At 45.7% G+C, this 287,709-nt stretch overlaps 4 protein-coding genes and 1 non-coding gene across 13 annotated transcripts in view; 3 read left to right on the top strand and 2 right to left on the bottom strand.

The window, feature by feature from the left end:
• Positions 1-12,830, bottom strand: part of Fam118b (family with sequence similarity 118 member B) — a 49,248-nt gene extending 36,418 nt beyond the window's left edge. For 5 of the 6 annotated variants that reach the window (XM_028879055.2, XM_037207635.1, XM_037207634.1 and 2 more), the window contains exon 1: positions 12,743-12,830. The gene's annotated coding sequence lies outside the window, so the exon portion shown is untranslated. Of the gene's footprint in view, positions 1-608; positions 682-12,742 lie in introns of all 6 variants that reach the window. The other variant, XM_037207633.1, reaches the window with a different exon arrangement.
• A 52-nt stretch (positions 12,831-12,882) lies between these two features.
• Rpusd4 (RNA pseudouridine synthase D4) lies at positions 12,883-22,970 on the top strand. The gene is made up of 7 exons (XM_028879047.2): positions 12,883-13,112; positions 13,499-13,664; positions 14,934-15,135; positions 18,758-18,851; positions 18,927-19,071; positions 20,287-20,384; positions 22,066-22,970. Exons 1-7 carry the CDS (start codon positions 12,924-12,926, stop codon positions 22,303-22,305), a joined length of 1,134 nt encoding a protein of 377 aa, XP_028734880.1. The 5' UTR covers positions 12,883-12,923; the 3' UTR covers positions 22,306-22,970.
• A 144,772-nt stretch (positions 22,971-167,742) lies between these two features.
• Positions 167,743-260,600, top strand: Cdon (cell adhesion associated, oncogene regulated). Of its 4 annotated transcripts, none has more exons than XM_028879042.2 (20): positions 167,749-168,124; positions 199,284-199,416; positions 199,798-200,070; positions 201,664-201,810; positions 202,648-202,791; positions 203,767-204,054; positions 206,242-206,511; positions 213,053-213,406; positions 219,225-219,514; positions 220,359-220,533; positions 223,279-223,410; positions 226,450-226,653; positions 227,794-227,975; positions 228,437-228,542; positions 233,247-233,369; positions 236,796-237,017; positions 238,837-239,117; positions 241,661-241,740; positions 255,701-255,960; positions 256,623-260,600. In XM_028879042.2, exons 2-20 carry the CDS (start codon positions 199,344-199,346, stop codon positions 256,781-256,783), a joined length of 3,765 nt encoding a protein of 1,254 aa, XP_028734875.1. In that variant the 5' UTR covers positions 167,749-168,124; positions 199,284-199,343; the 3' UTR covers positions 256,784-260,600. The 4 variants fall into 4 exon arrangements, with proteins under 4 accessions (XP_028734878.1, XP_028734879.1, XP_028734875.1 ...); XM_028879043.2 differs by lacking the exon at positions 167,749-168,124 and adding an exon at positions 171,273-171,498; XM_028879045.2 differs by lacking the exons at positions 255,701-255,960; positions 256,623-260,600 and adding an exon at positions 253,914-254,054 and having other exon boundaries at positions 167,743-168,124.
• On the top strand, positions 224,502-224,666 carry LOC114699786. The gene has a single exon (XR_003735582.1). It is a non-coding gene; the product is annotated as a U1 spliceosomal RNA (small nuclear RNA).
• A 691-nt stretch (positions 260,601-261,291) lies between the features above and the next one.
• Vsig10l2 (V-set and immunoglobulin domain containing 10 like 2) lies at positions 261,292-270,606 on the bottom strand. Its single transcript, XM_028879025.2, has 12 exons — positions 270,422-270,606; positions 269,113-269,463; positions 268,590-268,865; positions 266,761-267,036; positions 266,077-266,325; positions 265,258-265,515; positions 263,547-263,837; positions 262,926-263,222; positions 262,165-262,287; positions 261,887-261,911; positions 261,727-261,779; positions 261,292-261,596 (listed from the first exon to the last, which is right to left on the bottom strand). Exons 1-12 carry the CDS (start codon positions 270,501-270,503, stop codon positions 261,490-261,492), a joined length of 2,388 nt encoding a protein of 795 aa, XP_028734858.2. The 5' UTR covers positions 270,504-270,606; the 3' UTR covers positions 261,292-261,489.
• Positions 270,607-287,709: the final 17,103 nt, after the last annotated feature.

Below are 287,709 nucleotides of genomic sequence, written 5' to 3'. Positions count from 1 at the left end.
GTGTACTGATTTTATAAAAACCATTTTAACAATCCTTTAAGAACAAAAGAATGAGTCGGGCGGTGGTGGCGCACGCCTTTAATCCCAGCACTCGGGAGGCAGAGGCAGGTGGATCTCTGTGAGTTCGAGGCCAGCCTGGGCTACCAAGTGAGTTCCAGGAAAGGCGCAAAGCTACACAGAGAAACCCTGTCTCGAAAAACCAAAAAAAAAAAAAAAAAAAAAGAACAAAAGAATGATATGACTAAACATGCCATCTTCAACTACCACAATAATCTCTGCAAGACTTCTGTCCTAATAAGAATCAATTTTAGCTGGGCGGTGGTGACGCACAACTTAATCCCAAAACTTGGGAGGCAGAGGCAGGCGGATCTCTGTGAGTTGGAGGCCAGTCTGTTCTACAAAGTGAGTTCCAGGACACACAGAACTGTTGGACAGAAAAATCCTAACCCCAAACCCAAACCCAACCAAACAAAAAAATCAACTTAAAAAAATAGTATTTTGTGTGATATATAAATAAGCTGAGAGTCTAAAGTACTGTTTAGATTAGAAAAAAGAATCTGAAAGCGCCACACACACAAAATAGAGATTATCATCTCCATAGAGCCCACCAAGTGTTAGCTCGGAAGAAACAGCTCCGAAAGCATTGCTTTGCCCAGCAGGCCACAGCAGTCTCCAAGTGGCCTGTGAAAAAAACCAAAGGGGGAACAATTATGAGAGCAAAGCAGGCTAGGGAAACCTACAAACACACTGTATATATAATAACGAGCTTAGGAGGCCAGTGAAGACAAGGGAGGGACTCCCAGACAGTGAGCAGCCACGGAGGGTAGGTGGCACCTCTCCTGTACCTCGGAGAACAGATCCTGTGTAGACATTAAGGAAAAACTATAAAGTTATAATGAAGCAGTTATGTAGAAAAGGCAAGAGGGCTGGCTCACTGGCAAGAGTACTTATTGCTCTGTAGGAGACCCAGGTTCGGTTCCCAGCACTCACATGGGGCTTCATAACCATCCATAACTCCAGTTCTAGGAGATCTGATGTCTTCTTTTGATTCTGAGGGCATCTGGCATGAACATGGTACACAAACACACAGGCAAAACACTCACACACATATAATGTTTTCAAAAAGGAGCACAAAGCACCTGATAATCTTGGCTCCATGTTCATATCAATTCAAAACTTCCTTCCTTAGAGTGCCTTTGCTTCAGGCTATCATATTCTTATAACCCCTTTCATACTATTTTCCTGCTTTCCTCCACTGACCTCAGTATCTTAAAAACATTCAGTGCTGGGCATGGTTGTGTACACCTTAACCTCAGTACTCAGGAAGCCAAGGCAGAACATCAAAAGCTGGAGGTTGTGGCTGGAGAGATGGTTCAGCAGTCAAGAACACTGGCTGCTCTTCCAGAGGACCCACATAGACTCCTAGCACACACGTGGCGGCTCAGAGCTGTCTGTAACTCCAGTTCCTGGGGATCTGATACCCTCTTCTGGCCTCCTCTGGCACTGCATGTATGTAGTGAACAGATGTCCACAGGTGCAAGCAAAACACTCATACATGTAAAAGTAAGTAATGGTTTGGGTTTTTTTTTGTTTTTGTCTTTTTTTTTTTTTTTTTTTTTTTTTTTTTTTTTTTTTTTTTTGTGGGTGGGCAGGGTTTCGAAACAGAGTTTCTTAGTGTAACAGCTCTGGCTGTCTTGGAACTCACTTTGTGGACCAGGCTGGCCTTGAATTCACAGAGATCCGCCTGCCTCTCCCTCCCAAGTGCTGGGATTAAAAATGTGGGCCACCACTGCCCAGCTGTAAGTAATGTTTTTAAGGGTGGAGGCCAGGTTTTTTTTTTTTTTATACAAGACCCTGGCTTAAATGAACAAACAAATACAATTTAAACAGAGCAAGATGTGGTGGGACCTACTTATAATCCCAGCTACAGAGGTAGAAGCAAGCAGGTTCAAGGCCAGCCTGGCAATTTAGCAAGAATCTTGTTTGTATAAGATAATGGAGGAAAGGTCTGTATGGCTCAGCAATAGAGAACTTATCTAGGAAGTGTAAGGTCTAGGGTTTGCTCTCCATAGCTACAGGAACAAGCCACACTGGAACATAGCTACAGGAACAGCACACTGCTCCCCAGCTGGCTGGGGCTGTGAGGCACCAGGATGATGAGAGGGAGCCCATTGAGAAGGCAGCTCTCTAGCTCCACCCCATGGGTGAGACGCCTATGGATTCTGGAACAGTAAGAAGCACTTGCCAGTGACTTCTAATCTCAAGCTTTTCAGGCAGTGTTAAAAAGGCTGTGCTGACTGGCCTTCTGATAACAGTTAAAGAAACTTACGGATAATTTGTGTTTTTCTTTGCTATGTATAGATATCACTGTGCCCACTCCCCTGACTTTAGTCATTAAGCAATTAATAGTTTCTTTTCAAGTATTATCATTAAAATGATAAGAATTTTATAAACCATAAAACCAAGACTGAGACAGGGGAGAAGACTGCAGCAGCTAAGAACTTTCAATCAATTTTTGGAGATGGGAAACAGAAACTTTAGTGCAGATCTAAAGATATATATGGATTATCATAAAGTCTACTCACTGCAATTTTCCTCACCCACTGCTAAGTCAGAAAACAATTTCATTTTCTCTACCTCCCAAATCAAAGGTTTAGAGAAAAACAAAATGGAATTTTAAATAACTTGAGTCAAATACAACCAGGATCATTAGCCTGCAAAGAAATCACAAGATAAAGGAGTTCATTTGTTTCTCAAATTACTAAGTGCCTACTAAGTGCAAGGCCCTTCTCTACAATGGCAACAGAACAGAACAAAACCAAACCCATGCCCTGGTGAAGCCCACAGTAGTAGTGAGGGTAAGCCTGGTAAGAAATGCTCCAGGAAACAGGAAGGAAAAGGGAGACAGGGCCTGACTTTAAACAGAGAGGGCACCTCAACCAGGTGCTCCCAGGCCAGCCTGGAGAAGGAGCATGTCACTGCCTATTAGAGGCAGGATACAACCAGGCAGAGAATTTCCAGTGAAAACTCTCCAATCACTTGTAGGAAATGGAGCTAATGCAAAGATCTGAGAACAACCTAAAGAACTATGATGGACCCACCTGCAGCCTATCACATCCATATAGCAAGAGTAGACTATAACTCTGGCATGGTAGCACACACTTTAATTCCCAGCACTTACGAGGGAAAGGAGGATCAAAAGTTCAAGATCAGACTCAGTTACTTAGTGAGTTCAAGGCCAGCTTAGACTACAGAGAGAGAAGGGAGTGGGTAAGGAGAGGGGAGAAAGGGAGGAGAGAGGTTAGGAGAGTGGGATAGAGAAAGAAGAAAGAGGAAAGAGGGGAGAGAGATGTGGGGGAGAGGAGGATAAGGGGAGAGGGAAGGAGAAGAGAGGGAGAGAACAGCAACAAAAGAATCAAGGAAAGGATGGGAGAAGAGTCTGGCAAATGCCTTAGAACTGAAGGGTATGAATGAGCCCACTATAACATGACGAGAACACTGGGCAAAGCCCCACCCCATTGTACACCACCATGAAACTGCATAATGTAGGGGATAGAGGACATCCACATATGTGGTGTGGTATTTCATTGTACTCTAATAAAACTTGCCTGAAGATCAGAGGACAAAACCAGCCACAGAGTTAAACACAGAGGTCAGGCAGTGGTGGCACACACCTTTAATCCTAGCACTTGGGAGGCAGAGATCCATCTGGATGGACCTTTGTGAGTTCAAGGCCACATTGGGCTACATGAGATTGATCCAGTCTAAGAGAGAAACAGAGAAAGGCAATGGTGGCACACACCTTTAATCCCAGCACTAGGAAGGTTGAGATAGGAAGTGAAATGGCTAGACAGGAACTAGAGAGCTTTCAACTGAGGACTCAGGGGCATTCAGTCAGAGGATTAGTGGAGTTTGCAAGGTGAGAAGTGGCTGTGACTTGTTCCTTTGTCTCTCTGATCTTTCAGCATTTACCCCAATACATGGCTCTGGGTTTTTACTGTAAGACCATTCAGGATTCATGCAACACTCATAGTTTTCAAGGAAGGAGAAAGGGGAGAAACAAGATTATGTGAAAAGGATGTAAATGCCATCTCTAGAGCAATAACCAATTCCTGAAGACAGTACAGCAATGTCTCAACATTCTATGGGAGAATTACTTCAAACTTTCATTTCTATATGCTGCTGAACCAAATGGGCAGGCAAAATCAAGTCATCCAAATACTTCTCAGGAAATTCCTGGAGAGTATGCTTCAATAAAACAAGGAAACAAGCCAGAAAAGGACATGGTTCCACACAGGAAGGAGGTGAGAGAAAAGCAGGTTCAGGACAGCAGCTGGGCAGCCTTCCTAAAAACCAGTGAAGGTAGGAGGAAGAGGCAGGGCGCCAACAGCCAGGGTGATCCAGCTGAGCTCACAATGTTAACTGATAAGCATGTGAGAAGCATGCTGGCACACTTTGGGGGAAATTAACAGCAGGCAGGTGAACACTGAAGTGTAGGCCAACCTAAACAGTGAGGAGCACAGGTGGAAGAGGCTGTATGTGTCTACAGCTAACACTATTTGGCAGAGAGGCCAAGTAGCAATATTTAACACTGGCCATGACTTTTCTTACATTTTTTTAGGAGCTTGACCTTCATCTGGTATATCCATAAACAAAATATTAGCTTGGGGAAGCAGAAAGAAACCATTTCTTGGACTCCAAGTCACCCATCAGAATCTCTACAGCAGAGATCTAATGACTGATTTCTTGCCTGCAACAGTCTCACTATGTAGCCTAGGCTGGCCATGAACTCAAAGCAATCCTCTTGCCTCAACCTCCCAAGTGCTGGATAGCAGGCATGAGCCATCATGCTCAGTGCTTCCCGTAACTCTTACCAAGTTTCAGAAATGTTGGGACCAATATATTGGGATTGGCAAACTGAGTGGATCAATTTCTCTAAACCAGTTAATAGTTTAACTCTGATAATACCAACTAGTGAGATATATAGTACATATAACAATGGTATTAGGTCAAACGTATCAGTATGTGCCAGCCATTAACAACTAAAGCATATACAATGAGCCACATCTTTAATTGTTCTTACTCAAATAGGAAAATCCTGCTGAAAATACATGTTTAATTTTCTTAGGGTCTTAACATCTGGCTTTTATCCAACCAAGTGTTTTTAAAAATCCATAATTTTTTTTCTGTTGATAGTCTAGAAACTATGTTATATGTTCATTACCCAATAAGATTACTTTGATTTTTACATAATACCTTAAAATATATAGCTCTTTACAGTTTTGAAAATGTGCAAATACTGGGCTAGGGATGTAACACCATAGTGGAGTGCTTCCCTAGCATATGACAGGCCCTTGCATGAGAAGTGATGCATGATGATTAATCCTGAGTATCAACTTAATTGGTTTAACAAAGGCCCAAGAAATAAGTACACTTTTGAGTATGTCTATGAGGGGTTTCCAGAAACAACTAGATCGTAAGCATTCTGACCTAATCAATGAGTCCATCCCTTGATACATTCACAGTGCAACAGAATTAATGGGAGGCAGAGAAAAGTAAGAAGCAAGACCTACTTAGAAGAAGTCATCGCTGGTGGGATGCCCTTGGGAGCTATATCTTGCTCTGGCCCCTTCCTTCTTATTTCCTGGTCAACATAACTGTTCCACCAAGCTCCCTCCATCACCCCTGGAACTATGAGACAAAATAAGTCTTTTCACCTTTAAGCTACTGTATTTAGGTATTTGGTCATAGTCACAAAAGTCTAATACAGACTAATAATTTGAGTACCTACTGCATGCTACACACTACATATCTTTATCTGATTGATTATCAACCTTATTAGGCAGGTATTATTAATTCACTTTACAAATGAAGAATGAAGGTGTGGAGCTTAAATGCTGTCAATGATGAAGTCCCCAACCCCCAATCTATTTTCTTTTTGTGTGTATGAGTGGTTGATAGAATGGATATATGTGTACCACCTGAGTGCCTGGTGTTGTGCAGAGGTCAGAAGAAGGTGTTGGATACCTGTGAACTGGGGTTACGGATGATTATGAACCACCAGGTGGGTGCTAGGGACTGAACCCAGGCCCACTTCATCTCTATATCACTGAAGTTCTCTACATCACTGAGCCCTCCCAGTCTATTTTCAAATCTCCTCACTTTTCTAAATATCAATCTGTTACTTCAAATAAGCACAGGAATTTCAGTATCATATAGTTGTTTACACTACCCTCTTCTATGGAAGAGAAATTTAAGGCAGAAAACTTTGAAGTAAATAACCACAGAGACAAAATTAGACTGAGTTCTGTATTTCTTGGCTCCTAGCTCATTTACAAACTATCTGACAAGTATTTATACACCTGGTCCTATACTATGTGCTGAGACTAGCTGATAGTCTTTACATACTGGCATCTGCTAAGCTTTACAAAAGTGCTTTAATATGCATTAATTTAATCTTCAAGTAGCCCTAAACCAGCTAACACTTAGAGTTTAAAACACACACTAAAGAAGGCTGTAGATATAGCTTAATGGATAGGAACAGGTTTAGCTTGTGTAAAGACCAATGTTATAAAATACTCATCCAGGCATAATGGCTCAAACTTGTACTCTTGGCACTGAGAAGGCTAAGGCACTGAGTTGGAGAACAGCCTGGACTATGCAGTGAGACCTAGTCTAAAACAACAACAAAAACCAGCTGGGCATGGGTAATCCTAGCACTCAGGAAGCTAAAGCAAGGGCACTATCTCAAAACTGAGGATAGCCTGTTACATAGGGACTACGAGGCCCAGGCCTGGCTAACTGCAAGCCCCTGATCTCAACATACAAATAAATTACCCAAAAACCAAAAAAGTAGAAGATTAAATTATATAGCCACCATGCACTCTATCATCTGCAAGACTTACAGGCCACAAGTCTCTTCTGGATCAACATTCTGTGATCTAATGAAAAGTATATTGTTTCCCTAGTTAAAAGCAGGTGACTTGGTCTTGAGAAATGGCTTAGTGGTTAAGAGCACTGGCTGCTCTTCCAGGGGACTTGAGTTCAATCCTAGCAACCACACCGGCAGCTCACAACTATGTGTAACTCCAGTTCCAGGGCATCTGACACACAGGCAAAACATCAATGCATAAAAATAAAAATAAATTATTTTTTTAAAAAGCATATGACTTAAGGTGCTTGCTAACATTCATAAAGCACTGAATTTGATTCCCATCAGCAACAAAACAAGTGTTTGCAAGATATGCAGCTCCTTCTTGGATGCATCTTGGGTCTCTTTAACTGCTAAAGGAGCTAGTTTCTTGCTTGGCAACATTAATAAATTCTTCTTTTTTAAAAAATATGATAATGGGCCGGGTGGTGGCGTACATCTTTAATCCCAGCACTCAGAAGGCAGAGGCAGGGAATGTCTGTGAGTTCAAGGCCACATTGTCTATAGAGTGAGTTCCAGGACAGGCTCCAAAACTACAGAGGAACCCTGTCTCAAAAACAAAACAACAACAACAAAAAAAGATAATCGATTGTGGTTGTATTAAAAACAAATAGACAACAAAGTTTCAGATGAAATATGTGTGGGATTTCAGCCAGAGCCATCTGGGGATGGGAGGACAATGGCCCCATGTTGGTTAACTGTCAAAGCTGATTGATCATAGATGGGAGTTTAGCACTTTCTCCCCTGCTCCTGCCCTTTTTTTCCTGTGTAGCTGAAGATGACCTTTAACCTCTTACATCCTCCTACCGCTGGTGTTCTGAGATGACAAAAATGGCAGGCCACGCACCACACCCACTTCACTTCTATTTGCTCATTTAAATTTTCACAGTTGGGGGAAAAAAAGAGTTCATAAAAAACTGGAGACAAGCCATGATATTAATATGGCTTGAAAAGAGAACTATGAATGCTCCCTCTGTTCTAACTTTTGTACTTTTCATGCTATAACTATTACTTTTATAACAGAAAGCATAAAATAAAATTATTTAAAGAAACACCCATTCTTTGTACATCATCTTTGATTTTAGTCTTTACTTTTTCTAAATAGGCAGACCAAGACCACACCCACAGTCTCACAAGGTCAAACATAACAGCAAAAACCACTTTCCATCTCTTGATCCGTTACTGCTATGCGTACACTTTTAGAAAGCCGCTGTACTAGAACAAGTACAAACTGTAAAGAGAAACTAACCAAGAGTAACTAATAGGGGCACAAGCATGACAAACAAGACCAAGTTGAGAAAAAAAATCCATGGCACAACTCCTCTCTCTTCATAGTCAGTCAGTTTTCAGTAAGGACCTCGAACGTGCAAAGTAGTCAGGCATCAGGGTAGGGATGTATTTTATCTCCTCAGCCATTGGTGCTGCTGCCTATCAGGTTGGTAACTGGACAGACAGGACGAGGCTAGCAGCCTCATATGGCCCATCTCCAGCATTCTCTAATGACACAGCTACTATCCATGCTTCATGAAACACCAAAGTCCAGGAAGCACCAATTTAAGCTACACCTTCTGGACCATTGGTCAAAAGGTAGATAAGAGTATGAGGCAATAGAACAAGGGAATTTCTTGGAACTGCCTGTCTGAGGTTGGGTGTGGCAGCAGGCTTGTAATGCTGGCGTTCAGGAGAAGACTGATTCAGGAAGCCAAGAATTGAAGGCTAATCTGGGAGGTACAGTGAATTCTAGGATAGCATGGGTTTCATAGTGGTAAGTATCCTGTCTCAAAAATTTAAAAAAAGTAAGGTGGTTTGGAAAAAATAATTACTATCCACAACCTACACTATAGGATGCTCTTTTTTAAAAAACCAGGGTCCCACGAGGCAGCCTTGGCTAGCCTGGAGTTCACTGTGTAGACCAACTAGGCTGGCCTCAAATGCACAGAAATACACCTGCCTCAGCCTCCTGAGAGCTGGGATTAAAGGTGTGTGTCACCACACCCAGGCCAGGAAAGCTTTTCTTTCTTTCTTTATTTATTTGGGATGGAGGGGGCATATGTACCATGGCAAGCATGTGGAGGTCAAAAGGCAACTTCATGGTGTAGGTTTTCTCCTTCCACCTTTATGAGGTTCCACGGTTTTGAGGAAAACACCATTACATGTTGTGCCATCTCACCAACCCCCCACTTGGGAAATCTTAAGTATCACCCCAATACCATTCAGTTAGGTAAACTCCAAATACAAACATCAGCTCAGTCGAGTGCAATTGGGGTGGGGCACTCGGGAGGAACAGAATCTAGATTCTTTGTGCGGGCGCTAAACACATTCAAGCTAAGTCTTCACTTGTTAAGGTCAAAAGAGAGGCTCTTTCTGAAAACCTTCACAGAACAGATACTTAGGGCTGTAGAAAAAAGATCAGCTGTTAAGTGATGAAAAAATCAAAACCCAAATTACCTGTCAAGTTCATAGCAACTAAACTGGGACCAGTCCCCAGATCGCCTGGCTCCCGAGACCACACTTTCCAGGAAACCAGCAGTGAGTTCTTCCTAATTGCTTCTCTTAATCTCCCTAAAATCATAAAATAATGTCCAAGTACTTCCTGGTCTTCAGGCAAGCAGGATCCCTGGTTAATCTACAACTGGCAAATCTTTGTTTTAGGAAGCACAACTTAGCCTTCTGTGAACTAATCAATCTTCCATGTATGCTGTTTAAGATTCCTTATTAATTAGTTATTATCTATATTTATGAAATACTAAGGGAGCTTTTTTGCTTTTCTCTAGAATAGACATCTTTAAAAGGTTCTTTTAAAAGATTATGTACTTTTAAAAATTATTATATTTGTGTGTGCATGCCTGAATGTGTTCAAGTGCATACGAACTCAGGAGGTGAAAGGACAACCTGGGAGAAGTCAGTTCTCCTCCTCCTATGTGGGACTCAGGTCATCAGTACAAGCTGAGGCAACAATCAAGTTCTTTATGTAGTTATATAAATAAGCCATGTTTGAACAGATCTGTACTCTGTAAAAATGGTGACCCAGTAACAGAATGTCCTTCTCTTTCCTCCCTTGGACTGGGAAAACCTTTTGGACAAGGAGTGTCTCTAATCAAAAAGTCAACATGCAGTTGGTGAGGAAATAGTAATGAGAAGGCCTGAAAATAGCTCTGACTGGATAAGGAAGAGGAAGAAGATAATACAGATTTGAAGGAAAGAGGGTGTATGCACATAAACTGTTTATAAACAGTAACTCTATTTGTTTTGTTTTGTTGTTATTTTTTGAGACAGGTCTCTCTATGTAGCCCTGGCTGTACAAGAACTTGCTTTGCAGACCAGGCTGGACTTGAATTCAAAGAGATCCTTCTGCCTCTGCCTCCTGAGGGCTGGGACTAATGGCATGCACCACCATGCCCAGCTGTAACTCTATTTTAAATTGTGAAATGCCAAGATTCATGGGAGAGGCATTAAGGAAATGTAACTTTTGTAACCACATGTAGAGATAAACAGAAAAATTGGATTCTTTAAATTCTTCAGCAACAAAACAAAACAAAACCTAAAAGCCTCATCTTTTTTTTTTTTTTTTTTTTTTTTTTTTTTTTGGTTTTTCGAGACAGGGTTTCTCTGTGTAGCTTTGCGCCTTTCCTGGGACTCACTTGGTAGCCCAGGCTGGCCTCAAACTCACCGAGATCCGCCTGCCTCTGCCTCCCAAGTGCTGGGATTAAAGGCGTGTGCCTCCACCGCCCCGGCCATAGCCTCATCTTTAATACAGTGAGTAGCAAAGCATCTTTATTTTCAGGCATTATAGAGTGTGCCTTGCATTAACCTGAAACCAAGAACACAGCTTTGTATCACTAGCAATGACATCTGAGTTGCTTCTTTGCTTTGTTTCCTGCCACAGAAGGCCAATTCTATACAAACAAGCATTAATCTTGAACAGTGCAAGAAAGGGAAAGACATATACAGGTTTTTCCACCCCTTCCCTCAAACCATAAAGGTCCTATACCTGGTACAGGTGTGTAATTAAATTCACTTAAAGGTGTGAATTTAAGGCCTGATGTCCATGTCTTAGGAAGAGGGCCTTATATGATTAACAAGTGATGCTCAATAATCCAATGACATTAGAACCTGCAACTGCAGCTTATCAGAAAGGGTATTAATTCTTTTAGAGTGGAATTTCTCAACTTTTATAGGTGTTCTACTTGTGAATTTCTTGTTCAGATGGAACAGAGCCACTAATAGAGGAAACAGTGTTTCCCAAACTGCTCCCAGGGAACTCTGTATCCAGACCACTTATCTTATTACAGACACACAGACAAGTCTTCTTTCCACCATTCTCTGCTTTCCTTCTTCATATCAAAAACTGACCAATAAAAAGCTCAGAAACAGGCTGGGTGTGGAGGTATAGTCTTTAATCCTAGCACTAGGGAAGCAGAGTCAAAATTCTGTGAATTCAAGGCTAGCCTGGTATATAACGTGAGCCCCTTAAAACAGATCGACAGACAAAAAATCCAACCCAACTCAGAAACACTGCAGCCATACAAATATTTGTGAGCTTACTATATCAACAAGCTTGGGGATTAGGGAAAAAAAAGTCCTCAAGTAACTCTCATCAACAATGGTACAACTTGAATGCATAAATTGTAATTCACATTCCAAGGACAGGACTGAGCAGAGGGGAAAAGACCACGGGATGGGACATGACCTCATTAATGATCACCTACATTGCAATAGCCTAAATGGTTTTCCAGCTACAAACCCTTTTATTTTCCATCTGTCCTGCACTGCATTATCAGATTCCTATCTACAATTTCACTTACAAGGAACTTCTCAAGAAGTTTCAAAGACTTTCAACTATCTAACACATAAAGTTTAAACTCTTCAACTTTTAGTCTTCTGTAGGCTATATCCACCTGTTCAACTGTTTCACACGTAATGTGGTCCCCCTCTGCTAATCCTTTTTAAAGGAAGAAGGACCCAAACCTAATTCAACTACTTATTCTCCAACTGAAATGCAATCCCTCTCTCGTCAGAGAAGAGTCACTAGTTCTCATGACATCCTTTTAGCATCAGCTTCCCCAACAAATGGCATGAGCATCCCAGGGTGTTTTCAAAATTTCCATTGCAAATAGCTGTTCATATTCCCAGCTGCTCTTTGGTGATAGGAAAACTGTGGTTTGCAGTTCCGACATGGGAGTTCCTTGTAGGAAAGGGAGAAGGTTGGACAGTTTCAAGCTATGGAAGGAAAAACTAAAGAAGGCAAAAGAGAAAAGGTTTGTGTTCTGTTCTTTCTGCCCTTTCTTCGGGAAGAGTAGAAAAGGGACAGGAGACCCCAAGAAACGAGCTCCCGAGTAAGGTCAGAAAAAAAACCGTGGTGCTCTCGAGGTAGGTCATATGGGGTAGGGGTCCTGGATGAAGGTAAAGAGCCATCATCCTCGGGAGAAGGGACTGGTTACAAACAACGCCAAACAAAGGGGTTGGCAGTAGCCAAGTGAGAGGTTGGGATACGAGAGATCCGGGAATCTCCGGGAGGGCGAACGGCAAGAAAATAAAAGGGGACACACGGCACGTCCCTCTGAGGACCCGCCGAGGACCCGGTTGCTAAGAGGGACGAGACAGATGCCGATGAAGGCTGAGGAGCCGGCGTCTCTCCGGCTTCTCTTCTAAAGGGCGCGGGGGCGGGGAAGTGTTTTTGAGTGGGGTCGCGTCCCCAAGCGAGGCACGGTGCCCAGGGCAGTGCTCTGCAAGAACGGAGAGCTGGGCCACGCGGAAACCGTTGAGGCTCCGGCATTTCCCAGCCCCAGCCTGGCTTCCCCACACACTCACCGCGTCTGCTCCAAACGCCACCGCTCCAGCTGCAGCTACCGGCCGGCGCAGCCGCACTGAGCGCGCACTGCCCACGTGACCTGAGGGCTGCCCGCCCACGTGACCAACAGAGCCCGCCCCTCGCCCCCCCCCTCGGGTCGCTCTCCAGCGTGCGAGGCTGTCTGGCCCCGCCCTCGGCAAGATGGCGGCGCCCAGGTTGGGTGCGCCTGGTCTCCTGGTCCTGAGCGGGACCTCGCGTCCCGGGAGACTGTTCATTCCCAGGTCCAAGTCGTTTTGTTCCAGTGCTACTACCTCTAGGCCCCTGAGTGCTCAGAAGTTGGCAGAGAAGCTCCGAGCCCAGAAACAAGAGCAAAAGACGAAGAAAATACCGGTGAGCCTGGAAAGACCACAACTCCCAAGAGGCAATGCTCTCACGGCTTTCCCAGGTGTGGGGTGCCGTGGGCAGGTTCTGTAACGGCAAGTAAGTCAGTGTGGAGGACATACACAGTGTGATGGTCGGAATACCACCGAGAGAAAAGGACAATGCTGGCACAGTGTCTTTGTGGGCACTTTTGCTACTGCCAGGCTCAGACCCGAACACCGCGTGGGTGTGTAGGTGAGATAGATACCGATGTATGGTCCAAAGGAAGGCATGGGTCTAAGTCTACAACACAGTCATCCCCCCGTCCCCGCCGGCACGAAACCTAAGTCTCACTTAAGGCCATCCTCAGCGCTTCACTTCCTCGTTACGCTTTTGCCGCCCTTCTCTCTCCTTAGGTCCCTACAAACCCTGTTCAGCGGAGGGTGCAGGAACTAGTGCGATTCACACAGCAGCTACAGCGAGTTCACCCCAATGTGCTTGCTAAGGAACTGAGCCGAGGGCTTCTCCACCAGGACAAGGACCTCGTGGTCATTAATAAACCCTATGGTCTCCCTGTCCACGGTAAGAACCACGTGGGCAAGGGAAAAGAACCTGCTGCTGCTTCCTTCTACAGCTAGGGGCACTTCTGAAGCCTTACCTGTGAGGCACTCTTGAATTCAATTAATTTAGCCTTTGTATACTAGTATCCCATGTATACGACCACTGCTAACACAAACCAGTGCCTAGTCCCCACTTCCAAATATCTGACAGTGGGCTTTATGCAGCCTCCCACAGGGATTATTGCAGAGAAATACAAAAGCTGGATTCTGACTGTGGGTTGTGTGCAGCCTCCCACACAGGTTGTTGCAGAGGAATACAAAAAGCTGTGTGCTGACAGTCTTAATGATTATTCTCCTTCCAAACGCGGGTGGGGTTCGGGGGAAGAGCTGGGTGCCAGGTCTAGGAGAGTCTGAGGCAGGAGGATCAGTTGTTCAGAGCAGTCTTAGCAACCGCAAAACCTCATTTCAAAATGAGAGGTAGGGAAACAAGAACAAAAACTCTGGGGAAGAGGAAGTTAATATGTAAGAGGGGGGAGGGAGTGATATGTCTGGAACTTAATGGATGTCCTGATTCTGCTAAATGTAGTGATAAGGGACAGCTGAAGTGAATCAGAATTTGAAGGGAAAAGAAAAGAAAAGGAAAACAAAGAGAAAAAAGGAACGTATTTATCAAAATCTTGCAAGGGGAATATAAGAATTTTATTGGAGTAAATAGCTCCTTTGGTGGGCAGTACAGAGAAATAAAATAGGCATTGTTAAATGCGTCTGTGATTCCCCCCCCCCTTTGATTTCCTAGCAGGTTCTTGCCTTATTATTCTGTGATGAGGTTTTTAGTTGTTGGGGTTACTTTTTTGTAGATATCTATATTTTTTAGATAACAAAGCAGAGTTGGAAGGATAGTGATCTCTCTAAGGTCAAATGGAGAGTGCAAAGAGTAAACCTAGGGCTGTCTGATCTCAGAGCCCCTCTTAACTTCTCTTCTGGAATGCCTCAGTAGAGCTTCTCTATCCCACAGAATCTGAAGAGAAAGCCACAGTGTTCCCCAGACATTATAGTTACTGTGAGTCCTTGGGATGCTTATTAAAATATGAGTTCTGACTTAGTAATCTGGACTGGGGACCTGCAGTTCATTTTAAAGCTAATGAGAGCTCTGGACCTATTAATGTTAGTAATCCCTGCCATGTGGTCAAAGCACAACTGTAGGAAATGGGGATAACTTATGCAGTAAAGAGTGTTCTCTCAAGAAGAGTTCCTCGGTGAGAACTCCAGCTTCTGGCTCTCTCTGTCATAGGTGGCCCTGGAGTCCAGCTCTGCATCACTGATGTGCTGCCCATCCTGGCAAAGATGCTTCGTGGCCACAAGGCAGAGCCTTTGCATCTGTGCCACCGCCTGGACAAAGAAACCACGGGTGTAATGGTGCTGGCCTGGGAGAAGGATATGGCACATCAAGTCCAGGAATTGTTTAGAACCCGCCAGGTGGAAAAGAAGTACTGGTAGGAGGCCTGTTAGTGGAAGAAATGAAGACATCTCTTTTATCTGTCCATTGTACTACAGGAACTATTAATAGAAGGCATTGTATTAGGACTCAAGAGGATATAGTCTATAAAATAGCTTAAATACTTAGAATATTCAGTGATAAAATAATGGTTCATATGTGTGTGTGTGCATGCTCACTTGTGTGTACATGTGGATAAAATAGTGATGTGTGTGTGTGTGTGATTGTGTGTACATGTGGAAGTCAGAGCAGGATGTCAGACTTCTTTATCACTCCTTATTTTATTTTATTGAGATAGGTGTTTCACTGAACCTAGAACTCACTGATGGTTAGACTAGCTGAAAAGCTAGACTCCAGGCTCTGCCTGTCTCTGTCCCCTTGAGCACTGAGGTCACAGATGTGCACTGCTGTACTGGACTTAGCATGGCTGCTAGGATTCCGAGCTCATCATCATGCATGTGAAGCCAGCTGAGTGATCTCCTCAACCGCTGTTATTTGTTTATTTTGTTTGTTTGATTTTGTTTGATTGGTTTTGAGACAAAGTTTTACTTCCTAACTTTGGCTGGCCTGGAACTTGCTACATAGACAGGGATACCTGCTTCTGCTCCCCAAATGATGGGTAGAAAGGCCTGCAACCACTATACCCAGTGTTGTTTTTTTTTTTTTAAAGTTTATTATTTGTGATGTATATAGTGTCTGTCTGCATGAATGCCTGCATGACAGAAGAGGGCATCAGATCCCATTACAGATGGTTATCAGCCACCATGTGGTTGCTGGGAATTGAACTCAGGACCTCTGGAAGAGCAGCCAGTGCACTTAACCTCTAAGCCATCTCTCCAGCCACGTGTTGTTTTTTAAACGTTTATTTATTTGTGTTTCTGTGTTTGTGCATGCACATCTGTGGAGGTCAGAGGACAAGTTGGAGTCAGTTCTCTCCTTCCATTATGTGGGTACTAGGGGTCAAACTGAGATTGTCAAGGTTAGCAGCAAGCATTTTTATCTGCTATGCCATCTCAATGGCCACTGATTTGTTTCTTGAGACAGGGAGGGTCTCATGTAGCCCAGGCTGATCTTGAACTTCTGATCCTCCTGCTGAAATCACAGGTGTACACCACTACACCCTATTCCAGTGTTTTTAGAGTATATTCCTTTGCAAACAGAATTGCAGATTTGAATGGTATGCATGTTAAAAAAAATGTTTAGTATTTTTTTTTGAAATTATATTTATTTCATGTGTATGTGGGGATTTTGGTCTGTGCACCACATGCATGCAGTGCCTGTGGAGGGCAGAAAAAGGCATTGGATCCCCTGGAACTGGAATTCCAGATAGTTGTTAGTCACTATGTGGGTGTGAGGAATTGAACCTACATCCTCTCGAAGCCCAGTCGGTGCTCTTAACCTCTGAGCTGTCTCTCAAGCCTCATATTTAAAAATTTAATAGGCCTGGGCTGTGGTGGCGCACGCCTTTAACCCAAGCACTCGCGAGGCAGAGGCAGGCAAATCTCTGTGAGTTCAAGGCCAGCCCTGGTCTATAGAGCGAGATCCAGGAGAGGCACCAAAACTACACAGAGAAACCCTGTCTCAAAAAAAAAAAAAAAAAATTAATAGTACCTAAACTGCTCTCCAAAATAGTTGTTAGTTTCCGCTCTCACCAGCAGTACTGAGTACTCAAAGCATTTTCAAAAAGCCACTCAGATAGGAGTTTTGTTTATTTTCTGTTTGAATTTCCCTTTCTGAGATCAGACTATTTCTCCTTAGATATTTTCCTATTGGGATTTGATTTATAAATATTATTCTATGCTTTGCACATGTAGTTCTTTTTGTTTTAGAAATTGTGCATTAACTTTGTGATCAAGGGAGCCCTTTAAAAACTATATATGGGGCTAGGTGGTGGTGGAGTACACCTTTAATTCCAGCACTCGGGAGGCCGAGCCAGGCCGATCTCTGAGTTCGAGGCCAGCCTGGTCTACAGAGATCCAGGACAGACACCAAAACTATACAGAGAAACCCTGTCCCTAAAAAACAAAAACAAAAAAGAAAAAAAAAAGAGATATGGGGAGCTGAGTGGTAGTGGTGGCCGCCGCCGCACACCTTTAATCCCAGCACTTGGGAGGCAGAAACAAGCAGATCTCTGTGATTTTTGAGGCCAGACTGGTCTACAAAGTGAGTTCCAGGACACAGAGAAATGCTATCTTAAAAAACCAAAAGAAAAGAAAACAAACAAACAAAATCTACGTGTGATCTGGAGAGGTGGCTCAGGGGTTAGACCACTTGCTGCTTTCAGACATCTGAGTTTGGATCTTAGTACCCATAACTGGCAGCTCACAACCACTTGTAACTTAAGCTTCAGGGGATCCATCACCTGCCTCTGGCCTGTATGGCCACCTGCGCTTGTTGATAGATACAGACATACAGAAATAAAAATATTTTCTGTTTTCGAGAAGCTATACATCTATGACCCACCCACAGTGGTTCTCATTCATGTCTGGTGGCTGTGGGTTTAGCATCTGTGTCTTTTAAAGTTTCTAAAAGCTTAGTGACAGAGCTAGGGCCTCTAGTATGCATGAAGGCCTGAACTGGTCTCATACTAAAGCATAACAAGTTCCATAAATAACTGGAATATACAGTCAAATTTAAGAGCTACTGGAATAGTTGGGGTGGTCCCATATGATTTTCATGATGTAGCGCCTAGCCTGAGAGCTAGATACTCCTCTTTACTTGTTTGTTTTGTTTTTCGAGACAGGGTTTCTATGGAGCCAGAGCTGTTCTGGAGCTTTGTAGACCAGGCTGGCCTCGAACTCACTGAGATCCGCCTGCCTCTGCCTCCCGAGTGCTGGGATTAAAGGTGTGTGCCACTACCACTCAACGAGCTAGATATTTCTAAACTGAAATCTTCTAAGCTAAAGTCATGTGTATTGATTGTAGAATACTTTGGGAAAAAATTAAATGATCTTTCATGGATATGTACAATTAAAAGAAAATCAAGATAGCCGGGCGGTGGTGGCTCACGCCTTTAATCCCAGCACTCGGGAGGCAGAGGCAGGCGGATCTCTGTGAGTTCGAGGCCAGCCTGGGCTACCAATTGAGTTCCAGGAAAGGCACAAAGCTACACAGAGAAACCCTGTCTCGAAAAACAAAAAAAAAAAACAAAAAAAAAAAAAAAAAAAAGAAGAAAATCAAGATAATAGGATTTTGTATCCCATTTCTCTTTTTATTATAAATAGTAGTGTGGGGGGTTTGCAAGGGTGGATGGGGGACTGGGGAGATGGGCAGGATTGGGATGCATGATGTGAACATCACAAAGAATCAATAAAAGTTAGTAAAATAAATAAAATAAATAGTAGTGGGTTCTAATCTCATGCTGAGTGAACAAACATGTGACTGAGTGACAGAATGAATATAGTAAAAACTCACAGGACTGTCCCTACCTGTTTGATAGTCAAAGAAGCCATGACATCACAGCCATAATTCAGTGACCCATTCTAGAGCTCTTTTACATAGACAAGAAGCTGCAAAAATGGTAGTAAAGATGGTCCATGGTGAGGTCTTAAGCCCCCAACTCCCAGCAGCCCCTTCCTGATTTTTGTGGCTCAATCAGCAATCTGTATTGTCACCCCCAGGGCCATCACTGTGCGTGTCCCCTTGCCCTCGGCAGGAGTCGTGGACATCCCCATCGTGGAGAAGGAAGTGCAAGGCCAGCAGCAGCACCACAAGGTAGGTGAGCTGCCTCCCTGAGGCGTGGGTTTCTGTCCTGTCTTGGGAATCATGTCTTGATTTCTCTGGCTTCAGATGACGCTGGCCCCGGGTTACCGGATGGACAATGGGAAAGTGGTAAAGGTGCGGGCCAACCGGAGTGCCCATGTTGCTGTCACGCAGTACCAGGTGCTCAGCAGCACTCCCTCTTCCGCCCTCGTGGAGCTGCAGCCTATCACTGGTGAGGATGCCCCATTCCACTGTGAGGTGACCGTCCTGCTTTGTCCAGGGCCTTGTCCTGGATTCTCCCCTTATTCTGAGCCACTGATGTTGTGTATAGGCTGTGGGTACAGCTGACTTGTGTGACCCTGTCTGTGCTTCTGGTGCAGATCTGAAACGAGGGTCTCCGTGTCCTGGGATGATTGTGGGGAGTAGAAGAATAGAAGAAATAAGACACTATGTATCCTACACTGCCTAGAACTTGTGATCCTCCTGCCCCAGCCTCCCAAATGTTAGAATTATAGTCATGTGCCACTATGCCCAGCTTCAACAGAACATAGCTTAAATAGCTTTATTTAAAAACATACAAAGCATTTCTTTAAAAAAAAAAAAAGCATTTGATCCAGCAATTCTCTTCGTTAATTAAAAAAAAAACTAAAGTCAGACATTGCATCCCTATGTTTATAGCAGTAACCCTAGATGGATGAATGGAGAAATAACATGGGAATGTTAGAATTATTATGAAATTCTGACATGGATGAGCCTTGAAAACATTATGCTAAGTGAAGTAAGCTAGATATAAAGGATATATTCTGTATGATTTGTCTTACATAATATACTTAGAGTAGTAGATTCATAGAGAAAGTAGAATGATGCTTGCCAAAAACTAGTGGTGAAGGGAGCCAGAGGGGAGGAATGGGAAGCCATTGTTTCCGTCAGTGGGTTTTAGTTGGGGAGCATAGGAAGCTCAAGATGGATAATGTTGATGGTTGCAAACCAGTGTAATGTTACTGATGCTACTGAGCTGTGCACTGTGTACTTCAGTGGCTCAAGTGAGAAATATATATAGCATAATTAAGAAATGTGAGGCTGGGGACTTAGCTCAGTAGTGGAGCACTTGTCTGGCATACATAAGGCCTTTAGTTCAATCCCTAGTACTGAAAAGAAAAAAAGAAAGAAAGAAATATACAAAATAATAGTTTATTACCATATAGTAAAATTATAAACAGTTAGGGTAATTGTAGACATAAAGGCCATGATAATGGCTGTCTAGAATATGTATGTTTATTTCCTAAGCTGGCCGGTACTGCATAGCTTAGAGTTTCCTCCATTGTTCCTTATTGCATTTGGTGCTGCTAGTTTACTGTGCTTTGATTTAATAGGATTTGAAGTGGATGTCAGCACTAGCATCGTTTCTGTTGCTCCTCATAAATGTTTCTTTCCTTTTTCTCCTAAGGAATAAAACATCAGCTTCGAGTCCACCTGTCTTTTGGGTTGGATTGCCCAATCCTTGGTGATCACAAGTACTCAGACTGGAGTAGGTTGGCCCCTCAGGTAATACTGGTTGTATTCGTTTTCTGTTACTGTGATAAAACACCATGACCAAGGCAACTTACATATAAAAGTTTATTTTGGCTACTGTTTTGTGGGAGCCCATTTTCAGATTTCCTAGTGGCTTTGCCCAGCAGGTCTGCATAGAGAGGATGATAGAACCATGGGCCTGAGTGCAGGTGTCTGAGATGGTCTGCACTTGGCTGTGCTGGGTGGAGGTCTTTTGCACCACCCCTTGGCATTTCTGTGAATACTCTAGGGCAAAGGCAGTCGGGGCCCATTGGAATAGGTTCCAGGCCCTCTCGAGGCTATCCTTTATTTTCTATCTTTATCTTCCCCCTCTAATTCTTCTAATATTTCCTGCTGCTCCTACTCAAGAGTACTCTGGGGAAGTGTGGGGGTGGTGGGTAGTGCCCCCCAACCCCCTGCACAGAGCCATAGGAGCCCATGATGGTGGGGAAGCATGGCAGCAAGTAGCCAGCATGGTGGCAGGAACTAGGTGCTCAGAGCTCATATCTCAGATGCAAGCAACGAAGTAGAAAGAGCAAAGCCTTGAGTTCCCAAAGCCTGCCCTCAGTGACACACTTCCTCTAGTACCAGCTAAACCTCCCCAGATAGCACCACCAATGATGGATCAACTGTTCAAATGCCCAGCACTGGGGGCGCGCACTTTCAAACCACCATTGGTTTAACTGTGTACAGTGTAACAGGTAAGAGAGAACTGCCCCCCCCCCTCCGGGTTTTGTGGGTTTGGAGATAATATTTATGGAGATAATAACCATTGAATGGGCTTGCCCCTGCTGTGCCAGTGCTGAATCCCCTTGATCTTTCTGAGACAGGGTCCACTGTGTAGCCTAGAAACCCTCTGTCGGTCACACTGGTCTTGAACTCACAGAGATCTACCTGCTTGTAGATCTCCCTCCCAAGTGCTGTGATTAAAGGCGTGGGCCACCATGTCCAGCAAGCACTTCTTTCTTTCCTTTGTTTGTTCTGAAGCAACAGTGGAGTTTATTAATAAGTGGTTTTACTATAGAGACAGACATGGGCATCAAGAGACAGGGAGAGAGATAACACACTGGGGGAGAGGACATCCCCTAGAGTAAGTGAAGGTTCTCAAGAAATGTGACATTTAAGTGTCTTAATAATAGCAATATATGTGATTTGGGGTGCTTCTGAAATTACATTGTTCAAAGCATTTAGAAGATTTAAAAAAAAAAAAAAAGATGTTTTGGTAAACTTACCTTTTATTCTTTTCTTTTGTTAAAACCCTGAAGTAGGTCATGACAAGGTATCGTCTCCAGGCATGGCAACGTGCTTGTAGCTTTTAGAGGCATCAGAGTCGTTGCTGTCTTCATGGAGCCACAGGCTGTGCTGTCGGAACCTCAGTGGTTCATTTGTTTACTTTCGGATATTGTTGGGAGGCTGTCTATCTAAAGAACCCCGGGGGAGTCTTTTTTATTGGTTGATATTAGCACCCATTCTCTTAAAGGGCCAGAAATTGGACCCATAAGAGTTTCTCTGGTATGATTGTATTTTTCTTACCGAGGTTCTACGCCTTTCCTAGACTTGCCCCTGAGGCGAGCTAACCATTACTGGTCTTGCAGAGGTTAGTGCAGGCACTTCTCTAGTTAAAGACAGGCAGTAGCTGGCTGTGCTCTCAAGTGTCTGTCTTTGCTTTCTGTAGAAGCTTTCTGCTGGCACACTGAAGAAGCTGGGGCTGCAGCAGGCAAAGGCCCGCTACATCCCCCTTCACCTGCATGCTAGGCAGCTCGTCCTGCCTGCGCTGGGCTCCAGAACAGAGGAACTCCTCCTGGCCTGCAGGCTGCCTCGCTTCTTTGCATCTTCTCTGCACCGTCTGGGTTTAGAGATGCCAAATCAGGATCAAAGCAGAGACAAGGAGGCCAAGCGTGTAGACGCACAGTGAAGACTGTTGGGCACTTTGGCCCTGGAGCTCTGCTGCAGTCCATGGATTCTGCTACCTTCTCATTTGGAACAAACTGCAGAAGAGCCAGGGGGGATAAGGTGAAGAAACTTGGCCACTTGAGGACTTTAATGGAGAATGAAGTCGTATTTCCTATCAGTTTGGCTGTAATGTGGGAAAGCGTGCTGGAAGTCTCTCCTCGATAGGTCTCTTTGCCAAGATGGAAGAGAGCCTAGAACCAGAAAGATTGGACCAGCAAAGGAGAACCAAAGGATGGAATCTGTGGCCAGGACCTATCTTCATCCAACAGGAAGAAAAGCTTCTGAGCCTTCAGGAGTGCTCCCTTGGAAAGAATGTCTTGGATAATCATGCATCATGGGACCCAGGGATTTGTCAACTAGAACATGGGTGCCATACTGTGAACCTGTGAATGGGTTGTTTAGGCGAGGTAATGGTGGGCAGCTAACCTAAGTGAGTGAAGCCCGGAGGGTGGGAGGCGGTGACTGGGACAAGGACCAAGCACACAAACTGTCTTAACGATTATTAGCTCCAGCCGAGGGTTGCCCTGTGGGCAGAGTTTCTGTTTTCTTGTAGAGAACCAGGAAATTTAGATATTTCTGTGAAATCTCCCAACCTGTTGCCAACTAAATAAAAACATTCTAAAAAAAATTTTTTTTGAGATTACAATTTCATCATTTCCCCTCCCTTCTTAGGCTTCCAGACCTTACATGTACCCTCTCCCTCACTGTCTTTCACATTTATGGCCTCTTTTTCTTTAATTGTTATTGCATGAGAGTGTGTGTGTGTGCATTCCTAAATACATAATACAACCTGCTAAGTCTATATAATGCTACTTATATGTATGTTTTCAGGACTGACCATTTGGTGTTGGATAACCCACGTTGTGCTCTGTGGTGATATATTGTGTACCCTAGTAAATTTGCCTGAAGATCAAAGAACAGAACAAGCCACTAGATTAAACATAGAAACCAGGCATTGGTGGCACACACCTTTAGTCCTAGCACTCAGGAGGCAGAGGTCTGTCTGGATCTCTGTGAGTTCAAAGCCACCCTAGACTGCATGAGATTGACTCAGTCCAGGAGAGAAACAGCCAGGCTGTGGTGGCACACACCTTAATCCCAATTATTGGGAGTCACACGCCTTTAATCCCAGCACTAGGAAAGTTGAGACAGGAAATGATATGGCTGGGCAGAGAAAGGTATGTAAGGCGTGAGGAGACAGGAACTAAAGTCTTTCGCTGAGGAGTCCTAGAGGGAAGAGGTGGCTTGTTCCTTTGTCTCTCTGCTCTTTCAGCATTTACACCAATATCTGGTACGAGGTTTTTTTTTTATTAAAAGACCATTTTAAGATTGGAGTTACAATGCTCTTGCCACTTTCTCCAGTCTCAGCATTCCTTAGTTGCTTGTAGTTCTTTGTGTAGGGTTAAAGCCTCGTGAGCTTTCTCTCTTCCACATTAGCACATCCACTGGTGTCATCCTTGTCTAGGTTATACTAGGGCAACCATGGTGCTAAGACTTCATGGATGGATGTAGTTTCTGACATTTCTAATAGACATGATCTCATAGCACACCCCTGACCCTCTTGCCTTTCCAGTCTTTCCTCCCCCTGTTCCACAGTAATCCCTGAACCTTAGGAGTAGGAGCTGTGTTGTAGATGTATCCACTGGGACTGGCTCCACAACTCTACTTCTGATTGGTTGTGGTTTTCTGTAATGATTTTCATCTGTTAGAAAGAGAATTTCCTTGATGAGGGGTAAGAATACTTACCTCTGGGTATAAGGACAAATATTTAGAATGTAGTTAGGGGTTATCCTGATTTAGTAAAGTGGCTGAGAAAAAATGGAAGACACTCAGTGAGGCTGGGAAAAGGCACAAGTCAAGTGCTTGCTGTGTGAACAAGGGGCCCTGAGTTGGACCCTTGGCACCTGTGTAAATGGCAGGCATAGTAATATAGCTAGTGCTGAGGAGGATCCCTGGGGCTAGTGCTGAGGGACCCCTGGGGCTAGTGCTGAGGACTTGCTGGCCAGGCAGTTCAGTCACATTGTCAAGTTCCAGATTCAGTGAGAGACCCTATCACAAAGTGTAGAGCATGATTGAGGAAGACTATGTCATCCTCTGGCCTTCACACGATCGTGCACCTGGATGTGCGTACACATGCATAGACACACAGATGGACACATTACACTCTTAGGCAGCTAAGCACATATTTGCAGGTTGAATTTGGTCTTTGGATTACTAGTTTGAATCTGTTTAAATGAGTGATTTGGAAGCTTAGGGAGAGACATCTTGAAAGTTAGGACTGACGTTTCTGCTGCATGCAATGCTTGGCTTTCTAGAGTAGGGACGGCTCTGGTTAATTCATGACTGGTTATAAGGGTGCTGCCATTTCACACATTCTTGGTTTATAAAGTCTCCTGTTCTTGTTTCTGAGGAAGGAGATGGCCATGCTGAGCACCCTAGAGATGGAATTTCACTGCCTCCCTGTCAGTTGGTATATATAACCTGCTCTTATCTTGGTCTTTAAACAATCTTTTACATCAGTGTTTCTCAACCTATGGGTCTCGACCCTCAGGGGGTCAACCTTTTGACAGGGGTCACCTAAGATCATCAGAAAACACAGATATTTACATTATGATTCTTAACAGTAGCAAAATTACAGTTATGAAGTAGCAACGAAAATAATTTTATGGTTGGGGGTCACCACTACGTAAGGAACTGTATTAAAGGGTCACACAGCATTAGGAAGGTGAAAAACCACTGTTTTATCTAGGTGCAACTCATAGTTTGGACTGAGTTTAAGAAAGCTGGGGTGACAGCTCACGTTGGAAAGGCTCCAGGACAGCTTTTATATGCTCTCTCTATGGAGTAGCCCCACCTTAGCTGAGGTTTCATCTTCCACGGTTTTAGTTACCTATAGGTAACTGTAATCTGAACAGATTATGTGGAAAGTTTAAGAAATAAACAATCGATGAGTTCTATGTTACACATCATTCTGAATAGTGTGATGGAACCTCTCACCACCCTGCTCATGCTGCCTGGGTGATGAATGTTCCCTTTGCCAGCATGCTGGTGGTGTATGTACTACCACTCCCCAGCAGTCACTGTCGCCACTTAGTTCCCAGACTTTATCAGATCAGTTGTCTGACTGTCCCAGAGTTTGTCAAGTAACATTTTCAAAAGACCACATTCACTTGTTTTATTATAGTATGTTATAATTGTTTTTATTAATCTCTTACTGTGCCTGGGTTGCAGATTAAACTCAATTTTAGGTATGCAAAGAAAAACTGTTTTTGTGGGGTTTGGTAGTATCTGTGGTTTCTTTCTCTTTAACATAAAAAATTCTGAAGCCGGGCATGGTGGCACATGTCTTTAATCCCAGCTCTTAGGAAGTATAGGCTGTCAGATCTCTGTGAGTTTCAGGCTGGCAAGCTTGATCTACATAGTGAGTTCCAGGCTACATAGAGAGACCCTGCCTCAAAAAACAAACAAAATTGTGTGTGTGAGTGTGCATGAACATGAGTGCAGAGGACAACTTGGGTGAGTCAGTTATCTCCTTCTACCATTTGGGGGATCTGGGAGCTGACCTCAGGTTGTCAGACTTGGTGGCAAGCATTCTTACAGAGCTATCTCATTTGCCCCAATAGCTGTGATTTGGAGCATCCACTGAGAGTCTTGGAATACATCCCTCTTGGACCGAAGAATTTCGGATTGAAAATACAACTTTCCCATTCCTTTCCCTGTTTTCTTGCTACCTATTACTCTCCACAATGAATGTGATAGCCTACCCAGGTTAGGTGACTATATTCAGTTATATAAGGCTTAGATATTTGGGGTATTTTTTCCCCTTGTTTAGCATGCCATGTTTCTCAAGATAAAGTGATAAGAATGTGACATTTAGGAACTGTTGATGACTGCTTTGAGGACCTAGTTGAACAGGAATGTCCTTAAAATGGGGACCTGTAGAGAAGAGCAGATGATAAAAATAAAAGTTCATTGGGAAGAAAAGAGGGAGTGAAGTAGTTGGGGCACGAGAGAAAAAAAAAAATGACTGCATTTGTGTCCAGTCTTTGTTTGTCCTTTTGGTGTCTCCTAAATGGGGACCTCACTCTTTAATTTGGCAAACTGAATAATTAGCAGGCTGAGAATACCGAGACTGTTCACAGTTCTCAGCAACTTTCTCAAGAAATGGGAAAATGTGATTAGCTCCCCGATGTTCAAACCATGGAGGGCCAGGAAGATTGTCGCCTAGGCTGTCACAACCTCATAGGGTGACTGAGAGCTAGCTGCATTGTCTATCCTGCTCAGTATCACCATGAATTGCTACACTGCTATTCTCTGTCAGCTTTTGAAAATTAATTTTTAATTTCTTGTTTTGTTTTGTTATTTGAGACAGGGTTTCTCTGTGTAGACCTAAAAGTCATAGAACTGGCTCTGTAGACCAGGCTGGCCTCAGACTCACAGGTATCTACCTGCCTCTGCCTCTCGAGTGCTGAGATTAAAGGTGTGAGCAATTTTTGATTTTTTGATACGGGGTCTCACTATATAGCCAAGGCTAGGGTTAAACTCATGGTCCTCTTATCTCAGCCTCCTGAGTGCTGGTGTTACAGGTGTGCATCACCATGCCTGGCGTTCTGATGTTTTTAGTTCTTCAGTGCTGGATAACAAGCTAGTAAAGTTGATAGTTTGAGTTGTTAAACTCCCCTAGAGAACTGGCTGTCCACACTGAAGACAGTGTCCATTCCACATGAAGCCATGTTAGTTAATATCTTCATGATGCTCTCTACCAAGTGGCTGTCTTGTTCCTTGTTGCCTGAGTCACAGGGGTGCCTTAATGACCAGAGACCCTGAACAGCCTAGTAGAAGTGCAGCTTTTGAGTAGAGGGACAACAAAGACCAAGTGATTTTTGTCTACTATGTCATTTGGTCAACTCTAAAAAGCATGGATTTTTAAAAGTAGTTATATTTAAGATGTAATGTCTTACAATATTTAAGAAATATCCTTTAAGGTTAACATTTAAATAAACCATAAGAAGTATTGGATGATGTAGTCCATCTGAAATTATTGCCATCTAAGCATTAGCAGAAAGGAAACCATTGCTGACCAGCACCCCACACAGGAAAGGACTGTTTTCTTAGGGTTTCTGTTGCTGCAATGAACACCATGACCAAAAAGCAAGTTGGGAGGAAAGGGTTGATTTCACTCAAAATTCCGTGTAACAGTTCATTATCAAAAGCAGTGAGGGCAGAAACTCAAGCAAGGCAGGAACGTGGAGGCAGGAGTTAATGCAGAGACCACGGAGCAGTGCTGCTTACTGCCTTATTCTCCATGGTTTGCTCAGCCTGCTTTCTTATAGAACCCATGACCACCAGCCCAGGGGTGGCCCCATCCACAATGGGCTGGACCCTTCCCCACTGATCACTAATTTTAAAAATGCCTTACAGCCAGATCTTATGGATTTTCTCAATTGAAGTTCCCTTCTTTCAGATGACTCCAGTTTGTGTCAAGTTGACATAAGACTCGGCAGCACAGCTGTGTTCAAGGTGTGGCAGTGAGTTACAGGTCAGAGTGTAGTTTCAGGAATTCCAGGGGCAATCTGGTGTGAGGATGTACTCTGCTCTGAACGTGTGGAGAAGATAAGATGTTGAGTCTTATCTGCTTATCAAGCCATCAAGCAAGGAACATGTTCTATAGTGATGAATCCCAGAGAAGTTGGACTTGGAGCCCAGTGGAGTAGTTTGAAGGGGCCACTGGGTGCCAAATGCTGCAAGTTGATAAAGTGAGTGAGATACCAGGAGAGTCAGCAGACATGCTCCGCAAATGACTAGGTAGCAAATACTTTAGACTTGGCAGGCTATGCAAGTCCTTGTACTAACTGCTTGATTGCTCTGTCAAGGAAACAGCAGACAAAAATGTAGATAAATAGGTGAGGCTGTGCTCTAATAAAATTTTATTAGTGGACTCTGGAATATGAAAGGTGTATGTCATTTTCATGGGTCAGTAAGTGTACTAGCTTAAGCTGCCTTTGAAGAATACCACAGAGGGGTGGATTCAGTAGTCCACATTTAATTCTCACAGCTCTAGAGGCTACAAGTCCAAGATCCAGGTATGGGCAGGTCTGGTTTCCCTTCAGTCTTCTCTCATTGCCTTATAGATGGCTGACTGTCCATGTCTGTCCCTGACATCTCTTTCTACACAAACACCAGTCACATTAATCAAGGTGCTGTCCTTCTGGCATCTTTGACCATAATTATCCCTTTAAAGATCCTTTCTACAAATATAGTTACAATTTGATTTAGGGCTTGTATTAGTTACTTTTCTGTTGCTGGGATAAAGCACCATGACCAAAAGCAGACTATGGAGGAAAGATTTTATTTAGCTTACTGTTTAAGAGGCTTAGAGTACCTAATTGTATAAATTGATGACATGACCACTCCATGGTAGGGTTGAGGGAAAGGTGGTTATTGTAGGTATGAGGGAGAGAACTGCCATAGACATCTGGAAGATTCTAGCACAGAGAAAGAAAACTGTAGACTGAACATGGCCCACAGACCTGGGTCTGGCCAGGAAGAGAAACAGGAACAGAATAGAGCAAGAGATGAAGACAAGAAGAATGCAGAAAAAAGAGAAGGCCAACGAGAGAGAAAATACCAAGAGGGAGGACCAAGAGAAGGTATAAGAAAGAGCCAAGAGTGAGCACAGTTGAAATAGCAGGGTTATAAGGAGAGCGAACCTCGGAAAGGAGGGAAGCTCCTGAGCTGGGGTAAGTCTGGGGAAGGTGGGAGGTGAGAAGAGCCAGGATGCCAGCAGGACTCTGAAATGTGTAACAGGTACCTGACCTACTGAGGGAGCCTGGGGGCCAGTGTGCACTTTGGAATGCTAATAGGCACCGCACATGGCATTTGTCACTCCTGCCGGTGACAGGGGAAACGGCTCCTTTGGGAGAGGGGAACCAGCTTCACAAGTTCCTGAGGAATGCTGGCTTTTGTCTAACCACCAGAATTTGAGGAAATGGAGTTTTCTTTGGACCTGACAATACTGGCAGGGACAGCCTTGCAGCAGGCAGCTGGAGCAGGAAGCAGAGGGAGAAACTGGAACACTCAAAATCTGCTCCCAGGGATGCACTGTCCTACAACAAAGCTGCACCACCTCCCCAAACAGTGCCACCAGCTAGGAAACAAGTGTTTAGATACACAAACCTGTCCTACTGGGGACATTTCTCATTTGGACCACCACAGGGTTTAACACATGAAGCTGAAGGAAGAGCGCATGAGTCTGTTGTTTAACATTAAGCGTTATTCTTTTATATTAAAAAAAAATTATTTAAAAATCTAACGTCTTCGCTCACAGTATGTTCTAGTTTGCTTTTTTTTTATCCCATGGATGAGTTTCTTTTTTCTTTTTTTTTTTAAAAGATTTATTTATTATGTAGACAGAAGAGGGTGCCAGATCTCATTACAGATGGTTGTGAGCCGCCATGTGGGTGCTGGGAATTGAACTCAGGACCTCTGGAAGAGCAGTCAGTGCTCTTAACCTCTGAGCCATCTCTCCAACCCCTTTTCTTTTTTTTAATTAATTAATTATTTTGGTTTTTCGAGACAGGGTTTCTCTGTGTAGCTTTGGAGCCCATCCTGGAACTCACTCTGAAGCCCAGGCTGGCCTTGAACTCACAGAGATCTCTTGTATAATATTAGAGGGACCAGCCTTAATATTATACATCCCAGGGGCTCAGGAGAGAGAACTACTAACGGCGAGGACTATTATCAGGAAATATAATCTCAGCACACCGAGTTCTATAGTCCACTTGCTTTAATTTCTCTGGTATAACATCCTTTATACACAGCTTCAGTTCTGTTCTCATGTCTAGCTCCTTTCTTGCCTGATTTCTCTCTATATTTATCTACTGTCCCCTCTAGGTTCTATCTTAATTCCTTCATCTAGTTCTGTCCCTTCTAGGTTCTCATCTATCTAGTTCTTTCTCCCATCAGCTTCTCTCCCGTCTCCTTCTCTCTCATCTGGCTCTTTCTCATCTTGTTCTTCCCCATCTGGCTCTTCCTCATCTTCCATCTCGTTCCTCTAGTCCTCTCTTTTAGCCCTTCAATCTAGTTCTTCCCCATCTCAGCTCGTTCCTCTCAAGTTCTTACCCATCTCGTTCTTCCATTCTCTTCTCTCTTCCCTGTCCTGTCCTCTGCTTTACAGTTATATATCTCCCCAAAATCACAATCCTCCCCTCCACCCAGGACACTCAGCCTGAACTTCCTCAGGCAGTGATTGTCCGCTATCAGGATCAAATGGAGGGTTGATAAGAATTACAAAGAGGGGCACTAGTTGTTAATTACCATTTGTGACCCAAAGGGGAAGTGACTAATGAATTAACTAAAGGCTAAATATGGGTAATATCTAAGAAGAGGGATCTTACGTGCACAACTATAATCTTAAATGTGTTTGGTAAAGGATGTTAAAAATCTATAAGTTGCTAGGTCAATGGGAGAAAATAAAACTGTCTTCTTTTTTCCTGTGGCTCCTATCTGTCCAAGCTGCCTGCCGTTTTTCTGCAGGGTGGGGAAAAGTGTGCTCAGTCTCTAGGCAACCTGTGTACAGCTAGATGCCTCTGGTGATAGCTAAAGGGAGATCTGGAACTGGAGGTAAGATTTGGGAAAGGAGGAAGTTAAGTTTAATTAGCACATCCACCAGGCCTTCTCAAACAGGTAGCCTGGATGCTTAAGTCTGTTCTTAGAGAGTACAGAGGTATCTCTGATAAGGTACTTTCCTTCATCCGGTGATGGACCTGGCCGGATGCTACCAATAATGATAATTACAGGGAGGCTTGAACTGGGAGTTCTGGCTGAGCATAGCTGTTAGCACAGAAGTTTATCTAAATATTCCTAGAAGTGGTTAGGTAAGTAGTTAGAGGTCTATAAAGTTAGTAAGGCTGTAAGAAAGGAGGGCCTAAGCTAAATTGTGTAAAACTATTACTTAGTGTCCACCTGGCCTAGGCGGCGTCCTCTTGTGAATTTACTGTAAGTCAGGAGACTTGTACGTGGGCTGCTATCACTTGTTAGTCCTTGGAAGTTGGGCGCCCCCCTGGGTGGTGTCTCCTTGTGGAATTTAAGTCAGGAGACTTTCAGGTGGGTTGTTATCATTGTTAGTCCTTGGCTGTTGGGCGTCCACCTGGGTGGTGTATCCTGTAGTCCTTGAAAGTGGCCAAGGCTTCCAGAGAAAGCCTTTCCCTGAGGCTGTTCTCCAAATTACCTGGAATGTGTATGTCCAGAGAGTGCTCAGTCTACACTGTTAGTCCTTCTTAGGGAAAAGTCAATTGGGAAAGCTATGAAGGCACACATGATTTTCATAACAGAATACAGCTGATATATAACAAGCCAAGTAACACCAAAAACTCCTTGGGATTTGGCTTCCTCTGGAGGAATTCCCTGATCCCTCCAGGTAGTGACTTTGCCATAACCAGCTGAGTTCTTATGATATATTCCTGCGGCCCGCAACAGAGATCCACCTGCCTCTGCCTCCTGAGTGCTGGGATTAAAGGCATGCACCACAATAAATGCCCGGCAATTTATTTTTATTTTATGTGCATTGGTGTTTTGCCATGTCTGCCGGGTTCTCCGGAACAGGAGTTACAGACAGTTGTGAGCTGCCGTGTAGGTGCTGGGAATTGAACCCAGGTCCTCTGGAAGAGCAGTCAGTGTTCTTAACCACTCAGCCATCTCTCCAGCTCCTCTAGTTTGCCTTTTGTTGTTATGATAAACATCGTGACCAAAAGCAACTCGAGGAGGAAAGGATTTATTTCATCCTGTAGCTTACAGTCCATCACTGAGGGAAGCCATGACAGGAACCTGGAGGCAGGAACAAAGCAGAGAAAGGATTCTTAGAGGCTTCCTTTCCGTGACTTGCCCGTCTTGCTCTCTTGTGCGAACCAGGACCACCTGTTCAGTGGTGATACAGCCTGCAGTGGGCTGAGACCCCCCCCCATCATTAATCAAGAAAACGTCCTTTATTCTTGCTTTCAGTTGATTGTAAAATGAGTGAGTTTGGTGGCTACGTGGCTGAGCAATGTGTTGTTAGTCTCCCACTAGCTTCGATGTAGGTGTCAGCGTGCTGTGGGTTATGATGACAATGGTTGCCTAAGTTACCTTTCAGGGATAAGAAGGCTTTCTGGCTGATAGCAATGCCCATCTAGACACATGGCTACTAGATGACTAGGGTGGTTAAAAGCTTGGCATTGCTGCGTTCTTTCCAAATCTGCTTGCTTTGCCGCCTTCATTGCTGGGCCAGATGCTGCTTGTCTCAGCATGCAGACATCTTAGTCATTTAAGGAAATGTCTGTCTAGGACTGGGAGTCCTAACTTTTCTAATCTCTTTTCTGCCCCTTAAAGGGCAGGAAAGTTTTTGCCTCCTAAGGTCAATGGATTACTTCTATCCTATCTAAAATAAGGGTAATTAAGATGCTTTCAGTGTTTATGGAGGCAGCATAAGTTTGTGACAACATGCATAGCAACCGTCAGGATAGTCCATTGGAGACAACTAGACGTCTCCAATAACTGAGCGTATCTTAAGCCTCAGTGTTTACCTAAGGATAAAAGGGCCACAAAACACCCTGAGCTGAGATGATCTTTATCGGCGATAAGATCTTTATGATCTTTATTTAACCCCGGTATCTTCTCCTTTTGCTGGCATTCTGGATAAGTCTTTTCCCTTGCCCCTTGTCCTCAGTTAATTAGACACCTTTCTAGTAACAACAACAACAAAAGGTTCAGTAACTCTGGGTCATCTAAAAACATGGTGTCTCTTCGTCCACGGGCTATAGATGTTTGGGGCAGGGAAAGCCGTGGGTCTCTCTCTCTCTCTCTCTCTCTCTCTCTCTCTCTCTCTCTCTCTCTCTCTCTCTCTCTCGTTCTCTCTCCTCTCCTCTCCTCTCCTCTCCTCTCCTCTCCTCTCCTCTCCTCTCCTCTCCTCTCCTCTCCTCTCCTCTCCTCTCCTCTCTCTCTATGTTTTATGACTAACAAAGGAATTAAATATTTCTCTTCTCACTGGGTTGGCCTGCTAAGCAGCGGGTCTGTCTGTGTAAAGTGGCATCTGTAATTGTTGCAGATACAGTGAGAGGACCTGTTAGTGTGGTTTGAGAAACTGGGGTTATACAGCAAAGGAACTTGTGACATGCCTAAGATGACCTTCACCTGCTTAGAATGTTGATCATCAGCGGTTAAATCATGTAATTAGTGTGTGGAGGTGTTGTTTCATTCTTTTTCCCCTTAAAGTTCTACATGCACATAATTAAAGTAAGAATAAAAGGCTTATAATGAGAAATGGCAGTTCATTGCCCAAGCAGAGCTTTTGTCTTTAGGGCTCTATGAAATGTGTGTTTGTGCCTCTGAGAAGTTCTTGCTCTCAAGAGGCTGGAGAGGGGGTGGCTCACCCCATGCCCACTCTGAGAGCAGTACCTTGCCTCCTGGGTATTTAGGATTTTTGCAACCCGAGCACGCTCCAACCTAAGCTCACAAATCACTTTTCGACTTCAAACCACATGTGCCTTTACATTTGATAAGTGGATCTCCTGCTCAGGGGCTCCTGCCTGGCTTTGATTCAAGAATGTGTGCTGTGCCTTCTCATTTGATTTGCGTCCAGGCTCCTTGAAGGGTTCTAGGTGGATACCCCGCTGAGCTCCGCTTACACATCCCGCCTCTTCCCAAGAGTTGCAGATACAGGCAAGCTTGGAAACCTCCGCCTGTGTGCTGATGATGGGGAGTCTGTCTCTTTGAGCTCTAGATCTCCGCAGCTATCTGCCCTGTCCCGTAGGGAGCTCCCCATTGGCTCCCTCACATCATGAAGACTGCTTATCACTTCACCTCAGTCATGCTCTTCCTCTCCTATCACCTGCCATGGTTAAACGATGTCACTAGAGTCCTAGGGATAACTTTCTTCTCTTTCACCTGTCCCTAGATCCATTTGGATATGCAGTGTATACTCTCCCCAAAAGTGTCTTGAAAACTTGGTCTCAACTGGTAGAGTTACGGAGAGATGATTAGCTCGGGAAGAGATCTGACTTTATCAGTGGGTTAATCCACTGATGAGTTCATAGCCAAATGGTCTATTAGGTGTGGGCGAGGAACCAATGTCTGCATGGGATCAACCTAGGCCCTCTGCATATATGAGACAGTTGTGTAGTTTAGTCTGTTTGTGGGACTCCTAACAATGGGAGCAGGGCCGTCCTGGTGTTTTGGCTGGCTCTTGGGAACTATTTCTTATGTTGGATTGCCTTGCCCAGTCTGATACAGGGGGGAGGTGCTTAATCTTACTGAAGTTTGATAAACCATGCCTTGCTGATGCCCATGGGAGGAAGGCCTGTCCTTTTCTGACTGAGTACAGATGAGGGGGGTCAATGGGAGGGGTGGGAGAGGGGAGGGAGTAGGAGGAGAGTATGGCAGGGAGGCTGTAGGCAGGGTGTAAAATAAATAAGATTTTTAAAAAGATTAAAAAAGAGGGGATGGGGTCTTGACGGGGGAAGTAGGTCACTGGGCATGATTTTGAACCTAGCCCCCATCCTACACAATTATTTTTTTCTGTCTTCCATGAAGTGAGTAAGCAGCTTTGCTCCACCACACATTGTCTGCCATGACGCTTCATCTCAGAAACTGTGGAGTCAAGTTATTGTGGATTGAAAAAGTGAAGCTAAAATAAATCTTTTTCTTTTAAAATCTTCTGGTCAGGTGTTTTATCATGGCAACAAAACCCAACACAATTACTAAGTTCATACTGGCTTGATCTAATTTCTTTAATTAAAACCAACTTCTACTTTTCACTCTACAGCCCCTAAAAATCACCACCTTCATGGCCCCCACTTGTCACCTGTGACAGGCTAGTTCTGGGAGATTGAGGGGCATAGTGGCCTAGAAACAACATCTGTGATGGTTAGTTTTTAGTTATCAACTTGCCACGACCTAACCACCTGAGAAGAGAGCTTCTGTTCAGGGGTTGCCTGGATCAGCTTGGCCCGTGGGCAGCATGTCAGTGGGGGATGGTCTTGATGGATGGTTGATGTAGGAAGGGGCAGCCCACTGTGGGCAGCACCATTCCCTAGGTAGGGTGTCCTGAACTATCAAGAACAGGATAAGCTAAGTGAAACAAGCAGGCAGTGTGGCTACATTTGTTTCTCTCTTCTCTTGGGTGTGATGTGACTAGCCACTTGAGTTTCTGCTGTCAAACCCATAGATATTTGCTCTTTCAGTTTTAAGACTTTTCTAGGTTCAGCACCTTTAGGTCTGTAATGCCCAGCAGTCTGAATAGGAAGCTGATCATCCTAAAACCACTTGTTGAAATAATCTCATTGCCCTGTAGTGTTGTTTTGGTAAAATGTGCTTTGTTTTGTTTGAAAGTTACAGTGGATTGAATATAAACATTGTCATGGGGCAAGATTTCCTGTTACTTTGGCGTTGCAAGCAAGTGGCGTGAATTGTCCAGTATGACCACCAGATGGCAGCGGCGCCCCATATTTTGCCTAGGTCGTCTTTTTACTACCCCCAAAGTGGGACTAGGTTTTAACCAAGTACCAAATCCCCTCACAAGTCACTCTTTGTTTTCCTCACCCTCCTCATGAACTTGGCTTTGGCTACTCCAGTGTTGTGACTCTTGTTCCTTTATTGTTTTTTAGCTAGCTTGAACCTGATTTTTCTGTTCCATGGTGAAGAGGTGAAATTCATAGGGAGAGGCCACACTTTGGGTTCTGGAGAGGATGTGAAATAAAATTTGATTCAGACTCAGTGATAAGAGGCTCATGAGATGAAAACATGGAGAGTTTGATCCAGCTGTTCTCAACTAACAAAAGGCCTAGCAGGAGTGTGCGCTCTCCGTGCGTCTACGCAGCTTAGATCAGACATCGTGTCTGTAGCTCTTGACTAGTTAACCAGGGCTTACTGTCTGGAGGTTGCCTTCTCTGCGGATCGGTTGTACTAGTTGATAGGTAAGTATGACTTTGACTAATGCTGTGCAGATAAATGATTAGTTTATCAGTTAGTAAACAGCAGAGAGAAAATGAAGGTGAGGAGTTTGGAAGCCCCCGATCCAAGGATGGGTTTTGGGAGAGGAAGTGAGTGTGAGAGGAGCCCCTTCCCTCCTCTTTGTGTTGCTTGCTGGGCGAGAAACTCCTCCCGGGCAGGCCTCACCCTGTTTCTCTCCACAGGATCTTTGTTGCTCCAAATGCCAGTCTGACATGGACTTAGGAATCCTCGGCTCTTCAGGCCTCTCTGCACCTCTCAACTTCTGCATCTGTGGCCTTTGACCTACAGGTTCAGGGTTACCCACGCACTCCCTTCCCCAGCACGAGCTAGCCAGATTGGCCCAGGGCACCCTGGGAATGAACAGAAGACTCAGCAGTGGAGCCAGCAGCTTCCCCCAGCACAGAGCCAGGCAGGGGCTGCCCCTGACCTGAAGTCTGCATCCTTCAGCACTCTGGGAGCTATTACCATCTGTCCATCAGCGGCATCAAGGAGCCAGGAGTGATGACCTGGACAGTTCAGGCTGTGGGAAGAGGTCCCGACTTTGATGTGAGCCACGAGGTCAGGGAGGGAGCAGGAGGTGAGGGGGGATTCTGAACACAATCTTCTCTTCCATCCTGGGCTTCTGGGGAAGACGCCAGTCTGTCTTCATCACCCCTTTCATCTTTTGATTCTCTGTGACCAGCTTCCTCCTCCCCAACCTCGAGATTGTACTAGGCAGCAGTGTGGGACTCTCGGTTCTAAATCTCCAACCTGTGCACGGTGGCCAGACCCACCTGCCTATTTCATATACAGTGGACATTAAGGGTACATGGTGAGCATTTCAGGCAGGAAACACCCAAGTTTTAGAACCAGAGAAGATGATTTTTTTTTCTGTGAAGTGGAGAATCCTGGTGCATGGAGGGGCTGCAGGGGACCAGTGCATGGAGGGGCTGCAGGGGACCAGTGCATGGAGGGGCTGCAGGGGACTGGGCGCTTTCTTGCCTTGGATGCTGGGATCCTTTACTTCTGCTTTTAGTTGGCATCAACTAGGCCTGATCTCACACCAGCAGTTGTAAGAAACTCACCAACTAGAGAGGACCCCCACCCTCACTGGTAGATAGAGGAGAATAAGGAGGGAGATGGAAGGACAGATGGGGAGGGGACTGCCACTGAGATTGGCTCATTGTTTGTCTAAGGCTACAGAAATTTCCAGAAGTTTCTCTGACTTTTTTTAAGTTTTATTTTTTGTTCATTTTAAAATATATTATTTGTGTGTGTGTGTGTGTGTGTGTGTGTGTGTGTGTGTGTGTGTGTGTTCAAGTATATGTCACACATGCGTGGGTACCCATAGAGGCCAGAGAGGTTGTAAAATCCCCTGGAGCTGGAGTTAACAGGCTACCTGATAGGTACCTAACTTGAGTTTTCTGGAAAAGCAGAATGGGTTCTTATCGCTAACTCTCCAGTACCTCTCTGCCTAGCCCCCGCCCCCAAATTTAAACCAAGTTTCCCCTGTCCACCTACTTCTATGATCTAGGAAGAAAAGTCAAGAAGGGAAGAAAGCTTATAGGGCCTGTGATCACAGTGGAGCCTGGCCTTCCCCACTCACCAAGACCTGGAAAATTAATAGAAATGGGATTTCAATATTTGGCATCCCTTACCTGTCAGAACGTCTTAAATGTATTAGCTTGCTTAAAGTTCTCAATAGTAACTGTGCAAAGAATTTACTATTCCTTTTCAATTTCACTGCGGAAAGACACAGAGCCAAAGAGGGACCCAATGACATCTTAAAGCCAAAGCTGTATGTAGCAGAACTAGGTCTAGATTCACTGGGAATCCTTCCTCCCAGCCTGTGCTGCTCTGATGAACCCATCTTAGGAACCCACAAAGGTTTCTTCTTTCCCACCTTTCCAGATCCCAGCTTGGGGCTGAATAGACAGAGCCCCGAGCAAAGATGAAGGTGTGTGGCTAGACCAGGAAGGAGCATCAGACCCATCATGGACACAAGCCAGCTGGGTCTCTATGTCCATCTGCTGCTAGCTGCCTGTGCCACAGTCTCTCTTGGCCTCAAGACCCTTGCCCATCAAGTGAGAGGATGAGATGGAGGCTAGGATCTGTGTCTCTGGATGATATGATTCCTGAGGTCCCTTCTATTTCCAGGACCCCGAGTTTGGTAGCTGAGATGATTTATTTGGGAGAAGGAATGATACCCTCAGCCACTGCCTGGACTTCATAATTCCATCATCTCAGAGAACAGAGCCAGACTTGATATTTAGGCTTGGCTAAGGATCCCGACTCTGTGTACATTCAGGTTCTAGAGAGGGCCCCAGATACAAGGTCCTGATTATTCCTGTGTGGTTCCTGGATGCCCCTCCATTCTCAGGGCTGTGGTTTCGCACTGTGGATGACACCTGGGCCTGTTACACCAAATGCCACATCAGGTGGTGTGTGCCGTATCTGTGAGCGCTCCCCGAATCTTCACCATGGTTCAGGAAGGAGAAGTTCTGGAGATGGGGAAAACAAGCTGGACCGTTGGTCTTCTGTCTTGCAGCTAGGAAATGAGAAGGATGAGACGGGAGCTTGTGTACTAAGTAAGGCACTGTACTATTGCCCATTGGGAAAAGTGGTCTACCAACTTTCCTAGAAAGAACAGGGGTCTCAGGGCTAGCTCCTTTGGGGTGGGGTGGGCTTCTGTCTTTTAGAGTTTTGGGTAGAATGCAGAGAAGCTCTACTAGTTTGGGGGAGAAGCAGAGGAAACACAAAGGAAAAGGAAGGGTCTCTGCACCCCACCTCCATTGTGTGTGTAATCTGGGGTTCAAGCTGGCACACAGTATCCTTGATTTGGGACCATCTGTGATGAGCACCCAAGCTAGCTTGGGAGATAGCCCTGAGAATAGGGATCACCCACCAAAGATGGAGCTGAGGAGGCAGAGAGCCTGGGTGACCCCCACTCTGGAAGCAGATGTTGTAATGAAGTACACGGTGTCACCAACTGTCCCGGAGTTCCTTGAGATGTGTATCTGGGGGCAGGGAGGTAGTTTGAACCACTACCCAAAACAACCACTTTGGTTCTGCTTTTATGTTCAGAGCCCAAAATATTGGGGCTAAGAGAACCCCTACTCGAAGACTTGACATCAGTCTCTCCCCTTTTCTCTGAATGGCGGGATGGGGGAGGGCTGAGGTTGCTGTGTCAAACATGCCATGCTTTTCTCCCCGTCCTCCTAAGAACCTAGCATCACTCATCCCTGGACAATTTAGCTGTTATCAGTGCTCATTTGGAAGAGGGAAGAGAGAGCCACAGTAAGAAGGAGAGCAGAGGGGACACCAGAGCCTTTGTTCTCCACGGGGAGGAGGGGCAGCGGGTCAGTTTGGCCTCACCATATCTGGCAGGCATCCCTGTGACTGAGCCACAGAATTAAGCTGTCCTCCCCTTTCTAATATGGATGAAGCAGGGGTGGACTGTGACAAGAACTGTCAGTGCTGGTATCTTGTCCCAGTAATCACTGAAAAGGCCATACATACAGCTTGACAGGCCTGGGAAGGACCACTGGGAGAGGGGTGGATAGGAACACAGCCACCTTTGTGTACCTCTTCAGCAAGGGCATTCCATCCCTGTCCTGTGTGGATGCTGTGAGACCCCAGGCCTGGGACAACACTTAACTGCACATAGAGTGTACCCCCAGTGCTCACCGGAGCCGGAGTCTGAGCTCTTATGGAAAGCTCGCTCACCCTGGAGAAGACTTTGGGGTCTTCTCGCCGCCATTGAGGGCTGCTAACAGAGACGACAGAAACAAGCTTCCAGGTTAAACAGATGACAGCAGATGTGTGAGACTTGGAGCTGGTGAGATGGCTCACTGGGTAAAACCGCTTGGTACCGAGCCCGACGACTCGATACACACACACACACACACACACACACACACACACACACACACACAAATAAATAAAATGAAAACTGCAATAGGTGTTCAAACATTGGGAAGGACACTTGCTGAGCCCCAACCGGAGAGGAACATGGGTCCTGCCTCTGTGTCCTTCTGGGCCACGTACTTGGCAGCCCTGATCAAACAGTGGTGTGGTGCAGTGTGGCTGAGCTTTGGTCCGGGACTCTAGGAGACCCACTGGCCCCAGCCTGAAGAACACCCTTTGCAGAAACGATGGTTGGAATGGAAGCATCTTCCTCAACATGCTGCAGTTCCACTCCACATGGGGTTGTGTGCACTTTAGCTCCTGACCCATCCCGCCTCCCCCACAAATAAACAGACTCTAAGGATAGACTGAACCCCCACAGGCCTTTGGTTCAGCAGCCCCTCCCCTGGGGCCTCCTGCATGCAAATGCTCAGTGCCCCTCTCCAGTTTGGCATCAGCCCTGTGTTGAGCCCCAGGAGGCCGATCTGAGGTGGTGTTCTCCAGCTGTGGGTGTGGGAGGCTTGGGAGGAGAGGATATTTCTTTGTATCTTGATCCCATTCATCTCCGGTCCCTGCACATCTGCCCTCTGCCCCTGCGTGCCTAGCTCCCTCCGAATAAAACAAAATTAAAGAGAGAAAAAAAAAGAGCAAAATAAAAAAAGGTGGGGGGGATGAAAAATCCCCGCCTGTGCACCTCTGCCTCTTCCTCCATACACTAACTGCAACCTGGAGTTCTTCCGTAGGTTCTGGAGGGGCTGTGTGCATCTAGCTATCCCCTCTTGCCTTTCCCCTGGTTCAGGTCCAGTCACTCACCTGTCACTCACAGGAGACACCCAGGTATGCCTCCCCCAAGTCCACGCTGGCATGCCAGCCCCCGTCCTGCCCCAGGCCTCACGAAGGGCCTCTGTACACCAACCCTGTCATTGCCTGACCTGGCTAATATCCCTCTTTCTGGTCTCAGTTCAGGCCTCTCTGGTCTTTCTGTGTCATCCACCAGCCACAGGGGCCTTCATGCAGTCCCAGAACTGAAGCCCACTCTGAGGTGTTCTGTCCCCCATTAAATGCTCGGGATTCAGGGGAACAGCTTTCACCCACTAGTTACAGTGTGCCATGCTAATCTGGCTTCTTTCTTATGAGTTACTCCTTATTATCATCATAGTACCTTGCCTTCAAATAGACCAAAAGGGTCAAAGAAGTCAACACAGGGCACAGAGCAGGTCGCCAGAGTCCAGTCCCCTTCCAGATGTGTGTGTGTGTGTGTGTGTGTGTGTCTTTCTTGCTCTACAGGACTCTACTTGAAGGAGTCTTTGCTGATTCCCAGGTCCAGATTGTACCATAGCTATCACAGTGCCACTTGTATGCATTCATAAATGCTTGAGTTTAACAAACATCTGTTGAGTGCCTTCTCTATGCCAGATGTTGTGGAAGTTTGGACGTGGGAGTGAGCTTGCCAAAGGAAATGTGGGCAGGTGTCTCCTTGAGTTCTTCTGTCTGCCTCTGGGCCCCAGAATAGCCAGTCCAGTTCTGTATTGCTGCCCAGCCAAGCTGAGGAAGGAGGGGCCTGGGTGCAGGGTGTGAGGGGTGGGCTGTGGGGTGAGGGTGGGTGGGGTGAAGGGAGACCGGGTTTAATGAGGTGACTGCCACTCGTAAATGAAACAGAAGGTGGTGCAGCTTGTGTGAACTTCGACCCCTCCTGTCAGTCTTGCCTTTCATTAAGAGCGGTGCCTCCCTCAGAAGAGACCCACCACAGCCTGAGCCAGGATGCCAAGGCTGGTGTGGAGAGAGTGTAGGGAGGAGACATGGGCTAGCAGTTAGTGGATCTCCTGGGCCTCTCTTGTTCCTCACAGGACTTTTGATAGATGAATGGCTGCGTTGGATTTGAGAGGAGGTACTTGCAGACCACAAACCTGGAGACTTCCAAAAACATAAATTCCCAGGCCCCTTATCAACAGGCTGGAGGTTGAGTGTTGGAAATTTATATTTATTTTTCTTTTAGTTGTGTGCATGTGTAATGTATATGTGTGTGGGTAGGACAGTATGGATAAAAGCATCCATGCGTGTGCCTGTGGAAACCAGAGGTCGACGTCTGTGTCTTCCTCTATTGCTCTCCACCTTGTGTGACACAGGATCTCTGTGACTGAACCTTGAGCTGGCCAGCAAACCCCTGATCATCTTGTCTCTGTGCCCTCCCAAGCACAGAAGCAACAGGTTCACACTGCCATGCCAAGCTTTTCATGTGTGTGCTGGGGATCCGAACTTAGATCCCTCTGCTTGTGCGCCACCACTGCCCCTGCTGAGCCATCTCCCCAGCCCAGAAATTTGTAATTAAAAAAACAACTCCCATGAGGATTCTTCAACCAGCCATGCTTAGCAATCGTGGTCTTGGGTCCTAAAGTGAGACCGATTGGCCTCAGGTTAACTGGAGAACTGGGGGTGCAAAAACCCAGCACTTGCCTCCTGAGTGTTCTGGTTCCTGACTCTTCACTACATATCCCCACCAGAGCCTCCAAATAACCCTGTGTGATAACAGCATTATCAAAATTGCAAAATGAGATGGAGAGCAAACAGCTTGCTAAGAGGAAACAGAACTGAGATCTGGAAACAGTTCCACATGACTCTGAAAGTTCTGCCAAACAATGTCATAGCAACCCCTCTACCCCCTCGCCCCCAGCACACACACACACACACACACACACACACACACACACACACACACACCCCTTATATAATAGTAGCCATTAGCATCCAGGGATCCAAGAAGTCATCATCTTGCTCTATTCTAACTGAGGTCCTGGGGGCAGCCATGGACACTATGATTACAGACAGTCCTCCATGACTGGAGGTGTCTGTGGTGTTCACCATGGCATGTTAAAATAAGAAGAGCCCTTGACCTAAAATCAGGCAGCCCCATCTTCATGTATACCTCTTGGGCAAAGAGTGCTTCCTTTCTGGTTGGAACAGAGGAAACTAGCTTTGCTGAAGGGTTCCGCACATGGGCAGACGAGCAGCTCTGAGACAGAAAGTGATGTCTCTTCCCTCTGCCTTGTAAGTTCTTGCCTGGCCCCCAATGGGGGTTCCAGTGAGCACTGCCTTTTAGTCCTACTTCCGTGGAGAGTGTGGCTTCAGGCTGCCCACACCTAGAGGTCCAAGCTCTGCAGGGTCTGAGGTTTTGTGCAATAAGTTGGCACCTTTAGCATAACCATTCCAGGGCTTCATTCACTCAAAAGTTGCTTACTGAGAAGAATTTTTAGCTGGACATGGTGGTGTACTTTAATCTACAACTTGGGAGGCAAAGGCAAGAGGATTATCACAAGTTCAAGGCTAAGCAGGTCTGCATATCAAGTTCCAGGCCAGCCAAGGCTACATAGCAAGACTCTATTTTGAAAACATAAGAAAAAACAAACCAACGCAAGGCCACCCACTTTTTACCAGGCACTAGAAATATAAAATAGATTTTTTATTTTCCTTTGTGTGTGTGTGTGTGTGTGTGTGTGTGTGATAAGGTTTTATTCTGTAGCTAAAACTGGAGAGCTTGCATTGATCCTCCTGCCTCAACCTCCTCAGTGTTGGGATTACCGGTGTGTGTTACCATGCCTGGCTTAGATCATAAAACGTTAAAGATGTGGTTTGTCATCTTTAGGAGAAGAGAGGTGTTTTGGAGGATGGAGGAAAAAAGAGTTGAGAATCTGGGCAGGACTTTTTATGCCAGGGAAGAGAAGGCTAAGTGTTGCCAGGACTACTGAGAAGTGTTAGCCTTGTCTTTAGGTAGAGTTACGTTGCTTAGTGGGAGGCTGAGGACCCCGTCCATGAGGATCTTTGATGAGGTGGGAAGTAAGGCCCGGAGAGAAGCACAGTCCTACTGATGCTTCCAAGAGAATGAAGCCTGTTGCTGAGGAAGTGAGTGAATCCAGGTAGGGCCAGCTGAGCACTGCTTGCTCCCGTGCAGCCATGGCTGTTCCCTTTGGTTGAGGAGACAGTTAAGGGAACCTTACACTCCATGGTGTTTTTTTCTGAGAATGAGGGTTGAACTCCTCAGTCCTGCTAAGAGGGCAGCCTTAGAAGCAAGACTGTCTGCAGCTGACCAGAACTGTGATCCTACTTGTGGGTCATTCCAACTCCAACATTGGAGTCCAGGGCCCTAGAGCTAGCTGTCTACACTCCCCCTTTAAAGCTGGAAAGAGAACGGCTATCCACTTCCGGGGAGCCTGGCAGGAAGGTCTATGCAGGCACATCTCGGAGAAGGCTGAGTGGCAGAGTGCCACAGAGGGCAAGGGGCTGGGAAGCGCGAGGGCCTGGGCTGCTGGCTAACCCAACTCCACACAGCCAAGTGGAGATTAAACAAACAGACAGGAAATGAAATCTGGCCTTGAAGCCTGTCCACCTACAGGAAACCAGGAGGGAAATTCAAAGGAGCTTCATCAAGGATGCAGCCCCCAATCACTACCACTCTTTAGAGTCCCTCCAAGGCCCGCTTGAGGGTGGGAATTCTGTATTTGTGGTTTGACTCTCTGGGAAATATGAGGAAAGCTGCAGTCCTAAAAAGAAACAAACAAACAAACAAACAAACAAATAAACGAAAACCAAAACTACACAGATGCCCTTATATGCTGCTTTGGGGAGTTCAGGACTCTGAGCTAAGAGTTGCTGTCCTAGGAAAGTTTGCCAGCCTCCGTCTTTCTTCTTCCTCTGAAAAAAACCTGTGGACTTTAGGATAGCCACAGAATTATGCAACCACTACCTTCAACCCTCCCACTTTCTTCAGGTTTTTATGCCTAAAGATCAGCTTGTTTTAGACATTCCACACAAACAGAACCACCTGCTTTCCCTTAGCAGAGTGTTTTCAAAGCTGGTTCATGTCGTAGCACCATAAATACTTCATTTCTCTTGAATATCCCCCATCGAATGGATATGTCCAACTCACTCATTTGGCATGGACAAATGAACAGACATTGGAAAGGCTCTATTGTGGGGCTTTTATGAGCAGTGCTGGTTTGAACACTGGTGCATAGGTTTTTGTGTGGACAGAGGCTTTCAGGTCTATGAGCGAATCCATGGGTCACGTGATAAGTTGGTTTTTGCCTTTGGAAAACTGCCTGGTTTTTCCAGAGAAGCTGTACCATTTTATGTCCCTGCCAGCAGGTTTAGGCCAGCTCTAATTCTATAGACATCCTCAGCAACACCAACACCTCCTCCTCTTCCTGTATGTTGTTTTGTTTTAGACACTCTTGCAGTGTGAGACACTACTTCATTGTGGATTGAATTTGAATTCTCATGGTTGCCAGCGATGCTGAGAATGTTTGGCTGTGCTTATTGGACATGTGTTCATCCTCTGGAGAAATGTTCATATGATCCTTGACTTTTTTCTAAATTGTATCATTTATCTTTTTATTATTGGCTTTATATAAGTTCTTTATATGGAAGTTCTGTAGATACATGAATTGCAAACACTATCTCCCATTATGTTGATTATATTTTCCAGAACCTTCTTGCTGGTATTCTTTGATGCACAAACATGTATTATTACTATTATTATTTATTGTTGTTGTTCTGTTTTATTTTTCAGGCAGGATATTGCTATGTCACCCTGGCCTCAAACTCAAAATCTCCCTGCTTCAGGCTTCTAAGTACTGGGACTACAAGCATGTGTTGCCAGAGGCAACAAAAGATTTAAATATTTGTGACGATCAATTTATCTGCACTCCTTTTGTTGCTGGTGCTTTCAGTGTTTAAGAAAATGTTTAGTTCAAGATCATAAAGAGACTTGGGGATGTTGTCAGAGAGATTCATGCCCTGGCTTCCATCCTATTCATGAGATAAAACCCCACAAAATTTTCTGCTTACTTTAACTGTTTCATCGAAGAGCCTTGTAGGTTTAGCTATGGCATTTAGAACTTTGATGCAGCTTGTGTAGATTTTTGTATATGGCATGAAATGGGGGGCAATGTTGTGTGTTTGCCAGCGGGTGTCCAGTTGTTCCAGCACGAGTTGTTGGAAAACATCCTTTCTCTTTACACCTTCTTTCTCTCTTCCTGTCCACATCCCCATCCCAGAGCATTGCCTAAGCCATATAACTCTGGTCAAGTTAAGTATGTCTCAGACTCTTCAGTTTTCATTGTAAATATAAGACAGATATATCTACAGCTGCTGTCTGGCATGATGTGAGGAGCAGTCCAGATGATGGAGGAGACCACGGATAAACGTGTAAGTGCTCCTTGTTTTCATATACCGGGGCCATACCACCTTTTGCTTGGTCTTCACCTCAGCATTTGATGTGCACACCCTTGGAGGTATAAGTCCTTCCACTGGAACTCTTTTGGACCCTTCCTTCGAAAAACAACTTCCTTTTATATTTTGAGCTGCAGGAGAATAGGCAGCTGTTTGCTTTTGTTTCTTAAGCATCTCCAATGTGTTGGGAACATTCTGGGCTCGGGAGCTCATTTGGTGGGCTAAGACATACTTTGTGTGAATGAGGGGTTTGCACTTGACACTGAGGTTTTTTTCCCAGATAACCCTAGCTTGTGTCAAGTTGAAGAGAGAGAGAGAGAGAGAGAGAGAGAGAGAGAGAGAGAGAGAGAGAGAGAGACAAAGCAAAGCAAATGTTTACTTTGGGTCTCAACTCTAGCACACATACCCAACTCAGCCTGGCCCGGGACACTTGTACCCATGGTGCTTGCCTGTGCCATTCTTCGGAGGCTCAATGGGTACTTTCTCTTTCCTTTCTTATGGCAGACAGCCTCTAGGGTGGCCCTAAATGGTCCCCATCTGCTGGTATTCCCATTTACACACTTACCCTCTTGAGTATGAGTGGGCCCCAGACCTCACTTTTAACAACGGAAACATCAAAGATGATGGAATGTCATTTCTTTGCTTACCTGAGAGTATGGCTCACCCCTTGCTAGCTGACTTTTTCTGCCCTCTTGGTTTTCACCCTTTGACGAAGGAAGTGAGCATTTTTGGGAGTCACACAGGTATGATGAAGACTGATTCAGACTGGCAGTCCCCAGGGACCGAGTCCTGCCAACCCTCTTTCCTCACTTGAGCCTTAGATGAGACCCTAACCCTGGCCAAAAATTTGGTTGTATCCTTGTGAGAAGCCCAGATCAAGGGGCCTAACAGTGTTGTGCCTAACCTCCGATCAAGATAGGCTGGGACATGATGAACGAATGTTCTTTGAGGCACGTGCACAACAGTAGATAGGCAGTTCCCATATTACTCCATATGGTTTGCGCGTGTCCCTGAACAATTTGTGTCCGCCCTAGTTCCATGTGTTGATTACTGGGGTAGAGAGTGACATCATTTTGAATCTTTAGGCAAGACAGTCCTGCTGTGGGATGGTCTGTATGTCAAATTACTCTGATTTGTCAATAAATAAAACACTGATTGGCCAGTGGCCAGGCAGGAAGTATAGGCGGGACTAACAGAGAGGAGAAGGAGAGAACAGGAAGACAGAGGGAGACACTGCCAGCCACTGCCATGACAAGAAGCATGTGAAGACACCAGTAAGCCACAAGCCACGTGGCAAGGTATAGATTTATGGAAATGGATTAATTTAAGATATAAGAACAGTTAGCAAGAAGCCTGCCACGGCCATACAGTTTGTAAGCAATATAAGTCTCTGTGTTTACTTGGTCGGGTCTGAGTGGCTGTGGGACTGGCGGGTGACAAAGATTTGTCCTGACTGTGGGCAAGGCAGGTAAACTCTAGCTACACAGTCCCATCATGTAGATCTCAGGCCCAGACTCATGTAAGACCCAAGCCACATTGACATGTTCATTGAAAATAAGAATCATGCCTTCTTATTTGTTTCTAAGACTAACCCCTCTTTTGCACACTTGTACATTTGTAGTTATGCTCTGTGTGAGACATTCTGTTCTAACACAATAAAAACAGTTCATGGAGTGCCTCAAAAAAGAAAGAATAAGAAAGTGTGTATCCTGGCCTAAGTGGCATCTGGGTGAGCTACTGAGCCGTCCAGAGAAATGTGACTGCCTGGGCAGCCCTAGCGTGGGAAGACAGGAACTGCCAATCTTGTAAGGTTTATATTAATAGGCAAGAGAAAAATAGGGCTAGCAGGATGGCTCAGTGGGTAAAGGCACTTGCTGAACTAACCGGTTTTCCTGAGTTTGATTCCCCAGAACCCACCCCTCCAAAACTATTTTCTGACCCCCCTATGTGCACTGTGGCACACCAACCTGCCCATAGTCATGCATGCAAACAAAATATCAATTCAAGGTTTTTTTTCTTTGTTTTTTTTTTTGGTTTTTCGAGACAGGGTTTCTCTGTGTAGCTTTGCGCCTTTCCTAGAACTCACTTGGTAGCCCAGGCTGGCCTCGAACTCACAGAGATCCACCTGCCTCTGCCTCCCGAGTGCTGGGATTAAAGGCGTGCGCCACCACCGCCCGGCTTCAATTCAAGGTTTTAAAATAGAGAAATAAAATATTCTACATTTCCTTTCATCTTTCTGCACAGTAGAAACCATTCATAGTTTTTGGTATATAAGCCTGTAGTTAGTAATCACTCGGTCAATATTTGCTGATTCATCTGATATAATCACGCCTAAGTTAAGATTGGGGCTAATGAAGGATAGCAGACTCCATCAAAGGTGACCACCACCATCAAAGGTTTGGCAGAAAGAGCAGATGTCTTATTGTCCCTATAGAGAAAGTTTGTACTGAGAACATCGAAGGAAGAATTCAGACAAGAGACTCCAGCTAGAACACGCCCCAACTTGCCATCAAATTGGCAAGGAGACCGCCTCTCACCTTGACTGGATCCAGAGGCAAGCATCAGAACAGTTCTGAAGTGACGTCTTGCTGCCTTCCCTGGGTGTCCAACAGCCTTAGGAAAAGGAAGCCTTGCTGAGTTAGAGATCTCAGCCATCATACAAGAGCCTGCTCATAGGTAAACTTCTCTTATCTCCTTCCTCAGAAATCATGATTAGATGCAAAAAAACTATCCGGTCTAGGTCATACAGCCAATAATTTCTTACATGGATTAAAAAACAAACCAGGGTGGTGGTGGCACATGCCTTTAATCCCAGCACTTGGGAGGCAGAGGCAGTCGGATCTCTGAGTTCAAGGCCAGCCTGGTCTACAGAGCAAATCCAGGACAGGCTCCAAAGCTGCACAGAGAAAGCCTGTCTTGGAAAAAAAGAAAGAAAGAAAGAAAAAGACAAGACAAGCCGAACCATTAAAGGAACAAATGAAAACCTCAAGGTCCACGGCTGAGGGAATAGCATGAGTGGTAGGCTGTGTGTGAGGCCCCGGCTTGCTCTCCAACACCAGGAAAGGGTAAAAGTAAAGAGCACCAGCAAAGGAACAACAACAAAAACAAGTTGCAGAAATCTGAATAGACTCACCGACAGTCACACAGTCGGTTGGTTGCAAGAGAGACCAGGACAAAGTACCCTCTCCTTACCACTCCCATACTCTGCCCCTGACTGAGACAGTTTGTAGTCACAGGACAGTTTCTAGCTGCGGATGCCATAGCAGCTGGGACTTCCCACACTCTGGGGGTGAAGCCCAGCTGAGAACAAACATGGGAGTGCCTGGGATACAGGCCCATCTTCCTGCCTTCCCTCGAGGCTCTAAGAGTTGGGAGATCGTCAACAGCACGAGGCATCTTGTTCCTATTCTCTCGACTGGGCGGTCCTGGCAGAACTCTTCATTTCCTGGAAAGGAATAAGTTTTTAATCTCTGAGCTCAAATTCACTTTGGATGGGAGCTAAGAAAACTGAATCCCTCCAAAGTAGATTCCGTCTTCTTCCTACGTACCTCTGATGTGTCCAGCAATGGAAAACTAGGGGGCCTGTCCCTGTAGCCTTGAGCAGCCTTGAGCAGAGATCCAGGGGGCAGCAAGAACCCAGGCAGAGCCAGACTCCTTCCCTGAGACCTGTCAGCACAGCCTTGAGCTCCCAATGAAGAGCTTGGAGCTCTTTGTGTGGTACCACCTGGATCTTGAAAATAATTCTTGTTTACTCCCTGCTCCCCATGTCGGGTCTCATATCAATTTGCCTCTTCTAAGAAGCCCCATTGCCTCTCTGCTGTGTTTTAAAAGTGCCCTCCCAAGTTCATGAGTCCAGAATAATAATCCCCAAATTTATGTTAATATATCTGGAGGCAGAGCCTTTGGAAAGTAATTAGATTAGGTCCTAAGGGTCTGGTCTCCACAATGGCATTAGAGATTTGTAAAACAAAACAAAACAAACAAAAAACCAGAGAGAAGCCTATGGTGGCATTCTAGCCCTGTCTTCCATGTAGGAAAGCTCTGACTAGAAGCAGCTGAAGTAACATTTTTGTACTTCCCTACTTCGAAAAACACAACACACACACACACACACACACACACACACACACACACACGATGTGTATGCTCGTTTTGTTCTGCATGTGTATCTGTGCACCATATGCATGCTTGGTGTCCACCGAGGCCAGAAGAGGATATCAGATCCCCTGAGACTGCAGTCATAGGCAGTTGTGAGCCACTCTGTGGGTGCCAGGGATTGAACCTGGGTCCTCTGGAAGAGCAGTCAGTGCTCTCAACTGTTGGGCCTTCTCTCCGGTTGCCCTAGCTCTGTTATTTTTATTTTTTTAACGAATGTGTAAATCTGTATACATTATCCAGTTAGAGGCGTTGTGTTATAGCAACGGGACGTGGCTTAGACATTCCTCTGGCTGGGGATTAGGTGTCTTTCCTAGCTGCACCTGTGACACCCTGTTCTCCCCATTGCCAGCCCTCCCAACTGGGCTGTGATCGTCTGCTGCTTGTGTGCAGCCCTCTCGCCGCTAGCCTGACTGATGATGAGACATCCTTGTAGGAAAATGGAAATGGTGGGATTTGGCGGAGGGGACATAGAATCCACCATGGTTGTAAACATGGTCCCCAAGGCATTCTGAGCTGGGTCTCAGTTTGTGACGAGGAGATTGGGCCTCTCTTTTCTTTCATATAGAATGCAGCACCACTTTGGGTCAGGGCATTCCCAGCAAGGCCCAGAATGAGCCACCGACTGAAATTGCCAGCAGTTGGGGGATGGGACTGTCTCAGGCCAGGTGGATAACCACGGCACCCACCAACACCTTGAAAACAGTTTCTTCTCTTTTGCCATTATTAATGTTATCATTCTTTCTTTTCTCAGTGCTGGGGAATGAACCCAGGGCCTTGTGCACATTAAGCAAGTAATCTACCTTGGAGTTAAAACCCAAGTCAGAGAGTTTCTGGTTGTTGTGGCGACACATCAACTATGACCTGACGCCGCGTTGGCGTTTCACCGGTGTTTCATTGTAGTGAAGGACAACAGTCTCAGGGCTGCAAATACCAGGGCCTCCGGGCTTCCTTGTGCAGCTGGCTTTTTCTTTGTTGGACTCCTCCTGCCCTAGCTGCTCCAAGTCTCTCCGTCTTAAAATACGACACCAGAACTTAATGCAATTTCCCAGAGTGGTTTGAGTCATGGCTCACAGAGACCACTTTCCTGTACAGACAGCAACCTGAGGGTTCAGCCGCTAAAGAAAACTAGTACTCTCTTGTGCTTATAATTTAATAAAAATCCAGGTCTTTCTCCCAGAAACACCCTTCTGTCTTTCTTCACCCTCTTTTAAAACTCTGTGTGTGTGCACACAGATGTGTGTGATGAATATATATACATATGTGTATATATATGTGTGTGTGTGTGTGTGTGTGTGTGTGTGTGTGTGTGAGAGAGAGAGAGATGATGAGAGACGAAGTACAGGGCCTAGCACATACATTTTACTCAGTTTCATCTCGACTGATTTGGCCGTAGATCTCACCCACCAAGAACAGCCAACCAATGAGTTTGCAGTTACCGTCAGCTTATCTATCAACGGGGCTCCGAAATCACCAGCCTGTGTGCTCTGTATACTCAGCATCTGCCAGTGCTGACCTCACTCCACACTCATCTGTGGCCCTTTGAGCCCCACCCATCCAGCTGAGGTTAGGCTCCTAGCAGTCTGTGCAGACTCTGAAAGCACTAGGTGGAGGCAGCAATCCCCGTCCTTTTCCTAAGAAAGATATTGAGCGGCCAAGTGCCATACCGAAGCCGCTCCTCTGTTTGTGCTAAATTTCCCCCACCCCATCCTCACACTCTTGCTCAATGTTTATTCATCATAAAAAATTTTATATTATTTATATATCACATTAATCTATATTAAATGTATATTAAAAATATATTACATTTTCCCAAGACCAGCCCTCACTTTAAAAGTCATTACTGGATGGTTGAAAGTTTGGATGACATCTTTAAATTTTTATTGCATTCATTTAGTGTGTGTGTGTACGTGTGTGTGTGTGTGTGTGTGTGTGTGTCCGTGTGTGTCCACACATGCCACAGCATGTATGCGTAAGTCGGAGGACAACCCACAGGTTGGTTCTCTTCTTCCATCATGTGGGTTCCAGGGATTGAACTTGGGTCGTCAGGCTTGGCAGCAGTTTCCCGTGACTGCTGAGCCATCTCGCCGGCCCCATTCATCACAAAGAAATGTTAATAGGGGAAGCTGGACTCACAGTGGTCAGGTGTGTGTCCACCGGGCCTGGTTCTGCCACAGAAACTCAGACAGACTTCACCCGCTGCTCTCTCGGGTGGGCACTTCCTGTCCCAGGACTTGCCTGCATGGTCCTGCTGGGACTCTGAGGCATGTCTGTCTGCCAAAGCAAGTGGGTGTTGGAAAGGTTTGAAAGATGTCACCCTGGGCCTTTAGCTGGGCAGGTCAAGGTCTTTGCTGCCAAGCCTGATGACCTGAGTTTGAACCTAGAATTGTCATGGTAGAAGGAGAGCGATAACTCCTTCATGTTATCCTCTGCCCACCACACATGCACCGTGGCACCTGATTCCCATGGCACACCTATGCTTACACAGTACATGTGTGTACTCGCACGCATACAAAGAAATAGATATAATAAGCAGTTGTAACGATGTCACCCAACTCTCAGTGACTTGGGAAGTGAGGGCTGGCCTTAGGAAGATGGGGGGACTGCCACTGCATTGAGAGTAAATGTGTCTGCCGTCATCAGTCAAACTTTGTTCCTAGGGCAGGGGTTCCTCCCCACAGTGCCAAAACCAAGGACCACGCATCCCGGATTCTCCTGCCGCCATCACACTGCAGCAGTCCCAACCACCCCAGCCAGGAGGGACAAAAGGAGCCAGCTGTTGCTTTGTTCCTCACAGAGTGTGAAGTGTCCAGCTGTGTCCTGTTTCTGTCCCTTTCAGGACCAAGGAATATGGGCTGTGTGTCTTGTGCTGGACACTGTATAGTGTCCACTTCATTTATCCGGCGCATTTTTAGCAGAGACCAAGCAAGGCCACCTTGCTGGTAAAGAAACTAAAGCTTATATGGCTTTGTCAGTGGGAAAACTTGGACTAGATCCTGGCCTAGGATCTTTGCCTACTCTCAAGTTCCTTTTGCTTACCCACTGCCGGCCCCAGAAAGACAGGGCCTGCCTACCTCCTCAGGCCTCCAGGCTGCTGGCTATGGAATTTCCGCTTGACCCCGGATGAGATAGGGAGGGCAGCGAAAGAGCCACCAGGCGTGAGACTGACTTGAGGAGCTGGCAGTTTTCTTCCTGTGCCACGTGAAATGTTTCCAAATATGGGGAGCCATCTGTTGATGATGTGAGAATTGGGCAACTTCCACCCTCATCATTAGCTTGGCAGCAATGGAAAGTGAGTCCAGAAAGAGCCCTTGTGTATCGTAGAGGAAATTCAAGCCGTATGTTTCTCATTCATATACTCTTAAGTCATCAAAATGTTGGTTTTAAAGAGGCTTTTGATGTCCAACTTGCTTTCTGTTTTTTTTTTTTTTTTTTTTTTTTTTTTTTTTTTTTTTTATGGGGGTAGGGAGGGGAAGTCACGATTCTTTGGCTGTAAATTATCCAGTTTTGGGAAAGCTGGGGATGGTTCTAATACCTCAGATCCCAGAAGTCTAGAGGGAACTCCAGGCAGGGGTCTACCTTTGGAACAGAGGTAGAGACATTTGTTCTTTTTTCACAGAATATACCCTGAGCACCTCATAAGTGCTGAACATAGTAGCAGGCGCCAGGGACAAACAGTCACCTCTGAAGCTGAACCCTAAGTAGCAACCCCACGTGAAGAAACTTCACCTTAGAGCAGTTAATGGGCTCAGAGCCACCTATGCAGCCGCTACAGTCATGTGGCTGGGATCAGATTATGGGCCGTTTTGCTCTGGAGTGTGTATTCTTAAGCTTTCCTGCCTGGAAGAGGAAGAGGAGGAGGAGGTAGGGAAGGAGAAGTTGCCTAGGCAGAGAGAAAGGGAAGAAATCTGTATAGAGGAAAAGGACACCTGAGAAGGCTCAAAGAAGGGAAGAAGACATGGAAAATAGCTTATTTCATTTTCTGTTGCTATAACAGGATACCTGATACTGGGCACTTTATAAAGAAAAGAGATTTATTTAGTTCACAGTTTTGGAGGCTTTGGTAGTTGAGTAAGAATGGTCCCTAAAAGCTCATATATTTGAATGTTTGGTTCCCAGTTGGTGAAACTGTTCTAGAAGGACTAGAGGGTGTGGCCTAATTGGAGGCGGTGTGGTCTTGTTGGAAGAGGCGTGTTACTGGGGTAGGCTTTGAGGTCTCAAAAGCCCATGCCATTCCCTGTTAGCATTCCCTCTTCCTCTTTCTTTGCTTTGTAGTTGTTGTCTCAAGATGTAAGGCCTCAGCTACTGCTCCAGCATCATGCCTGACTGCCTGCCACCACACTTCCCACCATCACAGTCATGAATTAACCCTCTGAAACTATAAACAAGCCCCCAACGAACTCTTTCCTTCCTTCCTTCCTTCCTTCCTTCCTTCCTTCCTTCCTTCCTTCCTTCCTTCCTTCCCTTCCTTCCTTCCTTCCTTCCTTCTCTCTCTCTCCTTCCTTCTTTCCCTCCCTCCCTTCCTTCTTTCCCTCCCTCCCTCCCTCCCTCCCTCCCTCCCTTCCTTCCTACCTTCCTTCCTTCTTGCTTGCTTTTTTGAGAGAGAGTTTCTCTGTGTAGTTAGCTGGCTGCCATGAAACCCACTCTGTAGACCAGAATGGCTTCAAACTCACATAGGTTCACCTGCCTCTGCCTCCCAAGTGCTGGGACTAAAGGTGTGCACCATCGCCATAAGTTGCCTTGGTCATGGTGTCTCTTCACAGCAATAGAAGTAACTAATACAGAACCTAAGTCCAAGATTAGCCCTATGTGCTTGGCCTCTAGTGAGCATCTTTTGACTGTATTACAACATGACAGGTGACGTCATGATGAAACAATGAAATCTCTCTCTCTCTCTCTCTCTCTCTCTCTCTCTCTCTCTCTCTCTCTCAAAGGTCTTACTGTGTATCTTAGGCTGGCACAGGATTCAAATCCTCCATTTTAGCCTCCAGTATGCTGGGATTACAGGTGTATGCCAACACTCCCAGCTACAACCTGTCTCTTAAAGATCCTGTCTACAACCTCCCCAACATCTCTACCCAAATCTGTGAGTTTCCAATGCATGAACTTTTAGAGGACAGATTCAGGCACATCCAAATCATGGCAGGGACACAAAGTCAGTATGGTGGAGGATGAAAAATGAAGCCAGAGCTAAGGCTGGAGAGGTGATGAGGACCAGACTGCCAGGGCCTTGGCCCCAAAGTAGAGGGGTGGCCCTGAACCCAAGAAGAGAGGAGCCATGGTTTAGCAACTCTCCAGGTGAATCTGCTATAGAGCCAGAGCTGGGAACCGAGGACTAGGTGGTGGTAGTCAAAATGGTGGGAAACCTTAGGTTTTAGTTTATAGCTCTTTGGTGCCGTTGATTGCTGAGTGGACGGGGCGGTGGGGAGGGGGGATGGTTAGGATGCAAGAGCCCAAAGTGAGGGATGTCAGTGGAGAAGCCCAGGGGAGGCATCCAGCCATGGGCTGCCAGGAGGGCTTGTTATGTAGGTGTTCCTATTGTACTTCCATCTGGTATATGAGCTCAGCTGGGCCCTGAAGATCTTCCAGGATTTTAAAATCCAGGCTTTTCTTCTTATTACCCACACAGCTTAATTAGTGTGTTTGCAACACAGGCTGGCTAGCGTCGCCACAATGATAGAAATGAAATGCAGAGTTGCCAAGAGGACCACATGCCTAGATCTACTGGAGAATGTTGAGACACTTTATTGAAGTGAGTTGGGACTTAGAAGATGGACAGCAGTTCTCAGATGAAGAGGGACGGCATCTAAAATGTATGTGGAGATGGAGGACCTGTTGAGTCTAGGTAATGGTGGGGTGTTCAGAATGGCCACAACTGAGATATGCCTGGTGGCAGGGATGCCGCTGAGGGAGTGGAGAGCAGGGACTAGATGACAAGAGCTGTGAAAGCCAAGCCAAGGACCCAGGTCTAAAGGGTAGCATTCCTTAAGCCTACGATCCTCCCCTCACAGCATCTGGGCATTGCCTTCTCACACCAAAGGCCTTTGGAAGTTTTCTCTAATCTCTTGTCCTTACAGACCACCATGTCTAAATTATCCTAGGATAAGAGATAATTATACAGGAAAGACTTTGCTATGCTTGAAGCTTTCATTTTTTGTTCCTTTTGAGACAGGATCTTATGTAGCCATGACTAGTTTCAATGTGCTATGTAGCCAATGGTAACTTTTCTATTTTTTTGTTATTTATTTGTTTGTTTATTATTTTGAGACAGGGTCCATGTAGTCCAGGCTGGCCTTAAATTCACTGTGTAGCTTATGTGGCTTATGTACTGGGTGTTGAACCCAGAGCTTTGTGAATTCTGGGTAAGCACTCTAGCAGCTCAGGTATATTCCCCAGCCTTGCATGAAGCATTTTAAAGGAGACCTACAGCCTTACTGGGTCACTCTCAACTGACTCAGGAGGCATCTTCCTACTTCCTTTCCTCCTCAGTTTCAGCCTATTTTTGTGGATTCTTCAAGGAGTGGTCATTATCTACTGCAATGCCAGATCGCCATGTTCTTAGGCAATCACCAATGGCAAAACATGCATTGGACTCCCAGGATGTGAAGTCTGTAACCAAGAAGAGAAAGAATGCAAAGACACATTCTTTGACCACAACTTGTTCATGTATGAGTGCGAGGAAAGGACAAAGGAAAGCCAGTGAAGGATCTGGGGACACATATTTATAATCCCAGCACAGGAGAGGCAGAGGTAGGTGGATCCTAAGTTCAAGGGCAGCTTTCTCTTTGGTCTGGGAAGTTTGTTGCCTCTCAGGGAGCGCTCATCCCAGGATTTTGCACTTGTGATTTCCACATTTGTCTCTCTGATTAAGCTCCTTAAATAAAATCACAAGGGAAAGGGTCCTTTTCCTCTTTGTGTCGATCCCTGAGCCCTACCTCATGACCTAGATCATAACAGGTGTTCAGTTAATGTTAGGGAGCTTGAGACATGAAGAGCAAGATAATGAGTTTCCCTTAGACACTCAGAAGACACAGGGATTCCTGGGGGCCAGAAAGTTTGTCAAGGGCAGTGAAACACTGACTAGATGCTTAGTTTCTTGGGGTGGGAAATAGGAACCAAAATAATGAAGTTGGGAAGTGGTAAGTTGGGGAGGAGAAAGGACTCTCATAATCAACCCCGGTTAATGGTTTGCAGGTGGCAGCCCACGGCCCCTGCTCCCCAACATAAAAGCACAATGGATTCTCTGGGACAAATAGACCATGAAATTTTAAATTTTGAGACCAGGTGCTGAGGCATGGGGACCCTGGTTCATTCTGGGTGTTCTCTTGGGCACTGGAGCTCCAGATGATTCTCTGGTTTATTTTTTTTTTTCCGGAGGCTCCTAGGACCCTACTCTCCGCTGGAGCCTGTGCCCCCTTCTGAGCCAGTCCCTTCCCTCTCGATCAAATTAAAACAGCTAATTTTAGACACTTCCTGACTACTTCTAGCTGGGTCTCATTAGCAGATTGAAAACGGGTTGGAGCCTCAGCTGGAGAAGGAACAACTTTCATTGGTCCTGGTCTGTTTTCCATCTCTACATTGCTGTTGATGTTGGCTGCCTTGGAACAAAGCAAAATGAACTCCTTCCAAAGAGAGTGGACCACAGGCTCCTGGCGGAGAGCCTGAAGCAGCGTAAGAGGTGAAGGAACACATGTCCGAGGGAACATGACCACCGCTGGTGGCAGGCACATGTTTTGTTCATACTCCATCTCGAAAGTGCATAGGCGTTCATTTTTCATTTACACATCCAGTCAACGTTTCAACTTAGCACGTACCAGGCTCCGAACTGCCCCTCTACTTCACTTACCGCATCGGGGTGTAAGTACACGAGAGCGTTCAGTGGCTGTTTGCTGCTAAACAAGTTCTCACAGTCAGTGAGTGCAATAGACTAGCACATGACCACCAACTCATGTAATTCATGTGGAGGCTCCACAGGGAATGCATGATAGAGCAGCAACAATAGCATGGCATAACAGCAACGTTGGCCGTTGCTTACGTGTCCTTACGTCCCACGTTCCATCTAAGGAGCTTGCATCTGCTAACTCACTCAAGAACCCAATGAACATCGCAGAGGGCTCCCAACTCAGCAGGGAGTGGGAAGCAGGGAGCAGATAGACCCAGATGAGAGGGTCTCCCAGGCAGAGGGAATGCATGTGGGTACTGGTTAGTCTTCCTTGTCAACTTGACACAACCAAGAGTCACCCGTGAAGAAGGAGCCCCAACTGAGGAGTTGCCTGGATCAGCTTGGGCTGTGGACAAGTCTGTGAGGAACTGTCTTAACTGATTATTGATGGGGGAGGGCTCAGTCCACGGTAGGTGGTGCCATCTCTGGGCAGCGGGTCCTGGGCTGTATAAGAAAGCTAACTGAGCAGAAGCTGAAGGGCAAGCCAGTAAGGTGCGCGAGTTCCTCCATGATCTCTGCTTCAAGTTCCTCCCTTGAGTTTCTGCCTTGGCTTGCTTCACTGATGGATTTGGGGCTTGGAAGTGGAGCCAAGAAAGCCTTTTCCTTCCCAAGCTGCTTTTGGTAAGCATTTATTTATTTATTTTTTAAACTTAATCATACTGTCTTCCATTTATTTATTTATTTATTTATTTATTTATTTATTTGAGCTGAGTATCAAACCCAGGGCCTTGTGCTTGCTAGGCAAGTGCTCTACCACTGAGCTAAATCCCCAACTGGTAAGCATTTATTACAGTAACAGAATGCAAACTAGAACTGTGTGCGAAGATGTGGAGGTGTCAAGAGCAGTGTTTGGGCACTGACACACCTCTCCTTATCATTTTTTTCTCTTACCATGGAGAAAAAGATTCTTATAAATATCTTGTGGTTGGTCATGCCTTTTGATTAGAAGGTACATTTCCAACATCTCTTGGGCATCTGAATTGCATTGAAAATGATCTCCAGTAATAACTCCCATGCCCTGGTGGATTTGCATTTCTGTTCAATAGAATCATGGTTCTATTGAATAGAACCTGTTAAGGCCCTTCCTCTAACTGCCACACACCCTCTCTCTTTCTTGCTTCTTTCCCCTTCTCCACAAATGGCAATGTTTAGTCTGCTCTAGATTCTCCTGGCATTGTTCTTCTTCCTCCACTAACAGCTTGTTTCCTGGTGGGGTAGATCATTCATGTCTTTCTCTGTTCTTCTCTTGCAGTCCCAGTCATCATGTGACTGTTTTCAGTAAGGATGTGTAGTTGAGAGCATCTCCAACAAATACAAGATAAACCACCAACCATCATCCTCAGCAGCAACAGCATCCATCATCATCATCATCATCCTCAGTAGCAGCAGCAGCACCCATCATCATCATCATCATCATCATCATCATCCTCATCCTCAGCACAGTAGGTGCAGCAGCATCACCATCATCATCCTCAGTAGCAGCAGCAGCACCCATCATCATTATCATCATCCTCAGCACAGTAGGTGCAGCAGCATCACCATCATCATCACCATCATCATCCTCAGTAGCAGCAGCAGCACTCATCGTCACATGACTGGACATCACACAGAGCTCAGCACTCCCATGTCCCCTTCTGTCTGACAATCTGGTGTCAGAGTCAGGATTAATGAAATATGTTAATGGAAGACCTAAATGATAGTGTGAAGGAATATAGAAGAAGAGAAAATGCTAGCCTAATGTGAGTTATGATGGACTACTTCTGGAACAAAAGAGACATTCAAGTCCCTGAAAAAGACATTAAGGTCCTCCTGAGTGACTTTTCCAATCCTAGTCAGATAACACACAAGAACCACGGCACTTCTGGTTTTCACTACTACTTTCCAATGACTTGAGGCTACTTCCTGGGCTCAAGATCAAGGCAACATGGCCCTTTCTCTTTTATACATCTTTCTTCTTTTCTGTATACCTTTTCTCCTACATCAGGAGCATAGGAGGTAGATAACATGCATCTAGCCAGAGGGGAAAGGACAGTGCCTCTCCAGTGCCTCCCTGTGCATTATATTTGGGGGCTAGAGGATGGTCTCCAGAGCACTTGAGGCCTAGAGCCCTTCTTTTTTAAGGGGAACAAGAGACTCATAAATACTAATGCCAGACTCCCTTGGAAGCTCCTGGCTCAGCTTTCGCCTCTGGGCTCCCTGCCACAGGAGTGTCTCCCAAACTGCTTTCTCTCCTTGCAGCCTCCACAGGATGACCTCAGGTTGTGCTGGGCACCCTGGGTCCTGACCTGCCTGAGTCGTCAGCCTGCTTGGGGTGCTGTGGCTTGCTATCTCTGGGCTGATGGTAGCACCCAAGTCCTTCTGAAACTTGGGTTCAGAGGTGCTAGCCCAGCATTTGGGGGAAGGTCTAATAGATGAGATTGTGGAACACTACCAGGCAGCCAAGGTTGTGGCCTGTGAGGTTACGTGAGGAGGAAAACTAGATGTTCAGCTGGCCTCTTGCCATGTCACCTTTCCTGAAGTGGATGCTCTAACACCCTTGTGGGGCCTCTCAGGATGCCAGCCCCATGAGTTCCCACCAGCTTTCCAGGAGGTTCTCTCTCTCCAGCTGTAAGTGAGGGGGCTCCTGACCCCTCTTATCAGACATTCCTTTCTAGTCCGCCTTCTCCTGTGTCTAGAGGTCATGAACAGAGACCTCCAGGGGAAGTCTATTTTGGGTTGAAGGAATCTACCCCACACTACCAGGAAGATCTGTCAAGGGAGCTTTTGGGCTTTTAATTAGGAAGGCCAGCTGGCCTCTTGCCTTGGTCTCCTGCCCCACCCCCAGGCTGACTGACAAGCTGACTTCTTGAAGATGGAAGCGAGGGGAGAAGGTGAGGAGGAAGGAACCGCTAGCCCCTAGCCTTCCCCCTCGCCGCACCTTCTCCTTCCTCCAGGTCTGTAGAAGGTCTCTGATGGTGCCACATGACTCCTGGGTGTTGAATGAGGAGCAGTCTCTTTCTCCTGTGTTTTGGCAGGTCAGTCTTGGAGTTGAGCCTGGAGGCCAGACAGCCCCATCCTCCACCTTTGATTTGAAGCAATGGAGTGGGAATAATTGGGAGGCCACTGAGAGCCCCGGGGGCTGATCATGCTCAGGTTGTCTCTTACAGGGAGGGCACCTGGACAAGATCGTCTTCCTCCTGGCCTTCCCACAGGAACAGGATAGTGCTGCTTTTCAGGCTGCTCTGAAAAGGTGCGTGATGCCCAGCAGCACTTCACGTTGAGACTGGAGGGGTCCAGCAGGGTTTGGTGGCTCAGTGCCTGGGGGAGGATGCTGCCCTCAGTGAACCCAGGCTGATGTCACAAAGCGGCAGATTGGAGGACGTTGGGGTGGCAAGGACAAGCAGCTCCCATGGTCCGATTTTGGAGGTTTCTCTCTCAAGCCAGTTTAGAGGAAGCCAGAGTTGGTGGGTACACAGATATTGGGGAGTGTCTCCACATTCTTATGGCTGATCTGAAGACCCTCTGGCGGTGCCCTTCTGAGTTCTTTCTCTCTCTGCCTGATGCTGTCTCCAGATATACCTGCCTCACTGTCTTGAGGACCCAATTATTGGGCCCTCCGAGAAATTTTAATTGAGTATCTGTATTAAAAGTAGGAGCCAGAGCCCAGGGCCCTGATTAGGGGATGGTGTGTGTGTGTGTGTGTGTGTGTGTGTGTGTGTGTGTGTGTGTGTGTATGTGTGTGTGTACAAGGGAGAGCTTGTGTTTACTTTTCAGTAGGGATTAGAAACCTCTAATTGTGCAGGGAGCAGAGATCCTTGGGAGGTGGGGGAGATAATGAATCCATGGTTTATTCTCCCACCAGGCTACCCTTCCATGCTTCTGTTCCCTTGCAGGGGAAAGGTTAGGAGGAAAGGACTTAGAGACCTGCCCAGTCATAGCCCACTGTAGCCATACCTAGAGGTAGACATGGTTGTGCTATGTGTGTGTGTGTGTGTGTGTGTGTGTGTATGCCTGTGTGTGTGTGTATATGCATGTGTGTGTGTGCACACGTGCGTGTGTGTGCAGTGCATTGTGTTCATGTGTGTGTGCACTGTTTGTGTGTGTATACACATGCCTCTGTGCCTGTATGTATGCAGTGTGTGCAGTTTGTGCAGTGTGTAGTGTATGCATGTGTGTGTATGTGTGTGTGTGTGTGTGTGTGTGTATGTGTGTGTGTGTGTGTGTGTGTGTGTGTGTGTGTGTAGATCAGGCCATGAGAGCTTGATCATAAGGATCTTTGTGGAAGGCCCTTGGCCGACTATGTACCTGGAAGAATGCTGTCCTCTGGAGAGCCAGTGATTGCCGAGCTAGCCGTGTGCTGATTTCCTGAAGCTGAAAGTGCCATCAGTCTCTCTCCCTGAAGGGCATCATCTGCACCACCCCACTCTCTGAGGCAGGGGCCTGGCCTTCTCTTAGGAGAGTGAACAAGGGATTTCTGGGTTCCAGGTTCATCTAGAGTAAAAGCTGAAATACTCTTGTCCATCAACCTGAGGCCTCATGGAGATTATTGCTTTTGCTTTTTTTCTCTCTCTATTCTTTCCTCCTTCCTTCCTTCCTTCCTTCCTTCCTTCCTTCCTTCCTTCCTCCCAGCACCCAGTGCCACTCTGTTGAGGTTTCAAAAGCTGCCATTTTTGAGACACCTAGTGTGTGGGTCAGACCATTCAAACTGCTTCACACGGGTTAAAATACTTTGAAGGATTGAGTACTATTAAACTTTTATTTTTTCAAACTCATGGCCTTTTTAAAATTGTTATTACACACATATAAGTACATGTGTTGATATATATGTATATGCATGTATATGTACATACATATGTATTCCTAAATGTAACCTGCTCAGTCTGTTTAATGTTACAGGGAGGGGCATATGGAAATGTTTGGAGAGAGGGGAGGGAAAGGAAAAAAGATGTAATTATATTATAACCTCAAAATAAAAGAAAAAATACCTTAAAATAAAATTGTAATTTTTGAGTGTGTGTGTGTCAGTGCCTTGGCACTCATGTGGAGGTCAGAGGTCACTTCTCTCCTGTCAGCTTATGGGACAGGGATGAACTCGGTCGGGTTGATAGGCCCATGTGCTAGCGCCTCTGTCAGCTGAGTCATCCCAGTACTCAAGAATTGAGTTCTTTATCCCCGCTGCATGAGGAGACACTAACATACAGCCGTGTTCACAGATAGTTAGATATGGGCCTCCATTTCCTGACACTTTCCTCTGGCCAGTGCATCCCTGAGGGGTCTGCTACCAGTCACCCTCCTGCCTCTCTTTCTCAAGGAACCTAACAAGGACCAGGAGACTTGGAAGGGGTAAGGGATAAGAGCACATGCAGTCGGATTTTTCTTTGGGCCGCCAGCTCACAAATAACAACATGGGGGTTTATTATTAATTATGGAAGCTCAGCCGTAGCTTAGGCTTGTTTCTGACTAGTTCTTATAACTTAATTGACCCATATTATTTAATCTACCCTATTTCCATACTGCCTACCCTGCTTCTTCTGCGTCTACCTGGCGACTCCGCCTTTCTTCTTGTGTATCTTCTCTATCCAAATTGCTGACTTTTCTACGGCTAATTCGGCTAGTCACCGGCTCCACCCCCTGATTCAAAGGTAAACTTTATTGACAGTCTGGAGTGTCACAGTGTGATCCAAATGTCCCACAACGATCACATCCTCTGGTCCCACAGGTCCTAAGCTTAGCCCTACTGTGTTTGAGAGTCACCTTCCTCTTTTGGGCCACCCTGGACCCTGATGGCAGCCAGGTGAGCAGGGCGGGGCATTCCCTTAGCAATTCAGAACAAGGCCTTAGCCTGGCCCATCCTACATGAGCAGGCTTGGGATTTTGCCTTTTGGGCTTGGGCTGAGTCATAGCCTGGTGGTCTACCGAGGTCCCCGTCACAGTTGTCTGGGTCTAGCTCCTGTTCTCTCTCCCTCTCCCTCTCTCACGGGCCACTCTTCTCTGGGCTCCTTCCCCAAAGAGCGGCTCTGTTTCAGTCCATCTACCTTGGGAGAGGTTCCCCGAAAGCAGAGCTAGGGAGGTGGCCTAGATGGGACAAGGGAAGGGCAGGCATGTGCCTAGCTTCAGTATATCTCTTTTGGTCACCAAGGCCCTAGAGAGCCTCGGCTGCAAGTGACTCATCTCTGGCCTGGCCATTCTCAAACTATGGGTCCCTCTGTGTTTATAAACGGGTCTGATGAGGCATAGTAGAGGGAGGAGCCCCTTCAGTCTAAAGGAGTGGGGACATACCGAGTGACAGACTCAGAAGGTCAGGGCCGCCTTGTTCTCACTCTCTGTGTAGACACTCTCTCTCCAGCTCTCACAGGAGCCCAGCTTGAACCCCGCTGCTGAGGCCATGCAAGCGGGGAGGATGCTGGGCGGGCTCCCTTTGTGCAAACAGTAGTAGGAAAATGCAGCTGGTTGTGTATAAACTAAAGCTTGTTACCATTCTGGAAGCTTCTGACTCAGGGGCCCACGAGCTGGGAGTAGAGAACACTGTGGAGAGGAGAAATCATGTGTAAGCTGTTACCGCTGGGCCCCAAGCGTTCTGCCCTCGGGCCACTCTCCAGACCTACCCTGCTGACCTCCCTTCACCCTTGCTGGAGCCCAGACGCAGCCAGCTGCAGCCGCATGGGCCTCTCATTATGTCCTCTGGGGTTCTGCACCAACACAGCAGGATTGGGGGCAGGAAGGGGGAGGCGGCCGGCTGGGGGCTGGCTCCTCGCAGGGTGATGTGAAAACACATTAAGGAGACCAGAGGCCACCGGCAGATGTGCCACTGGGCTGTTCTCCACAGGCTGTGCCTTGGCAGGGACAGACCTGCGCCACCTTAGCCCTGAAGAAGCAGCCGTGTGCTCTGCAGGGCCTGGAGAAGATGAAGCAGCCGCCTGGGGAAGACGCGGAGGAGAGCAGGACCAGGGCAGTGGGATGTGGGGTTCATCTCCTCATCTCAGTATTGAGTAGCTGTGTAAATAACATGCAGATTGCCCCGTGATTGTGTCCTAGTCAATAGCTCAGCATTTGTCATCTTTGACCTGAAGCTTTGGTCTCCCTGGATCCCAGCAGGTCACCAGGTGGGAGGGGGGAGGCTGTTAGCCTTAGACCGAGGGTGGGGAGTGGAGGGGGGGGGTCCATCACTTTCTCACTCCGGAGCTGTCACAAAGAGGGGCAGCCAAGGGGAGTGGCGGCAGATAGACCGTGGGGGTCCCTTCCAGTGGACCCAGACGTGGACTCTGTGTGGTGGGGGCCGCCGAGCAGGGAGGCTGTGCTGGGCCTGATGGATAGGCCCTGGCAGCAGCTTCATTTGCCCTGTGGGAGTCCTGGGCTTAGCTCTGCACCTCGAGGTCAGGCAAGGGCCAAAGAGCTACTGGGAGCTTGGGCGGGGCTTGTGATAGGAGGAGGGCGTCAGCATCTTTCCTGCTGACGAGCTGGCGGGAGGGGAAGGGCGAAGAGGCCCCAGGTAGGAGGCACACCCAGTCATCTAGGTTGGTTCCTTCTTCCTAAAGTGTCCTGTTCCTGTAGTATGGGGTGCAAGTTGGGGGTGGGGACAGGATGATGGGGTGTGAGGGCAAAGCACATGTTGCCCATCATGCCACCAGCCTGTAGCCTAGCCTAAACACACTCATGCACACTTAGCCACCCATCCCTCACTTACACACTCACGTGCTCACCCACCACACTTGTACACTCTCATGTACACACACACACTAGTTCAGACACACACCACACTCAAATACACCCATACACACTCATATAAGCATTCACACTCAAATACACTCAAGCACATAAATCTTCCTTTCAAATGTCCAAAAAAAGGTGTGTGTGAGGGGCAGGAGTGGTATGTGGGAAATATACCTCCTCATTCATGACCTCCCGGTCACAAAATTGGGACCTAACTTCCTGTCTTTGGAGGCCATTCGCCCATCCCAGGGGATGTTCAGTCCTGGGTAACATCTGCATCTGGCCAACCCAGAGTGGGTGGCAGATGATTTGAACTGTAGGACAAAGCTGTCACCGGCCCCTCCTTTTCTGGCCAGTGCTGTGACCCGTGCTGTGGCTCTGTGTGCATCATTTCCCAGAAGCCTCTTGAAAACCTTGCTCCACCAAGGTGAATGCTTCAGCTAGAGAGGAAGGAGGCTGGGGCAGCCGCATTGGGGCAGGGGCCAGCCGACAGCCTGTCAAATGAGCTGCCTCCTCACATCATAAATTCCTGGGCCCTTCCCCTGGATACCTGGAGTCTGACCTCGGTGCAGGGAGCAGAATTCTTTCTCTGTCTCCTGATCAACAGCCCGGGCCATTGCCAGCTTCCAGCGGATCTGTCTCCCCTGCAGCCCCACCCCCACTTCCCCAAGAGACACTTTCTTCTGGGGAAGTCTCATTAACCCTAGGCTTGGGGCCAAGGCAGGGCTCTGCTTGTCACCCCTGCCCTTATTAGAGCAATCATCTCTGTCTGGCATGATGGCCAAGCTTCTCCTTGGAAGCTTGTCTGCACACAGGCCCTCCCCTCCCCTCCCCTCACACAGGCTGTGGGCATGTGGTGTTTTGCAGGCCTTTATAAGGCGTCATAATGGCAGCTACTGATGGGTCAGATCCAGGGTGGCGAATTTCTCTGTTCTGTCTCCCGAAAGGCAGCTCCTGTCCTCCATGCACGGTGATACCTCAGGCCACCTGCCGTTGGGAGACACAGAAACTCAGGCTGTCCTAAGATATTTCTGGGGTACAGAGTTCTGGTCCCTGGTGTAACTCTTTCCCTCTCTCAGACTCAGTGCAAATTCTGAGCTGGTTGGGAAAAATCTCTGAAGAAACTTGGACTGTTTTTCACTGGCAGATTTCTCAGTGTCGTGAGTGGGAGACTGGGTTGTATTCTCTTCCTTGTGCGGATCCTCCACTCCTCTGCAAAGCTCAGCATGCATTCGGTCTCTTTCTAGAAACAGTTCTGGTGGTTAAGAGTCAGCGATGTGCAGTCAGCTAGGCATAGGTTCAAATCCTGGTGTTGCCTCCTACTACTAGCTGGGTGATGGGGAAAGTGTCTGAGCCTCTGTTTGTTCATCTGGAAAATGAGCATGATGATAGTGACACTGGCCATAAAGTTAGTACAAGCATTCCAAGAGGGGGTGCACAGAACTAACCTGAGGACGAGCATGGCAGATTTGTATGTGGCGTCTGAAGAAAGATTCTGCTTTTCAGTGTGGGTCAAGAACTATGGACTGGTCTCCTTTGCTCCTATACAGGGAAGTTACAAACAGCCAAAAAATAATAAATAACAATAAAAAAGCTGGTTTCTGTGGGGGAAAGGTATTTTTCCTTAAGAAGACCTGCAGGAGACTCCTGCTCAGTTGGTAGCTTGCTTGCTTAGCATGCTGGAAACCCTGCGTTTGAGTCCTCCAGGACTGCATAATGCGCTGTGGTGGCATGTACTCGCAATTTCAGTCCTTAGGAGGCAGAAGCAGGAAGATCAGAAGTTCAAGGTCATCTCTGAATGAAAGTGAGGGAAAGGACAGCCAGGGGCTTCTGGAGGAGTCCAGACTGAACTGGGCCTGGGGCAGGGGGGTGGGGGGCAGAGGAGGAGTGAGGGAGGAAGAGAGGAGAGAGGGCCAAGGGAACCAAGAGAGCCAAGGGAACCAAGAGAGCTTGCAGCTTTTGTAGGACTCCAAAGCTGGGGGAAGAGAAGCAAAACCCCTGGGCTGGAGAGGTTTAGGGCAGGGGATGGGGTGAGAAGACCTGAGAGATGCCCCAGGTACTGAGGAAGCCTGGCAGCCAGCATGTGCTTTGGTATGTTAATAGGTACCACAGTTAGTCCTGAATTTCTTTGGGACCTGACAATCCTCAGCTACAGAGCAACTTTGAGGCCAGCCTGGTTTACAGGAGTCCTTGTCTCAGAAAACAGGTAAAGTAAAACAAGTAGGAAGTCTCAGAAAAGACATGCAGGACCCTGATAATCACGGAACTCAGAAAGAAGGACTAAGTGGCCAGTTGTTGGAATGGATAGAGAGATGAGAAGAACGCTTTCCAGACAGTCTTTTGATGTTTGATCTATGTCTATGTCATACCAAACCAATTTTAAGCCAGGCACAGTAATCCATACCTATATCTCTAGCACTTAGGAGCCTAAGGCAAGAGAATTACAAGTCAGAGGCCAGTCTGGACTACACAGTGAGATCCTTGTCTCAGAAAATACACTTATGGGGCTGGAAAGATGGCTCAGTGGTTAAAATCATTGGCTGGTCTTCCAGAGAACTAGGGTTCAATTCCTAGTACCCACATGGCTGCTCCAGAATAGGCTGTAACTCTTATTCCAGGGCATCTGATATCTTCTGGTCTCTCTGTGGGCACTGTGTGAATGTGGTACACATACATACAATGAACATAAAAACACCTAAAATGAAAATACAATAAAATGATTATATATTATTTTTAGTTAATCAATTCTCTTTGGGCTTTGGTTGGAAGGGGCCAAGGCACAGAACTGCAGTCATCCTGCATTGGGATTCATCTGACAGCTGCCACGACTATTATGCTGCCCAGGTCTAATGCCAGTCAGAGCAATGTCAATGTCATGTGTGCCCCTGACCTAACCCAGTGCTGAGGTTGGTGCCACATCTTCCCCGGCTCCAAGATCAGTTCTGGGTCTGTCTCCAAGAAAAGTTGTCAGTGATGTTGCCAAGGCAACCAGTGATACTGACAACTCAGAGCAGGCAGATCCCCAAAACTTTTGCTTCTGCCCTCATCATTGAAGGCAAAATAAGACAGAAAACCTTCACACACAGTGAGAATATCTATCGCTTGGTGAGACTGTCAACATGGCTTGACAGACACAACACCAGTTTTTAGCCAGAGAACTTTCTGGAACCATCAAGGAGATACTGAGAACCATTCTTGTAACATCACAGATGACCTCAGCAGTGGCACGGTGGAACACCCAGATGATTGTGTACAGAGGAAAATGTTCTGATCAAGTATCATCATCTCACAATAAAACTAACTGATAAAGAAATTTAAAGCTAGGAAGTAACAAAGCAGATATGCAGAGATCTAAAGTCTGCCAGGCTTAATGGTAGACCTAAAGGTGCCTAACTACAAAAGACTGAGGAGAAGAGGTGGTGATCTGGGACTTCGGGGCCCTAGCTGGAAGGGAGTCTTATGTATCTTCTTGAAGTAATTTCTGCAGACGGCTGCTTTCTGTCTAAGTGTCTTATCTCAATGACTGTCCTGTGGTCTAGACTCAAGACACCGACAACCGTGTCCTGTAAGTATGGCAAGCAAGTGTGGCCTCTGCTCTGGAGCCACCTGGGCAAGCGAGTCCTTGGGCTGCTATTGATTTTCTAGTGGGCATTTCCCACTTGTCTTTTTGCCGGGCATGGTAATCCCAGCACCCAGGAGGCAGAGACAGGAGGACCCCTGGGAGTTTAAGGCCACACCAAGCGTTAAACACAGACCCACCCACCCTTCAAAAGAATAAATAAAAAGGAAAAAAAATCTGTCTTTTCCTCAAGGCACCACTCACATCCCACCCTTCTGTAAATCTCTTGGGTGCCTGTCAGATCAGAGCTCACCCTCTTACCCTGCTCTGCTCTCCGCTCACATAACTTCTGGTCACCCTTCCACCCTACCTTTCCTCTACCATGCTCCATAATATCCCTATTCGTTTGATGCCATTTCCCACTTCCAGCTCTGAAGACCTAGGACCAAGACAGCAGTTCATGCACATCTACAGGTACTGGAAGCCCTAGCCAAGCACCCAGAGCATCACACATTCTCCATCAGTAGCAAGTGAGGAAGATGCTTTTAGACCTTAAAACTCCCTAGAGAGGAATGGATATGCCCTGCTCCTTTGAGCCTTGGGTTTCCACCTGTAAAATGGGGATTTGCAATAAAGGAACCCACCAGTGAGAGATCAGCTAAGCTACTCTAGGAGTTCCTTGCTACACTGTAAACCCTTCCCAGATGTATGTCCCTGTCCTCTGCAGCTGCACCCCAAGGCAAAAGCTCCCTGTGCTGGCACGACCTGTGAACGTTCAGAAAGAAGTACCTGGAGACAGAGCCCTAGGGGGATAGACGAGGCCTTTGGGGAACACCCATTTCTAAGCAGGTTAATGGTACTTGAAATGACTTTCCTTCTGTTGTGGTTTGTCTGTGAAATGTCCCCCACAGGAACATTTGTGTTTGAACACTTGGCCCCCAGATGGTGGTGCTGTTGTGGAAGGCCATGGAACCTTTAGGGGGCCGAAACTCACGAGGAGGGTCTCAGGGTAGGCCCTGAGGTTTTATATAGCTCTGACCCACTTCCTATCCTCCTTCTTCCTGCACCGCCAATGCCGCGTGACCAGAGTGGCCAGTCACTTCCTCCCCTGCCCCATTTCTTCCCCTCTGATGGACTGTATGACAAGAAACTCCCCCTCCCTTGAGCTGCTTCTTGCCTAGTGTCTGATCACGGTGACAGGAAAGGAGAGTAACTGGCCTCCTGCTGTGTTTTCCTTCAGTTTTCATTTATTCTTCCTTTCCTCCTCTTCAAATTGTCTTAGTGGGGAACTGTGGATGGAGGAGTAGGTGGCAAGATCACCTGGATTCGAGGAATTGGGACAGACAGGGAGGAGCATCTCCTGTTCTCAGTAGGAGCTCATGGCTTACGCTGCCTGAGAAGGGCTCCTTTAATCCTGTCAGTATTTCCCCCCTGGCCCCCCAAGCTCTGTTACTGAGACTCACTGGAGTAAGAACTTTCTGTGCAATGTATCATGTTTACACTTAATGTCTGTCTGATCCATTAGCTCCACTCCAGCATGATCCTGAGTTGTACTTTTTCCAAGGAGTGGGTCCCTGCTCTCATAGTATGCCGTGGGGCTGGTGATAGCATTATGGTGTCACCAAGGGTGGAACTAAAGCCATTGTATTGTTCTGCCTTTCTTCTCTAGACATGGGGCAGATACTCCAGTTCCATGGGGGTAGGAAAGACACAGGGTAGACGTGGCAGTCACTGATGGGGTATGGCATTTGCCACATGGTGTACGCTCCTTGATCGCCTCTTCCCTGTGTCCTGCTCTTATCTGTTCCACAATCCTCAGATCCAGTGGAAGCACCTTCAGATTTATACGGTGCTATTTACTGGCCCTCTGCCAATTAGTGACACTTTGAAATTCCCTTATATGATGCACTGCTGCTCTGACAATAAACAAGTCATTAGCTGGGTCAGAGGGCAGCTTCCAGCTGGTTTTGATTCATTGTTTCTGAATCTGGCTCAAGAGGCTCCTTATGATGCGAGGTCTCCAGTCCAGCCCCCAAAGCTGGACGCAGATGGGGCCTCTGGGCACCTAGGTGCTGGATTGCTGCATCTGCTCTCTGGAGGAAACACAGACACTATCCGGCCCTCGTTGATCTTTCTTAAGACAGGGTCACAGGACCAAGGCCTTAGCGAAGTGCACATAGAGCAGTAAGGAGCAGAGACCAAGGCCGGGGAGAGGGAGAGGCAAACAGCAGAGGCAAAGGTGACAGAGAAAGGACAAGGGAGAACAAGACACTTCACTGGGTGGTTTGGAATGGGAAAAGATGGCGGATGCCTGAGTCAGAGAGTCTGGCTAATTATATCCAGTATATGTCCTTGAGTAGCAGCACCAAAAGCTGTTTGACTTGGAAGAGATCTTGTACATCTCATGGGCCAAACCTGTCTCCATTTTACAGGTGCATATCTGATGCCTGAGATAAGCACAGTGTCTTTTCCAAGTTCATCCAGCTGACCTGAGATCAGACTAGAGGCAGGTATAGCTCCCAGTCCAAATGTTTCCTAGGACCTGCAACAGCCTCCCTGGATCTTAAGAGACCATGATGTGGAAAAGATCAAGGAAGCTACTCCTTGCTTTGCTGTTTACTCCTCCCAGGCCGCCTCTCCCCTCCATCTACAACCTCTCACAATCCCTGGATTGTGGGATTCTGCAGATATTCAAGGGTTACTGTGGGTGTCTGTGGATGCTTTGTGTTTGAGCAGACAGATAAACTGGGCAGGGACACTGTACTCTGCTAAGCACTATGAGAGAAGTAAAAACGAGTTAGACAGGCCCATTTGTTTTGTGTTCACAAGCTCATGGACTAGAGTGTAAAGCACAACAAATTGGCCAGTAGATAGGCATAGAACCAGGAGACTGAATGGCAAACTGTACAGCTGAAGCCATGATGCCTTGGGAGTGACAGCTTGACTGTAGTCTAGATCCTAGGGACTATGGGGAGGGTTCTTGATCTCCAGTCCAAACAAAGCAGATGGCTGGGCCGGGCGGTGGTGGCGCACGCCTTTAATCCCAGCACTCGGGAGGCAGAGGCAGGCAGATCTCTGTGAGTTCCAGGCCAGCCTGGGGCTACCAAGTGAGTCCCAGGAAAGGTGCAAAGCTACACAGAGAAACCCTGTCTCGAAAAATCAAAAAAGAAAAAAAAAAAAAAAAAAAAAAAAAAAAAAGCAGATGGCTAATGCTAAAGTGTTTGCAAAACTAAGATACCACAAGGGATAATCCTCCAAGAAGCCAGGACTAGGGGACTAATGTAAGATGGTGTCCTTGCTAGGACTCTGAATAGAAAATAAAGTCTTCTGTGAGAAATAGAGGCTCCAGGCTTGAAACATATGTGACTGGGGTGTCTGTTCCAGGCTAAGAAATCAATGTAAAAATAGATTCCAGACCAGGCAAACTCAGAGAGTATTAAGAGAAGAAAATGTAAAACTATTCAGAAGGAATGCACCCTAGAACAACAGCATTTTCACAGCAAAAAATAATCCCCTTTGTAGTTGCTCTAACAAAGACACTACAAACCACAAGGCAATGGCGTGCTGCTAGGGGAAGTCAGAAAGCATATCAGACTAGTTTCATATTCCAATGACATAAAGTAACAATCGTAAAGAAACTGAAATGACTGTTTCAAATAACTTAAAAGATCAGAAAAGAAATGCAGAAGAGTATGGTGAAAGATAGCGTGTAAATTTGCAAAAATAAATAAACAAAAGCCAACTAGAACTTTCTAGAAATGAAAACAATACTCACTGAAACAAATTTTGCTCAGTGAATGTTTCAGAGCCAGGTTGAACTTTCTGGGGGAAAAAAGTAACAACATAAAAGCTCATTGGATCTATCAGACACACGGTTAGATGAAGTTGAGCAGAGAATTAATGAACTGAAAGATAGAGCAGAAGAAATTACATCAATTGCGGCACAGAGAGATAAAGAGAGAACATGTGGAAGAGAAGCTAAGAGGAGCTTAGACAGACCAAGAGGATCCAAGTTATATTTGCAAATAACTGCAGAAGGAAAATCTTGTAGAGAATAGTGGAACAGTCACGTTTAATTTTCTAGGACTGATGGAAAACATTTATCCTCAGATTAAACAAACAAACAAAAAAACATTGGAAGTTTTGAGGTGGGTATATAAGAATACATCTGGAATATAATGTGGATTTAAAGAGACACAACTAGTTAGTATTTTAAGGGATCAAAGCAAAAGGAGAGAGTAATTTTGTCCAGGAATATCCTGGAAAGCTCATAGAAAACAGACTTGAAAGTCAAGTAATATTTTAAGAGTTAGAGAGTGTGGTAAAGCAGAGGGAAGGCCTAAGAAATATAAAGTGCCAGTCTGACTTTAACACAATTTGTTTTGAATTAAGTTACCTCAACTCTAGATGCCTGTGTGTTAATAAATGCTTGGGGGACCCTCTCCTGGCCTGAATCTTTACTTCACGCTGTGTTTTTTTTAGCTCTTCCTATCTGGACCCTCTGGCCTGCTCATGAGCACAAGGCCAGCTAGCCAATCCTGAGTTCACCCCTAAATCCATCTACTATCACTCTTTGGGGCCACACCCTCCTGGGAACCAAGCTGAAACTGGACTACCCCACCTTGCTTTTCTCTACTGTGGTCCTTTAGGGCAAAGGAACCCCTGCTCTGCAGTGAATATCAGGGGCCCATCTTACAGCATTTGTGTCTTGTTAGCAGTGTCAGTGGCTTCAGAAGGGCAGAGAAACCTGGGCATGATAATTGGCTCATGAAAGCTGCAAGTTGCTGGAGGGGGCAGGCGGGTCTAGAGAGCAGTAGACTTAATGGGAAGCAAATGCTTTAGCGGGGTCTATGCCTACCCTCCCCCAGCTCATGCCATCAGCATTCTTCAGACACCTGTAGGCACTTGGCTGGCCATGGGATGTCCTAGCTCCTCCCTGATGGAGAACAGAAAGCCAACGTTTGGTTCTAATTAATGGGGCAGGGAGCAGGGGTGGGTGTGAGACAGGAACAGTTTCTTGAATCTTTTAAGAGCACATAATTCTTTGGCGGGGGTCAGGGGGTGGGGGCATGGTTGTCAAACTCTGCTCCACCTTATGATTGTGGTATTGGGAAAAGAGCACTGGACTTAGAATCTGATGAGCTTGGGGTTGAATGCTAGAGTATCCTTCTCCCAGTTTTGTGACTATGGAAAAAGTATCAAGGAGTTGAGTGTGTATGAGAGCTTGCCGTGTGAGCACAAGGACCTGAGTTCAGATCTCCAGCAGCTCCGTGAAAAGCTGGACATGGCTTCTGTACATGTGACCCCAGTGTTGGGGGGACAGGGCGGAGAGAGGGAGGTCACTGGGGCTTGCTGGCCACTAATCTAGCTGAAAACCAGCAAGCTCCAGGGTTACAGAGAGATCCTGTCTCAAAGCAATAAGTCAGAGTGATAGAGGTAGACAGGTCCTCTGGCTGCCCGCCCCCATGCATGCACGCATACAATTATACACACACACACACACACACACACACACACATCGCGTCTGTGCGCTCACACACTGAAAAAGAAAAAGCGCCCAATTTTCCTCATCTTTCGAATCTGTAAGAACAAGGAGGGAATAATTCTGACTGATCAGGGTTCCTGTGAGTAACACGTAAGGAATACAGCTTGAAGACACAGCAGAACAGAACATTTAAGTGCTTATTATGTGGGGGGAAAGAAAGGTATCTTACTCATCTTTGTGACCCCAGAGGAGTCTGACACACGAAGTAAACTCTTGGAAGATGAGACCCTAGGCATTGAGCCTTACTGCCTTTCACACTAATAGAGAACATGATCAGACCAGAGGCTGAGGTGTCAGGAAAGAGGACTGAGTGGCGAGTCACTGAAATGGACACAGTCATTGACCAACCAGCGAAGATCCAGCAATGAGCAAGGCTCTCTGAAGAACGTCGTCCAGCACGGGGATGCCCGGGGTCCCTCTTGTAAGTGGCAGTCGGCACAGACACAGAGATCCAGCTTATCCAGGAAGAGCACTTCCTCTGTTTCCATGACCCCATTTGTCCAGGTGTCACCCACAGCAGTGGGTCCCACTCGCTTGAGGCTGTAGTGGCCTCTGTGGCTGGCTCCCCTCGACTGTGAGGGGCTTTCTGGCTGAGGTCCTTGTCCACCTGCTCGCCAGCTGCTCCTGGAGAAGTCTTGGCAGACTCTGGCATCTTCCACACATCTTGACTCTGTCTTCGCTCTGTAAAACATCTGTAGAACAATCTACTGGCCGTTTGTTTTCTGTTTGTCTTGGGGGCGACACAATCTCCATTCTTCACTTTAATGACTCTTTCTCTTCATTATTATCGCCTCAGCCGTTCTGTTTGTTTACCTTTTCTGAACCCCAACCACTTTCCCCTCTGCCTTGCTGGGCCAGCCAGGGCCTGTGCCAGTACCCTCTGCTTCCCTCCCCCAACGAGAGGGGGCCAGTCCAAGGCCCTGCGCTCCCTGCTGGGAGCCTCACTCAAACCAGATGTGGCTTCTTCCTCCCCTTCCTCCTTCTCCCCCTGAGTTGCCCAGGGCTACAGGGGGTGAGGGAGAGGAGAGGCCCTCCACCCACATCCTGTTCTTCTCCACTGCTTCCCTGCCCAGCCCTGCGACCCTCACCAAGGAGTGAGGGACAGCAGTGCATGGCAGAGCATCTATTTAGTGCCAGCAGCGGGATGATCCTGGATGGAAAACAAAATCCCCGAAGCCTGGTGGGCAAGGGTGTGGTCCCTGATGTGCAGCAGAGCCAGGGCTACCTTGGAAGGACTTGACATGGTCCATGCATGACCCAGGATACTAGGGGGTTCAAACTCTGACCCTCGGAGTTGGGGATTTAGCTCAGTGGTAGAGCACTTGCTTAGCAAGCACAAGGCCCTGGGGTTTGGTCCTCAGCCCTGGAAAAAAAAAATACTCTGACCCTGACTGTGTCAAGCCGCCTCTGCCTCCATATTGCCCTACTAGCCACATCTTAAACTATGCCCTGACACTCTTTCGCCACTGCCCAGGAAAACTGAGTTATCTCTTTGTGGTGGAGGGGTCTTAGGCTTCCCCATCATTCAGTTGACAGCAGGCCAAGTAAAGAATTGAACCCAAATCTGGTTTGATAGGATAATTGATTAGCTTTAAGTCAGGACCTGATTTTCTCCCTGGCCTAGTCTGACTTACAGTCTGACTTCTGGGAACTAACCTCTTCCCAAATGGAGACTGGGTTTGTCCATATCCGCCGGCCTGGAAGACACTCTGGAACTAGGCATACTGCTGGCCACAACAGGTCATTGAAATTTGGTCTCAGGGACGAGAAGCCAGGGTGAGAGCTAATGCCCCTGCTGGGACTATGCAAATATCTGACTGCAAGAGATGAGGAATGTGGAAGAAACTGAGGAGCAGCCCAGCCTTGGAGACATTCAGGGGCGACAACGGGCCCCAACTCTGTGACATGTCACCTTTCCACCTTGCTAGGCTTTGAGGCTTGAGCTCTTGTGTATGGTGGTGGGTAGTGGGAAGTGGTCAGGAATGCGGCTTAGATAAAGAAATTCACAGATGTGAACCAGACGTTACCAGGACTTCTCTCAAGGACTCGATAGGAGCATGGGCAAGTTCTAGCAGCGTCCTGGGTGACCCGCCCCAGAAAGCACCTAAAGCAGTTCTGAACTGAGCACACAGGCAGATGGTCAGTTACTGCTGTACTCTGCAAATGACTAGGACAGTCCTTCTCAGCCATCAGGCGGCCTGTTTCCCCACCTGGCACTCAGGTTGGGTGTTATTCCAGAAATCTGCTTTAGCTGAGGGCCTGGGGGGAGAACTTGAGTCCGCATGCTTCAGAAGTCCAACAGAGGACTATAGGACAGCAAGCGATTAACCCGTTCAGAGGCCTGGACTGAGTTCAGCACCTGTAGAAGGAGCAGGAGGAAGCGATGCATGAGAACAGGACAGCCCTGCCTGGCCATGGTGCCCTCAGGCCCAGCTAGGCTCTGCATCCTATCTATCCCCAATTACCATCCTTCATCTTGTCACTGGGTTTCTCTTTCCTATGAGGAATAATAATATGTCTGGGGGAAGCCGGGCAGGGCAGTTGGGTGTCATGAGGTGTCTGTATACAACGGGGCTTCCTATAAAAAGGTCTTCAAGACAGTTAGGTAGTTCGGCCTTTGAAGGATGAAAGACCCATGGCCCTGAAATGGAGTCCTTTAATTGTCAACAGGTGCTTTAGGAAGGAGCTAGAATCTCTCCCTGGAATGACCATGGAATGGCAGCTCAAAGCCTTTCGGAGTGCCCTAGATCAAGAGTCACCATCAAAAGATCACGGTGTAAAAGATGCGCTCTCGGTAAGTGGAAGCATTGGTCCTGTCTCAGTATGGACTTCGTCTGTTTGGGCTGTTGTCCTGATCTGAACATGGGGATAACTGCCATTGCTGGTTAATTAGCTTCCTTGCCCAGGAGTCTCTTCTGAGGCCCTGGTGAGAAGACCAGAGGGAGGAAGGAGAAGAGACACTCTCCTCACTACCCTGCTGAGGAGAGCAGCCAGCAGAGGACAAGCAGCCAGAATGTGCAAAGAGAGCCCTTAACTGAAGAAGCCTAAGGTTAGGGCCTGTGCCAGGGGACCCTACTCTTGATGCCCAGTGCCAGCTTCCCCTCCTCCATCCATCTGACCAGGCTCGGAGGACCCTCTGTGGAGGGAGCCAGAGCCCCCCTCCTGGCTAAGGGAAGAGGAACTGCTCAGAATTCAGGGGAGCTGAGGAGTCAGGAAGGCTTAGAGTGTCAGGCTGAGGCTGCTCTTGGTTGGCGGCACTGCCCTGTGCACCCCAGGAGCATTTGCACAGTGGGTTAAGGTGTCGTGCAAAAGTAGCCAGCTCTGGAGAACCCGGATGCTCACCCTGCACCGTCACAGGAAGGAATAGCAGGGTCAGTGGGGGAGGAGGGAAGAAAGGGGGGAGGGAAGAAGGGAGAAAGACGGAGGATGGAAGGAAGGGAGAAGAGAGGGAAGAAAAGAAGAGAGGGAGGGAAGAGCAGGACCCTTTCTGGGGCCAGGCCTTGGCTCCGAACTGTCAGGTGGGCAGGAGGCCGGGGCTGGGAGGGAAGCTGCCAGAGGAGGGCCAAGCCCCTTGAAAGCTGCTATTGTTAGGTCTCTGCTCAGAGAAACCCTCAGTAAAAAGAGCTTGTTAGTGAGGCCCGGGCTGGAGACAAGCTGCTCTCAGAGAGCCAGTGAACCGTGCGAAATGACTTAAACTAACATCCCTGACTGCACTGGGCTGGGACCCAGGAGTCAGGGCCTTGTGCTCATCAGAAATTCATAGAAGGTGCCCCGCGGCTCAGCTTTCTCTGGCCTCCTTGTTCATTGAGCGTTTTTTCTTTCCAGTCCTGCGGCTCTGAAAGGGAGACAGGAGCTGCCTGATGGGGAAGATCAAGCGGCCTTTGAAAACCCCTCTCGGAGTTTATTAAACCCTGGGGCTAGGGCAGGCCAACCTGGAGGCCCAGCCAGGCCCGGCTCCACCCCCCCATGGACTTCCCAGAGGGGACCTGGCCTGTTCTCTCGCCCTAAACTTGACAGGCCTGTGCCGGGACGGGACGTGAGGATTGAAGTAGGAGCCTGAGCACCTAGGGTAGAGACTATCATCTTTTTCAAGGTGGATGGGGCAGAGACTAGCCACTTCCCCAGATGGCCAGGGCCCGCTCTCCCTGGGCCACTCAAGATGTCCTCATTTCCTACAGGGACCCTCTTTATTAGCTCTCCCAAGTGTTTGCTCAAGGCACAGAGCGGGGAGTGGAAGGGGAGCCACCAAGGGTCTCTAGGCTCCATTGCAGCTCAGTGACCAGGCAAGGGCGGGATGAAGATGAGCAGGACAAGCCTTGGGTTTCTACACTCTGGAAGGCCCTGGGAGATGGAAGGCACAAGAAGGCATGCTCAGTGTTCCCTCCGAACTCTTGCCAGCGCCCGCCCACGCTGTGCTCTGAGGATAGGTCTGGACTGACACCATGCTCCCCGCCAGCAGTGAGCTCAACACGGCCATTCAGCCCAGGAGCAGGCCCGTAAACACGGAGGCCTGGAGTCAAGGTAGTTATATTCTCGAACTTCCACAAATACTGACCAGGGCATTCTGTGCGCTAGGGCACCATCCTACACACTGGACAGGCAGTGGTCTGTCAAGCAGCGGACGCATGTTGTTACCGACAGGGTGTGGTGTTACTGACACTCTGGGGTCAACTCATGGTAGCCCCAAACCCCGAGAGGCCTCCTGCTTGTCAGGTGACTGGGCCCCAGGAAGAAGTGGCAGGGCCCTGGGATGAGACTGTTCTCTGGTATGTCAGTCAGCTGCTTCCACCTGATGAGTGTCTCTCCCGAGACTCTGAGGACAAGTTCTTTTCAAAAGATAATTCAGTCTAAAACATTAAAAGAGCCAGTAAGATGGCTCAGTGAGCAAAGGCGCTTGGAAGTCTGACAACCTGAGTTTGATCCCTGGACCTCAAGTAAAGGGAGAAATAGAAACCCAGCTCCACAAAGTTTTCCTTGGACCTCCACATTTGTGGCATGGCATGTGTGCTCACGCATATCACACACACACATACACACATCATACACACACACACACACACACGCACGCACGCACGCACGCACGCACGCACGCACGCCTGGTCTTGTGTCACTGACCCTGTCACCCCCAGAACTGCTCCAAGGCCACCCACACTCTTCATTGATTGACACCTCCAGGAGAGGGCGCGCTTCCTCCCTGGCCAGCTCTGGATTTGGAATGCAGATCAATCTCTGCCCCTTTTTATGCTTCCCCTTTAAACAAGTTCAAAGTCCTTTACAGATTCCCTGAAGAATCTCTTTCTCCACAACTGTAGAGAATAAACAGACGGGAACAGTCTGAAGATATAAAACTGGAGTTCAAAGCTGTGTGTGTCGACAGTTCCCGAACCTGGAATAGATTGCAAGGTGTGGGGAACGGCCATGTTCTCTCTGGGCTACAGACCTCTTTCTCCTGCTAGGGAGGAGGCTGGGGTCTCATCTCCTAAAGGCCAGACCTAGCTCTCTGCTGAAAACAGGTCCTGCTTTCCCAGGAGCCTGGAAGGATACCAGGGTGGGTGGTGAAGGTAGGGTTTTATTTTTAGAGATAACTGACCTGGATTTGAGGGTTTTTTTTTGATGGGGTTTTAGCTTGTGTAGCAATGTTTCCTTATGGTGGGTAGCTGTGTGCTCTGTTTAGAAAGATTCCAAGACTGCGGCTGGTGTTTGTTATTTATTATTCCAAGTGTTATTATTGACTCATGGAGACAGCTCTGGCCTAGCCCCAGGGAAAGGGCTCTGCCCATTGGTGCTGTTTGTCTCATTCCTGAACCAAATGAGAAGAACAACAAATACTTGTGCTAGTTGTGTGTGTGTGTGTGTGTGTGTGTGTGTGTGTGTGTGTGTGTGTGTGTTCGTGCGTGTGTGCACGTGTGTTTCTGAGCCAAACACAAGAGCCAATGATCTGACCACAGGCTGGAATGTTTGGCTTGGGACCTGGGCCCCAAACTTGTTCCATGTGTTCCCTGCAAGTCCGGTTGGAGGAGGGTGGCTCCCCCAGCTGGTGGAGACTCCCAGGAGAAATCATACCTTGGTGGTTTTCAAGCAATCCTTTTATAGACACACAGTAGTGAGCCTTTCCTTCAAGGAACTGCTGCGCAGGTGCACAGTCAATACGACAGCCGATAGTACAACAGCTGTGACTGGAGTGGGGGTGGGCAAAAGAGCCCCACCTGTTGCCCTTTCTCCCATGCTTCCCTCTGCCTCTCCCTGCACTCTGCTGGCAGCTGGCAACCCCCCAGTGCTCCATGGAACTTATTGAAGCTACTAATCTATGTTACTTCCTTGGCTGTTTTATTGTTATTTATTTATTGAAAAGATCTCACTCTGTAGCCCAGGCTGGGCCTCAAATTCGCCGAAATCCCCTCGCCTCAGCTCACAAACGCTGAGCCACCATGCCCAGGTCCCTGACTGTTTTTAAATTGGCTTGTAGAGATGAAGACATTGAAACCCAGGACAATATGATTGAATTAACTGAACAAAAATCTTAGCAGCCTCAGTCACCTTTCCAGGCTTGCCCACCCCTCATCATTACCCTGACTAGTATCCTTAAATTCTCTCTGGCCTCCATAACCTCAGGCAGCAAATGCCTCCTATTTTTTTTGCTTGTTTTTGTTTTTAATATATATGTGTATTTGCTCATGTATGTTCACCATGTGTGTGCAGAAGTCCATTGGATGCCCTGAGACTGGGGTTACCGGTCTTTGTGAGCTACCATGTGAGTTCTGTGAACCAAACCCAGGTCCTCTGCAAAAGCGGAAGTACTCTCAACTGCTGAGCCACCTCTTCAACCCCAACACCTACTTAAAAAAAATAGATTAAAAATATGTTTTTGAGTTGAGCATAGTGGTACATACTTGGGATATAAATCCAGCTCTTGGGATGCTGAGGCAGGAGAATAGCTGTGAGTTCTGGGCCTGTCTAGGCTACACAGCAAGGCCTTGCCTCAGAATATTAAAAAAAAAAAAAAAAGGTTTTTCCCCCTTACCCTTGCTGCTCCCAGACCTTGAGAGGAGCATCTCGATCATACCGTCATCTTACGCTTTCCGCTTCATGCCAACCACGTAGTAGGGATCTCACCTTCTGGTCATTGGCCTGGATGCTGCCTGGTTGTCATCGCTACCCCTGCTCTTCCTCATCCCAGGGTCACTGGCTCTTGGACTATGGTCCCAGACTGTTCTCTGATTTTGCATGCATGCAATGGGCATGGGCAACAGTTGATGCCACAGTTGATGCAGCCTTGACCCTGTTGTTCTCTCCCTCTTCATCCTTGTCCTCATCCTCAAATCCCCCTCTTTCTCTTTCCTCTTCTCCTAAGCTGGTCGTGGATTCTTTTTTCCATCCTATCGTCTGAACACCACCCAATCCCCGAGGTCCTCTCCCTTTCTCCCCTGACTTCATTGGATGGTCCTTCCATCTCAGCTTCGTCCTCTATGCCATCAAAAAGCAGCAGTTTCTTTCCAGGAGTCTTCCTGGACAGAGGTGGAATAGCTATTCTCGCCCACATTTCAACGCATTCACCCTCACTTAGTGCAAAGCCCCCCAGTACATTAGACTGGGCATCCTGCCAGACTGAGTTTATTTTGTGATTTCGTGCTGAGTTCTGGGGTCTTCCTGATTTGTTTTGTGGTCAGACTGTCCCCTGCATCAATCCACAGAAACACACTGTATGGAGGCAGAGGTTCATGCAGAACACAAGAAGAAGGATCCATGTGTTAGACTGTGCTCTGTGGAGGGTCAGAGCTACTGTGGGTGCCCAGGCCCAGCCTGGATGAGTGGGATGAAGGCATCAGTTTGCCTTTCAGGCTCTTCCATCTTTATGGACTTCTGGCCTAGGAGAGCAGATCTCCCCAGCTTGGGATCAGCGATGCTGGCTTTCCTGACACCGCTCTCTACCTCCTGTCCCATCCCCTTCGTTCCCAAAAGACAGAAAGGGGCCGGTTGTGTCTCAGGGCCTGTCAACCAATTCAGTGGGAAGGAAACATTAAACACTCCAAACGCTGCTTATTGGAGCTGGGTAAACTCAGCACACCACAGTTTACTTTGCTGTCAGAAATCCCTGAGCTTGCCACAGAGCAGAGCCCCAGAGGATGAGGACTCCCACCAATCCTGCTTTGCATCACCACCCACCAGAAGGGACCCACTCTTCCAGGCTCTCCTCAGCCCCTCGGGCACTTTTCTGTTCTTCTTTTCTCTTACCTCCATTCTCTCTTCATTTCAATTCTGATGCACGAAGACTTGGTACTGGGTAGGAGAAGCGCACCTCTTAGGGTAGGGAGTCTAGAGCCCCTGCAGATGGGTTCTAGGACCCCACTCCCTCCCCCTCACTTAAAGCCTTTGAGCTGCGTGTTGTTGATTTTGTACCGGTCAGAAATTCAGGCAGAGGTGAGGAACTGGTACCACAGAGCCATAGGATGTGGGGGCTGGGGCCACGAGAGGCATTTGGAGGAGAGTGAGGACAAGCAGTTCTGCTCGTGCGTGCGTTCATGTAGGTTCTTTGAGGACTTGAGGATGCATGCATTGGGGAATCAGAGTATCACTGATTTGAGCCTTTGCTTCACATAAACGCAAATACCCTTGACAAAAGAGCTCCAGCCTCCCAGAGGGCCTCCCTGACCCCCACCTCTCTGAAGAAATTTGCAGCCTGGGCCAAGGTTTTCTTTTTGGCTCCACTTGGAAGTACAAACCTTGTGGGCTTGAGATGAAACATATGCTGCTCTGGAATGTGGCTATTAGCCAAGGGTATACTCAGAGGCCCCTGCAGAATTCTCAGCCATCTGCCTGGGATTGGACTGGGAATGTGTGGCAGAGCATCTGAGGCCAGGAAAGGGCAAAAGAGGCTGAGGTCACCTTACTCCTCTGCATCCCACTTAGGACCAGTGCATCTTTCAACACTAGAGTGGATCTTAATGTATTTATTATACTTCCTCTCCTGGCAAGCCTCAAAACCAGATTCAACCTCAGATGCCATGGCCTCTAGTGGCTGGTTCCAAAAGGAACAGGTGCCGATTAGTATGGCATTTTGCACAGTCCTTCAAGGTTATTCATTTCATGCCAAGTGGCACAAACCATTTCCTCTGTCCCTGCCACCTCCCCTGGGAACTCATAACATTTTCCACTGTCCCTTTCTAGCTCCACGGACTTTCCTCACCTGCCCAAGGCTTTTGCTTCATGCTCCCCAATCTACCTGGACACCTCCCAGTTAGATAAGCCTTTGGCCCGGCCTTCTCTCACTGGTGTGGCTGGAGAGCAAGGGTTTAGATCCATCCTTATGCCCAGAAAGACCCTGCCTCCCCCCAACCCCTTCAGATGGTTGCAAAGCCTCTGACAGGGACTAATTGTGGGGCTGGGTGGGTTGTCACAATAGAGAGGTAGCTGGCAGAGACCCTAACAAATACATGGGCAAACAACTCCAAACTAGTGTATTTCTGGGATGTCATGGAGTGTGAACCAGGCGAGAAAGGACAAAGATACAGTCTTAGGAAACATCCTAGTAATTATTATCCACAAAAAACTTACTATTTTTATATTATGAAAATCTGAGACCTAGAGGAAGAAGAGTGAATCCCTGGCGGTTCTGTCAGTTAAGGCCAGAGCTGGATCAGAAGCTAGGCTTCTAACGCCAAGCTCTTTTTCGCAGGGCATCTCTGCAATTCCTGTTTCGAGAAATGTCACCATTTCCCCCAGAGTGCCGTGAGACAGCAGCTGCTTCTGTCGAACTGTGCATCGGCAGCATCTGGGCTCCAACCTGGTGCCCACTGAGATGGGCTGTTCACTGGGGATGAATGCCAGTGGTCCCTTCAGCTGAGCCCCGAACTGCAAGGGGGTGTACCAGACACGCAGGATGCTACTCAGAGCATACATCACTCTCACTATCAGTTTTTGCTATCTGTTTTTCTTTGTACGGTTGGGTTTGGGTGTTTTTGAGACAAGGTCTCATGGAAGCCAGGCTGGCTTCAAATTCACTGTGTAGCTATATGTCTTTCATTTCCTGATCCTTCTGCATCTGCTTCCCAAGTGCCGGGATCACACTTGTGTGCCACTATGGAGGCAGCTTTCTCTACCTTAAACATGCTTTGTTTTTAAAATAACTTTTCATTTTCATTTTATTTTATGAGTATGGGTGTTTTGCCTGCCTGTACGTCTGTGCACCACATGTATTCCTGGTATCCTTGGAAAGCAGAAGAGGGTATTAGATACTCTGGAATTATAGATGGTTGCGAGCCACCATGTAGGTGCTGAGAATCAAACCTGGATCCTTTGGAAGAGCAGTCAGTGCTTTTAACTATTGAGCTAGTTTTCCAGCCCTTTAAATATGTTTTCACATTTTATTTATTTAGTATGTGTGCATGTGTATATGTATATACCTATAGGTGTGTCACATGTCTGTGTGGAGGTCAGAGGACAGCCTGTGAGAGTTGGCTCACTCCTTCTACCATGTGGCTTCTGAAGATCAGACTGAGGTTGTGAGGGTTAATAGTAAGGGCCTTTACCCACCGAGCCGTGTCTCTGCCCCCTTAAACATGCTTTTACCATGTGTTCCAACCCTGAACCACAGCTACTCCAACTAGGAGCGATACTCATGGCCAGCCAGTGTGCTGGTCAGAAACGATTATTCCATTTTTCTCTCTTAAGAATGTGAAGCCTGGCAGTGGTGGCGCATGCCTTTAGTCCCAGCACTCGGCAGAAACAAGCAGATCTCTGTGAGTTTGAGGCCAGCCTGGTCTACAAATTCTGTAGTCATTGAGTTGTAAGGAGCTAACTGAAACTTCCATGATCCATAAGGACTTAATTTAAAGCCACACTGGAACGTGATATTTCGTTTGTTTGACATTACTTTCTTGTTACAATGATCACATTCTATATGTGCTCTTGGGAACAGGCTTTTGCCACTTGTGGCCAAAAGCACTTTGTCCAGAAGTGATAAGATAGGAGCACTTTAGCACGGGATCCCAAAGAAGCTCAATTCAAGAAAGGCTTGACATCCCTAATGAGAGGCAAGGAATGTTCCTGCTTTGCTAAGGCAGAGACCAGGCCTCTGGGGTAGAGAATTAGGAGTTGATGCTACTAAGGGAGGACAGGGCGGCCACTAGCAACTGCTCCTTAACGCCATCTTCCTTCAGGAAAAATACTCAAATGTTGTGAGGTGACCATTTTTAGAAGCCCTCTGTGTCATGATGCAGCTCCCTGAGAAGCACTGTAATGCAAGAAGCCTACACCTGGTGGGGAAAGAGCCAGGCTGATCACTACTGTGACTGGCATTGTTCTGTTGGAGGTGGGGTGGGGAGGGGGGAGAGAGAGAGAGAGAGGGAGGGAGGGAGGGAGGGAGAGGGGGAGAGAGAGAGAATATTTGAGAAAGACTGTGGAGGTTACAAGGAAATTATCAAATAGTTGACAGGACATGAGTTCCAGGGGTCAAAGGCATAGCCAGCTGTACGTTGGTTCAAGGATGCTAGGGGCTTAGAAGGAGGTCACAGACTCCTGTATATTCCCATACTGCCTCTGGGAGGAGATAGGCTGGTCCCAGCTCAGGACTCTCAGGCACTCTCCCATCTGGAAGACAGAAGTGTGTCTTGCAACAAAGCTCCATCTGCCCACCAGATGAACAGTACCTGTAAAAACTTCCCACATCAAGCCTTGTGGGGTTAATGCCTCTCTCAGAGCCTGCTGGGAAAATGATCCCAGGGCTTCACTTCCCAAATGGCCCAGGGACTCTCGCTTTGGAACAGGGAATGGGGTATCTGAGGCCATCCACAGACCTTCTGGGGGAAGGTCAGAGGGAACAAGGTAGGCAATTAGAGAATAAAAGCAATTCACAAACATGTCAGTAGATGGTGGTTAATTGTTTAGTGTTAGTAATAATCTCCTAACACTTGCCAGGGCCTCTGGTATGCCAGGCCTCCAACAGACGCAACCTCACTTCTTACCATTCTGAGGAGTGTGGATTCCTTTCCTCCTTTTACAGAGGAAGGAACTGAAGCTCCCAGAGGCATTTTCAAAGATCACAGGGCTGCCACCAAGCCTGCCACTTCATATCTGAGTGAAATAGAGCAACCTCCCCGATACCAGGGTGGGTAAAGGGAAATGGGGCTTGAAGAGAGCAGGGAAGCAGAAGATTCGGTCCTGGTTCCTGGAACCGAGCTGACAAGGACAGAAACGCTCGGCGGCGTGCAGCGTTGCTACAGGCACCGCGGATATCTGTTTTCATAAGCACGCCAAAGCTTGACTTTCCAAAAACGCATACCATGCCTTTGAAAGCGGGCCCCTTGGAAAGCTGTGTTCTTTCAGAGCTGCTCGTTGGCAATGGCCTTCAGGGCTCGAAGCACATTCCTTTGAAAATCTTCAGTTGTAGCAAATCTTCCTTTTCATCCTCTGAGGCAGATCTGATTGTTGGGCAAGCTTCCAGGAGTCATTGCAGATTTGGGTGAGTCATCAAATTGGGTTGTCTTATTCAGGGTCCGGATGAGGTATGACCCTGAGGCAGAGGCATGGTGAGAAACACCATGGGGTACTCGGGACTGAGTTGAGAGATGAGCACAAGAACCCTGGAGCAACTGAAATGATGAGACCCTGCAGGGCGAGGTGGGAAGGCCATGAGTAAGATCTAAGGGTTCTTCATAGGGAGAGATGTGATCAAACTCAATCAGGGCATAAGTGGAAACACACATGGTCCCATAAAGTGGCCTGGGAAGGATGCCACATTAATAAAAGGGAAAAATGTAGAAGAATGTGTGAGTGAGAGGGAGCTGTTAAGAAAATGCAAGTCCCTATAAACTCCACTCTGCAGCACCCCCTTCCCCCTGCGTACCACCCCCCCCGGCCCCAGCCATGACTCCAACTTGTTTTCATTAGGACCTGAGAAAAGCATCAAGGAAACCAGCCCGCTCTGCAGAGAATGCAGCTAGACTCTGGGCTTATGTCTAGTTTTCGCAGACCATTCGCGTCCGTGCCTGGCCACTCCATTCCGCATGTCTCCAGGTCTAAGTGCCACTTAGCTGTGGTCCTTATTGTACAGCCCATTCTCCAGTCCTGCAAGAGAAGAGATCAGAGTGGACTCGGTGGTGGCAAGGACCAGGATTCCTGCTCTGGGTCATCTGGAAACATGGTTTGTGTAATAGGAGTCGCTTTCGCCCTACATATCCCTAAAATGGCCTTGGGTTTCCTAACAGGGTTAGCTCCTAGATGGGACTTCATGATAGTCAATAATCAGGAAGCAAGAACCCACCACAGTTCAAAGGGAAGGAAGAGATGAACCTTACACACTGGAGGGTCTCCAGGAATGTGTTGGAGAGACACTGATGAGAGGTGGAGGGCTGGGGTGGAGGCTGATAATAACTACTAGACTAGGCACTGGGAGGACTGGGTATGCTGTGGAGATGGGAGAGGACGCTTAAGCTTGGGGACAGCTGAGCTCTACAGGCAGGCAGGACATGCCTTGCTGAAGTGCAGGGTATTCACTAGCACAGGTATTTCCAACAAGTGTATGACTATGGGGGACACTTGCTAGAAGATTACTGTCATAATAAAAAAAAAAAAATTATAAAATTACCTCCTAAAGGTTCCTGAAAACCGAGCTCTGCTTTTATCTCTGGGTCTGGCCGACATGTGTGAAAATAGAGGCCGTGGGCTCTTGGTCCCTGGGGTCCTTTCCAATGGGAGACGTTAGGTTTTACGTTATGAGATGGTGCTGGAACTTTTCATTCCCTCAGCTGCTGGGGGCTCCGGTTAGGTGAAGACCTAGCTGAGCATCTTTGCTAAGGCATCTGTGCCGAGGCTCAAGGAGCAGGAAGCAGCTGAGTGGCCTCCAGTTAATACTGCAATCTGAACAACCCTGAAAGAGGGCTCAGCTGGGGGACCTGACAGGGTCTGCATTGTTCCACTGACAGCTGAGAGCAGCTGCAGGCCTCCCCTGGGTCTCCTTGGGCACTGGGGATTGTGACTAACCTTCAGCCCAGGCTTCCAGACTTCCGGAAGAGATCAGCCAAGTGCCAGTCTGTCTGGAGTGTAACTGACTTGGGCAATAATCACTGGCTGGCGACAGTCAAGGACACAGGACATTGGGAGCTCATCTTCTCACCTAAAGGAGGTCTCAATGTCGTGTTGTTGAAAGGGGAAGGAGCCAGGAATGGAGGAGCACGTTTAGGTAGAGTTAAGGCACAGGGTTCTTTCTCCTGGCCTCTTCAGAGGAGCTGGCTACAGGGTCATTACTTCCTGCTTAAGCTCCAGATGGCATTGATTGTACAATAGCAAAGCACTGCCCACTGAGTTGGAAAACTTTCTTTTCCCAAGAGGAAACTGAATCAAAGGATCATGCTTTGGATCGAGAAGTGACTCCAAAGGTCATCCGGTTTGTCAACGTCAACCCTTTCATCGCTTAGAATGAGTGAAAAAGTGATAGCTCAGAGAAACTAGGGTTTCCCAGAAACACAGTGAGCGAAGGGTAAAGCGGGACCCTAAGCATCGTCTCCTGACTCAGAACCCCAGCTTCTTTCCACAAGTGACTCTCAAATCTGCAGTACTCATTTGTCTCCCTCTTTGCATCTCATTTGCATGTTGATCACTTCCTGCTGAAAGGTACTCATGGTAATTGAATCCTTCTTGCTCTCCAGCCAGTCAAATGGAGCAAGCCACTCAAAGTCACACATCATCTAAGTAGCAGGCCCAGAACTTAAAACCCTGGTCTCCAGAGACCGGTTGTTAGTCCACTCCATGTGAGCTCATGAGTCACACACATGAGTCTACTCAGCTCAGCTCTCTAGAGGCCAGCATGGAAGAAGACATGGGCAGAGGACAAGCATGGGGGACATAGTATGAGCTGCCATGTTTTCATTTGCTAAACGGGACTGAAAATTTTGTAGGATTCTTGTGAGAAATAACGAGTGTAAAAGTGCTTTGCATCAAAGAATGAGATGGACAAATCTTAGCTGTTATAGTTGTTGGGAGTATAAAGAGATAGGTTGGGTTCAGAGGCTGGAATATGTTGGTAGAGATTCTGCTAGGAAATTTAGTATCAAACCAATCTCCATGTCCTCTTTGATGGGTTCCCACTTGACAATGGGAACTGAGTGAAGCAGGGTGAAACCCAGGGCCCAGGGTGGAAGCTTGGCTTCATGGTGAGGAGTCTTTACTATGAGGATTTCCAGTCTCGGGTTCCACTTTAAGAGTCCTGGCCTTTCCTGGAGGGTGTCCCTTATAGCACGCATCACCAGAACAAAGTCCCTCAGAACTGTTAAGGAAGGAGAAGGGGAGAAAAAGGGAGGTCTGTCAGCCACGAGCCCACATCTTTCAACCCAAGTCACTTCCAGACAGTGGGCCTCGAAGCGTTCTCTTGGAGTCCTGATGGTACTCACTCCTGACTTGGAGTTCTAGGCTGCAGGGGCTATTGGGCCTCCGGCACTGGTGTAGAGGGTGCAGCCTGAGGTCTCTAGAAGGAGCAGGGTTTAGGGAAGGAGATTTTTGTTGTGATCCAGCCCAGAGCAGCAGCTTTTCATAGGTAAGAGCCTGCTGTGCAGGCTGAGGTCATTTCTGGCAGGGCTCAGCACTCAGTGCAGACGCCAGCAGGTCTGTTTTAATATCTGCAGCAACCACATTCCTAAGCAGGGTGGGTAAAGCCTTTCTGGACAAGACTGCTTTCCATCAGAAATCATTCCAATTCACCCGGATCAGATATTTTAGAGAGTTGTATTTCTTTTTCTTTTTTCTTTTTAAGGAGGAAAATAAAAATTCAAAGAATGACTAAATGCAGTAAGCAGGGGGAAGGGACCTGGGGTTGAAAATGAGAGTAGGACAGAGGGCACTAAGAAGGAGCCCTGTTTTGGAACTAGCTATTTGGACCTTTCTTTGGGCTGGATGCCTTTTCCTGTTATTGCTCACTCATTCATTCATCCATCTATCTGTTTGTCCATCCGTTTAATGTGACTTCTAGTCCATATGCCATATGCTGTGCTAAGAACACAAAGAACTTGTATTTGCTATCCATCTTTGTGTGACAAATTACTATAGTGTGTGTGTGTGTGTGTGTGTGTGTGTGTGTGTGTATGTGTGTGTGCGCGCGCTCTGAACCCAGGGCCTTGCACATTCTATCACTGAGCTGATTTTTTGGAGACAGGTTCTCACTATGCAGCCCAGGGTGATCTCTAGTTTGCAACACTCATGAGTTGTAGATGTGCCCAGAGAGAGACAATCAAGGACTGTTTTAGAGGCTACCTGCTCCTCAGGCTCTCAGGTAACCGGCAGTCAGTAATAATGGCCATTAAAGAGTAGTAGTATATTAATAATAATAATGATAATCGGAAATGCCATACATTGATTACCTACAGTGTCAGGAACTGTAGGCATATACATACATATAAACATGTATATGCACATATACATGCATGTTCTAACCCTATCATGTACATGTATCACGTATCATGATTATCCCCTTTTATGGAGGGGAATCTTATTGCTGAGACATCCAGTTGTTTGTACTTCAACTTGTCAGACATCAAAGGATTCTGCCTTGTTGCATGGCTCCCAGATGAATGGCCAAGTAACGTGGAAAGTGCCGTAAGGGCTCCTCTGCTTGGGCTTCTCAGAGCCCTAGACCTGGGGAGGAATACTCTATGTAACACAGCAGAGCCCGAGAGGGGACGCAGGGGACGGAAGTGACACAATCCCTTGCTCTTGAGGAGCCCTTGAGGCTTAAGTGGGGACCCAGCCCCAAGACAAAGTCTTGGCACTTGCCGGGCCAGCAGCAAGTGCAAGGCGAACAGCTGTTTCGAAGTGCTCTGAGAGGAGCCAGGAAGCCGGTGGCTGTTTAGATTAGTTTTCTAATTGGCCGAGTGTTAGCAAAGCCTCTTGTGTATACAATGGGGATAGTTAATCTTGTCTATTTGTATATCCACTCATGTTCTGTCACTCCCCGATTGTAGCTGTCTGCCTCTCACTGTCTGGTTTCCACTAAGGGAGGGTGTCAGTCCGCGCGCGCGCCCCTCTCTCTGACGTTCTTCGTCGTGCTCCCAGCCCCGGCGGGCTGCAGAAGGAACGCTAGGGGAAAGATGGCTCAACCCACCCCCCAAACCCACCTTAATTTTGCCAGGCAGCCCCCTCTCTCATCTCCAGATGTCTTCTTTCTTGCAGTGGCCCTCCCTCCAGCACACCCATCGCCATCACTGGAACCCACGCATTTGCATAAAGTTGCCTTCCTTGTCACCTCATGGCTTCAGGGCAAACCTTGGACCGAGGCTCTATTCTTCCACATGATAAACCCAAAGGAAGAGCTGACTTGTCCGGTGTTGCCCAGCTAGTAAGTTGCTGCTAAGCCAAGACGTGAAGGTGGGTCACGTGATCGCTCTCCTGCATTGGCTGTTGGTCTAGCCTGCCCTGCTCCCTTCTTCCCAGCATTCCTCAGGAGATTTCCCATGCAGGCTTTTCTTCACTACTGCATCAATCCAGCCCCCCTACGGCCTACCCTTTCCAGCTCCTCACGACTTGACTAGGGCCTATCTCAACTAGAGAACAAGGGCAGGTTCCCCGACTCCCCAGACCCCCCAGGTGGGGTTGTTTCCTCTCTAATTAGACTGTGGACAACTTTAGAACAGGAGGCACCGAGTAAATGTCTCCCATCACACTCCAGCCCCAGGGACATGTTTGTGGCTTAGTAGATAATAATGAGAGGAAAGAGGAAGGCAGGGCTGGGAGGATGCAGAGATATGCGGGTCCTCTTTTGGAAGAAGCAATGAGCCCTCTGTCCGAGGGACCTCCTGCCTGTATCATTCTTTGCCTTTCTTCCCTGTCTTCCTAGACACTCACTCCCTTCCCTTCTCTCAAAGCATCTTGGCCTTCAAGTGGCTGTTATAATTTTCTTCCCCTTCCTTTTTTGTTTTTGTTTTTCGAGGCAAGGTTTCTCTGTGTGGTTTTGGTGCCTATCCTGGATCTTACTCTGTAGACCAGGCTTGCCTCAAACTCAGAGATCCACCTGCCTCTGCCTCCCGAGTGCTGGGATTAAAGGCGTGCGCCACCACTGCCCGGCCTTCGGCCTTCTTCCCCTTCCTAACCCGATCCTTCTGGTCAGAGCGCCTCTTGTAATCACTCCCGTTTCAGGCAGTCAGTCAGGTGTGCACTTCACATACAGTTTGGGAGGTAGGAAGAGTTCTTGTATTTGGAAACACTCATGACAATGACTCAGGAAGAGAGGCCAAAGCAAAGATCTCCTGCTCAATAATGTCCGACAAGAGGGCCTGATGTGAGCAGATTTGTATTCAGGGAGTAGCATTCAGAGCATTACGAAGGAGAAGAGGAGGAAGCTAAGGAGGTTTCTGTGTTCTCAGTCTCCGGTGGTCTTGTGTCTAAGATGGGTTCAAAGGATCAAGCTCTTTCTGTGTTCCACTCTACTGAGTGCTCTAGAGAAATGATCGTGTTTAGTTTTCAAAAAAAGTTCCACAAAGTACTATTTACATTATCCTTATCAGAAACCAAAGCTCATCGTGATGAGGCAGGTTAAAGATTATACATAGAGTGTAAGAGATGGAGACACAGCTCTGGGGTAGAGTATCTGCCTAGCATCGGTGTGGCCCTGACTACTGTTTCCGTTTTTGAGATTCTCTTGTTCAGTAGCCAAGGCTGGCCTCAAATTCATGATCCTCCTGCTTCTACCTCCCAAGCCTCAAAAGGATTACAGGTGTGACCCACCCATGTCCTGATAAAGGCCCAGGTTTGATCCTTTCCATTGAGAAGAAGGAGGAGAAGGAAGAGGAAGAGGAGAAATAAAATTTAAAAATTAAAAAGCATTTAGAATCAAGATTTGATTTCATACTGATCCTGAACCTAAACTTTTATTTTTAATCTCTGATGTCAATGGATATGCTCTCTTTCCCCACCCCCTCTCGTGTGTCCCTGTGCACGTGTGTGTGTGTGTGTGTGTGTGTGTGTGTGTGTGTTTCTCCCCCCCCAAACACACAAACACACACACATGAGAGTGTGTTTGCTGAGAAAGTCCAATAAAAATGCCTGTTGCTCCTTCCAGATGGGCCTGGGGTTAGAGGGAAGGGAGGAGCTCCCTCCCACTTTTCAAGGAGGGGGCCAGCCTGGGTCGGAGCTGCTTTCTACCTAACCTTTGCTTTGCAGCTCGCAGAAGTGGACAGCTGGCAGGAGAGCTGCATTTTTCAGGCCCCAGGCTGTGTCTTCTTATCTGGGGAGCCTTGATTTACTTTCCCTATCTAATCTCCGTCCCCAGCACTGGTGATGGATTTCACCTTCGGCACTGCACAGGGAACCTTGCCAAGAGCGCTCACTCCCCAGAACACGCTGAGAAGGCAGCTTTGGCTTCAGCCCTGGAATCCACCCTTAACTTTCTGCCTCCCTCGGCTCAGGTGGAAAGAGGAGGACCTTGCCTTTTAAAATGTTTTGTTTATTCGCTGACAGCTTCATATATATATAATGTATCGTGATCATATCCACTCCCAGCTCACCCCTCCTACTCTCCTAGGACACCCTCCAACATGTTTCCTTCATGTTTGCAACCCTCTGGGTCCAGCTGGGGCTGCCTGCTGGAGTGCTGATGGATCTAGCTGGCTTACTCTCGTGCGGTTGTTGTACAGGTAACCCAGCATAGCTGCAGTGAGCTCACGAGTGCTGTGCCTATGGCGTGACCAGAAGACAGCATTTCACAGGACTCCTCCTCGTCCTCCAGCTCTTTCTTTCTGCCCCCTCTTTTATGACGTCCCTGGAGCCCGGGAGTGGGGGCACAGGGTTGATAAAGATATTCCCCTTTCAGCCGGGCGGTGGTGGCGCACGCTTTTAACCCCAGCACTCGGGAGGCAGAGGCTAACAGATCTCTGTGAGTTCAGAGCCAGCCTGGTCTACAAAGAGAGTTCCAGGACAGTCAGGGCTGTTACGCAGAAAAACACTGTCAGGAAAAACCAAAACCAAACGAACACAAAGATGTTCCCTTTAGTGCTGTGCACCGAGTCGTGCACTCTGAGCACTTTGACCAGTCGGGAGGCACTGTGTTGTCTCCTGCTCACTGCAGGAAGATGCTTCCCTGGCCAAGATTGAGACCGCGCTAACCTATGGGTACAAGCACAAATACTAAGGAGGTGATTTGACAGCATCTAACCTTGCTTTGTGGATTGGAAAAGATGAGATAGAATACTGCTACTTACTAAGAATAAGTGAGACTACTGCTTTCCTGATCCATCTCGGCCCATTTGTACTTGAGATGTGTCAAGGAAACAAGAGAACAAAAAAATAGTAGTATATATGAATTGTTCTCCTTTTTGGGGGGACATTCATTTGTCTTTGCAAATCTCACCCTCATACCTGAAAGGGGCACCTTTGGTATTCCCAAACTACAGATGAAGAAACAGAGGAAGACCAGGGCTATGATGCACAGGGACAGGAAGTGTAGAGTTCTGCAACTTTTCCATCATGGACTAGTCTTTTTTTTTTTCATTAGAGACTGCATTTCCCATACAGCATCTCACTCTGAAACAGAGATGTGGCTTAGATCGGAGCAGTTCTGTCGTTGGCAATGGGGACAGAAGCTGAGTCAGAAGGAAGGGGAGTCCTGCCACCTAAGGCTTGGGGGTCTGATTCAGGCAGACTTGAGGAGGAAAGTCACACTGAGCAAGGAGAAGATGGCAAGTCAGCTTCTGTGTGCCCTGGAAGGGTATCAGCTATGACAGTCTGTCAATACTTGTGTGTCTGTCATGTTCTAAGTGATACCTGGTTACTAGAAAAGAGCCCTTAAGACAAACGATGGTGAGTTGGATTCACTCAGGCCTCCGGTGAGCCATACATGGAGCTGGGCAGTTTAGTGATTGTGTTTGAACTTCATCAGAGTTCACAAGAGTTTTGTAAAGTGGGTACCAAGGCTCAGAAATACGAGGCAATTTATCTACTGGCTTCCTGCTGGTAGAACTCTGATTCAAGCGCAGGCTAGCCATCCCTCAATGTTAGGAAGCTAGAAATGTCCCTTTGGTATTGTGTTAGCTTTCTGTTGTGGTGACAAATACCCAGGAAAAACAACTTAAACGGGAGCTCATGGTTTCAGAGGCTAAGTCAATGGTTGGTTTGATCCATTGTGTTAGGCCTGAGGTAAGGCAAAATACTGTGGTGGTAAGAGCATGTAGTGAGGCTACTCACCCCCATGGTACTCAGGAAGCAGAGAGAAGAAAGGGCAGGGAGCAAGATACATCTTTCCAGGGCATATCCCAAGTGAACGACTTACCCCAACTAAGCCCTACCTCCATTTTCTACTGCCTCCCAATAATGCTATCATATAGTGAATCCATTAAAGGATGAATCCATCATTTAGGTCAAAGGTCTCAGGACTCACTCATTTCCCCAAATGTGGGAGCCCGTTCTCGGGTTCCTGGTGGCTTTACCCAGCAGGTCCGAATAGAGGGTGATCAGGACCACGGGCCTGAGTGCAGGTGTCTGAGATGGTCTGCACTTGGCTGTGCTGGGGGAGGAGGTCTTTTGCTCCACCCCTTGGCATCTCTATAAAAACCCTGGGCCAGAGACAGTCCGGGCCCGTTGGACTAGGTTCCAGGCCCTCTCGAGGCTCTCCTTTATTTTCTGTTTATCTCCGCAAGATTCTCCGCTATAAATCCTTCTATCTAATATTTCCTGCTGCTCACACTCAAGAAAACTCTGGGGAGCTGTAGGGTTGGTGGGTAAATGCCCCACACCCAAATACCAGTAGCTGGCACCCAAGCCCCCAGTACATGTGCTTGTGAGGGATATTTCATACCCAAACCATGGCACACGTGCCTGGAGTGGGGAGGAGGTAGGCGATTTCCTTCAGGAAGCCAGAGGAGCACGTTGCAGGGCATAGCTTACCCCAGTAACTTACACTGCCTAACCCACCCGGCATGAATTGTAAAGATTTGGGCATGGATGTGGGGGGTGGGTATGCTTAGCTAAGGGGGTCAAACTGTTTGTCAAAAAGAACCCCAACCCTTTCCTTGCTGGTTGTGAGTAATCTTGAAGATTGGGGTCTGTGTCCTACTCACCTTTGAGTTATTGGTCATTAACACTTTGCCTGACAAATGCCAGGCGCTCAGTAAGTATAAACTATGGACTTGAACTGTAGAGACCTTAAGATTAAGGTATGGGAACTTTAAAGCCATAGGAGCTGTAGCTGCCGACTAGTGGCACACACGCAAGTTCATGGCTCTCTGGAAAACAGTGAGAAAGCTGGAGAGATGGCCGGTATCTGATTTAGAAGGCACACGCTTGTCCCGGGACTCTGGAGAGCTGAGCTCTCCGCTTAGTTACTCACTGGCTGAGGGATCTTGTTCTCCACGAGCTTGACTTCATTCATTTGTCAAGTGAAAGCCTGGACCTTTGTTCTACGTTCCTTCTCAAGGCCGAGATAACTGAGTTTCGTCCCTTGGTCCCCACCAATAGGTTCCTGGAAGGCAGATGAAAGTCGTCTCTTTTTCTTTCTTTTGATTTTTTTTTTTTAGGAAATTTTTAAAATTCATTTTATGTACCAACCACAGATCCCCCTCTCATCCCTCCTCCTGCTCCCCGCCAGCCTTCCCCCTTTCCTTTGCTTTTTAACTGACAGGTAAAAACTGTTCATATTTCTGTTGTGTATATAACAGGATGCTTTGATACATGTATACACTACAGAATGGCTAGATCGAGGTGCTTAGCAAACAGATCACCTCAGGTTTGGACTGTGGTAAGGCCACCTGAAATTGACTCTTAGGGCAGTTTTCTAGTGTACAATACATTTTTGGGTCATCACTATGATTTAAGACTGATCTCTTGAACATTGTCCTCCTGTCCTTTGGCTGGCATCTCCTCAGTGCATCCCCTCCCAGCCACTGTAAACCATCTCACTCCCTATTTCTATGACTTTGACTTGCCAAATATTTCACATATAGGGGTGCTCATGCAGTATTCGCCCTCCTGTGCCTGGCCTATACTAACCAACACACTGGCCTTCAGGTTCATCCAGGATGGTTTCTTAAATTGGAAGTGAGGTTCAACTGCAGCGGGATAAATGAGGGGCAGTCTTACTTGAAAACAACGGATGAGCTACCTGGCCTTGGCCAGATCTTCACAAGCACAAGGGAGTGGCTTACTTTATGCCTTCCCCCATTTCTGAGCCCAAGTCTCTTAGACAGTTAGGCCAAGTCTGCAGTCTACAGAAGCAACCCCTCCCAGAGGATGAACCAAAACCACTACTCTTGAGGGCTATTCTCAGCTCCCCAGTGTCCTGGCCATCTCCTACCCAGGCTTAATTTGCACTGCTAATCTGTTATGTCTTTCCTGGTAATTTAGCACTTCCAGACAGTTATGGTTAGATTCTGTTTATTTTTCTAAACCTCGCAAAAAAACCCATAATATAGCAAGAGAGAGAAAGCGAGCAGAGAGGGATGGGGAGGGGAGGGAAGCTTTTCTAGAAATATAAACTCAAGACTTAAATGTTCTTCCCCATCTGCAGGACAGCTGTTAATAAGCCCCATCCAACACCAAAGTTCCAGCATTCCGTTTCAAGGCTCTCTTCCTGGCTCCCACCATCATTCCTTTGAGAGGATGTAGCCTTGAGATCAAGGCGTAGAGAGCTGCCAGTTACTGCCACCTGCCATGAACCCTCACTGCCCTGGCCTTCTCCATCCTTGCCATGGGGTCAAGATATGGGTCTTTCCTTCCTTCTATCTTGGATAACATCATGGGAAGTGAAACTCAGAAAGTATTTCACTAGGTGGCAGATTAGGATGAGTTGGGGGGGTTCACCGTTAGCCAGCCCCTAACCCTGTTTTTTGTTCAATCCTTTGATCCCTGGGCCCTTGGTAGAATTCCTTTTCTGTAGGAGATCGCTGTGTGTCTTTTCACCCAGTCTAGATAGAGTGGTGGAAAGAAATGGGTGTCAATGAACGTCTGCTTGACGACTTAATGGTAGCTTAGAGAACTGCCCAAAGTTTGAGCAAGATGTGGAAGAAAACGTCAACATCTTAGCTCACCACTGCCCTCATGTCTTTTGAGAAGAAGAAAGATGAGCATGGAAGAGGCCTAAAGGCCCTAGACCTGGAGAGGAAGGTCCAAAGATGAAAGGTTAGTTGTCGCCATCCAATCCAAACCTTTAATCTTTCAGTGGATAACACAGAAAACAAGATGATGTTTACCTCCTTGACATCAGAGGCAATTAATTTGTTGTTAATCATGTGTGTGCATGTGTATCTGTATGTGGGCTTAAGCATGAGTGCCAATGTTAATGGAGACCAGAAGCATCAGATCCCCTGGAGCTAGAGTTACAGATCATTGTGAACTGACTGATGTGTGTACTGGCGACTGAACTTGGTCCTCTGCAAGAGCAGTCGCTGTGTTTAACTGCTGAGCCATCTCTCTAGCCCCCTAGATTCTTTATTTTCTTCCACATGTAATGTTCCTCTCTCTTTCACATTAACCTTAAACTCAAGAAAAGCACCCATTACCTAGCCTTGCTTTGGGAACTAAAGAAGCAATGTAAACTTATCTGGAGCCCACGGTCAGTTTGGCATTTTCCTAGTGACCTCAAGCTGCCCCTCACTTAAACAGGAAGAGTGAAGGAAGACAGCAAAGCCATACCCTGGGATGGACCCATGCCAGCTTGGGCTTGGGTTGTTACCTGGGTGCCCAAGTCTTGCCTCCTAGGAATGTGTCCCAGGAATCTGTAGTCTTAATAATTTGCATAGCCTTTAGCAGAAGTTTTCACAACTTGTGTGATGATCTGGGACTAGAAAATGAACACACATTTTACTCCCTTTATTACAACTTGGGTGTCCCAAATGGGACCCGTCAATTCCAAAGCCCAGTCTAGGGTTTTCTTATGGCGTGTGTAGTTAGAGGAAAATTCAGTCCACATGTATCTGACTCACTCATCTCTAAATCATTCTCAAGTTTGATTCTGGGAATGAGTTGATGTGTACTCTGTTTTTGTTTGGTTTTAACATTTGGATGGCTGCATTAGCCAAGGCTCGATAAAGAACAACCCTGAGAGAGAAAAGGAAGTTTCAAGTAGAGGCATGACCTGCAGGCCCCTCCCTAGGCCTACCTCGGGACAGGAAGCATGCCAGGACCTCTCCCTCCCCCAGCTTCTTCTGCCTTTACTTCTGGGAGGCTGAGCCCTGCTGAGGAAAATAACTCTGCCTAGAAGTTGGTGACACGGCAGATTTATGACATCTGGTCTTTATTGGAGTTTCCAGAAGATACAGTGATTCTATCGTGTGATTCCTGTTTGTCACCCAAAGCTATTCTAGACTTCATTGCTTCACCAGAGTCTTGGCTGTCTTCTCGCTGCTCCCTCACACGAGGCACTCCCAAGATGGTGGTGCCCTAATAGTTCTCCATGGAAATCTCAGTGTCTCGGTATTTCCTGGGGGAGTCAAATCTAAGGAATGGCTTGTCAGGCAGCGGTAACAAGTCACGCTATCCTACCTGGGGGACACTTGCTCTGTTTTTTTTTTCCCCCTGAATCATCAGACTCCATTTATCCTTAACATATACATATGTTGATGAGTTTCCCATACTAAAAACATTACTTTCCTTCCACTTTAGCCAGGTTACCTCTGAGCCAAGCTTCTCAAAAGAGTAACCTGAACTGTCTCCTTTCACCTTGTCTCCCTCACAGTGGTTTGGCATGGGTTGGCAACGTCAACAGTGAAAGTCATCAGGGAACAAATGGTGTAGCTTTCTTAGGTCTTTGTAGTTGGCAATGGCATTCAACCCTCTTGGCTTTCCTTCCTGATGGGGTACCTTTTCTGGATTTGTTTTTCCCTGCTACTTTGGGGGATTCTTTTCAGTCTCCTTGTGCCTCCTCATCTCCACTAGACCCACACACATTGGTTGGGATGTCTGATAGGTGACCCTGACTTTCCAACACTGTTTTCTCTTCTCCCACGACACATTTCATTCTGTCTCAGCTATCCCCTCAAGCCCATAAATCCAGATCTGCACTCCTAGCCAGTATGTGACGCCCACCTTTAACAGGTTTTACGAGGCAGGACCCCTTTTACTGCCTAAATTCACTCACATTAGCCTATGTGCTTTTATACACTTTCTGTGAAGACCTCATCCCAGAGAAGGGGCGGGGCAATATTTCCCTAGTCTCTCCCCTTGTCCCCAGTATCCAGTCATTCACCATGTCTTGCTTGCTTCACTACTGAAGCATCCATCTGCTTTGCCCAGCCCTGATCCTCCTTCTTCAGGCTCTTGCTTCCTGACATTGTTCTAGTCTCTGGCCTGGTCCCCCTCCAGCGGGTTTTAACCTTTCCAATCCATTCTACACACCACAGCCAGAGTGGTAGTTTTCTACCACAGAACTCTTCCACTGCTTCCTTACTTAAAAATTTTCAGTGGCTTCTCATCACTCACAGGAAAGAGGAAAATTCTTCAACACAGAAGAAAAAAAAATCCTTTATGACTTGGTTCCCATCTAATTATCTACCTGTGATTTTAAAGAATTATGAGTCTTTTTTTTTATATTTGTTTATGTAAGGTGAGAGTAAATCGTCTCACAATGGCCACCTGCAGGCTAGAGAGCCGGTGAAACTTAGTGGCTACTCAGTCCAAGAAGCTGGAAGCCTCAGAACAGAGTGACCAGTGATACTGTCCAAGGCTGAGTATCTAGAAGGCCTTGGAGAGTCACGGATGCGAGTCCATGTCCAGACTGAAGGAGCTAGAGTCTGCTGGTCACAGGAGGTGGCAGTGGCAATCGATGCCCCTCTCAAGAATATTTGAGTTTGGATCTGCAGACAGGCTTTCTTCTGTCAGTTTACTCTGTCCTGGGACAGCCTATTGGTTGGTGGTACCTTCCACACTCAGGATGGGTCTTCTTCCTTAGATGCTGTCCCACACACGATCATCCCTGGAAGCATCTGCAGAGACACACGGACCCCTGTGATTTGAAAACTTTGCTGAGTGTCTCTCAGGTCAGTCAAGCTGACAGTCAAGATTAGCCATCACGCCGTCAGTTTCTGTCTCCATGCCTCCTCCCTGTCCATCACTCTGACTCCCAGCAGGCTCCCATGGCTCCATGTTTTCCCTCCTTGACTCGTCTTCCAGACAAACCCCATTCTTCTTTCCAGGCTCAGCTCATACCTTACCTCCTCCTGGAGGCAGTTCCTGACTTCTCAAGACAAGCTAGCATAAGCTCTCTCCCACGTGCCCTGCTGTGCCCCATACTGTGGAAATATCATAATTTACTATAGCTGTTCATTCGAAGCAGGAACCTCTTGCCCAACCCTTAAGGTCTAAACTCCTTGAGAGCAGTGCTCATATCTTCTCATCTCCTACAGAAAGCATAGGGTGTGGCCTAGAACAGATAGTCAATTACTGTTTAATTGGTAATAATGCCTAACTTTTATTGGCTTTCCTTAGGGCCAAGCCAAATGCTAAGCACTTTAACATCTATGATGCCATTTACTTCACACAAACACAATCACCCTATTAGCTAAGTGTCATTATCCCTATAATAAAGATGAGAAAACTGAGGCGTAGAGTGGCTAGGTAACTCTTTTTTTTTTTTTTTCCCCTCAGATAGGGTTTCTCTATGTAGCCTTGGCTGTCCTAGAACTCGCTCTGTAGACCAGGCTGGCCTCAAACTCACAGAGATCCACCTGCCTCTGCCTCCCGAGTGCTGGGAGTGTGTCCTATGGCCCAGAAAGGCTGCAAACCCTTAACTGTGAGGATGTTCAGTTATTTGCAGTCATTTGCTCTGACACGGATTTGGAATAGGTGGATGTTGCAGGAGCTGCCTTATAGATTGATTCTGTAGCCCAGCCCATGCAATGTTCTCACGGACCTTTACCCAGGGCTCAGATGTGGAGGCAGAACTTGGCAAAATGCTAGCATTTTCAGGTCAGCTGGTCTTCAGTTCTTTATCACAGTCGCTCCTCAGATCCTTCCTAGCTCTTTGACCTGGCTCCTGGCTGTGAATTCTGTGTGACGGGTCCTTACCCAGGCAGGTTTGTAATCAACAGCACGCCCTCATGCTTGATTTTTCACTCGGTTAGCCAGCACGTGACTGGGTCTCCGGCCCCAGGGAGCAGGCCTGCTCTCCAAATTCAGTTCAGAACTGACTTTTCCGTGGGACCCAGTATCTCAGCATGCTGACACCCTGCTTGAGTCTCCTCACGCTGAGTGTGTGCCCTGATACTTGCTGACGCGGACAGCAGCTCACATGCCATGTAGCCAGAAGTGAGGGAAGGAAAGTAACCTCAGCCAAGATCCACAGTGTCAGTTAGGAGGGAGACAGAAGCTGAAGAGTCCAAGGTGACAGAGCCCTCTGTCTCCTCACCTCTCTCGCTGGTCCTGCCCTTTGAGTGACACACCTGCCCTTTGAGTGACACACCTGCCCTTTGAGTGACACACCTGATTTCCAATTCGGTGTCAAGCCTGCTCAGCTGCTTCCTGCATGGACACTGTTAGTTTTTTTTTATCCTGGCAAAGGTACAATGTAAGTAAAAGCAAAGCGACACTTTATCGACTAATACGAGAAAGATGCAGTCTGCTTTCGTTGTTTCAGTAAGAATCACCTGTATTTGACCACAATACTGTCCTTTTATGTCCACAAATTCTGTGTGCAAAGCTTCACCAACTTTAGATGGAAGCTGTATCAGTACTGAGCAGGAACATACTTTTTTCCTGGTCACTATTCCATAAATAATAGAGTACAACAATAATTTATCTGGCACTTGCAATCTTATTAGGTGATTAAAAGTAATTTAGAAATGATTTAAAGTATATGGGAGGATATGCATAGTTTATATGCAAATACCACTCCAAATCTTTTAAATGACTTGAGCACCTGCAGAGTTTCGTATCTGTTTGGGGCCTGAAACTAATCCCTCACGGGTGGTATGAGTAGGCTATATTATATTAATATGGCATCATTAATAAATAAGGCTTGGATTACAAAAATATGTAGAGGCCAGATTAATCCAGATAATAAAACTACTTTAAATGGAAATGCCTCAGTTTTGCAAATTATTTTATTATAATGTACTTTGCTACATACAATCTTGTTTCAACTTGGAAAATATGTTTTTCCCCTACAACAAAAGGTGTGTGTGTGTGTGTGTGTGTGTGTGTGTGTGTGTAATTATGCCACACCTGTCAACCACTGTGAGGGCAACATATATCACTAGGGACAGGATATATGTTATTTTACTAATCTTTACAGCGACCACAAAAGATGGGCATTTTCTCCACTTTGGCGACAGAAACAAGCAAATCACCAGAGCCACAGCTAATAACAGAAAATCTGAGCTCTGAAACCAGATATGCCTGGCGCTACGGCTTATGCACTGCTCTGCCCAATACTGGCTTATCTGGTCGGTAAACATTCCGCTTATCCTCCTCTGTGCTCTGGGCTTCAACACCGGATTAAACAGCACCACTCCTGCTCAGTGATCCTGTATCAGTGCGCTATCCTGGGCTCAGCCTCCAGGACCTCTGGTCTGCCGTGATTGCCTCGTTAGTTACCCCATAGTGCAGGCTCTCAGTAGCTGACATTCCCACCTGACTTGCTGGTGGGAGGCTACTGGCCCTTCGTGGGTGATTTGGATGTCACAAGAAGCTACCCCTTTCCACAGAGAAGACAAAAGCAGATCCTGGGAAACTCCCCATGCCAGTGGGGACTTGTTGAGAATGTCATTCCGGAGCTAAGTAGAAGACCTAACCAGCTCTCATCTTTCAGGTGTCTGCCACTTGCAGCCAACGGTTGCTGAGAGAGGCACTCTCATTTGGGCACATGGCTGCTGGTAGGTGTGGAGAGCCCCACACCCACACACATACAAGTAGCACTAACTGGAGTCAGGAAAACATCAATAAACACTGAAAAGAGGAGGACATGAAGTTGGGAGGGTGTGGAGCATTAGGGGAAACCGAAGGGAGGTAATGGTGGATGTTTATGGTTAAAATACGTTATATGCATGCATGAAATTTTCAAAAAAAATTTATTAAAACATTTTAAAGATTTTATTTAGTGTTTATTTGTGTGATGTGATGTGATATGATGTGATGTGATGTGATGTGTGTGTGTGTGTGTGTGTGTGTGTATGTGTGTGAGGTGTGCAGGTGCCAGAGTGTCGGGTCCCCAGAATTGAACTTTAGGGAGGTTGTAAGCTGCCTCACGTGAGTGCCGGGAACCAAACCTGGATCCTCTGCAAAAGCGCTAAGTGCTATGAACTACTGGAGCCACTGCCCAGCCTTAAAAAACACTATTATGTAAAGAAAAGAATGTATCTTCCATCTTGGTGAATCACCTCCCCTTTCACAGATACCAACCACCGAGAGACCCAGCTAGAGAAATGACCCAAAGACCAGAACAGAGGAGCTTTTTGTAAAACTGGGAGGTTTTCAATTTTGTTTGTCCTTTAAAAGTTTATTTGGGGAAAGCCACATTTCCCCCAGGCTTTTACTATTTGAACCAGTTATATATCATCTCAAAGTCCCTTATTTATGTCATGTTCCAAAGGTCTAGAGTCTCAGTCTGGTGCTCTCTTCATTCTCCAAGGAATGGTTCTTGGAAGAGAGATGTCACATTCTGCAGGCCCATGGACTCCTGAGAGCAAGCCTGGGTCTGAGCCTTATTCCGCACCAGAGGTGCCAGATTGTCACACGACCCTGGAAGAAAGCCTCAGCTGGAGCTTGGAGTCTAGCTTGTTTGAGGCTGGGGCTGGGGAGAAGAAGGGGCTGTATGGGGGCAGGGAGCAGTCTCAGGTTCCAGCTAAGAACACGAGCAAGTGTGTTAGAGTGTGAGTGAGTAAGCGTGCAGGGGCAGTGTTTATTTATTCTGGGAGAGGTTGCTAAGTTGGAGGTGTTTGCCAACAGAGTGCAGCCTGAGTGCTGTTTGCTTACTTAGGGGGATGCAGAAAAGGACATGGGGAGAGACAAGTATAGGCTATGGCTGTCTTGGGGACCACATGCAGGAGCGTTGCTGGGGGCCACTTTCAGGGTTTGGTACTGAGGTTGTAAAGAGCCCCCTTCTGGGACAGTCTCTGGTTCTTAGTCTCCACAGGTGGCTGCCCTGTCTTCCCTTCGTGGGGACTGTCTGGCTGCTTAATTCCTCTGGTCTCCACTCACCCGGTGCCTGGCAGTCAGTAAGTTGCTCAGCCTCACTGGGCTTGCCATTCCCAGACTACAGACTGAGGCTGTTTTAGGGTTCCCTTGGCTACACAGTGTCGAGACAACCCCGAGAGGGTAGACTGTAGGTCAGCGGCGGAGTCTTGCCTCAGAGCCTAGGTTTAACCTTCAGGACTGGAGGAAAGAAAGAAAAAAGAGTGTTTGAAGCTAGATAGCAGCTTCTTTGTACACCACGGGACCTGCCAGTGCAGATCCTGCTGCCATCCCAGTCCCCTACCGTGCTGGGCCCCGAAGCCCTTCCACCCCTTGGCTCGGGCTCAGCCTTTCTAATTGCTAATCTGGTTTTGTTTTTATAAGACTGAGCCTACTGTCTTCGTAATTTGTCATCCAGGTTATAGATCTGTAGTATATTTCCTATCTCCAGGAGAGAGGAGGAGGAGGAGGAGGAGAAGGGGAGAGAGAGACACAGAGAGAGAGAGAGACAGAGACAGAGACAGAGACAGAGAGACAGAGAGAGACAGAGAGAGAGATGGAGAGAGACAGAGAGACAGACAGACAGACACACACACACACACAGAGAGAGAGAGAGAGAGAGAGAGAGAGAGGAGAGAGAGATAGACAGACACAGAGAGACAGAGAGACAGAGACAGAGACAGAGAGAGGAGAGACAGACAGACAGACAGACAGACAGACACACACACACACACACACAGAGAGAGAGAGAGAGAGAGAGAGAGAGAGAGAGAGAGAGAGAGAGAGCGCAATAAGAGACTCTCCTGTTATAACCAGCTTCAGGCCAGTGGCTGGGACAGACTGAAGTTTCAAAGTCAGTCTGCCTCAGCTGGGTGGGCCAGGGACTCCCCAAAGGTCTCTCCCTCCCTCTCCCTTTCCTAAGGCCCCAGCAGCACGCCTGCAAGTCTCTGAGGGAGCACTGGCTCCCAGACACAGGCTGGCTGGCAGCCAAGGGTGGTGTTCTGGCTCCAGTACCAGCCAGATGGGGTGGCAGGAGGGCTCTGTTAATCCCCCAGGAGAAAGCTCCTTGGCACACAGAAAAAAAATTAGGGCCGCCAGCACTGTGCCCCAACCCTGGAGCCATGGAACACCATACCCCAACGTCTTCCCAGCAGGCTTTTTGCCTCTGCATTCTGCCTTTACTCTTCAGGGAGCATGGGCTAGGGTCCCAGCGGGGCACATAGAGGTAGGGAAGGGAGATTGATTTCCATTTCTTCTTCTTCTTCTTCTTCTTCTTCTTCTTCTTCTTCTTCTTCTTCTTCTTCTTCTTCTTCTTCTTCTTCTTCTTCTTCTTCTTCTTCTCCTTCTCCTCCTCCTCCTCCTCCTCCTCCTCTTTCTCCTTCTCCTCCTCCTCCTCTCCCTCCTCCTCCTTCTTCACTTTATTTTATTTATTTAACTTTATTTTATGTGCATTGGTGTGAAGATATCAGATCTCCTGGAACTGGAGTTACAGACAGTTGTAAGCTGCCATGTGGGTGCTGGGAATTGAACCCAGGTCCTCTGGAAGAGCAGCCAGTACTCCTAACCCCTGAGCCATCTCTCCAGCCCCCTGACTTCCACTTTTGAGGTTAAGACTCTTATGTTATTTATCGTCTTTTCTCGTTCCTTTCAGAACTAGAGCATTATGAGGCCAGAAGGAAGATAGACATTTTGACCCCTACAGGCTCCAGACTTCTCTAGCTCTGATTAGCCTGTAGATGTTTGGAGAAAGACCTGAGGTTGGGATCGAAGCTACTAATTATTTCTCCTCTCAACCCATCTATCACCTATCTGCCCCTGAGACACACATGTGCTCATACACACATACACAGCCAGCCTTCTGCCACTGAGGCTGCCTCTTTGGGTGCCGTATAGAACTAGATGGAATGCTGGAAAAATCACCCTAAGGCCAAAGAGAATCTGTGGAAAAACAGAGGAGGAGAGTGAAAGCAGATCTAGAGAAGGCAGCCAGCTAGGGAGGGGGTGCTCCGCCCAGTAGACCTCCCGCTGGCCTCCTTGGAGCCAGGGATGGCTGGGGGGCTCCGGCCCAGTCTTGGCCTGTGTTCTCCTCTGCATGCCTCCTTGGCATGTCGCTTGCAAGGGGCTGCCAGCTCCTGCTTCTCTAGGGGTCTTACTCTAGTTCCAGGTCTGATAAATAGGATTCCTGACCCCAAGCCAATCCCTCCCCATGCTTGGCTGTCAACAGCGTGCTAGGCATCAAGAACTGAACCATTTCTTCTCTTTTTTTTTTCTTTTATTTCCCGTACCTATCCCTGCCGGCTTTGCCTTCACCATCATCCATCACTGTGTGGTACCAAAGAAAGGCTTTGAAGTTGAGATGAGTGGGGTGGATTTCACTCTTCTTGACAGCCAAAAAGGAAGGAAATCTGCTCTGGGTTGGTAAGAGCTCTATGTTCCTAAGGGAACTGGTGCCATGAGCATCATTAGAGCCTCAGGAGTTATTTAAAGGTCTCTCCTGTGCAGGAGTTAAGGTGGTCCTCTATTACCCAGAGAGGGTAAGCAATGAGGGTCCACAGATGCAACTGCCATATCATGTCTCCTCAGGTCATGACTTGGTTCCGATATTCTGTAGGGGAATGCTCCAAGCCAGGCAAGGTCCTCTGCGTCCAGGTGGATCATTCCCAAACCCATTTTTATCACGGATCATTTCACAGAAACTTTCCGCGATGGGAACTCGCAGCTGAAGCCGGTTGTTTAGATCGGAAAATCTGGGTGTAATAGCATTAGCGAGCCCAGTCTCCTCACATGAACCTTTGCCTGCAACCTCTCCCTGCTCCCTTGGCCTGTCCACTCCTCTCTGCCTGAGTCACGACAGCAATCAACAAGTTGGACACACAGCTTTGCGATGTGCCAAGTGCTCCCACGTGCACTGTGGCATTTACTCCTCCTAACAGCCTGCCAGACCTGTGATCGTTCACTCCAGCCATCTGGGGCCAGCACAGAGGCCTCAGGAGGCCACAGGGCCAGACCAGGCCAGGCATGGGGACCTCTAGCTTGAGATCTTACATTCTTTCTGTGGAGTCTGTCAGGAGGAATCTGAACACCCGGTGTCTAGAGGGCAGGAAGGGCTTGAAGGGACAGGCTCCTAAATGGGCTTTTTGTGGTGACCTCAATCATCCCAGATCCTTGGGTGACTTCTGGGAATCACTATTCTTTCCTGAGACTCTTTCCACTTCTCAGGTGCAAGGAGCGACCTCTCTGGGTGCATGCCAGGCTAAAGTTTCTCCCTTTGTACTTTTTCTCCCCTGCCCAAGAGCCTAGCTCTTCCCCTTTCCAGTTTCTACTCCCTCACAGTGGATATTTATGCCCTCGCTATCAGTATGGGAACCGGAAATACCTCTGTGGAGGTATCAACACTCCTTTGTGGCCTCACTGTAGTTCTGGCTTTTGTTGTAGATCCTGAAGACCCTGCCCCCCTCTCGTCAGACTGGCTCTGTGACTTCAGAAAGGAATTCAGACGCCTCCTGGCCTCTGTGCTGTGGAGAGAAGCATCTAAGTATCCAAATCTAGACTCAGTGATGCATCGCAGGACAAACAGAATATGTACATCTTCGTATCCTGCCCTTGGGGTTTTAAAGGCTTTTGCCCTATGACCTTAGAACTCCCCAGTCCCAGCCACTCAGAGAAGGTACTTGTATGAAAAGCCAAGTTTATCCCAAAAATGTGATGGATACATGGGAGGGGGTGGGTAGGGGAAGTTTATCCAAAACACATGTTATTTCCACTATTCTGGTTATCTTGGATATTTCCTGCATGTTTGTTACCATGGGAACTGACTCAGCACGAAACCCTGTTTGCTGGGCCCTGGGGTCCAGCTTGGTGGCCATGTGGTGTCAGTTTGGGCCTCTGGGTGCATTTTGGTCTATGTCTGTCTTCCCAGGTTCAGGTCTTTCCGTCTCTACCTCTTTGTCTTTGTCTCTGTCTTTCCCCAGCCTTCTCTGGGACTCTCCTTTTCTTCCTTCAGGAAATAGCTGCTTCCAAGTGATATAGTGTCATGGGTAGAGACAGTGGCCTATGCTCTCCATCCCAAACCTTCCCTTGAAAAGCCTTTGATTAAGCCTGCCTCAGGACACGTGAAGACTGCTTGTGGAGGAAGGCCTTTGTTCAGTTAGCCATGCTACTTCAGGGAGAGGGGATGAAGCCTCATGGGAAAAGTGGGCTTGGGATTTGGGTAAACCAGTCAGAAGGGTTTATAAACTTCATCCTGCCTTCCTATTGGTAGATGGGGATCTACCTCTCAGTGACTTCAGGAAGGTCAAGGAAGAGGCTCAGACTCAGGGTAGAGGAGAGGGCAAGGCCCCGGTACTGAAGAACTTAGGTCTGTCCCAGGGGCCCCCATCATTCTCAGTCCTGTCTCAATAGGCATTGGGGTGTGGCAGATCTATGTCAGTCAGCGGTGTCCCTCCATGAAGCACCAGGCAACAGGGAAGGTGTTGACAATAACAGCATGTGAGGGAGCTGGGCCAGCCGTCTGGAGAAGGCACTTCGCGCAGACAGAATGTAAACAGGCCCCTTCGTGGGAGGTGAGGATGGCTGCTGGCCATCTCTGCTCCAGGTCTTGCCTCTCTTCTTGTCTCAAGCGGGACCGGACAGCTCTTGCCAGTCACAGTCTACCAAGTTTCTGGCATCTGCTTAGGACATCTTTTCAGCTTCCAAATTTGTTCTTATCAGACTTATCCCTGAACAAGGTAGGCCTGGGAACTGTGATGAGCCCAGATCACCATGGGGGCAGGTAACCTGCACCCATCAGAGAAAGAGGGAGACATAAAGGAAATAGTGCCTAGAACTCACATCAGGGCACAAACTGTCCTCCTTAGCTCCTGTAACCCCAGCTTAAGGCATGGTGAGGCCTGGGCTGTGAAGTGAAAAGCTGGCCTAGGCAGCCCCTGGGTGGACCTGAGAACAGTGTTCTATGCCCCTGCCCCCCGCCAGCATATCGATCTGCATTTTGAGACAGTATCTTCTCAAGGATGTCCAACCCAATGGATAGAACAGAGTAGCATGCTAGACAGTCAGGAAGGGCAGAAGCAGCGTTGATCATGGGGTCAGATAATAGGATACAGAGACCCTGTGGACTCTGGGGGCCACAGGGAGCAAGAGAAGGGACTGTTGAGAATTAGGTGGGGTATGGTTGGGGTCCAGGCATTCTGGAAGGTGTCATAGCCACATGTCTGTTTATCCTTAAAATTCTTGTGTTGAAAACCTAATTACTGGGGGCTGGAGAGATGGCTCAGTAGTTAAAAGCACTGGCTGCTCTTCCTAAGGACCCAGGTTCAATTCCCAGCACCCACATGGCAGCTTACAACTGTCTGTAACTCCAGATCCAGGAAATCTGATATTTTCACACCAATGCACATAAAATAAAGTTAAATAAATTAAACAAGAAGAAGAAGAAGAAGAAGAAGAAGAAGAAGAAGAAGAAGAAGAAGAAGAAGAAGAAGAAGAAGAAGAAGAAGAAAACCTAATTACCCATGTGATAGTGGTAAGATGTGGGCCTCTGGGATGCAACTATGCCGTGATGGTAGAACTCTCTTGAGTAGGATTAGTGCCTTTGTAACAGAGGTCCAAACTAAATGTGGTAGTAAAGGCTTTAACCCTAGCACTTGGAATGCAGAGGCAGGTAGATCAGGGATTCAGGGTTAGCCTCTGGTAACACTGTGAGTCCAAAACCAGCATAAAAACTTGTTCTCCAATTTTTCAAAAGATGTTTTTACTTTTATTTTGTGTGCATTAGTGTTTTGCCTGCATGTATGTCTGTGTGAAGGTGCCAGATCCCCTGGAACTGGAGTTACAGACAGTTGTGAGCTGCCACGTTGGGTGGCTGGGAAATGAACCCAGGTCCTCCGGAAGAACAGCCAGTGCTCTTAACTACTGAGCCATCTCTCCAGCCCTTGTCCCCAAATTTTTAAAAAGTGAAAATTGAAACAAATAAATTGACTAACCCCAGCATGGGGAGGCAGAAACAGGCACATCCCCGAGGCTTGCTGGCTAGCCAGTCCAGCCTAATCGGGTGAGCTTCAATGAGAGACGGTTTCAAAGGAGATGACAGTGTCCCTGAGGATGCTACTCATGTGCACACGTTTGTGGGGACACACACATACAGAATAAACAAACAAACAAATTCATAAATTAGAGACAGAGCCAATTCCACAAGGTTGTTGTGGAAAACAGACAAGTTCCATGGGAAAATTCTAGAAACAGTGTTTGACAGAAGGTGCTTAATACGGCTCTCCACTCCTAAGAAAACAGTTTCCAGATTCATCAAGAACCGATGAACTTCTTATTCTCAGGAAAATTCCAGAGCTTGTCTGGGTCACAGCAGGAGGAGGAGGCTGAGAGCTGAGGAGAGACACTGGGTTCTTAGACACTGAGCCCTCAGAACAGAGAGAGGCCGGATGGGATATTTGGGTTTGGTTGGGAACACACAGGGCAGCTCTAAATGGGAGGAGTTAGGTAGAGTCTCAAGCTGGAAACTGAGTCACAGGGCAGGACTTACTGGGTGGGTCTGGCTTTGCCTCGCTGGTGTCTCCAAGTCCGGGTGTGGAATGGCCACTGGTCCTGACTGTGTAGACATAGGCTATATCACCCTAGCTTCTGGGACATCCCTCTGTCCAGTGCCAAGGATACATCCAGAATCAGCAACTCCAAGTCCAAGCGATGGACTACAGTTCTCACACTGCTTTGTGACCTGGTGAGCCAGCTGTCCCCATGAACCTCAGAATCTCTGTTTGACCAAGGAGGCTATATGAGGAGGAAACAGGTTGTGAGGAGGAAGAAATAGGCGTTCTGAAGGGCACGGTAGGGCCTGGGGGACAAAGAGGGGCAGTGGAGTTTGAGATGGTCACAGAAGACTCCAAAGCTAAGGGCACAGGCTCCCCGCACAGTGAGCCATTGAGGACTCTGGAGGGGAATGAGGACATTTTACCACTGCCAGACTCAGCTCTCCCCACAGACACCACAACCCTAGACTCATCTGTCCCGTCCAGTGACTCAGGTTTTTGGCTGGCCTTCTACCCACACCCTAAAACTGTCCAGTGACCCAGAACAGGAAGGACTGTGGCACTGGTGTAGAGGAGGAGACCCACTCTGCTGAGGCCTTGACAGCCAAGGAATTATCTAGGTGCAGAATCCTTTGCACCCGGGAGCACCGAGGGAATGTGGGTTTTGGCAGTGGCGGGCTCTGCCCTCCTCTTTGCCTTGAGCACGACAGGTTACTACTTGTTTCTCACAAACAGCAGGGCATTACTACCATGGGTGGATGTATATTTTTATCCTTTTCGCTGGATGGCGGGTAGGCAGTTGTGGGATCCTGTGGGCTGAAAGAGGGGACAGAGGAAGTGAGAAGAGCCAACCAGGGCCTTGTGGGACCCAGGGTGGGAGCTGTGGCTACATGGGGCACAAGATACCACTGTCCAGTGCTCCGGAACAGGAAGCCAAAGAGCAGCTGTGATAAGGTCCAGGGAGACGGGAAAAGTGGAGTCAGTGCCACTGGGCGACTCCATCGCTGGGGTCAGCACCTACCACCAGTCACCTCTCAAACGTCCTCCTTCTGAATAGGGCAGCAGTGGGGACCAAGCCTTCAAATCATGAACATTTCAAATGACATTTGAGATCCAAATTTTAACAAGACCCTCTCAGAATAATGTTCCCTTTTAAACACATTTTGGTACAGGGCTTGCTTGAAATATGTGAGACCGTGGGTTCAATCACCAGCAACACACACACACACACACACACACAGAGAGAGACACACACAGACACTCACACATGTACATGCACACAGACACACACACATACCCCAAAATGAAAAATAGATTTACAAAAAACCCCAATTTAATCAAATAGTTATCAAAACATTAAAGAAATGTGAGATAGTACTGTATATTTCTTTATTGATAAGATCTAATACTACTGTAATTTCAAAACAGTGATGGATAGAGATCTAATATTGGCCAAAGCTATAATTTGATTTTATTTCTTTTGGGACGTAATCTCATATAGCCCAGGCTGTTATGATGTCAGAGGGAAGTTGTCCCAGATTGTGTGGGGGTGTTGGATGGATGCTTCAGAAGTTTTCTTGCCCCGCTGGAGGGGATATGCAAACCATGTCCATGCTGATACTCTGCCAGCTGGGGCCATTCAAGTGACTCCTGCTTCCAGTTCCCAGCTAGTCTACCCCGCAAACCCCCTGCCCCCCGAGATTTGTTTTTCTGATTTTGAGATAGAGTTGTGTGGCAGTTTGAAAGAAAATGGCCTCCAAAGGGAATGGCACTATTAGGAGGTGTGGCCTTGTTGGAGGAAATGTGTCACCGTGGGAGCGGGCTTTGAGGTCTCTTCTGCTCAAGCTTTACTCAGTGTGACAGTCAGTTGACTTCCTGTTGCCTGCAAGATGTAGCACTCTCAGCTCCAGCAGCATGAGAGTGCACACCGCCATGCTCCCCACCATGATGATAATGGATTGAACCTCTGAAACCCAAGCTGACATCCCAGTTAAATGTTTTCCTTATAAGAGTTGCTGTGGTCATGATGTCTCTTCACAGCAATAGGAAACCCTAACAAAGACAAGTTATGCTATGTAGCCCATGATGTTTTCAGACCTTCCACCTTCCTGCCTCAGCCTCCCTAGTGTTGGGATTATAGGCCACCATACCCAGTTTACTCCTTGAGATTTAAAGCAACAAGAGTCGTGAAATAAAACAATAAAAATTCCAGCTAAATTGTAATTATAGATTTGCAGTGCATGGTTATGTTAGTGTGTGTCCCTGAGATAGTCAAGACACATCACCTCATTTTTCTATTGCGTTGAAAAGGCTCACTGCAGTAATTAATCAACACAGACTGCAGAGCTCTGATGGCCCTGGGTCAGAGGCTGTTAGAGGCTGGCAGATCCCAGCTCCTTCCTCAGTTTTGCGGCAGGAATGGTGGTCTTAGCAGCATGCTGTTTCCCTTTGTGAATGTCTGGGGACGGATCTGCTTCTTAGCCTCATCAGGGTCTTGGCCAAATTCAGATCCTAGTGGCTGCAGGATTGAGGCTTTTGTTTCCTTACTGGCCCTCAGCTAGGGCTGCTCTCAGCGTCTGAGGCCAGCCACATTCCTCACCAAGTGGTTCTCCATCCTTAAGCCAATGCCTGCATGTAGAATCCTTGACCGGGAAGTTCTTCCAATCCACGACTAGAGAGACCTTTTTGCTTTTGAAGGGCTTCTGGGATTAAATTGCAGTCGGCTAGATCTTTCTTTTGACCCCAACATAAGATAATCGCAGAAGACATGGGGGCATCTTGAAGTCTACTAAATTTTTTCTGTGTTGCGTCTCCCAAATGAAGAATCCCACAGGATGGCGCCTGGAAGCTCTCCTGGGAGTCTGGGGCTTTGCCTCATGCTCAGGGACAACTCTTCTCTTCTCAGCCTTCATTTCCCTCTCAGAGAACTCACTTCTTTAAAACCCACATGGAGGAAACGAGTACCAATGTGCGCATAGCATGGACAAGACCCAGTCCAAAGATTAAGATCGAAACATAGGGATGCCAAAGGCTGAATAAGAAAAATGTGATAGCAGGCAAGATGCCTCAGCCGGTAAAAGTGCTTGCTGCCCCAGCCCAGCGACCCGAGTTCAATCCTCAGCACCCGAATAAAGGCGGAAGGAGAGAATCAGCCCCACAAAGTTATCCTCTGACTGCCACACGTGTGCTGTGGCGTGTGCCCTGCCCTCATCGTGTGTGCAGGTGCGCGTGATAATAGTCAATAAAAGTTAAATTTAAAACAGGAAAAAAAAAAGTCACAGTTACAGAAGAGGGGTGTTCCACATACCATGGGGAACAGCAAAGGAGACAGACAGACTGATGGAGTGGAGAGACGGAAGGACATTGAGAAAGCTCCCGGGCCGGGCAAGCTTGAACAGTCTGTCAAGGACTTGGATGGGCAAACATTAAGAGGTTTGGAGGGAGGCAATGGCACCACCCAGGCCTGGTAGGGAAAGGCTGAAGTTCACCGCGGGAGCAGCTCTTGCAGCTGTAGGGGATAGGGAGCCTGGTGTAAAGGAGGACAGGAAGAAAGGAAGAAGGGGAACACAGTCAGGGGCCTGCCTGGAGGCCTTGGCTGCTCTGTCTGTGGCGAGAGGGAGAGTGCCCAGGCTGTCCCCTCAGGGACAGAGTTGGTATGGAAATGATGCGGCACTTGTGGCACCCACAGGAAGTAAGGTCATGACGAACAATTAGTGAACAGGACTTTGCCCGTCACCCCTGGTCAGACGCTGGGGCACACTGGGATGTGTGGGGAGCAGCTTGGAGCCAGTGGGATCCAAGCAGAACAGAGAATGGACAGAAGGCATATCAGTAGCCGCCGATCACTCAGGGTCTCCAAGACCGTTTGCAGGACTGCTGGATGTCTTGAAGAGGCAAGCAACAACAGACGCCGCCTTTTGAGCAGAGTGTAGACGCGATGTGATTTAAGCACTAAATGGCTCACTGGGGCTTCTCTGAAAACTACAGCTCACCTCACTGTGGTGGTAGTTCCTGCAGAATGCCAGAAGCCCAGTGCCAGGTCTCTCAGGGATGTACTGCGTCCTAGGGGAATGAGGCAGGACAGTGGCGGAGCAGGTAAGACAGAAGAATCTGGATCCCAGTTTCCTGCCACCCTCCTTAGCCTAGAGAGTTACCTACAGTCTCAGTTACCTTGACACTGACGAGCCTGAGAAGGTTACGGTGAGGGCTGGCTCACTCCAGAGAGGCAGGCAGAGAGGGCGCAGTGAGAAATAGTGTTTGGTGTTATTATTTAAATAACAAATAATAACGGACCCCTTCTCACTAGGGTTATGAGTAATAAATGCTAATGGGGTTGGGGAAGCAGGAATGAGGAGGCGAGGGGTAGCTGGGAGGATGAGAGCATTTAGAGGCTGAGAGATGGCAGGGATAAGCACAGTGTGTTCCCTACAGAGAGACAGGAGGGTGAGGTCAGCACGCAATCTCAAAAGGAAGCCCCAGAAGCTGGAGTGCAGGGAGGGGGAGGCAGGGCATGGGCAGGTGCCGAATTCAGCTGGTGGGAAGGCCCCACTCTGAAAAGCATGAACATGAATTGTCTAATTGAAGGTGACAGGGAGAAGGAGAGGGACGAGATGGGGTGGGTGGGAGCGTGACAGCCCTACTTCCCGGCTCTGCTCTTTCCCATCTCTGATTGGGTAGGGAGAGGGTGGGCTGGGGTGGTCCCAGCAGGTGTCCAGGCCCTCAGAAGCCCAGGCCTGCAGGCAGGAGGAGTTAGGCTTGCTTTTCCTGAAACCCAATCTTTCGGGCAGCTGTCCCCCTCTGCCTGGTGGACCTCGGGACATTCCTTTCCAAGGCACCGTTCCCACCAGGCTCTAGCCAAGCTGGCTCTGAGGCTGGAGCTGGGTGGGTGTGTGGGGGTTCCGTTCACGTCATGGGAGCGCTCCAGAGAGGGACTGATAGGATCCAGCCTTCAGTGGGGCCAACTGCCTGCCCTCTTCCTACTTAGGGTCCAGCTGGGAGGGGAAAGCCCAGGCCCCCACATGGAGGTTTGTGTAGCCTCTTTGTCCTTTCAGCTAATGATTCCTAACTTGGACATCCTCAGGCTCTGAGTGTCTGTGGTGGTAACAATGACAATTGGGGAGGTACTTTCATATTTATTTTTCAAAGCCCGCAGGAATCATATAATTTTTGCAATGTACTTTCTCATTACTATAACAAAATACCCCACAAAGCAACTTAGCAAGGAAGGGCATGCTGTAGCTGACAGTTTGAGAGTATCGTTCCTCAGGGTGGGGAAGGCCTGGCACTAGTAGCTGGTCATGTGTCCACAGTCATAAGCAGGGACAGATGAATACTAGCTCTTCACTCACTTTCTCCTTTTTGTTCAGTCTGGGACCTCAGATGCACACACTCAGGGTAGGTCTTCCCACTTCAGCCAGTTTTTTTCCTGGAAACACCCAGGGATGTGTTTCCAAGGTGATGCGAAATGTAGCCAAGTTGATGATGAAGATCAACCATCATAAAGACTGGCTTCAATTCACCCTTCCACTTAAATGCCAGCCATCTAGGACATTTCTTGTGCAAGTCACATTCCCACTCAAAAAGATAGCTCACTCCAACAGGAGAGTGTAAGAAGGAACCAGTGATGTGCTGATGATAGGATTCACAGACAGAAGCAAGGGGCAGTGGGCACCATCCACAGCAGTGTCTGTTTGAAGGGATGGTGCAGGGACAGGGCAGAACCCTCCCATTTCTATAGCTGTAAAGAGGGACAGGCCCTGTGGTGTTTACTAGAAGGACACGGCCACAGCAGCTCCGGTGGCTGATCAGAGAGGGAGCAGACCCCTCCCATTAGCAAACCCCAAGCAGAAACAAGAGGGCAGAGAAACTCTATCATGCTGTCCTACAGTTCTGAGAATTGGCCTCACAGAGTGAGGATAGAGATACCTGAAGGGACAGAAGGGAGCATCTAGCATACTCCTAAGGCTATGTGGGATGCTCTTGGCATGCCTATCCACCCCTGGTTAACTGAATGGATGGCATTGTCATAGCACTGGAGGGTTTTAGGCTGGAAACTAATCATCTCCAAGTGGAAACAGCATTAATCTGCAATCAACAGCTCAGATAAACAGTCTCATAGGCCTGAGTAGTAACACACAAAGCAACAGAGTTCTTTAGTAATGTAATGACTTTGGTTTGTTTAGCAAACAACAATTCTTAACACAACTTGGGGAGCTGAGAGTGAGAACAACAGAAAGGAGTCTTGGGTGCTGGAAATCTCTGACGTACCCTGACAGCGGAGAAGAACGGGCCATTCCAAGGGTGTTTGGGTCTCTTGATTATCCGAGACCAGGCCAATGCATGACTGCCAGGCCACCAAGCACCCACTTACAACTGGGTGCCTGGTGTGTCTCCTCCCTGCTGCTCCTGCAAAGCTGGACTCAGCCAAGCATCCCCTCCAGCAGGGACTTGCCCCAGCAACACTCCACATCAGCATCTTCCTTGGCCACTAGACATCCTTCCATTCCTCTGCCCGATGATTCTGGTGTCTATCATGCTCCTGCTGAAAAGCCCCACAATGGCTTCTGATTTCACTTAGAACACAATCCAGGTTCCCCGTCGGCCTGTATCCCACTTTAGGCTCTGGCTCTGGCCAGGACTATTTCCTTCCCTTTTGCTCCAGTCCCCTAGCACCCCCGGCCTCAGCTTAGGTATACTTCATTCAGAGAAGCCTTCCTAGGGTCCCCTGTCACGTTCTCTTGATGGCTGATGTTTTTCCATCCTCTTGTTCATTGTGATTGGGAAAAACAAACAAACAAACCATCAAAACCTCCAAAACCACGGCACCATTAACTAGGGCCTGTGTCTAACCTGGACTGCTTTTCAGAATAATACAGGATGCTTTGAGCAGAGCTGTCTCAGAGAGCTTGGCTCCATTTCTTGAAGCTTTAGGAATTCAGGGAAAGCAGGAAAGGGTGTGTAGGGAGAAGTCTCTTTGAACCAGGTATTTGGGGAGATGGGAGGGAAGAGAGTTGGGAAGAGCCACACATCCCCAAGCTGTCTGGTTTGCACTGCCCTGCTGTGGCTTTTGAGGTAGTGATGGGCTGTGGAGTAGAGAGCTCCAAGTGGTGTGCCTCCTCAATCCCACAAATCCTCTTTGGTCATGTAGCCATGACAACTGAGGAACCTATGGCAGAGTACCTTCTAAAGAAGTCTTCATGGTTACAATAGTTTGGAAGAGGAAGAAACTGAAATCCAGAGAAGTACATCAAGTCAGCCAAGGTCACCTAGCAGAGCCCACAGTCTAACCAGGCAGGTCAGAAGATGTCCCTCCAAGGCCAAAAGGGCAGTGCCTTAAATGGGGTGGGGAGGTACCGAGGACAGAAAGCATCTTCTCCATGATAATACTAAAGCTGTCCTTCTTCTGGCACTGATCTCAGGTTTGAGATGCCATCTATATGTAAGCTATATGTAGTTCTGAGCCAGTCGGGCAGCTGGGTCCACTTCAGAGCAGCTGCAAAGCCTTGGAGATGGCCTGAAATTGGACCAGCCTTGGAGTCAGGGTCTGGGTACCACTCCTGGCTTCTGGCTCTGGATGAAGCAGCAGACCTGCAGTTTATGCATTTTTCTTCCTCTATCAGGGTCCAACTTGGACTGTCAGGAAAAGCCAGCACAGGTAAGGGTAGGGTGAAGTAGCGGGGGTAAGGTAGGTAAGCCAGTGTCTCTGTCCTGGTGATGTGGGGGAGGAGGGGTCATTCCTGCCGGGCTGACCTCAGCTGGGTAATGTGATCAGCCTGTCATGGTTCTAAGCCCTGATTTGGGAAGAACAAAGAGGCCAGGGCCCTCTGCCTCCTCTAGCGCAGGAATGCAGCTGGGGGCCAGGCCGTGACCAATTGGGAATGCAGGTTGGGAGCGCAGCGAATGTGGTTTGTTGAGCAAGGCTTTCATGCATTGATGGGAGTCCGGTTCACAAAGCTGGGCTGACATGCCCCCGCACTTCCAACTTTGATATCCCAGCCCCTCCTTGGGGGAGCCGCACATCCCCAAGCTGTCTGGTCTGCACTGCCCTGCTGTGGCCCTTGAGGTAGTGATGGGGTGTGGAGTAGAGAGCTCCAAGTGGTGCCCCTCCTCAATCCCACAAACACTCTTAGGAGCCAGCATCCCCTGCCTGTCTATCTCTACCCTGGGAAGCCTTAGAACGAGGCAGCAGGGGAAGAAGCGGGCTCATGCTGGGCCTCCTCTCTGTTCTCAGGGCTGGGGGTATAGATGGATAGACAGGCAGATGCACCATAGGAGAGGCTGCCAGGCGGCAGACAGCCACTGCTCAGGATAGGTCAAAGAAACCTCCTGAGGCCACCACCTCCAGGGAGATGAATAATGGTGGAGCTGGTGGGCCCAGACTCCAGGCATGGGCATCTGAATCTTGCTGCATTCCAAGCTCCTGGCTCTTCTGCCCTGAGCCCCACATCTCTTCCCCTTAGTGTGGAGTCATTAGGGCTTGCCCTGTCGGCCTTCCCAATTACCCTATTGCTGCCTTGCCCTGCCTACTCCCCATCCTTTGCTCTGCTCGCTGCGTGCCTTCTCTTCCCAGGTATAACTAGCGATTGGTCTTTACAGGCTGCAAAGCACTATCGGTTCATTGGGGCCTCACAAGTGCCCTACGAAGTGGGGGCGCCTCCCCTCCTTGTATGCAGAAAGGAAGACGGCAGGTAGCACATGGAAGCTCTGGAGGATGCTGTGCCTTTGGGTGGAGCAGAACTGGGGAGATGCCGGTGGTTAAGGAGGTGAAAGAAGTTCACAAGAAGGGCAGGAGTGGAAGGTTGGAAGATACTCTCTGTCCATATTCCCAGCCCTGGTTTCCAACATGGGTCTTGGAGATGTGGAGGTACCTAAGGAACCTTTGTGGACCACTTGAGTGTATCCACTGTTCTACTCTGTACCCTTTCCTTTAAGAAAGTTTGCTGTCGCCAAAGCACTTGACAGCCACAAGAAAATATAGATGCTACCTCCAGGTGGGTGACACTTCTCAAAGAGCCTAAGCTATTATTTCAGTAGAGCTATACGCTATCACATGCCACAGGTGCGATTTCAGAGAGCTCTACAGTGTAGAAGAGCCACATATAAGAGTGAGGATGGAGGGAAGGCCTTCCCTCACCGAGACCCCTGGTCTTCTGAGAGTTCAGGGCCGTTGGCAGGATTCAGAGAGGAGAGCTAAATAGTAGAAAGGATGGGCTCATCCCATGATCTCTCCTACGGTCAAAGACCACTAGAGCAGAGAGACCTTAACAATAGGTTAACTTCTGGTTAAAAAACGGACTCTGCCCAGTTGCGGTGGTCCATGCCTATAATCCCAGCCCTCGGGAGGAAGATCATGAGTTATAAGCCAGCCTGAGCTATATAGTGAATTCCAGGCCTGCCTGGGCTACATGAAACAAAACAAACAAACCATTTCCACCTGGATATGGCTTAGTGGCAGAGCATTTGTTTAGCACAAATGGAGCCTTGAGTCAGATCATATCCTAAATAGACTAATGTGAATTAATTAGTTTAATAAAGATATTGTCCCATCCTCAGCTGTGTTCTCTGTTGGCTTTATGCTCTTGCCCTTTGGCAGCTCCTGGATTTTTGTTATCCCAGATGTCTAAAAAGAAAGAAAAAAGAAAGCTGGATGCATGGTGGCTCACATCTGTAATTCCAGCACTCCGGAGGCAAAGGCAGGAAGATTTCATGAGTTCAAGACCAGCTTAGATTACATAGTGCATTATAGGCTAGCCTGGGCTACAGTGAGAGCCTCTTCCTCAAAAGAAAAGAAAAGGAAAGGAAGGGAAGGGAAGGGAAGGGAAAGGAGAGGAGGGGATGGAGGGGAGGGGAAGAGAGGAGAGGAAAGGAGGGGAGAGGAAGGGGAGGAGAGGAGAGGGAGAAGAGGAGAGGAGAGGGGAGGAAAGGGGACTGCTTGTACTGAATTTGGAGCAAATGTTCCTGGGAAGGATTCTGTCTGCGTTGGCTCACTCCAGGACCAGTCATGGTGATCCTGGAAACAGGATGACCCAGTGAATATCTGGACTGCAGGTTAAGGAATTCAAAAGGAGGAACGTTTTCCTGAGACATTGCCCCCAAGAGTATCATGAGCTGGATAATCATCCCGAATTGAGTCCATATAGAGCAAGTTCACCACAGCGGGGCTGGGGCCTGGTTGGCCTTCTATTGTCATGATGAACACAGTGACCAAAAGCAGCTTGGGGAGGAAACATTTTGTTTTATCTTATAACTGCCAACCATGGTCCATCACTGAGGGAAGTCAAGGTAGAATCACGGGGGAATTAACTGAGAGACCAGAGAGGGCTGCTGCTTCCTGCTTGTTCCCTCTGGCTTGCTCACCCTGCTTTCATATACAGCCCAGGACCTACTACCTGGGAGTAACACTGCCCCTCCTCCAGCTCCCCACTGAGGGCTCGGCCCTTCCACATCAATCATTATTCAGGAAGGTGCCCCACAGACTTGCCTACTGGCCAATCTGATGGAGGCAATTCCTCAATGGAGGACCCCTCTCCCCAGTAACTCTCATTTTTATCAAAACCTGACCAGCAGTGTGTAGTAATGAACTCTCAGACAAAACCCACATGTGTATCAATAGGGAGATAGCTGAAAACATGATATCTTTTAAGGAGTGCTGTGCAGCTTTTGAAAAGTCTATATATACCTCTAGATGGAAAAATCTTCATAAGTGTATTAAGTTTAAAAAACGTATTTCTGAATAGTCTATGCAGAATAACTTATAGATACATGAACTTAAAATTCATTTTTATAAGTATAAAAGGTTTTATAGTCTTAATAATTTTTAAAACTTTTAAAAACCAAAAGTATGTTTTTGTTTGTTTGTTTTTCATTTTGTTTGTTTTGTTTTGAGATAAGGTCTCATTATGTAGCCAGGGTGGCCTTGTACCCACAATTCTCCTGTCTTGGCCTTCCAAATGTTGGGAGGGTAGATGTATACCACCATGCCCAGTCATATGTCACTTTTTTATTTAAAAAATGAGTGTAAATAGAAAGGAAAGTTCAAAGTGTGTACTTTGGGTAAGGAACATGCAGTAAGAAGAAGCTGAATTACCCACGTAAAATCGCACACAGAGAAGGAACCTTCAGAACCCTGGGAAGTGGACCTTCTAGGTGCTAAGCCTGGGGTGGGGTGGGGAGGCCACAGAGGAATACAGGCCAGGGGTGGCAGGGGCGTGTGTGTGTGAGGAAGAAGCAACATTTGGAGTTGGGGAACAAATTCGGTGCTGGTTTTCTATGTTTTGCTGATGCCATGGGCACCTCCCAATACTCCTACCCTGCAAACGTGTGCTGGCTTGGGAACACGGATATCTGAGGGTCAGGAATAGGTTAATCCGGACCCTTGGCAGGAGGGGGCGAGGACTTGGTCTCTTGAAACATGAAAGGGACTCAGTGACTCCAGGAGGTAATGAGAAGTGAAGAGGCTCAGGTCAGAACCAATTAGAATCTCTGTCTGAAATACAAGCCAGTCTCTAACCCAGTGCCCCTTCCCCTGATGCTGGTCCTGGAGTCCCAGAGGAAAGAAAAGAGAACAGGCCAACTCCTAGCATTGTTGCCTTGTAGAGGCCACAACCATTTTCTCTGGGGGTGGGGAAAGGCCCCATGTAGGAATGCTGGTGGCTTAGCCTGGCTCCTTCTTGCCCTTTGGTTCTGCTGACGCTGACCCTTCACCAGCCAGGATGATCCATGCCAACTCCTCCTCTCTCTGCAGCTTTTTTTTTTTTTTTTTTTTTTTTTTTTGGTTTTTCGAGACAGGGTTTCTCTGTGTAGCTTTGCGCCTTTCCTGGGACTCACTTGGTAGCCCAGGCTGGCCTCGAACTCACAGAGATCCGCCTGGCTCTGCCTCCCGAGTGCTGGGATTAAAGGCGTGTGCCACCACTGCCCGGCTGTCTCTACAGCTTCTTGCCAGGCACTGTGAGACTAGACAGAGGGAGATGGTGGCTTTGATAGGCCAGATGCATGGGGAATTATGGATGGAAGTACCCAGCAACGACCAGATGCTCAGACCCCTCTCCCCATGTAGCAACACTTCAGGCATTTCTGTCATCTAGCTAGTCCAATGTGACTCTGATTCCATCACCACCTTTGCAATTAGACTTTTCCTGGGTCCTGCTGGGCCTCCTTATCATGAGCCTCCCTCCTGAGCCCTTACAGGAATTCTGTCTCTTTTTGTTCTGATCTCAACTGCTCTGAAACCAGATGTGAGGGAAATTCCAGTTCCCACATTTTTCTGGCAGTGACCTTATGGCACTTGCAGCAGGTGTCTTAAGACATCATCCTGGGCTTCAGTTTCCCACCGTGTAAGAGCGTGATTAGAGAGATGAGTAACCCAAGTAACATCTGTATGGTGCAGCCTGCAGAGAGCCAAACATCAGGCCTTACCTCTCCTGCCCCTCTGGGCCTCATTCCTCAGTTAATGAAGGGAAGGAACCTGCTGAAGGATGAGGCGGTGGCTGTGAAGATGGCTGGAGGGCTGAAATCAGGGGGGTTTACTGTGAGAGAAATCAGGCAGCTGGCTCACAACACTCCCAGAGGCAGGCTACCCCAGGAGGGGAAGCGTGAAGTGGGGTCCAGCTCCACAGTTGCCAGATGGAAGGGTACAAGTCACTGAGACGGGAACACAGGCAAGTCACTGGAGGGGCGAACAAGGTGAGTACATGTTGGACAGGGTCATAGCTGATGCAACAGGTCTTGAGCTCAGCACTCGGTTTGTCTCAGGTTCACATATGAAGTGAAGGCTTTGAGGCTTTAAGCTATGGTGGAAACAGGATTGGGGAAGAGAGGAAGTGGGGGGGGAGCTCTCCCACATATCTATAACGAGACCTGCAGCAAGAACTCCCACTTGATTTTTCTCTTCCAAAAGGTAGTATGAGGCATGTGCTCCAGCACTGTGGTTTGGGGAATCACACCTTGAGGGGGAATCACACCTTGAGGGGGAATCACACCTTGAGGGGGAATCACACCTTGAAGGGGAAATCACACCTTGAAGGGGAAATCACACCTTGAGGGGGAATCACACCTTGAGGGGGAATCACACCTTGAGGGGGAATCACACCTTGAGGGGGAATCACACCTTGAGGGACTCTTCCTGCAACTTAGTCAAGTCTTAGACTCCAGGTACTAAAGTGTTTGAAAACCCCACCGGAAGCCAGGAAGAACAAGGTGAAGCGATGAGGAGAGAAGCCCACAGAAGAAAAGGCATCTAATGAGAATGAAAACAGAACAGTCAATGGATTGGTGACAGAAGGGGCCGCAATGACAGTTGACAAGATGGTTGAGGGAAATGAGGCCAGGTCGGGTCAAAAGCAAATACTCCGTACCAAGTCACCAGTTCCAAGTCTCGATTGTCAACATGTGACTTAGCATCTGTTAGCTGATTCCCGTGCCTCAGTCTCCTTATTTGCAAAGGGTGGCAACATTTCTGTTCTTGGCCACACTGGGCTGGCACTCAAGATCAGTGCCTTGCTCGGCCATCATCAGAGAAGCTTCTTCCTCTTGCAGCAGGTGGGAACTAACACAGAGACCCACCACCACTGGACAATGTTCAGGGAGTAAGAAGCTTTGGAACACTCAGTCCTAAATGAGATGTCGTCATCAAATCCCTCCTCTCATGGCTCAGGGATCTATGTGGCAGAGGAAGCGGAAAGATGGTAAGAGCCAGAGGTGGTGGCTGACTCCAAGGAAACAGTCTTCCAGACACGACAAGACTGACTGACACACGCGCGCGCGCGCGCACACACACACACACACACACACACACACACACACACACACACACACGGATTCACAGAGACTGTGGCAGCACCCACGAGGTCTGCACAGGTTCAAGCCAGACAGGGTTCCAGCACAGACAGGGTGAGTGGACACTCTCCCCAAGACATGCAGATGACTCTTGTGAGGAGGGTCCTTCTGCTTTCTTGACCCTAGCCCCCCACCCACACCCTTTTTTTGTTGTCTGGATGTTCACCATCTGAGATAGTGAGAACTTCATACTGGGAACTCAAATGCGTCTGATTACATGGGCTCCACAAGATCCTGAAAAGCAAGAGACACAGCTCAGTGGTTGCCTCTTCTAGGGGTAGATGCACAGCTAGCTAATAGAAGCAAAGTCAAAATTAGAACTTGGCTGGGAGTGTGGTCTGTTCCAGGCTCTCCCACAGACAAGAACGTTTTCTGTTGGTGTTTAACATTAGAGTGTCTGTGTAGCATGGGCAAGGTCCTGGGTTTGATCCTTAGCACTGAAAACAAAAACAAACAAACAAACAAACAAACAAACAAACAAAAAAAACCTGGCCCAGTATCATTACTATTAAGCACACCCCTCCAGGCTTCCCTGGGACAGGAGAAGGTTCCAAATGGGCTACCAAACTTTCCCAGTAAACTATCCTCCTGGCATAAGGTTAGTGCCTATGTACTTAAAATAGTGTCCATTGGATCATAAAAGCTTCAAAGTTGTTTATCAGCAATATATTATTGTGTGGGTCTGCTTCTGGGGAGGCAATATGGAGTTCAAGTTCAAGCACCGGCTGGAACTTCTCGTTAAAGATCGAAAAGTGCACATGCCCTTTAACTTCCTGGAACCCCATTAAAACAACAAAAGAAGGAAATACAACAGAGACAGCAGTCACCAAAGTCTGGAAGCTAGAAAGCTCACTTAATAAGAACCACATTAACAAGTGGAAACTGACCTAGCAGGCCTGAGACAGTTAAGTCCAGAATTTAGGATTCTGTCTCCGAAGCCTCAAAGACTCAAGAAATAGTGAAATAGATACTTTTAGGAAGAGAAGAGGAAATTAGCACCCAAACCAAGATTGATTGACTGTTTTCTCAAAATGCAAGTGGCCCTTGGGTCCTTTCACTCCTCCATGCTTTTGTTCCTAGCAAACCTAGACACACATACACACACACACACACACACACACACACACACACACACACACACACACACACCGTTCTCTAGCGGTGGTCAGACAGGCCATTTTAGACCATGGGCTGGAAAGCACAAACAGAGGTATGGGGCTTAGAGAAAATGCGGAACTTAATGCAAGTTTCCACAGCAAATGCTGAGACTCTGGATCTTCTACCTCTGAACAATCAGAGCTGCATTTGTCTTCCACAAGCCGGAGGCTAGACAAGCTTTTGATAAAGATTAGATTGGATAAAATGGCTGTATCAAATGACCTCAAGAGTTTCTTGAGGAAATGGCCCTGATAGGCCACAGTTCAGTGACACTAATAACTGACAAGACCCACCCCAGTCAGCACGCACCATGGTAGTTTGGTATTCTGTTTATAAGCACTCAGTCAAGTAGCAATAGACATTTGAAAACACTGATAACATGAAAACAAGGTCCACTCAGAAGGTAAAAACATCTTGGAGAAAGCAGAGACTAGGCATGAAGAAGAAAGCTTATATATGTGCTGGCTACTTTTTTGTCAACCTAACACATGCTGGAGTCATCTGGGAAGAGGGAACATCAATTGAGAAAATGTCTCCACCAGGTTGGCCTATAGGCAAGTATGTAGGGGGCATTTTCTTTATTAATGATCAGTGTGGGAGGGCTCAGCCCACTGTGGGCGGTGCTAACCCTGGCAGGTGGTCCTGGGTTGCTTGAAAAAGTAAACTGTAAGAGCCACGGAGAGCAAGTCAATGATCAGCATTGCTTCACAGTCTGTTTCGGTTCCCGCCTTAGCTTCCACTGATGACGGACTGTAAGCTGTAAAATGGAATAAACCCTTCCTCTCTAAGCTAATTGTGCTCATGTTTTTTACCACATCAATGAAAAGTAAACAAACACAATATACTTACAAAAATATGATATTATTGGGCCAGTGAGAAGGATTGGCAGGTAGAGTATGCCTGATGACCAGAACTGGATCCTAAAAAGCCATGTTAAAAAGAGAGAATTGACTTCTGAAAATCACCCTTTGACTTCTACACGTGTGCACCTGGCACACACACACACACAACACACACACACACACACACACACACACACACACACACCACAACAATAAGAAAGTTAAATTTTAAGAAGATGCGATATTGCATCTAAAAGTCAAGAATGGAATGCTATTAAAAAGGAATTCTCAGGGGAAAAAAGAACAGCTTTCCTAAATTAAATATGATAGGAGAAAAAAGGATTAAATCAGTAGAAATGAAAACCAAGGTGAAGAAAATTACTCAGGGTAAAGGGTAAAGGGAAGAGAGCAAGCATGGTATCAGGAGGCAGGAGCAGGAGGATGCAGAGTTTGAGGCCAGCTATATATACTGTAAATGTGTGTGTGTGTGTGTGTGTGTGTGTGTGTGTGTGTGTGTGTGTTTGAGAGAGAGAGAGAGAGGGAGGGAGAGAGGAGAGAGAATTAAACTTGTTCATGAAAGCATTCAAATTATGGATTATAGGAATTCAAAAAAAGCATAGAGAAGATAGATATTAAAAATAAATCAATGCATAATCCAAGGAAATCCCCCCAGTCTTAAACAAATGAGTTTCTAGGCTAAAAAGGCTCACTGAATGCCCAGAATAATTAATGAAGAAAAAAAATCCTGTAAAACAAAGGTTTATTCCTATGACATTTTAGTATTAGTAACGAAGAGAACAGACTAAAGATTCCAGAGCAAATAAGCAGGTTTCATGCAAAAGAAGGAGACGAGCAGAAGCCCTTCCAACAACACTGAAGTCAGAATGGCCAGTGACTTCCAACTCAGAATCCCCTCCTCACCCAAACTCTCAATTCAGTGGGCACTTAGAATGGCGATGTCTTCAGAGATGAGCGGTCTCAAATTTTGTCTTGCTGGGACTCTGCCTCAGGAAGCTACTGTGATGATATCATCTATTCAACCAAAGAAAAATAGAAGGCATAGTCCGTGGGAAAGAAGAGCCCACATCAGAGGACAGGCATGGTTCCTGGAAAAGAAGACTCTGGTCAGATGGCAGGAGAGCTCTCAAGCCAGGAGCCATGCAGCAGGTCTCAGGAACATCAACCCAAACTGGCCCAGCCATAAGATCCAGAACTGTCTCCTCAAGAAAAGGAAATGGCCAGAATACTGAAGGCATCACAGCATTTCAGAGACCTGAGAGCACATCACACACTCAATCTAGGGAGAGTTTGGGAATATATTAGTGTCAAGTATATAGAAAGCTAAGCAAATAAACAAAATCAAAATGATTTTCAAACCTAGGAAGAAAATTTAGCAAGAAAAGAAAAATAATCACTATATAATCGTGAAGTACTTGGCTGTTAAGTATGTTTATGTATTCTTGTTAAGGTAAATATTGAATGTTGATCTAATGAGAATTATGATCTAATTATACTGGGGAAACTTCAGGCTGAGCAAGGACAGGAGATGTGTGTGGTGAGGTCCCCAGTTTTGGTGAGGCAGTAATAAATCCTCCTTTTCTACCTGGGAGACAAAGAAAAGCCTAAAATAAGAAAATCTAAGAAATTGGAAACATTGGAAAATTAAGAAACAGAAGCATTTGGGCATTATGATACACTGTAATCCCAGAACTCAAGAGCTGAGACAAAAGGGTTAGGAGTTCAAGGCCAGCCTGTGCTTCATAGTGAGACCCTGTTAAAAAAGGTGGGAAGAGGGAAGGAAGGGAGGGAGGGGGGAGGGAGGGAGGGAAGAAGGGAGGGAGAAGGAAAGGAATTCATTAGAAGGAGTTGAGTAGGTCATCCTGAGGAATCGAGGAGTAGGTATTGAGGTGGGAGTTGGAAGGATTATTGTCTTCCTTATCAATATTTGCAGAATTCTTGGTGTCCTTAAACTACATTAATGAGAGTTTCTGATTTAAAAAAAAGTCACAAAGGCCAAGAGTACAATGGCTTGGATCAGTGTCCCCAAAGGGCCCATGTGTTAAAAGCTCCATGGCTGTGTTGGGAGGTGGTGCAGCCTGTCGGAGGTGGGACCAAGGTGGAAGTCTTCTGATCATATGGGGATGTGCTTCTGAAGGGGATACCAGGACCCTGCCCTTTCCTCTCTCTCGTTCTGACCATTGGATGAGCAGGCTTCCTCTGTCGTGAGTTCCCATCGTATGTCATGTTTTTATGGGTATGGAAGCAAAGGGCACACTGAACGTGGACTGAAGAACGTTGGTCTGATTGGATGTTTCACGAAACAAATGAGTTTAATATACGCACACAACTTATTTACCGTATGTTCTAGTTTTCTTTTCTGTTGCTGTGATAAACATCATCACCAAAATCGACTTGAAAAGGCAAGGCCTTATTTCTGCGTACAGGTTACAGTTTACTATAAAAGGAAGCCGAGGCAGGAGCTTGAAGCAGAAATCGAAGCAGAGACCATAGGGAGACACTGCTTACTGGCTTGCTCAACTTCTTTTCTCCCTCCTTCCTCCCTTCCCTCTTCCCACCTCTTTTAACAGGGTCTCACTATGAAGCACAGGCTGGCCTTGAACTCCTAACCCTTCTGCCTCAGCTCCCGAGTTCTGGGATTACAGTACATCATAATGCCCAAATGTTGCATAGTGGGCTTCTGTTTCTTAATTTTCCAATGTTTCCAATTTCTTATCTTCACCCACAAGTGTTGGGGTTACAGGCACCCACTGCCACACCCAGCTTTTGTGTGGGTGCTCTGGATCCAAACTCGGGTCCACGTGCTTCTGCAGTGGTGCTCTCCCCCTGAGCCAACTCCTAACTTTTTGTGGTGTGTTACTACTGAGAAGAACAAATGTGGATTTGGAAAAGGGAAACTTTTTTTTTTAAGACAGGTTCTCATTGTGTGGCTCTGACTGGCCTTGAACTCACAGAGATCTGCCTGCCTCTGTCTCCCTGTGTTGGGATTAAAGACGCGTCATCAGGTCACGCCAAGATAGATTTTTATTCTAAAGACTGTTGTAAGGTTGTCCAAGTGACAGGGAGACCGCTCCTGACCCTCACAGCCGCAAGTGGCTTACACTTTGGGCAAAAGGGCTTTTCCTTTATGGAGGAGCAAGGAGCGCTAAAAGGAGCAGGTGTGAGGAACTGGGGTGGATGATGTGGCTGTATATAAAAGGGTTAACTTGGGCTAGCCTATGCTCTGGCATGCTATGATCTGGCTTGGACAGAGGGTTGGCAACACTCTGGAGACCTAAGAAAAAGGAGAATCTTAACTGAAATTTGTTTGAGAAAATAGGCTGTTCTAGCTGGGTGGTGGTGGCACACGCCTTCAACCCAGCACTCAAGAGGCAGAGGCAGGCGGATCTCTATGAGTTCAAGGCCAGCCTGGTCTACAAAGTGAGTTCCAGGACAGCCAGAGATGCTACACAGAGAAACCCTGTCTCAAAAAAACCAAAAATAAAAGAAAAAAAAAAGAAAGAAAGAAAATATCCTGTTCTGACTGATCACTGGGGACAAGAAGTTGAACTACTCATAAGACGGGCTAATGTAAGAGGTGTTTGGAGGGTCTGTGCCTTCCTTGGCACAGGTGAACAAGGGCACACAGTGTGCTGGCTGGTCTTACATGAACTTGACACAAGCTAGAGTCATCTGAAAGGAGAAAATGCCTCCATAAGGTCTGGCCATAGGACATTTTCTTAATTAGTGATTGGTGAGGGAGAGCTCAGCCCATTGTGGGTGTTGCCACCCTGGGCTAGTGGTCCTGGGTTCTATGAGAAAGCAAACTGAGCAAGCCATGGGAAGCAAGCCAGTAAGCAGCATCCTCTGAGGCCTCTGCTTCAGCCTGCCTCCAGGTTCCCACCCTGTTTGAGTTCCTGCCCTGACTTCCTTCAATGATGAACAATGATGTGGAAGTATAAGCCAAACAAATTCTGTCTTCCCCAAGTTGCTTTGGTCATGGTGTTTCATCACAGCATTAGTCACCCTAACTAGGGTACACAGGAATCTTTTCTAAATTATATGATGATTTAGATAGGAAAGGATGATACTGTGTAGTAACTTGCTTTGGTTTAATTTTCAACAAAAAATCCAACCAACACTTCCCTTTATGTATTTACTATGATACATATGGCCCCTATTTTAAGTGGATTCGCTTTCAGTAATGCTGTTCATGGATCAGTTACCCTCAGATAAGAGGAACCTCCTGGGTAGCTTAAAGTTCAGACTTACGGGTAACAAACCCACCATTAGTGTGACATTACTTCATAGTTTCATACCTTATCTTAAGATTGAGTGATAAACCTACCTTTGAGCGATTACTTTCAATTTCCCTTGAAGGTCTTTACTAAAAGGATCCCCTTAGAAATAGCCATTTCTGTCCAATGGCTTTATTGTACACCCCCTCCGGCACGTTGAAGGTGTCCCTGGAGATAATGAACTCCATTTGCAAAGGCAGGCCATAAAAGAGTGATGTGATTTATTTAGGTCTTGACAATGTCCAGAGGGAAAGGCTGCCAGTCAACTGCCACACACAGCCACAGAAAAAATCTAAAAAATTCTCTCTGGAGTACCTAGCTCAGAGCTGTGCTCTGATGACTCTAGGAGAAAATTAATTCTAAATGTCCTTTTAATTGCTAAATTGATTAATAACCTTAAGTCTTTCTGAGCATGATTACATATCAGGGCCCAACTTCCCCTGAGTGTACTCCTGGGCCACGTCAATCAAAAGGAATTGCATCTCCATTCAAAGGCCTCCTCACTCAGTGATGAGAAAAAGCATGTCCTTTGCTAGACTCTATGAATCAAAACCAGCCATCTTTCCTTTGTTCATGCAATAGCTCTAGTCCACATGAACCTGCAAGGTTATTACCCTCTTTTTACACATGAAAGAAAGGATAAATGATTTTGCCAAGGCCACACAACCATAAGAGTACCACATGGTTTATATGTTGAGAGTACCATAAGGTTCACATCCTTCTCCTAGAGTTAAGCTACCTCAGACTTTTTGCATGAATTAGGTTTATAATTTGAGTTACTTAGCTTGTCACCAAATTCCCATGATCTTAGCCAGCTGTGGAGAACTAGACACTAGGTAGTTCAAGATCTAGCTCTCAAGTGAGTATCAGGTCTCAGACATTCTCTTCTAGTTAAAGGAAGATCAGACACTTTTCATAATGCCAAACACAAACTCCCCTTTTGCTGAAGAAGATCTTGAGTTTTTGGACCTTCTCATTCTCTACTTATTGAGTCTGGGATTACAGGTGTGTGTCAACATGCCCTGCTTAGGCAGTGCTGGGATTCCGGCCGACAGCTTTGTGAATGTTGGGGTGTTGCATAAGCACTCTGCCAACTGAGCTATGCACTGTAGCAAGCTTTGTTGTCAGCTGCCAGCACCCCAATAATGACAGGGCGACTTCCTAACAACCACGAAAGCTTGGCCTGGTGTGGTGGTAATCTAATTGTACTGAAATATTATTTTGATTGTATGTAATAAATAAAGTTGTCTGGGGGTCAGAGCTATTAGAGCCATAGCAAGAGTGTGGCGGTGGTGGCACACGCCTTTAATCCCATAGATATCTGTGTGTTCAGGGTCAGAGCTATTAGAGCCATAGCAAGAGTGTGGCGGTGGTGGCACACGCCTTTAATCCCATAAGATCTCTGTGTGTTCAGGGATACAGTCAGCATTGGAGACATATGCCTTTAAGACCTAGGGGGCTGTACATTCAGACAGTGACGAGGCAGTCATGTGTTTGGGTTTACAACCAATGAGAAGGCAGAACGACATACTATAAAAAAACGAACCGACAGGAAGTAGGTCTCTTTTCGTGAAGCTGGGACAGCAGAAGGAAGGGTGAGATTTAGCTCTGAGCTCTGACCTCTCGGCTTTCTCTTTTACATTGTTTCTGTGTTTCTTATTTAATAAGACGGTTGGTTACATCTACAGCCTGGGCCTGAGCTTAGGCTTGTCCCACTAGCTCTTATAACTTAAGTTAACCCACTTATATGAATCTACGTTTTGACTCATAGCTTTTTACCTTTCTTTCATTCTCTATATTTGACTCCTTCCATATCTCATTGGTGTCCAATACAGGCCTAGATTCATCTCCTACTTCCTTCCTCAACCTTACATACTTTATACCTCTTTTTTTGAGTTTCTTTTTTGTATTTGTTAACAACGAAAATTGTAACTATAACTATCTCATCTTCAACTCCATCAGAGACCCAAGAAGGATATAATATTACCTGAGTAAACAATAAGTGCAGAGCAAACAACTTCCAAAACTATTGAAATGACAGAATAGCTGGCTGCCTAGACAGTCACCAAAGGTTCCTCTGTAACATTGTGGCATCCATCTTTGGCCTACAGGCCTAGAATATCTGACAGATTTTTCTGTGAAGCAAAAAATTTGAACTGTCCTACCTTGTCTTGGCAATGTTTGGCAGTCACCTTCATGTCCTGCCTATTCAATCTGGACAGCAACTGTCAGCAGTTGAGGCAAGGGCAGTTTCTTGACCAGTGGCTAATTTTGCCACAACAAAAGCAAACTCCATATGGAGGTTCTTTGATGGTCATCATCCTATTTTGAAGTAAATTGGTGCTGCCAGGAGCAGACATGTCTCACGGTCATATTTTATAGGTCTCTGAAGTGTTTGAAGACCACCTATCTATGTAAAATATCTCTCTGTTTTACCTTGAAAACATACCTAACTACAAGTTTGATTATTATAGATGACTAACTACTAACCTGTTTTTCTTAATTATATACTACATTTTTAAATGACCTGCATAGATACAATACCTTAAACAAGAATAGAAACATATATAGTATAACTAAAATAACCTTACATTCGACATTTGTGTCAATATACAAAATCCATACCAATATAAACTATTTGAGATTAGGTTTTTTTTAGTTTAAAGCAGATTCAATAATCTACCCATCATTCTATCTTTTCTGTATCCTCCCCCTCCCATTTTTTTTGAGAAAGAGATTTCTGAATCCAACCTCCCTTGCTTAGTTTCCTCCCTTACCATGACCAGTAACAATTTGCAACCAACCACCCTCATTGGTGGCAAACATTCATAATCTACCAAATGACCAAAAACCACTTGCCCCACCTCTTGGGAATGTGGGTGTTGTGTTCTCTAGACTGCTTTTTGTTGTCTGAGTGTGGTGATATTGTGTTCCCCAAAATATTGTGCACCCTAATAAACTTACCTGGGGTCAGAGAACAGAACAGCCACTAGATATAGAGGCCAGAAAATGGTGTCACACACACCTTTAATCCTAGCATTCCAAAGGCAGAGATCTGTTTGGATTTCTGTGAGTTCAAAGTCACACTGGAAACAGCCAGGCATAGTAACATACACCTTTAATCCCAGGAAGTGATGGCAGGAAGCAGAAAGGTATATAAGGCATGAGGACCAGGAACTAGAGCTGGTTAAGCTTTAGGCTTTTGAGCAACAGTTCAGCTGAGATTCATTCTGGAGGCTTCCAGTCTGAGGAAACAGGATCAGCTGAGGAATTGGCAAGGTGAGGTAGCTGTGGCTTGTTCTGCTTCTCTGATCTTCCAGCGTTCACTTGAGTAACTGGCACTGGGTTTGTTTTTATTAGCAAGACCTTTTAAGATTCATGCTACATCTGGGGGCAATGACATCTTAAGGGGACCCTGCGAAAATTGGGATAATAGTCAAGTCCTGGGAGAGTTAGCTGTGTTATTTGTTGCCAGTCTCTGTATAATGGACAGGGCTTATCTGAAGTCCTGGCTGGAGTAGTACATGATGCTAGACAATCATAGCTAGTAGCTTTGAAAATGTTCTGGATGTAGATTTGGAGGAAACTGTAGCAGAGGCATTCTGAGAGGCTGGATCACCTCGGTAACTTGTCTTCATTGGTGTTTGGTCCTTTTATTCTTTCTGAAAACACACCAACTTTTAAATGTAACATATATATCTGTATTAACACAAGTATGGAATGTGTAGTGTGCACAAGTCAGTTAAAGATGATTTTTTTTTGTTTTATATTTGAGCAGGTAAAAGGCCTCTGTCAACTTTATAAGTCCTTTTGGACTGTATAACCAAATATATATCCATGCCATATGAAAGGATGGCATGTGATAATAAATCATGAGGACTCTGTAGCCAACAAGATTTATCATGTCTCACCCAGTCTCAGAGCTGTTCCCATGTCAAGGGATCAGCTTATATATCACCCATCCTGTAGTCTTTCTTGGCTTTTCCCCTCATGTCTGCAGCCAAGATCCTCAGGAGGTCTCCCCCAGTCAAATCTGACCTTTATTAATTTTGAAGAGAACCATAACTTTTTGTTTCCTGGGGAAACAAAGGCATAACCTCTCCCCTAACACATTTTCTGACTTTTATTTTGAAATTAAGATATTTTAAAAATATATATAGGTTGGTTTAATGTAGCAGTTTCCATAACCCATGTGTCTCAGTAGTTATTGTTTTTCATACATTAGCATTAAAAAATTCAAAGTCAATAAAGCACCATACAGGATCCAGGTACCCTAGGTATTTTCCATCTTTATGTGGCTTATTCTTTTTATATTTTTTTTTTTAAAAACTTTAATTTTTTTTTTTTCGAGACAGGGTTTCTTTGTGTAGCTTTGCGCCTTTCCTGGAGCTCACTTGGTAGACCAGACTGGCCTCGAACTCACAGAGATCCGCCTGCCTCTGCCTCCCGAGTGCTGGGATTAAAGGCATGTGTCATCACTGCCCGGCTAACAACTTTAATTTTTAAACTATTTTTTTTTCTGTGACTGTCTCTATCCATTTTCTTTTCTTTTAACATCTAGGCACATTTTAAAACAGACTATATCTGTTCAAAGGTTTTCTCGGTTAGGACCTGACTTTACTAAGCTCCTGCAGTCTCAAACTTGTAGCATTCTCTGACATGTGAGGAAAACCTTAAACTGCTAGGCTACTGCTGCATAGCTCTGGTGTCTGGCTCTGCCCCCTCAGTTCCCTGAGAGCCTAACCACATGTCAGTGGTTGCACTGGCTGCATGCTGCTTGAGTACTCTGCTGCACAGCAGAGCCTCTTAAAAGAGCAGACCCTCCATAGGCTGTGAGCAGTGGGCTCCGTGACGTGCCCCACATTGGGTGCCATTTCTACCAAGCTTTGTTGTCAGCTGCCAGCTCACAAATAATGTGACACGGAGACTGCTTATCAACTATGAAAGCTTGGCCTTAGCTTAGGTTTTCCCCCACTAGTTCTTAGAACTTAAATTAACTCATTTATATTAATTTATGCTTTGTCTCATGGCTTTTTACAGTTCTTTCATTCTGTATATCTGACTCCGTCCATGTCTCATTGGTGTCTGATGCAGGCCTAGATTCATCTCCTACTTCCTTTTCTCTGCCTGGAAGTCCCACCTATACCTCTTGCCTAGCTATTGACCTTTCAGGTTTTCATTAAACCAATCACAGTAATATATCTTCACACAGTGTACAAATATCCCACAACAATGTACCCAGTTCCCAAAACTTCATCCTTTTTATTTAATCTGTTATTTAACTATTCACACTACTATATTTACACTAATTGCTACTAACTGGCATTGCTAACCAATTGGTTCTTTATTTTTTCAGTCCTGGGGATCAAACCCAGGGCCATGTGCATGCTACACCAGTGCTCTACCCCAGAGCCCTTCAACTGCTTTTCTCTAGCTTCCCCCTTACTCATTTTGGGGGGCCACATTGGATAACATGGAGTATCTTTCCTGTTACAGAAATTAAATGGTATAGAATGAGATTGTGGTTTTGTCTTCCTTGTCCATGCTTTGACCTAGGAAGCAGTTAGAGTTTTCAAAAGTCATGCGATTATTGATCTCTTGTTTACTTTCAGTAGCCAATACAAGATTGAGAGTTTGCTTGTTTGTTTGTTTTTCTGTTTTGTTTTTGTTTTTTGTTTTTTGTTTTTTGAGACAGGGTTTTTCTGTGTAACAGTCCTGGGTGTCCTGGAACTCTCTCTGTAGAACAGGCTGCCCTTGAACTCATAGAGCTCCACCTGCCTCTGTCCCCTGAGTGCTGGAATTAAAGGCATGCACCACCACTGCCCAGCTATGATTGAGGTTTTAATATCCCTTATTTGTCCTTGACTTGATGGATATGAAAAGAGTTCAGACCCCTGGATGCTGATGTTCAAGCAAAAACCTGTGTTTTGATAACATGTCAAGATTCACTGTAGACAGGGATTATTTTCTGACCAAAGTGACATTATAAACATTTAAAATTTTAAAACAATATAGATATCATAGTTAGACCATTCTGATTCCTTTAATTATGTTTTTATATTTTCATGATTTCCCTATTAGACACCCTTGCTCAGAAAACAACAACAACAACAACAACAACAACAAACCAAGATGGACCAGTTCCTCAGGGAAAGTCTTCTTTCTCTGCAAGTACCTCGCTAGCCTTTCTTCATGCTGAAGTGCAATGGCCTCCACACAGCTGAGAGTTCTGGTCAGTTACCTAAAAATCATCAAAAATGCTGCCTGCTCATCTGCTTTCCAAACGGACCTCTTCCCTTTCATCAAGAAAGAATACCAGTATCCCGGGATCTCTCAGTGGAATATAATATTGATACATCTGCTCATCAGCAGCTACCAAAAGTAGTACTTGTGAGAGGTTATTTGAAGAACGTGGGACTTATCCAATTCATCAAATTTTAAACCTTTTTTTATTTGAGGTAGACGCCCAGTTCTATTCTAAGTTGTACCAACCACTGCACTTGAGACATTTCAAAGCACACTTGGTACAGTAATGGATCAAGTCCTGAATCTGCACAAAGGACTGAGGTTTCTTTTTGGAAACAATCCCAAGCGTGGTCAAAAGGCGTTGTGAGGGGGAAGAGGCAAGAGTATGTCTGAATATAGCTTGTTGAACAGAAGCAAGGATATTGTGCAGAATATTCTTTGGGTTTGTTCCCTCCAAAGAAGGAAGAAAGTGTCATGTAAAAATCAAGAGCTGATCATTAAAATCATGATCAACTAGGCCAGGCGGCGGTGGTGGAGCACGCCTTTAAGACCAGCACTCGGGAGGCAGAGCCAGGTGCATCTCTGTGAGTTCGAGGCCAGCCTGGTCTATGGAGCAAGATCCAGGAAAGGCGCAAAGCTACACAGAGAAACCCTGTCTCGAAAAGCCAAAAAACAAACAAACAAAAAAAAAAAAAACCCCAACAACAACAACAACAGCAAACCATGATGAACTAAATAATCCAAGAATAAATAAAATATTTTAAAAAGAATAATATCTTGACCAGTTGATCAGGGTGGTGTACACCTGTACTCCTAGCTACTCAGGCTGAGGCAGAGGGATTATTGGAGCCCAAGAATTTGAGACTGTATTGGGCTACATACTGAGAACCCTCCCCCACCCCCAACACACACACATCCTTCAAAATGAACAAACAAAACTCACCATCACTATAGAGACACGGGACTGTATGTAAGTGGAGAGAAGCATTTTCTCCATTTTAGTTGGGAACCCAGTGGGATGTTCTGAGTGACTGTGAGAATTCCACAATCTAAACTGTGAGGGGAAGGGTGACCATGATGCTGATCTCTTTGGCCTTTACCCTGTGAGGATGCCAACGCCAGGAAGAAGAGGCAATTGACCTGAAAGTTAGGACAAGGTATTTAAGGCAGCTATCAGGGCCCGGCAAATGTGACAGGGTGGCTGGCTGGGCTGCCCAGTGCACACACTCCCTGGGTTCTCCCAGGTGTAATGATGGATGGACTTCACAGAGACCTAGTGTTCTACTTCATCAGGTTTGGTCAACAGCTAGCAGTTGGGGAGTGATATCTGATGTGACCAGAACGGAGCAGCTCAGTTGACACTGTCTGCCTCCCTGCCTCCCAGTGGACTGCACTCATTCATAGGATGCTAGGTGACATCCGGCTGCAGGCACCTGCATCTCTGGTCAACACATGGCTCTGCCTGCTGGGGCCTGTGCGGCCTGTATACTTGGTAAACTGGAGATATTGGTAAACCGGAAGTATTGGCAAACTAATGCTTATGAAAGTGAATCCCCATCAAAGGCTGATGGGAACTGGTTAGCTCTCAACCAAGACTGACAGAAACTGGCATGTGAACACCCCAGCTTGCTCTCCTGGGTTGATCTGGAATCTGTTCTGGCACTCCCAGAATTTCCCAACACGAGTAGACACGGGTTTCCCTTAGCACTAGGTAGCCTGATACCGCAGTTCTGGGGGCTCGTTTTCTTCTTGCAGCTTTACTGTCCACTCTTCTACACATTTCCTGGGGTTGGATCTCAAGCAGACAACTAATACTTCTATCTTTTCCCCGAGGTCTGCTTTTGGGGCAACCCCAAACTAAGATGAGTGGAGGAGTGTGCTTGACTGAACTAAGGCAGCGTAAGGCCACTCTTTTGAGATCTGCTATTTTGCTCCCTCACATGAAATGTTTTTACTGAGTTGGGTTTTTTTTCATGTTAATTTCTTTAATTCCCCCCCCCCCCCAACCCCACAGTAAACCACAGGAGTCTTGTTGCTGTAGGTAGTGACCCAAAGACATGGTCAATTCCATCACTCAGTTCATTGTGAAAATTTTCTTCTAAAATGTACAGCTAGAAAAAAAAATTAGCCTAATCCCCAAAATTGGCATTTTTTTTTCTGTACCCAGGTAAAAAGAATGAGATACATGAGTGCTTTCTCTTTTTCTCCCTCTGTCTGTCTCTTGCTCCTTCCTCCCTTCTCCTCTCTCCCTTCCTACTCTCCCCATCCCCCCATCTCCCTAGAGATTTGTCTTCTGAAAAGCCCAGAGGCCGATTGGGAGTCTGAGAAGAGAGAAAAATGCATTTATCGCTTGCCTGTGTGCGTGTCTCCCCCTGCTCCCAGCTTCACCTCGCGCCTGTTTGCTCTGGCTTGGTTACTTGTCTCCATTTCCACTGGCCCTATTTCATTGTGCACATCTCTTTGCAAGCTGCTGCAAAGCTTCTGTGGAATTAGTAGGCATACAAATGAGGCGCTCAATGGGCCCTCTTGGAGTGAATTAGGTTGGATGCCAAGTCTGAGTGGCAACGTGATGGGAAGGGAGACGCAGGAGCCGTCCCTCTAGAGCATCTATCTTTCATTCACAGGGCAGTGTCTTTTGAACTTGCTGGGTTGCGTAACAGCTTCTTCAAATGAAGTCTTATATGGAAACACACAGCAAGCAGATTTAAAAAAAAAGATGCCGCTGTGACTGAGATGTGTGAGCTCCACCCGGGAGACTCCCCTTCTCACCTACCTTCCTCCTTGGTTCTAGCTCCTAAGACTCTAAAGGGCACAGGAGAAGTACTGCTTAAAAAACCCCCTCAGGGCCTGGGCCTTCAGCACCATGGCAGTTTGGGGGCCACAGCACTGCACAGGGCGGTCCTAAGGAGGAATAGTTCATTTGCAGGGTATCTGCCCACGGGCTGTGGGCTGCCCTCCTGTTTACCTTATCCCAGGCGCTAACCTACAGGTCATGAACCAGCCTAGGGCAGGCTCATTCCCCAGCCACCTGTTTGTTGTTCTTATCCGTCCAGGTTCTCTCTGGCAGAGTGGACACGTCTCTCACACTCCTCTTTAAGCTGTGGGAAGAACGTGCCAGAGAAGGTTTGGGACAGAGGTGACAAGCCAGGACCTCAGTGGTGGTGGGTAAACAGGCTTCGGGGGACGCATCTTTTCTGAAGATCCTGTTCTAAGCTTCCACGTTCCAATCTCCAGCCCTGTGCTGTGTGTGTCTAATAAGGAAACCTTTTTGACCTAGTCAGTTAAAAGTCCCAGCCCTTGCCTCATTACCGCCCAGCCTAGCACTAAAGAGGTGAACGCTAGCTAGCGGCTTTCGCCGCCTTCAGCTTGGCAACTGCCCCTCGGGGTCTGTGCCTCAAAGCCGCAGCCTCTCAATGGGGCTGTGTTTTCAATCCTGGTTAAACAAAGCCCAGCGGTCTCCCTCCTGGGCTGAGAGCTCCATTCTCATCTTTCCATGGGGATTAGAGGCTGGCCTCTTGTTTGGGTGTCACTCTGCCTTTGAACTGCTGTGGCTTCGTCTGCTTTCAGGCTCAGCTTCCTGCCAGGAAGTGGATTTACCTGATTTGTTGTTATTCTCTCTGCAGGATGATGAGAGTCTCAATCTTCACTACTCGCTCCTTTTCCTTTCTCGACAGCCAGCATTCCCAGCTACCTCCTGTTCCTTATTCCAACAGAAGTGAGGACTTCATAGATGGAGATTGTCACTGATCAGGCTCAGGCTGGGAGTGTGGAGGCATGGGAGGTGGGGTTGCCACGCGGCAGGAGAAGAAGATGCTGACTTAAGGGGGAGACTGTGTTTTTCCTCCTCAGGGCTCAGAAAGCCATGGAAAGTTCCAGAAAATGAAAAGGGGATATTATAAGACAGATCTGAATGCAAGTCTAAGGCCCATCTTACCGTGTTGCTTTAAATGTGTGCTTTTATCATTAGTGATAGAAGAATCACGGATAAAGCGCTCTCTCTCTCTCTCTCTCTCTCTCTCTCTCTCTCTCTCTCTCTCTCTCTCTTTCTCTCTCTCTCTGTGTGTGTATACCCATGCACTTCTACATGGATGGTAACACAGGGACAGGAAGGAGGCTGAACTTCAAGGATTAGGTACACTAACATCTCATGGATGGCAGAGGCATGACTCTTCTTGGAGGCTGCTGAGCCAGTGGACAGAAGCACTGAGAGAAATACCAGAGTATAATTGGGTGGACATCATAGCTAGTGTACAGACAGCATTTTCCCAGTGGCTTCCATTATCATTATCATCCTATATTTTCTAACAACTGGGGATGATGAGTTCTGGTGAGGGTCCACAATGGCTCAGAGTTCGGCAAATCCACTCAGGTCTTATCTGTGCAGAGTCATTCTTGTATACCTTTGTAGATCTCAGAAAGTGAAGCTACAAGGCTGCTATCTAACCCAAGGAGAGATGCTGTCTTTGGGTCAGGAAGGTTGTGTGTGTGTGTGTGTGTGTGTGTGTGTGTGTGTGTGTGTATGTGCGCACGTGCGGTTTCCACATTGCTGGGTGGAACAGAAAAGTGAACCCCCAAATGGGAAGAATCTGAGGTGAGATTAAGCCAGAGTCAGATGTGTGTGAGAGAGAGGAAGGGTAGGGAGGTGAGGATGGGGTCAGGCAGCTAGACACTAAGAGCAGGGGACCTGAAGCCGGAGGGACAGCATAAGTGTGCAGACAGAGGCAAGAGAAAGTCCTTGTGGAGCTTTAGCAAAAGCCATCTTCCAGGGGCCTGGCTTTCCCAGCGTGTGGGGTTCCTGGGCCCCAAAGGGCACTGGCTGGGGCCCTGTCTGCTGCTCCCCTCACAAAGCCTGGGTTGTGCTCTTGGCCAGGCTGTGCCTCTCCACCACTGAGGTCCTGGCTGAGGCTGCTGCCCTGGGAGCCTCCCTTCCCAGCCAGAGGCCCCAGATTTGTACAAGTGCCAATGGCTAATGAGCAGCTCATTTGAATCCATGCAAAGTACCAGGGAGCAAGGAGACATGCTAATTAAAGTGATTGCTGTTCTTTAATTAAGCAATAATTCTCCCAAAGAGGGCATTATCATGCAAATAGAGCCCTCTCGGGTGAGGTAAGGGCTTTGGGCCACAGCTGAGGTCTGTTAATAAGGCCGCTGAGCTTTGGAGGGCAGGGATCCAGAATGCCCCATTGAGCTGGGTGATAGAGCAGGGGAAATAATGTCCCTGCACCAGGCTGTCCTTTGTCTCTCTAGGTTTGGCTGCGGAGATCTGGGAGGCAGGGACCCTGCATCCCCTGCTTTTCCCCTCCTCTCTACTCTTTGCCTCCAAGAGACACTTCATGTCTTGGCCCTTCATGTAACCAACGCCCCAATTACCAGGGCATCAGAATGGGAAGGTCAAAATGAGATGGGAAGGTGGCTTAGATGTTCACAAGCATACAAGGTACTGTAAGAAGAGGAGACACTTTGAGCTGGTGTGGTAGTAGATAATGAAGAGGCCGACATCAGTCATCCATCTGGGGGACGGTGTGCAAGCTGCTGCCCCTCGCCACCATTCAGTCTCCTCACCTTTAGAATGGGCTGCTTACAGTTGCTCTGCACTGGTAAGGGGTGGGCAAGTGAGCACCAACAGAACAGGCATTGAAAAGCGTGGTTCTCAGCCTGGGGTGACACTTGACCCAAGAGGAGGGCTGCCAGGCGAAATATATTCTCATTTGCTGAATTTGACAACCTTAGTCTAAGAATAATGTTTAGAGAGCTCTTGTCACAACTGGAGGAATGGGTGCGGTTCACATCTGGTGGGTGGAGGCCAGCGATGCTACTGAGCAGTCTACCGCGCACACTACAGCCTTCACCACAAATATTCTGTCCAAAAATGGCAATAGTGCTGACTTGACAGGTTTTTACCTAATGCTGCTTAATAAATCTGAGTTGGACTTAAAAGAGCTACTAAGATGGCTTAGCCAGTAAACACACTTACCAAGACTGGTGACCTGAGGTTGATCAGTGGAACCCATAGGGTAGGAGGTTGGACTGCCACAAAGTTGTCATTGTCCTTTGACCTCTACACATGCATCAGAGCACGTGCTCCCCTCCCCCCAACAACATACATGAGCAATCAATAAATGCTCTAAAAAAAACCACACTTATAAAGAGACTACCTTTTTGTAGCCGGATTATAGTACTGAAGTTCTAAATCCTCTGGGACCAGCTTTAAGGCAATTCTCTTTGCTCAACAAGAAGAGTTTGGGTTGTGACTGCGTTTTAATAGCTGAATAAACAGGGCAAAGGTGGTACTGGGAGCCCCACACAAGAAGCAGGACAGAGACAAGCTGGAAGGTTGGAAAGATGGCTCAGCAGTTAAGTGCACGTACTGTTCTTCCAGAGGACCTCGCTTCAGTTCCTAGTACCAGTGACAGGCAACTCACACCAACCTGTAACTCCATTTGACAGGGAACCAACGCCTCTGGTCTTTGCAGACATCTGGACTCACATGTACATACTCACACATACACACACACACACACACACAGACACACACACACACACTTAAAAGAGGGAATGCCCAGTCATGGTGTGGATGTCTCTCGGCCTGTGGGTAAATGTGCACACATAGGAAAAAACAGGAGTGATCAAGCAGCTAACACTTATATTGGGTTTGGATTCTCGTTCTAATAATAGCCCCAAGAGGTGGGTATGGTTCTTAGCTCCAATTTGAAGATAAAGATTTAAGGCACGATGAAGGTTAGTTAAATGACTTGCCCAAAGTCACCTACTGACTTAGGGTTTCTATTGCTGTGATGAAACACCATAACCAAAAGCAAATTGGGGAGAAAGGGATTTATTAGGCTTACACTTCAGCACTGCTGTTCATCACTGGAGGAAGTCAGGACAGGAACTTAAACAGGGCAGGGTCCTGGAGGCAGGAGCTGATGCAGAGGCCATGGAGGGGCGCTGCTTACTGGCTTGCTTCCCATGGCTTGCTCAGCCACCTTCTTATAGAACCCAGGACCAACAGCCCAGGGATGACACCACCCACCATAGGCTGGGCTCTCCCCCACTGATCACCAAATGAGAAAATGCCTTACAGCTGGATCTCAAGGAGGCATTTCCTCAGCTGAGGGGCCTTCCTCTGATGACTCTAGCTTGTATCAAGTTGACATGAAAAACCATCCAGTCTACCTACTGAGTTAAAACCAGGATTTCCATGAGCCATAGACGTGATGTGTTGTCTTCAGGTAGCATCAAGGCCAGGCTAAAGGTCTCTTTCTCTTCCTAGCTGCTCACTGAATTCTCCCAGCTGTGTCTGCTCTGGGAGACATCCATTCCCGGGACCCTAAGTCTCTCCATGGACAGCTAGAGGACGGAGACAGACGGGAGTCACCACTAAGTCTGACCTCATTTGCTTAAGGTTGCCTGGGCTTCTTCACTGCTTCTGCAGTTTCCCTAAGGAGGTTTGGAGCATCTCGAATGGCCTTGGCCTTCCCAGCAGCACCACACAGCCTCATGTGCCTCAGGTGGAGCTCCTGCTTGGCTTGGGAGGTGGCAAAGGCAAAGTCAACAAACCGAGGGGGAAGCTGAGCCTCCTGCTCCCAGGGTTCTTGGCCCCTTGCAGTTTTCTGTTCAGTCCCTGCAAAATCGATGTTTTCTGTCACACGGAGAGCGAGATAGCATCCCATTAGACTACCAACTTAGCTCTGCCTCTGCCAGCCTCTCACTCTGCATTTGGCAGGGGAAAAGGAGTGTGTGTGGGGGAACAGGACCCGGCTCTGTTTGCAAAGGGTTTTCATCAGTCAAAAACTGCCAGGCTCGTGAATATTAAATAAACCCTGACTCATGGAGACATATACCTTGCTTGCTTTGCTGATCGGTGGGGCCACGGAGTTACGTTACTTTCCAAGTGACAGCTCTAACATTCTGCAGGCTTTCTCAAAAACTGTTCTGGCTTTTTCTGAACAAAGAACAATCCACAAAAACGCCAATGGTTTGCAATGCATAGGAGTCTGTTTACAGGACCACAGACAGCCCTCTCCTTGGTCAAAAGGGACTCCGGTGAGATCATCCGTTTAATTGCCTTCCACCTCCAGGTGGGGCTGGGTGGCCCAAAGGTCTTCCGCCAGAGGGTTTAGAGAGAGTGTGGCTCAAGTCTCAGGCCCTTATAGTGAGTTCCCTAAGGGCTAGCTCCGTTTTTTCCATTGCAGGATTTATAAGTGGGATTGAAATGAGAGCATGGAGCTGCCTGGCCAGGAACAAAGATTTTCAGTGTGTTTCAGTCGCTAACCTAAGACACTATAATATAAGCCAGGCTCCCTTCTCCCCAACTCTAATGGGTCCTGAAATGAAGCAAGTCATCCAAGAACAATAACAGTAAGACTACAGCCGACACCAGCCTAGAAATTACTTGAAGTTAGTAGGTGCAAGGCAGTGTTCTACAGCTCACAACAACTATGGGGCATGTACAGGGTGAGAACCCCTGGCCTGACATGTTTTGGATTCGGGCATTTGCATATACCTAATGAAGTATCTTGGCGTTGGGACCCAAGTCTAAATATGTAGATCCTATGTTGTGTACACAGCCTGAAGGCGATGTTATACAACCGGCAGTTTGCCTGTGTTTTGATTGTGAACTGTCATGTGAGGTTAGGTGTGGAATTATCCACTCATAGCATCACGCTGGCTATCAAAAAGTTTAGAATTTCTGGGTCACTTGGGACTTTTTGGATCAGAGACAGTTACTCTGCACTATTGTTATTGACATCTTGCAGAGAGGAAAATGGTTTCTGTTTTCTTAACACAGGCAAGATGGGCACCCCGCTTCTCAGCTTCTCTTTGTAGGTTGTCCATCCCATCCTGCCTGTGAATGTCTTCGAGTAGCTTTTTCTGTGTCTACACCACGGCCAGTGAGTGTTCTGAAATGTATTAGAGTCAAAATGGAGTCACTTATGCCAAGTCCTAGCAAAACAGCCAGGAGATCACGATGTGGGTGTGTGTGGGGGGGCATCTTCATGTATCCTTTCTTTATAATAGAAACTATCAAAAATTTTCAGGGGGCAGGAAGAGAAGTGGTTCGGTGGGTGAAGGCTCTTGCCGCAAAGCCTGACCTCTGGGTTCAGTCTCCAGGACCCACATGATAGAGAGAAAGGACCGACTCCTTCAAGTTGTTCTCTGACCTTGACAGGCACAGTGTAGCTTGTGTCCTGCCATAAATAATAAATGAATGAATGAATAAATAAATAAGAAAAGATGCTGCTAAAACCACAACACTGCACAAAAGCTACTGCAGCCTTGCACACACACACACAAATATTTCTGCAAAGACACCTGTTCAGCTACTGCCGTTCACTCTATGCCTTTCTGTGACAAAAGTATTTACATGACCTCCCTTGGGTTGCCTTTAAAACCATTGTCCTCTTTTGCCCTAGGGTTTGCCTACGTGACTCATCCTTTCCCTTTTTCCCCCATAGCCTGTCACTCATGAATTGCAAGCCGTCTGTGGCTTGCAAGCAATCTTCTTTAGAGAATCTCTCCATGCCGTTCATTCTAGTGTGACTTGGATAATGTTTACTTACGATGGTGTGCATCAGAGGGCCTCTTAATTGTTTCATAACTTGACAGGCCGAAGGCTCAGCGGCTAAGTGTGCGGAGGCTGAAACTCAACTGTCTGGGCTTGAGCCCAGCTCCCCTCCCGAGCTGTGTCACTTTAGATGGACAGCCAAGTCAACCTCTCGGAACTTGGTCTTTTTCATTCCTAAAGGAAAAATAACAAGATGCCTAATTCTCAAAATTTTCAAAGACAGGGAATAAATGTTTGTGAAAAACGGCGGGCGGTGGTGGCACACTCCTTTAATCCCAGCACCTGGGAGGCAGAGCCAGGTGCATCTCCGTGAGTTCAAGGCCAGCCTGATCTACATAGCAAGTTCCAGGGTAGGCTCCAAAGCTACACAGAGAAACCCTGTCTCGAAAAACAAAAACAAAAACAAAAACAAAAAAAAAAAAAAAAAAAAAAAAAAAAAAAAAAAAAAAAAAAAAAAAAAAAGAAAGAAAGAAGAAAAGAAAGAAAGAAAAGTGGCTCTGTGCCTGGTATTTAGTAGGTACTATGATAGTTTTTTCTGCTTGCTTGCTTGGGATAGGGTCTTGGTATGTGGTCCAGGCAGGTTTGAAACTTATTCTATAGCCAGATTGGCCTTGAACTTGCAACTCTCCTTTCTCCACCTCTGAGTGCTGAGTGTAAGCCACCACATCCAGCTAGTTATGTACTTACTCACCAAAAAGAGTCGGTGTGTCGCAAGAGATGGGCTTGTGGCCTTCTACAGGTGTCACACTAATGGCAGATAAGGAGAAGTTTGATAAACACTTGTTTGAGTATTGGGCTGCTAAAACAAGTGGTGATGGGGGTAATATATTCTAAACCCTCTTAGAACAACAAGAAAATACGAAAGGGCCTTAGAAACACTACATTTTGCTTGACAATATCTTAAGCATAATAGGTGATTCATGGGTGACAATAACTATTTCTCTCTCTCTTTGGTTTTTCAAGACAGGGTTTCTCTGTGTAGTTTTGGTGCCTGTCCTGGATCTTGCTCTGTAGACCAGGCTGGCCTTGAACTCACAGAGATCTGTCTGGCTCTGCCTCCCGAGTGCTGGGATTAAAGGCATGTGTCACCACCCCCTGGCCTCTATTTTTCTTTTTAATGAATAATTTTTTAATTTGTATGGGTATTTTGCCTACATGTATGACTGTGTATCACATGTGTGCCTTGTGCCTGTAGAGAACAGAAGAGGGCATCAGCTCTCCTGGAAATGGAGTTACAGGTGTTTGTGAGTTGACATGTGTGTGCTGGGAAAGAACAAACAGTACTCTTAGCTTTTGAGCTACCTCTCTGCTCCATGAATAATCTATTCTTAAAATCACTAGCTATTTGACCAAAAGCAAAAACTATGGTAGTTTCAGGGCTTTAGAGGTAGTTGAAAACAGAATATGAAGAATATGAAGGAGTGTTGCCTTCTTAGGGCTTGGGGCTCCGCTTGTTGAGAAGTAGGACTGTCTGAGCAATTTTGTGGAAAACCTTAGAGTAGAAGTCTGTACCCATCTAGAGACTGGAGAAAAACACAAAGCCACATCTCAGACAGCAGCTGCTAATATTGCCAGAGAAGCCAGGAATGGCCACTCTTCTGGAAACATGTGTCCACAGACAGGAATCCAGATGAGACGAACATCCTAGAGAGGCTCTGAAACACCGGGGTTAAAGATGATGAAGCCAGACTTCTGCATCCGGAAAGGACCATCAATATTGTATGTCCGGAGAGGCAGACACTATCACATGAGAGAGAAGAGGTAAGGCCTTCCAAAGTATAGCCAGTCTTCTCTAAGCCATCCTCACTTACAGAGGCAGGAGACTGGACCTGAGGCTCTCCGCAAGACACAGCTCCCGATGGTTGGTAAACAATTAAAATCCTCTCACTCTGGAATGAAGTCCCATGTCCCAACCTTTTGTGTCTTTAGTTTCTTGGGGGCTTAGCTCATTACTCCCCCACCTCCACTCCTTTCTTCTAAAGTTAGGGCCCCTCTGCCTTCCAGGAAGAATGTTGAGCACATTCTTCTCAGGCACAGCCCCTTTTAATCAAGGTGGAAGCCCTTTGTGAGGGGCCAAGAGAAGTTTGGCTGCAAGAGGAACGAATTGGCTCAGCGTTGAACTCCTGACAGACCCATGAAATGAATACCACACAGGAGTGGGACAGAGGCGGGGGAGGCCGGTGGGAGTCTCGGAAGGAATGAGGAGCATGTGGGCAGGTCTTCTCCCGCCCCTCCCACTCTGGGGTCCTGCTCACAGGCAGGATCTCTCACTTCTGCCCCTGGGGCACTGCCGGTCCTTAGGGAGGTTTTAGGGCGGTTTTAGGGTGAGCTGTGAAAGTATCAAGGCCTTCAAATGTAGGCAGCACAGAGTGCCAAAGGAGTGCTGTGGTCTGAAAGGTGGAGAGAGAGACAGGAGGTCTCCGTCCAGGGATCTGCTACAGCAGCTGGAATTCACTCTTACAGTGAAGTCCATCTCCCTGGATGCTAGCAGATGAAGTTGTAAAGCCATTAGCAGTTTCATTACCTTAAATTCCTTTATGTGAGCCTCTTCAGTTAGAAAACAGGCTGAAAACCCTATAGCCAATTCACAGCTCTCTCCTGGAGAAATCTGGCTCCACAACACTCCCTCATTAAAGCAGTCCATGATCGATTCAAGGGAATGAGGATTGATACCATCATGAGGAGGGGACTGGAAGAGGCAAGGGGATGTCTATTCTCAATCTCTGCCACCTCCTGTAAACTCTCCTTAGGTGTCTAAAGTCCATGTGTGCACGTATATGTACTGATTGTGTGTGTGTGTGTGTGTGTGTGTGTGTGTGTATGAACATACACTCTTCCTCCTTACTTCCCTTCCTCTTTCATGAATGTGAACAGAAAGGATGTATCCCAAGCCACTGTAAAATGTAGTCCATTTGGCTTCCCGTAGCAAAATACCCAAGATCACACGTGGGGTGTGGTGGCGCACACCTGTGATCATAGTACTACAGAGGTTGAGGGAGGAAGACCTGGATGGAGGAAGATCAGGAGTCTGAGTGTCGTTTGGGCTACATATAGTAATATCGTCTCAACATACATGCATGCATGAAAACTCAACATAGATGTCAGTTTTTAAACCAAATTTACTCCTCACAGTCCAAGCTTGGGAGGTCCAAGAATAATACACCAGCTTCAAAGATGGTACCTTATACTTCTCCTTACTTGGTGGTAGGACAAAGATGACTTGAATTTTTTTTTAAAGTAAGAGTACTGATCCCATTCATCCATTCAGGAGACAGTAGAAGCCTCACAGCTACTCGAAGGTTCCCCCTCAGGACTATCACATTGGTATCAGGTACCAACATGAATTTCTGGGGACACTAACATTCAAACCACAAAGAAGAGGACACTGAATTGGGGAATCAATAGCCTCAATAGTTTCTCGGGTCTTCCACCTCTGCCGCTGAGGAGTCTTAAATTCTCACCGTATCCCTTCACGGCCCATGCTCCTCCCATGTCCATTCTCTCACCAGCCTCCAGGAAAGCTATATGGTGAGAAGGAGGTGTTAAGTTAGTAACGTAACACTTCCATTTCTCCAGGAAAACAGGACTCCAAGAAAGTCCATGACTGAACTGAAAGTTCTGGGGAGCAGGCTGCTGGTAAGCAAGCTGCTCAAGGAGCTGGTTGGAGAAGAGGAAACAAAACTGGGAAGTGATGGGCTGGCTGGAGGGAATGTTGCTGGGGGAAGACCCAAGCACCCTACTGGGAGGTCTATTTCCTTTAAGGGTTCTTGGTGCTGATATTATCTGTAGGTACTTTTAACTCACATCTGAAGAAGAGATAGTTGCTTAAGTCATGTAAAAGCACATGGATGGTAGAGATTCATGAGACGTCCTTGTCTTTTTATATATGTGTTCCTTTTGTTTATCAGCACTTAAATAATGCTTAACATGCATCAATTGTATCCAATCTGCACAACTACTATCTATGTCCTTTATGGATAAATATTGCTAAATAGAGCAAACATACATAGTATTCATTTTTTTTTTTAACCACAAGTGATGACTGTGGTAATGGTAAAACTTTGGCAATTTTTATTATTGATTATAAACTTCTTAATGTCTTACTTTATTATTGATTGCATCTGGGCAAAGTGATTCAGAAGCATCCTTACACTTCATTCCCAGAATGGTTATAGAGGGCCATTGCTATTTCACGGATGAGCACACCAAAGTGCCAAGCATGTAAAGGGACTTGTCCAAGATGTAATTTAGTTTTAATGACATTCTTTGCTTCCAAACTAAGAAGTATTCACAATGACCAAGAAACTGATTATTCAGACCAAGCAGTGAGTAGTCAGAGCAATAGTGTATGGAGCGCCTGATACATCCATGTGACACACCTGCAGTCCTCAACACATGCTGTCAACCTACTGTGTATTTACTCCTGTTTTGCTGACAAGAAACTTGCTTGAGGAAGTACAGTAAATGGTGGGCCCATTGGAAAGTCCGTGCTACCCCCAGGGTTAGTAGGGTCAGAACTGCCTTAGATAGTAAATGTCCTGGGGGCCTTACAATCAAATTCTCCAAGCAGAGCTAAGACATCATATCAAAATCCAAAATCAAGTTGTCCAACCTACACTGGAGCCATTGTGGCTGCAGGAATTTTCTCTGACAATGCCAGCCCCTCAGAGACCTTGATACACTGTAGCTCATTTTCTTTTTTGGGAGGGAAGAAGGGAAATTCTACCGCAGAGACTAAGGGGTTGGCCCAAGTCCACACAGCAGACAGGAGGATAATGAGGGAGCCAGGAATACATTATACCAGACAGGTTTCCCAATTCTCCGCTCGGTGCTTTTTCTATGAGACCATCCAGCCTCAAGTAACTCATTCGTTAGCTGCCTATCTTTGGCAAATATGCCCAATTCCTTGCCATTCTCTTTCAGGCCCTTTGCTTTCTTTCATATTTCAGACAGGGGCTCCTTTGCTGAACATTCTGAGTGACATGGAAGGTGGCATCCGCGTCTGTTCAGCTCCGGGCTTGGTTAGGGACCTGTCTTTCTCTTTCCTGTAAAATGATCTGCACATTCTTTGCTAGTGCAAAGGAGATGTGGAAAGTCATTTTCTCCAACCTGCTGTATGGGTGAATTAATCTAGCATTACAAACCCATAACAGCGTTAGGTGAGCTGTGTGTAATAGGTTTAGGCAGTGAGTCTCCGGAGCTTAGCCTGTCCGGCATAAAAAAGCCATAGAAATCCCTCTCTCCGTGAAATCCTCCTGCACACAGTTCAGGAAATGTACAAGACAGCGAGAATACAGTCAACCTATTGGAATTCCTTTTGAAAAGAAGAAGGAATAGGGAGAGGAGGAGGAGGAGAAGCCGATCGCAGAAGCAAACTGTTGATTGCCAACTTCTAGCCTTGTTAGGAAGGTTATTCTGCAGTCAGGATTCTGTAGTCATTAGTCACGGAATTCCGATGACTGGGGGGGTGGGGGAGTCAGGTCATTTAATAACATGTCAATATTAAGTTACATCATAAATAATCAGAACTTCCTGCATATTTAATGGGAACTTCGTTGTATAAATTTGGAAGCTATCCAAATTGGAGACAAGTGACTTCTGTTATTGTTTAGCCCTCTGGGTCCAACTTACTGTGGGGTTTCGCTGTTGTTTTGAACTTTGGTACTTTCAGCAAAGAGAGAAAAAGAAAGGCCATAAAGCAATTGACTTATGGTTACTTTACCTCCCCCTTTTCAGCTTCAAATTGATTAATGCTTTTTTTTTTCTTTATATAAATAAGATCAAGTAAAACCCAAAGTCACGGCCAAGAGCTAAACATGGGGAATTGCTGTTTAGTTTGTATACTGTTAACAGACTGAGTCAGTTTCGTGATAATTACCTCTGATCATACTCGCTGTCACTAAATGGGGCACCTTCTGATAGTTGCCACATTTCCCCCATTATTTGCAGCTCCAAAATATTCTAAAGCAGTGGAACTCCACCTTTCTAATGCTGCAACCCTTTAATACAGTTCCTCATGTTGTGATGACCCCCCCAACCATAAAATTATTTTGTTGCTACTTCATAACTGTAATTTTGCTCCTGTTATGAATCATAATGTAAACATCTGATATGCGGTATATACCCGATATGCAAGCCCCAGAGGGGTCGTAACCCACAGGTTGAGAACTGCTGTTCTAAAGGCTCAAGACATTAATCTGAGTTGGCATCAAATCGCAGACAGTAGGATTTGCATTCCTACTAGATAAGGAAACAAATAACTAACGTTTCATAAGCCTTAAGTATGCAGTGCAAACGTAAAGATCAATTATTTTGGTTAGGAACCCAAGAATACTCCTGAACTCTTACCCACAATTCAAAGGGCAGCTACACCCTTTCTTGCTAACTTGTTTCCTAACTGCTTCTTTGTGACCCTTTGCTCCAACCACTGGGCCACTCAGGGTCCAGAGTCTTCACCCCCATCTTGCCTGCACTCTTGGGCTCCTACTGTTCCTCCCAGACCTCCTTTGTTGAAAAGCTCCCAACTTCTCTCCCTGCCGCTTGGTTTAGGCTAAGTTCTCCTTCCTTCTCAAATCTGTTCTTCCTCCACTGAAGTCACCTGCCTGAGACCTGGCTGCGCTAGGAATTTGACACACTCACTGTATTTCAGCCTTGAAAGGCAGGCTGCTGTAGTTTGGGTATAGAATGCCCAAAGCTCCTGTACTAGAGACATTGCTCACCAGCCAGTTAGCACTATGCGGGTGGAGGGGGAAGGTGTTGGAGCCTTTGGAGGCGGGGCCTAGCGGAAAGGAGTTAGGTCTTTGGGGGCCTGCCCTTAAAATGGGCGTTGGGACCTCTGCCACCCTGTCTTTCTCTTTGCTTCCCAGCCACCATAAGAAAAACTATTTCACACAATGATGCAACTCTGGCACCACTGGCCAAAACAACAGAGCCCAATGACATAGTTCCCTGGAACCCCCAAGATTATGAGGCAAAAATCACCCCCTTCTTAAATAAGGTATTTCAGATATTTTGTCTCTGACTTTTAGATCCCATATGTCTGTTTTTCTGTCCACCCAGATCATCATAAATGACAGAATTCCCTTCTTTTAAAAATTCTATTGTGCCAGAAGTGGTGGTGTACATCTTTGATTCCAGCCCTTAGGAGGAAGAAATAGGTGGATCTCTGTGAGCTCCAGTGCAGCCTGGTTTACACAGCGAGTTCCAGGCCAGCCAGCGCTACATAGTGAGACTCTTTCTCAAAACACCACCACCAAAAGTCCATAAATTTACATGTGTGTATGTGTGTGCTTGTATTCTGTTGTGCACATATGCCACAGATTTCTTGTCCACCTTTCCATTGATGGGCATTTATGTTACTTCCATGTCTTAACTGTTGTAAGTAATGTTGAAATGAGCATGGAGTATAGATACTTCTCGAGCACGCTGATTTTAATTCTGTTGGATGTGTGTGTGTGTGCAAGTGCTCACGTGTGCATACCTTTAAGTGGAATTGCTAGATTTTGTGATAATTCTTTTAAGCAGTATAAATTAATTGTAGAAAACGATGGCTTTCATCTGACATTTTCATACATGCCTATAATATACTCAGCCCCATTACCTCTTTATCTGGTCCCCTTCTCTAATAACCCCTGTTCCATGAATGTCATCCTTCCCACCCCAGATGCCACAAACGAAAGAAAACACGGCATTTGCCTTTCTGAATTTGGCTTAGGCAATTAACATGGTCATCTCCAGCTCTATTTTCCCACAAATGACTGTACTTTTGTTTTTATGGAACCTCCACACTGATGTCCATAATGGTTTTGTATTAACTTACCTCCTCAGCAACAGTGCGCAAGGGTTTCCTTCTCTTCATATGCTTGCCAGCATTGACATTTGTCTTCTTGATAACATGCATTCTAACAGCTGTGTTGATATCTCATTGTGGTTTCATTAGCATTTACCTGATAAGCAGAGGCATTGAGCTTAAAAAAAAAAAAATTACTCTGAGCTGGGCGGCAGTGGTGCTCACCTTTAATCTCAGCACTCGGGAGACACAGCCAGCCTGGTCTACAGAGCCAGATTCAGGACAGGCACCAAAACTACAAGGAGAGAACTCTGTCTCTGTCTCGAAAAACTTAAAAAAATTTTACTCTGTTAGTCACTCATAGATATCTCCTCTGAGAAATTTCTAAGTTATTCTTTCTTCATTTTTTAACCAGATTATTTGATTTCCTTGAATTTCCTATGTATTTCGGATCTAGCCCTTTGTCAGGTGTATGGCTGCTAATAGTCCCTCCGACCTGTGGGGCTATTGTCTCTTCATTCTGTTTTCTATGCTGTGCAGAAGTTCTTCGGTTCGAGGCCATTCTATTTGTCTTCCTTTACTCTGTTTCCTGCACTGCTGGAATCCAGGAAATCATTTCACAGACCAAAGTCATGGGCTTTCCCTCAGCTTTGTATTCTGTCTGTTTTGAGTTGATTTCTCTTTACAGTGTGAGGTGAGAGTCCAGCTTCCTTCTCCTGCAGGTGGATGCCACCGTCTCTGACATCACTTGTTGCTGAGTCCTTTTCCAGGCTAACTGCAAGGTCAGAGCACCTTCGTTAAAACTGATTGGGTTTTTAACAGAATACCTGGGTCATTTCTAGGATTTCTGTCCTGTTCATTGGCTGATGTTTTTGTCTTTATTGATAGTGCCATGCTGTTTCAATTACAATATCTTTACACATATTTTGAAATCAAGGTCTGTGATGACTCTAGTTTTTTTGTTTGCTTGTTTGTTTGTTTGTTTGGTTGGTTGGTTGGTTTTTCGAGACAGGGTTTCTCTGTGTAGCTTTGCACCTTTCCTGGATCTCGCTCTGTAGACCAGGCTGGCCCTGAACTCACAAAGATCTGCCTGCCTCTGCCTCCCAAGTGCTGGGATTAAAGGTGTGAGCCACTACCACCCGGCTAGTTTTGTTTTTTTGCTAATGACTATTTAGGCTATGTAGGGCCTTTTCTGGTTCTATAAATATTAAATTTTTTCCTTTTTTTTTTTTTGGAATTTTCACAGGGATTACATTCAATCTGTGGATCACTTTAGGTACTGTGGACATATTAATAGTATTAATTTTTCTACTCTATGAATATGGATAGCTTTCTATTTATTACTCTATAATTGCCTTTATCAATATTTTATAATTTTCCCAGTACAGACTTTTTATCCTCTTAATTAGATTTACTATATTTTTTATGCTATCATGAATGAGATTTTCTTGATTTATTTTTCTGAGAGTTCCTTGTAGGTATGCAGAAAGAAATAGTATCCATCATTTATTTGATTACTTTGATTTATTACTATTATTATTGCGTGTGTGTGTGTGTGTGTGTGTCTGTGTGTGTGTGTGTATGTGTGTATGTGCATGAGTGTGATTGTGTGTGTACACAGTATGGACGTGGAAATTAGAAGAAAACTTTCAGGAGTTGGTTCTTGGTTCTTTCCTTCCACTTCTTTTAGGGGTCTGTTCGCTCCTTCAACAGAGAGGTCTGGGATTTGAACTCTGGTTACAAGGCTTGCTCAGCAGGTGCTTTTATTTTCTGAGACATCTCACCAGGCCAATCTTTTAATATTAATTTTGTAAACTTCAACTTTGTTTAGTTTGTTTCTAAGTTGTAACAGGAGAATACACACACACACACACACACACACACACACACACACACACACACACATACACACACACAGTCATCAGCAAACAGATAATTTCACTTCTCCTTTCCTATATGTCCTGCCCTGTTCTCTAGTTAGGATTTCTAGTACTACATTGAATAGATATGGTGAGACTAGGCATGCTTGTCTTGTTCCTAATCTTAGAAGAAAAACTTCAACCTGTTACCACTGATGATGCTGTTAATTGTGGACTTGTCAAATATGTTGTTTTTGTGGTCCTTCTATGCCTATTTTCAGTAGCTTTTAAATCATAGGTGAGTGTTGAATTTCTCAGATGATTTTTTGCATATATTAAAGTGATCATGTGGTTTTTGTCCTTCGCTTTGTCATTATGATTTACATTTATGAAGTCATTCTTGCATCATTACATTACATCTCACTTGATCAACTTGATCAGAATGAATGATCTGTTTGCTAGCTGTGATATTTAGCATTTAACTCTTATGAGAAGATGCTTGAGAGAAATGGTTTAAAAAGAGGAAGGTTTATTTTGGCTCACTGTTTTGGAGGCTCTCACACACAGCCAGTCGACTCCATTATTTTGGCTTAAGGCAGAATACCATGGCAGTGTCAGTGTGTGGAGGAGGAGGTCCACTTTATGGGGGCCGGGAAGCAAAGAAAGACACACAGGGCTAAGGACAAGAGATTCTCTTCCAAGAATCACCCCCTATGTCCTCCAGTCAGGCTTTACTTCCAGCTTCCCATCTCTGTACAATAATGCCATTGAGTTGCGAGTCCATCAGCAGACTCATCTCTTAGCTGGGTCAGGCCCTCATGATCCAATCACCTCTTAGTGCTTGCTCCACCAGACAGGGGCCAAGCCTTGACACATGACCCTTGTAGGAGCTTATTGCCTGTCCAAACCATCGCACTATTATTTTTTGAGGATGTCTGCGTCTGTATTTACCAGGAATACTAACCTATAGTTTCTGCTCCCTTTCAGCATCCTTGCTTGGCCTTAGAATCATGTTGCTTTTTAAATAGTGGACGCTTGGATTGTTTCTGGTCAGTAATGTAGACAATGCACTTATCATATGAGTGGGATTTACAGGATAACTTTCCAAACTGAAACGGCAGGGACAGTCAGATCAAAGCGTAGAAGCATGCTTCATTTGGTACATATTATTACTTTTTTCTTCCCTCAAGAGTTATGTCATATTTTCTTCCTAGTGGCAATGTATGAGATCCAGTACAGACATTACTATTTTCATTTTATGAATGAGGAAACCGAGGCATGGAAAATGCTGATGACACTCAGGCCGACACACTGGCATGTTCCATTCACTTGGTATATATGATTTATAGCTACTTATTTTATACATATCAATAGACCTAAACCTTCCACAGCTTTGTTACAAGCTCTCTGTGCTCAAAAACTTCCTAATGAACAGACACCGAGGCAAGGATTAAGTCAACCCCCGGTATGAGTGAGGGCAAAGAGAAACAGGAGAGGAAAAATGGAAAACCAAATGTAAAGTGGTGTGGGCATTAGAGCCATGACTGACCCCTGGGTAGGTGCTCCTGCTCAGCCACGAGGAAGTGCTTCCAGATAAGCTACAAGGAAACCCATGCCTGGAGGAAGGGAGAAAGAATTTATCTGTTGCCCTTCTTATGTTTTACGGGGAGATAACACTTATACATTTGAGTGATGTCTTTTGGTCCTCACAGTAGATCCTAGGAAGCCAGATCCTAAGTTCTTTAGTGTCTAGAAATGGTCATAGGCAAGCCAGACATGGTGGTGCATGCCTTTAATCTTAGCATTCCTAAAGCAGAGAGAGGGTCGATCTCTGTGAGTCCCAGGCCAGCTGGCTACCCAGTGGGACAGGGAAAGGAAAGGAAAAGTGTACAAAAAGCAGCTGAGACTTCCAGACAGGCCGGACTACCACAAAAGCCTGCAAGTCTTGTACCCTAAGGCAAGTTTAATAAAAGCATTCCCTTCTACCTCTTTAGCTTAGGTTTTTATGCCTAAAGGGAGCTCCATACATTCTATTTATTTTATTATGACAAGCCCATTCATTGTATAATAGGGTGTGTTTCATTCTGATCTTTTCATATATATCATGCACTTTGATCATACTCATCCTTCTGTGATGGTTAGGTATTTTTTGTTGTTGTTGTTGTTGTCAGTTTGATACATACTAGAATCTCCTGAGAGGTGGGAACCTCAACCGAAGAACTGCATCCATCACACTGACCTGTAGGCAAGTCTATGAAGCATTTTCTTGATTAATGATTGATGTGGAAAGGTCCAGCCGACTGCGGGTGGTAGCACCCCTGCGCAGGTGGTCCTAGGGTATATAAGAAAGCAGGTTGAGCAAGCCCTGGGGAGCCAGCCACCATGGTCTCTGCTTCAGTTCCTATTACTGGGTTCCTGTCTTGAGTTCTTGCTCTGAGTTCTCTTGACAATGAACTTGATGATGCATACAAGAGGAAAATTTCCAATATTTATGTTTCTGAGTCTGGCTTGTTTTGCTTAATACAATGACCTCCCTTTCAATGCATTTTCCTGAAAGTGAGATAGTGTTGTTTCTTTTTATGGCTGAATAACCCACCCCCCTCTCTGTGTGTGTGTGTGTTTATTCATCCATCTGGTATATGGCTATTGTGAATAGCACTGCTTTCACTGGTGTGCAGTTTTCTCTGCCTTGTGGTTAGATTGCTTTAGGTCTATACCCAGCAGTGGCACAGCTAGACCATGCGGTAGTCCTGTTTTCACTCTTGAGGAACCTCCACACATACTTCCACAGTGGCTGCATTTGTACCAGCAGTGTTGCAAGGGTTCTTGTCCCCCTGTCTCCTCACTGGCATTTGCTTTCTTGCTGATCATTATTCTTCCTGGGATGAGATGGAATTTCCATGCAGTTTGCATTTACACATCGCTAAGGGCTAAGGATGTTGGATATTTTTCATATGCAGTAAAAGTTTTAATAAAACATTCATTTGAACTGATAGCAAAGGCATTCTTACTGCAGTGAGACATTAATGCATGGGAGGAGGCCAGCCTCCAGACCCCGATTTCCTAGGTCTGCATACCAGCTCTGACACTGACTAGCTGTGTGATCTAGTTAAGGGACCTCACATTTTGGGGCTTGTTTTCCAATCTTATATGGAGCTACAATTTAAGCTAATACTTGCCACCTACCGAGAAGTATATGAGTACCATAATGATCATATCTAGCTTTTGAAGTGGTTACTGGTATGTCTAGCTTTTATTAGCAAAGCATTATATTAAGGGCTGTTTGAGCATCATCTCAGTCCCCCATTAACTCTCAGCATCATTGTCTTCCCTACTTGTCAAACAATGAAATCAAGACTCTGAGAATTCAAGACCCTTGAGCAAAGGCTTTTCCGAAGTCAAATGCAGTAGGGTAACTACTGAGCACTTGAGAGGTTGAGGTAGGAGGGTCATAAGTTCAAGGCTGCCTAGGGTACATAGTGAGACCCTGTTCCAAAACAAAACAAAAACAAATAAAACTAAAGCCTCAGGGGGAAAACACTGAGCAGTGTAGAGGGATGAGTATGATCAAAGTATATGATACATAACAAGAGCTAGAACTAGAATTTGATCATATTCACACTTGGATGTCACCTTCAGGGAACCAGTTTTAACATTTACTTAGTATTCCAAAGCACCCAGTTCAGTCTAGAATTCTTTGGATGCACAGTCTACCTGAACACTAAGTCATTTGACAGCACCATCAATACTTTTAATAAGTAACTTTAATACTTGGCGACCCTCTGTTTCGGAAATGTAAACTCTGGTCATCACAAAGACCATTTGCTTTTTTCACACACAATCCTGTGATAACTGCTTTTCCACCTGAAAGAAATGTCCTTTTCTTTAATCTGCCATTTTCTTCCTGTCTTACATTCTTCCTTAACCTTTTCCAGCTCTATAATTGATGATTTAATTCTTTTCTTGCCCTTCCTCTGCCATATTCTCTTCTCACACACCCTGCAGCAAAACTCTAAATTTGGACTGCTGTGTTTTCTCTGCCTGAGTAGTTAAACTTCGATAGAGAAAATTCACACAGTCATACAGACTATCACTATAAATTCATAATCCTCGATGGCCGCCATGGCTTCAGCATCAGCAGTCAATCCTGTGACTGATTTTCAGATTTCATGTTTCCATTTTTATTTTTCCTAATCAATATTCTGAGCCTTTGACACCTTCCTCAAACATTATTCCCCCAGCTTGAGTTCATCAAACACCTTTACTTTAAATTCATTAGGGGGTTTTTAGATACTGGTGGTTTAAAGATCTCTCACCAGCTAGAATTTTCTAGAACTCCATATCACTTCTAAGTGGTCTCTTCAACTTTTGTGACGTCAATACTACCCTGTACTTGTGGTAGACTGGATATAGAATGTCCCCCAAAGTGGCAGTAGCGCCTGTAAGAAGAGATGAGGTCCAGTGGCTGATTATTGGTCAGTGAAGCACTCTTCAAAGAGAATCTGGAACCCCAGTGCCTTCTCTTTCCTCTTTTGCATCCTGGCCCATGAGGCATGCTGCCTCAGCACAAGTCCTGTGATGGCAGTCAATTACGGGTTGTAACCTCCTGCCGGAGTAACTTCGCTATTGCTGTGACAAAACACCATGGCCCAGGCAACTTCAAGTGTTTAACTGGGCTTATGGTGTCGAAGGTTGAGAGCAGTGGTTCTCAACCTTCCTAATACGGTGACCCTTTCATACAGGTCCTCGTGTTGTGGTGACCCCCAACGATAAAATTGTTTCCTTGCTGCTTTATGACTGTAATTTTGATACCGTGATGCATTGTAATGTGAGTATCTGATAAGCAGGGTATCTGATATGCGACCCCTATGAAAGGGTCATTTGACCCCCAAAGGGGTCGCCACCCGCCAGTTGAGAACCACTGGCTTAGAGTCTGTGACAGCAGAGCAAAGGCATGGCAGCACCGACAGCTGAGAGCTCTCATCTTGATCCACAGACAGGAGGCAGAAAGAGGCACATTTTATATCATCAAAGCCCAGTGACATGCCTCTTCCAACAGGGGCACACCTCCTAATCCTTCCCAAACAGTTCCGCCAACTGGGAACCAAGTATTCAAACATATGAGCCTATGGGGGCCCTTCTCATTCAAACCATCCTGTGAACCAAATAAACTTTCCCATTTTAAAAGTTGATATTTATTTTTATAATAATGAAAAGCTGACTAACATGTACTCATCCCTTTCAAATTTACCTCCAGCTTGGCTTTATCTACCCAGGAGAAACTTGTGCTTGGGGGCTCCGCAGTGCTATGATTTGAATGTTAAATGTGTCACACAAGGTCTTGAACTTGACAGCACCGTTTTGGGGAGATTGGGGAATCCACTGGGACATGTGGCCTAGCTGGCAGAGGGGATCGAGGCTGTGTCTACAAGCCTGTTGCTCCTGATTTGGACTTCCTGGCTAGTTCTAAAGTGGCAGAGTAGTTCATCTTTGTGTTTATTGCTAATGACGAAGAGCCATAGACTGGGTCTTTTGGCTCATGGTTCTGCAGTGTGAGGTCTAAGGCAGCAGCAGTTCTTAACCTGTGGGTCACAACCCCTTTGGGGGTCAAATGACCCCCTTTCCCAGGGGTCACCTAAGACCATTGAAAACAGAGATTTATACTGCAATTTGTAACAGTAGCGAAATTACAGTTATGAAGTAGCCACGGAATCATTTTATGGTTCGGGGGTCACCACAACACGAGGAATTGTACTAATGGACTTGTCGCAGCCTTAGGAAGGTTGAGAACCGCCAGTTTAAAGGCTTCATCAGGTGGGGTCCTGAGGTGACACAAGGCATTGTGCAGTCAAAGACAGGAATGCATGTGCACCTTTCTTTCTGGTCTCCCTCCCTTCTTTCATAGTCACCAGGATAGGATCCGATCCTAACCACTCCCCAAAGACGCCACCTGTAAATACCAGCTATAATAATTATTCATTCTGATACCTCACAACATAGAACCTTGTGGGTACTCTCATACCACAGCAGGAAGCTTCCAAACTCCCTCAAACCTATTCTTGTATTGGCACTAGATGACTGCTCTAAATGCACTTGTACTCATCTCCCTCCCACTCCAAATCCTGCACTGGTCCCCCAGTGCCTAGAAGACCGTGTCCTTCATATAGTCCACACGGGCTTCTGGGGCCTGGCTGGGGCTGCTTTCTGCACCTCCTGCATCAGCTCATTCCCACCTACTTCCTTAAACTATAGCCACAAGAGCTTGAACTTCCTTTGAGCTATATGTATGTATGCATGTATGTATGTATTGCCTTTACTCCTGTAACACTGTGTTCCCTGCCCAGACCATCTTTGTACTCTTTATCACTTTTAACTGGCCAATTCCTTCTCTCCTTTAAGCCTAGGTTCAAGAGTCACTTCTTTTGGGAATCATGGTTTGGAAAGAGTCACACTCTCAAACTCTGGACAGAGTTGGCGACCCTGCCCTTATGTGCCACAGTTCATCGCATGGAAGATGTCCAGTGTACTTGTCTCTATCTGAGACGTGTGCTGTGGAATATTACTTTAACTATGTAAAGACCTATCACACTTGTTTATGCTGTATCTGTTTAATCACGTAAAGATGTGTTGCATTTGTTTCACCTTGCCTGATTGGTTTAATAAAAAGCTGAACAGCCAATAGCTAGGCAGGAGAGGCTGCCAGACAGAGAGAATAAGTAGGAGGAGAAAACCAGGCTTATGGAGAATGAGAGAAGAGGAGAATGAGGGAGAAAGAGAGGGACATGTCCAGGGCACGAAGCCAAGCAGCCGCCAGCCAGCAAGACTCGAGAGGCAGTTAAAGTAAGACAGACAGAAGGAAAGAAAAGTCAAAAAGCCCTGAGGCAAAAGGTAGATCAAGAGAAACAGGCTAATTTAAAAGAGCTAGCCAGAAATGAGCTTGAGAGCACCCAAAACTAATAAGTTGTTTTAGAATATTATTTTAAGGTGTGTTACTTTTGTTTATGTTGCATTTGTTTAATTCTGTGAAGCTGTGTTACTTTGTCTGTCTGAAACAACTGTCTGGTCTAATAAAGAGCTGAACGGCCAACAGCAAGGCAGGAGAAAGGATAGGCAGGGCTGGCAGGCAGAGAGGATAACTAGAAGGAGAAACCTGGGAGGAGGAGAAGAAAAGAGATGGAGGAGTGAGGAGAGATGTAGCCAGAGAAGGAGGAGGACTCCAAGGGCCAGCCACCCAGCTACGCAGCAAGCTACGGAGTAAGAGTAAGATTTACAGACGTATGAGAATGGGAAAAGCCCAGAGGTAGATGGGATAATTTAAGGACAGCTGGCTAGAAAATAAGTCAAGCAAAGGCCAGGCATTGGTAGGTAAGACTAAGTCTCTGTGTGTGATTTATTTGGGAGCTGGGTGGTGGTGGGGTCCCCCCAAAAGAGTAAAAACAAACAAAAACAATAAATCTCCATGTCATGATTTGGGAGCTGGCTGGTGGCCCCAAAGAAAAACACTGGCACAATTGTGAGTTCTCTGAAGCTTGAGGTATGTAGTATTTTTCTATGTACTCCTGTGTCTGCTGGTGGCATGGAGTAAGTTCTTAATGATTTTGACATATACAATGAACAAATGTTTCATTAATGAAAAACCATTTTGCGTCTGAGATGACTTGTTCAATTTATCAATGGGCAGTGGAGGAGGAATCTGACTTACAAGTTTCTCAGGTTTGATTCTGAGTAACATTAGGCATTGTGATATTTGAATAGCACTGTTAGATTTAGGGGTGGGAGGTGCTCAAAGTCAGCTGGGTCCCCAAGGAAGAAGCTGGAAGTGTTTGTAGTGGAGCTGGTGTCTAGGGGATGTAAAGAATTCTTTAGAACACCACTAGACTTCTACTCCATGTGCACAACATTTATTTAAATTAAATCTTATCTTTTCTATAGGAAGGTGTCTTTGCTGAATAAAATTTTTTTTCCTCCCTCCCTCCCTCCCTCCCTCTCCCTCTCCCTCCCTCTCTCCCTCTCTCTCTTTCTCTCTCTCTCTTTCTTTTTTTTTAAGTTTCTCGAGACAGGGTTTCTCTATATAGCTTTTGGAGCCTATCCTGGAACTCGCTCTGTAGCCCAGGCTGGCCTCAAACTTGCAGAGACCTGCCTGCTTCTGCCTCCCGAGTGCTGGGATTAAAGGTGTGCGCCACCACTGCCCGGCAAAAATATTTTTTTTCTATATCATGCCTGAATAACTAAAAAATACGGAACAAAGGAGGGTAAGGCAGATTTAAAGCTGTTTTTCTTTCTTACACTGATTTTCTTTCCAAGGCATTCAGAAAGACTGCACCCCAGCTAAAGCGAAAAGACAGGGTGTATTCTTTTGAAGCTCAGTACAGAGCAGCTGTGACCACCAAGTGTCATTATTATTAAAACTCTTTTTGAAGTTAAACTAATAGTAATGGCCACGGGGTTAAAAAAACGAATAATAATAATTATTATTATCATTAAAAGTTACAATCCCAGTATACCCAGTGAGTGGCAGGCACTTCTCACAGAATATCGTAATGACGCTTTTTACAACCAACTTCTAAATAGGAATTGTTTCTCCCCTTTTTCTCTTTGAACAACCAATATTCATTGAGCTCAAATAATTTGGCGGCAGGTCCAAGATGTGAGTTAGGAGTTTGCAGGGCCAAAAGGCAAGATGCTTGCACCAGGCGACACTGAGCCTTTCCCGATCTCTCAGAATTCCGTCACCTGCCCCAGTGAAGTCAGAGTGGGCGAGCTGGGGAATCAAAGGGAGCTACCTAAGGAACTAAATCTAAAGAGTTGTTTAAAGGCAAAGGGACGTGGTTGAATCACAATCGCAGGGTAAGAGCAAAACTAGGTGGTTCCTCCAAAGGTAGGCGGGCGGGGCGGGGCGGGGCCTGGGCGGGAACGGGGAACGTGCAGTGGGGTGCACCGGCTAGGAATGCCGCCTCTCCCGGGCGAGCGAAGGTGAGGGGAGAGTGAGTGCAGACCCGACGGGTGCCTCCGTGTCTCGCTTCGGCAGCTCGTCCTCACCGGGTCTGCAGCACCCGAGGCTTCCGCCGCACTTGCCCGCGGGGGTGTCGGTGCCGAGCGGGCGGACAGGTGGCGCGCAGGCGCCTGAGCGCGGAGCGTCCCCCCTCGGAGGAGTGGTACGGCCCTGCCCGCCGCTGATCTGGCAGGCTGCGCGCGCACCCCGCGGCGGGGCGCGGGCCGGGGAGTCCCGGCCTCTGCGGCCCGCCTCCGTCTCCGCCGGTGCCCTCCTCCCTCGGCTCTGGTGCCGGGCGTCCGCGCGCTCCGCGGGGGAGGAGCGCGGCCGCGGGGCGCGCCCCGGGACTCCGCCCCCCAGCTCCCCTCCCGGAGCCCGGGTGCCCGGCTCGCGCGGCTCGGTACGAGACGGGGACCTCGCGCCGCCCCAGCGCCCCCGCCCGCGTGCGAGGCGCCGCGCCCTCCGGCCGCCCTGCCCGGTGCATGGAGGGGCCCGTTCGGATCGCAGCCGCCGCCGCCGCCAGCGCGCGGGGGGATGACCTGGGGGTGGCTCTCGGAGCCGGCTGCCGCGCAGGAGGTCTGGGGGCTTAGCCAGCCCCGCGGAGAGGTGCGGGGGTCCCGCGGCAGGGTCCCCGAGGGTGGCCCCGGGGTCGCGGGCTCGGAGCCGCACGGCTCGGGAGCGGGAGGTCCTGGGGAAGCGGCGGCCAGCTTGCCCTCAAGATGCAAAGGGTTTGAGGTGGAGGGGTAGCTGAGGGATGCCCGGCCACCGGCTCACCGCCGCGTCCTAGGACGCTTGGAGCCACCTCGCAGGAGGAGGCGGGGTGAGGTGTCAGTGACACGCTGAGGTCTTCTTCGGAGATCTGCCAGGGCAGGTGGGGTGCAGCGTAGCAGAGGGCGCCGGCGCTTTTCCCAGGGGAGCCGTCTCTGTCTCCCCTCTCCATCCCCGCAGAGTGCCGGGGAGAGACAGTGATTTATGTGTAGGGAGAAGCAAGAGAAATTTCCTGCACAATGTATCTTTCTCTGCCTTCACAGACTCAGTGACTTCCCAGCCCCAGGGAGTGTATTTTTTCCTTCTCTTCTGTAAAGCTTTCTGTGGCTCGCATTATCATTTACTAAATACTTTAAATACATCGCTATTTATTTCAGCCTGCAGCTTCAGACCTTTGTTGCTTTCTCTCCACTTTTAGGAATTTCAGTAATAAATCACCGAGGGGGGATAGATAGACTCCCTTGCCCTTCGCTTCATTGTTCTCCCTAACCCCACCAAATCAGGTGGAAGGCCCTCGAGAAAGGAACTCGCCACAGAATGCCTGCCTTTCCTCACGGGGACCACAGAGGGTGGCAGGTGTTTTAAGGGCAGACTGCTCCCCAGTTGGGCTGTCGAATTTAGGGAACCTCATTAACAGAAAGCTAGCCTTTGTGTCCTTAATCAGACACCTTGGGAAACAGGAGGTTGGACTAAAAGGTAACGTGAGATTTGGTCTCAGGCCAATGCTAGGAATGATGAAGAGGCTAAGTGACTTAATTCAGAGTCCATGCCTCACTGACACCATACCCCTTGGATTCCCACTGAACGTTTGGCATAGCTCAAGGACTGTCTGCCAGGAGGAGGTGGGTAGTGGGCTGAAGAAGAGGTGCCTTATTTTTAATGTAATTCTAGACATTCTGTTACATTTTTATAACTCCTCCTTTCCAGTTTACTTATAGATGAAAATGTGGGATATGGATAGTTTAACTTTTAGGATAAGACGAGAGAAAAATATTCAGACATTTTTCTGGGAATTTTAAATTAGTGTTGAACTGGAAAGAATTCTTAGAAACTCAGAGGCACTGAATACTGTAGCCTCTGTTATGCACATGTTGAAATAAATTGCTACATGCTTTAAGTTATATGAGAAGGATGGAGAAAACCTGTTTCATTTTGTAAAGACGTGCCTTGGGTGTATGTTTGGCAGTGTGTAAAGGAGAAACGTTTATATTTCCATAAAACACACAAATGTATATTGTTTAACTTTCTTGCAAAAACTCGGGTACAGTATTTGGGAAGTCTTTCTTTGAACAGTTTAATCACCTAACAAAATCAGTCACTGGAGGTGCTGTGCTATTGTTTGTGTGTGTAGTAACTCACTTGGGATGCTTTGATTGACTGCTGTGGTTCTCATCAGCCTCTGCCGTGCAAAGTACTTAAACAGCACCGACTTTCAAGCAGAAGTATGAAGAATTTGAGGACCTGATGTACACTAGTCCAACTTGTGTAGGCTGCTTCCTGCATCTCCCTTACTTCTGGCAGGGTTTGCAGGTGGCTTGACGTTTTGTGGAAGGCGTTAACTTCACTTTAAGATAGGACCCTCCCCCGTCATCAAGGCATATATAGAGGAGTGCCCAGGGATAGGAACTTGTGTCATAGGGTGGTGCTCCACAAAGTCAGGTAAAATTTAATAACTGTTTCTTACGATTTCCTCTTATTTTTCCTCTGTGTGCATACTCTCAAGGTTCGCTAGGCAGTTTCTTTTTTCTCTCTCTTCTTTCTTTCTTTCCTTCTTTCTTCCTTCTTTCCTTCCTTCCTTTCTTTAATGACAGTAGGATTTTTCTTCTCTGGAGATGTTTCTTTTGTGAACATATAGACAAAAATTTGATGAATGTTTCTAAGTAAAATACTAGGGAAGTGATTTCAGGAATTAACCATTATCTTTGTGAAATCAAGGAAGGAATAAAGATTATAAAAGATAAATGAATTGGAAATTTGTTGTTTTAATCTGTGTTATTAGTTAACATCATGTGATCAGCATCTCTACTGTGTAGAATTGTAGCTAGGGCAGTACATTAGACGTGTAGATGAATTGTCTACAGGTAGGCTTTCTTTAGCTTAATGATCTTAATACAAACGAATTAAAACAGGAATCCTGAGTCTGGTTGCTAACTGTACTGCCGTGAAGGAGTTTCTTCTTCTTTTTCTTCTTCTTCTTCTTTTTTTTAACATTGTGCTGTTTTATTTGTTTATTTTTTGACTGGTGCTTTTTTTCCCCCAAGAGATTTTTACTCACCTAGATTGAATTAGAAAATGTTACGTTGTTTTTTATTTACACTTTTACATTGTGTCCAAACACTCCAGGTGATAAATTTGTATTGTGTAGGTGGCATGCACCGGCTATGTGCAGGAAGGGAGGGGTGTATTTGTTTATTGTTAAAATTAAGGGGTAGTATACAATAATATACTTGTCACTTTTAAAATACTGGGTTACATTGAAATGAAAAGCTGTGGTGTTTTTTTTTTTTCTCTCCTTAAAAAAAAAAAAACCCTTCAACTTTTCTCTCATTGTTTGTGCACTTTCCCTCCATTGTCAGGCTTAAAACATACAGTATCATTGTCATCTGGCCCCTGAATAATGGTCCTGAGGTGATATTATTAATGTGGCTTTTTAAAATCAAACTAATTATACTTGCCTAAAAGAGCCACATGTGTGTGATTCTAGATGCCTGGTGCCTTTTGAGAGCCCTGGAGACAAGCTAGTGAATAGAGCTGAAAATTCATTCTGTATTTGATTAAATGGAACAGACTCGCTGCTCCTTACCCCAGCAGGGGCTGTGAGATCTCTTGATCCCCGAAGCGGCTCCTAGACCCTGGGAATTCCATTAGCGAGCACCTGAGGAATTTCTGCCCTGCAGTGCCTTTTTTGTATGTGTGTATGTGTATGTGTGGAGAGGGAGTAGAGCTGAGTAGAGATGGGGAGGGGGAGTGGAGGGGGCGGAGAGCAGGCTGCATTAGAAGGCTCCATATGTTAGTAGATCTAAAATCAAGGCATGACTTAACAGCTTATCTTGTAAGAGAAAAGCCCAACCCAAAGGCGGGCTGCTGGTGGGGACTTAATATAGGCAGGGCTGTGGTGATGTGCTTTTAGCACTGAAGCGAACCCTAGTGTAAGTACAGAGAGCTGCGCTGCTCTCCCTCTGAACACAAGCATATACACGTTTGCAGCCTTGGTAAGTTTTCTTTGAATGATCTTTGGATAAATATGTGAAATTGTATTACAGTGTGCTCTTGCCTGTAAGGGCTGGTATGTTGTGTAATGACTTAAAATTTGAGAGCAGAGTCGGGCTTTTATGGCATGTCGATTGCCTGTGCAAAAATGAAATGCTTGCTTGCATAGGCATATTTTAGTTTATATCTTTGTTTCTATCTGATCTTGTTATGTTTCTTCTTATTATAGAATTTAAATTCATTCTGTCTCTCTTTTCTGTTAGCATTTTAAGGAATTCTTTTGGCTCTCTAGTATTTTGAGCCATTGCTCTGCAGACTTGCCAGCAGCCCCAAGTAAATGAAAATGTAATTTGCAAAAACATTCTGTACAATTTCTGGAGCAGATTTGTGGAGAAGCATTGGTGTGTGTCTTCTTCTGCTCCTTCTTCCTCTGCCCTCCGTATAGTTTGGAAACCTATTTTTTTTTTTTTCAGAGGACTAGCCCCGTTCAGTTCTTGTGTACTTTTCACAGAGGACGGGTTGGGGTTTGTGGGTGGTATTGCTAATTGATTTTCATCTTCCGAGAATGTGAATCACAATGTGAGCAGTTTTCAGCTCGAGTAGAATGCAACGGGATGTTTGATGGCTGCTGTAATATATTTTAATGTTAGCTAAAATCATGTAGCTAGTGCAGTTCTTTCTTTCCCATTCCCATGAAGTACTGTGCCAGGTTCTCACAATACATGTTTAGAATATAAAGAACCCCCTTTGAGAATATGTTTACTTATTTTCCTCCTTCACCCAGGGCATGTCTTCTAAGAAGTAGATTAAACTCTGAAGCCAGCTTCTGTCTGAATTAACAGTTTAGTTTCTGTGTAATATCTTTTGATGGCCAGAGATAATTAAAAACAAACAAGCAAAAAACCTTTCTATAACATTTTGTTCTGCTGTATTTGAGTTGGAATATGAGTAGGAACTTCAATTCTTGGATGCCAAGGATGTGTCTTTTAATAGAGAAAAAAAAAGTATATGCTGCTTACATTATTGAACTTGCCTTGCATATTCTGCTCATTCCTTGCTTGAAGCTGTGTGTTGACTTTTATTTTTATGTTACTGTAATAGAAATTGAATTAAGAGGTTGACATAGAATTTGCTTTTCAGCTGCTCTTACTGTTTATGTGAGTTTGAACAATGATCTTGACCTAGCCTTGGATCCTTTATCTGTAAAATGGGGATTAAATGGATAGGATATCTCCCCACTGTGGGATTAAATGAGTTAATGAAAGTAAAACATTTGGCAGATAGTAAAACTTCTATAAATGTTAGCTGCTGTTATTTTTATTGATTCCTCCTGTGCCTGTTAGTGTGTTACTTTGGCTTAAAAGCGATTCCTTTCAAGTTCTAAATAAGGAGGAAGTCTTGGAAGTTTGTAACAATGTGTCCCATGTAATTGCTACAACTTGATCTGTTAAAATTTTCTTAAATTTCCAGTTGAAACTTAGAAAGCATTTGGAAAAGTTATGTGGAGCCTTTTCCAATGTAGTTAAAGGTATGCACAAGGGTCCACCCCTGTTTGCAGTGAGCAGCAAATGAACGGTTAGGTAAGCACTCACTTGTGCAATCATTAGCTAGTCCAGTTGCGTTTCCTTTGCCTGGGAAGGCTCCTTGGTGCTCTTCCTCAGCCTTCCTCTCTTCCTGCAGGCAGCAACTGTGCCGATCAGTCTTGCCATGGGATACTTGCCCCTGTTCTTGAACTTGGAGAAATAGTCATACAATGGCGGTATTCCTGCACAACTCCTTAGGCCCGTGCAGTTTGTCCATGCTATTGTGTGCAGTGCTTAGTCATACTTTTAAAGTTGCTACAGAGTCTTTTGTGTGTTTTGAAATTTATTTTATTGCCTCTTGGGGTATTTGGTCATTGGCAGAGAAAAGAAAAAATAACATTTCTTCATGAATTTTTTAGAAAACCAGATCCCAGTGGCTATTTTAGAAAAAATAACCATGATGTCATTTTTTTAAATGTAAAACTGAATTGGAGGTAATTCTTTTACCTTCTTTCCAATTCCTTATGAATCCTCTGATAATACATTTATTTTCTGTTTGTTTTTTAGGAGGTAAAGGAAAGGGCTTCAAGATAGAGAAAGGAGGATGTGAAATAGTGTATTATCTTCATGTTCAGGACTAAGCACCTGATCAATACTTAGAATTTGGCAGAAATAACCACCAGCTCATCTATAGTGTCCTGTTTTTTGAGTTGAAAATGTAATTGCAGAATGCTTATATATACATACACATGTGTTTTTGTGGAGATAATTTTTTTTTTATTTTAAAAAAGCCTATCAAAAATTGAGGAGCATAGAGCTAAGATGTTATGGTCTGGGAAGACTTTGAAGAACAAGGCCACACACTTCTGTTGTGGAGAGTTTTAGCCACTGTCTGAACAATCGCCGTACATTGAGAAGCTCTGTTTGTGCTTTTTGAAATTCCTTAATATGGGGAATGAAATTTATCTCACAAGCAGTAAAACAAAAAACAAAGTGATAGCGATGGATATGAAGTTTTTCTTTTTCAAATTTTGTAGAAACTATAGTTGAGATGAATAGCTTGTACTGTGTTATTAGAAATGTTGACTGAAGGTTTTCTGGATGTTTTGCTTGGACATTAGCCATTGTTTTTTCCTCAGGAGACATTGTATTTTTCAGCATTTGTGAGTTTATTAAATCTTTCTATTCATAGCTTCTTGACACAGGTCATTTTTCACAGACAGTCATGGGTAGGAAAGGGTTCCCCCTGACTCCCAAGGAGCCTGTTATGGCCAATATGTCATTAGATGTGGGGACAGCTGCAGTGGCCATTTGTGACTCATTTTTTAAAAATTATGTTTTAGATTAATTTTTGGGGGTATGAGTGTTCTGCTTGCATATGTGTGTGTGCTCTTAGAAGAGGTGATCAGATCTTTGAAGTGGCCATCACCAGTGGTCGTGAACCACCATGTGGGTGCTGGGACAGACCCCGGTCCTCTGCAAGAGCAAGTGTTCTTACTCCTGAGCGGTCTCTCCAGCCTGCATCTTTTTTTTTTTTTCTGTAGGGGCACTTATAGTTGTAGATTGTATTCCAAATGAAAGACCTGTCCCATAAATGGATCCACCTCATGCAAGGTCATGCTGTTTGGAAGGCTGTGAGTCCTTCTGGACTATTCTAATGGTGTTTGCCAAGGATGATGTGTAAAGAATTTCATATGTGGGTGAGAGACTGGACCGTTGACCTCTGAGGGCCTTTGTGGAAACGCCAAGGTTCCATGAAATAGATTTTCATGCTGTAGCTTGGCCACATACCCATCATAGCATAATTCTAAAGGAAGAAAATATGTCCTATTTCCAAATAAATACATTTTCCCAAACTAACACTGTCTTAACATTGGAGACCTCTACCTGAACTGCTCTTTGCATTTTAAGTATGATTCCTAATTTATTAGTAACCATTATGTCAGTTAATTTTCTTTCTTTTTGCAGTTTTTATTGTAGGGAGAATAGGGACCTGTAAGTGGGCCTAGGCTACATAGTGAAACCCTGTCTTTAAAAACCAAACCAAACCAAAATGGAGATACAGTGGGTTTTCTAACAGTTGGATTTATCAGTATCAGAAGTGATTACTTGGTAAGGATAGTGTTTCTGTCAGTCTAGTTAATATTCATTCTCCTACAAATTAAATGTAAAGAGTATCAAATATTCATATTGTCTTCCCATCATCCAAACTTTTCTAAACTTCAATTTCAAGAGAGAGAAAAAAAGGCCAACACCAGTGACTTAACAACAAAACTAATTGGGATTGGTCTGGGGTCCATTTTTAGCTGTGTGCTTAACTCCTCTCTACAAAATGGCATTTTATATTAATAATTGGTGTTTAGAATAGTTGGCAGCACTGTGTGATCTTGAATCATCAAAGTAATATTTTTTCTCTCTTATAAAACAGGAAAGTATATTTAGCTTTTAACCATGTTTAAATTTAAATTATTATTATCATTAGTGTGTGTATGTGTGTGTGTGTGTGTGTGTGTGTGTGTGTGATGATGTATGCAGCTGTGGATTCTGGGGCGGAACTTTGGTCAGGAGGCTTCCGTTGCCAGCCCTTTGACCTGCTGAGCCATCTCCAGCCCGAGTTCCTACTGTCCAGTATCTATGTTTGCACACAGCTGCCCAGCCCCCTCTCCTGGAAGCAGGTCCTGCTCATTGTCTTTTCTCTATGGCTGTTGCCTTATCTCTCCAGCTTCCATTTCAAAATTCAAGACAGGGGGAGTGGGGGATAAAAAAGTGAGGGGACTCTCCTAAAAATTAAACCCCAAAAGAAATAAACTCCGTGACCCTTTCCTAAACAGCTACTAGGTCATTCCCATGTTCCTGTCTTCCAAACATCATCATTTGCCTCAGTAATGATGATGTTCCTCAAACCTAAGTCTGATCATGTGCCTGCTCCCCATAAAAATCCTCAAGTCTCTGGCATTTTTATAAGTTTTCCTTTGTTTTAATTATGAGTGAGTCTATGCATGTGAGTGCAAGTGAACAGAAGAAAACCTCAGATCTCCTGCAGCTGCAGTTACAGGTAATTGTGAGCTGCCTGACAAGTGCTGGGAACCCAACAGGTCCCGTGAGTTTTCTTAACTGCTGATCCAGTTTTCCAGCCCCTGAAAATTTTGTTTGTTGTACTAGGGATTGAACCTAGGGCCCCATATGCACTAAGCCAATGTTCTACCACTGAGCTAGGGTCCCCAGTGCCTGGATCTTTCCGGGGAGTGCACAAGATCAGTTGCCTACCCAGTGCTTATGCCACCCCCAGATTTGCATTCTGTGAATGCACCATGCTTCAATTTCTCGCTCTCCCCATCTCCCCCCGCCCCCACTCCCTTTTATGAGCTAGGGTCTCTTGTGGCCTAGGGTGGATTCAAACTCATAAACTTCTGATTTTCCTGCCTCTACCTCCCAGGTGGTAGAATTCCAGGTATGTGCTACTATGCCTGGGTTATGGGGTTCTAAGGATAGAACAGGGCTATATGTGTACTAGGTAAGCACTCTTCCAACTGAGCTACATTCCCAGCTTGGTGTTTCTCTCTTTCATGCTGGGAACATGACTCTCTTAACACTTAGGTCATAATTGAATCTACCTTTGTCAGACTTGTACTATTAAGGACAATGTAGGTTCCCCCCACCATCTCCCATTCTTACCCTACTGATTATCTAATACTAAAATGCCTTGAAAACCCTGATGTACATTTGAATGCTTGGGAGAATGTCAAAGTGTAAATTTTAGTTTGGTAGAATGGCTGGAAGTCAAAAATTTCCCTTTCTAATAAGCTTACTTACACATGTTGTTTGTTATGGTTGGGATCTAAAGTGTGCCCTCCACCCTAAATTCATGTGTTGAAGGTTTGATTGGATCACGAGGAAGCTAACTTTATCAATGGGTTAATTCATTAATGGGTTCCTACCGATTGGGCTATGAGGAGGCAGGACCTAGTTGGAGGAAAGTGGGTTGCTGGGACATGCCTTTGAAGAACGGAATTCTTGGGATCTACTTTTCTCTCTCCCTGCTTCCTGGCTGCTAGGAGGTCAGCAGCCTCCTGTGCCATGGGTGTCCACTGTCATGATGTCCTGCCTCACCTCAGGCCTTCGGAGGCTGGGCTGGCCACCATGGTCTGAAGTCAGTGTGCCAAAGTGAATCTTTCTCCCTTGTTTTCTCAAGTGTTTTGTCTTAGTGGTGAGGAACACAAGGTAGATCGCAAGGAGTAGCGGGGTACTAGGCTCTTCCCTCTAGATCTTTGAGTGATCTCAACCCAGTTTTTCTTATAAGAATCAAGTGAAATCCGATTTTCAGTGTCAAGCTCAGGGAAAAATCACATAGCTCCTAATCATGAAGATGGAAGAGAGTTTCAGAAAAACAACAAAATATAGCTAAATGTTAGGAACTGTGGAATATCAACTCTTGGTACTCTGATGCATGTCAGGTATTTTGAATAGTTTAGCAATTTTATGTATTTAAAATCCGTTTTTGTTCTGTGTAACATCATTAGTGCCTAGGGAGCTGAGGTCATGTTTTGCTTGTTTGTGTGTTAACTGGTTATTATTACAGGGGTTCCCTTGAGTGTGTAAATACCAGGAAATACATCCTGGCTTCTGTCTCTTTGCCAGGGAAATTTCTGACAGTTACTGGGCTTTCGTGGCATCAGAATAACTGTAATTAGTAGTCTCTGTTTTATAATAATTCTGTATCTGTTCAGTGAGTAATTGTACACATTGCCTGGCTGGAGGTAAAATTGGCAAGGGAAATGAATGTTTAATGGATAAAATACTACCTTATCAGGCCATGAGATTACTGTAGTGACATCAGAACTTGGCAGCCCTTTTTAGTCCAGTAAAAAGAAGAAAAGGCATCATGATCTGGGAAGGAGACATTCCCCTGCCCATTTCTTTTGGCTGCCTTTCCTGCTTTTGGCCTCGGGGAGTATGTATAACAAATAACAACATGATGAGTCACACACGTAAGAAAGAACAAGGGGGTGAACAGTCTTAGCTTGATCAGAAGTACTTATCACTCACCTCTGTGTCCGTTGTACCCAGTTCCTGTCACATTGGAGGGCCAGAGGGTAGCCACAAGAAACCCTCTCTCACACAAGGGCTTCCTCCTCATGGTTTAACATTCTGGAGCTGGGGGCTTGGGAAGTGTGAGACGATGATGAGCCGGTGAAGGCTGAGGGCGGGGACAGAAATGGTTTTCAGTGGTTGGTCTTCTAGCGCCTCACCTTTAGCTTCAGTCAACCTCGGGACTAGGAAATTCCAAAAAGAAAATGCTAAGTACTTAACAGCTTTAAAAATTAGGGTGGAACCACACTAGAGGCTTTACTACTGTGCTGTGCCCATGACTTACCTCATAGGTACATCCTTCTGCAGGATTGCCATTTTATTATTTTTAGTATCAAAATGTTCATTTGGTGTGTCTGTGTTCAGGTATGCATGAGCCATGTCTGTGGCATGCATGGAGGCAGAGGGCAACTCAGGAGTCTATTGTCTTCTACCTTGTGGGATCTAGGATTGAACTCAGGTCTTCAGTCCTGTGTACAAACCCCTCCACTGGATGAACTGTTGGTGTTATTTTCCAGACCGGGTCTTGCTGTGTACCAGGTTAGCCTGTGACTTGCAGCGGCTCGCCATCTTCTCCCTGGGGTGGGACTCCTGGGGGCTCTAGGACTCCATTTTAGAGTAGTTGTTGAGCCTTCCTTTAAGCCTTGGAGGCCCATGCAGAAGGAAATGCGCGCTGCTCTGTACTGAGAAGCACACACATTTGTGCCGAGATGGCGCAGATAGGTTAAGTGTCTTCCTCACTCAGTTGTACACATGTACATCCCCTTAATGTTTTCAAGCTATATTCTGATTGGATTGGCTCTAGTTTCTAAATTGGTGTAGCCTTATTTATATTTATTGAAAAATAGGACTTTAAAAAGATAACGCAAGTCCTTTTTGAGGTTATAACAAAAATGAACAGATCCTTTTCTCCCTGGGTCTGATTCCAAGCTCTAGTTACCATATTTTAAATTATTTTGTAATTTAGTTGGATTTCTTCCTTAAAATAAATTTTATTAGTCTTGCTTTGAATGTCATTATCTTGAGGACTTTCATATAAATTTCATCATGTGTTTGAGCTAAGTTCCTTTTCCTTCCTCTCCTGGCTAGCTGAAGTTCATTTCATGTCATTTGAAGACTGGTTGTTACCCCTGGTCTCCTATGAAGCTGGCAAACACAGTTGTCATGATTGGTTATTCCTTTGGTGTTTGAGGATGTATTTTAAAAAGAGCTATTGTCATAGTGGTTAGGTCTTAGAATAATTTCCCATTTGTTGCTATGACAGCAGCCGCAGTGGGGTTTTCAATAATACAATGCAGCTTGTGGAGGTTTGCTATCTGGCCTTTGTGGCATCACATAAATTTTAGCTCAGGGATTTGACTATGTGCATATTACCAACGTTAACAGGAATCTTCCAGTTAACTCCCAAAGTAGGTTTCCTAAATGTGAACTTTGGGGAAGTCCAGACAAATGTGCTCTCCCTCATTCTTGGAAATGATCATAAATATTATTTCAAGGGCCCTCTCAGTGTGGTACTTCTTAGTTTGAGATTTTCTTCCCAATATATAGTAGATTACTAGAGAAAAGATAAGGAGGTGGCCAGCCCCATAAGCAAAGACTATAACATTTGTCTAGGTTCTTTTTTTCTTAGCTAGCTGTACACACACACACACACACACACACACACACACACACACACACACACACACACACAGAGAGAGAGAGAGAGAGAGAGAGAGAGCGAGAGCGAGAGCGAGCGCATATTTTACTAGTTGGAATTAGAGATGTTAGCAGGCATGGAATCAAACCAGGAGGTCCCACATATAAAATTCTACAGTTCTTCACCAACCGAGAGTGAGAAACTGTTTTGAGCTGTTCATTTGTACAAACGCAGTTCTTTTTTCTCTTCATGTTGAAATGTGAGTTTTCAGGGTGAGGCTGGGGAGGGGGGTGCTTTAACATTTAGTAGGCAAACAAGGTCCCCATTTGCTTGTAAAGGTTCTTTCTCATTCACTGAGAAAGACTAGCGTCTTTTGTGTGTTAATTCACCTAGAGTGAATGCTGCCTGTGCTCTTGGGGACTCCAGCAATAAATAATATGTGACAAAGAGTGAAGTATTGCTTTTGCAGAGCGAGGCTCTTGTCTGTTGGGGTGCCCTGCAGACTTAGGAGAATGGTGCCTCTAGGAGATTGGGAAAGAGAAGGCCTGACCTAGTCTGGGCATTGCATGCACACAGACAGACAGGCTGAGGAGGAGCTACAGACACCCTGTCCTCAGCTTCCCGCTGAGCAAGTACAAACTCTAGTTTTCTAGTTCTTTTTGTTCCTTATATAGAATACATTTCTCCTGCCCCTTGTTTCTGATACTGATCATTTCTTAAATAACCTCTGCAGAGCCCCTTCTACTATACACAGTATCTCACAGCTGTCCTTTTCTTTTTCATTCTCTACTTCTAAGAAATGCTTGAGATGATAAAGTTTTTGGGAGCAAGGAGTCCTGAAGGCCCTCTGTGAGCACTGGTATCAGATGCAAAGGTTTTGATCTAGTTCAAAGTCAGGTGGCCTTTCAAAATCTCCCTGTTGAGTGCTGGAAAAGTGTTATTTGAAATTTTTAGCTTTCTTTTCAGACTTAATTTAGGTTGCAAGTGCAAATTTGTATGTGCTTAGTAATAGATAAAAATTGCTAAATTCTATGCTTCTCTTTTGTCTTTGATAGTTCTAAACCACAATTTCTACACTCTAGAGTTGACTGACCTAATGGAAAACACTGAAATGAGTTTTGCTAAGCTAAAATTGACTCCCTGGTGTCTTATATTTCATTTCCTTGCCTAGTTTTTGGATCCTGGCTTTCTAACTTTTTCTTTGGAACAGAGAAAATACTTGGACGCTTAGACACTCTTTTACACTGTTATCTTGGCTGAATGTGCAACTTGAAAGGCTTTTCCAGTTAGAGTAAAAGCAAAAGCAAAGCGGACATTTTAGAAGTAAAGTTCATTTTTTTTTCCTTTATGTTTTTGGTTATGGAACAAACGCAATCTCTAAATTCCTATGTTCTGTCTCTGATCTTACTGGTTATTCTCTGGTACTCCTTGTATCTGAAATGTGACTGGTGATATTGAGACCAAATTTTGCTTTTCATTTCTTGGTTATGTGAGGGGTTTCAAGCTTCGTAGATTTTAAGTAATTCAGTATTACTTTGGCCAGTTGTTAACAATTTCCGTTTTGTTTTTTATCACGGCAATGCTGGCTAAGACAAAAGTCAGTGTTGAAGCATCTCACCATGTCTAATTTGTGTTATTTTGGGGTAGATCATCAAAATACTCATTAACTGCTTAGTGACATGGTTTCGAATGGTTGGTGGCCAAATTGAGAAGAAGGGAAAAGCAGATATCCTTAGGGCTAGAAATTGCCCTTCTCCTCTATTGGAAAAGGCTGGGCTGTATCACAGCCCAGTGCGACTCCCAGAGCGAGGTGTGAGGTTGTTTATTTTCACTCCGGAGATGTATATACTGCAGAAGGAAAACTCTGGCCTGGCTTAACCTAAGCAAGTCATTACTTATCTACGATCTGGCAGGCAATTTGATTAAGGCTGACAGAGCTCATATAATATCAGAACCAGACCCTCCTGATGATTGATGATGCTGGGCTGTGAGGATTTTATGGTTTTTTGTTTTATTATTTTTTTTAACTTGAAAATAAAAAAAAAAAAAACTGAACAAGAACTAATACTAATTCTGATTTGTATTTGCCAAGAATAAATTGTCTGATATAATTTTATCTATAGTAACTTGTATTAATCTGGTTGCTATTTCTTAGGTGGCAGTTAAACGTTTTTTTAGAATAGTGTCTTAGTTTTTGTCTGCAGGTTAGTGACTTGACACTGTTTCTGGTGCCTTGTGCATGGTAGGGCAGGCTTGTATTCTGCACTCCATGTAGCTTCAGTCTTTTACTTGAGGTCCTGCTCCTAGCATAACATCTTTAACATGGATTGCTTTGTTATTATATATTCCTTAGTGTAATGGGATTAACCTAAAAAAGAAAAAAAAAATTCCCTTCATTTTCTAATAAAATTAAATCAATTTGGGAGTGTTTAGTTTTAAGGCATTTTCAACTCTTTGCTTTCCAATTACAAGAAACCAACTTGACCTTTGTAATAGCATGCCTGGGCCATGGAGTGTAGCTGCTGGATTCTGTGCTGGCCTCTGGGTTCCATGTCTCATTCCCATTGACACTGTGTGACAGGAATGTGCCGAATGTTCTACCTGCCTTCCTCTGCCTAGAGAGTTGGGTCCAGCTAAGGAAGACCCTCCCTCCATCCCCCATCCCCACCACACACAGGAATCCAGGCTTTCAGGGAAGCATAGTAATTTTTGTAGTGGTGTTGAACTTGTACTCTGGAGAAAACATTGTACCACAATCCTACCAATGCACAGGCTTTAAGATCTCCCATTTGGGGCCTATAAAGGAGAGGATAAAGCTTGGCTGTATTGCATTTATAGAGTTTTCATAGGGTGGTGGTCTTGTGGCTTTGGAGTTGGGTAGCATTTACAAGATTATTTTAGAGTTTATAATCTCTGGGAATGCACATCTTGCATTTTTGAAAATATAATTCTTGCTTCATCTCCTAACACCATTCTTAACCCAAATTTGTGAAGATGTGTGTGGTAGCCCTTCCCCCTTCATCAATAACTTACAGTTACCACTGGGGATGTGCCATAAAAACGAACCAAGAACTACTGACCCAAACAGTTGAGTCTTTCTTTTCTAACTCTGATCTAAATACAGCATTTTAACATCCTAATTTCATACCTACTAATGAAGATGAAGTTTGTTCATATAAATAGATCATCAAATTGATACTGCCTGCACCTACAGGAAATAACTAAATCTTCTCTTGTAGATGTATGTCAAGTTGGCAATGTGGCAGATTGTTTAATAAATGTACTTGATTTCCCTTAGATGTTTACCACATTCAAGACTGAGAAGTAGGTGTTGGCAAGAAATAGACAGATGGACACGATGATTTTGGGATTTATTGTGGTTGGGATTTTACATGCTGAGTCATCTTCCTCCTGGGGGCTAGCATCACTACTCCACAGAGAACTTACCGCATCTTGATGCTTTGTGACTTGGACTACATACAGTTCGTTATTATCAGAAACCTGGCCATCGTGTGTGATAAAATCCTACTAGTTAGCCTGTACTGAACATCTCTGTCATAAATCTCTACACAAAGACAGTCACACCTGCATTGTGGCTACAAGGCCTTGTGGAGCAGTCCTAATGTTGGCGTGTCCATTTATCCGCTGCGGTTCCTTAGCCTCCTGGTGACTCATCTGTAGACTAGTGATTCAGGTGCCTTATTGTTGAGTCTCTTCCTCAATGCCTTTTGATGACAGTTCCTCTTCAACCTGTTTTCACTCTGGCCTCTGGAATTTCTTCAGTATCATACGCTTCACTAATCAGTCCTCTTGGCGCCCGTCTTAAATGATATGTAACGAAAATGTTGGCTATGAATTTTTAGAGATTGATGTAAAATAGACAAGGCAGCACTGGCATAAAAGTCAGTAAAGAGGAAAATATGGCTCCTCACTAGAAGACAGAGTTCAGTGGTCAGAGCGTGAAGGCCAAGGCTTTAAAGTCCCATGATGTTGGACCGTTCTTACTATTTCTCGTTGGCTCAGCAGAATGTTTTAGCATTGGAAATCAGTAGTGTGTCGACTGTGTCGTTTTCAGAGGACACTGCTGCGGGCGGTTCTTGCAGTCTAGGTTTATGCATTTGTCAAGTGTGTGAAGACTCCCTTCGTGACAGCTGCTTCCCCGTGTTGGAGTTCGTGGTGAGCAAAACAGACGGGAACTCCGTAGCACGGAGCTGACAATGCGGCCAAACTGTGCCCGCTAGAAAGTGGCTTTTAAACGCTCTTTAGTTTTTAGAACAGGTTCATGGACAGGTGAGTGCAAGGGATAAGGACTTTTCACATACTCTCCTCCTCCACCTTATTTGTGACCTGGAAATTGTCTAGCCTAGGTTCTTCATTTCCTTGTAGCAGAGCAGGGCAGGTAAGAGGCCTCTACTTTCCCCTTGCGACGTCTGTTCAGCTACATTTTTTTTTTTTCCGAGACAGGGTTTCTTGGTGTAGCCTTGACTGTCCTAGAACTTGCTCTGTAGGCCATGTTGGCCTTGAACTCACCGAGATCTGCCTGCCTCTGCCTCCCAAGTGCTGGAATTAAAGGCGTGCACCATCATCGCCCGGCTGTCAGCTACAATTTTTACACATGAGAAGTCAGATTAAAATGTAAGTCAAGGCCATGGTGGAGGAAAGAAAGTTTAAAACCCCCCAATTTTAGATCAGTGTGTAGGGAGGACCTTATTTGAGTTGAATGTAGGGTTGGGTGTGGTACATCCCTGCAGGTCAATGTCTGGCCGATTTGCTGGCAAAGGTAATCAGGAAGGTACAGGAGGGGCTTCGGGTATGGCAGGTTCTTCGTGAGTGGCAGAGACCTGTCCTATCCAGGAAAGCAGCGGAGCTGACATGGGGACGAAGGTCTGAGAGTCTAGAGGGAACCAGGGCAACTGGTCCAAAAAGAGTGCTGTCTAGCGGTTCAAAGTGTACTGATTTTAGACAGTGGAAACCCAAGTTTTTAGTTGCTTCTTAACATTCATCTTCAAACCAGCTTGGTTTTTAGTGATAATTTTATACTGATCTGGAGTAAAATGAGGAACAAAGCAAATAGCCAAGACATAAAACGATTGCTTCTGAAGCTACGTTCTTTGTGAAATACTTCCCACTTGCTTTTTTCGTCTTGTTTGGATGAAACAATCATAACAGGTAGCAGTTCTTATTTTAAAAAAACTGATACCGCCTGGCAGATTGTGACCCTCAATCACAGGACACAGGTGGTGTAACATTTCCCCCTGCCCCCACACTATCGTCATCTCCCGCAGTGCCCAGGATTGAACCCATGACCATGTTCATGTTAGACGACTGTCCCGAGACAGCCATAGTCTCAACATCCAGGCCTCTCCTTTTTAAATGCGATGATCAACATCCCAAACCCTGGGATGCATGGCTGTCATGTACGTTCAGAAGGTCATCGACACAGTTGATGTTAGGATATGGCTTCCTGGCTGGTTTGTAGGCTAGGTGTTTGTCCACATAGGAGATGCATGTCAAGAATGTATGATGGCTCAATGTCAAGTTTGATTCTGCTTGGCCCCAGGTTTAAGTTGCTTTTTATCCTTTTCCAGCAGGAACTGCTGGAGAACTCGTCTAGTTTTAATGGCATGCTGGTTGTTCTGTATCCTGAGGTTAGGAGGCAAGCTCCTAAAAAGCCCCTCTCTATAAAATAGTTGCTTTTTAGATGTTTTATTAGTACTGCTGCTGGTTATTTTAATTAGCAGTATGTTTTATTTGCACCCCCCGGCCATTTGAGAAAGATTGTAATTCAGATAAACAAAACAATATCTGATGTTCTGGAACACCCACACCTGCCATCTGGGCTTCACCCCTGAGCTGCTTACGTTGGCATTGCAGCCAGCAGAGAGAAGGAGGTGATGGTGGCGTGATGAGATGCTTCAGATGTCGATTCCTGGAGAACTTGATCCCTGAGTGTTTTTCTCCCCTGCTCTTCATTCTAAAAAACTAATATCATTTGTTTTGATTTCTTTTATTAGCGTGTATTGGTTGCATATATTAATGTGGTTCTAGGTGTTACTTCCGTATACACATGTGGCGTACATGGATTAAATCCAATTTGCTTTCTCCCACCTGAGTCGTTTTCAAATGGGTCGTGTTCTTTTATTCAGTAATTCCCTTTCTAAAGATAAGTCCCACATCTCGAAAAGAACTTTGTTTTCACTGTATACACATTTCTGACAATGTTTGCAGAATTCTGTGAATGCCTCATTGATGGTTTGACTGTGTAGGCACCCAGAACAAGGGAACTCCTCCACTTAAGTTCTTGCAGTGAAACCAGGAACTTCGTGTCTCTTATTTAAAAAAAAAAAAAAGAAAGCAGAAAAACTATTATTTGTTTTATGAGTAGATACATATACTCACTCCCTTGTCCGTGGAAGCACGGTGCTTCAGTTTTAGGGTTAATGTTTTGGTGGATTGGGCTTCTCTCCCTTTCTCCTTCTCTCCCCTTTTATAAGTGCAATGTCTGGCATCTGCCAAGGACGAGGCAAGATGGAATGTGAGAGGTGCATGCAGACTTCCGAGTTCTCTCTTCATTTAGGTACAGAATTCTAAGGCTGGAAAAATGTGGAACTTTTTTTTTTTTCTTTTGCAAAGAGAACTTACGCCACACTAAGTTAGGGCATGTTCCCTCTGAAAAGTTTTTTTTTTTTTCAGTAAAAAAATCAAATCATTTGTGCCTGTGTGTGATGATGTATGCATATGGATGTGTGGGTGTGGATGTGTGGTTGTTGTCTCCTTCCGCCTTTACTTAGGTTCCAGGAGCTGAACTCAGGTGGCCTGGCTGTGTAGCAACTGCCTTTACCCACTGAGGTATGTTACTGGTCCCTGCCTGAACATTTCTTTTGTTGTTTTGTTTAAGAAATTATTTTGATTTCTCTCTCTCTCTCTTCCTCTCCCTCTCCCCCTCCCCTTCCCCCTTCCCCCTTCTCTCTCTCTCTCTCTCTCTCTCTCTCTCTCTCTCTCTCTCTCTCCCTCTCCCTCTCTCATATGCATGTGCTTTACCTCTAGGTCAGGGGACAACCTTTGGGAAGTCAGTTCTCTCCTTCCACTATGTGGGGTCTGGGACCTGGGGATTGAATTCAAGTTATCAGGCTTGGTGGCAGGTACCTTTCCCCTCTGAGCCATTTTGCCAATCCCTGCCTGAACATAATTAAGGAAAGGGGAATATATCAGCTTAGATTACCAACCAATAATTTTGTTTTACAATATTTACAAGTGAAATTCTGTCCCTTTGATTTTTTTTTTTTTTTTTTTTTTTTTGAGACAGCGTTTCTCTGTGTAGTTTTGGTGCCTGTCCTGGATCTCACTCTGTAGCCCAGCTGGCCTTGAACTCACAGAGATCTGCCTGCCCCTGCTTCCTGAGTGCTGGGATTAAAGGTGTGCGCTACTGCTGCCTGGCTGATTTTTTTTTAAACACTAAAAATGTTTGAAATTCCACTGATTATACGAGTGTTAATGTGAGAGATGTAGCAGTTTAGGAAACAGGGTCTCTATTATCTTCTACTTTATCGCCCCATCCCTTTCCCATCCTTTATTTCTGAGGTCCTTTGACTACTTGATGGGGTTTAAATATGTGCTCAGAGCTCACTTGCTGGGAACCTAGTTTCCAGTGTAGTAGTGTTGAGGGTGGGCTCTCTAATGGGTGGTTGAGCTCTCACTAGTGGTTAGGTGTGTGAAAGCCCTGCCCTCATGAATGGACTAGAGTCACCCGAAGGTATGAGCTGCCACGAGTGGTTAGTTGTGTGAAAGCCCTGCCCTCATGAATGGACTAGGGCCACCCATAGGTATGAGCTGCCACTAGTTTGGGTTTTGGTTGGCGCTGCAGAAGGCATCTGTTGCTCCCTGCTGTCTTGCTTTCTGTCACAGAACGATACAGCACAAAGACCCCACCAGATACCACACTGATCTCTTGAACTTCTAGCCTTCACCACTGTGAGATCCAAATAGATCCCTGCTCTTTATGGCTTACCCAGTCTCAGGTATTTTGTTATAGCAGCAGAAACAGCCTTTTTGTTGTAAAAAATATTGAAAATTGTTTTTTTGTTAAAAAAAATTTTAAATGTGTTGTGTTGTATGTTGTGTTTGTGTGTGTCTGCACACAAGATGTATTCATGCTGGGGCACACATGTCATGGTGTGCATGTAGAGGTCAGAAGGTGACTTTCTGGAGTCTCTTCTCTCCTTGGACCTTATGTGGGTTCCAGGGGTCCATCACACTTAAGTTGTCATGTTTGTGTAGCAACTGCCTCTCCCTGCAGCGCCACCTCCCTTGCCCTGGCCCTCTTTGTGGTTGTTAGTCTACAGATTGCTGCCCCATTCATGCCTGCGCTTAAAATAATGGGTTGTATCAAGAGATGTTGGAAAAGTTAAATTAGCAATCAAATCTATGGCTTTCTTGCCATTCTAAAAACCCAACCAAACAAAAAAAATCTTTGTAAGTTAAAAAAAACCTTACTATAAAACAAAAACCCTTAATGTTATACATGAAAGTCAAGAATGGCAAGAAGAGTCAGAACCTACAAGACCTTTTATGTGCACTGACATGTGAAAGTATATTCTACAAATGCACGGCATGCCTGATCCAGTACAACTGTGGAATACCAGTAGTGGATGATAATTTCAGAATTATATTTACTCTCATAAGTTCTAAGAAACTTAGAGTTTATTTATCATTCACTGGATATAGTATGTTAAGACCTTTTATATTTTTGATTGTGTTTGAAATATCCATTAATGAAAATATTGCATCATGATATCGAAGTTGAGACTTTATGGGGTTAAACACAGGTATAATAATGAGAATGATTTTTGTGCTTTGTTTATACATTGATGCTGAAAACAATAGAGAATTTTTAGAAAAGGTTTGCACCAAGTAGCATCATTGGAATGTTTGTCTTCCATGTTGGCCCCTGTGTCTGTATGTGTCTGTGTGCAACACGTATGTCTTGCCTCTGTATCCAGGCTTACATGCTTTGGCTACCCTGTGTATTGGTCCCCAGTGTAATGTTACAGTGCAATAGCCCCTGGTTGGTTTAGGTTGAGCCTGACAGAGTTGTTCCAGCAAATTATGCCTCATTTCTTGTATACAGGCTGGTCCTATGTCATTGATGACTTCTCAGGCTTTTCTGGTTGGACCAGGGCTTCATGGTCTACAGTGCTATATTTACAAAGACACTGTGAACTTAATTGGCCTGTTTTCCTATTTTCTTGTTCATCAGTACATTATAGCCTGATCATTACTTTGTTTTTAACTGCCTGTGATGATGTAAGGTTTTCTGAAGTGCAGGTTTTCTTGGTATGGACCACTGTAGGCTTTTATTTATCTTTAGACTCATCAGTCACGTTGGGCCCGTTATATACTGACGAGGTGGTAATCTGTGATTGACTTGTATGTCAAGTTTTGAATGAACCTTGAGAGCCCTATTATCAGTGCACAGCTGCTCATCCGTGGTAGAATGGCAGGTTTGATGAAGCAGTGTCTGACCTAATTCTCATCACTAAACGGAGCAAAGAAATCTAGGGTGCTTCAGATGTCTTGCATAGTCAAGTTTAAAGGTGAATAGATAACCTGAAACTAAGATCAGTATGTTCTAGATTTTAGAAGACGTGTAACTCAACAGGTAGAGAGGTGTAAAAGTCACCGCGGCAGATCCATCATCCGTGGGCACTGATCCAAGTCTGTATGCAGCCAAGGTACTTTTCTTGGAATTCTGACCCTGCCCCTCAGCCCCTCATTTGTTCTTTCATCAGTGCTTGTATACACTTCATGGAAAATAGTTTCTCCTTAAGCCCCTCCCCCCAGTTATTAAAATGAAATCTAAACCCAGGGAGGGTCGTGTTTTGTAAGTGCCCAGGGAAATTCTTGGCTCAGTGCATCATTTGGTCTAAGTGAAGCTCTGGGCTTTTAAACAGCAATATTAATAATATTACCTAACCATTTCTTTTTCAACCCTTTCCATGTTCCTCCTTCTCATCCCCTACCAAGGAAGGCTAGCCAAGTGTCTGATGGCATCATTACCACAGCAGTCCGATCTAGTTTAGCTAGTTCTTAGCAAACTTAAAAAAGAAAAAAAAAAAAAAAAAAAACCCCTGCTCTTTGCGCATTTGTTTTGCGGTTACCATAATTCTGTTATTTTTTCCCACGAAGCCAATGCCAACAATAAACTCAAATCCACTGAGTGGTGCATTTGTGGCAAGTGTTGACTCTGTAGTATTGCACAGTAATTCCTTGGAATCTGCTGTGTTTTATCTTTTCAGCGATCTTTCCCAAGTTGCTTTCTTAGCATTCCACCATTTGTATGCAGCTTTGCTCTTAAATATTCATAAGCACCCTGTACAGTTCTTGGTGGTGGCTGGAATCATCTGCTCTCCACGATTCCTGGATTCCTTTGCTGAAGAGCCGGAAGAAGTCGTCCGCTAAAAAGAGTGGAAAGGAACTCTTGATGTGTCTTTTTAAAAAGCACACAAATATTGTGAACAGAGCCTAGCCCTGCACTCAGAGCTTCTTTTGGTGTCTAATTAGGACCACATTGATGCCTGCTGCAGCTGGCAGCCCCTGGCTGTCGCCTTTTTTTTTTTTTTTATTGTGACCCTTGATCCCTGTGACCTTTCCTGGGGTTAGTCCTAGGCCCTTTCCATTGTGTCAGTGCTGGAGTGGCTCATGTGGAGTTGATTATTTCTTTGCTCACTTGGCCTTTTTGGTGCCACCACTCCCACGTCACTTCCATTTTTCTCCCTCCACTCTGGCTGGTCCTCGGTGAAAGGAAACACTTTGGCAGGCAGCAGGGCCGTTTGTATGTTTGACGGGCCCTGCTGAAACCCGGGGGAGGTGGAGGGAAGGTTGAAAAACCTGTGGGTGCCAGCCTTTAAGAAGAAGGTGGACCTGAAGGATGGCAAGGTCATTGATAAGTGTGCAAGGATGGCACTGTATTTCATACTTGGGAGGGCTTCCCTCGGTGAGAGGAGCAGGACTTGGGAGTCCAAGAGCTTGCCACTCTCTTCTGAGATTGACAGATTCCTTCTCTACGCTCCAGGCTATGCAGCAGGTCAGAGAATAAATACATCATTGTGAGTTGCACACGACTGTTTTAAGGGATGCTTTAGTTTGTAAGCAGACCCCCTCCCGCTCCCCAAGCCAGAACAGCAGACTGTTAGATCATGTATTTGTTGTGGCTAATAATGATGCTATGTTTTTTTGCTTCTTCTTGCCTCACCCTCCTTCAGTCCCTCTTGTAAAACCACTGAAAGATGAAGGCCAGCTGCTTTCTCATTTTGTGAGACCTCGTGTACCCAGCAAGGAGACTCACCCATCGAAGCCTTTAGTCATTATTAAGGAGTGACAGTTTGGGGATGTGGGACATGTTTGACTACCTAGCTCATAGCACCTTTTTAAAGTACATTAGAGGTGGAGCCGGGGATTGAGCTTGATTTAGTGACATTTCAGGACTGATTTTTTTTTTTTTTTTTTTTTTTTTTTTTTAAATCAAGCCTGTTCAGTCTCATCCTTGGGTAATCGGTTCTGCCTCCCTTTTTAAGTACTCTTCCAGCAGTAGCTTTGCTGGGACTCTTAGTTTTGAAAAGGGAATTCCTGCTTCTTCAAATGTAATGCCCTCTCAGGATTCAGCCTGAGGTACCCTCCTCTATTGGGCCAGCAGTTTGCTGTTGGCCTCCACAGATCCCCGTTCTGCTTACATCCAACTTAGCATCTCCACAGGTACACCCCATTCCCCGCAGCACCTTCCAGACAGGAAGCACAAAGGCCTGCTGTTTCTCATGGATTTCCTGTCTGAGAGAATGCAGACCATCTCCACAGTCACTTGTCTTCGTCAGAACTGTAGACAGTCACTTCAGGTCCTTCTTTACTGTCTGAGCAGCCAGGAAACAGGAAGTGGATAGACAAATGGTTCCGGGGATGTCTGAGAGGCGCATTTTTTTCCCAGGCCTGATCTCTTGTGGACTGCTTCCTATCAGCTCTACCTTTTACATCATTTGAATATGTCTAGGTCTTAGGGATTTTCAAATCCCTAAAATTTCTGACAGTTTCTCGAGTGCAAGTTCCTTTCTCTTTCATACCAGCCTCCCCTAACCCTTCCAGAGGTGCAGGTCTGAGCATGCCCTAACCCTTCCAGAGGTGCGGGTCTGAGAATCCATCCCCTAACCCTTCCAGAGGTGCAGGTCTGAGCATGCCCTAACCCTTCCAGAGGTGCAGGTCTGAGCATCCATCTCCTAACCCTTCCAGAGGTGCAGGTCTGAGCATCCATCTCCTAACCCTTCCAGAGGTGCAGGTCTGAGCATCCATCTCCTAACCCTTCCAGAGGTGCAGGTCTGAGCATCCCCTAACTGTTCCAGAGGTGCAGGTCTGAGCATGCCCTCTCCTGTAGAAAATACACCTTCTCTGTTGAATACCTTAATGTGATTTTTATATAATATAAAAATTATATATATATATATATATAATTTTTTTTGTTTTTTCTCTAGTTTCTGTGTACCTGGGTAACTTCCCCTCTCTGGATATAGTACCCCACCCCCATGCTCCAGCCCATGTCCTTCCTTACTCTGTATGTAGATTCTGTACACACACTGTCCGTACTTTCTAGAACCCGTCCTTCCATTCCTTCTCCCCACTTGGCCGTTCTCTCCTCTGCCTTGCCTAACTTATTAATCTGATTTCATTTGACATACCTTTTGCTTGTTGCGTGTCCAGCCTTTTTATTCTGGTGCTGTGTTCCTGCTCTTTTCTCAGCTGAGCTGCAGTTTACTTCGGTTCAGGGCTACTCCTTCCTGGTCTTTGTACTTCTCACAGCATCTCACCCAAGACGTCCTGTGTGTGGACTGATCAGTTCAAAGAATGCAGCTACAAGAGACAGCTTCATAGGAAACGATGTTAGTGTCTTCTCTAAGTTATTGAAGTATTTTAAATGAAGAAGACTTGTCAGGAGACTCGGAGTTGTATGTGATTACTATTCAGGTAGTTAAATGTGCTCTCTTGGTTTATTTTTGTTTTCTAAATGGCTTCTGTGTGACTTCCCTGATTATAACTGTACTGGATTAAACTTACAGCACTTAACCAAGGCTTTTTTCTCTAAGCATATCCTAGATTTTAGTTACTGCAGAAAAATATTTTTTCTCAACAGTTGCTAAATGGTACATTTTGAAATTGATTGAAAATAGGAATCAATTCTCTCTTTTTTAAAGGTCACATTTCCTGAAGATTAAGATTCCCTTTAAAATGCAAACCAATTTTAAAAATTTACTATTTTGAAGAACTATTACTGATCCCAAAGCCAAGTTTTTGTTCACAATTAGGGGAACAGAGGAAGGGAGGGCTAGAAAGAGAGCCTTGATCAGCCTTGGGGGAGATGGGGGGTTCTGGGGAGGGGGGTAATTCAGAAAGAGAGCCTTGATCAGTCTTGGGAAAGCAAAATTGATGCTTCAAAAACAAAGTAATCAAATCTAAAAACTCAGGAAGGGCTTTCCCCGAAGGACCATTCTGGCAGCATGTTGAGGAGGGTTATACAAGCAGTGAGTTCACAACCTGAACAATGAGCTAAGCAAGCATTAGGGAAGTGTTTCCTTTCCGAGCTAAGATGAGACCGACCTTTAGCTCCCCACTGCCAGCAGGACCTCTGCCGAGCCCAGCACCGCCCAGAAAGTATGGCACACACACAAATCACCTGTGCAGGGAAGGGGGCGGCTTCAATCCTGGTTACTTAGGCAACAGCAGCTCCTCTTTGAACCTCAAGATTCAAGGAGCAGAACTTTGTCAGATGGCATTACAGCTTTCTTCTGTGTGGAGGAAAGAGGCGACCTAATTTGTAGACAGATGGGCCTGTCTGTGGGAGCCTCTGTCCTACCAGAGCCTTCCCCAGGAGCACAGTGACTATGAAGCATCTTGTCGGGACTGCAGTGGAGGGGTATGATTACCTTGGAATGAATTTCATCTGAACGTATGAAAGAATGAAAGATATAGAAGGACTTTCTCATAGTCCATGAGTTCCCTCTGAGAAAGTGAGTTAGAGAAACCTTAGCAGGTGTGTGTGTGTGTGTTAACTAATTAATTGAACCTAGTTTATTTCACTACCTCCATAAGTTAGGAAAAGAGGTGTGTGCATGTATTTCTATTGTATATGTATATGTTTATATGGTAGATGAACCAAAAAAAGTGCTATGGTAGGGATATATCTATATATATAATTTTATGGTCATTGGTGTTTTGCCTGCATGTATGTCTGTGTGAGGGTGTCAGAAACCCTGGAACTGGAGTTACAGACAAATGTGAGCTGCCATGTGGATGCTGGGAATTGAACCCAGGTCCTCTGGAAGAGCAGCCAGTGCTCTTAACCATTGAGCCATTCCTCTAGCCTGAGAGTATATTCTTGGACAGCAGTTTAAAGTTCTGAATGCCAGCAGACTTCTGCATATAAATTTAGTTTTAGAGAAATACACATTATAAATTAAAACCACATAGCAACTACAGTGTCTCTTTACCTTCCTTTATGATGGATTTAGGGCAAAAAGCAGATTTTTTTTGTACCCATGATCTTTTTTGTCATTGGAAGGTCAAAGGTAAACAGAGTGTGGTTAATATAGATGGAGCGTCATGTACTTGAATGAATTGAGCAGTTATACTTTATATCTGTATTTGGCTTACACAGTGCATGGATCTGCACCTTAAATGGAGGGGAGAGTCACCTTCCTGTGCTGATGGTGGTTGTTGGAAATGGTGCTGTACACTGTGGCTTCTTTTTAGAGAGTGCCTTGATGATATGTGTGTAAAAATCTTTAAAATGTTCATATTCTTCGTGTAGGAATTCTACTTCCAAGAATATAACCTTAAGACACATAATTAAAAGAGTATCTAAAGATTTATGAATGATACTCATTCATACACATTCATACTTGGGATATATATATACATATATATGTATGTATAATGTATGTATATATACATATTGTATATATTTATATTAAAAAGTAACTTAACTATCCAAAAAGGATAATTTAATTAGATTATATCCATATATTATACACATATATTTATGTATATCCACCCAATAGAGTATATGGTGGTTTGAATGAAAATGGCCCCTAAAGGCTCATCGAGTGACATTATTTGAAAGGATTGGGATCTATGACCTTGTTGGAGGAAGTGTGTCACTGGGGGTGGGCTTTGAGGTTCAGAAGCTCAAGCCAAGCCCAATGTCTCTCTCTCTCTTCTTGCTGCCTGCCAATCCAGATGTAGAACTCTTGGCTCCTTCTCCAGCACCATGTCTGCCTGCACACTGCCGTGCTTCACACCATAATGACAATGGACTAAACTTCTGAACTTGTCAGTCAGCTCCGAATGTAATGTTTTCCTTTATCAGAGTTGCTGTGGCCATGGTGTCTCTTCACAGCAGTAGAAACCCTAGCTAAGACAGAGTATCTGCTAATGTTACATGTGATGGTCATGAAAGGTTTTAATAAGAAGAAAGATTACTAGATAAGAGATTATTAAAAGGATTTAAAATTATTGCACATTCCTATCTTAGTTATGTGTATTTACACACATGTGTGGAGGATTGGGAAGACATGTATCAGAATGCTGATGAGTTTTCACTGGGTGTTGGGACGTTCATCTTTATTTTTCCTCATGTATTTTCTGCACATCCTACATATTCTGTGCTGAATGGTTGTGGTTTTTTTAAATGAATATTTATAGATGCTTTCTCTTAACCATTTTCTTTTTATAGAACTAACATATTCATTGTCAATTATGTGAGGAAAAGACATGGAACATTTTGTTTAACACAGCATTATGTTAACACTGAGTATTTTTGAAAAGTGTTAAATGAGATAAATGATAAAGTTAAAAAAAAAGTATGATTTTAATCAGAATTCTGTTCCATCTAATGTGATTAAAGTCTGAATTCTGGTTTTACGTTTTACAGGGAAATTCCTGAATGCTGTGTTTGCCACACTAGAGGTCAAAGAACCTCAGGCAGGTGATGTGTCCACGAGGTGTGTGGTGTAGGGGGTCCTGCTTCTCTGGACCTTCATTCTGTTGGTCACTGTTTCCACATCAGCAGAGAGGGCGAGAGGAGCGTAGGATGACACCTGTGTTGAGGCAGGGAGGGCTGTTTTCTGCCCACGGTGGTGGTACACGTCTGCGGTGAGAGAGGTGGCATGCCTGGTAAGGCCACCTGTGTGTGATGTGGCAGGAGCCTTGTTTCACTGGGATAAACTTGGTCAAGCAAAAATGTTCATCGCCCAGGGGAACGCAGGGAAAATTGTGTGCATCTGTTTGTGGGCTCGGGGGAGAAAGAGGAGGAGAAATAACGCAAATAGCAGTAACCCTAACATTAAGGGCATTGTATGTTTGACAAAGGAGATACTTTTGAAATGGACATAGCATTGAGCGACTTATTTCCGGTGTTGCTCATGGGTCTCCTTTGTACTCATCTGGCCTTCTGTGCTGTGAGCGATGTGTAGTGATGAGGTTGTGAGAGTCCATTGCTGCTGAGTCCAAGTCACCGGACCCATAGACAACATTACCATTGCAGTCCTCCAACACGGAGCTCTCCTGCACAGAGGTCAAGCCCACAGATACTTAGTGAGTGCCCATGATGGACATAGGTTCTTTCTATCTTCCAAGATCAACCGAGATCATGTCTGTAATCCCAGCGCCAAGGAGTTAGAGACAGCAGGACCATTGCAAGTTTGAGGCTAGCCTGGGTTACATAGTTAGAGGCTAGCCACGAGTACTCAGTGAAATCCTGTCTGAAAGTGTCCAAGAGCGGCCCAGGAGGCTTTATCAAGGAGGCTTCTGTGTGGTCCATATTGAGGTAAAAATAATGAGCTGTGAACCTTCAAAGAGCAGCTGTAAAGTAGGTCACAAGTGAGGGTTAAAGTTCACTGTAAAATCCATGTCGCTGCCCTTTAATAAATAAATAGCTGGAGAAAGATTTGGCAAAAGGAAGAAACAATCCTCCATGTCCATATTTTCTCACAAAGTGTCTCCTGTTACCAGGTCACAGGAATGTTTACTTTGCCTTCCCACCACTGCTGTGTCTGTCCTTAGGCTTAAACTAGGAGAATTCAAATAAATCCAAAGGGTTTTCACACAACTGACCCCTTCTGCCAACGAGTATGTTAGTATATCTGCTCCCACTTCTGGAAGGGGTCACCAAGAAAAGAAAAAAAAAAAAAAAAATGGAAAGGTTGACCTGATGTCAGTGACCTAGATAAGCTTAAGTTTGTAAGCTTTCAGACTCTGGAGTAGGAGAACAGAGATGAGCACTTCCTGAGACACAGTTTTGTATTATTATTATTATTATTATTATTATTATTATTATTATTATTTTGTTTTGTTTTATATTACTGCCCAGTTACATTCCTAACATATTGTTAAGATAGCCCGTCATTCTGTTTTGTTTTGTTCCATAGTCATGGAGTCTGTTTCTAGCCCTGGCCAAGCAGGAACACAGGGCAGGATCTGCAGAGGTTACTGATAACCTTGCCCAGCATAATACCTAGCGTGGTGGGGGTGTTGTTGTTGGTGGTGGTTGTTAATACACTTCTGCTGATTTTTATTTTTTATTTTTTGGTTTTTTGAGACAGGGTTTCTCCGTGTAGTCTTGGTGCCTGTCCTGGATCTGGCTCTGTAGACCAGGCTGACCTCCAACTCACAGAGATCCGCCTGCCTCTGTCTCCAGAGTGCTGGGATTAAAGGCATGCACCACTACCATCCAGCTCTGACTTTTAAAATTAGATGCACGAGTGAATAAATGAAGGAACAAATGGTGTAGCTAGAATATATTAAGTTCAGATGTCAGTTTTTATTAGCTATGATTGCACATATGGGAATTTCATTATATTAAAGTAGTCCTTTCATTTTAAGGGACATTGTAGAATGCTTCTGGAAAATAGAGTTTTACAGCATTGAAAATGCTTGCTCTTAAGGAGGATGCACCATGTTCCGTAGAAAAGTGAGAGCAAAGCAGAAGGATGTCTGGGGGGAGGGCACTTAGCCAAATCTGGAGGATGCACAGACGTCCTTAAACTTACTCATTTTATTTATCCTGCTCATTGTCCACCGCTTCCATTAGAATGTAAGGTTTAAACTTGGGTCTGTGTTATTTACTTTTATTTTTTTTAATGGAAACTGTCTAGCCTTTAGGATAGTATCTGCTATATAATAAATATTCAAAAATATTTGTTGCATGAATAAATTACACACACACACACACACACACACACACACACACACACACACACACACACATATATATATTTCTAAATTGTCTCTAAAAAGAACTCATTGGTTCTACCCCTACCCATCATATACATGGTGATTTGTCTCCATGTTCTTGCCAGTCCTGGAATTTATGGACTGTCTCTAGCCAAAAACCAAAACTAAAACCAAAACCAAAAATCCAAAGCAAGCCAGAAACAACCTTTCCCTCGGGTGGCATCTGTCGGAGCCGTTCATCTGTCTGCTGCCATTTTCTTACTGTTTTCCTGCTGAATGGCAAAAGTGGGAAGTCTTCATCCTTCTTTCTCCCACTGTTGGCTGCTCTCTGTGGTTTCCGTTAAGTTAGCCTTTCTCTGTTGACCCAATCTCGTCAACATCATCAGCGTCTGAGCTGCACCTTTTGGATAGCAGCTGGACTTGCTCTGCTTCTCACCTGCTTTGAGACATCTGACGACTAGAGAGAGCTTTCTCCTGGATTCCACCCCTTCATTGTGTCTTTCTTCACATTCCCATTGACCCTCTGTTCCATATCTAAAGGTCCTTGGTGGGCACGTCTTGTTCTCTAAGTGTATTTTCCACAGAAAAGCCTGAGATGACGCCTGGTTTTCTTACCTCTGAAATCTGCATTTCCAGCTCTGACTTCTCCCTGTCTCTCCAGACTCATTGGAGCAACTTTGGACCTCATGGTAGCAGTGGATGTCCAGTAGACATCTTCACTGTTCCTCGGGCACATGGAAGTGCTGACTCTCCCCTTCTTCATTTTGCACACATTCCCCCCCCCCCCCCCCCCCCCCCCCCCCCCCCCGCCGCTCTGGATATTTAGAGTCAACAGGCATGCTTTTCTCTTTCCCACCAGCCCCGAGAGTTATCCTTGCCATGTCTCTGCATCTCATCTCCTTGAGTTCTTTGGTTCTGCTGTAGACTGTGTCCTGAGTCCACCTGCATTTCATTGTCACAGCTCACACTCATGTTTGCCACCCATCATGCCCTCATCTGTCCCCCAAGGGCCCAGTGTTTCCTGCTGGCTCTTCTTCTTCCATTCTTGACCCACTCCAGCGTGTTCTCCATCAGCTCCGAGTAGTTCCTAGTAAAAAGCATCCTAGCCCCTTGGAAGAAGGAACAGAGCTTCTAACCCCAGTTTAGTGTCTAGATGCATGTGTGGGTTGAGAAGGTAGGGGTCATGAAGAGCCTAGGATAAGGTGTTCAGTTTAAAGATGTTAGCGGTTCTCATGGTTTAGATTCTCTTTCTTTTTTTAATGTTTTCTAGTGATCTGAGGCCTGGGCTTTCTCTGGAAGTCTTCCCTGCCTACTTCTGTAATTGGACGCTATGCATCCAGACCTCGGACCCTTATGGACACTGCTGTATGTTCTTGTTATTCCTTGTTCTTCTGCGAGTTCAGGTAAGAGGAGCATGATGGGGCTTTGGTTGAGGCCTTTCCTCATCTCAGTCTTCTGCTTTATACTTATGTGAAGGTGGATATATATGTATAGTAATGTGTATTCACTGGGTAGCATTTATTACCTATTAAAAATACTGTGGGGGCCTGGCATAGCGACACACCTTTAATCCTGTCACTTGGGAGGCAGAGGTAGGAGGATCTCTGTGAGTTTGAGACCGAGGTGGGCTTATGAATTTTTTATGAGCATTAAGAACTAACACATATAGAGATAAGAAACTGCCGTATAGACTCAGATGAAATGTATTTAATGTACTTTCTCTCTCTGCTTTTCCCCCCTTCCTCCTCCTTTCTTCTTTTGCACACGGGACTGTTCCCTTGCAGACTTGGCACCTTATTTTATTTCTGAGCCACACTCTGCTGTCCAGAAGCTTGGTAGACCCGTGGTCCTACATTGTTCTGCTAAACCCGTTACTGCCCGCATCTCATGGCTGCATAACGGGAAACGATTGGACAGAAACACGGAACAGATTAAGATTCATCGGGGGACTCTGACCATCCTGTCTCTTAACCCTTCCCTTTCTGGTTGCTACCAGTGCATTGCCAACAACAGCATTGGTGCCATTGTGAGCAGCCCTGCAACAGTGTCCGCTGCAGGTGAGTTCAGTTTGAGTCTTGTTTCTGTTGTTTTCTTGAAATCTATGGGTTTTCTATTTGTCCCTGCAATTTTCATAGTGGGATAAAGTTGGGCACTGATATGATCCATGCAGGGGTCTGAGAGTACTTAACCTTGTCTTGACTTCAAATAGCTGAGGAAAGATGTTGGAACCTCTGTAGCCCAGCCTCATAGCTTAATAACTAGCAATAGTGTGGAAATTATTATTATTATTATTATTATTATTATTATTATTATTATTATTTTAATTAGCACAGGACAGTTTTGTAGCGTGAATTCTGGGCAATATCCTTGTGAATCTTTTAAAGTCCTTAACATCAGTACAGACAAAAAAAGGTGGCTTTTGACACTCATTTATTTCATGCAGTCCTTTATCTTTCTTTCACATCTAATTGTTTTATTTCCCTTGATTACCAGGGGATTTTAATTTATGTAATTGAAACCAGGCTAAAGGAGCAGGGGGAAAAAAAAACTGACTGTAAAGAAAGGAATGTGAAGAATTGAACTTATGGAAAATCTGGAATGCGTGGTTTTCCTTAGTAAGTTTGAGCCATCTGCCTTTCGAATGGCGATGGCTTCCAGTAATGGAAACCGGCTTTGTGAGGGCACCCCTATTTACAGAACAAATCTGGATGCCCCTGGAGTAGAGTTTGTCATAACTGAGAAGAGTAAATGTTTTTGTAGAGCTGTGACCCATGCACAGCTCCAGGACACACACTGGAGGGTTGATTTCCTGGAGGCAGGCAGCTGGCTTCCTTGGGTGGAGGGGATAATAAAGGGGCTGCTCCGTCCACGGTGAACTGTCTAAACCGAAAGGCATCAGTACCAAGCCGGTGCATCTAGGCTCAGTGGGATGCTGTGTTTTATAATGTCCTAGGTTCATTCCCAGAAGCTGTTTTATTGCAGGGAAAGTGAGTTTTGTTGAAGACCCCTCTGAATGGGGAAGAATTTATCTTGACAGAATGGGAGTAATTATGCTGTGCAATTCTCTTTGGTCTTTTGGAGCAGCTTGTTTTCCTTACAGTTCCCTGGAGGCAGTGACTGTGGAAATTGTGTGCCCTGACTTAGCTGCCAGCCCTCAGCCGCTCGCCTCTGCCCCAGCACCTCTTTCAGATTAAAAAACTCCTGTTGCTGGCTGTGGTGGTGCACACCTGTGATCCTAGCAGTTGGGAGGCTGAGGCAGGAGGATCACGAGTTCAAGGCCAGCTTGAGCTGTATAATGTTGTATAATGAGACCTGTCAAAATGCAAGCTTGGCTGGGTGTGGTGGCGCACGCTTTTAGTCCCAGGACTCGGGAGGCAGAGGCAGGTTGATCTCTGCATCTGAGGGTAGCCTGGTCTACAAAGCAGTTCTAGGACAGAGCTACACAGAAACCTAGTCTCAAAACAAACAAACAAATAAACAAAGTCCCCCCCCCCCTCCAAAAAAAAAAAAAAAAAAAAACACAAAAGATCCTGCTATTTCTGCTGTCACTGGGACTGGGATCCGCTGCCACAAAAGGCCATTCTATGTGATTCTAAGTTTTAATTTCCTTTCAATTGTTTTGCACTCATTTGTTTACTTTTTTATTCCAGCCCTTGGTGATTTTGATTCATCAACAATGCATGTTATTACTGCCGAAGAGAAGAGCACGGGTTTCATTGGCTGTAGGGTACCAGAGAGCAACCCCAAAGCGGAAGTGCGCTATAAGATCCGGGGAAAGTGGCTGAACTACTCCACAGGTGAGTCCTGTGCTCTCAGAGGCCGGGGAGGGGTTTCATTAGACAAATGACCCCAAGGGCTCGCTCCTCACCACTTAGGCCATATTTAAACTTCTTAGAGCAGATGGTCTGCATGGGCGTGTATAAGTAAGATGATCTGTCACACTCTTCCCCTTCCTGTGGCAGACCGTATTACACCTGGAGTGTGCCGTATAGATTTTTGTTTGTTAGGCACCCTTTATCTGCCACCTCATACTTCCGATTGGAATGTTAGGTGCATTAATGCAGGGACTTTGCTTCCTGCATCACCAGGCCGTGTGTGCCACATGTGTGCCAGGCTGTGTGTGCCAGGCCATGTGTGCCATGTGTGTGTGCCAGCCCATGACTGGTGAAGAATAGCTACTCCATGTGTATTTATTGAGAAACGTGGTGAGCAGCCAGTGACTGAACACCGCAATGGCTGCAGGTCAAGACGTGTCCAGAAGGATCTGTTCTTGTGTTTCACTCTGACCATCTGCTGATGGTTTTGCTGTGTGAGCACTGTTGGGCTGGGCTTTCCTTTCTCTTGTGCAATAAAGCTGCTTTGCTGCTGGTCTTGTGTGTAAATCTCTGCAGTCTCTGCTAGTTCCAGTTGGGTGGTGGGGGTCTGCACAGCCTGGAACTCTGTGGGCAAGGATGGCCTTGGCCTCCTGGCCCTCCTTCCTCTCCCTCCCTCATGCTGGGATGATAGACATGTGCCACTAGGCCTGATTTTATGTGGTGGGTGCTGGGGTTGAGCGCAGGGCTTCGTGCTAGGCAAGGATTCTACCAAGTGAGCTGCATCTCCAACCCCTGTTTACATCCCTCTACCCTCCCCAGGAAACTACATAATCCTTCCTTCAGGAAATCTTCAGATTTTGAATGTCTCCTCGAAGGATAAAGGGTCATACAAATGTGCTGCTTATAACCCTGTCACCAGCGAACTGAAAGTTGAACCCACTGGCCGGAAGCTCCTTGTGAGTCGTAAGTATTTGGGAGAATGATGGTGGCTAGGGAAGGAAGGGTCCTCACAGGTATGGCTCATGAAGCCTTGGTAAAGGAGAGGTCAGCATGCTTCTCATTCCTGTCTTTATTTTAACATTATTATTATTATTATTATTATTATTATTATTGTTATTATTGTGTTTGCCTGCATGTACATCTGTGCACCATGTGCACACTGGTGTCCTCAGAGGCCAGAAGAGGGCATCTGGAAAAAGGGTTACAGATGGTTGTAAGCCTTAATTGTGAGTGCTAGGAATAGAACCTGAGACCCCTGGGAAAGCAGCCAGAGCCCTTAACCACCAAGGCTCCTCCCTGTGCATCAGTGTGTAATAGACTAGTACTGTACTTGTTTTTATTTTACTTTTTAAAGATTTATTTATTTTATGTATATGGGAGTTTTGCCTGCATATATGTATATGCACCGTGTGTGTGCCTAGTGCCCGAGGACTATATCAGATCCCCTGGCACTGGATTTATGGATGGTTGTGGGCTGCCATGTGGGAGTAGAGAACCGAAGCTGGATCTTCTGCAAAAGTAACAAGTGCTCTTAGCTGCTGAGCCGTCTCTCTAGCCCCAATGAACATATTTTTTAAATGTATCAATTTTACAACAGTGATGTGATCAAGTGATAATATGCTTTCTATCAGATATGATACAAATCATGACTGATTTTGGTTTATGACTAATAAGCTGAGGCAGAACATAGTAAAGGTGTGGCTTTAGGCTCGAAATTCTACATTTCCAAAATGCCAATTCAGAAAAATATCTCAAAAAAAAAATCACAAAATATTTGTCTTTTGACTCTCAGAGAAAAATGGTATTGCTATGCATAGCGCCTTGCCACATGAGGCAGAAATGGAAGCAGGTCCCCAGGTGTTCCCAGATCAGCTAAGGGAGAGGGTGGATTTCTAATAGTCCTTTCTAATACTGTTTTGTGTTCCCTTCCTTTTGCAGGCCCTTCCTCAGATGGCTTCCACATTCTTCACCCTGCTCTCTCTCAGGCGTTAGCTGTCCTTCCTCACAGCCCCGTTACCTTGGAGTGTGTGGTGAGTGGGGTCCCGGCCTCACAAGTGTATTGGCTGAAGGACGGGCAGGATGCTGTGTCAGGAGGCAACTGGAGAAGGCTGTACTCTCATCTGGCCACATCTAGCATTGACCCAGCGGACTCTGGAAACTATTCCTGTGTGGTGGGCAACAAGTCTGGAGATGTAAAACATGTCACTTACATGGTTAATGTTTTGGGTAAGGTCTTACTTATTCAATATAGAGATTTCATTTCAAATCAGGTCATTTTCCTGGACTAATTGTTTGAAGGATATCTGTGAGCTAAAAATGAGACACAGAATATCGAGAAATAACCACACCGGTAGCCAGAACAGGGTTCATTTCTGTAAAGAGATGAAGAATGGGATGCATCTCTGGGTGGCATAGAATATTTGATATAATGTGTTCTCGGGGCCTTATCCCCGCTACATGCCAAGCGGAGAGAGATTGGTGTGTGTGTGCATGCACTCATGTGTGCCTGTATGCACGTGTAAGCGTGTGGTCCTTCAGCAGTAACTACGATGGAGCTGACTAGAGATATCATCTCACAAAGACATAGAGCTGTTCACTTTTTGCCTTTTTGTTGTGTTTGGCTGACACAATCCACCTACATTTCTATAGATAGTCTTTATTTCAGTCAGGACCTGGTATTGTTATCCTGTAGCACTGGAAGAATGTTTTCCTTTGTCAAAACAGATTTTTGTGAAAACTAGAAAGAATAGAAAATGGTCTCATTAAATAAGACTTTTGTAAATTTTTATACATTTGATTTATACTTATAGCCTGATGTAGGTTAGTGACGCTGGGATTAATATAAGTGAATGGCAAGTGAGCTCTAAAAATCACTGGTGGGCCTGGGTGTACAGTTCAGTGTTAAGAGTAACCTGCCGGGTGGTGGTGGTGCACACCTTTAATCCCAGCACTTGGGAGGCAGAGCCAGGTGGATCTCTGTGAGTTCGAGGCCAGCCTGGGCTATAAGAATGAGTTCCAGGAAAGGCGCAAAGCTACACAGCGAAAGCTTGTCTCGAAAAACAAAACAAAACAAAACAAAAAAAAAAAAAAAAGAATAACCTAAGATATGCATGGCTCTGGGTTTGATTACCAGCACCAGTAAAAACCTACCAAACAAAAAAAATTCCCCAACCCCAAACCCAGTGATACCCAGAACTGGATTAATATGTATAACCACTTATTTTTGGCAGATACTGAAAGTGTTGGTAAATGAGGTACTTTCAAGAGTAAGAAGCCACTTCTTAAGCCAGGCATGCTGGCACACACCTTTAATCTAGCTGTGGAGCCAGTGACAGGCAGATCTTTGTGAAACCAGCCTAGTCTCTATAGCAAGTGCCAGGACAGAGAGGGGCGCTGTCTCAAAACAAAGCTTTGTGGAAACTAGAGTGTTTTGCCTGTCACACACATAACCTCAAAGTTGACTGTAAACAGAATTGGTTTATTTATGGATTTAGGCAGGGTGGGTTCAGTCCTTGCTTAGTGTTTTCTCTCTCTCTTTTTTAAGATTTATTTATTTATTATGTATACAGTGTGTATCCCTGCAGGCCAGAAGAGGGCGCCAGATCTCATTACAGGTGGTTGTGAGCCACCCTGTGATTGCTGGGAATTGAACTCAGGACCTCTGGAAGAGCAACCAGTGCTCTTAACCTCTGAGCCATCTCTCCAGCCCCCAGTGTTTTCTCTTTATGTGGATATGCACCTCTACCCTCCTTTGAATGAACTTGAAAGCCTTGGCTTGTGGACCTTGGACAAGTTCATGGCTAGGCAGCTAATAGGATGTCACACACATCCTGGATAATGTGGGCTACAAAATGGTTGTGTTTGGTGAGGTCCCTGATGCACCAGCTATGGTTCAGCTTGCTGATGTTCTTCATCACCTTCTGGCTCTTTTTGAGACTCACAGCCAGAGGCTAACCTAGAGCCATGGCTACTGTTCTTTAGTGGCCACAACAGGCCTGTAAACAGAATTTAAAACAGAGTATTTGATGCATATAAGATTCTCATTTTGAATAAAACCTTTTTGTCTCCTGTTTACAATAATCCAGAGAAACTATTACTTAATGTTGAATGTTAAAAGAAGAACAGGATAGAAATATGTACGTGTGTGTGTGTGTGTGTGTGTATGTGTGTGTATGTATTCATAGGTGTTGGAGTATAAAATGGGTGGGTCAATATAAAAAGAAAAGACTCTAACTTAGTAGCTGCACATTTATTTCTGCTCGTGAAGGTTAAATATATTTCTCAGTGTTTCTTGATGACTACACAGATGAAAGAATGGATGTAAGAAAGAACACAGAGAGATTTACTACTCAGTGCTAGAGACAGGTTCTCCCTGACTTGTGAGATAGTTAAATGTGCCTGCTTTCTTTTCAGAGCATGCTTCAATTTCTAAAGGGCTACAAGATCAGAAAGTGTCTCTGGGAGCCACAGTACATTTTACCTGTGACATTCACGGGAACCCAGCCCCCAACCGCACCTGGTTTCATAATGCACAGCCTATTCACCCCTCCTCACGGCATCTAACGGAAGGAAATGGACTGAAGATCACTGGGGTTACCATGGAAGATGCTGGGCTCTATCAGTGTGTCGCAGACAATGGCATTGGATTTATGCAATCTACTGGAAGACTTCAAATTGAACAAGGTGTGCTTTTAGGTTATGTAATCACAAGAAATTTTACTTCATTTGGTAAACTTTTTCAGTAATTAGAAATGAAGTCATGTTTATTGAAAGAAAATAATCCTGTCACCATATAAGAACTGTGTTTCCCATGATCTTTGTAGTGACAGACTGGCATTGCTATGATGAAACCACCTTATTTAATCAAGCTCATTTAAAACAATGTTTTGGGACAGAGCGATAGCTTAGTGGTTAACAGCACTGGCTGATCTTCCAGAGGACCCAGACTCAATTCTCAGTTACAAATGGTTATGAGCTGTGATAACCATTCCAGGTTCGGGGATCCAATGCCCTTTTCTGGGCTGTGTGGGCCTCAGGCACACAAGTGGTACACAGACATGCATGTAGACATAACACCCAAAAACATTAAAAAAAAAAGTTGTTTCTGCCTGGTGGTGGTGGTGGTGGTGCATGCCTTTAATCCCAGCACTAGGGAGGCAGAGGCAGGTGAGTTCAAGGACAGCCTGGTCTACAGAGTGAGTTTCAGGACAGCCAGGGCTACACAGAGAAACCCTGTCTCAACAAAACAAAACAAAACAAAACACAAAACAAAACAAAACACAAAACAAAACAAAACAAAACAACAAAAAAAAGTTGTTTCTAGGATGGAGGTTTAGCTCAAGTGGAATAGCATGTGTGATTTCCTGGGTTTCCATGGGGCCTAAGTAACAAAGTGTTGCGAAACATTCATTTTCAGTAGTTGCTACATAGTTTATAAAGGTATATGTTAAAACCCACAGTCTCTCTTGCCCTCCCCATCCATACCAGCATCTGTCAGCCAAGTCTTGTCTTTTGGTTTTTTTTTTTTTTTTTTTAAGATTTATTTATTTATTATGTACACAGAAGAGGGCACCAGATCTCATTACAGATGGTTGTGAGCCACCATGTGGTTGCTGGGGATTGAACTCAGGACCTCTGGAAGAGCAGTCGGTGCTCTTAACCGCTGAGCCATCTCTCCAGCCCTCAAGTCCTGTCTTTTGAACCAGCTGGTTTTATTAGTTTCTTGAATAACCTTTCATGTGCATATGCAAGCAGTTATATACCATAGGTGTGTATACACGTGTATACATGTGTATACATGTATTTTTATTCCTTTTTAAAAACAAATAGTGACAGAATTCTTTCCTTTAAAATTTTTTACATAACCTATAGTTTGGATTTATTCTCATATGGTACACCAAAGCATATTTTTATTCTTTAAGAAAAATGGCTGCTTACTGTTGCATTTTTATAGTTGCAATAATTTGACTAGAATCTGATGATAGCTGTTTGAGATGTGATGAATGTCTCAAAATAATTGAATAACTGCATATGCGTATCTCTAAAAGAAATTCCTAGAAGTGAACTTGCAGAAAAAAGCTATATATGTATTGGAAATTTTAATAGATATTATCAAATTTATCCTCATAATTATGAATTCATATGTTCATGAGCATTTAGATTTCCTATTTCCTCACATTCTCACCAAGACAGAGTAGTAAGGTCAATGTGTGTGTGTGTGTGTGTGTGTGTGTGTGTGTGTATGTGTGTGTGTACATGTGTGTGTGCACACGTGGGCTCATGGAGTCCAGAGATTGAAATTGGGTATCTTCCTGAATTCTTTTATGTTTTGAACCTGAAACTCATTGACTGGGCTAAGCTGGCTGGCCAGTGACCATTGGATCTGCCTCCCTGCCCATTTCCTGCACCAGGCTTGCAGATACTAAATACATACTTCCATACCCAGCTTTTATGTGGGTGCTGGGAATCCAAAGTCATGCTGTGTGGCAAGCATTTTACCAACTAGGCCATCTCCCCAACCCACATATATAAAAATACGTAGTTTTCAGTTTGTACTACTTTTGTTGTGGGTGAAGTTAGGTATCTTTTCATATGCATGTGAGACATTTAGGTTTACTTCTTTATATGTTGGCCATCTTTTGCCTATTTAAAAATTTAAGTTTAGGGTATTTTCCTTATTGATTTATAAGAGGGAAATTGTTTATGATGTGAGTTATAAACATTTCAGTGTTCAGAGCATCAGTGTGAAACAGAACACCTCATTCACCTTGGCATGACAAATTTAAAAGTTAATAATAAAAAACACACATTTTAAAGAAAATTGTCATACATTTGGAAACATTAAGTTATACTTTGAAATCATAGTGGAAGTTTAAAATACTTTGAGCTGAATGGCCATAAAAATGCCAAAGATCAATGTCTTAGGGTTATGATTGTTGCACTGGAACACAGTGTCTTAGTTAGGGTTATATATAATTGTTGCATTAAAACACAATGACCAAAAGCTAGTTGGGGAGGAAAGGGTTTATTTCACTCACAGTTCCATATAACAGTTCATCAAAAGCAGTGATGGCAGGAACTCAAGCAGGGCAGGATCCTGGACATAGGAGCTGATGCAGAGGCCATGGAAGGATGCTGCTTACTGGCTTGCTCCCTATGGCTTGCTCAGGCCACCCTCTTATAGAACCCAGGACCACCAGCCCAGGAATGTCACCATCCCCAATGAGCTGGGCCCTCCCCACCAATCACTAATTAAGAAAATCCCTTACAGCTGGATATTTTGGAGGCATTTTCTCAATTGAGTTTCCCTCCTTTCAGCTAACTCCAGCTTGTGTCAAGTTGACATAAGACTAGCCCACACAATCCATCATGTCCTGTGGGAAGATGGCCAACATGGAATTTTGGACTTTTGTAGCCTCGTGTGCTTACCAAAGAAAACCAGTAAGGTTGAAAATTATGGAGTAAATCAGAGAAACATTAGAGTAGGTTCAAAGAAAGCAGATGATGAGAGAAACAAAGCCCAGAGCAGAAAGCATTTAAGAACGGTAAAGCACAAGATTAATAAGCATAGAAATGGGTCCTTTGTAAAGTCTAATAAAGTGAACCAATCATTTGCAAAATTGATTAAGTAAAAAAGTAGATATAAGTGGACAGTTGTAAGGGGGGAGGAGGAAGTTGTAAATCCCACTATAGAGATTAAAAGTAATAAAGTAATTGATAAGACAGTAAATTAAAAATATAAACAGAGCTGTGGTGTTAACCTCCTACCACTGTGACAGAATATTTGAGATGATCAATTTAAAGAGAAAGTGGCTCTATTTTAACTCAAAGCTGCAAACATGGTCACTTGGGCCTGTTGCTTTGGGCTTCCGGCAGACAGCATAGCCATGGCTAAGAGGAAGTGCTAGACCTGCTTACCTCATGGCCCGGAAGCAGAGAGACAGAAAGGGGGCAGGTTCCCAGTAAACCTTCCCTCAAAGGACACTCCCCAGCAACCTAACTTCTTTTCAACTAGGCCCCATCTTGTTCAGATTTCATTGTCACTCAGGAGCATGGCAGGCTGGTCACTAAGCTTTCAACTCATGGGCTTTTGTGAAGGAACTCCAAATTCAAACTATAAGATGGGTAAATTTTAAGGGAAAATAGAACTTAGCAAAGCTCTGACTTAAAGTAAATAAAAAGCCTGAGTAGTTCTCGAGCTATGACAGAAATTGAATTAGGAGTTAAATTTTTCCCACAAAGAAAACAACAGACCAGATGGTTTTGTAGAGTCTACCAAATTTGCAAGTAATAGACCTTTCCAGATATTACACAACTCTCCCAGAAAAAAGGGGAAATGCAAAGTCTCCAGTCAGTATACTCTTGAGTCCCAAATCACAGAAAGATGGGATAAGAAAGTGAGCTAAAAGCAGGTCTTATTTGTAAACATAGGTATAAGAATCATAACAAAACATCAGCCAGCCAGGAATGTACAAAAAACGTGTATCTTGGTGAGGCAGCTTTCTCAGAAGTCTACCATAAAATGTATTGTTCACCCTGTTTACTGTATAAAGGAGAAAAACCGTGATTATTTCATAAGGAGTAGGAAAAACTAGACAAAACTGTGCTAGACAGTCAGAAAGAAGGAACTAGAACTTGATAAAAGGCATCTAACAAGGACTTATATGAAACATCTCTTACTAGGAAAATGGCAAAGGTACTCTCCTTAAAACTCATTCTAGGTATCCATGTATGAGAGAATCCAACCAGTACAGAAAGATACAAAAGAAATTAGAAGGAAATAATCCAAATAGTTATTAATTTATAACCAGTATTGCCATTGTATGCTATCCAAAGTGCTTGCTAGCTCTTATTATTGTTTTCTTATTAAAATACTAATATTTAGCAAGAAGGTAGGTATAGACCTAAATGAGCACAACTCATTTGCCTTTCTGTATACCAGCAACAAACAGAAATACTATTTAAAAATCACTTTTTATATTAGTAACAAAGTTACACACAATGACATTCTAGGTCATGGGTAGCAAAATTTGGAATTATGCAGTTATCTGGTCTTTAAACTTTTTTATGCTATTGCAGTTGAAATTTTATCAGAATATTTTGAAGACTTTAGCTAGGCTTTAATGGCATCTGCCTATAACACTAGTACGTGGAAGATAGAGGCAGGGGGATCAGGAATTCAAGGTCATCCTTGACTGCATAAGGAAGTTGAGTTCAGCCTGGATTACATTAAAGTATGTGTGTGTGTGTGTGTGTGTGTGTGCGCGCGCGCGCGCGCGCGCGCAAGAAAATGATTATAAAACGTATAATCAGAGGCCCAGGAGTAACTAGAGTACTCTAAAAACATGAGGCACTGGCATTGGATCGCTACAGAAACAAATAGACTCCTGGATATGACAGAGGATGACAAAAAATATATTTACATGGAAGGACCTGACTGAACTGGTACTGTACACCCTACAGGGAGGATATTTGTTTCAAGTTTTGACTTGAGATAATTAATTATCAAAATGAAAAAAAAAAGAAAGCAAAAATTGAATCTCTAACTCACATGGTACATAAAGATAAATTTACCAGGGAAAGTTTTTGAGGAATATGTTGGAAGGTATTTGTATGATCTATGAGTCAAATGTTTTAGCAAGTCATGTAAAGCATTTATGAATGGCACATAAACCTGCCAGGAGATGTTCAGCTTCATCAGTCCTCAGGGACATGCATGTTACGGCTAGTTAGAGCGTTTTTACTCATTCACTTGGCAAAAATTCAGAAATCTGTGAAGACTGAGTGTCTTTAGTTTTATCAGACATGATAAATAGGTCTAGAGAAAAAGAAACATGCTGAAAATAATGTCTTCTGTGTTGATCAATATATCTTATTGTGGCCTCACTTAAAAATCCCTTCAGGAAATACCAGAACTAGAAGGGAAGACTTGGTACCATTTTGATTTGGAAATAAAAATGGTGTTCATGTGGATGAACTTAAAATCGGTTTTCTCTAATCAGATTTCACCAGAACTGTCCACTTTCTTAAAGGAATAGTATCTAGTTTTATACTTCTTTACCTTTTTCATGTTAGGGTCAGGTTCTGGCTTCACTTAGTCTGTATTTACTGTACTCAAGTAGGCACAGGATACCTATTGAAATCTTAGTAGATTTGTTTATGTATACTCCTTTCAGGAGGAACAGAGAACCTGTATAGGGAATTTGAGGAACCTACAATTATGAAAAATTATACTTTTTAAAAATTATACACTGCAAACCGGGTGTGATGGCTCATTCCTTTAATCCCAGCATTCAGAAGGTAGAGACAGGTGGATCCTTAAGTTTGAGGCCAACCTTGTCTACAGAGCAAGTTCCAGGACAGCCAGGGCTTTGCAGAGAAATCTGTCTCAAAACTGCGGCTCCCCCCCCCCCAATCACACACAACATCCTGCATGGCTTGGTACTGGAAAGGTGATGGGTGATGAGGGAATAAAGGAAGGGCAGACAGACAGAAAAGCTAGCATTGGATGAGGTGTGTTCGCTCTGATAGAGGACCCCTAAAATGCAATAACCTAGAAACTCAGTGCTTTTATTTCTATAGCACAGGAGGAGGGGTTAGCTGGTCTCAGTAGGGGGATTTGTGGGGAGCAGTCTCAGGTTGCAGTCATACAGGAGGACAAAACTGCAGTTGTTTGTTTTTTAAATACACTGTCAACCAGAGGAAGGCTTTGCCAGTTCCCTGAGCCTGACCCTCATCTGGGAAGGCTTTGCCAGTGCCTATGGGTTTGAGGCATTGAGGTTCTTGTCACTCAGGATTCCATCCTACCCTTACACATTTACTTGGGGCTTCCTCTGAGCCCCACAATTAAGTTGATTCGTGTGTGTGTGTGTGTGTGTGTGGCGGGTATACGTGTGTGTGTGTGTGTGTGTGTGTAGTTGTGTGTGTGTGGGTGTTTGTGTGGGTATATGTGTGTGGAGGTCAGAGGACAACTTGTGTAAGTTAGTTCTCTTCCTACCATGGGTTCCAGGGATCGAACTCAGGTTGTCAGGCTTGGTGGCAAGTGCCTCTGCTGGCTCTGAAATATTCTACTTTTCGTTGTCCATTTTACGTGGTGGAAGTTGAGAAGGGAGCTGATCGGAGGGGATATCTCTGCAGCATCATTTCTGCAGTCGGATGAAATGACTTCGCAGGGCAGATGTTCTCATGTCCCTGGTTTTGACTCTGTGAATTGTGTTTCTCATAGACAGTAGACTGAAGCCTGTGATAGTCACAGCACCAGCAAATGTAGAGGTGATGGACGGAGACTTTGTGACCTTGTCTTGCAATGCCACCGGAGTGCCTGTCCCAGTCATTCATTGGTATGGCCGCCATGGATTGATAACCAGCCATCCATCTCAGGTCCTTAGGTCCAAATCCCGAAAGTCCCACCTGCTCCGACCTGGGGACCTGGACCTGGAGCCTGTCTACTTCATCATGTCCCGAGCTGGCTCCAGCTCTCTGTCTATCCAGGCAGTTACTCAGGAACATGCTGGGAAATATACCTGTGAAGCCACAAACAAGCATGGAACCACCCAGTCAGAAGCACTCCTCACAGTGGGTGAGTTGCTTTCAGCATTTTCCTCAGGAGAACACTACCCCGTTATAGTCGGGGAGGAGGTGATTTGAAATGTTATCTTAATGAATGTATATTTTCCCCGTGGCAATGAAATATAGGGTTGTGTTTGGGGGTATTTTGCTGTACAGAAACCAGGTGGGCCCCGGTCTCTGTTTCTTATTTAAACCTTACTTGGGAATGAGCTCAAAATACAATCTGTCTTTGTGATTAATGGCTTGGGGGTTTGAAGGTACTGAAGAGGTTATTTCACATAGTTTTCAGAGGAGACCTGAGAAGCAAGACTCAAGGTCTGAAGGGCTGGCTTGTGTGTAGACTTGGGGTCCTATCAAATGCCCAGATGTGGCTATGAGGGTTATTTTCCTAGTGGAATGTATAATAGTGTTTATATGCTATTGGTTTGTCATGATGATGACTTAACATACGGTTTTTGAAGTACTCATATTCTGACCTAACACCAGTGGGTTTGGAGAGCAGTGCTCCCCAGTGTTAAGTCAGCAGATGGCTGAATCGGTTTGTTGAACGGTCAAGTCAACTGAGTGGATAGTTGCTGTGTTCTTCTGAGACTCAGGATATCCAATACTGCTCTAGTAGGGGACACAGAGGTTCCTGCCCTAGGCACACTCCCTTTTTAGGGTTTCTTTTTTTTTTTTTTTTTGAGACAGGGTTTCTCTGTATAACTTTGTGCCTTTCCTGGAACTCACTTGGTAGTCCAGGCTGGCCTCGAACTCACAGAGATCCACCTGCCTCTGCCTCCCGAGTGCTGGGATTAAAGGCATGTGCCACTACCGCCCGGCCTTTTTAGGGTTGCATGTGATCTTTTTCTGCCTGGATCCTCGGATATCTTTTCTGGTCATAGAGCCCATGGGATCGAGGTCATGTTTATCCTGGAGTTCACGCTCTTCTCTGTAGATAGCAGCTGTGGGGCTCCAAAGTCTCCGCTTTAATTAGTTCCCAGTCCAGGTTTGGATGGTGTTCTGGCCTGGCCTGTCCTCCAAGATGTCCTGAAAGCAGAGGAGGAACTTAGGGTGGTCCTGGCAGAAAAGTGCTGGTGCTAGAGTTTGGGTGTTTTCACATGTAAACAAGGGGTCTCTAGCTCTGGGTGAGCCTGGCGGCCAGAAGAGTAGTGTGGAGAAACTAGGGACTGCACTCTCTCTCACATGTGCTGTTCCATGCATGTTAGAGGTGGGACAGTGTGTGGCTATGACGTCTGTGGGCCAGCTGCAGAACTCTGCCTGCTTCCTGATATATGTCACTGATGTCCTCTTCATAGGATTCATATGCAAGTCTGAGAGGCCAGGAAGCTGTTACAATGCTGTCTGGTGATAGGAATCATTCCATAAATATCACGTATTTGGTTATGATTATTGCTATCTAATTACTGGTAAATTACAGTTATTCATTGTGGTGATGTTTGTGGCAGGAAAAGGTAGTTATTGACTTTAATAATCTTAAGCATTTTCTAATCAGGGCAGTTGAATATTACACACACACACACACACACACACACACATATATATATATATATGAATGTGCATGTGCACATATGTATATTTATTTGTATACACATATTCCACTAAGCAAAATAAGAGTGGCACAGCTTAGAATTATTAGCTGCTAATAGGTCTACAGAAACTGCCTGGATAGAATGTGGCAGGCATGATTATTTTATGCAATATACAGCTGGATAAGGAGATATAGATGTTATGACTGTAGCTGCTGGAACTAGATATTTTGTCTTTTTCACTTTAAATATGAGGAATCTGAAACACTTAAATTTCACAACCTAACTTGCTTAGATTAGATCTTTCACAGTCTCCTTAGTTCCAGATCCTGTCTCAGTAAAGCCATTTTAATGAGTAGTAACCCTGTCAGCTACATCCTACCCATCTGGACTTTTCCATGCTCCAGAGAATTATTAAGACCCGGCTGAGTTTATTAAAGCTTAGACACTACGTATTAATGCACTTCTTTGCATAGAAACCTGAGCCTCATTAATCTCTAGCACTAACGGACAGTTACTTGTTTATTGTGGAGAGGGAAAGCCAGATCTGAAATCGAGGTGATACCTCCCTCTCTCCTCTTTCCAGAGACCTGAGCTTTTTGAGGTCTTGGATGTACAATATTACAGAGTGAGCTATATCTGTAGCTCTAACGGGGCTGGCCTGGGTGTCTGGCAGTGTGGTGTGGGAGTGAGTGGTCACCAAGGGGACACCTTCGTCAGGTGTGGCTGTGTTCCACATTTCATTAGTTCCTGTGCAGACTCACTGAATTCATTAACATGTCTATATTTTTTCCTTAGAATAAAGCAGTCTACCTTTAAGGTGAGGGAGGGGATTCATGCTTGTAGTCAGTAACTGGGAGACCGAGGCAGGAGTATTGCTACAAGTTCAAGGCCAGTCCAGACGATGGAGTGAGAACCTGTCTTAAAGGACCCAACCAAAGCAAGTCCGTCCAAAAACAAAACAAAAAAAGGGCATAAAGTTAGGGGACTGAGGTGGGGGTGCTAGGGAGAATTGGAGGGAGGTAATAGCGGACAGATATTATCAAAATACGAAATATGAATGTGTGAAATTTACAAAGAAGAAACATTTTTAAAATACAGAAATAGAATTCTGCCCACTTTATAGAGTTGTTTTGAAGATATACTGAGATAATAACCATGAACACTTTCAAGTATCTAGACAGTCCTTAACTCTACGATGATTTCATTTAAAAATTTTCAGTTTAAAACAGTGGTATGAAAGTGATACACTTTCAGTAGAAACAACACTCTGAATTTTGGTCTTTTCCTGGGCTGGCAGGAAGAGCTGTGGTACTCTGACCCCAGGCAGTAGCAGTGAGCCGTTCCGTTCCTCCCAGGCAGCCATTCCAGCTCAGGGGGACATAAATACTGTAGTGTGCTGTTGCTAAGTGATGGTGTCTGACGGGTTGGGAATATAAATATAAATACCTTTTCAACTTAATATTTTAAATTTATGATGAGTTTATTGAGATAAAATGAAAAGCGTCTGCATTGCTAATCTTCAAACAGTATCTGATATAACCTTTTAATTACCCAAAGTATATTCTTTGCAGTAGTAGAGGTTAGTTAGTTCCCCCCAGTTTGGAAGTTTTGGCAGGCGGCACTGCACCTGGAGTACAGAAATGGAATTGTGATGCTCTTGCCATGGACAGGCTGCAGAAGAGCGTTTTTTTCTTAACCTTCTGTGTAAAGGGAGGCATGTGGTATGGAAACTCTTTTGTGGCCAGATACCACTTCCCAGTGGTCAGCTGCCTGGAGGATCCAGGAAACGACTAATGAAACAAGAGTCCTTCTTCCCCACCACCCAAGCCGCAGCTAATCCCCCCAGTCAGAGCCCGCTGCTCTGCACCAGCGGGCACCACATCCACCCTGAATGTCCACTCGGTTCTGACTCACTGGGTAAACATGCTCCTTCCAGGAGCAATATTTTCAAGTTGTCTCAGTGAACTCAATTAGCTTTCTTCTGCAGTGTCTCACACTAGCTTCTTATTTCCTTTGATGGAAGATGATTCTAGGACATTCTTTCTCTCTTATACTAACAGGGACCTGACCTTACACTGTTAGTCTGGGTCTCGTTGGTTCTTTGTTCATGTGTGGTTCTAAAATCACTCCCACCTTTTACCAGGAATCTGACTTCGTTGTAGGGGTAACTATTTCCTCTGCTCACTTCCTTCTCGAAGGAGTGAAAAATAGGGGCTCTTTTGTTGGCAGTGTTAACAGCACTGGAGAGGAGCCAAGCTGTCAGTCCTTGGGTTTTATTGCACACTGACAGTCATTTGTCTTCTCAGTCACACTTCCCCTGTTCTTCTCACAGGACTCTACCACAGTCCTCTACAGCGGTTGCTTAGACTTTCAGAACTCCAGCTCCTCACCTCTAAAGCAGGAGGAAGTACTCTTCTCTACCTGAGAAATAAATGAGACGACTCATGTTAAATGCCTCACACAATTCTTGGCACAAAAATGTTCTCAGTCGTTTTGGATATGTGCTCCGTGTGTGTGTGTGTGTGTGTGTGTGTGTGTGTGTGTGTGTGTGTGTGTGTGTGTGTGTAAATGTATTATTTGTTTACCTTCCTCTATATATTCTAAATGCTGTTGGTTGTAGGAGCTAAGCTTTAGACTGGCAATTTTTTAATGATATTTGTATTAATTCTTTGAGAATTTCCTACCACTTTTTGGAACACATTCGTCCTCCCTTCTCCACCTGTTCCCATGGCGACCCTCTCTGCCTTCCCATCACTTCCACCCAACTTGGAGATTTTTTTTCCCCTATCGAGTCCAGTTTGTGTTGCTCGGCTAGTTTTGGGAGTGGGGCGAGCCCTGCTGTGTGGTTGACCTACCAGGGGAGACCAAATAAAGAAAACAGAGTCTTCCTCTCCAGCAGCTACCCTGGCAGTAGCTCCTTGGCTAGTGGTGGGCTTTTGTGCCCACCTTACTTCCTCCGTGCTGGGATTTCATCTTTTCACATTACATCTTCAGTCGAGGGGGGGGGGGAATGCTGGGGCCCAGGTGGCATTCTCCTTTATTCAGCCCAGGGTCCAGCCCATAGAACAGTGCTACCCATTTTTGGGATGGGTCTTCTTACTTTAGTTAACTCAGCCTAGAAACTCCCTCATGAACATGCCCAGAGGTTTGCTTCTGTGGGCCTTCTGGATCTGAAGATTAACCCTCACGAGTGAGATACCTATTAATGAGAACTGACTGCTCTAAAGATTAGGGACACAGCCTTTGCTATGTCTTCTCTTCTCTTCTCTTCTCTTCTCTTCTCTTCTCTTCTCTTCTCTTCTCTTCTCTTCTCTTCTCTTCTCTTCTCTTCTTTCATCCCATCCCATCCCATCCCATCCCATCCCATTCTGTTCTGTTAGTTAGCCAAATGCAGCTGGGATATCCCTGCTTTTGCCTTGCTTGGGGTTAGTAATTTGTAACTTGACTATAATAAGAGGATACAGCCAAGGTAGCTTCACTCTCCTGTGGGCTTTTGTGGAAGTAGACCCTCATCTCCATTTCTGTCTGTGAAATCTCTACATGAGGCCAGCTGACACATGTCTGTGGGGCAGCCAAACTATAAGGACAAAAGTAAAAGCAGAACTAGGGCTCCCTAAAGCTTAAGCTGAGATTCAGGGCAGAGGGCACTGCATAAGTGGGAATTCTGGGAAGTAACTTTGGAAACTAGCTTTCGAGAGGGTGGGAGAACAATGCTGACTATTAAAAACAAACAAACAAACAAAACCTACCACATTCATTTATTGTGTGGGTGTGCATGCCATGGTGCACATGAAGGGGTCAGAGGGCGACTTGTTGGTTCTCATCCACACTGTGGGTTCTAGGGATGGAACCCAGGTTGTCAGGCTCTTGCCATTGTCCACTGAGCCACCCCACTGTCCCCAGGTTCTTCCTCTGTCGCTTTGCTCACAGTAGATGCACTATCTATTGTGTTGGACTCACCAAGTCTTTTTAAATTCAGTTAGTAAATTGTTACTGCAAAAACTGAGTATTAATACAGAGCTAAGTTAAAAATAAAAGTACTTTTACTAGTCAGCTATTACGTCATGCTACTGGTTTTTCCAAACAATCCCTCTGCTTTCCAGTGAGTAGAAAGATTGACAATAGAAGTTAGATGTCACTGTGAGCGAAACAGTGAAATGTTACTTGTTTTCATGTCTGGGATTCAAGTTGTGCTCATAATGTCAGCCTGGACACTGGTATGAACTGGGTAGAAGATGCTGGAAAAGTGAACTCCTTCAACCCGTCTCCCCCTTTTCTTCTCCCCACTCTATGCAGTTCCTTTCGAAACAAATACAAAAGCAGAGTCAGTCACACCTTCTGAAGCTACTCAGAATGATGAACGAGACCCAAGAGATGGTTCAGAGTCTAGCTTGCTGAACTTATTTCCAATGAAGGTGCATTCCAGTGGAGTGGAATTGCCAGCAGAGAAAAACGCCTCCGTCCCCGATGCTCCTAACATACTGAGCCCCCCACAGACCCACATGCCAGATACATACAACCTGGTATGGAGGGCAGGGAGGGATGGCGGACTGCCCATCAATGCCTATTTCGTGAAGTACCGAAAGGTAAAGCTTTCCCATTCATTTTTCTTTTCTCATTCCTTAGCCCTGTGTGTGTGTGTGTGTGTGTGTGTGTGTGTGTGTGTGTGTGTGTGTATAACATTTGCTTATTATGTTTCACATTTGTGGGAGGGTAGAAAAGTGAGTGCTCTAGAATAGGTTTGTCAGAGGTATCTCCATCAGTCATGCTAGATTGACAGATCTTAGAAAACTGTATGAATGAAGTATCTTTTCCCCCCAAATAGAAGTGTGAATCCAAAGTAACCATAACATTTCCCCTCTCTCATTCCCTCCCTCCCACCCTGTTCTGGGGGTGGAACTCAAGGCTTCAAGCTAGGCTAGAGGTTACCACTGAGCTCTACCTCCAGCCCCATCACTTACCGTTTTCTATGAAACCTCTTGTTTTAATCCACCGGGTATCAGATGCTGTAAACTACTTTGAAAACCTTAGTTCTCTCCTTTGCTAAGAAGGTAGAATACTCGTCAAATAAAGAGCACCTCTTGGAGCAAGGCCCTCTGGCATTGTCTGTGACCGTCACATTGTAGGCTGGCCTCTTAGTGGTACTAGAGTCTTAAATGGTTTGGTTATTTATTTTTATTGTGCTTGGGCCTCTATCTGTTGATTCTTTGGGTGATATTTTTCCTCTGCAGGTTTGTATTAAAGCAAAACTTAAAAGCTCCTCTTATTTAATGAGAGCAATACATTCCATAAGACAAATGTATCTCTTGCTTACAATAACATATCACTTCTGCAAACTCCTCTAGAATTAAATGAATACTAGATTTCTGTGATTAGGAAGAAAGGTTTCCTGTCCTCCATCTCTCATTATTCTGGCTTTCTCTTGAGCAGCTGGATGATGGTACTGGTGCAGTGGGCAGCTGGCACACGGTTCGTGTCCCAGGAAGTGAAAATGAGCTGCATCTGACTGAGCTGGAGCCGTCAAGTCTGTATGAAGTGTTGATGGTGGCTAGAAGTGCAGCCGGTGAAGGGCAGCCTGCCATGCTTACCTTCCGCACCAGCAAAGGTGAGTGCCATCTTCTGTCAGAGTAAACTGGTTACTTAATGTCAATTTATCAGTATGAATCCACTGGACAGTAGAAATCCTAAGATATAAAATCTGTTACACATGCACACTGTAGCACCTTTCGAGGACTACACTTAAGGGTTGTATTATTTATTCCATTGTAATAATCCATATGTATTTTTGCAAGTTCATGATCAGCAGCATTGAGATGGGCAAAGCAGGTGTGTCGGAGGTAGTCAGGTTGAGATCCAGCCCAGTGGAGCTTACACTCTGATGAGGAAGGTAAAGTGCACACTCAGATAACAATTCCAGACAAAATCCAACTTGATCCTGGGACTTAAGAAATGCTCTCCATGCATTGGCAGTACAGAAAATAGACAAAGCTAGTCCTTGTGGAGTTTATGTTCTAGGTGGGAAGAGCATACACCCAAGGTCTAAGCACCTCAGGGGGTGGTATTAACAAAGAAGTAACTTCAGGGATGGACTCTGAGTTGGAGTTACTGTAAGGAGGTGGCTAGGGATATGGTCAGGATTAGCAGTGAGATGTTTAAAGAAGGGGAAGTAAAAAGCCTTTACACATCTGTGGAAAGAAAGTGCTTGGTGTGCACACTAGAAACACCAAAGGGGCTTCTGTGATGTCTGGGTGTGTGTGTGACAGTGAGGCTGGGTCACACAGCACTCTGTGGAACTTGACAAGGCTTTGCTGGTGACGCCCAGTGAGAAAGGAGGAGCTGAATGTCTGGGCTGGAGTTACGGAGTTAAGTGTAATGCAGGAGGGTAGGACAGACAAAAGACAGACAATGTGAGCAGTATCATGACAGAATTCCAGAAGAATCTTCCTGATGAACAGCTTGTGAGGGGAGTCCAGGTGGAAGACCCTATGCTGGAGTGGTCTAAATACAGGGACATACTTCAGAGGTGGAGGGGGATCCCTGAGGAAGCAGGTTCTATCCCAGTGCTATAGTTGGAATTTTCTTTGGGCCTCCAACCAGCTCCAAATAAAGACATGGAGGCTTATTATTAATTATGAGTGCTCAGCCTTCACTTAGGCTTGTCCTACTAACTCTTTTCATTTAATTTATCCTGTTTCTATTCATCTATGTTTTGCCTTGGGACTTTTTACCTTTCTTTCATTCTGTATGTCCTACTTTCCTGCTTCTTCTGTGTCTGTCTGGCTCGCCTCTGGCGTCTCCCTATCATCTCCTTTTCTCTCTTTCTAAACCTAAAGTCCTCCTCCTCCTCCTTACTCTCCCTGCCCGGAAGTCCCGCCCATACCTCTTCCCTCGCTATTGGCCATTCAACTTTTCATTAGATCAATCAGGTACCTTAGGCAGGCCAGGCAAAACAGCAACACATCTTTACAAAATTAAACAAATACAACAACACATCTTTACATAGTTAAACAAATATTCCACAACACAGTGCTGTAAGAGAAATGGCCTCAGAGGATTGGGAAGGACTCATCCGGTGCCTTTGGGAAAAGACTTTCATTGACTCACTGTTGGGCAGAAATGAGTACTTCCCATTTTAAATGAATGTTCAGTTAGTTTTCACCGCTCCGTCCTAGTTATTTATAGTCTGACCCATAACTGCTGAATAGCTGTTTCTGTTTAAAAACTAAAAAAACAACAAAACCAAATTTCACTTTTGCTTGTTGAAACATGAAAAGTTAGCGTGGATTTTTCTGTGGGAAAACAACTTAACAGAAGCTCCTTAATTATGAATATTATTTTGGAATGAATACATACAACAAAAAGGAAAATTAGAACCTTCGCTCAAGTCCTTATTGGCTTTCCTGTTCTTGTTGCTGTGTTAGTCAAGATTCTCTACAGGAACAGAACCAATACAAGTATGTAGACATAGATATACACACACATATAGACAAACACATACATATATATACACATATGCATACGCATGGACAGAAATAGACAGACATACACATACATAGACATAAACATGCATATACATATACATATAGACAGACATAGGCCGAGATGTACATAGACATAGACAGACATAGACAGAGAGGGACATAGACATGACTTTTAAACTGGCCCACATTAAGTGTACCGACAGTGTCTCACAGCTGAGAGGCTAAGAACCTTGGGAGGTGCTTGGTCTTTGAGGCCCGAAGCCTCAGCCTTTGGAGCAGTCCCACAGTGGCTGTCTCTCGCTGGAGAGCCAACAACCTGCTACTTACTCAGTCCGGGAGGCTTGGTGCCTCAGCAGTCCCAGCCTGGTGCTGCAGACCTGGAAGGTTCCTAGAGAGCTGTTTGCCCTCAGTCAGCCATCGAGACTGGAAACACTGGAATGAGCAGCAGCAGCAGCGGGGGGAACCAATCGGCAGCAAAAGGGAACCGAAGTGAGCAAGTCTGGTCTGCTGCCATAGGTCTGGGGAGGGTCTTCCACAGCAGGTAAGGCAGGCAGGACAGTTCTTCACTCAAGGCTCCCCTCTCAGGTGGTTCTAACTTGTGGCAAGCTTACATCCAAACCAACCGTCACAGTTGTGTTTTCCATGTGTCAGCTCAAGCAGTACCACAAAGAAAGACACATTTGCTTTCTTTTAATGATGCTACAGAAAGACCAAGCAACCTTGGTCCTAAAGACCAAGTTAATGTAAGGGGGATATTGTGTTTAGACACAGACACATGTATCTTTAGAGCTAGTCATGGTTCATGGTCATTTTTTGTTTTGTTTTTATTTCACATATATAAGCTTATTGTTTTTTAAAAAACTTTACAGAAAAAATGGCATCGTCAAAAAACACCCAGGCATCCTTTCCACCTGTGGGCATCCCTAAGCGTCCTGTTATTTCCGAGGCTTCCAACAGCAATTTTGGAGTTGTGCTTACGGATTCCTCTAGGCATAGTGGAGGTAAAGAATCTTCATCTTGTTTGTTTATAAATGTCAGTGTCCTGTTTCACTGGGGGAGATAGGACAGAATGGGACATTTGTTATTTAGGTTATGTTCTCCCCTGAAGAGCTACTTTGTGTGTGTGTGTGTGTGTGTGTGTGTGTGTGTGTGTGTGTGTGTATGATTGGTGTACATGTGTGCATGTGTTTAGGCCTGAAGTTGAACCTTACAGGACTTCCACTTCAGAGCTACTTTTCAGTTACCTTATGCACACTACTTACATGACTACCAGCTTTATGAGAGTAAAAACGAATACTTTACTAGTTACTTAACCCAACTTGCACAAGTTACTGACTGCCAGCACAGCAGAGATAAAATAATCCTTGCTCTCAAGGATCTAAAGCATAGTGTGTGATACAGACATCTGAACACACACACACACACACACACACACACACACACACACACACACACACACGCCAGGGAACTGACTGCTGAAAACAGAAGAGGCAGCTAAGCCCATAGCAGTAAGATGGATAGTGTACACAGGCATGCCAGTAACAGCCAGCTTGTCCATTCTGCTCATGCTTATGCTCCTGGTGACATGGACCCTCAGGAGAGATACTCAACTCACCCTGATACAAAGGAGGGCACACAGCGGTTCCCACGGCTGCTCGGCATCTTGAGCTAAGCCTCAGAAGACAAGAATGATGCCTCCAGATGAAGGAGCAGGAAAGGCAAAGATACCCTTAAGCAGATGGACAGATGACATGTTGCATTCAATTCTTTAGTGTGACTTACTTATTGTTGTTGGAGATGATGATAGTGTAAGGAAGCAGGTAGGTGCCCATGTCTTATATGACACACTTAGAAGTGTGATCTTGGCCAGTGAGTAGGGACACTTATTGCCTGATAGCCCAACTTTGACCCCTGGGACCCACCTGGTGGAAGAAGAGAAAGGGAGTTTGCAAATTGTTCTCTGACCTCCACATGTGTGCTGTGTCATATGCCTCTCTACCCATGACAAATACATACATACATAAATAAATGAATAAATAAAATAAGACATTTTAAAAATGCAGTCTTTTCCTGGCAGCTATCAAGAGTCCTAGTACTGAACTTGGAAAGGGAGATTCCAGGATCATGAAGATGGTCTCCCCAGCATGAGATTCCTTTACTATACTTTGGATGTATTGGCCCCTAGGGTTTCCCCAAATTCTAGGAACTTGACTATATAATTTGTGGTAGTGGGGGACTGCATTCATGCTACCCCTTCAAAAGAGCCCTAAAGGATTTTAAAGAGGAAGAAACGTGGAAGACGCACCCAGAGAAATATGAAGAAGGAGGGGAGGGCAGAGCTGAGGCTGGGGTGACGGGATCGACGTTGTTGAACGACAGGGAGGAAGGTCGGGTGTGGGCACGCGGGACCATTTAAAGGATGAGAAAAGACTGGAGGTGAAGATTGTGAGTTTGGAATTCTCCAAACTGAAATACACATAGGAAATGATCTGTTGGCTGTTTACAACTGCTCCTTGAGGAGGGGAGCCTGTCTCCTTCCCGGATGAGGTAACTGATGTGCTGAGGTCTCAGTGGGCTAGACAGTGGTGGAGCCGCTGTAGGAATCTATGTCTTCCCAGTGCAGCTGCTGTGTGAAAGAGGCTGAGTGTGCTCTTCTCTGTAGACATATTCTCCTCAGTGACCTTCTTTCTTCTTTGGCCTGTGGCATTTGGTGAGTTTGAACCTTGCACAGTCACCCTGAGAAAGTCGCTTGATTTTCAGTAAAGACCCGCATTAACATTTCTGCTCATTCTGTTTCTTTCCATTGCTTTCTAGTGGAAAGGAATACAGTAAGTATCACCTGCAGTCGTCTGCTAATGCCTTCTTCTGTTTATCCCACAAATCCCATATTTCTTTTGTAAAACACCCTGATTTTCTGCACACAAGTACCATGTTCAATGTGACTTCCTTCATATGCCTTAGAAATGAGAGTTAAAATGATGCTGGGGTCAAACAAGCTGCTTGAGAGGCATGGACCCAGGAGAGAGATACAGCTTCTTTAGTGGCTTCACCAATATCGTGGCCCAGGTCGGCCTTCCGTGTCCAGCTTTAGCAACTCATTGTCAGCATCCGAAAGACCCCCTGGCTTCCTGGGATGTCCACAGACTTCCCAGGCTGCTGATGTGGAAGCAGAGTGGCGGTTTACTGGGGTTCAGTGTAACTATTCCGTGGGCCGTCCTTGTGGGAATCACGAAGGCAGTCAGTTACAACCACCAGCCTGCTTGTTCAGCAAGGGAAGTCAGGTCCCCCATTTAAATGCCAGTGGCCTCACTCCCGCTGTTTCCCATCTGCCCCAGGGTCTAGTCCTATCCTGTGGCGTAGGACGGCACCTGTGCCCTGTGGCAGTCGGACATGATCTCTCACCCACTTTTCTGTGTTTGTGTCATGGTCCTCCCGTGGCTCTGTTCCTATCTCCCTCGCATCCTCTCCTTCCCTTGTTACCTTGCTAGTATTGATTTTGCCCTGTTTCATCTGTGCGTGCGCTGACCGTTTTAGTTTCAAAGCAGCAATTCCTGAAGCCTTGAGGCATATTCAAGGAGGGTAATCGTAACAGTGTAACAATCAGTAGGTTGTTGGCTTTGTTTTATGTAATTCAGAAGACACCTCAAATAAGAAAACATTTGTGAGAATTGTTTATATATCATAACCAAAATCAAATAATTACTTGCACACGGCTTTAGTCATACATCTAAAATAGAATAGCAGAAACGATCATATTCATTAACTTTCATTCTTTGTGAGTTAATTATCATATTTGTAATCATTCGACTTTCCAGTTTCCTGTATTTCCTTTCCTGTACATTTTATTTCCCATTAGCTTTTAAAGAGGACAGGGAGACAGGCTGTAATATTATTAGCTATGACACACACACACAAAAAAAAAAAAAAAAATTGATGAGGGACCTTTAACACAGGGTTTGGGATTTACCATTCATAGTGTTTTGGGGTTATTCCTGCCTCTGGCACCGTGGTGATGGTGAAATAAATGTTCCAATTTTCAGTCCCAGAGGCTCCAGACCGTCCTACCATCTCTACGGCATCAGAGACCTCCGTCTATGTCACCTGGATTCCCCGGGCAAATGGTGGCTCTCCAATCACTGCCTTCAAGGTGGAATATAAACGGATGAGGACTAGTGACTGGCTGGTGGCCGCTGAAGATATCCCTCCTTCCAAACTTTCTGTGGAAGTTCGTAGTTTAGAACCAGGTAATAATACTTTTTTTTATTTGCTATTTTTTTTGAGGTAACAAATGCTTATTGTGGAAAAATTTGAAAATAAAGAAAATATGAAGAAGAGAATAAGTTATCTGAACTATACCCATCCATAGATAGGGTTTATGTTTTGGTATATTTCTTTCTAGTCTTTTTTTTTCTCTATGTCTTTATACACCCTGGAATTTTGTCATAAATACAGTTTTGCATCCCTCATTTTATATCCAACTTTGTAAGTGTATCATACTTTGCTTAACTATTTGTGTTGCGGTTGCTGTTGTTTTAGTGGTTGGAGATCGAAGCCAAGGCCTTGTGCATGTTAAACAAGTACTCTACCACTGAGCCACATTACCACCCCTTAACCATTTCATTTCTGGATTTTAAGTTGTTTCTCTAATCCCATTCAGCCCCAAACCTTGACACTATTAAAAAGGAGGAAAAAAGTGTGAATAAATTTATCCTTTTTGGGGGGCTCAGGACCACTTTAGCTCCTGGAATTTTAAATATACACAGATGTAGCAGATGTCTGTGTCTAACTTTGTGTCATGGGGGAACAGATGCAGTTAGCTGAGAAGAGACAGCAATTTTATGTTGCTGGAGGGCTTCTCTCCAGGTTCCCCAAGCCCCGCAGTCCCACAATCCACATATAAAATAATCACTCAGACACTTATATCACTTATAAACTGTATGGCCGTGGCAGGCTTCTTGCTAACTGTTCTTTTATCTTAAATTAACCCATTTCTATAAATCTATACCTTGCCACGTGGCTGGTGGCTTACCAGCGTCTTCACATGCTGCTTGTCCTGGCGGTGGCTGCAGTGTCTCCCCCCTCAGCCTTCCGCTTCCCAGAATTCTCCTCTCTCCTTGTCCCACCTACTTCCTGCCTGGCAACCTACTTCCTGCCTGGTCACTGGCCATCAGTGTTTTATTTATATAGAGCAATATCCACAGCAATTTTAGATATGGGTATTGGTACCAAATGACACTTTCTAGACTGAAAATCTTCCAGTGATTGTGTTTGAGTGATGAGGACAGGACACTCACTTCAAGATTTTAACTTATTCTTTAGATGCACTATAGCATCATTACAGGTTTTTATAGTTTAAAACGTTTTGGTTTTGCCCCATCTCCTAGGTTCAACATACAAATTTAGGGTCATTGCCATCAACCATTATGGTGAGAGTTTTCGGAGCTCAGCATCCCGTCCTTACCAGGTGGCTGGCTTCCCAAATCGTTTCTCCAACCGCCCAATAACTGGACCTCACATTGCATACACAGAGGCTGTCAGCGACACTCAAATCATGCTAAAGTGGACGGTACGTGAGTGAACATCTTCTCAATGAGATTTCCTGTCAGTGTAATGTGCTCGTGATATGATGCTATGAGCAACCAGTTGTTGAACTTTTAATTGTGGGGAAGTAGAAGGGTACTGATGTTTGTCTAAAGCACATATTCTAAGAGACAGGGTTAAAATGGAATTATCGTTTATTTTGACTTCATCAAAATGTTGTTAACTTAATTGACACTTTATGATTTATTCTTTTTGAACCAAGTGTACATTTAGTTTTGAAGCTAGTGAAGTGTATACTGTTTTATTTTTGTTTAGTCCTGCAATATGATAAATGATCATATATCTTTGAATATCTCTGAATCAGGTTAGAAAATGGCCACTATAAATATTGCAAAATAAAGCTAGAGAAACATTGCCGTACAGATGAGGAAATTTGGAGATTACTCTTATTTTTGCCTTTGACAAGTCTTTGCTTCTATTTCCTAGTATATTCCATCAAGTAACAATAACACTCCCATTCAAGGATTTTATATTTACTATCGGCCAACAGACAGTGACAATGACAGTGATTACAAGAGGGATGTTGTTGAAGGTGAGTTCCTTGGTAAGCTGGAGGCCCTGAGAAAGTGCTTTTATGGGGAGGGGCTAAACATCAGGAGCCATCGTCACAGACTAACACGAGTTAGAAATGAGCTGGCTTATGCTGTTCACTTTGTTCCAGTGAAACCCAATTTCCCCAATTCCCTTTCTCTTGCTGTACATATATACATACACACACACACATATATATACACACACACACACACATACACATATACACATGTAATACACACACACATATATTATAGTGTCCTGATTTTGTTGCAGAGTCAGGTGTAAAAGTATGGAGAAGATGACTTGTTAGTAGTTCATCTGAAAAAAAAATTGACTTTTTTTTTTTTTTTTAATGACCAGTGACCTGAATGTATAAATCAGTTACAACTTTTTACTACATTAAAAAACAACTCTCCTTAGTTTGTGGACCTGTTCACTAGGATGATCACATCTTAGTGTATTACCAACCTTTAGTGATGTTGAGAAGTTGGAGTGCTTTATATTGGGAATAAGAAACAGCCCAGGTGTGAAGTGTTACTGCTCCTCTGATGCATTTAAATTTAGAACAACCTAGAATGTTGCCTGTGGCCTGATGGCTGCTGTGACCCACTGGGCCCCATCTGCAACCTCAACCATGCCTTTTGCATCTTTTCTCATTGGAGATGTTGACACCAGCCTCAGGTCCTTGGTGCACAACTGTTCCTGCCACACACACACACACACACACACACACACACACACATGTTCCCCTTTCCTAACACTTTGCATAGGTATTCTCACTCTTCTCTGTTGGGACTTCACATGCCTCTTCCCCAGACCAAATCTTCCCTGGAGTTCTAACCCAAATACACCCTTCATGTTTATTTCATAACATTTAATCAAACTCTAGATATGTGAGTATGAGTGTTTGAAATGGTATGTTTCTCTTACTAAATATCAACTTCCTTTGGACATGGGTCTTTGTTCCCTCTGCTGTGTTCCCAGCCCCTTCTGTGATGAGGCATTTGGTATCGGATGGATTGATAGGCTTGTGAATGGAGTCCCAAGTAAGAGCCGTGGAGTGTCTGGTGGTGCTTGTGCTGGAAGCAGGGGCAGCATGAGAGCTGTGTGCAGGCCTTTGTGCAGGAGGGGGGTTGCTTCAGTCGAGACAGGTGGTCCTAAGGACATGATATAGGGAAGAGCTTTCTAACATAAATGTCTAGCCTCCCTTACAAGGTGATAGGTCCCTCGAGTCTGGAAGCATCAAGTATAAACCAGATGCTCTATTCTTGGTAATATCGTACATGGGTTTCTTGGTGTGGGAGGAAAACTTCTTCCAAGCTCTGCTTTTAGTCCAAGATTCTGATCTTTTGAAATAGTGAATGTCTTGGTTGGATGTATAGTAGTTCAGGGATAGAACATGTGCTTAGCATGTGCTAGGCCCTAAGTTATGTATGTCATGCACTCATACATACATCCCTGTATACATAAATACATATACATATAGCAAATCTTGTCAGAAAATTGCCCTAGGCCTAGGATTTACCATATGACTTTCTGGCATTAAATACATAGGTTTAAAAAAATTAGTTTAGCTGGGTGGCAGTGGCGCACGCCTTTAATACCAGCACTCGGGAGGCAGAGGCAGGCGGATCTCCATGAGTTCGAGGCCAGCCTGGTCCACAGAGCGAGATTCAGGACAGGCTCCAAAACTTCACAGAGAAACCCTGTCTCGAAAACAAAACAAAAATCAGTTTAAGTATGCTATATCATATCAAACATTACAGCATTTTTTTGAGATTTTGTTTTTATCTTATATATATGAATATTTTCCCTGTATGTTTGTGTGTGTACCACGTGTGTGCCTGATGCCTTCAGAGGTCAGAAGAGGGAGTCAGATTCCCTGGAACTGAAGTTCTGGATCAGTTGTAAGCTGCCCTGTAGGTACCGGAACCAAACCAGGTCCTCTACAGAATGAGCAAGTGCTCCTCACTGCTGAGCCGTCTTCCAGCTCCTGTAGGGTTTCTTCTAGTATTTATTCAGTGGAATGACTTTTGCAACTTAATAAAATCTTTGCAGTCTGGGTTTTTGTACTTACTAGGGTAGCTGCACTTGACTGTGTTTTGAACGAAGGAATGGTTTGTTCTTCTCTGCTGTAATTTTTAGTGGCACACTTACTCTGTGCTCTCAGAAGTCATCAGTAGCCATCTTGAGGGAGAGACGTGAACACAAGGAACATGAGGAGAGAGTGGGAAGCCTTTGGTGGTCTAGACATCTGTGCCTTGGGTGTGTTTGGTTTGTGAACATTCAGTGTGCACTGCACATAGTGTGTTTGGCTCTTCAGTTTGCATACTTTCTGTCAATCAAAAGGTTGTTAGAAAAAAAAAAACCCAGAAAGATAATTATGACTTCTGCATTTTGTTCTGTCCAAGTCTTTGTTTTAGTTTAGATGATGTAGAAGTATGGGGATATCAGATTTTTATTTTTAAAACTTTCGACATTGGTTAAACATTTGGCATAAGATGGCTCTAAACAAAGCCGATGTAAGTGGCCTAAGTAGCCTCTGGGTCTGTCCCTCTTCCTCACCTTCCTGCTTGTACTTTCTGGGACTCCCTGTGGGTTAACAGTTCTTCAACTGCGCTCTTCAGAGGAGTCTTTGAACTGTTGCAGACCTCTGCAAACTGAGTGTGAGCCTGGCACTCAGAGAGGTTAGCAGCACTCGGTGCCTAGCAGTTCTCGCAGATGGAGTTTCCCCTGGTTCTTGGCGAGCTTGTTTATAAACGTAGCACACTGAGCAGTTAGATGTTTAAGTGGGATCCACTGTGCTGTGTAATTTGCTTATTCCTTATTTTCAAGTTTATTCATTTGAAATTCTTTCTGTGGCAATTGGAGCTATTGGCCTATTCTCTCAAATCCAGGAACAAAATGCTCATTTAAAACATATACTTAAAATTTTCTTTAAAGATTTTGGTTACTTATGTGTGTATTGATCGAAAATTTAGGTCTTCCCCACCCCCATTTCTCCCTTTCTCTCTTTATTGAGTCAATTATAAAGACTACAATAAGAACGCTTACCTTTCTTCTATTATCAGATCTTCTCCTTTCTCTGCCACATTTAGATAAATTACGAGTGTTCTCAGGCTGCCAGTGTTTTTGTGTAGAGTATTTTTGTCTTGTTAGGAGGAGTTCCAGATAAATCAGTGTATAAAACTCATGGTGCTCTCTAATTCTAAGCCCGAGGCTTAGCAGAGTGTGCACACTCATTGCATGGGTTTAGGTACAACAGTACACATAGCTATCTCACTTACCAAAGATAAAAATTCTTCTGTTTGCCGACCTATAGTTTTTGCTATTGGAAAGATTGGATACAACAGTGAAATACAGATCTAAGAAGGTCTATATTGTAACCGTTTTTCTCCTAAAAAACCAGTCAGAAGCTTAACCCCATTACTAGTTCTCTGAAGGGAGTGCCCTGGGTGTAGCAGAGATGTAATAGATGGGTGTAGGACCAGGGAAGCCCAAAAGCTAGAGTGAGCAGTAGTCTTGTGGGGAATCTTTGCATTTTAGAAATAGGTCCATTCCAGCTTCAGCCAGTTCCTTGTTTAAAAAATTTTCAGAGGCAGGATGGAGTCTCTTTACAAGTCCAAGAGAATTCTAGAACCTGCTCCTAGACCTCTCAGAGACATTTGATCTTGGACAAGTGAATTTTCTCTCCTGTAAAATGCACATCTGTGTGAATGAGGGGTTTTGTGCTGGTGACTTGGAAAGGGGCTGAAGTCTTTTTGTCTGTGTTGAATTAGAAAGGAGCCTGTGATACTGGTCCTGTCAGCCAAGCAGATCTGACTTATGCCTGTGGTGTGGGTTTTTTGTTTTTTCTATCCCTTTAATTAATTCTTAAATCAGTTGGTGGTGTATGCTTGGATTTCTTGGAAACAGTTTGAAGAGTCAATTTCTAAACGGGATTAAGAGTACTTGAAGAGTTAATTAAATCTGGCAGAAGTGTCCCTGTTTATGAAAGTTTGTCACAGATCCATGAAAGTGAAAACGGGGGGGGGGGGGTGATTTTCACCGGAGTGCTCAGTTTGGGAGTGTTTCTAAATGAAACATTGGCTGCATGCCACAGATAACAGAATCCTAATAGTGGAGACACTTGTGCAGTTCTGAGACTGACTCCAAAGGACAGCGGCCTTGGGCACAGCGGCTCCGTGCTCCCACAGCAGTTAGCCTTCTGTGGATCCACGGCCATTAGTGATATGTCCACGGCAATGGACGCGAGTTCTGTGACAGCCCTTCCTGCAACTGGTCACCTCATACACGCACTGTTTGCGATCTCGTTTGCACTATGGCTTTTTAGTGGGTGGGCATAGTGGCCAGACTTGCTGGACTAAAATGAGGATTTGAGATGTTATTTCCCTATGCATGTATATTTATTAAAAACTTGCCACTAATTTTTAATAAAAGTCAGTATTGCTACCGACACACCAGCTACCCTTTAATGGAGTTTATCTGTTTATCAGTTTATCTGTTTTCCATTGCACTCAGTAGAAAAGCTGTTCATCCATGATGCAGTCAAGATACTCACATGGAGGAGATTTTTATCTCGTAGGCTGTACAAAATGATGAGGGGTGCTGATAAATCTCATCCTGAAAACACTGACTAAGCACATTGGTGTCATCAAGGCTGGGTCGTGTCTGCAGCATGCCTCTCATATCTCTTCTCTAGGTTCAAAGCAGTGGCACACAATTGGTCACCTGCAGCCGGAAACCTCCTACGACATTAAGATGCAGTGCTTTAATGAAGGTGGAGAGAGTGAGTTCAGCAACGTGATGATCTGCGAGACCAAAGGTAGGAAAGGTGTGGGGGTCTGGGTTCCTCCCTGGCCACTCTTAGAATCCCAAACACTAGGTCATATCTTGGAATTATTGGTATGTTTCTGTGTGGAAATTTCTGCCTTGGATGAGTTTTTAGATGCATGCATTTAGACTGCCCCGTAGAAATACCTTGTGTTGGCTACAAGCACTTATCTAAAATATTGTCTACAAAAGCATTAGTGGTGTCCATTACTTTCCATGTGACCATACATAAATCACTTCTTTTTTCTTATTCTCCACAAAGAGAGTAGAAATATTTGCTAGCCACTTTCTATGAAAATTGAAATGTCATTAGAACTATAGAAGATTAAGGAAAAGTACAACACCTATGCTACAGTTAGGAAAAGACAACATCTGAGGCTGGGAACTTTATAAGGAAAAGGTTGTTTAGCTCACAGCTCTTGAGGTCAAGGGCATGATGCTAGCTAGTGTCAGTTCAGCCCTGTGAGGACCTGTGACAGGTGGCATCACAATGATAGGAGTGCACACAAGAGGGACTGGTCAGCTGGCGAGCCAGAAAGCCAGGGAGGCCAGACAGGGGCCAGGCCTGTTCTTTTATAACAGCTCCCTCATGAGAACTAACTAGGACCTCACAAAAACTCAAGCAGTCCCTTCTGAGTCAGGTCCCCAGGGACTCCCCTCTAGGTTCCTCCTCTTTTAGGTCTCACTACCTCTTAACATGGCCACACTGGGGACCAAGACTGGGGGATACCCTCAAGCCACAGCAATCTGCTTAAAGTAGTTTCTTGAAGGACAGACACTTGTACTAGCTACATGCTTAATTATGTGTTATGTTAAGTTTAAAATAGCAGTCATGGACTTTAAATTGTCACTCTCAACTCCGCTGACACACAGAGAATGGCTATAAAAGGATCTGTAAAAGGAGGAGACACCACATGGGAATAGAAGAAACGGTAAATCTGGTGTTCGTAAAGCAGAGGTGAAAGTCCTTATACCTCTCTAGGACTTTTCTCAATGGTCTGTAACCCAAAAGTCTCTGCTGGGGATCTCTGTTGTCCCATGGCTTAGTGAGAAGTAGGGAACCAGCCCTGAGCTCATTTAAGGAAGTTCTGTGTCTTCTCCTTTCTCTCTGCCTTCTCCTGGGTGTCAGTGGGCCCTGAGTGCAGTGCTGCTCATAGCCAGGGATCTGGGCTTTACATGTAGGCATGTAGGCATGCTGAGATCTGGTAATGCCTATTTTTAAAAGATAATAATTATTAAGAAGTTTATCATCATCATCATCATCTTTATTTTACATAGGGTCTCATAGATCCCAGACTAGACTTGCACTCCCTGTGTAGCCTTGAACTTCTGGCCCTTCTCCCTGAATGTGGAGATAATAGACGTACAACATCATATTCGGTTTATGTGGTGTTGGGCTCAAACCCAGGGCTTTGTGTTCTGCTCTATTCCTAGTCCTTTAAAAGGACCTTTTTAAAGAAGGCTTAGGTAGCATGGAAGAAGGAAGTTTTTGAATACTCAGGCTAGCCCTGAGTGTCTGCTGTAATTGTTTTCATTCAATGTTAAGGAAATGAATAAAAAAGGAAACAGACACTCAAGATTGAATTGCAAAGCCAGGCTCAGGTTTCCTCTTATAAATTCTCAATCTTATGTCTTTCTGCTGAAAACTTCTTCCATTAAATCCACATTAACCATCTCTCCACGTGGACCTTATCTGGAATTTCATTTGGTTCCCTTATATCTGAGTACCTCCCTGAAGCAGGCATTGTGAGACGTTCAGGAGGACTTCTTGTGTGTTTCTAGAGTGCTGTGATACTCAGAATAATCAAATGAAGTATGCCATCTCTTTACCCGAGACATTAAGAATCTTGCTGGACAGGGCTGGAGAGCATAGCAGTTGGTCCCCAGCACCTATGTTGGGTGGTTCACACTTGTGTAACTCCAGCTCCAGCTCCAGAGGACCCAGTGCTGTTCCGGCTTCTAAGGGCATCAGAGCACACACACACACACACACGTGTGTGTGTGTGTGTGTGTGTGTGTGTGTATGTATGTGTGTGTGTGTGTATGTATGTATGTATGTATGTATGTATGTATGTATGTATGAATCAGGCACAAGGTGAAGCAATACTGGCATAGGGTTGTAGCTCAGAGGGAAGGAACCTGCTTATATGTCCCAAGTGGTCTGTTCCGTCCCCAGCACTGCAAAGAAGGAAGGGACTGAGACAGTATCATAATGCGTTTTATAGTCATGTGGCTGTGTTCAGAAGAGCACCCCTCATTAGCAGCTGCAGTTTACAGCCAGTGGACGTTCATTGACCGGAGGCCGGGAAGTCAGAGCATAGTGCTGACAGTTTGGCACGGGCCTCCAATACTGTGTCATAGTGCAGTAGAAGAGCAAGTGAATGAGGCCGGACCAAAAGGATCCATATTCATACCCATTTTCTTAGGACCAACCCACTCTTGTAATAATGACGTTGATCCATTGGTGGGAGTAAGGTCCTTACTACCTAATCACCAATTTCACTCTTTAATGCTGTTATCATGGTGGTTAAATGTCTACATGAGTTGGGAGACAGCCAAATTCAGACCATAGCACTTCCTGTTACAGCCTAAGACAGAGCTCTTTTTTGTCTCCATTTTCTGAACACAGAACAGGTTCGTGGAGGTGCAAGTGATACAAGCAGGTCTGAGTTTAAACCTGGGGATCCTGGCTCCAGAGAATGGGCTGTCAGCCACTGTGCTCTGCTGATGGCAGAATGGGACTTTTCGATGACATGTAGAGCCATTAGAATATTTGACTTGCAGGTGGGGACAGTGGGGTTTGTATCAATCACACTTGTTAAATAGTGCTTGTGATCACAGCTGCCCAGAATCCTCATCAAGTAGGTAAGAGGACCGTGTTTACATGGACTCTAGTAGGCCTTGTTGGGGATGCTTAAAGGATGCATGAGGTTTTTTGGGATTATATGTAGTTGCTATAGTAGTTTGCAGTTAATCATCCAATGTTCCTTTTTTTTCCTGGTAGAAGAATAAAACACTAGCTCCAAGTTTTATTCAGAGGAAAATATATCACACAGAATGAGTTTTCTTTTCTGTGTTTTTTGTTTTTGTTTTCTGTCCATAAGTTGAAGTATTTTATTTCAACCCAGGGAGTCTTCTGTAAGCACAGTTCAGCAGATCATCAGACCACTGTTTGGGTCAAACCAATTTGTATGTTTCTTGGCTCTTAGAATTGCTCAAAAATTTGTGGACTACAACTCTGGCAGATCAGAATTCAAATTTTGGATCTCTCTTTGTGACTCATTGGTGGTCATATCGTCTCTGTAAGGAGTGTAAACAGACCAGCTGGCATTCCTAGCCAGACCTCCTTCGGAGAGTCCATTTCATAAACTCTGTATTCACTCTGACTTAATTTTTTTTTTTTAAATATTTCATCCAGTGAAACGTGTTCCTGGCGCTTCAGAGTATCCCATGAAAGATTTGAGTACCCCTCCCAGTTCTTCAGGAAATGGAGGGAACGTGGGGCCTGCAACCAGCCCTGCCAGGAGCAGTGACATGTTGTACCTCATCGTTGGCTGTGTGCTTGGTGTTATGGTCCTCATTCTTATGGTTTTCATTGCGCTGTGTTTGTGGAAGAGTCGCCAACAGAACACTATACAGAGTGAGTCATTTATAAGTATTTCCTTGTATTTTTCTAAAGATGGGTAGAAAAAATATTGTCAGAATAAATATTGATTTCTAACACTTTCGTGTGTGTGTGCCATGGAATGAAAGCCGTTAGATACTCTCCACTCGGAGGGGGTGACTTTAGAACCAGTCAGGCTGCCAGCCAAAGTAAGTGGAGCATCAAATTAAATTGCCCAATAGAAATAAACACCAAAGCCAAAGCTAAGCAGGTCTCGGAGTAAATAACTGTCTTGGTGCTGGGAAAGCCTGGCTTTGTTGGACCACCAAAGAGGATGAGCGCTTGGAGCCTCAGTTCTGGAATCACTGTAGGAATGTCTCCATGCTGCTGCAAGGCTAGTCAACAGGAAAAGGCTTGATGGGAAGGAAGGTAGTGAAGCCTCTAAGTTACTGTCAGTAGGTGTCATGAGCAGGGATGACACAGTCCTGCCTCTGACTGCTGTACCCAGACAACTCTGAAGTGGCATACCGTCTCGTCTCCCAAATGCATCAAGGAAGAGGTGTGATTCTAAGGTTGATGCTGGTAATGTTTCAATACCAATTCTTCCTCTCTTGTCCCCAACCATTTGAAACACTAAAACCAAATCAAGCAGGGTTGTCAGCCATTGGTGAGGAGAAGATGTTTGGCCTAAGATTAAGAAAATAAAAGAAAAGCAAGAGGAAACCCATAGCGATAAGTATTTCCAGGGGCCATTGTCACATTATCCCCTTTTAAGTTAGTAACTCATGAAAAAAAATCATCTATTTTGATTGGACATTGCCTTCCAAAAGAGGCAGACTGCATTGCTGATGTCAGGCTGCCAAGCTTGAGACCATTTGATTGGGCCTTATTCTAAATGGTTCTAACACTTTACTTTAAATTGTATGCATGTGTTGAATAGTAAAGCATTGTTCTGGTTATCTGAGCAAGATTGATCTGATAAGAAGCCATTTTCCTTTGTGATGAGAACATTTTTACAAAATGGAAAATTACCATGGGAGTGTTTATTCGGCCGTTTATGCCACCAGAAGAAACTCATTGTCTTCTGCCTGTCAGCCACTTTGCCAAACAGTGTCCGTCAACTGCTAAGATACTCATGGCCTGCTCTGAAGGAGCACAGATAAACTAGAACAGGAGTATTTGCTCCTGTGGGGAAGCACAGGACCCGGAGAACCTGGAGAGCACTTGGCAAGAACCTGGCCCCAGATGGGTAGAGTTTCAATGCTGGGATTCTTTCTAAGTGTATCCGGCAGATGTGCCTCTGAAATCAGAGTTTGCTCAAGTGCTTTTAATATAAGGAATAGATCACCTTTTTGCCTTTGGTACCTCACACCTTGGCATGCACAGTGATGGGAGGAGCTATTGAATAGCCGGCCAATGGACACATGCCATCAACTTTTTTACCTAAAAGTGCTGCTTATTGATGTTTAAAGGGTTTTTCCTCAGTATTCCGACCATTGTTTGCAGCTCTCTGCAGTGTGTGGGAGTCTAAGCACGCCTGCCTAACTGTTGCCATCACTTGGACGGTTTCCTTTTGCACATTATTCCCTGGGGAGTAATTTCTCCCTGATAAATTTTTCCTTCTATTAACAGAGTCTGAGTTAGCGCAATGTTCCAGACTACTCTTCACTCTAAAGAAATAACAGCAGCAACTTCACTAAAGCATTGTGAGAGCAGCTTAGCCTGTTTTATTTTAGTCTTGTTGCTAGTGTCTTAGTGATTTCATTAATAAAATTTCTCAGCAGGAAGATTTTTTTTTTCCCTTCAGTCTCTGACTTTGCTTTTCCTTCTGGGCTTGTTTTTTCCCTTTCAACAGAATATGATCCTCCAGGATATCTCTATCAAGGGTCAGAGATTAATGGGCAGATGGTGGAGTATACCACTCTCTCAGGAACAGCCCGGATCAATGGGAGTGTTCACGGAGGCTTCCTCAGCAAAGGCAGCCTCAGCAACGGCTGTTCTCATCTCCACCACAAAGGCCCCAGTGGAGTCAACGGGATCCTGAATGGAAGCATAAACGGAGGGCTTTATTCCGCACACACAAACTCGCTAACCAGGACACGTGTGGAGTTTGAGCATCCTCACCATCTAGTGAATGTAAGAGACCTCATTCCAAATGGTAGCGTCTCTAGGCCTCTGTGGCAGGGTGCAAGGACTGGTGGTCGCTCAACTCTTTACACTATAGGCCCCTCATACGTTGTGGATGTGGGCATGACGTGGGTCGCCAGCAGCTCCAGATCCAGAGGAGTCTTTATCAGTTTTCTGTCACCAGTAATAGCTGGATTTGTCAGCTTGGTCTAGCTTTAAATTATTTAGCACCAAGTGAAATGCAGGAAAGAACACATTGGAAGTTATTCTTGAGACAAAATGGAAATACCGCTGAGCAAAGACCAGGCCAGATGGTTCGCATTTGATTTACTTGGAGCTGAGTCTGAGAACTCAAATGCTGTTAAGTCTGGCAAATGGAGGAACGTTCTGCAGCACATCAGGATGCCCCGGTGAAAGAGGGGGTGGCAGCTGCTCCCCATTGAAGAAGCAATTCCAGTTCTGCACAAGCTGTGGTCATGCACAGTGCAGGACCTGGTGTTGCTAAACTGTGACCTTTTGATACATGAGTGAATATAGGTAAAAGTCACCAGATGCTAGGCTTTACTCGGATTTTTTTTTTCCTTCTATGCTGGAGGTGGAACCTGGGGCTTCTCCTAGAGCAGGCAAGTGTTCTGCCGACAAGCAGCACCCCCAGCTTCAGGACGACCATGTAAAAGATCTCCACAGGCTGCCAGGTTATCACCCCTGGCACACCAGGAATTTGTTTTGCCCAATATATTTTTTTTAACCCTGTAGCGTATAAACCTTTTGGATTTTAGAATCTTAGCATTTTTCAGGCACAGGAGTTCAGTTGCAAACCCCTGGCACTTCCTTATTTCTGAGGCAGATAACACAGTTTTGTTTTTTGTGACGGGCTAGAATGACTAGCACAGTTTTTGATAATATTGCTTAAAGTTCTTGTCTGAGCAAATTTGATTTATTATATTTCTGGCTGGGCATCCATATTACCTTTTAATCAGATAATTTGTTCAGTTGATCAAATTAAACATTCGTTTAGTTTTTACTATTCTTCTGATTACAAAGACATTTGCTACAATCTGGAAAAGTTAGTTTTCTTTTTTCATCTTCAGTTTAGTAAAGATATTGAAATATTAGATTTGCAAAACAAAAACTATAAGGTCCATATTTATCATAAAGCTAAAAAAAAACCCTAAGGCTTTTATGTGACTGAGTTTTTATACATTCTACAAAGTGTATCACCACCAAAAGATAATGATTCCATTATTCTATGGAGCCAGTCATGGCCTGTCACATTCCCAGTTCACTCCTCGCCTCAGCCCAGGAGTGGAGAAAGCTGACAGAGAAAGCATTCCGCTCCAAAAAACCCAGGCTGTTTCTGTAAGAAGGAACCCCATGGCCGATGCTTCCAACTCAGAACTCTGGGTTTTCAGAACTGACTTGTCATTAAATCTGTCCTGCTAGGTGCACAGTTTTTAGAGGTGGTCAGTGTGATTCTAAACTTTTCATCTTTTTACTCTTCTGTAAGGGAAGACATAAAGAAATTAAAATCTTATTAGTGATCCTGAAAAATCACTGATTTGCATTTCTCATAAACGACATCATTCTTCTGAACTTCTGGAGTTCGCCCACATGGACTGAATGTAGTCTAGGATATTCTTCCTCTGTTTTCCCAATCATTCCTGTTGTTAGGTGGATCAGGGTTACTGAGAAAAATTTCTAGTCTTGATTTGCTTGGCTGTTGTTATAAGATTAACAAAATGGAAAGGGTCCTAGCAAAAGCAGTTGCCTGAACCTTTTCTAACCTTGAAGGCCTGCTTGAGGTTTGGGTGCTCTGTGACAACCCTCTCCACCTTCAAATCCAGCTCTGCTGTTTTTCTCCAGAAAGCAGAACTCTGGTTCTAAGGCCAATCTTTAACTTCCTGTTTGCCATTCTGATGTATGTCAAGTGAACGTTTTACAATGAGGTATGTGTTAATCTGGGCATTTTCCTTAATTGCTGAGCAGTTTTCGCCAAAAGCAACATCAAAATATTAATATTCCCTCCAAGTCATGGCTGGCCGAGAGTTCGCTCCATCTGGAAAAATATGACGTTTTAAAACTGTGCAGTCAAGTGAACGGACCAATTCGAAATAATTACAGGAAAATGAAGATGGGTTGATCTTGTGACGTCATTCAAACAAACTTTACACCCTGTCTCTCTAACTGGCATCCCATAAGCTTTTTCCATGACTGCTAGAAAAGAAAACATGAGTAGGCGCTTATGATGTATAATATATTTTAAGGCATAAATTTGAAATACTAAAAGGAAGTGACTAACCTCCCTCCGTTTATTTGCCTTTTTCCAGTACAGAAGTGCCTGGAAGAATGTGGCAGTCCAGCCTTAGGGGTCTAGTGTAACACTGAGCTGGGCACACTTGTGAATAAGTAACAAGCATTGCATTGCTCAGGCAGTGTGTGAAAATGTACCACACACCCATTTGTTATTGATATGCATTTGTGATTATTTAGCAAATGATCTCTGGCCCCTTCAGCTTCTTCTTTTCTTTCTCCTTGAATGTTGTCCTGACCAGGGCGGAGGAATGTACACAGCAGTCCCTCAGATCGACCCGCTGGAATGCGTTAACTGTCGGAACTGCCGGAACAACAATAGGTATGTTAGCGTGTGCCCAGCCACATTTGCCGTGGCCAACACATTCTATGCCGCCTCCTTGTTTTCCTAAACTTAACACAAAACTCCACCACCCTCAGTTGAAGGCTGTTAATTTTTTCCCCCAGCTTTGTAATTTTTACCTTTCTGTGCCTCAGTTTCTCTAGACGTGTAGTGACAATCCTAAAGGCTTTGTTTCTTAACAGAGTGTTGCTGAAGGGTAAGGTTCCTCTCTCTATACAGTCCCATTTCTTGTTTGCATGTTGTGTTGGGATGAGGATAAACACAATGGGTCATGTGTAAGCAGGAAACAAAAGCATCTCTTTTCTATAGGGTAGTTTTCCATAATAATATTGCTGGAATTTTCCTATTAGATCATGCAGTGTTTCTTTTCTCTTCTCTTTTTTTAATTCTTAACATCTTAAGATACATAAGAAGATGAATTTTACTTGGACTGTGGTGGTGCATGCCTTTAGTCCCAGTACTCAGCAGGCAGAAGCAGGTGATCTCTGTGAGTTTGAGGCCAGCCTAGTCTACACAGCGAGTTCCAGGCCAGCCAGGATACATGAGAGTCCCTGTCTCAAAACAAAACAAAAACCACAAGAAATATTGCATATGTGTGCATGTGTGTGTGTACATGAGTATGGGTACACGTGTGTGTGTGTGTGTGTGTGTGTGTGTGTGTGTGTGTGTACATGAGTATGGATACACATGTGCATGTGTGTGTGTACATGAGTATGGGTACACGTGTGCACATGTGTATGTGTGTGTGTACATGAGTATGGGTACATGTGTGCAAGTGTGTGTGTGTGTGTGTACATGAGTATGGGTACATGTGTGCAAGTGTGTGTGTGTGTACATGAGTATGGGTACACATGTGCAAGTGTGTGTGTGTGTGTACATGAGTATGGGCACAAGTGTGCGTGTGTGTGTGTGTGTGTGTGTGTGTGTGTGTGTGTGTGTGTCACTTAAAGGATGACATCAGCGGTCATTCCTTAGATCTACCTTGTTTTTGGAGACAAGACCTCTCAATTGGCCCGGAGCGCATCCAATAGTCTGTGCCAGCTCACGAGCCCCAAGGATCTGCCCTCTCTGCCTTCCCAGCACTGGGTTACAAACACAGACCACTAGACCAGGATTCATGGCTATCTCCCCAGCCCAAACCTTGCTTTTTAAATTTATATTTTCAGTTGTAAAAGTGACATATACAAAAGTTCAAATAAGAAAATTATGTAGAATACTATGTATATTTTTAGTCTTGACACACAGGAAACAGGCATGGTGGCACAACTCTTTAATCTCAGTAACCTGTAACCCCCAAATTTGGGAATATTACAAGTTCAAGACCAGCCTGGGCTATATAGTAAGACCCTGTCTCAAACATAAGCAAACAAAAACTCACCAACTTTGACACGTGTAATATAAGAAAGCTTTCATACTATTTCTGTATATATTAATTATTAATATATTAAATATTAATTGTAAAGAACTAACAGACAGCTTGTTAAGAGTCTTGAATTTTAGCTGGGCCTGATAGTACAAGCCTTTAATCGCAGCTGCTTGGGAGGATGAGGCAGGAGAATCGTAGGTTCAAGGTTAGCCTGGCATGGGGGTGGAGACCCCTAGTTCTTTCTTATACTTCTGTATATATCAATTCCTAAGGATTATTGAAGTTGCCTCAGAAATCTTGGTTCTTTTCCATAATGATAGTATTAAATTACATGCTTAAAAATCCATTCCACCTCTGAAATTCTACAACTAGAAAGCTTAGAACACTAGATAGCTGAAGTGTAGCCTGAAGTTTGGATCATGCATTGTCGAGAAGGGTTCAGTTTGTTACTTTTAAATGAAGTAAAAGGTTAAGATTTATCCCTGGGAATCGGTGACACCAGAAAGACCTGGCCAGCCATACAATCAAAAGTGCATCCTTTCAAGGCAGGCAAGCTGGGTTTGCGCTGGAATGAAAGCAAGCCTGGACTACATAGTGAGACCCATCTCAGAAAACAAACAGTACATTGTTTTAGCAATTCTCAGAACAGATAATAAATCATTGCTACTTTTAGTTACTTACTTAACTTGTAAATGCTTACATATTAGCAAGAGCTGTCTGCCTAGTTTGTGTAGTAAGAGTTACATATTTCAATTCTGTGACACTCGTTTTAAAAATGTGCGTATATCAAAGCCACATTTTTGTTCAGAGTTTGTCACAGGCTATCAGCACAGTTTGTTAAGAAAACATGGGAAAGAACTTGTAGTAGACCTAAGTGTGGTAGCTCTTGCCAGTAACCCCAGCCCTTGAGAGGCTGAGGGGGTCAGCTTGGGCTGCAGAGCAAGACTGTATCTCCAAAAACTGTGGAGGGGGAGGAGGAAGTTCATGAAGCGGGCTCACACGCTCGGCAGTAAGCAGGTGGGTTAATTTAACAAGCGGCAATGAGAGGTTTATGCCTTGTGTTGTCCTTATGTGGTTCTTGTGGTCGTCGCGGATCGTGACTATTAGAGTGTTGTAATGAGGGGATCTTTGGTCTAAGAATAAGTAGTCCTGTGCTTTGCCACTGCTTAAACTGGTGATCTTGGGAAATTTACATAGTATCGAAGTTAGCACCCTTATCTGAAAAGTGAAGCATTGTTCTGAGTACTAGAAGACTGATCTGAACACAGTACCATATAGAATTTAGTAAAATGTCTTGATGATAAGATTCCATCTTGTGCCCAAAATAGATCTCCCTCACTTCTTCCTTCCTTCCTTCCTTCCTTCCTTCCTTCCTTCCTTCCTTCCTTCCTTCCTTCCTTCCTTCCTGCTGGCCTTTCTTTCTTTTTGTTTTTTTTGAGACAGGGTTTCTCTGTGTAGTCTCGGCTTTCCTGGAACTCACTTTGTAGACCAGACTGGCCTCGAACTCATAAAGTTCCACCTGCCTCTGCCTCCCAAATGCTGGGATTAAAGGCATGCACCATCACCGCCCAGTTTAGATCACATTTCTTTAAAAGAATTTAAATGACCTCTGCCAACTTCAATTTGGCTATTATGTGCACATCTGTGTAGAATTAGGTGGTTTTATTATGAATTATAATTATATTTCTCTTAATTCTGAGGTTAGTAGCTTTCTGCATTTCAAATTTGTTTCACTCCTGCCTGGACCAGGTGAATTCTCTTCAGCTGTGTTTCTCCCTGGCTTAAATGTTCTTCCTGCATGAAAACCCAGTTGTTTAGGGAAACACGCCCCCCCCCCACACACACACTCAGTAGTAGCAGCAGCAGTACATTTCACATCTTAGTCTTACGTTTAAAGAGCAGAAGCAAACCTTTGATTCTATCAAGTACAGAAGGAGGCATGTGTTCAATGTTGAGAAACACAGTACAAGTTGCATCTTAATTCATACGAAGCCTTTTGAGAAGTGTGGAGTGTTCGGGGACATGCTTCTGCTTGACATATAGTAGCGTGCACAGGCTGTGTTGGTGAGGGGGAGACTGTGACACATTGTTGTAAGCAGACTTGGCCTTCATTCCAGCAATGAGGAAGTAAGGAATGAAACTTGAGAGTTGTCATCATCCATTGTCTGACAGAGTCCAAAGCATTGAAATCAGAGCTGGGGAGGTGGCTCCCCTGGCTGAGGTGCTTGCTGCCAGGCCTGACTACGTGAGTTCCGTAATGAGGACCCACTTGATGGAAGAAGAGAATGGACTCACACACATTGTCCTCTGACCTCCACGCGTGTGCCATGTTCCATGTGCACAGACCACACCGACTAAACAAACAAATGGTTTTTTTAATTAATTTTTTTTTTTTTTTGAGAAAAAGAAGATTCCAAATATGTAGACCTTATCAAATGTGAATGACATGGTTGGTAATTGCCAGGTGGTGGACATGGAAAGAAGCAACCTAATGAAGCGGTACATTGAGGAAAAGTGATGAATTCGGTCTCAGGTGTCTGAGGTTCTAGTACCGGTTGTTGCCGATCCAGGGAGACAGGCAGGGATACTGTTGTTTGGGCGAAGATACTGGGACTGCAGTACAGATGTGGTAACATCTGTTTCAAAGTTTGCCAAGCCGTGCCTATAGTTGCAGTTTGATATCTTCAAAGGAGACAATAGCCTTGGATGGTTAATTTTAACCCATTACTTGAGCTGCTGATTTGCTTTCATTTATTTTGGAATTCAATTACTTATTCTTTTTATAAGATGTTGCTTTTTTTTCTCTCACTACCTTGGTAGTATCTTCGAAGAATAACAGAAATGAGGAGAGAGAGTGAGAAAGCAAAAAGAAGGCGTGTTCACTCAGCAGGCATTCACTGCAGGCCCCCAGTGAGCCAGAGGCATAGGGGATACAGCACTAAGCCAACAGGCTCATCCCTGCCTGCATGGGGATCATGGTCTGGTGTTTTTCAAAATGGCATCATAAAGATGAATATGTAGTAAAACTAGATCTTCTAAAAGAAAAGAATAGGAGCTATTAGGTCTCCCTAAGTGGATAGCAGTTTGTTAACGATGGAGAATTTATAAAATGAGGGAAAAGGGGCAGGCTAGGTTTGAAGCTTTCCGGGCAAAGGGTACTCCTTATGTGGAATCTCTAAATCAGGATGCCCACAGCTCCCACATAACTTAAGGAAGGTTGATGTTCCCGGAAACTATTAAAAGAAAGGGTCAGAGGTAAAAGGTTAATGAAACTATGTCATCCCAAGCCACAGCAGGCTAGTGAAAGATTTTAAGCAGCTCATCACCAGGTACAACTGTGGTCGTCAAGCACACTGTTAGGCCCAGTTTGGGAACCGAGTGAGAGGCGGAGTGGATGTGATTTATAAATGTCAGACACTAGTTTGTTGATCTGGGGAAAGGGTGAGTCCCTGTCACCAGGTGCAGTCATCTCCCTGGGAAACAGAATGGACCAAGAGCTCCTTGCCTAGCAGTATGCTATAGGACCTCTGGGGTTAGCCTGGAAATCGCTCTTCTGTTCCACAGATGCCTGAGAACCAGGCAGGGCTCATTTGGAGTCTCTCTGTGCAGCGACTCACCTGCCCTGCAACCTGCTCCTCCTTCTCCTCTGCCTTCTCAGGTTTGAAACCCAGATGCATTTCTTAGAGCTGGGCTTTTAAGAACCAGTTGTTGCTAACCCTTAGGGAATCCCTTTTCTCTTCCCTCCATTTTAGCAGTAACACAGGGGAGCAGGGTTGACACTATTGACGTAACTGGAGTACTGATATGTAAACAATTGAGAACAAACCGAGTGTGGTGACACACTTTTAATCCCAGCACTCAGAGGCAGGGCCAGGAAGATCTCTAGGAGTTTTAAGCCAACATGGTCAACATAGTGAGTTCCAGGACAGCCAGGACTACATAGAGAGACCCTGTATCAAACAAACAACCGAACAACAATTGGAACAAGTAAGCGGGAAGGCACCCTCACCGGCTGTGGGGAAACTCAAGTCCCAGGGCTTCTGTGGCATGTAGATGACTGCCTGCCCTCTGTGTTCTCTTAACTCTAAACCTTTTCAGGATTTTAGTACTGTGTAGCAAGAGGCCTGTTAAATGCAGCCTTCCGGGGAACCAGTTCCCTCCATTGAGAATGTAATTGAGAAACCATTGTACCATTCATATCCCCTCTACTGAAGACATAATTGAGAAACCATTGTGCTGTGCAGCATTTCAAGAGTTAAACAGATTGTAATCAAATAAATCAAATTCTTTCTGCCTTTCTCTTCTCCTCAGTTCAGACAGAACAGTGCAGTTCTGGATATGCAATCAAATGTGGTTTGTTAGCTGCTTGGCTGCTTTAATGGGAAGGAATGGACGTTAAATTGGGCCCATTTGCCATCCGTCTTGATAATTTGTAAGAGAGAGTAGAGAAGACACTGATGAAATTCACAGATGAGTGAATAGAGGTCCCATCAGGAAAGAGTGAGAGATTAACTTTAAGGGTCCTTGAGAGACTGGAAATGGGCAGGAAGTAAAAATCAGCATGGAAAAATGTCTATAATTCATCTGGGGAAAGAAAAAGACATCCAGGCTGAATGGCTGATAATCAAGAGAAAGAAAGCCACTGGGGATAATGCCTAGAAAATCAGATATTGCAGATGGCTGCCAAGTTTCTGTGTAGTGATAATCCTAAATGCCTGTGTGTGCTCGGTCTGGGAGTGCCTTACACAGCTGATGTCAGATGTGCTCGGTTGAAAACGAGATGCAGAGATGAAGCGGGGATATTAACTTAAAGTAGGAGTCTCTGGTGAGGGTCTGATGGGCCCAGGTGGTTCTTAATTATCTAACATACTTAAACTCTTCTTCTTAGCAGGTAATTTTTTTTTTTTTTGTTTTTCGAGACAGGGTTTCTCTGTGTAGCTTTGAGCCTTTTCTGGAGCTCACTTGGTAGCCCAGGCTGGCCTCGAACTCACAGAGATTTGCCTGGTTCTGCCTCCCGAGTGCTGGGATTAAAGGCGTGTGCCACCAACGCCCGGCCGGTAATTTTTTTTTTTTTATAACCCAATCCCTGTCCTATTTCTGACCACTTAGCAACTTCATAACTATCCATAACACCAAAAGAAGAAAGCACAAAAGTCCAAGATTCAGCCTTTCCATCACCTGTGCACTTTGAGGAGAAAAAAGTCATATATATATATATATATATATATATATATATATATATATATATATTTAAATAAAATCAATTTTTTAAATTTGCTTTTATTATGTTTTATTCATGTGTATGTGTCCTTGTGAATGTGTGTCACATGTTTCTTTGGAAGCCAGAAGAGGGTGTTGGATTGCCTGGAGCTGGAGTTATAGGCAGATGTGAGCCATCTGATTGGATGCTGGGAATGGAACAGTAGCAATGTTCTTAACCGCTAATGCATCTCTAACTGCTCAATACCTTCTTTTTGGAAAGGTTGTTTGTCTCCCCAAATTTACCTCTTCTAACATGGAGACTGAGGGCCTGTCATTATGGACTATTGCTTTTGATCTTTAAATTATAAGCTGTTTGTGGGCCTGCTTGCCCTGTTCATACACTCACTCCATCATTTACTGTCTCCCAGCACTTTTTGTCACCTTTTTTGTAAAAGGAAGTGATGAATTCACTTCTAAAGGAAAGTCCTACCATGATGAGTATCCCACAGTGTTGACAGTGAGCATGAAGGACCTTCACGGCCCTGGAGGGAGGGGTCATCAGAGTTCTGTTGGATAGTAACTTATCTGCTCCCCCAGTCAAGGAGGAGAACAGCAGATAAGAGAGCCGGCAGTGATGAGAGGAAACAGCAAGAGGAACTAAATATAGAACAAAGTGTCACCAAAATGTGATTGCAGAAGTCTCTGCGTGAAAATAAATGTTGAATATTCAAGGGATTCATGGGTCCTTACTCCTTGCCTTCAAGGATAATCAAGAGAGAGAGCCTGGCTGCCTTAGTGGTAGAATGCTTGTCTAGCATGCATGAGGTCCTGGGTTCAGTTCCCAGTACTGCAAAAACCTTGGGAAAGGGGCTTTATGTAAAACTTGTCCTGGCGTCTGATCAGAGTGACTGTCATAATTATGCTAAATTATATCCAGCCATGTAATCAGAAGTGAAATACTTCTTTAGAAAATATTTGTCTGTATAGTTTTACAGACATAACCAAATTATGTTTAATCAACTACTAACATGCCTTGTCTCCCGAATGCAAACTTAGACTACTATTCAGTTCTCTTTTTCATTCCATTTGTGCTGTTCAGATTGCTGATTACAGAGTTTCATTGTTTCTGTGATTCCTACAATAGTCATTTTTCTTTCTCCTAAACCCACAGAAAAGGTTGTCTTGTAAACTGACGAGTCCTCAACCACCTGGGTGCTTACAGAATAACCCAGACTGTATATGACGGGATGCTCAGAGTTCTGTTTACTTGGTGTTGATAAAATTAAGAGATGAGTTTCTCGGGGCTGGAGACAGCTCTGCAGAAACATCAACTCCACAGTCTGCAACACTACAATTTGAAGGTTATGAAGCCTCAGACTGTAAAAGTTACTGAGTTGTGTGAACTGTAAAGTGCCTTTTAAGAGTCTCAGTGAATGTTCTGTTCTTTTTCACATGGTGAAGAGTTGGTCTCTTAACTTACCTATTCACAGCTACTCAGTGGTTTTCGATTGCTTTAGAAAATATCTGAGAGCATTGTCAGTGACAGCCTTGCCTCCTCATGCCGCACCTGGTCACATTCAGAAGAGAGGTCATAACCCTCTATGGCCCATGGCCCCATGCTTCTATCTTCACATGCTCAGCCCAAGTCCGGGCTGTGTCTGTGCTAACACACAGACATCTGGACGTACACTAACGGAAAGGCCATGGAATTGCTTACATTCGGTTAGCTAAGTGGTTAATTGCCGATTCTGAGTTAAGATTCAATGTACTAGAAAATTTTAAATCGGTGTGGTTTATCATGGTGAAATCTGGGTCTCAGCTACTTTACAAATGTAAATTATATGACTTCACTCCCTCTGATGAAGGAGACAGAGTTCAGGATGGAGTCTGTGACTTCTGGTCTCCTTACCTGAAAAGCAGATGCTAAAGAATGAGTAAAAGGAAGTTGTACTTTCTCCTGCTGAGAGTCTCGTCTTTAAGTGTCTGGGTAACACGTGCTCTGGCACATTGGCACTGATGACATGACAATCCCTGTAGAAGCTGACCCCTCTGTCTCGCTGACCCCCGGTCCTGCCTGTGAATGTAACTCTGTGCCACTCCGGCAAATGTTCTTTGGAAATCATGGTGTTGAAAAGCCCTTAGAGTTCACTTAGAAATCCCATCTACAACCTGCTTCAAATTAAAGAAGAGCACATGAAAAGAGGAAGTCAGAAGAAAGGAAGAAGGCCTTACACTGTCTGGTGAGTCCCTGGCATTTTGTTACTTCAGCATGATGAAATTCATTCATTCATTCATTCATTCACGTTAGCTCTGTGAATTAAATCGTATTTGTAATATTTATTTACAGGGAACTACCTTGGGTTTTTTTGTTTTGTTTTGTTTTGTTTTTTCAGATTCTGGCAAGTATGGCTTTTCTTTTTCTTTCAGGTTAATTTGACTTCTTTGAAGTGAACTTCTCTTTCTGATCCTTCTTTGGCCTCTAAGTTCCTGGCACCTTTCATTACCTTCAGATTTCTGCGGAGAAAGGGAAGCAGGAGGCGGAAGTTCATGTAGCACGTGTGACGTTGTCAAGGTTGAGGGCCCGGCTGTGCTTTTTGTCTTCTTATCCTTAGTTGTCATCTGTGACACTGAGGACAGTCATTGCCTGACCTCTGGACAACTCTGATGTCAACAGATAGTAGGGAAAGCATCTAGCCAACGAATAGCTATCTATTGAACAAGGATGGACAGTTAGTATTGTGATGCAGACAGCCAAGGATAGTGTGCTGGGTTCTCCTGCTTCAGTATCAATGTCTTACCTCATGGGAGAGGTCTGGACTGTGAGCAGCAACTCCTAATGAGCTTAATGCTGTTCCTTAAGAGTTGCCTTGCTTGAGAAGAGGTATTTACAAAAGCCCAATTTTCCAATGCTAATAATTGCTTATTTACCTTACATTTCTTAAGTCCTACTGTACATCATTACTATGTGCTTGGCATTGAGCTTTATGACTTTAGCTAGAGTCTAATGTGCCTTAGAATCACACAAGAGGCTGGAAAGATGGGCTCTTAGGTGGTAAAGAGCCTGGCAACCTAAGTTCAGTCCCCAGATTCCACATAGTGGAAGGAGAGAACCAACGCTAACAAGCTGTCTTCTGACCTCCACATGTGCACACGCACACAAGTTAAAATCAATAAGAATTCATCCTACTTCCCAGACAGTACAATACTTTAAAACAGTTTACCTCCATTTCTTCCTGCTTTTTTATGTTCTTTTTATAAGTTTTTGTACTAAAATAGTTAGAAATTCTCTCAGACTCTGTCATTAATGCTTATGTTTATTGGGAGTCAGTGTCTACCCTTCCCTTCTGTTGCTACTCGTTCATCTCTGTTAGATTTTCTTTCTTCTGTCTGTTGACTCTCACTTTCCTTCAGCTCGGAGACTTTCAACATCCCGGTACTGTCCCTGTCTACCAGAGGTCAGAAGGGGGTCAGATCCCCTTGAATTGATGTTATGGGTGGTTGTGGGTCACCATGTGGGTGCCGGGAACTGAACTCAAGGCCTCTGCAAGAGTAACAAGGGCTCTTAACTGCTGAGCTGTCTCTCCCCCTGCAACTTGTTTTCTCTTGTTCTCGTTTAATACTTGGCAATATTTTTTTCCATGTAAGATATGTAACTGGTATAAAGCTCTAGAAGATGTTTTCTTCCAGAAAGGATTTACTTTAATGTTTGGCCATATAGTTGGATGAGGGTCCAATCACTCGAAGCCCAACTAGAGTTGAACGAATGTGATGCTGAGTTTTAGGTTTTGTACAAACCTAGTCTAAGGGCTGGGGCAGGACTCGGCAAGGAAGAGCGCTCTCCACACACTCAGGAGGACCTGAGTTCAAATCCCGAGCACCCATGTAAAAAGCTGGACACAGCTTCAATGATACTTATGACCTCAGTGCTAGGGAAGGTGGAGACAGGAGGATTGCTGTGGTTCCCTGGCTGCCAGCCTAGCTCCAGATCTGGTGAGAGACCTTGTCTCAAAGAAAAGGTGGACAGTGATCGAGCAGATGCTGGACATCTTCCTCTGGCCTTGCATGCACACAGGGCCACATACACCTGCACAGACATGACAGCATACACCATACATACATATAGCACTCTCTCTCACATATACACGAGTTTTCAAAGGTCCAGTCTATTCCTGTCTCACTCTTACCTTTAGGATGTAGCCCTTTGAGAATCTCATCTAAAAGCCTATGTGTGTTTCCCAGGCCTTTTCTTCTGGTCAGGCTCTGAACTCCAGTATTGTCTTCCTAGCCCCAACGACGCTTTTAAAAGTTCAGGTCAGGTCAGCTTCTTAGCTCAATTCTTGATCTGTAGAGTTTCATCTGCACTCTGTTGAGCAGATGCCTCAAGAGAAAAGGAAGGGCTGAAGATCAGATTCACATTCACCTTCTCTACACCCTTAGCCACACAAGCTTTAGTAACTCCTGATGCCTTGAGCAAATTTAAAGTAAAATTCTTTCATCCTTTTAGTGGTTCTTAGCAGGACAGATATTCTGATACAAACTAAGCAGCCAGAGCTGAGAGCCTGGAATTCAAATTTTAAGAAATACTTCCAAGCCAGGCAGCATTCTGGAGGCAGAGGCAGGTGGATCTCTGTGAGTTTGAGGCCAGCCTGGTCTACAGAGTGAGTTCCAAGATAGTCAGGGATACACAGAGAAACCCTGTCTTGAGATAAAACAAAACAAAACCAAGAAAAAAAAAATACTTCCAATAAGTCACAGCAGCCATACTGATTCCCCTAACTAGAGATACTTCTGGGTTTTGAAATGCCCCAGTTCCATAGTTGATACTGATACCAGGTCCTCAGCTATGAAGTCAGTAGAGTATGATGCAGCCTGGGAAGTACATGCAGCAGCAGCAGCAGCACTTCCTTCCACATCCCCACATTCTGTTCTAACTTTTTTTTGCTTGTTTGCCTCCTCTGCTAGCCGGGAACAGGACCACCGCTGTTTTTACCTTGTTATTCACAATGTCTACCACAGTGCTTGACAGTTGGAGGGAATCTTCTTTGGGAGAGTACTTATGGAGACCCTCATACCCATTAAATTTTCTCAAGTAGTTGGAAACTAGAAAGATTTCCCCCTTGATATCACCCCATATTTTAACATATTCAGAATCCGTGGGTACCATGTGTTGAATCCACAGGGGGAGTTTGGGGTCCACTGAGTATGAGACCCGGAGAGACTAACAACATAATGCAATGTGGAAGGGAGACATTGATTAAAAGACATTGTTAGAAGTTCTGAGTTGCATAAAACAGCCAAGAGAGCAAATCAGAGTTAATACTGGACTCTTTTGAGAGGTGACGTGTCTACAGCAGGGCTCTGGGTCTGACTCCAGGACATTCCTGTCTGTACCTCTTTGTCCTTTGCACTAGTTGAAGACCCGCATGGGAAAATGTGGGTCATATTCATAGTTTTGCCATATTATCAAAAGTTAATTAGATCCCTAGTGTCCTTTAACTATGTATTTTTTTTTTTATTTGAAATAGGAGTTGGGTTTATTTAAGTTAATGACCCGAGTTACTGACATGTATCTGTTCTCTTTCAGGCTTGTCTGCACCATCTTGCTTGAAACTGGTCTCTCCAATGACTTGAGCCAACAGAACTGGACCTCTTTCCTAATTGGTTGTTCCAGAAGCCTGTCCACCCCCCATGTGTAAACGATGGAAATAAAGAATTCTGACCACTATTCTCTCAGATGGCCCATTTCTAGCATTCAGATGCTCTCTTCTGTGTTGTTCCTGCCTGCCTTACGTAAAAGCCCATCATTTTCAAACTTTTCTTAGTCCCAATTGTAAAAATTTAGAAAAATGTACCAATAACAGGAACAGCTCATTCTTACAGATGGCGATGGTAAACTGTAGACAATTTAACAATATTGGGGAGTAACTGGAGCAGTTGGAAACTGAACTGGAACCCACTCCTGAAGGCTTTCTCCAGTCTTGGGGTAAGGGCCCGAGAAAGAACGTGGCAGAAGACTGAGTCAATGGCAGTAAAACACCCAGAAGATTCATTCAGAAGTGAAAAAGAATTAGAGTTCATCCAAGGAAACGGGACTGTGGTGCTTCTTGGGGAGAAACATGAGGACATTAGAAGCTGATCCTGAGATGGCCCAAGCATCACCGTTAGCAAACAGTGGCATCAAGCAGGTATTATAAGTATGTTCAGGGACTTTCGGAAGACAAGTAACTCAGGAAACGAGCACATGAGCGTATCAGCTGAGAAGAATCCAAGTGGAAACTTCAGGGCTGAAAAGGCCCAGCAGGTTGAATGGGGAGTGTGCAGGGTGGGTGTGACAGCGACCGCAGGAAGCAGCGGAAGAGTCAGAGATCTAGAAGGCTGGTCAGACACTACCCAGTTTGAGAGCACACTTCTTAGCTGGAGGCAGGGAACAGAAGTAGAATGGAACTGAAGGGAGATGTTCAGTGCAGGTAAATTGCAGCCAATTAATTCTACAATGGGAAAAACATCTTACAACTCTTGGCTTCTGAATGGCTGGGCTCTGTACGGTTTCCTCCCAGGCTGCGAGGAAAACCACCTGCCGGGGTTAACACTGGCTGTCAGCTTGACAGCGGCTAGCATCCCCTAGGAGACCAACCTCTAGGCATGACTGAGGGAGCTCCTGGATTAGGCTAACGGAAGTGGAAGGCTGACTGGCAGCACCGTTGTTCTGTGACTGGGTCCCAGACTGGATAAAAGGGGGACAGCCAACGAGACACCAGCTTCTCGACTGCAGATGCAATGTGACCGGCTGCCGCAGCCCCTGTCCCCAAACCTTCCGCACCATGATGCATCATACCCTTGAACTCAGAGCTGCGGCGAACCTTCCCCTCCTCAACTCACTTTCATCCGGTATTTTCTCACAGCAGCGAGAAAAGGAACGAATGCACCGTCTGATTCAAAGCCGTGTATTTTTATACTGACTGTCAAGAGGTCATTCGTGTGGCCGTGTGTCTTAGCTTTCTGTCCTCTCTTTCTCTCCCTCGTTCCTTGCAGTAGCTGGTGTTTTCTGCTCCTGAGTGCTGTATTTGGGGACTAGTTGATGAAATGGGAGATGGCCTCTGACAGTGAACTAAAGGGAAGTACATGGGTTGCGTCACAGAAACCTAAGGTTCTTCCTTAGGTTTGCCTTTGGTGCATTCTCCTGTCCTCACTAATAACTAATTTTCAGGGTTTTGTTATTTCAAATCAGAATGAGCCAATTAATTATTTTTAAGCGTAATTCTTAAGAGTTTGTGAATTTAAAATATTTCATTATATTTTTAAAATGAGCTTATTTTAATTATTGGTGCCCCTAAACACTCAGTTCTGTTTCTTTTGGCTTAAACTCTGCAGGTGTTTCACCAAAACCAACAGTCCCCTTCCTTTGGTCCCAGTGGTGGCCTCTTATCCTCAGGATGGTCTGGAAATGAAGCCCCTCAGTACCTTGAAGGTACCTGTGTGTCCAGCTTCCACAGTTCCTGATTGTGGCCAGTTACCTGAGGAGAGCATCAAGGACAGTGTGGCACCAACACCTACCCAGCATACCTGCTGTCAGGACAATACAAGTGACATCAATTCTGACTCCACAGAAGATACAGCAGAGTTCAGCAGAGGTACAGGGAGGCATTTTTGCTTCTTAAGTTTCTGGTCTCCAGTGGGCTAAGAACTATATCAGCAAGTTTTCTATGATCAGCTCACTGATTGCTTAGAAGACAGGGTGGGGATGTTGGGTACTTCCAGAAAAGACAAGGATGGATAAGAGATTCTTAGAAATTCTGTTATTACATCCTTCAGCCCACACTATTTATCCCATCCATGTACTAACCAAAGCTGGCCCTGCTTAGCTCTGGATCAGATGAGATCATGCACATTCAGGATGGTATGGCCATAGATGGCTCAGGTTGCTAATCCCATTGCATTAGGGGATGTTATCCAAACAGGCTTGGACTCCTTAGTCCCAGAGCAGGGGACTTTGTGGAATAATGCACTTTGTGAGCATTAGCCCTGCTTTCCTTTGAGTCCCTATAGGAACGATAATCTTTCTTTAAGGTACTTTTTTAGGGGCTCTTAAGAGGATCACTTTAATCTCAATGACTTATAGAGTAACTCAAGAGAACTGGGGGGTGTTTAATGTACTTTTCTTCCTCAAATTAAAACCAAACCTAAGTGAGACTTACTTCTGCATATTTCTTTATTATTCAACACACTGTTTTCAGAAACAGCTGTGTGAAGACCATGTTCGTCTACAGTGCACCCAATTCTCTGTGTTTTTCAGGAGAGGGCAGTAGCTGTTCGGGAGCAGAGGACAAAGTTTTAAGTTGGAACCCTCTTATTTTGTCGCCTGTCTTGGAGGACTGCACCGAGAAGACAGCATGGTCTCCCGGCCTTCCTCTAGACGGGCTGTCCGTGGTCCTTCAGCAAGCCCAAGAGACCTGAGGAAGTACACAGGCCTGGGGACAAACTGTGTGAAGGACATTAATTCAAACCAGAGAAAAATCATTATTTATTTTTTGTAGTAGTAATGTCATGAATGTATCTTAAAATGTGTGCCCTTTTATATTATTTATGCCTTAAGTATTCCCCTTTTCACTTCTTCCTCCCCTCAGTAGGACCCCTCCCACCTGTTTTATGTAGTTTTTAATCATCTGGAGAGCAGAGGGATCATTCTGTGTTTTCCAGAACCTTCAATGGCAGCAGGAACTTGTGCTGGGTCCCATCTTCTGGCCTGTTCATTAGTGGGCAGGAGGACTGCCCAAGCCATTTGAAGTCACCCCCAGATAGAAAACTGTCGCTTATCCTGTGCTGTCAGACTTTCTGAGAACATTGAGACATCAACTAGAGTTGTGATCTTATGTTTATCACAGCAAACCCAACTGACAAATTTTATGACTGCCTTCCAGAAAAGTACTGATACTGACTTATTTTCTCTCTATACCTGGGTACAAGTAATGCTCAATCTTTTGGGTAGCAAATTAGCCCGTGTTATGAACATGGAAGCATGTAAGGTCTGGTTGGATTATTGCATTATATAGAAAGGGAATCAGGTTCAGAAAGAAAATGAATGCCTTCATGGTCCACTGCAAAATGGTCACCACGGGCTCTTTGCACTGTTTGCAAGGGTAGGTACAAAATAAGACTTTAAAACTGATAACAGCTTGAAGAGAAGATGTCATACACCTTAGGAAGGAAGAAGAGGGCTGACGGGACCTATCTAAGTGAAGCTCTGTATTCTGTTCCGTAGTGTGCGTAGTGCCACACCATTTGAAGATTGTCATTTTGTCACTCCCAGCATGGGCAATATCCTGGAAGGTATGAGTGAGCGTGTGTGAGTCAGGCTTCTCCCGCCATAGCAAAATACAGTTGCAGGAGTTCCAGTTTGTGATCAAATGGACCTGTAGCTGGGGGCCTGTGCTGAGGGAACACGTTATGGTGGACACACATGGTGAAGCGAGATAGCTTCTACCAATAAGCCTGAGGCAAGGGGAGAAAGAGAAGAGGAGCAGGGTTCCCCTCTGAGAACATGCCTGTAGATCTGAAACCCTCACACTCATCCCCTGCTCAAGACTCGACCACCTCTTAAACATGCCACCCGGGGAACTAGGCCTTTATCACATAGGCCTTTGGAAAACAGTATCCACATCGTAGCAGATGTCACAGAAGGCTAAACTTGAAGAAAAGGTTTAGGGACATTTTCTGACAGTTTTTCTGGGTGTCATCACTGTGAGCAGTAACTCAATCTTTGGTCAGCAGGGTCTATGCAGCACAGTTACTGTTTTCTGAGGGGCAAGAACCTTGCAGCTGCCTTTGGGAGGCTTTTTTCCCCCATGTGTAAAACAGAAACCTCAGGCACTACAAATGCATTTCATAGCTCGAACCAGGCCCTGATGGATCACTGCTCTGGTTTGAATGGTGTGTCCCTTGGGGAGAAAAAAACCCAGAAAACTATTCTCTTTATGTGGGATCCAACAATTCCAGCATACGTTTTGTTTTAGCTTGCCAAAAAACTGCAGTGGAAGAGAATAAGATACTGCACTAATCAGCTCTCTATAAATGTGTCGGTATTCCCTTACATGTCTTTGTATCTTTTATAAATAGACCTGTTAGTGGATATGTGCTGTTTCAGCAGGGCCACTATGCCCGTTGTTCCTGGTAGAGTGCAGTGAACAGAATCCCGTAGCTGGGGAGTGGGGCTCCTGTAGAAGCAAGCTCTGGGATCTTGGGGTTCACAACTATAGCATAGGAGATCTGCAGTTAGTTTTGGAGGCAGTCAGCTGCAGCCCTTGCATCTGTGACTAGCAAAGGACAGAGTCCTAGTACACACGACAGAGAGACAGACTATGTGTTTTGCCAGTCAAGTTAGAACAGAGCTGCCTCGTCCCGGAGAGCAGGAAGCAGACGTCTGTGGGCAGTTCACTGTGACTCATGAAGCGGAGGTGTGCTGGCATGAGCCTTAGGTCAAAAACTGCTTTTAAAGATTGAATTTGACATGGGGCTTGCCCATGATGAAGAGAAAATGACTTTACCTTTAGGGCAATCTCATTGTGGACTGCTTTATTTATGATAGTAACGCTGTTTTAAGTGTTATCCATGTTATTGTATTTTATTTATAAAAATGGCTTTATATATTGAGATATATAAATATAAATATAAATCTATATAATTGCCTTTATATTTAGGAGTTTGAGGTCTCCTTAGTGTGAATTTCTCTGAACTTTCATGCCCTGCACAGCACCAAAAGTGGCCCTAGCAAATGTCAGTTCCCCAGGAATTAAGAGGCTATAGGAAAATAGGGGGGTGGCACACATTTGTGGAGGAACTGCTGTGAATTAGACTCCGTTTGTTAGTGTTCTCTCATCCCATTCCCACAACAAACAGAGCAGGTATGAAATCCCCCACTCACGCATGATCTGGAGCCGTTTCCTGGTCCATCGCCTGTGTTCCCAGTTACCTGCTTTCTGGAAGTGTCCCGGTTCACTCTCCATGGGACCGACCAGTCCAGAACATGTGCTTTTGTCCGCCCCTGCTGCGCGCTCTCTCTGTGAGGCTCCCGCTGCAGCTAGTGGAGCTCCCCTCTGTCCACTCTCACCCCAAACTGGCAGAGCAGAGCCAAGTCCTTCAGGAGTCTCTCATTGACATCCTGCCCTAGCCCTCACCCCCCTCCTCCCGTCTTCCTCCACCGTGGAGGTTTGATCTTCAACTGGCTCGGATGACTGTGAAGTTGGTAGGGCCTCTTCGTGTTTTGGGTGACTGTTTAGCATTAAACTTACCCCAGTCCTAGTGAATCATGTTGCCACTCCTTGGTTGTGTTCTTCAGTTATGTGCTGACTCTGGTAATAGGTGCTGTACAGGGTAGGGGCTCATTGCATTATTCTAAACTGTTAGAGTGATCTCATCGGCAAGGTTTTTGTGGGGTTCTCTTTGTATTGACTGAATCTCTGAAGACCAAGGCATCACATCATGCTGATCATGTCACTTTTCTCCACTAGCTTCAGCGCTACCAAGAGACTGTTTGGAATTGTCCTTACCTGTATTGCTCACTCTTACAGCATTGACCCTGAGATGCATGTTTTGTACTATATTGAAAAATATGTTTTATTTTCCTTAAAGTTGTGATATTATGTTTGGAATTGTACATACTTTAAGTGATGTAGTTTGGACAGGTTTTATTTGGTTGATATGATTTTATATTAAAAGAGAATGCTGCTTTCACACACAGTTGCCTGTGAAGAGGGGTACTCACGCACTCCTGTGGGCACAAAGTGGCCCTGTGGCGTGTGACTAGGGTGTGTAATGTCTTGTTTGGAGACTTCATAATCTCCACCTTGTTGCTTTGCAAATCCCCGGTGAATGCCCAAGGGCCTGACCACCTCTCCCTTGTCCTAACTGTCGGGATTGGGAGGGAGCAGGACCATGGGCAGCTGTTGGGGATAGTCAGGAGGATGGGGGAGAAGCGTGGTGGGAGGAAGCTCTTCCTCATAGTGTCTGTTACTGCAACCTCAGGATCCTTGGAGTGTGAACTCCAGGATGGAATGTAGCACCTTCCAAGAAACTTGCTTTACCACCTTGAATAGTGGAAGTGGTTCATCTTCCCTGACCAGAAAAACAACAGAATCCCTTCAGACGGGTGTGACCATTTTGTATTTCATTTCCCACACTTAAATAAACCACGTTTAACTCTTAGACCCAGTCAGTCCTGAGAGCTGTGAGGAAAGCTGAAACCCTTTTCTAATAAAGCCGAAGTGTGAGAACCAAAGAAGCTTGGGTTTCTGTCTGCTGTCAGGCACCACTTTCCTTGTTCCTGGCAGATCAGCCCTGGCTCCGCAGCTGTTTTTTTCTCCTCTGAATCCTCTGCAGAGGCAGCTCCGATTCTTCCAGTCAGCCAAACAAGCACTCGCTGTGTTTCACCCAGATTTCAGATGCACGCTCACACACACACACACACACACACACACACACACACACACACACACGCACACACACTCGGAGCCAGTGACTCATGCTGGCAGCTATCTGAGTGTGACTTTGGAACAGCCTCCATTCTCTCTCGTCAGCCAGCTCCCCAAGGCCTGGTGGCGGGAGTGTTCCTGAATACCTCCGCTGGCACAGGTTCCCCGAGTCTGACCACTGCAGGGTCAGCGATGCTCCTAAGCTGCATTTCCACAAAGGGAACACATAGCTAGGCACCTGCTTCTTCCTGCTGATAAAGCACGGCCCAAGCAACCAGCTCAGAAGTTTGTAATTGAAATAACTCTGCTAGACGTAGATGTAATTGAGTTAGGAAACGGCTCAATCCAGTGCCTCTCCGCACCTCTTCTAGAAAGAGCTTAGCTACCTCTTAGTTCCCTGGTATCAGAGACATTCCCTGTACCATTTCATTCTCAGTTGCTCTCAGATGCCTTCCGTGTTGTCTCCGGTTGGTTGTGTGTTTTCCTCTATCTGCCACAGGCTGGGTCAGGGCTTCTTCCATCATGTGAGGTGCTGCAGCGGGGCCATGTACCACTTTTCCAGTCTAGATATTGAGTCGGAAGTAGTTAGTATCTGCGTGTTGGATGGGGAAGGGAGAGTTGCCCCCTTGGTTTTAGGACCCAGGTCTGACGGGCTCATTGCTACCCCCCTTGCCTTCCCTCAGCCTGTTTGCACCTTCACTGAACTCCTGGTGTCGCAGTCACTGTGATGGTGACGTTCACTGGAGCATCCGTGGATTCTTGTGCAGGGTCTGAACCTGAGGTGGCAGCTGCTGTTTCGGTACCTAGAAAGAGCACAAGTGAGCAGAGAAGAGCAAGAGGGGGTGCCGAGGCCGCTCTCAGAGGACAAGACAGATCATGTGCACGGAACCCAGCAGGGGTCTCTGTGTAGGCATTGGCACAGGTGGTGCCTACCTGCTGGTGCCTCGGTGCCTTCCCTGGAGACCCCCTGTTGTTGCCTGTGCTCCCTGAGGTAGGTAAGGGAGAGAGGATTGTTAGAGGCATCTGCACCTCCCCAGCCTTCCTTTCCGATTCAGAGAAGCCCCGACCCCATAAAGATAAGCTGTACACTCACATGGGAACAAGCAACCGATTGAGGCCTGTGGGAAGAAAGGAAAGATCATAACTGGACCAGTGCAGTGTGGACCCCAGGAGAATGGCCCTCCCCTTCCTAGAGGGCTCCATACAGTCTCAGGAACCTAAGGGGAATGGCCCCAGAGCTTGAGGCTGGCTGGGGTCTTGATCATCAAAGAATGACATCCAGCAAAGGAAGAGTCTAGATTCCCGTTTGGGTGGGGCTACACCTGGCCACCCTGTGGGGTCAAGCAGCCATCCTTTCAGATTCGCACTCACAGGGCAGTGTGTGGGGGTGCCGGGCAGCATACTGGAACACCAACAGAGAGGCCACCAATGCCACCGCCATTCCTGTGCCCGCAGCACCCAGTACAGCTGGGTAGACACTGAAGGCAGGGTCCACTAGGAGGCGAGAGCATGCATTGTATTAATTAGCCCCGTCCATGAACTTGGGCAACAGTGACGCACAGGGTACCGGGATGGTACCCTGCATATCCCAAAGGCTCTGCTGCCTATTGTGAGAGACCCAGGGAATGTGGAGTTCAGCTCTTTCCCATCAAAAGAGGTGTCCTGGCTGCCTGGTGCTGATGGTTTGATTCCCAGCCAAATCCCCATGTCTGGCAGAAGATACATAAGGCTACTTATCTTGGCATCTCAGGCCCAAAGGAAATAGGCCATAAAATAAGAAATTCCCAGGACAGAGGGAGCAACAGGAAGCTGAGACCTCCTATTCCTTGAGAGGTGAGACTGAGGCACAGGGTGGGCTCCTCTTAAATCCTCAACATCACATGCTTTCTCCAGCTTCTTCAGATTGACACTGGACTAGGGGTCTGCTCCTAAGCCTGGCTGCCCAGAGAGAGAGATAGTAAAGAGCAATAGGAAAGAAGGAATCGACGCATACATAGGCTAAGGGACCCATCAGGATGGAAGCAAAGTACTGGAGCAGGGTACCCTGTGAAGGGGAGAATGGACCAGGTTTCAGTTCTTGGGGGGTGAGGAGGCGGGGAAAGGCGAGTTCCTCCCTGCTGCCAGCCCAGCACCTGGTGTCTTCACCTCTGAAGGATGTCCTGCAGTGTGGTGATTCATAGCCAGGATGCGGAAGGCGTAAAGGACTCCTGGGTCCAACCCTCCCAGACGCCGGTCCCTGCTCTCTGGCTCGATGTCACGAGCTGCTACCTCCCAAGCACCAGCTTCTGAGCCCGGGACGCTGGCCCTCTGCTGCACCAGAAAGCCCGTCAGGTTTCCAGGGCCGTAGATGGCCCACTGCAGCTGCACCTCTCTCCGCTGTCGCCTGTAGGTCAGGCGGCTGATGGTGACGTTGGGAGGGGCTGGATACCCTGAAGGTGAGTGAAGAAGGGGATACATACAGGCATCTGCCTAGCAACAGCTGTGGGGCTTTCTCCTGTAGGCAGTCTGCAGAGAGGAGAGATGGGGTGGCGTGTGTATCCCTGAGCATCTGTAATCCCCATTTTCTCATTGATAAAATGAGCGAGTGTGGAGTTCTATGTGCCCGTACTTAAGAACCCACCAGATTCATATTCCTCTCTAGAAGGTGCCTTAATTTTGGAGAAAGCAATTTTCAAAGCTTTCTGCAAAGCCCTCTGCAGTTATTGGTCCCCTATGTCCCTTGCCACAGGAGCACACACATCCTTTACACTCACTCAGGACCTCCAGCAGCACACTCTGGCTGCTATTGCCCAAGGCGTTGCGGGCCACACATTGGTAAGTGCCCCTGTGGTGTGCTGGGTCAGCATCTCGGACTTGAAGGCGCAGGTGGGTACCCTCAGGGTGTAGCACGAATCCATAAGTACTTTGTTCCAACGGCTGTTGCTGGGGTCCTAGCCAGAGAAGCTGAGCAGGTGGTGTGCCCTGCTGGAGAGCACAGCCCAGCCAGGCCTCTTCTCCCTCCAGCACTGACACTCGGGGTTCAGCCACTGCCAGCTGCGGGGCTTCTGAAGAGACAGAAGGTGGTGCTGAAAAAGCGTCTGCCCCCAGCTGTTGGGAAGATGCTGGTCTGAGGGAATAGAGAAGGCAGCTCTTCCTGGACCACTCAGCCCTCCTGCTCAGGCTTCTGATGTGGCCCACTCCAGGGTCTACTGGTCATTGCAGTGTGCCTGTACGATCCTCCACCTTCCCATCCCAGCCTCTGTTACTTTAGGCAGGGGTGATACTTACTCTCTGCCCCCCTCCACCCCAGCACCGGAGCACCTAGCAGGGGCCGTCTTCCTGCAGCAGCCTGCCATCTCCCTGCTGACATGGTGCAGGGCCATGGAAGGTATTCGGCTTCTGAAGGCCCCTGACAGTCAGGTGCCAATGGATCTCTTACATAGAATTTCTGAGACTGAGTAATTGAGAAAGAAAGACTTTGAGTTGATCTCCTTAAAGCCCCCTAAAGCTTGCTAGTCTCAGAGACTCTGGAGAACAAGTGGGGAATCATTTTGTGAGACCGGTTGCGTGTGATGGCTCCTGTTTGCTTTCCCTGCATTTTCACATCTTTCAGTTTTGAACTCTTTTCTTTTTAGTCGTTCATAGACTGGGAAGGAGTGGGCAGAGACAAAAGGGGGAGCCAAACCATAGATAAAACAAGGGACACAGGTAGAGAGATCTTTGATACCTGAAACACTGAATGCCCAAGAACATGGTCAGGCACCTCCCTTGTGCAAATGATAAAATGAGAAATGCAGTCAGCGTCCCCACACCATCTAGATCAGTGCTGCCCAATGTTGCCCAATCCCAAACCGTAGCCAGCAGCCGCATGTGTCCACTGAGCACTTGAAACGAGGCCAGGATGCATCGAGAGGTGTAGTGAATTACAAGTATACTGCATTTCCAAGGGAGTGTGAAAAATGCTAAATGGCTATAAATAGCATTATTATATTGGAATGAATTTTAAATATATGAAATGTTTTACCTCTTACTTTTTTTAATATGGCAGCTAAAATTATATAGCTCACATTTATTGGACAATGCTGACCTTGACCAAGTGCTCTCATTTTATGGATTAAAAAGGGTGGCTGACAAAATGGCTCTGTGCAAAGGAGCTTGCCATTAAGCCTGAGAACCTGAGTTCACATGGAATCCCCAGAATCCATATGGGAGAGGGAGAGCATTGACCCCACACATTGTCCTCTGACTTCCACAGGCACAGTGTGGCAAGGGTATATATACACACACAGACACAGACAGAGACAGGCATACACACACACACACACACACACACACACACACACACGTAAATAGTTTGAGCTCCTAGAGAGAAAGTGAATCATTCTGTCTTTTAACTCACTTCCCAGCCCAGCACTGCCCCCCTCCAGAGCCTCTAATCCTGGTTCCCCTGCCCAAACCCCAGAACCATGACCAGTCCCTGCTCACCTAGCCTTAGCTGGCAGTGGGAGCTGGGGCCCTTGAGTGGGTGAGAGCCTTGGCAGGTGAACTCTCTGCCTGCCAGGTCACTCTGAGCCTGTAGGAGGTAGACTGCTGGAGAGGAGCTTGGGTCACCTAGGGACTGCTGTCGGTCCAGCCAGCTCAGCATTGCAGGAGGGTCACCCCCAGGCCACTCACAGCTCAGCATGATGAACTGGTCACCTACTGTGGCTGTGGTCCAACAGGTGGGGCTCTCGGGAGGTTCCCCTGGAAAGGAGTGGTAGGATCAGCGTGGCCTTGCGGGAAGAGGACGGGCCTGGCAGGCCTACCTTTCCCTCCACTCAATCTCATTCTTCATCATTTATCCAGGGCTGACCACGTGACAGTACAAAGGGGAACAGAAGCAGCTATTATATAAGTCGGTGAGTACTAGGTACTAGGTAGAAAACAGTCTGGAGCCCTGGAGGTTGGGGAATGGGCTTTGAAAACAGAATCCCATTGTAACCCTGTCATGAACACAGAAGAGAACATTTGGCAAAGAGAGCTTTGAAGTCTATTTCCAGATCAACATGTAATAGGCAGAAGCAGACTCTAAGAGTGAGGGTATCACCGGCCAAAGCTCTGGGCAGACTGAGGAGGGCAGAGTACATGACGGACAGGAAGCTGAGAACTGAATGTTACCATCTCCATGTTTCCTGAAATGCCTGGGAGCCAGAGATCCAGAGCTTAATCCCAGGCCCCAGGTCCTTCTAGATATCCCCTGATTCCTGCCCACACTGCCTGGAACTAATACCACCAGGGGTCCGGGTGTTACCTGTGTCTACTTACAGAGAGTGACTGTGCAGGGGACGGGCGTAGCCAAGGTTAGGTGCTGTCCCATGCAGGAGAAGATGCTGCCATTGGGAAGTCCGGTGGCTGTATAACTCCAGGTGACATTGCTGGGGGCCGTCGGGCCATTCCCTTGGGGCCCTTCCCAATGAAGCTGGGCCTTTGGGAAACCCCCAGGCCAGGAGCATAGCAGAGTCACACCCCCAAGGGTGGGGAGCACAGCACAGGAGGGCTGCCCCTTGGGGGGATCTAGGCAGAGAGGTGGGTGAGAAGGAGCTGAAGCAGCTCCTCGCCAGTGCCCAGCAGGCCTGGCCCAGGTGGGGGCATGAAGAACTGGCATGACAAAGGAGAAGGAAATGGACAAGAGGGGGTTGGTCAAGGAGCAGGTGGTTAAGGGGTAGGCAGTTCAGAGCTCCTGTGGGATCCCATGTTTGCCCCTGGGAATCTCGCCTGTCACTTTAGTACCCTTCTCTGGGCCTCAGTCCAGGCCTTAGAGTCATGGGAGTAATGCCCTTGGGTGTCTAGGAATGTCCCCTCTCTCAGCCTCTTCCCATGGTTCTCCAGACATGCCTTCCCTGACTCCAACAACTTTGACACCATGTCCCCCAGGGTGGCTGTGGGCAGCCTGAGCACAGGCCTGTGGGTAAGCTCCAGATTTGGGTACCCTCCCCACCCAACACTCACAGTAGATGGTGAGCTGGACAGTGGTCTGGGTGTGGGTATCTAGGTGGCTGTTGTGGGCCAGGCAGGTGTACAGTCCCGTGTGGGTGCGGCTAGCACTGGCAATGAGGTAGGTGGGCCCAGTGTGGACCTGAGCGTCATCACGGAACCACACGTAGTGACTAGGAGGATTGGATGCAGCCAGGCAGCTCAGGGTCACCTCCTCCCTCCCACTGGCCCAGAACCCATCCTCAGCGAATCCCAGTGGCTCCACAGTGATCACAGGCTTGTCTGGACCATCTGGGGGACAAGGAAGGTCCATCACACCTCTCCACCTTTTCATTCACTCACGGTGTTGTTACTGATTCTCTTCACCCATCCCGGGAGCGCGTAGTACGCACTGGCTGGCTGTCAGCCCTGTCTGTGCTGGGGCCTCCAGTAACTCAGACACTGGGAAGAGTGGGTCATTGGCAGAGTGAGGTGCAGAGTGGGCAAGGCCACTGGAGGGTGGACCTCATACTGCGGGAACTGAGTTTGGACTACAGGGTTGGGCTGAAGCAAGGGGCCTAACGAGGCAGATGAGAGATTGGACGACCAGCTTGCTCTAAGTGTCTGGGACTGAGGGATTTCCTGAGGAATGGTTGGCCACTCCAGACTCCAAAAGGAAGAAAACATGGCGGGACAGCGTCTGAACATAAACCCCACAGCCAGCGCTATTCACTCATGGAGCGCCTGCCTTCCCCTCTCCTGTTTTCCAAAACCGGGATCTCCACTCCCGACATTCTTTCCAACTCCCAGAAGGGATGGAAGTCTTTGCCTGCCTCCTCCACTCTGCTTCCATTTTTCCCCCAGAGCTCCTGCTCACTTTGCTGCTCCATGTCTTCAATGTATAATCCCTACACACTGTCTACTTTATGACTGGAAAGCCGCCATCAGTCCCTGATCCTTAAAACCTCCGGACCAGTGGGCAAGGTGGCAGACTCGAGAATATTGAGAGGCAGAGGTAGGAGGATCAGGAGCTCAAGTCTAGCCTGGGCTACATAGTGAGTTTGAGGCCAGCCTAGACTAACTAAAACCTTGTCAGAAAAAAAAAAAAAAACCATAAGCAAATGAACAGATCTCTCTAGACCACCACTCTGGGGCCACTGTGTGGATTTAAATTTCTGATAATCAAATCTTAGCAAAAACAACCAAATTCAATCAAACAAACCACACAGCAGTTTTTACTTTAATATTTATGTTATCTAGTTATATCTAGAACATAATTTCAATAGCTATTCAATTTAAAAGTTGGTGCTGTGATACTTTATATTTTCTCACTTCAAGTAGGTTTTCAAAATCATGGATGCATTCTACCATTATTAGCAGAGCTCAAACTGGCCACATTCTCAAGCGATCAGAGACACATGTGACCACCGTAATGGGCACTGGAGTAGCTTTCTCTTCCTTAAGGCTTCCCTTTCTGGTTTCTGACTGGCAGCTCTCAGGCTCAAACTTTGGACCAGCTTGCTGCCCTCTTTGTTCTATGGCCCTTCTCCCTGCTCCCCCCAGGAGTCTGCTGATCAGTTAGAGCCCCACATACTCGACACAAAGACCAAATTTTCAGGCCACTCCCCAAGTTGTAAGTAAGATCATGAATGCAAATAGATGCCACTTTTCCTGGAAAAACAAACTCATAACTTTCAAAGGTTAAAAACCTTGAAGTGAGAGACATATTTGGCCCTGATGGAAAAAGCACCCTCTAATGTTTGCCTTTTGGAGTCTCTGGAGGGCTGGAGCACTCTGGTGAAAGAATTTGGGAAGCTCTGACATGGGACCAGAGGGGGGCAGCCGGTGTCCCAAGTTCAACTCACAGATGACATTTAGGAAGGTTCCATCACTGCTCAGCTGGTTGACCGCATTGCTGACACTACACCTGTACCAGCCCAGGTGGGTCCGGTTGACTGGATCTAGCTGGAGCCTTGGCTCGGAAAGACCCACCAGGACCTCCTCAGGGCCTTGGGGTGTGTGATGGTGCCAGAAGAAGGTCAATGGCTCTGTGCCCTCCCTCACAGCACATGTGGCCACCACGGAGACTCCTTCTATTGGGGATGGGTCACTCAGGTGCACCCGAGGCTTGGACACAGGCACTACCAGAGAAAGAGAAGCCATGGGTTTGTTACACAGACCATTGTCCAATGGCCCTTGCCCTGCTGTCCACGAGTTTGGTCTGGTCGCTTGATTTGGAACATCCCTGCCTCCAAGTCCCAGGTTTCCTCACTCCCAGGAAGAGTCATTAAATTTGGGATCCACCACATGCAAAGAAGTGCATGCACAGAGATACAAAGCAGCTGGTAGGTCAGCTGAAGGCTGGCAACCCCAGACTTGGTGCCTCACCCAGCACGGCCAGTGTAAGATACAAGTAGGTGGTGTGGATCTGGCCACCGGACACGAGCAGGGTCTGGCATAGGAAGTGGCCCCGGGCACCCTCTCGGAGCTCCTCTATCACCAGGCTGCTGTTCCTCAGACTCACGACGCCCAGAGCTTTCGCCCAGGACTCCACCCTCGAAGAGGCTCCGTTGGTGACTGCCACAGGCTGAAGAACCAGGGAACCCAGCGGGGTGAAGCTCCAGAGCATTGCCACGGGGGCCGGCCCAGGGGGGCAGTCTAGCTCCACAGAGCTGCCCCGCACTCCTTGGATAGACAAGGCCTTCTCCCCAGGGGCGTTGGAGGTTGAGCGGGCTTGGTCTGGGGACACAAGAGACAACCATGTTGTCAGGGGGCACTCCACCCCATTGCCTGAAGCCTGTTTCTTGCTCTGCAGGCCCAGGGAGCCTTGATGAGACTGAGGGGCTATTTACGGGGTTAGTGGGCAAGAGACAGTCCCCGAGGGAGCCTGTGGGCTTCCCTGTTTAGATGCTTGGAAGGGAGCTTAGCTGACATAGATGGGCGTGAATCCTCCCTCCCACCTCCCGGCCAGCCCGCCTGCCCTCTCATCCATCCATCAAACCATCTGCTGGAAATACAAGTTCATGGGCTCCACCTCAGGCTAATGAGTAGGAATCCCATAGTTTGAAAAGGGATCAGGGACCAGGAGCCTGTTCTTTGTTTGTTTGTTTTAAGATTTATTTGTATTTATTTGTGTGTGTGCATGAGTGTCTGTGTGAGTATACGTGCACTTGTGTGTTTGCAGATGCGCATGCAGGAACCAGAAGAAGGAATTGGATCCCTCAGAGCTGGAGAGACAGGAGTTTGCAGAAATGCCCAGTTTTTTTTTACATGGGCCCCGGGATCCAAGCCAGGCTCCTCATGATCGCTTAACCAGCAACCTGTTTCTCCATCTCCAAGACAGGGTTTTCAACAAGCATCCTAAGGTCAGTCTGATTAGATGGATAAAATGGCAATCCTGGGGACACAAGAGAGCTATACAGGGTCTGGAAGTTTCTCTGTAAGATTCCAGACTAGGACTCTAGCTTCCTCAGAGCCTGTTGTGGCCCAGGGAAAAGGAGAGCAGCCTTTACCAGTCCACCCAGCAATTGTCAATTAATACTGGAGCAGCACATTACATATTATAGTTAGTGCATGCTAATTAAATGTCTAGCAGATGGATGGTGAATGAACACCATTAAACGACCATGCATGTGCAAAAGGGGAAGAAATAATGGGGTGTGAGAAGGGGATGGAGGTGGGTCTGAGTGTCACTCACCTGAGGCCCCTGGATGCAGTAGGCAGAAGAGCATCAGCAGCTGGCAGCGGAATGGTCTGTGATGGGCACACAGACCCACCATGGCCCCATCAGGGCACCCGAGGCTCGTGCCTAACTCGTGAGTCCCTCTCTTCGGGACACAGGTGTCCTGGGAGGATGGGGATCAGGCTCAGGTTGCCAACCTCAGCCCTCCTGATACCCCTGCTCGCTCCTATTACCCTCACTGCCCAGATAACTCATGAATTATTCACCTGATAATTCACTCTATCCATAGTGCAAGGTTAGGGAGGGACAGGCATGGCTGAGAGGACCATGGCCTCTGCCCTTCCAACTGAATTGGTATCAGAGCATCACTGAACGTGGTGGAACAAGGCCTCCAGCCTCAAAACCTGCCACATGCTTGATACTGGACTTCCGAGGAAGGGCCCTAAGGTTTAACACATCGATGAATGGCCTGCATCCCTTCTTGGGGTGTCCCCATATTCTGTGGGAACCCCTAGAGGTGTAGGAGGAGGAGTCAAACACGGTGAAGGACTATGGGATTCCAGGAAGTTTCCTGGAACTTTGGTAACTTCATAGATAAATGGGGTTACACTCTAAGTTATAGCATACTGTATACATGACATGAAATTTATATTAGTGTGTGGTAGACATTTGGATGTTAGTAATGTCCTATCTCTTGATTTGGGTAGGGCCACAGTTCATAAAGCCTTAACATTTTGTGCACGTTATGTTTGATGTGATTCACACCTGCGGACACAGAACATGTACACATATGCAGGCGAGCACTGCCTAGCATGCAGTAGGTGCACCATTTGTGCGCCCAGCTGGGTTTAACTGGCAACGTCTGGCGTCTAGAGCTGGAGCAGAGCTCAGCATTTTGTTTTCTTCTCCAGGGTTCTCTGATTCCTCCCTCATCTTGTGTGTGTGTGTCTCCTATCACGTCCTGCTACCCTCATGGTGTTTGGATGACAGTCTGAGATGGGGGTCAGATTTTTCCATCCCCTGTGGCAAGGTAGAGGGGAGGGTGAGATTCCTGGACCCTAGTGAGAAGGGAGATCTGATGTCTGGTGTCAGGTTCTGGTGACAGGATCGCTGTCAGAGGCAAGTGCTAGGCAGACTCTTCCTAGGTCCAGAGATGCTCTGACCCTTGTCATTTTTCCCTAGGACAACAGCCCTATGAACAGACCCTGTCTCTTTCTCCCCTAACCCATGGCCAAGGTCTCCTATCCCCCATCCCCTCAGCTCAGGGGGTGGAGAACAGACTAATGGGTGGCCCTTGAAGCTCTGATTCCAACTATGTAGTGAGGATAGGTGTGCCTGAACCAAGAGACCAGTTCCTATGGATCGCTCGTTTCGATCTCCATGTTTCTCAAAGCAGGAATCTTCAGAACCTCATTAGATGCTGGACAGATTGCTCAGTGGTTAAGCACTTGCCATGCAAGCCTGGGGACTGGAGTTTGGATCCACAGAACCCATGTAAATGCCACGTGGGCATGGCAGCCCATCTGTAATTCCAACCTCAGAAGACAGAGACAGGGGATCCCCAGTTTGATAGAGAGTTCTGCCTCATTGAATCTATTTGCAGACCCCAGGCCTCCAATTGCACAGGCATTGCCCCCTACATGTGTGCTCCCACAAATGCAAACATATATGCACACATGCAACCAACATGGAAAAAGAAACACACTTAGACTTGGGGGCATAGAGTGGAGGACCTTGAACTGCCTTCCACCTCATGGTATGCAGTAGCCTGTCTCTGGGGAGAATGTAGAGCCGCGCCAGTGTGAATAAGGAAACTTTTACAGCATGCTCCTGTGAGAAGGGTTTGTTCTGCACCAGAAGTTACTCTATGCTGCCTGCAGAATTAACCCCTGTATCTCTTTCTGATCTAGGGGCAGCAGGATCACAGAAGATTCAGGTGGGCTTCTCAGTTCACATTTTTTTTTTTTAAATAAGGGACACCCAAGGAGAGGAAGTCAGGGAAGGAGGCCTATTCATCAGTTTTCTACAGGGAAATAGGACCAACAGGGTGTATGGGTATATATAGCAAGAGGTTTTTAATTTTGTTTTAACTTTTTGTTGTGCTGAGCCTTACACATGGTAGGCCATCACCTGACCACTGAACCACACCCAAGCCCCTTAGGAAGAGGTGTGTTATAAGGACCCAGTTCCTGTGATTCTGCAGCCCCGATAAGTTGTGGTACCTGAGAGAGCTGGTTTTTCCCTGGGAGTCTGAAGGCAGGGAAAGTTGGATGGCATAGGTATTTTCGACAACCCCATGAGAAAGTTCTGCCAGGCACATTTTTTAAGTGTGCTCAAATTCTCTCCACTTTTGTGCTCCATGCGCCATATTGCTCTCCAGCTCTGGATATGGTCCAGTTTGTCCCCGTCCGCTCTAACGTCCCGCTCTGCCCAGCCAGGGGTCTGCAGAACTGCTAAAATTCCTTCTCTTCTGATGGGGCTACTCAAAATCCTTTCCCGGCTATATACAGTGTCAGGGTGCTCTTGCTCTTCTTCCGTAACATGTTTTGACCATTGGGAAATGATTGCACTGCTCCATCTTGAGCCTTCACTCAGGCCCATGACGAACGCTGGGAAGACCTTCCTGCATCTGAAAGGGCCTTCCAGCTCTTCACTGTGTCTCTCGACCATGTATCCATGCGAATAACACAGGCACCCAGGTTCCCTACCACCGCCCCCTATTCCACCTCTGCCCTGCCACAGTTAATAGCTACATCAGACTGGCTGCTAGGTAACTCAGAGCCAGGTAACTCGGGTCCTTCGACCTCTTGTCTCCTCACCTCTCTGCCTCTTAGAGACAACAGTAGACTCACTCTTTTGTGCTCTGCGCTCTAACCCAGCTCTCAGGCCTGTGTAACCATTTTGGAACTTGACTGCAGTATCAGGGCTTTAGAGAGAAGCAGAGTGTGGAAGAATGGACAGCTGGGACAGAGGGAACAGATGCTTCTGGAAGTTAATAGCTATTCCATGCGCACCTTTTGGAGCCCAACACGGGTCCCTGGGGACACCAGCAGGAGATGAGCTGAGGATCTGGAGAGGACACGGGTCAGAGGCTCCACGCTCAGCACATCCTTGGCTGTGCTCAAAACGGAGAGAAGGGACAGAGGGACAGAGGAGCAGCTAAGGTCACCGATCAGTCACTTTGCAACTGCACCTTGGGGACTGGAGAGGAAATGAAGGAAGTCTTTGCTGGAGTGGCTGGGGAAGGGAGATGAGCATGTCAGGGAGGAAGGAAGGAGCAGAGCAGCCGAGGGTGTGACAGGAGCTAGCACACCTGCTGGGCTGAGGGGAAGGAGGTCTCTGTCCGCTGCCAGAAGTCTGGAGATGAACAACCTTCCACGTGCTTGGCCGTTCCAGGGGCCTCTTCACATCAGGCCTTTCCTGGGTCCCCTTGTGCGAAGCCTGCCTTCTCTATCCCTGTTTCCTAGGCTAAAAATGTGACTACAGGGTTGGCGGGTAGCTCAGAGAGTATGCTTAGCATATGCAAGGCTTTAGGTTCTGTCCTCAGTCATACACACACACACACTCACTCATACACACACTCACACACACTCACTCATACACACACTCACACTCACACACACTCACACATACACACACTCACACTCACACTCACACACACTGTACTTATTCACTTTGAGTCTAGTTTTTCTTCTATAACATGGGATTGATCATTATCAGATAATATCAGAAAACTATTAATTTGATTCTGTAAAGTAAGACTTTCATGAATATGCATTGTTTCTATCTTTTTTATTTATTTACTTATTTTTATTGTTTTGTGTTTCTATCTTAAAATAAATATTAAAGTATTCATTGATGAAATCTAATAATGTATTTCATATACCTTAAATACATCTGTAAAAATAAAATTGATGGTCCTTCAACCATATGTCCAATTCTACACTGCCACAGGGGTTATGAACAGAATCTAAATTTTCCCTAGTTTTTTAGAAGTCTGAAGTTATGGAATAGTTGAGGTGTGAGGCGTGTTGGGGGAGAGTAAGGGTCAAGGCCTGTGGGGGTGGCTAGAGCAGACAAAGAGGTTTTCTTCCTCGGAGGTCAAGAGGCACCCAGAAAGGAATGACCCTAGGGAAGGCAGGCTATGACCCAAGGCAGAGACGTGACTGCCACCCTTGATGCACAGGCCCACCGAGTCAGGGGCAAGGGACATGTCAGCAGCCTGGACTGAGGGGAGCAGAGGCCTGCCCCTGTTATGTGTCTTCCAAGTGTCAGTCTGTGGCTTCTGTTATGACAGAAGAACAGAGATGGTAATTTAGAAGGAGGAGCTCTGGGAGCTTTAAGATCAAGATGCTGGAAGGCTTGGCTGTGTGCTGAGGGCTGCTCTCTGCTTCTAGGACTGTGCCTTCATGCGACGACTCTGGAGGGGATGAGTGCCATGTCCTAATGTGGCAGAAGGCAGGAGGGCAAAAAGGAGTAAAGTCCCTTCACCAGCCCCTTGATAAGGGCACCCAATTCCATTCCCAGTGAAGGTGTCTAACTGCTTCTTATAAGCCCATTCCGTAATAACATTGCCTCAGAAACATGCAACTTTTGGAGACCTCTTCAAAGTATAGCAATGCACCTCCTAGATTCTGGTGGACATTGGAAGGGAGAGGAAGCCCCTGCAACCAATTCCGATTTTAATGAAATAAAGAAATGTGTATTTTTGCACACATACGTTTGCAGAGTAAGATTTCCCGTTGCTGTGATTGACACTGCTGTCATTCCTATCAAACAGCTTGGGCTGTGACGTTCGGTCTCAACGGGTGTTAAGTGCCGCTTGGTGCCAACAAAATGTCCAAGTTTCCCTTCCCAGCTTTCGGCTGCCAGGTTCTTCCCTGGATTTTCCCTAGATAGAAGCAGCCGGGGCTTCTCTTAGGCCCGAGGTGACAGTGTGGGGACCGTTTTTTTGTGTCTGTGGTAAAAAGGCCTGTCTAGAAGACACAGTTAACTCCTGAGCTGAATCCGATGAGCATCTGTTCACACAGAGCAGAGGGGGCATCCATCAAGGCCAGCCCTTAGCCCTTGACTGCAGGCCAGGCACCTGGGATCTGTGGAGAAAACCAAGAGTCCACAGAAACCTCCAGTTTCTCTCCTTCTTTCAGGACTGGCTGGCTTCCCTCGCCTCCTTCCAAAGCCCTCCACCCCAACCTGGCCCGGTGTTCCAAGTTTTCTGGCTAGGGTTCAGGACGGACTAAGGAGTTCCCAGAATGTCTCTGTAGGCTTCAGGGGGGAGGCTTGGCGACTGGAAATTGTCAGCCGTCTCCTTGGCAACTAGCAGCCAAATAATTCTGGGAATGGGGGAGTGAGGGGGAGCTGTGTGCAGGGCAGCCAAGAGAAGCAACCTTCAGCCCCAGAAAACTTCAACTCCTCATTACGTGTGCCAACTGAGTCCTGTCGAGAGACAGAAACCATGCATTAGCTGAAAAAGAACATTTAACATAAGGAATTGATAACGAGGCCTAAGGTTAATTAGGCAAGGGGAGGGTAACAAGAGAAGGCTGGGGTACAGGGGAGCCACACCTGCAAGCGCACCTCCCAGTCTCAGGGCTGGAAAAACCAGAGGAGAAGGCCTCAAGGAAGGGGCCTCTGAAGAGGGACTCCACTTAGCTGGCAGTGGGGTCCTGGAGTGAGAAGGACTGGCTTGCAAGCCCAGACCTCCGAGCAGCGCCCAGCTGATGCTGGGGTCTCTTAGACAGGAGTATAGGGTGGTTGCGGGTGGTAGGGTAGATGATGAAGATACAAATGTGGAAAATCTGCAGACTGGATTCACCTGACGCTGTAGGGTGGGCCTGCAGCTGCTGGGATGAAGAAGGCGCCATTTGGGTGCTACTTGCCGGGAGCACTAATAGGAACTTGTCCAGCCTTCCGCTCCAGCCTCCACACTCCCTCTGGTGGCTGAGACCAATAAGGAGCCGTGGCAAAGCAGAAGGAGGTTTACAGGGCCCAAGCTCTGTGGAGAAGAATATAAGCTTGGGGCTGAGAAACAGGAAGGAGCCTCGGGGTATTATTTACCCTGGGCCAGAAAGTTGGGTCTTTCAGCCTTGTTGCTTATAGAAAGAACAATGCTGTGCCATGTAGGCGTTGATTCCTGAAGAAGCACAAACGGTGTGGACAGCCCTGCCCGGCCGGGCTTGTTTTGGAGGGTTACTGGCTCTGAAAGCTGGAAAGAATTTAAGCTGTCTTTACATTCACTTTTTAAAATTTATTTTAAATTGTGTGTGTCTGTGTGAGCGCTCCCACAGGTGCCCTCAAAGATTACCAGTGTCAGCTTCCACTGGAACTGGAGCTATAAGGACCTGTGAGCTGCCCGCTGTGGGTCCCACTGAACCCGGGTCCCACAGAAAAGCAAGAAGTGCTCTTGACTAACGGCTGAGCCCCACTCATATATATCGTGTGTGTGTGTGTGTGTGTGTGTGTGTGTGTGTGTGTGTCTATACATTCACACATGCCTGCACCATGGCATGTGAACTTTAGAGGACTTTTGGGAGTCGGGTTATCAGGCTTGGTGGCATCTTATCCTCTGAACCATCTTGAAGGTCCAAGAATTTTTTAACAGTAATGATAAAAATTAGCAGTCAGATGCTCTCTCCTGAGGCAAAAATGGCCTTAGGAAAACAATAAAATCACTTTGAACAAATTATATATTAAAAGTAAAGACAAAGAGAAAAAGACAAGATAAATATCAATGCAGGATAGAAAGAGAACCAAGTCCAGACATGCATGCCAATGCACACAGATTATAGGGAACAATAAAGGTGTCATTTCAATCACAGCTTATTCAAAATTATGCAAGCAAACTAACTATGTCTGCATTTAAAAAATAGTTGAGCTTTCTACCTCACCTTATTTTAGAGAGAAGCAAGATTTAAACATTTAAAACATTTTCATGAGAAAATGATGTTAGGCAACTATATAATCTAGAGTTTGAGATTTTTCTAAACTAACTAGAAAATCTGTAATCTATGGATAGCAGATATAAATAGACCAGAGGAAATATTTCAATATATATCATGAATAAAAGGTTAACATCTGTACTATACAAAGCAGTCCTTGGACTCATCAGTAAGAAAGAACTATAACCTAGCAGGAAAAAAGGGCAAAAGACACAAATAGGTCATTTATAGAAAAGAAAACCCAAATGGCCAATGAATTTACGAAAAAATGCTTTACCTCATGAATAGTCAATGACACGCAAATTTAAAATATGTGATACCTCTTCTCATTTGACAGTAGACCGAAATTTCAGAATGGTCACACCTGGTGCTGGGTTAGTTGAGGTTCTTAGAAGTTATGGTTAGTGCCTCAGCCTTTTGAGAAAGGTACATATCAAAGCATATGAAAACTAAAAATATGAATCTCTTTGGCTAATTTATATGAAGTCTGGGAATTAAGCCATATGGAGAAAAAAAAAGCAAGATACAGTGTGTGTGTGTGTGTGTGTGTGTGTGTGTGTGTGTGTGTGTGTGTGTTTCACAGTATAGTAATGGCAGAATGATATGTGTAAGCATGTTCACATGGGCATACGTGTGTGCAGGTGTCCATGTGTGAGCACATGTATGTGGATGTCTTAAGTGAGCTCCAGCTTGTTTTTTGAAGCATTGTTTCTCACTGGTCTGGGGCTCACTTTCCAGTCTCAGAGAAGCAAGGATCTGTGTCTGCATCCCAAGAGGTAGGATTAAAAGTTCAGCTTTTTACATGAATTCTGGGCATCAAACTTGGGTTCCCATGTTTGTGTTGCGTTTCACTGATTAAGCTGTGCAGCCCCCATATGATAGACGATTATGCAATTATTAAAACAATAAGTCTCAGAAAGGCAAATGCTGTATGATTTCCCTGATATGAGGTCCCTGGAGGAGTCACAATCGCAGAAATGGAAAATAGAGTGGTGCTTGCCAGGGCTGGGAAGGAGAGGCAGTAGGGAATTGTTTAACTGAGAGAGAATTTCAGCTTTGCAAAAATGCAACATCCTAGAGATGGGTTAGACAACCATGTGACTATACTTAAAACAATCCTGTCTCAAAAAAAAAAGAAAGAAAGAAAGAAAGAAAGAAAGAAAGAAAGAAAGGAAGGAAGCATATGCAAGATGACAAATTTTACTTTACATGCACAACACAAATTTTTAAAAAGAGCAAACTGAAGTGGGTTTTTTTGTGAGGTGAGAAAACCAACTATGTGGCATTTATAAAATAACTGACAATAAATGTAAGCAAGTGGCTGCTGGGTAATGGAGGCCTGCCAGCCTTGAGGATGTCCTCTGGCTACATGGTGCTTTCCACTTGCCTCTCAGCCCGGGGCTCCAGGTAGAAGCTGAAACTGACTTACACTTGCTAGTTCTGTCAGCATCGGTGGCTAAGCACCTTTTAAAACAGTCTCCAGCCCTGGCACTCCCTCCTCTCAACCCCTCCCCCCATGCTAGGCCCCCACAGGCTCTCCAGGGCCAGTGGAGGCCCACAGCTGTTTCCAATATTCTACACAAACTTTATTGAAATGAGAAGCCCCGTTTATCATCCCTCAGGCCCAGCTCCTCCTGATGAGGTGCAGATGACCTGACAAGCGGTGGGTGGAGCCAGCAATCAAAGAGGAGGACTGTTTTGAGCCTGGAGGTGAGAGGGGCAGAAATCTGGGGAGCTGAGGAGAAAGAACCCCAAAGGGAGTCCCAGGCAACCCGGGAAGGATGGGTGGCATTCTCAAACAGAGGAGAAAGGCATATTGGGGCTGAGGCGGTTCAAGGGCCACTGCGTGGTGGCTTCTCCTCTCAGGCCACATCTTCCCTTACTGGCCTCCTAATCTCTTTCAAAAGGCATTTCCTCCGTCAGCAACATCTTCCATTTCAAGACAGCCATTGACTAACTGCCCTTTGCTTTCAGCATGATGCCCTGCTGGAACACCTTTGTGGGGCTATGGAAAAGGACATGTTTCTCTGCTTGGCCTCTCCATGATTCCACTCAAATGCTGAAAATAACCTAGACAATCAAAGGTCTTGGATGTAGGTTCAAGGGGACCCTGGGGTGGACTGTTGGGTGTGTAGAGTTCATTAGAAGAGTTATTAATGGCACAGACAGCAGCATGGAAAGGCTCTTAGGGGAGGAAATCAGGCCCCTTATGATTCTGGGGGCGGGGGCGGGGGTTGTTTCTTCTTCTACTTTCTGTGGATGGGGGTAGTTTCCCAGCAGAATCCTGCAGCTAAGCCCTTTGCCTTCCAGGCAGGAAGCAGATAAAGTGGGAACAGGAGAGTGTGGCCACCCAAACCACCTTTAATGTGAACTCACTTCCCCGGGTGAGAAACCTTAGCACATGGACGTTTGTTAGCCAGAGATTCACGATGGGTGTTTCAGTAGGGTGTCCGTCATGGTATCTGCGAAAGGGTAAAGGCTGCTGTGGAGGCACAATGGCCTGAGCAGGAGCCGTAGTCTAACAATGCATCCTTCAGACGGTGGTTCCTATGTCACACCTACATCTGGAAGTGGCTGTTCCCTGAGCAGTGGCCCTGACCAGTGGCAACTCTAGTTTATGCAAGGACATTCCATCCCATTCTGTTGTAACACAGTAGTCCCTCTCCAGATGCAGTCATTTAAAATGAAAATGGAAAATAGAGTTTGTAAGTTACCAGCACCACGTTTCAAATGCCCAGTTGTTGCAGTGTAGTGATGAGTCAAGAATCAGAAACAAGCAGGGCATGGTGGCGCACACCTTTAATCCCAGCACTCTGGAGGCAGAGGCAGGCGGATCTCTGTGAGTTCGAGGACAGCCAGGACTACACAGGGAGGCCCTGTCTTGAAAAATCAAAACCCACAAACAAAAAGAGAATAAGGACAGGTCTCCTGTAACACCCTGCTTGCAAGCTAACAAGAGGGAAGATTTGCCTTAAGGCTGCCAGTTACAGTAACTACCCTTCAATCATTCAGAATATAGTCAAGGCTTCTGCTTAAAAACTATAGGTATGTAAGAGACCTGTAGAGAATTGTTTCTCAACACAGTGCAGGTGTCGAGCTTGTCTGTCATTGTAGAATATTCTTGAGAGCACTGATGTGGGCGTGGAGAATGCACTTATTTCCTGGGTTCTCCTCTGTCTCCTGAATTCTGACCCAAGAAGTCAAAGGTAAGAAAGAAATATAAGTAGGTATTTTGCACTGCAGTATGTAGATTGCAAGGTGTTTGCCTTCATGCAGAGGCCCATTCACATTGTGCTTTCTCTTTCTCAGACAAACCATAAAAGGCTGCATCTGATTTCATGAGCTGTGTCTTCACAATGACCCCGAGAGAAGGGGCAGGGGTCTGAGTATTGCAGGAAGGGACCGACAGCTTTGGCAAAGACTCAGAGAGAGGATAAGCAGAGCAATGCTGTGGTTGCTGGGACACACAGAGAAAACAACCAGAACACTCTAAAGTGGTCAGTACTGGCTAAGAGTTCTCAGTAGCTACAACAATCTGTTGGAGGTTTTGAGAGAAAAGATAATTAGGCCTCACCCCAGGGTTTCTGATTTAGGTGGTATGTCCTGGGATCTATGAATTTGTAGTGTGTGTGTGTGTGTGTGTGTGTGTGTGTGTGTGTGTGATGTGGAGGCCGGAAGTTGAATTTAGTGACAACAGCGTCTTGTCACTGAACCAGTAACTCACCATTTCAGTTAAGCTGGTGCACACCTAGCTTTCATATGGGTGCTTGGAGATCTCAACTCAGATCTTCATGTCTGTGCAGCAAGTACCTTCACCACCGAGCTATCTTCCGGTTCCGGAATTTCTGTTTCTAGAGCATTCCCAGGTGGTGCTGAGGCTGCTGCTCTGGAGTCCACACAGAGAACCACTGCTGGTGTCTGGTCTGTACCCTGTGTTCATTGACCTGGTCACTCCAAAGAAAAAGTTCTCTCTCTTACGGGATTTAATGCATGCCGATATGAGGATGCGTTTCCCCAGACACATAGTAGGAAGACCAGCAAAGATGGCCAAGCAACTGAGGAGTGATGGAGATTTGGGTAGTCCTGATGCAGGAGAGATCTGAGCAGGCCACAGTCTGCAGGAGGGTTACACATTGCCATTTGTAATTCATTTGTAAAATGGCACGAAGTGGCCATAGTGCTTCTCGGAACTCGCTCATTTTCTTCTAAGCTGGCACCATTCCTTCTTTGGACTTCTCACAGTCATGGGCACACGCTCCGTTACCCAAATGCAAACAACTGTAACAGTTCCAGGGCCCCCAGCCTTCACAGAGGACTCTGCAAGGGGGTACCAGGCTCAGTGTGGGGGAAGACTGGAAGGTTATACAGGTGTGTTCTAGGATGGGCAGACACAGGACCTGGGCTCCGGCCTGCCCTTTGTTCTAAGGTGCATGGGTGTTTTGCCTGCAGTACATCTGTGTACCGTAGACATACCCGATGCCCACTTATGCCAGAAGAGGGCGCCAGATCCTCCAGGAATTAGAGTTACAGATGGTTGTGAACCACCATGTGGGTGCTGGGAACTCACCCTGGTCCTCTGGAAGAGCAGCCAGTGCTCTTTAGCTGCAGAGTCACCTCTCCAACCCCCTCTCTGTTTTTTCTAGTCCTGCTACTTCAAGATGTCAACAAGGCTGCTTGGTGAACCCTTTTCTGTTTATTTTACATTTTATTTATTTATTTATTTATTTATTTATTTATTTATTTATTTATTTATTTATTGTGTGTGTCGTGTGCACATGAATTCTCCTGTGCCACTGCCAGCAAGTGAGGGTCAGAGGACAACTTGCAGGCGTCATCTCACTCCTACCTTGAAGGTCCCAGGGACTGAACTCAGACCATCAGAATTGGCGACAGGCACCTTCTCCCCCTGAGCCATCTTGCCAACCCACATGAGAGGGATGGGCCTTGGTGAGACCCCAAAAGTCCATCCAGGAGGAATTCATATTTCATTTTTTGGAGTGACCAACATTGTCCCAGGGTTCAGGTAACAGGTCAGGGAAAAGAGGAAAAGATATGACTGACCAAGAAAGCAACATTTACATATTCTAGCAAAGGAAAATTTATATATTCTAGGGATCAGTAACCGAAGAGAACTTTTTTGTTTTCTTCTTGAGATAGGATCACACAGACGAAGACTTGGCCAGCCTGGAGCTTACTATGTAGACCGGGCTGCCCTGAAACTTGGGGCTGTCCCCTGCCTCTGAATCTCATGTGCTGTCTCTATCAATGTGTGCCACGGTGCTCAGCTAGGAAGAACTTTCTGGAAGGGCTTTCCTGTACCCAAAACTCAGAGCCACCAGCCTTGCCCCTGCCCTAAACACTTGTAACTGGGAGAGACAGGGTAGAGGCAGACAGCCTTCGCTGTGACCCCCATATCCTTGCTCTTGGCTCTGTCTCCTTGACTCCAGCTGGAGTTTCCATCTCACCATTCATTCCTAGGTCTCTCTGCCCCCTGCCCACCTCGATTTAATGATCTCAGATAGACATAAAACGGGCTGAGCTCAGAGTAAGTGACTGAGACATGAACATTGCCTCAGGTCCCCATGGACCCCAGCTGGGTACCAAGCCGCCCTGGGCTCCACTTCGACAGGATAAAGTGAACTCATTTATTCAGTTATTTTAAGTGAGCTAACACGAAGCAGTGCCAGAAGACCAAGACATAAATCTTTCCTAGAACCCAGGTTCGTTGCCAAACACCTTGGATAAAACTTTCTGCTTGTTCAAGACAGTTTTCCCACCCCCTAAAAGAGAGGAGGGAAAAAAATACTAAAAAACCAAGGCAGCGGGGATGGGGTGGAGAGGTGGTGCTAGCCAGTACTGGGAATGGCAGAGTTGTCAACACTTGAGCCTCATAAAGATTCTTCCAGTAAGAAAGGAAAAACCTTTCTTCTTGTAGTGCTAGGGATAGACCCCGGGGCTTTACGCTTAGCACTCAACCACTGAACCCCACTCCTCAGAGGGCTTTCTCTGTCTGACAAGGTCTCTCTATGTAGCCCAGGCTGGCCTCAAACTCATGATCCTCCTGCCTCAGCATCCCAAGTGTTGGGATTAGAAGTGTGTGCTACCATGTTAAACTTAATCAGAGGGGTGCGTGCGTGCATGCGTGCGTGCGTGCGTGTGTGTGTGTGTGTGTGTGTGTACACACACGTGTGCTCTTGCATCACACGTGGTAGGCTCTACCCCTGAGCTAATCTCTAGCTCCCCTTTACTTCTTTCTTTCCTGTGGGACAGGCATTGAACTTGTGCTCCTCCTGTCTCAAGTGCTTGAGTAGCTAGGATAGGCCTGCTTGAATTGGTCCAGCAGTCACATTTCTTTTAATTTTAAATTTTTTATTTTATTGTGTATTGGTGTTTTTCCATAGGTGTCTGGTCCCCTGGAACTGGAATTACAGACAGTTGTGAGCTGCCATGTGGGTGCTGGGAATTGAACCTGGGTCCTCTGGAAGAGCAGTCAGTGCTCTTAACCACTGAGTCATCTCTCCAGCTACCTCTGCCCTCCGCCCCCAGATTTTTTAAAATAATGCTCTTGAAAGGTGTCAAGGCATTACTTGTCAGCTGGTCTGGATATGTTTCTTCTCTCTTCAGGCATTTTGTACTCGTGGGACAGCTTGTCACATGTCAGCCTCTGGGCTGTAATCATAGTCTGGTTTGTTTTGTTTGAGACAGGGTCTATGTAGCCCTGCCTGGCCTGGATCTCACTTTGTAGATCACGCTGCCCTTGAACTCACAGAGATCCTCCTGCCTCTGCCTCCTGCCTGCTGGGATTAAAGGCTTATGCCAGCACACCCGGCTGCGATCATAATCTTAATGCTTCCAGACTATAGTAAAAGCCAAGCATGCTATCCACAAACATTTTGAAACCCTTCACAGATTGAGAGAATCTTTCCCCCAAGAGCACAGAGCAGCTCAGCACGGGGCTGGTGAGTCCTGTGCCACACAGGCTTCAGGACGCTGTAGGACCTACCGCTTTTCTCCCCTTTGACAAAGCCTTTCCTTCAGAGTTTCTATTCTTCGCAGTAGATAGGAACAAACACAGGAAGTCACCCTCAGCCTTAAACTCCCATAATGTGTCAAGTGCTTCTGTGTCTCCCAGCTTGTTTATACGCAAACATATACAGGCTTTAAGTATGGTTGGGACCAATACTGTAGCCCTTCTTCTTTCTGTCTTTCCTAGGTAAGCATGAGGACTCTGAAGTGTGGCCCCGAAGCTAACATGATCCCCAAGAGACCTGTTTTCACACTGAAGTGAGCTGCAGAACACACCAGCCCACACAGACCTCTGCCACACACAGGGGCTACCTGCTCCCCCTTTTCACTCTCCTCCAGTGTCTGGGGAACACATGTTGGGCGCCCAGCCCTGGGTAGGGCACTGGGCCCAAAGAGGAGGAAATATGGTAAACACGGCTCTGCTGTCTCTACGTAGGCCAGGGAGGCCGAAGCGGAGGTTGAAGCCCATGGCACAGAGTCATCACTAGTGAAAAGGACTTCTGAGTTGGACAGGACCCGGAAGAGACGCCATGACAGGTAGGGGGCCTTCATCAAGCCTAGAGCTTCTGTTGGGGCCTCTACTTGAGCATGGCCCTCTGAGGACGACCTCACCCCAGCATCCCTCCCATCAACAACAGCTGGCTTCTTGGTCTTGGTGTCTGTGTGTCTTTACACCTAGTATGGCGCCTGATGTTTTTCTTAAGACAGGACGGACTGATCCAGCACATTAACCATGTAAACAAATCAAGATGTGGTGGTACACACTGGAGCAGGAAGACGATGGGTGTGAGACCAACTGTATCTGTGTAATGAGACTTTGTCTCAAAACACAAAACAAAAACCCAGAAGCCACAAGAAGCAGATGATCTGCAAAGTAATAGGGACTACATTAATTATTATAGTCAAAGGATGCAGCCCAGAGCCAGAGTGTTTGATTAAAAAGTTCTAAAGTTAATCTTGAAGAATAAATACGTGAGGATTTTCTAAAATAAAAAAAAAAGAGAGAGAGAGAGACACAGTAATCTAGAGGGGAAATACATATTTAAAATACAAATACAGTCTGTAATAGTTATTCTTTCAACTGGTGCTAAAAAAAGACAAATGTATCGATCCCAGAATCCTATGTGTTCAAGATAGAGAAATGTATTATGAAAAAAGAGATAGCAGAAGAAAACTCAGATTTCTCAACAGCAGGTGTTAGAGTTACCACTCCCTGCTGGGGATGTCTTTCTTTATAAATAAAACACTGATTGGCCAGTAGCCCAGGCAGGAAGTATAGGCAGGACAAAATGAGAGGAGAATTCAGGGAACAGGAAGGCTGAGTCAGGAGGCGCTGCCAGCCTGCCATCCAGGGAGAAGCATGTAACAGGCACACAGGTAAAGCTGTGGAATACGTGGCAACATCTAAATGAACAGAAATGGGCTGAGTTTAAGTGTAAGAGCTAGTTAATGCTAGGCCTGAGCTAATGGCCGAGCAGTTTTAAATAATAATAGCCTCTGTGTGTTTATTTGGGTCTGAGTGGCTGTGGAAACACAAGGACACAGGAGCTGGGTGGACACAGAAAAACTATTAACCCCCCCCTCCACCATGCTGCAGGATATTGAATCAAGGGCTTCAAATAAGCTAGGTAAGTATTCTACCACTGAGATAAATTTGTAGCCTCATAGTCACTATTTCTTAAGGGGAAAAATGGGATCAATTTGATATGCCTCACATGGATTAAAGTAGAGTGAAGGCCCTGGCTGCCGAGCTGGTAACATAAGTTTTGATGACTGGATCCCACATGGTTGAAGGAGAGAATTGACTGCTGAAGATTTCCTTCTGACCTCCACCATGGCATGGATACACCCAAACACTAAATAAATAAATGTAATCAAATATTAAAATCACAAAATAACCTAGCATAAAACTGAAATGTTTCTAGAGTAATGTTAACATTTAGAATCAATAGACTAAAAAAATTACAGAATTATGAACATATTTCATAAGATCAAAAGTTATTTTTAATTGTGTGTGCGTGTGTGTGTGTGTGTGTGTGTGTGTGTGTACTTGAGTTTATATACTTGAGTGCATGTACCCGAGGAGGCTGGAGGCATTGAAACCCCTGGATTTGAAGTCACAGGCAGTTAGGAGCTGCCTGAGGTGATGTGGGTGCTGAGAATCGAACTCAGGACCTCTGCAAGAGCAGTATATTGCTCTTAAGCTCTGAGCCACATAATTTTATGTGGGATATAACCTAAAATTTAAAAGGCAGGCATATGGGGAAAATATATTCTCAATAAAAAGGTTAACATCTTTATTGTATCTGGAAAGAAATCACACATGTATTTCATACAAGTTGATAACATGATCTTACAAATGATACTACAGATGTTTTTCAAATGGTGAATCACACACAAAGAAATACTGTTTGCATGGGAAAAATGTAAATCAAATCAAGTAAGCATGCAACCTGAAAATGGCAATCTCCCCTGATTGTAACGTGAGGAGACACTGATATACAACTTTAGCCTCAGGAAGCAGTTTGCTACTGTCTATCGACAGTCATGAAAATGTCCCAGTTTGGACTCAAACTTAACATCTAATCCTAAGGAAAAAAATTCCCAAATATCGTGCAGCATTACTTATAATGTTGGAAATGATCATAAACAAAGATTTGTGTGCATATTTCCAGACAGGATATTCTAGCCAATTATTATTAAATAATAATCCCAAAGACTGGTAACAACAGGCAAAAACAGTTATTTCACTATCAGACATGCATTATGATGAACTGTGGTTCTATCAAGATGAAAAGGTTTATCAAGACAGCAACTGCTCCAGCTGGGGAGAGTTTTGTTACTAGCACTTGCTGTTTTATTGCTTTTATAATAGAAATATTAAACTAAAAATAACCTATACTCTGCATAAGCTGATGGAGCATGGCGTAAACACGTGATCACGTGAGGAAGAAGCCGGTGGATCTGAAAGCTATTGGAAGCCAATGCCCACCCATCCCTCTGATTTGTGAGCAACTGTCTGTAAAAGCCTCCATGACTTACATTCTTCATGTGTGTTGTACAGTGGGTACCTGTTTCACCTATGACCTTGAGGTATCAGCCCTGCCGCACCATTGGCCAAACAGCTTTATTTATCAACCAATGAGAGCAACATATTCACAGCGTACAGAAAGACATCCCACAGCAGTGTTACTTTTTGTGGGGTTACAGAAACATGGTATCTTAGAATGGGCAGAGCCTCAGAGATCATTTTACGCCAAATTCCCATGGATTCTACAAGTAACTGTTCGCTCTCTGACTGGGCACTCCCGTGAAGGATGGTGAATGTCATGACTCTAC

Source organism: Peromyscus leucopus, chromosome 7, assembly GCF_004664715.2.
Source record: "Peromyscus leucopus breed LL Stock chromosome 7, UCI_PerLeu_2.1, whole genome shotgun sequence".
Classification (NCBI taxonomy): domain Eukaryota; kingdom Metazoa; phylum Chordata; class Mammalia; order Rodentia; family Cricetidae; genus Peromyscus; species Peromyscus leucopus.
The sequence above is the reverse complement of the archived record's forward strand: the minus strand, read 5'-3'. Positions and strand labels throughout refer to the sequence as shown.

Bases quoted from the DNA above. Each gene is read 5' to 3' on its own strand.
- Rpusd4 (XM_028879047.2), top strand. From the start codon at position 12,924: ATGGCGGCGCCCAGGTTGGGTGCGCCTGGTCTCCTGGTCCTGAGCGGG. The intron at 13,665-14,933 runs GTAAGAACCACG...TCTCTGTCATAG, and splicing joins CTATGGTCTCCCTGTCCACG to GTGGCCCTGGAGTCCAGCTC. The intron at 20,385-22,065 runs GTAATACTGGTT...TGCTTTCTGTAG, and splicing joins GGAGTAGGTTGGCCCCTCAG to AAGCTTTCTGCTGGCACACT.
- Cdon (XM_028879042.2), top strand. From the start codon at position 199,344: ATGCATCCAGACCTCGGACCCTTATGGACACTGCTGTATGTTCTTGTT. The intron at 201,811-202,647 runs GTGAGTCCTGTG...TACCCTCCCCAG, and splicing joins GTGGCTGAACTACTCCACAG to GAAACTACATAATCCTTCCT. The intron at 233,370-236,795 runs GTAGGAAAGGTG...TATTTCATCCAG, and splicing joins GATGATCTGCGAGACCAAAG to TGAAACGTGTTCCTGGCGCT.
- Vsig10l2 (XM_028879025.2), bottom strand. From the start codon at position 270,503: ATGGTGGGTCTGTGTGCCCATCACAGACCATTCCGCTGCCAGCTGCTG. The intron at 269,464-270,421 runs GTGAGTGACACT...TTGTGTCCCCAG, and splicing joins ACTGCATCCAGGGGCCTCAG to ACCAAGCCCGCTCAACCTCC. The intron at 265,516-266,076 runs GTAAGTAGACAC...ACTCCTTTCCAG, and splicing joins CCCCTGCACAGTCACTCTCT to GGGAACCTCCCGAGAGCCCC.